At 47.8% G+C, this 264,743-nt stretch overlaps 2 protein-coding genes across 3 annotated transcripts; one reads left to right on the top strand and one right to left on the bottom strand.

Moving 5' to 3' along the window:
* The first annotated feature begins 3,785 nt into the window (after positions 1–3,785).
* Positions 3,786–18,149, top strand: FEM1B (fem-1 homolog B). Its single transcript, XM_064267338.1, has 2 exons — positions 3,786–4,145; positions 13,056–18,149. The coding sequence occupies exons 1-2, from the start codon at positions 3,898–3,900 to the stop codon at positions 14,689–14,691; spliced, it is 1,884 nt and encodes a 627-aa protein (XP_064123408.1). The 5' UTR covers positions 3,786–3,897; the 3' UTR covers positions 14,692–18,149.
* A 5,816-nt stretch (positions 18,150–23,965) lies between these two features.
* Positions 23,966–187,197, bottom strand: ITGA11 (integrin subunit alpha 11). Of its 2 annotated transcripts, none has more exons than XM_010598063.3 (30): positions 187,114–187,197; positions 148,652–148,763; positions 111,002–111,102; positions 105,525–105,616; positions 101,916–102,030; positions 92,677–92,804; positions 90,878–91,026; positions 86,053–86,197; positions 85,178–85,343; positions 83,158–83,228; positions 69,131–69,275; positions 65,541–65,689; positions 60,990–61,130; positions 60,503–60,706; positions 59,242–59,372; positions 56,717–56,883; positions 55,077–55,219; positions 53,035–53,145; positions 48,459–48,544; positions 46,735–46,942; positions 42,567–42,665; positions 40,370–40,446; positions 38,167–38,256; positions 36,944–37,034; positions 35,535–35,648; positions 35,161–35,247; positions 32,995–33,105; positions 32,759–32,854; positions 28,516–28,629; positions 23,966–25,350 (listed from the first exon to the last, which is right to left on the bottom strand). In XM_010598063.3, exons 1-30 carry the CDS (start codon positions 187,163–187,165, stop codon positions 25,240–25,242), a joined length of 3,606 nt encoding a protein of 1,201 aa, XP_010596365.2. In that variant the 5' UTR covers positions 187,166–187,197; the 3' UTR covers positions 23,966–25,239. The 2 variants fall into 2 exon arrangements, with proteins under 2 accessions (XP_010596365.2, XP_010596366.2); XM_010598064.2 differs by lacking the exon at positions 23,966–25,350 and adding an exon at positions 27,333–27,807.
* Positions 187,198–264,743: the final 77,546 nt, after the last annotated feature.

Below are 264,743 nucleotides of genomic sequence, written 5' to 3'. Positions count from 1 at the left end.
AAGCTCAGTATTTATAAACCCCATTTTACAGATGAGGAACTTGCCCAAGGCCACAGCTAGTCCATATAGACTTATAGATGGGAGTTCAACCAGATTTATTTAAGCTCAAGAGTCATCCTTTTCCATTATAGTACATGGGAGGCTTACGGGATGGGATTTAATTATGTTCCCCTAAAATACGTGTTGGAATCCTACCTTCTGTTCCTGTGGATATAATTCCCTTTGGAAATAGGGTTTTCTTTGTTATGTTAACGAGGTCATATCAGCATAGGATGTGTCCTAAACCGAATCACTTCTGAGTTGTAACGAGCAGCATTAAAAAAAAAAAAAAAAAAAAAATTGCCGTGATTCAGACTCATAGTGACTCTATAGGACAGAGTAGAACTGCCCCATAGAGTTTCCAAAGAGCACCTGGTATATTCAAACTGCTGTTAGCAGCCGTAGCACTTAACCACTACACCACTGGGGTTTCCACCAAGGTATAGCGCAGACACAGAAATAAAGAAGCATAAACGAGGGAGACAGATGCAATGTGAAGATCACCAAGGAAGATCCTTGTCTCAGCTTCTGCTGTACCTAGGGTCACTGTGAATTGGAACTGACTTGATGGCATCTAACAACAGCAACACACTGTGGGAAAATAAATTTCTGTTCTTCAAAGCTACCCACTTGTGGTATTTCCATTACAACAGCACTAGGAAACTAAGACAAGGACTAAAGCCAAGTATCTTTACTGGTATTCAAAATGACATTTTGCATGCATTTTATACAAAATCCAAGATGCTGCATTAATTCAGAGCTGTAGGCTGGGCACAGGCTGGCTTAGAAAAAGGAATCACCCACAGGAGGCCCAGCCAGTTCTGCTCTTAAGCCACTGCCCAATCCCCAGGAAGTAAACTGCTGGAGATGCCTGATCCTGTCTTTGGTCCAGGTGCCTTTTGTTGTCTTCAGCAAGTCAGTCTCCATCGGGATATAACTACTCAGGGTTACAATTTACTATTGTTTGGTTACTTGGTTTCTTTTGGTCAAAAGGGAAGGGAATAGGTCAGAAGCACAAGGAACTATTTCTGGGCTCTGGCCTTTGGAAAAGCAGCCCTGTTCTGTTTACACATCCTTTTTCCAGATTTGCACAACCAGACCAAAGAGACATCACCCTCCAAGCCCAGGTAAACAGAGGCGACCAAAGAGTCTCCAGTCAGCCAATAGCTATTGAGCTCTTAGGAGCCCAGAACCCTGTATTAGGCAAATGCAATAAATATAGATGAAAAGAGTAGAAATTGTTCCCGGCCTTAGGTTACTGGAACAGAGGTGTATTTCAGTCTGGGGAGGAGGCCACTCGGTGCAAGCTCTGAGTCCCTCTCTGGTGTGACTCTTGGTCCAGCCATCCCTCCTAGCACCCTCCAGGTTACACCACCAAACTGAAGAGGGGAGGGCAAGAGAGGAAGAAGGAAGTTTCCCACCTGGCAATGAAGGTCTGGATGAATCAGGTCTGCTTCAGAAAACAAAACTGGGAGAAAGGGTTTGTGTCCGGACTTTCAAATCACCTTTGTCTTAGTCATCTAGTACTGCTATAACAGAAATATCACAAGTGGATGGCTTTCACAAAGAGAAATTTATTCTCTCACAGTCTAGTAGGTTACAAGTCCAAATTCAGGGTGTCAGCTCCAGAGGAAGGCTTTCTCTCTCTGTTGGCTCTGGAGGAAGGTCTTTGTCCTCAACGTTCCCCTGGTCAAGGAGCTTCTCAGGCATAGGGACCCCAGGTCAAGGACGTGCTCTGCTCCCTGCACTGCTTTCTTGGTTGTATGAGGTCCCCAATTCTGCTTGCTTCCCTTTCCTTGATAAAAGGTGGTGCAGGCCACACCCCAGGGAAACTTCCTTTACCTTGCCTCAGGGAGGTGACCTGGGTAAGGGTGGTGTTACAATCCCACCTTAATCCTTTCAACATAAAATTACAATCAGAAAATGGAGGAGAACCACACATGGCCTAACCAAGCTGACACATTTTTTGGGGGGGGACACAATTGAATCCATGACAACCTTCTTCAAAAAGTCAGGAGAAGCAGGATGCAGGGACATAAGAGCAAAATGCTGTGAGGAGAGGGTCTTTTCTAGGGAGGCAGTCACTCTTCTATGGCCAACAGCTGTCACACTGCAGGGGTGGACGGAGGAAGAGCAGATGAGGCGCCTCCTTGCTCTACAGGAGCCAGGGTGAATTGGAACTCACTTGAGGAGGGAGCCCCCAGGTCACTCATCCAAATGTCACTGGCACTCTGCCCTTTCTGTCCTTGAGTTCACCAAGACTGTTCCCTCCTCAGGGCCTTTGTACTACATCTCTTCTGCCTAAAATACTGTCTGTCCTTGTCACTTGTCCTCGAGTTTTTCCCAGACTATCCAAACTCAGTTAGCCCCCCCCATCACTCTGATTATTTGCTTCTTAGGAAATGGCCAACGATACTAATGCAAACAGGCTTCTTGATCATCTGCTTACTTGTTTATTGTCTGCCTCCCTCACAACACCACAAGGCCCTGGAGGGAAAGGGCTGTGTCTGGTCTATCACTGAATTCCAAGTGCTGTGAGACCCCAGTGCCACAGTAGACCTCGAGTATTCGTTGGATAAATTATCTTTTCAAATTCTAACAGCCTTGTGAGGTATGTGGGGAAACCTTGGCTCTGCGAGGAGGCTCAGGATGGGTCCTGCTCTGTCTCAACACAGAACGCCTCTTCCTCCCTAGGACACCTCTCCCCTTGCCACTGCGGAAGCAGCTCCCCTTGGTTCCCGCCTTTCTCAAACACATTTTCCTCTCCAGGGAGGACGGGCCCGACTTCTAGTGCCTTCCCAGTCTGAGCCCACGGTCTTCGTGCCCTCCACATTTCAGAGGTCCCAAAATGCTTCCTTTTCCTCCAAAATGGACCAGCAGCAAATTCCCTCCCTGGGTAGAAAGGGGTCCCTTACTGTCTATGGTAAGATGCGGGTGGGCTCCGTAGCCCACCGGTAGGATGGATTCTGCGCGCCCACTCCATCCCGTCCCTATCTAGAGACCCTCAGGGTGGTGTCTGGAGTGAGGAGGGGGCTCGAGGCGTCAAGGACACTCAGGACACCTATGCCGGAGTTGGTGAAGGGCCGACTCCGCGCGGCGGAACCTTTCTTCACCACGGCCTGGCTTTCCCGCCGGTCAGCTTTGGAGGAGGCACTCCACCTAACCGTCCCTCCCGCTCCCAAGCCCCGCCCCCCGGCCTGGCGGCGTAGGCTGGCCTTCCTCCCGCCGGGAGTTCCGGGGCTGCTGCTGCGGGAGCGTTCCGCGTCGCCCCGGTGCCCCGGGCGTGGCTCCCCGAAGCTGTCGCCAGCGCCCTGCGCTTCAGCGCTCTGGTGGGCGAGGCCCTGCAGGTTTCCCCCAGCCAGAGAGGGCGGAGAGCAGCGGCGGAGGAAGTTCCAGGCCGTGGGCCGGCGGACCGGGTCGGGCGAGACGCGCCCGTCGCTCGCCGTCCGGGGCGCGCGCGGCCCTCGGGATCCCGCCGGCGCCCTACGCGGGCACGCGCCTGTCGCAGCCGCAGGGAGGAGGGGCTCGGCCTGAGGCCCGGGCGGCGGCCGCCATGGAGCTCCCCTCGGCCCAGGGCCGGCGCCCGGGGTCTCGGGGGCAGCCCTGAGCGCCCTGCTCCCTGCCCGGGCTGCGTCGCGGACGTGCCCCTCGCGGCGCTCGGCCTCCGCGGGGTCTCCGGCCTCCCCGGGGTCTCCGGCCTCCCCGGGTCGCGCTGCTGCCTGGGCGCGGCGGCGGCGGCGGCGCCCTGTTGAATGGGCTGCGCGGGCCCCGGTTTGAAGCTCTGGCGAACGCGGCCTCCGGGGGCGCAAGGCAGCAGCAGCGGTGGCGACCAAACGGGTGTTGGAGTTGGCGGCGGCCATGGAGGGCCTGGCTGGCTATGTGTACAAGGCGGCCAGCGAGGGCAAGGTGCTGACTCTGGCCGCCTTGCTCCTCAATCGGTCTGAGAGCGACATCCGCTATCTGCTCGGCTATGTCAGCCAGCAGGGAGGGCAGCGCTCCACGCCCCTCATCATCGCCGCCCGCAATGGGCACGCCAAGGTGGTGCGCCTGCTGTTGGAACATTACCGGGTGCAGACTCAGCAGACGGGCACCGTCCGCTTCGACGGGTAGGTACACCCCAACTCCAGCCTTCCCCGACGCCCGCGCACCCCCGCTTCGCGGGTGCTCGCCCCCTCCTCATGTAGGTACTCAGGTTTTGTACCTCCTCTTGCCCCCATTAATGCCCCCGTCATCTTCCATCCCGTGTTTGGCTGCCCAATCTCTTCGACCCTTTTCCCTCAATGGATAGATAGCCACACCCTCTGTCTTGATATCTTGTAGATAAGATACTCTGTTTCCCCACTAGATAGTCTGTGAACCAGCAGTATGGAGGAGGTGTCGGCCTTTCCAGGTTTTACCTTTATCAGTACTGGGGTTGTAACCGAGGCCAACAGTTAACATCGAAGACCTCTAATGAATTGTTTGGTTACCCAGTTCCCCCTACACCATTCAAGTGAGTGGTTGCATAAAGCCCTCAGCAGGCTGCTGTGGCCTCAGTGTGAAAATAAGCCCCTAGAACCAGCAGCAGTTCCGGATCCTCAGGCCGCCAGACATCCCAAGACATGTTTCCGACTCTTCCATATTGTCCAGGGTAGATAGATGTTGGGTGCAAAAATGTTACTGGACCTGATGTGGGAGATGATGCCCTTGCTAAATTACATGTTGCCCTGTGATATTGTGGGGAGACTTGATAATTTACTGTTACTGGAAGTGGGGAGTTCAAAAATTCATACTGCTTTAGTTAAAATTTGCCCCTTGGGTTTACTTGTACATAATTTTTGGATGTGATCATGTTGAACACCGAATTATCAGGTTTTACGTTATCCTCTTTTCTGTGCTGGAGAATTATAAAGTGTTTTACACATTACAACTTCACAAATGCAACCTGGCTGGTTGCCTTTATTTTTGTTGACTTGCACCAGTTCCTAAGCTATCCTGGCAGTTTCTTCTTTTGAAGTAGATGAGGTCCCAGCTTAAATATGTGAAGCTTTGGTAGTTGAAAACTCTGGTTAAAACCTGTTTGAAAAAGCATTTCTTTTTTAAGACGACTACAGGTAATGTTGAATTTTGGTTGATTCTTTTCTAGGTTTAAATAATAGAAGCTTTCTCTTCTGTGTCTTAGAGTAAAAATATTTTAGGGCATTAAACTTTAATGAAATGACAGCCCACGGGGTGGTGGCATAACTCCAGGCTGTCTAAGGAGATGGACTTTTTCATGTTGACCAGAGATGGCAACCTGATTCATGTCTGCCTTTTACTGGCTTCTGTGTCCTCGCTGTGACTCCCTACCTTTCCACAGCCCGGCCTGCACCCAGGGGAGGAGTGAAGCAGAATGACCCCTGCACCTCCAGCACCGTTCCAGCTGGTGTGGGCACATGCATCCATTGAGGTGTGAATCTCTGCAGTAACAGCTACTGGGGACACTGCTGCTGAGGAGCTCCTTGAGGCCTTTGTGGATAAGGAAGAGTAGTGGGGAGAGAAAGTTTTCTAAAGAATTTGGAAAGGCTTTGCTTATTGCTCTCTTCCTTGGCCATCAAAAGAAAGGTATTGAGAGGTGACAGTTGAGAGAACCTGAAATGATGAGAAATGTACCGTTGAGCCTGTGTAGTGGCTTACTCTGCGCAGTGTTCTGCACTGGCCAGTGAAATTAAGGGGTTGGGTATGCAGACATTTATTGCACACCTATTGGGTACCAGGCTTTGTGGTAGGAGTTGAGTATGCAGAGATGAATAGTGCACTGTTCCCGTTGTGGAGGAGGACGCAGTCTAGTGGGGGAGAGAGAAAAAGTTATATAAATAAGTAATTGCAGATGTCATGCCATGCCACTTAGGGTTACAGAAATATCTGGATTACTGAGGGAGTACACTGGAGGAGGAAGTGCTCAGCTTCACCTGGGGCAATCAGGGAAGGCTTCACAGAAGAGGTGGTATTTGAGCTGGGTCTTAAAAGGTAATAGGGGAAAACAAAAAGATAATAGAAAGTGAAGAAGAAAGGCAGCAGCATGGTGCAGGTGCAACGACAAGTGTTTCAAGTGTGGTTGCAGGAATGGATTCCTGCCAGGGCAAGTAAGAAAGAGGCTGGGAGGCTGGAAAGAGGTGGAGGCCAGGTTTGGATGACCCTGTGTAAAGATAGCAAGAGGTGGCACTATAAACGCTTCTATCCTTTGCTATTTCATTTGCGCCTTGAGTCCATTTAGTTTTATGGATTATTATAATTGTGGATTTATTTGCTGCTATTTTTTTTATGTAGTTTGGTTTCTCCTTTTGAGGAGCTTACTACTGAACAAAAGGGAAGAATTGAAGTTCATAACCACCTTTCTGCCCACTTACATCACCGTTTTTCTTTTGCAGCTTATCCTAGTCATTTTGGCATTTCAGAACCAGAAAAACAGATCGTTATTTGCAAATGTGATGTGTTCACTTTGCAGTCGTTCCAGGCATTGTGAAAATGTCAGCCTAAGTGAGTTATGAACAATCTGAAGCTCCCTCACCCTTGGAAGCTGGCTTTTCAAAGCCACAGCCTTTCCTTAGATGCCTTTTGGCACTGACTGGGACAGCCAGGTGGGGACCAACAGGTTCTCTGTGTACTGAAGTTGATTAGCGTTTCCTAATTTTTTAGTCAGTCACATACGGTCTGTGCAGTTTTTTTCCCCCCACATAATTTTTTACCTATTCTGTTAGTTACTTAATATTTAAATTATCTCACTTCTCAGCTTCACTGTAACCAACAGCATCTGTGTAATTAGGGTTTGATGTGCTACATTTTTGCAAGCACACACAGGTATGCATGAGAGACATTAAAATAAATACTAAATTTTTTAAAAAGCCTATGTTTTGCCTAAAAATTTCTCTAATGCTTTAGGAAACTGAAGTGAGTTCTTTTCTTTTTTTAAAAAAAAAACTTGTATTTATTTTGTTTTTGAGAATATACACAGCAAAACATATCAATTCAGTAGTTTCTACATGTACCCTAAAGTGGATTCGTAATAGAGCCTCAAGGGGGAAGGGACCACCCATCCAGATTAAGCCAAATGTGATGTTTGAGTCCTTGTTCACATTTTTAGGAGTAACATTTGAGTTTATTTTATTTAAGATTTAACAACCAAAATTAATATGGATGAGTGAACAAGAAGAAAAGTCACATGAGTGGGAATGAAGGAAGAGCCATTAGTTGGAGAATGGAACATAACAAAGGGGAGGTGTCATGTGACCATGGAATACTGTGCTGGCCTGAGTTCTGAGGACTTGACTGCTCTGTGCTGGTTTGTGTGGACTCCTGTCCTAGACGAGGTTTACTGACACGGATGGGGAAAATGGGATCCATGTCCCCCTGCTGCTTCTTCTTCCCCTGTTGCTCCAGGTGAATAGAGAGCAGTCGTGCCTTGAAGAGCCTCTGGCAAGCTTTTAAGACCCCAGGCACTGTGCAGGAAGTAGGAGGTAGAACAGAAGCACTAAACATTTTATTAGGCCAATTAGCTGGGATGTCCCATGAAACCATGACCCTATACTTCCAAACCAAGAAGCCAAATTCCGTGAGGTTTTTGTTTGTATGTTTGCAGCCTCAGTAGCTATTGTCATTGTTGTAAATATATCTATCACACAACTTTTCCCAATTCAGTCTTTTACAGCTATACAACTTATTGACAACAGTTACAATAATTGGCTGTGCAACCCTACTCTTAGTCAGTTCTATATTTCCATCACTGTTAACCCTTCCTTTTTCCCTTCCATGTACCTGGTAACCACTCACAAACTTATTTGCCTTTTCTTGTCTTTTTATGTAAGTGAAGTCATATAATATTTATCACCTTGTGATTGACTTATTTCACTCAGCGTAATGTCTTCTAGCTCCATCCACATTGTAGTATGTATCAAGACTTAATTTCTCCTACTGGCTGCATAGTATTCCATTGTATGCGTGTACTACGTTTTGTTTATCCATTCATTCGTTGATGGGTGTTTAGGTTGTTTCCACCTTGTGGCTGTTGTGAGTAGTGCTGCAGTGAACATGGGTGTACAAGCCTGAGTCTCTGCTTTTAAGCCTTTGGGTATATACCTTGGAGTGGAATTGCTGGGTCATATGGTAGTTCTAGTTTTAGTTTTATGAGGAACTGCCACGCTGTTTTCCACAGTGGCTGTACCATTTTGCATTCCTGTTAGCAATAGGTAAGGGTTCTAATTTTCCCATATTCTTGTCAACTTTTGTTATTTTCAGATTTTTTTTTACCCTGGCCACCCTAGTGGGAGTGAAATGGTATCTCATTGTGGCTTTGGTTTGCATCTCTCTGATGGCTAATGGCTCTGAGCATCTTTTCATGTGTTTGGTGGCCATTTGAATGTTCTCTGGTGAAATGTGTATTCAAGTCCTTGCCCATTTTATGATTGGGTTATTTGTCTTTTTGTTGTTGAAGTTTTAGATATATTTTAGTTATTAGATTCTTCTTGGATATATGGTTTCTGAAGATATCCTCCCAGCTGGTAGCTTGTTTTTTCAATTTTTTGACAGTCCTTTGGTGAAAAAATGTTTTTAATTTTTATAAGGTCCCATTTATTTGTTTTGTCTTTTGATGTTTGTGCTCTTATTATATTAGATAATCCACTGTTGAGAACTAGGCCTAACAGCCTTGCCCCTGCTTGTTCTTCTAAGAATTTTATATTTTAGTTTGCACTTTAGGTCCTTAATCCATTTTGCATTTGTTTTTGTGAATGGCATGAGGTATGGATCCTGATTCATTTTTCTGAATGTGGAAATCCGGTTTTCACAGCACCGTTTATTGAAGAGACTCTTCTTTCCACATTCAGTGGACTTGGCACCCTTGTCAAAAATCAGTTGACCATAGATAAAAAAATGTGGGTTTATTTCTGGACTGTCAGTTCTGTTCCGTTGGTCTATGTGTTTATCGTTATGCTGTTTTGATTGCTGTAGCTTTACACCAAAGAAAACCCATTGCTGACGAGTCGATTCTGACTCATGGTGACCGTGTAGGACAGAGTAAAACTGCCCGATAGGGTTTCCAAGGAGCAACTGATGGATTCGAACTACCAATCTTCTGGTTAGCAGCTGTTCTCTTAACCACTGTGTCACCAGGACTCCACTGTAGCTGTATAGTATGTTTGAAAATCAGGAAGTGTGAGTCCTCCTGCTTTGTTCTTCTCTTTCAACATTGTTTTTAGCTATTCAGGGCCTCTTGCCATAGAGTTACTGGGGGGAGGTTATTGTGAGAACTAAGTGAGATACTGCATATTAAAGACAATATAGTGCTTGCACATCGAAAGTACTTGATAAAAATTCTTTGAATTCATTGAAGCAGTTTTTCTTTAAAATGATTTGTGACTCTTTTTAAATTATACCTATTTTAAGATACGGCATATCTAGTAAAACGTGTATAACTTGTTGAATTTTTACATGTATTTATATCCATGTAATCACCTCCTAGATAAATATATACAACATTTTTATCATTCTAAAAGTTTCCTTTGGTGGGCATTTGTATTCATTTCTCTTGGGTATATACCAATTACCCAAGGAATGGAATTGCTGGGTCGTAGGGTGGTTAGTTGCCTTCGAGTCTGTTCCATCTCATCATGACCCCTTGTGTGCTGAGTAGAACTGCTCCATAGAGTTTTTAAGGCTATGACCTTTTGGAAGCAGATTGCCAGGCCTGTCTTCTGAGGCACCTCTGGGTGGGTTCAAACTGCCAACCATTCGGCTAGTAGTTGAGTGCTTAATGGTTTGCACCACCTAAGGACTCCATTGGTATATGTTTAACTTTAATACATATTGTCAAACAGTTTTCCAAAGTGGTTGAACCAGGTTCCATACCTACCAGCAATTCCCACCAGTAGCGAGAGTTTCTGTTGCTCCACACCTTCTCCAGCACTTAACGTTGTCATGTTAGTTTTGTTAATTTTAGCTGTTCTGGTAGGTGTGTGTTGGTAACTCCTGGTCTTAATTAGTTTTTCCCTGGTGAATAACTATGGTGAGCATCTTTTCATGTATTTATTGGGCATTTGGATATCTTCCTTTGCAAACTACCTGTTAGTCCTTTCACCCGTTTTTTAATTGAGTTGCCTTTTTCTTATTGATTTGTCAAATATATATATATTGCAAACATCCTCTCCCAGTGGGTGACTTGCTTCTTCACTTTCTTCCTATCTTTTAACGAATGCTGTTGTTAGGTGCCGTTGAGTTGATGTTGACTCCCAGCGGCCCCATGGAACAGTTAGAGCTGCCTCATAGAGCTTTCTTGGTTGTAATCTTTATGGAAGCAGATGGCCAGTTCTTCTCCTGCAGAGCCGCCGGGTGGGTTTGAACAGCTGAATGTATAACCGTTTGTGCCACTGAATAGAAGTTCTGAATTGTAATGAAGTCCATTAAATCAGGGTTTTTTTTCCTCTCATGGTTCGTGCTTTTTTTTTTTGTATTCTGTTTAAGAAATTATTATCAGCCCCAAGGATACGAAGACTGTTTTTTTTTCTAGAAACTTTTGTTGTTTTGCTTTTTATACATAGGTCTATGCTACTTCTCTAATTTTTGTGCATAATGTGAGGTAGGAGTTATGGTTAATTTTTCTCCATACAGTTATCTAGTTGCTCCAGTGCTGTTTATTGAAAATCTTGCTGCATTTCAGCGGAGTCTTGTCATAAATCAAGGGACTATATGTGTAGGTTTATTTCTTCACTTTTTTTTCTTTCATTGATTTGTCTATCCTTGTGCCAGTGGCACACTGTCTTAATTACTGTGATTTGTCCTTCAACTTTATTTTTCTTCAAGATTGTCTTGGTTGTTCTAGGTCCTTTGAATTTTCTTACGTATCTTAGAATTGGCTTGTCAGTCTGCGTGTACATGCACGCACGCACACACGCATACACGCGCACACAGCCTGGGGATTTTAATTTGGATTGTACTGAATCTCTAGAACATTTGGACGAGAATTAACATTTTGACACTATTGAGCGTTCCAGACCGTGAACATGGACTGTTGCTCCATTTATTTAGGTCTCGTTCATTTATTTCAGGAATGTTGTGTAGTTTTCAGTGTCGTGGTCTTAGACGTTTCTCATTAGATTTATTACCAGCTAAGGCTATTTTCTGATGCCGTGGTAAGTGGTATTTTATTGACAGTGAACATTTTCTTTTATTGAACTTTGTGTATGTAATCATGGCAATAAAAATGTAATAAGTGAATTCTAATTAAATTGAATTGTTTGCAGGAGGTACAATTTAGGCAACCAGTAAAACGTCACTATATAACATTCTAATTTCTTGGTTCATTCTTTAGTTTAAAAAAGTCAGTCAGCAATTAAATGCTATTTTTTAAAAAGAAACTTCAGAAGGCTTTTAATTTTTTGAGGCATATTTACATAAGTAAAATGTACAAATCTAAAGTGTACAGCTTGAGTGTTTTCCTGAGTGTCTACCCATGCAGCCACCACCAGATCAAGATCCAGAACCTTTCCAGGAGCCTGGAGCTTCCCTGTGCCTCCCCCTTCCCCAGAGGGAACCACTGTTTCTGAGAAGGCTTTTTGCTTATAAACACTTTGTGTCATTATTTGAAACTGAAGAAGTAATAGCTTTGATTATTATAAAGCAGGTATTTTCAGAAGAAGTGACAGAGGGTGTTGTTTTTGGAATGTTGTTAACTATACAATTTATGTTATACCAGGGGAATTGTATTTTTTTTTCACAATTGTAGATATAATTTGACCTGTGTTATAAGGTTGCTGTATAGTGAGACGCTCACCAGTGAGGTTTTTGGTGAACATATTTTATTACTCTTTTAACTGTTGCTTTTGATTGGCTTTTTACCTTAATACTTCCAAGTATACTTATTTTGATGATTCTTGTAGAGTATATCTGAGTATCTCCAGTAAAAATCTACTTTCTAGGCCTGGTGGTGAGTAATAGAATCAAAAGTTAGGAAGTTGAGTTGGGGAAAAATTGAAAGCAGAAAGATAGGAAAGATTGAACTTCTAGCAAGAATCCAATTTTGTATGTTAAGTAGCGAACCTGGCACATATTAGGCACTCAAGAAGGTCAGGGAAGATGCCTGCTGGTTTTCCGAATGTGTTGTTTCCTGGTGCTAGTATTTTCTCCCACAGTGGTTTGGTTGAGGAACACACATATGTGCATATATATTTACATGTACATATATATTTAAATGATTTAGAGTATGACATATATACATAAAAATATACTAAAAAGTGTGTAATAATTCCTCCAAGTGAACATATTTGCTTAGTAAAGTCTGCTCTGTGCTCCTTTCTATTCACTACCTGACAAAGTGACCAATACCCTGACTTCTGACATAACAGATAAACATATAAATGCAATAATATATACTATTTTTATTTGACTTCTTATGCTCCACGTTATATTTATGTGATCCATCCATGTCGTTGTATGGAGCAGTAATTCTTTTATTCTCATTGCCGTAGCAGAGGAAGCATAATTTTTAATTAGCTTAAGTAATCTTAGGGAAAATTATCTGCTTAAAATTGTTCTTCCAAAGGCAGTTTCTAACACAGCATTAGGGTAGGGACTGGGACAGCTTCCATACCGACGTCCTGAGAAAAACTGGCCCGTGGGAGCTGTGGGGAAGGAGGAGCACGCTGTGCCTTGAGATGCAGCGCATGAACTTGGTGGTCAAGAATTTACGGACTTCCATGCATTTCCTCTGTGTTTTCTAAAATTTATTTAATTTTGCTACTAGGAAGTTGGTGATTCCTTAGAGTTTTTCTTACGTTTATATACTTTAGCAATAACAGCAACAGTTAACCTCTGTTGAGCTTGTACTAGGTATAAGGTACTATGCCAAGTGCTTTGCTTAAATTACCTGATTTTATTTTCACCAAAACTGGTGTTTTATGAGTATCGTGGAGAGTGAGGTCTTAGTTGGTGCAAATGAACACACCCTTTAATGTATACAGGTGCGTGTGGCCTCTTGTCTTCTAACTGTTTGCTTTTTTCGTGTGTAGGTATGTCATTGATGGTGCCACTGCTCTTTGGTGTGCAGCGGGAGCAGGACATTTTGAAGTTGTTAAGCTTCTAGTCAGTCATGGAGCCAACGTGAACCACACCACAGTAACTAATTCAACCCCCTTGCGGGCAGCGTGCTTTGATGGCAGACTGGACATTGTTAAGTACTTGGTTGAAAATAATGCCAACATCAGCATTGCCAATAAGTATGACAACACCTGCTTAATGATTGCAGCATACAAGGGACACACTGATGTGGTCAGATACCTTTTAGAACAACGTGCTGACCCCAACGCTAAAGCACATTGTGGAGCCACAGCATTGCACTTTGCAGCTGAAGCTGGGCACATAGATATTGTGAAAGAGCTGATAAAATGGCGTGCTGCCATAGTAGTGAATGGCCACGGGATGACGCCATTAAAGGTAGCTGCCGAAAGCTGTAAAGCTGATGTCGTCGAACTGTTGCTCTCTCATGCTGATTGTGACCGAAGAAGTCGAATTGAAGCTTTGGAACTCTTGGGTGCCTCCTTTGCAAATGACCGTGAGAACTATGACATCATGAAGACATATCACTATTTATATTTAGCCATGCTGGAGAGGTTTCAAGATGGTGACAACATTCTTGAAAAAGAGGTTCTACCACCAATCCACGCTTATGGGAATAGAACTGAATGTAGAAATCCTCAGGAGCTGGAATCCATTCGGCAAGACAGAGATGCTCTTCACATGGAAGGCCTTATAGTTCGGGAACGGATTCTAGGTGCCGACAATATTGATGTTTCCCATCCCATCATTTACAGGGGGGCTGTCTATGCGGATAACATGGAATTTGAGCAGTGTATCAAGTTGTGGCTACACGCTCTGCACCTCAGGCAGAAAGGTAACAGGAACACCCACAAGGACCTTCTTCGATTTGCTCAAGTTTTCTCACAGATGATACATTTGAATGAAACTGTGAAGGCCCCCGACATAGAGTGTGTTTTGAGATGCAGTGTCCTGGAAATAGAACAGAGTATGAACAGAGTAAGGAATATCCCGGATGCTGATGCGCACAGTGCTGTGGACAGCTACGAGTGTAACCTCTACACTTTTCTGTATCTAGTGTGCATCTCCACCAAAACGCAGTGCAGCGAAGAAGACCAGTGCAAAATTAACAAGCAGATCTACAACCTGATTCACCTTGATCCCAGAACTCGGGAAGGCTTCACCTTACTGCATCTAGCTGTCAACTCCAATACCCCAGTCGATGATTTCCACACTAATGACGTCTGCAGCTTTCCAAACGCTCTGGTCACAAAGCTCCTGCTGGACTGTGGTGCTGAAGTGAACGCCGTGGACAATGAGGGGAACAGTGCCCTTCATATTATCGTTCAGTACAACAGGCCCATCAGTGACTTTTTGACCTTGCACTCCATTATCATTAGCTTGGTTGAAGCCGGCGCTCACACTGACATGACAAATAAACAGAATAAGACTCCGCTAGACAAAAGTACAACTGGGGTATCTGAAATACTACTTAAAACTCAAATGAAGATGAGCCTCAAGTGCCTGGCTGCCCGAGCAGTTCGGGCTAACGACATTAACTATCAAGACCAGATCCCCAGGACTCTGGAAGAGTTTGTTGGATTTCATTAAGTGACTGGATATGTAAAATCGCTCAATGTGGTGCTAAAAAGTAAAGGACTTTAATCACAGACAATAGAATTATGTGTTCCTAAATTCTACTTTTCTTTTCACTGCCCTTCCTCCTAACCCATCCTCCCTTCGTTCTGTATTTGGCCTTCTTGCCTCTTGTGGTAATCGGTTTCAGATACACCTCATGCAGAGTCATGTTGTTTAGGTATAACTATAAAGATGTTTGGACACTGGTCACTTAACTATTTTTCTTTTTCTTTTTTTTTAAAGAAATGAGTATAACTTTGTATAACAAAGGACATTTATGATCAGAAGTTGATAATGTTTTAAACGGCTACCTAAAAAAGTATTTCTGTTAAAAGCCTATGTCAGCATGTTATCCACGCAGTAGTCTTGAGGATTTAATGAAGAAAAAGATCTAAAAGGAACGTTAAAAAGACATGGGATCCCCAGGTGTTCTGTGCACGCCAAACTGCTGCAGACGGGTTTTCACTCTTCCAGTATTTATGTGAAGCGGAAGGACAGGAGGATTTAAAAAAACAGAGCCGTGGATTACTCTGAAAAAATGTGCTAATTTAGTAATATTCTCAAATTTATAAAGGTAAATAAATCTATTGAAATTGTATTATTCTGGGTGTTATATTCAGAGTAGTAATAATCTTAAAGCGGTTTTCAGAGAGTATTGATGTACTTTTGTCTTTAGACTTGAATTCTAAAATTCTTTTAAGTCTCTGTTTTAATGTAATTTATCTAAATTGCAGCAGTCTGCATTAGCTCTCAGCTCCCAGACACGTAAAACTGATGATAATCCCAATAGAGTTACGCAGTCTATTTTTGCTCCCTGTACGTTTCCCTTATCCTCCTGTGTGGCGTCTTTGAAAATTTGGAAGCTACTCTTCCAGAGGCCATTTTTAGTGCTGCCTGAGTGCAGCTCTGCTCTGAAGCACACGGGGTTGCCATGGGTCGGGATGGACTCCACGGCAGATGTTTGTGTAATGAGGTGTTTATGACAAATGAAAGGGAACCTGGATATTTTAATTTTATTTTCATATTTTTTTTTTACTTAGTCGATGACGAGAAGTAGAAGAATCATTAGTGTAGTATTGGAAATCAAATGTTTTTGATTATGAAAAGTAATTCATGATGCCATTTTGAAAGGTATTTCTATCTGAGAGTGGCATATTTTTAACCACGAGATGTTACTCATTCCAGCAAGGCTGTACAGAGGCCTTTATGTGTTTTGTTTTGTTGTAACTACCGCATTTTAACTGTGAGGCTAAGAGTATTCTGTGATTATTTTTTAAGCATCACAGAAGTTCAAGTAAAGGTACACCCTTATTTCTATTGATGTTAATAATGAGAAAGTAAAATTAGCTTGTGTCTGTATTTTTCTCTCTAGTGCCAAATGAATGCCTTAGCTCCTCATAGTGCATGGTACTGTAAGTGAAGACCTGCAGCTTTTTTTTTCTTTAATGAAAAGCATTATAATGAGTTGCAACATCAGATAGAAACTAAAAAACAAAAACAACTCTAAGGTTTCAATTAACATTTTTTGTATGAAAATTACTTTGTGAAATAGAAAAGGTTGCAGTTGAATCAGTATAACACGTAATGACCAAGCCAAAATCAGCACCTAGGGCCTTAAATAAAATAGAGATACCCTCCAAAATGAAATCCTTTGCAGGGTGGGAGGGAATGGAAGGGAAGGGCTTTAAAACCTCTCCCCGCCCCCCACCAAGAATGCCAGATACTTTTACAGTCACTATATTATACTTTGTGTGTCTTCCTGCTTGAGTTAGGAATGTTCTGATGATAAATTCTGCCGTGGCAGTAGATTTCTGTTTTCCCAGCCTGAGATTTTACGGGGAAGGTTTTTAGAATGGTTTAAAAGGGGGAGGTATTTTGAATGAGCCCTAATTTGAAATTACTGGCCTTGATCTTCCTGGGATGTATCAAGTAAATACTGTACCTTGCTCTTGGTAGCTCTTGAGGCCTGAGAGAGAAAATGTACTTCCTTAAGGTGAGTGAATCATGCCTTTTCCACAACTCAGGTTGGACCTTTTATTTTTTGACTTCAAGGCCTACTTATTTGACAGTTTAAGGAATAGTTAGTACCCATTAATGTATATGATTTTTAAACACCAAAACTTAAAATATCAGATAACATTGCATGTTTTAAAAACACATTTCATCCCTTTGGCTACCCAGGACGAGCACCATTTTAGATATTATTTTTAAAATGAGGCTAATGATCCTATGTGCATATTCATACATTAAAGTTTAATGACACTCGAAGGTTTCTGAGAAGAGAGCACTGAATGCTGGCAAAAGTACAACTGTGCTGACTGAGATGCTGGCCAGGTTGGAGCAAGAATTTGAAGATAGTAGAATAAGCTATGAATTGTGCTGATGGTAACTGATGATTTGTTTACGATAGTATAGTGGTACCTCGCGTGTTGTATTGCTAAGGCTGTCGTGTAAAATAAATTCAAATATGTATTGTGAAGCGTCTTTATAAAACCATTCTGGAAACAAGTGATCTAAATGCCTGTTTTTAAAATTTTTTGGGCGGGAGGGGTAGAATTATTTTAAAATGTGTTCAAAGCCTTTCCAAACTTGTGTGTTTTTTTCTTTTTTTTTTTTTAAATGAAAATAAATAGGTAAGAAAGGTGATAGTTCTGTATCTCAGCTCTTTTCTCTTTCCCAGCCCCTTCTGTCACTTTATATTTGTTATTGGTAGAATTATGCCTTGGACTGTAACTCTCAGTAATTGTCATAAAAATTTGGGTACACTAGAGGCCCAGGTGGATGCTTTCATTTGCAAACCACGTGAAACTGAGATGGGTTTTGTCCTTTGAGTACAGCTGGTGAGAATAAACTCTTGCATTTAGTAACTGTTTAACTCAAGGAATGGGCAGCAGATCCACCCCCCCAGTTGGTAGAGAAAGGAGGGGGACATTATTCCACAGAAGAACTGTGCCACTGACGTAGTTTTTTTCACTCCACCCTGGATTGCTCTAGTAGGTCACAGTCCAACTGCCTCCAGGTCCTTAGCTCTGGGAACTTTAAACAAACCAAAAAGCAGACTTGGTCTCGCTTGATTCTGGGATGGGTTTTATTTAATTGTACTAATAGCTGATTAATAACTGGTAATGAGAAACCTAGATGATGTGATAGCTCTGTTGGAATAAAAGATGATTTGGGGGCTGCAGCTCCCCAAGTACCAACTCTGTATTTGGCAAGGGTCCTTGAAAATTACTACCCCAAGGGAACAGCACCCTGTCACCAGTTAGCACTGTAGCTGAGGCAGCTACCTGATGAAAAAGACCAGTCGGGCTTATTCAAGCAGAAGCATTTCTCTTTTTGGAAGGGGGTGAGGCGGGAAGTGAATTGCTGGTTTAGAAGCAGCCAGTGCTTGACTAGTGAGTAAAAAAAAAAAAAAAAAAAGATGGGTAAAAGTATAAAAGACTTGTTTTTATGATAGTTTTCTATAAAAATCTTAAATGTTCCTTTTCAGGCTACCGACCTATCAGTGTACAAATGACCGTTCTGGTTCCTCAGCCCAGGCACTGACTATACTGTAACATTAAAATAGGCTAAAGAAAACAAAACGTTGCCTTTTGCTACATAAAAAGTTGTTATTCCATAAGATTTTAAGCTGTGTGTTCATTCCTACTCTACAAACGCACAACTCTGTTCTCTGGGTACCCTCTTTTGAAAGTAGCAAACTCCTAGGTGTGTATATGTCATCGTAGGGTTTTTTCATAACGTTTTCGTCAGCCTTGCCCAAATCTTCAGACAGGCTGGGTTGTATAGTGTCCTCCCCCTCAAATACGGGGTCTGGAATAACTACTGTGCTGATCATGGCGATAGATGCATTAATTTTTAAAACCGAAGTAAACGTGGTCTTCAGTCCTAGGTTGTAGTGTGTATACTTGTGTTGATGTGCTGGGAAGGGGACGGTGACTTGATAGCTGTGGGGACTGTATCTCGATGTGTGTGCAGGGGTGAGCCTTGCTAATTAACAGCTTTTCATTTGAGGGAGTCGTACACGAGTGGTCTAATCAGAAAAAGAAGTTGCAAGCTTGCCAAGTGATGAAGTGAACAAAGTCTTGTATCTGTTTTTATCAGGTGTTGTAAAAATTGTGCATGGCTTTTTTTGTTTCTTAGAAAGTAACTGATAGAAGAGAAAAGATAGGGAGAAAAACCTCCGCTTTCTTAACCCATCTTTTCAGAGGTACATAGTTGGAGAGTAAAATCTGACTGGCCTGACCTGTCCTTTATAATAATCACCCCATCCTGCAATCCTCCTTGTAGAGGACTACATTGTTATTTTCTAGTAATTCACTGTGATTTATAACAAACCCGTGATGTCATTCTGTTGCGCACTTTTGTCAAACCATTTACGTACCTTTAATAAACATGGTAAACTTGCTGACTGCACCTGAGGTCTATTAGTGATTTATATATTGCATGACATTTTCTATTTGAGTTTGACATGTAGAATTATTTTTAATTCCGTGGCAATTGATAGTACTGATAGCTCAGCTAACTTTAACAGTCTTGCTGTATAAAAGGAAAACGTGGTGTTTGTGTTCAGTAAATGTTTGGAAAAAAAAAAACTGCCTTGAAGTTTGTGTCTTTATTGTTCAGTGTGCCCTTAGTCGAGATGATTTTTTTGTTGAGTTTATTAAAAAAAAAAAAAAAAATTGTCAAAGTTATACATGTTCTTGGGGAAAAAAAATTCAGATAGTAAAGAAAAATTCAGATAGCAACAATGAAAATGTTTCCTTCTCGCCTTGTCCCACCTCCCATTTGGACCCAGCAGGCAGTCCTTATTAATAGTATTTTGAGTACTTTCCCAGAATATTTCTGTGTGTCGGTGTATTATTTCTCCTTTTCATTTTTTAGAATGCAAATGGACTTTACCTTTCCTACACTGTTCTCTATCATTTAATAGATCTTAGATAATTTTTCATTTCAGTATGTATGGATTAAAAAAAAAAAAACTTCATACCACTTAATTCTGTGAATGGACTTAAATTTATTTAACCAGACCTTATTGATGGACTTTGAGGTTTTCAGTGTTTTTATATTCCTAATTGCTGCAACAATGAGCTCAAGCATAACAACGATTGGAAGGATGGCTCAGGACTGGGCAGCGTTTTGTTCTGTTGTGCATAGGGTCGCTATGAGTTGGAACTGACTGGACAGCACCTAACAACAACAACGTATTCCTAGCCATGCTGCAGTGGACTGTATTCATATGTGCTAGGTCCACAGAATAAACTCTGTTCCTAGCCCTGAAACTTCTGGTTTAGTGACTGCCTTTAACATCTTGATAGAGATGATCAAATTCCATCACCCTATACCTTTATCGGCACCAGATATCACCAAATCATTTAGTTTTTTACAAAGTGATTAATAAAAATGGTATTTCATGGTTTTGACTTGCGTTCCTTCGTTACAAGTTAGGTTGAATGCTTTCATATATTGACTGGCCATTTGTTTTGCTTGGAGGTTGTGGTCTCTTTCTTACTGACTTGTTAGAAAGTCTTTGGAAGTTTTCTCTGTCATGTCATAATTTATAGGTTTTTTTTTTTAATGGTAGTTTTTGTATCAGAAGTTTAAATTTTTATGTAGCTAAATTTATCCTTTTTTTTTTCTTTTTTCTGGCTTCTAATTTTTGTATCCTGCTTGTAAGGCCTTCTCCATTCCAAGATTATAAATTTTCTTTTTACCCACGTTTTCGTCCTCCCCCTCTTCTTTGGTTTAAATGTTTGGCCTACGTGGAACTTATTTTGATGTAAGGATTCAGCTAGCCAAGGGCCCCCTTAATTTTTTCTGCCGATTTTAATTATAAATTCCCATTCTGTAGTTGATTCTTCTCCTGGATTCCCTATTCTGTTGATCTGTCGATGTGGTGGCGCTCAGGGCAATATTGTTTAAATTCTGGCTCTACTACTTAGTAGCTCTGTGACCTTGGGCAAGTTGCTTTTCTACGGAAGCCTGTTTCTGTAAATTGGGATAATAATATTATCTAACTTGGATTGTGATGAGCATATAAGTAAAATTCCTAATAGCACCTGACATACAGTGATGTGCCTGGTAAATGCTAAATATTAATATCTAGTGGGGCTGATGTTTCTGAAAGTGGAGTGAATCATTTTTTCTGTTATGTTTATTTTTCCAGATGAACTTTGGTATCATTTGGTCATGTTAAAAGCTTCTTTTGTTCAGCATTGACTTACTAGATTAATTTAGGGGGACTTGACATCTGTACAATTTTGAGCCTTTTTATCCAAGAGAAAGAAATACCCATTTAGTCAAGTCTTCTATGCCTCTGCCCAGAGAGTTTTGAAGTTTTTTTTTTTTCTTTTTAAATGAAGGTTTTACAAAATAACTTCCTTTTATTATTACTAGGTTTTTTTTTTTTTTTTTTTTTTTTGCTTTATATTGTGGATAGAAACTTTGCTCCTATTATATGTACTTCTAAATGTTAATGTTTGCACATAAGGCCCTTTAACAGGTTTGCCTTCTTTCAGTTGCTTCTTTTGGATATTCTGAGTACACTAATCATCGTTTCCAAGTACTGATAACTTCGCCTTCTGTTCAGTAGCCATACCTCATATGTCTTTTCTCTAATTACATTGGTTAAGATGGCCAGAAGAATATTGAACAGTGGTATTAGAGCACGTCCTTGGGACACATTTGTTTTCAAATTTAGATTTAGAGTAGCCATTCCAGTGTCTAGCAGTCTGAAAAAAATCAATACAACCCTCTTTTTATAGGTGAGGATGTAGGCCCAGAAAGAAGTGACTTGGCCATCCAAGGTCACATGAGGACTGAGTGTCAGAGTTGGGAGTAGGATCTGGACTTTTTGACTCACTGAGCATGCCTCTCCACTGCCAGACTCATGCCAGTACTGGAGAAGCCCCTTTCAGGAGCTCACCCAGGCCCCTGCGTGGCTGCAACCCCAGCTGTCCTGCAGAGATCATCCCAGGGGGAAAAAAAAAAAGTTGCCTTCAAGTCGATTCTGACACATAGCGACTCTATAGGACAGAGTACAACTGCCCCAAAGGGTTTCCAAGGAGAGGCTGGTGAATTTGAACTGCTGACCTTTTGGTTAGCAGCTATAACTTTTACCCGCTGTGCCACCAGGGCTCCCAGAGATCGTCCAGACAGATTTTAAAAAAAGTTTTTTTCTTTGTTCGAAGTAATGTCTGCTATATTAAGAATAAGATGACCAGACTGAAGAAAATATTGGTGGTAATATTTTTCTTCAGATAGTTGATGTAGAACATTCATATGTGAGATGCAGATTTCAAGTGGTTCACACAATCTTTGCTTGTTGGCAAACTTAGACAAAATTACATTTTTTAAGTTGCACAGGCCTCTTTAATTTGGTGTGTCCATTTGCAGAGCAGGACTGGGGTTTTGCTCTTACTTCAACCAGTGGGAACGAACGTTTGGAAATGAGCACTTACTGAGCACCCACTGTGTGTCAGGCACTGTACTAGAGATGTGCATACAAAATAAAGTGCACAGGTCCTTGTCCTTGACCAGCTCACGGTCCAGCTAGATACCCCTATTGGAAGTCTGATTTTTCTGTTTGTCCTCAGTAATTTTTAATTTCCCAAGTAAAAGTTTATGATGTTACTTTGTGACTCTGATTTGGGCCACCTGAAAACATTTCAGAAAGCATCATTTGAGTTTCTGCTCATTGTTCCTTTTATGCAACACCAGGGAGATAAGAACAAAGAACATGGAAGACTGATTAAAAAGGATGAGCCCATCAAGGAATGGCCTCCCCCGCTTTTTTTTTTTTAAGAAAAAGAATTTTCTGCTCATACCCTCTTTTGATCAGATGAATTTGCTAGGTACAGTTTAGCCTATTTATATTGGAACGTTTCTGAGTTCAGGTGTGAGGCTTCTAACCCTCTCCACGCTAAACCAGCAAAGCTCCTCTGTCCCTGTTTGAGTTTCTGTTTTTAAACACGCTGCTCTACTTTGGTGCAATGTCAAAGCTAATGGAATAGTGACCCAGCAGCACTCTGCAGATTGTAATCTGCCCTATTAAGCTTGACTGTCCTTTGAGAAGAGCCTAATTGATGTTAATACAGGGATAATTTATGATTTTTTTTTCCCATCATAGGAAGCAGAATAAAGGGTTGGCACAGCATTAGCTGAAGGTAAAAGTAAAGGTGAGTGTGTTGTTGAGTGAAAATTGGGGACCAGTCACTACTAATGGCTGTGACTTTGCCACTTCCTTCTTAGTTTAGGGGTGAGGGTTGGTGGCAGGGAGTCATTACGCCAGGAGGGGGGTGTGATTAAGCCAGCTGTTTCTATTACAGGCTTTGACATCTAACCACTGTGCCACCAGGGCTCCTGAAGCCAGGGAGACTGACTCAAGTCTAGTGTCTTATTCTGGGAGAGTATTGACACTAAAAACGCTTGAATATTAATGGAGGTAGCAACTTGTCTTTTAAGGACCTCTAGGGACGGAGATATGAGTCAGAATTGACTTGACGTGGGTGGGTAGGGACAGGGAGGAGCGGTGGTGAAGAGCTTGCCTGCTAACCAAAACCTCTGCATTTTAAATCCACCAGCCATTCCTTGGAAACCCAATGGGGCAGTTCTACTCGACAGCAAGGGTTTCTTTTTTTTAGGGAAGGAGAAGGAGCGCTGGTAGCGCAGTGGTTAAGCACTCCAGTGCTAACCAAAAGGTCGGTGGTTTGAACCCACCAGCTGTTCTGTGGGAGAGACCTGGTGATCTGCTCCCATAGAGATTTCAGCCTAGGAAACCCCATGGGGCAGTTCTACTCTTGTCCTGTAGATTACTGAGTCAGAATCGACGGCAATGGGTTTTTTTTTTTTTTTTTTTTGGAGGGAAGGAGAGTTCCTCACCTTCTCCCAGGAGCTCCTCCTTATTACCCTGTGCAGAATTTTTCCCTCCCTCTGTTGTGTTGAGTTAGCACTTTGCCACTTACACTTCGCATTGAAAATACTGGATACCTGTCTTCCTGTTAAGAAATACCACCTTCCTTAACAGAAGTAAAACCCAGAAACTCCACTGTTGGCACTGGAAAGACACCTCTTGGGATTCTTTGCTGATTACTGCTGCCAACAAGATAGGCCCAAGTGCAGCTGGCAGACAGCAGAGACAGGTTGGCTGTTTGAGAAACTAACATTGAAGATTAGGGAATAACTCAGGATATTACATGGCTCTGGCTTGGTAGATCTCCAAGTTTAATGTGTTTTTAAAATTACCTCATAGAATGTGTATCTGTGAGGTCTGGGCTGGGTGGAACTTAGGAGTCTGGTTTTGATGGGGTGGCTCTGAGACTCCGCCTTGAGCAGCTAGCTCTGGGTAGACGGCTTACCCTATGAGACACAACTTATCTGCTGAGCTTGCATGCCCACACCATGTAATGCCAGAAAGAAGCAACACTCGTGTTTGGACTCCTTCTTTCAGCTCGTGGAGGGAACTGAAGGATGCCAGAATTTGATGCTCACTTCCCCAGAGAACACTGCATAATAGCTCCAGGGCCTGAGGCCTTTTTGAATCTACCCTAGGTCTGTCCCTCAGCTTCTGTTTCTTCTCTGGGACCTTCCTACATCCTGTGGTGGGGTCTCCTAAGGCCAGGCTCCTCTACAAGCTGACTCGTTAGAGTCAACAGTCAAGCCACCCAAGACATCTTTCACAGCTCCCTTCACAGCTCCCTGTCTGAGGTCCATCACCACTACTAGACAGACCTCAGACATTGTGACACCCATGGACCAAATTCTAAAGCCACCTTTTGTTGGTAACTTGGTTTATAAGGGTCAGACCTTGTGCCAGACACGTTTTCTCCTGTGCACTTAAGTTTGCTGCAGACTCGCCTAAGTATCTTGTGGCCACATGAAAATCAAGGCAGCTTGTTCAGTGTCTAAGGTGGGCCAATAATGACTGGAAAAGTCCGAACCATTTTTAAGTTGGTTTAATTTCCATGTTAACACTCTGAGCTTAGCCTTTAGCTCCATCATAAATAATTATTCTTAGTTACTAGATAGAACATTGTTAATAACATCCACTTATGAACCAAATATGCATTTAAATGTTGACTCGAGGTCGTGTTTTGGGCTGCTTGCCTCTAAATACTAAAGTTGTTTCAGAGACTGTTCCTCAACTCCCCTCCCAGACAGTGCCAACGTGCCCAGCTCCTCCAGGAGTCCCCTAACTTCTCATCTTGGAAAAGTGGGTCAAAGAGCAAATCCCAGCCTGGAAATTTGCTGTAACAAAAAGGTCTTCCAAGCACCAGGTTGGAGTGTGGTTAACTTGACAACACACATGATGACAGTAATTCCCAGTATTCATCATAGAAGGTCACCCACGCACGTTAGCCCCGGTTCTTCATCTTCCAGTCTGTACGTTCACTTGTTGATCTCAGCTCTCAGGCATTAGAATCACCGGGGGAACGCAGATTTTAAAACAAAAATGATGCCCTGACCACACCTCAACCAATTAAATCTGAATCCCTGGGGCAGGGCCCTCAAATCGGTGTTTTTTTAAAGCTCCCAGGAGAGAAACGCTGCTCTAACACGAGGCTTTGCTCCATATTCAAGTCTTTCTTCACTCATCTCCCAGGCGCGCGTTAGGCCAATCTTGGACGTTTTTACCTTAGAGTAAATAAATTTGGAAAGGAAGAGTTGATAAGAAAAAGAGAAGGGAGAGACGGCAAGGACTGAAGGCCATGAAGATATGAGTCAATTTCCCCACCTTTTGACCATTTAGTTGGTATAGGGTTAGGAGAGGGCCTGCCTGGGATAAAGGCTCCCTGTGACTGAGGGTCTAGAGGCGCTACTTGGTGGCCGCTGGGCTGCATCTGACCTGCAGGTACATTTTCTTTGGCTTGTCATATGGTTGCACATAGCAGTTGTAAAAAACGTGAATGCCAGCCTCTACAGATCAGGTTCCCATAAAAGCCTTCTCTCAAATCTGATGGTGTTTGCTGGAGGACTCGGCGCTAAATCAAACAGTGCGTTTTTGTATGTGGGTTCATTGATTCTCAGTTACCCAGGTTACCCCCTCATGAGGGTGGTAACTGAAGAAATATGATTTAACAGCTTTGCTTTCTGATTCTGCTATCAGAAGGAAAAATGGATTTTCAGATTCAGATTCCTGTTTCACCACTGAGAAAAAAAAAGACCTACAAAGTTACTTTATATCACTTCCTTCTGCAGAGTCCAGCTTGGGAGATAGCAGTCCAGGGTTTAGTCTTGATTTTACTTTGGAATTTAGGGCTATCTCTTAACTTCTGCGTGTACTTATCTATGCGGGGATAAGACTAAGTCATTTCTAAGGGTCAGTTTCTGGCTTCTTGAACTCCCAGGAAGCCAGTGGCACAAGAATAGGAGACAGCTTGGGTTAAGAGCAGCCTGTGTATAAAGGTGATGGAGAAACTCCAAGTCCAGGTGTAAGACTGTCAGCGTGAAAACTCCAGCCAGAAGCCTGGGAGGCCAGACAGGAAAGAGCTGAACTTAGGGGCAGAAGCTACAGTGAAATATTTGGGTTCTAACCATCTGAGCTGGCCAAAGAGGGAACATGTGGTTTGGGAGGAAGGGCTCAGTCACGGGAGGTGTCCATCAGAGGCCAGGCAGCCACTTGGAGGGGATGTTTTCGGGAGCAAATGGCGGACAGGTCCCTTCCCAGCACTTAGAGATAACCGGAAGGTCACAGGGAGCTCCTTTTCCACCTCTTGTTCAAGGAAGGCGGCGTGGCTGTCTGGGACATGGTCTGCCCACAGAATGGGAAGTCAGCACCTTAGGTGTTTTCAAACACTGTATTTTAAAATTTTTATTTCTTAAAAATATTTACGACCATAAAAGTACTATGCAACAGGGGACAGATGCCTTTGATGTGTCCCCCCCTTTCGTTTATCTCAAAACAAGGTCAAGGCATAAATTACTCCGCTGGGCACCAGGCATGCCCCTTGTCCTCGGGGCTCCATGGCTGGTGCTGCCGCTTGTTCCATCCACCGCGGGTATTTGCCCCCCGAGGCTGCGCAGGCTCCGGGGTCCCTGCACGGGCTTTATTCAGTGCATTCCAGAGATGACCCCTCATCAGCGCTGGCCGAGCCCCTCCCACGTGCACCGGTAGGCGTATGGAAGGATGGGAGGCAGTGTGTGTGTGGCCGGGGTGCGGGAAGGGGTGCTCCCCACCCCACCCCTGTGGCCAGGGCAGCAGCCAGGCCAGCGTCAGGGCCGGCTGTGGGCAGACTTGGGAATGCGAGGCCTGGGGATGCGTCCCCCACGCGCTTCCCCGTGAGGTACCTAGGAACAAAGCGGCCGGGGGCGGCCGGGTGGCAGACGACAGGCGTTGGCGGTCAGGTCAGTGTGAATCTCGTGAGTGGAGAGTCCGCCTGTCCCCGATCTCGGGGCCTCACCTGCCCACCCATCACCGTCTGGGCACCCCAGGGTCTTTCTTTATCCCTGGCCATCAGCTGTCACCTGCAAGCCCTTGGGCTCGGGTTCATTCACGGGGAGCCCGGGGAGAGAGTGGAGGTGACTCAGGAGCCATGAGCAGCGTGGGGGGGGGGGAGCCGGGGAGGACGACGCAGGTTCCAGATCTAGCACCTGCTGTCCCTTGGGGGGAAGGAGGGGGCGGGGAGGGGGGAGGGACGTGTATTTACAGTCTTCCTGGATTTCTTGTGAGGATGGCGATGATTACCAATTCCTAGCACCAGAGTGACTGGGGCAGCAGACGCTCCCCTAGAGCCTGGGGAGGCCCTACAGGGGTGTGGGGGGGGGGGCCTCTTTAAGTCCCCAGGGGTCTGTGTTGGAGGTGTCTTGGTCTCCCAGTAGGCGGTCCCTCTTAAAACAGGCCTGAGTTCCATTCCAGAGGGGACAGACAGTTTCTCAGGAGAGGAGGTCAAGTGCAAGGTGAGCTGGCAGCTGGCAGCCATCCTCTCCACCCCAGCTCTGTGGGGCACAGGCCTCGGCCTGCTTGCATGCAGCCTTGGGCCTGTTCCTGGTCCCCATCAACTCGCAGCCTCCTCCGGAGCCTCACTCCAGCACTTTGGGGTCAGGGTCCAGGCTGTGTTCCCTCCTGCGCTTGGCATTTTTAAAGAAGCCGAGCTGTGGGGAGGCCAAGGAGGCACTCTCAGGGGTAAACAAGGCCTGTTTCCCCTCCCTGCTGCCCCTCCACTCACTGTCCTCAGGCTCCCTCCCTCTGAGGACTTCCCTGAATACCCCAGCTCACTCTGAGCACCCTCCACCCACCAGAAGTCCCTCAGGGTACTGAACAGTGGACCAGGTAATTGCTGAGTGGAGGCTGGAATGAGTGGATTCTGCTCTTGGCAGGAGGCAGGAAATCATGCTGGCTCCCACCATCTTGCTGTGTGACCCTTTTCTGGTCAACATCCCTCTCTGGCCCACTCTCCCCTCATCTATAAAAGGAGGAGGTTGAGACTGGGGTCCTTAAACTGAGGTTCAGAGACAGAGAAGGCTCCGGAGGATTCATTAGCAGCCTGACACTGTGGGAGAAACTTGGTGCAGTTGTGTGTACTCGCTTTTTTCTGATCAGAGGAACCCTAGCTTTCATTGGTTCTCCAAGGGGCTTGCAACCCACAAATGGGTCAGAGCCATAGCCTGAGTGCCCCTGCTGGCCCTAGCCCATCTGCCACTGCGGTAAGGGGCTGGCAGGTTGGGGAGGAAGGCTGGTTGGTGGCCAGCTCCCAGGAAGAGGCCAATGTGCGGAGTGGCCACAGAGCCCTGAGGCTGGAGCTCCAGGCCCGGGCCAACCAGCCTGGGGGCTGCTCCCACCCCCACCTGCAGGGTCCTCACCTTCCACAGTGCCAAGACCAGTAGGGCCAGGAGCAGGAGGCCCCCCAGTGTGCTGCCCAGAATGATCCAGATGGGGATCTCCATGTCTTCTTGCTTTGAGATCTCAAACACGATCTGCAAGGGGAGGGGTGGAGCCAGGCCCACAGCATTACTGCCTGGGGCAGGTGGCAGCTGGGGCAGGTGGCAGCTGGGGCAGGTGGCAGCTGGGGCAGGTTGGCAGCTGGGACAGGTAGCAGCTGGGGCAGGTGGCAGTTGGGGAAGGTGGCAGCTGGGACAGGCGGCAGTTGGGGCAGGTTGGCAGCTGGGGCAGGTGGCAGCTGGGGCAGGTGGCCACTGGGGCAGGTAGCAGCTGGGGCAGGTTGGCAGCTGAGGCAGGTTGGCAGCTGGGGCAGGTGGTAGCTGGGGCAGGTGGCAGTTGGGGCAGGTTGGCAGCCTGGGGCAGGGTGTGAGGGAAGAGATAATTGGCGGGGAGTAGATGCTGGAGGAGTGGGTGGCACACCGTCAGCAGAGAGGCCTCTGAGCTGCCAGCCCTGCCCGTGGACACCTGAATACAGTGACCTAGCTGACCCTGCTTCTCCCTGAGATGCCTTCTGCCTTTGGCCTCCAGGCTGCCCCACTCTTCCTGGTTTCTTCTCCCACTTATTGGCTACTCTTTCTCTGCTTCCTCACCTTCTCCCAAACCTCTAAGTGTTGGCATGTCCCGAGGTCCCTTGGGCCTCTTCTTCACCTACAGTCCCTCCCTGGGTGAGCCTGAGGCCAACCTTGCCACAAGGCACAGCGGGCACAGTGCCAGGGCCCACAATACTTTTAGGGGCACATGAACATGTTTTCATTTCTTTTAAAATCAGAGGAGAAAAAAATGAGTATAATTCAGCCTGGATTACATCTTTATACCAACGTGGTCATATAGTAGAATTTTAAAGATTTTTTCATGGAGAAAGGCATCCACGAAGGCAAAAGAGGTTAGGGTCAGCAAACTCATAATGCGCCCTGGGTAACCTCAGTCCCGTGGCTCTCCCTGTCTATATGCTGACCGCTTTCGCTTTTGTCTCCTCCACCGGGACTCTCCCCTGAATTCTAGATTGTATCCAACTGTCTCCTTGGCACGCCTGGCATCTTCAAACCAGTTGCCATTAAGTCGATTCCAGCTCATGGCGACCCCATGTGTGTCACAGTAGAACTGTGCTCTGTAGGGTTTCCAATGGCTGGTTTTTCGGAAGTAGATCACCAGGCCTTTCTTCCACGGTGCCTCTGGGGGACTTGACCCTTCAACCTTTCAGTTAGTAGCTGAGTGTGTTAACATTTGCACCACCCACGGATGACTCTGGCATCTTTAATAGACCCCAAATCAAACTCCTGATCCCACCCCCCACTGCAAACCAGTTCTCGCCATGTCTTTCCCATTGAAGCAAACGGCAACATCATCCTTTCTTCCCGTTGCTCAGGTCCAAAACCTTACATTCATCCTTGGATCTTCCTTTCACACCCACGTGGAATCTACCAGCAAAGCCTGTCTGCTCCCTTTGCAACGCCCAGAACAGGGCCTCTCTTCCCGCCTCCGCGGCTCGCTCCTTGGTCTGAGCCCCTCATCTCTCACCTGGGGCCTGCAGTGGCGGCCTGACTACCTCCCTGCTTCCGCGTCGCCCCCTACAGTCCATCCTAAACACAGCAGCTAGAGGGATCCTTTTTAGCAGTAAGGTGGCCCTGTTCTCTGCTCTGGAGCCCCCGGGGGGTGTAAACAGTTAACACGCTTGGCTGCTAACTGAAGAGGTGGAGGCTTGAGTCCACCCAGAGGCAGCTCAGAAGAAAGGCCTGGTGATCTGCTTCGGAAAAATCCGTGAGAACCCTGTGGAGCACAGCTGTACTGTGACACACGTGGGGTCGCCACAGGCCAGCGCTGACTCGCCGTAACTGGTTTCATTCTCCGCTCTGCTCCAAGCCCTCCTGTTCCCCATCCCATTCACAGAAAAAACCAAGTCCTTACGGTGGCCTGTGGAGCCCTGGGGGTTCAGTGGTTAGGAGCTTGGCTGTTAATCAAAAATTCGGCAGTTCGAACCCACTAGCGCTCCTCGGACACCTTTTGGGGCGGTTCTACCCTGTCCCGTGTGGCCGCTGGATTCTCTGGCCGACCTGGCCTCCCGTTCTCCCCGGCTCTCCACCCCAGCCCCCCGGCGCCTTGGCCCCCCTTTCTCCCCGGCTCTCCACCCCAGCCCCCCGGCGCCTTGGCCTCCCGCACGCCAAGCACGTGGCCACTCGGGGCCTTGTGTTTGCGGTCCCCTCTGCCTGCAAGGCTTCTCCGCAGACATTCTCGTGAGTCCCTCCTGCGTTCCCTGTGGTCTCTGGCTGATGGCACCTTATCGGAGAGGCTTTCTCCAACCTCCTTGTATAAAATAGCACCCCCAACTCTCCACCCTTAGGTGCCCACATTTTTCTGGGTAGCCCTTATCACCACTTGACATTGTATATATTTAAGTTTATTGTTTTTCTCCTTGTCTGGATTGTCAGCCCCAGGAGTGCAGGGGCTTTGTCTGTTTTGCTCAGTGCCTGGGACAGTGCCTGGAATGTAGTAGGAGCTCAGCAGATATGTGTTGAATGACTGAATGAATGAACTCTCTGCAACAGCATCCTAGAGTCCTGACCTGGCCACTGACTCACTATGCAACTGGAGGCAAGGTGCTACCGCTTCTGTCTTATCGCACCCAGCCTCAGTTTTCATATCTGAGAAATGGGGATGATGGAACTTGCTTCACAATGTTGTTGTGAAGAGGGAGCAAGGTAACGTGTGCAGTGTCTGGTGCAGTGCCTGGCACACAGTAAGGGCTCACCGAGCGGTAGGTCCCTTATACGTTCTTTCCCCATCCCTGAAGCTTGCCTCCCCACCCCCAGCATGATAAGGGCTTGATTTTGGGGTAGCTGGATTCCTAAAAGAGAAATGAAGCATCCAGAGAATATAAGTGGGATTTAGGGGAAGGGGCGGGGTGGAAGGACATGGAGAATTCACCTAGAAGACATGTACTAGTGTGGGGAGAGGGGTCGTTTGTAGGGGTGCCTATAACACCTCCCTTCTGGTCATCTGGCAAGTTCCATCGTATCTTCCAAGGCTCAGTTCTAATGCACCGTCTCAGGAAAGCTTTCCCTGGACTTGGCCTCGCTCGGACCTCATGGTGCCTTTGCTCACCCCAGTTGTGTCCACACTTGGTTGTCATTGTCCCTTGTCTGCCTACGTCATCTCTGTGTCCCCTGTGGGGTAGGAGTCATGGGAGGGGCACCCCACAAATGCTAAATGAATGAATGAATGAATGAGTGAGTAAAAAATGGTCATCGTTGGTTCCTCACTTGCTGCTTCGGGGCTTTTGCCCCTGCCGCTGCTCTGCCTGGGGTTTGTGATTGACGTTTGATTATTTTATTAGGGTCCGGCTCCCAGAAGGCATCTGTTTGCTCTCAGCGTCTCACGGGGCCGGGGCCGGGGCGGGGAGTGGGGGAGGTGACGAAGGGGGTGCTGACTCGGTATCTGTTACCCAAGAGTTTGCTGAGGCCGGCCTGCGGCATTTCTGGGACATGGCCAGTGGGGGGCAGCAGTGTCCCACACCAGGCGCCTGCTCTATTTTCAGAGGACTGGGTTTTCCTTTTAAGACCCAACGTCTTTTCTCAGAAGAGCACTCACAGAGCCTCACCGGCTCCTGGACCCTGACTCCAGCCAGTCTGATCTGCAGATCACAAAGCAGCCCACTACCGAGGCGTTTCACGCTCTGGTCTTCACAGGTTCAGTTCACACCAGATGTCTACAGCACTTGAATTTCATTAGATTTGAAGTGTGAAGGGCGGCGGAGGAGAATGCTGGGTACCCATTCTACAGCCACCAGTCTGCCCGAGGACACTGCCTCACCCACTCCAGCTTCCTGTGGGGTAGGCAGGCCTGGCATCTTCAATTTCCCAAAGCGTAAAATAAGGAAATACACAGGGCCCCTCTTCCCCCCACCCCTGTCTCACTCCCTCAGGGAGCACAGAGCCTGGTACCCCCCAGGCATGGGGGCAAATGCCTACTTCTGCCCCCCTCCTCAGTTTTGCCCTGAAGGCCAATTTGTCTTGCTTTTTCCCCTCTCCTCAGATGCCACACCATTGCTGTCTGCCATCTCTCTCCCCGAAGCGAGGTGGGCAGAAGGTGTTGGAAAAGTCTAGGGGAGCGGGCAGCCCTTTCCCAGGCTGGCGGCTCAGGGGCTGAGACCGGGATCCCAGGGCTCACCTGGCGGCTGGGGTCCTCCTCACGGAAGATGAAGGGACTGTGGAACTGCCGCTGCAGGGCCGCGTGGACCGTTATTTTCATGGACTTGTACTTGAGCTGTGCAAGCACAGGCCCTGTCAGAAGCTGGCCCTGGAAGCCTCCCACCCCGCCTCTTCCCCAGGACCCCCAGGTGGGAGCTGTCCCAGCACTGCTCCTTCCTGTTCTTCCTTCCAGACAAGCCCTGGTGCCCCACTTACTGCTTTTAGGGACGTCAACCACAGGTTCCCCAGCAGGTGGAAATTGATTTCCTGGTTAGGGGCCAGCCTCACGTTGCAGTTGATGGAGACGACATCAGAGTTGCTGTGATTCTGAAAGAGGAGATGGGTCTGGGGGTGAGCAGCTGGGCCCTGGGGGAGCAGAGGGAGGCAACTGGTCCAGCGAGAACCTGAGAAGGTGAGCAGACACCTGGGCCACAGGAGAGACGGTTGTGTGGCACCGCTTAACCAACTGGGGTTTGCTCCTGGGAGGGAGGGGAAAGGAGAGGACAGGGGGCCAGGGGTGGCCGGAGGCCAAGGTAAGGGTGGGTATGTCTGATCTTCCATTTGAACTCAAGCATAATGGCCAGGCTGGGTGTATTCCAGGAACAGAAGTCTGGTTCAACATTAGGAAGCCTATAAATGTCATCACCATACAAACAAATCAAAGGGAAAAAAATTATATGAGCATCGCAACAGATGCAGAAAGAGCATGTTAGGAACTCCAACTTCCATTCATGATAAGGACTCCCAGGTAAATTCTTGAATCTGATTACCAAAAAACAAACAAACCCAGTGCCGTCGAGTCGATTCTGACTCATAGCGACCCTATAGGACAGAGTAGAATTGCCCCATAGGGTTTCCAAGGAGCGCCTCGTGGATTCAAACTGCCGACCTTTTGGTTAACTCTTAACCACTGAGCCACGAGGGCTCCTGATACTTGTTTAATCTGATTAAAGGGTATTTATTAAATACTACAGCAAGTATCAGGAGCCCTCGTGGCTCCGTGGTCAAGAGTTTGGCCACTAACCAAAAAGTCGGCAGTTCAAATTCACCAGCCGCTCCTTGAAAACCCTACGAGGCAGTTCTACTCTGTCTTATAGGGTCACTATGAGTTGGAATCGACTTGACGGCAAAAAGTTTGGTTTTTGGTTATAGCAAGTATCATAGTTAATAATAAAAAAATTGGAAACAATTCCTTTAAAATCAGGATCAAGACAAAACTGCCGCCACTTCTGTTTACCGTTGCCCTCGAGGTCCCAGCCAGAGCACTAAGACAGGAAAAAAGTCTGGTGGGAATTGAAGGGAAAAGCGAAAACAGCTTAATGGGAAACCCCAACAAATCTCCAGACAAGTAATTAGAGCGTATTAGGTTGAAGTTGTCCATACTGCTGCCTTGCTGCCCGCGCCAACCCCCACCCAAGCCCAAACCTTCAATAAAGTGCACTACACTTAAAAAAAAAAGGCTCTGTGTGATGTACTTGTTTGGGAAAAGAAAACTAAAACAGCTATGTTTTATGTCTGGATAAGGAATAGCGAAATCAAGCTCAGAAACTGGTATTTGGGGGCAGAGGAGACCGTGAAGACATAAACCTGGATGCTGGTAGATGCGTTGGGGAGGGCTTTGGACTCCACAGGACACCCCACCGGGTGCTGAAGCTGAGCTGGGCTCCATCTCCAGGGCAGAGGTCTTAGCTGACATGGTCGATTGTCTCCAACACAAGCCATGTATGTTCTGGCCTCCACAGTGTTGCTCCGTCTGCTTTCTTCGCTTCCCTCCGCTTATCCACATCCCACCAGCCTCGCAGGCCCAGGGTGAGCCCACGGCCCCAACTCCGCTACCCTCTGGGCTGTCTGCCTACTGCTGACCTCTTGTTGCCTGGCTTTGTAAGCTGCACTCCGCGTCTGTCTCCCCCACCCAGTCTGGGCAAGAGTGTCCGTTCCACATTGTGTTTCCTTTCCATTTGAGGCTGGGCACATATTAGGTGCTTGATAAGCTCTTAAAAAATATATATTTTTTAATTAATTAAAAAAATTGTTGTGGTGAAAATATGCGTAATAAAACATACGCCATCTCAACAGTTCCTACATGTGCAATTCAGTAACTTCGATGACGTTCTTCAAGTCATGCAACCATACTCCCTCTCCTTGACCAGATCATTCCCCACCACTAACATAAACTCAACGTCCCTTAAGCAAACCCCCACCCCCTGCCCCGCTTTCCTGGTAACCACTAATAATCTTTGGTTTCTATATTTTTGCTTATTTCAGATAAGTGAGTTGACGAGCTTTTACTGACAAGCTCTTGGAGGAGAGAAATCACCCCTGGAGATCAGGCAACCGTCTTCTTCCCCTCCCCCCATGGCTGTCTGTGAGGGGGACACTCACCAGCTGTGGGGCGTGACTCAAGTCCTCCTCTGCCGGGGTGCGCCGATACTCAGTGCTGTTCCCCCAGACATTGCAGGACACGTTTCCCTGCACAAAGGACACAGACACACAACCTCACAACCGGCTCTTGCTGACTCAGCATCCCAGAAAAGACCTTTTTCTCTTCTTTCCAGAGAAGATGCAGCCCTGGTCCTAGGAGAAGGGAGCTGGGGTCTGGGGACTCAGGGATATACGTAGACGATGTGTCCTTCTCTTCCTGGTCCCCTCCCCTAAGCTGGCTCCTGGGGACACTGGTACCTGGTTGATGTACCTAAACGATACGTCCTTCTCCTCCTGGTCCCCTCCCCTAAGCTGGCTTCCAGGGGCACTGGTACCTGGTCGGTGAGGACGTCCTTCAGCATCAGCAAGCGGCTGCCGCCCCTGGTGGCGATGGGAACGGTGATCTTCATCATCACCCCGTGGATGGGGAACAAGCCCAAGTTTTGGATCTGTGGCCAGAGATGGGGAGGTGTCAGTACACCTAGCGGCAGTTCGGGGCTGGCGGTGGGGAACGAGGTCCACAGAGGTCACCCAGGCCCTGGGCACAGTGATTCCCCTATCCCCCTCCCCCAGCCAGGCCTGTGCGCACTCCATCCAAGGCCCCTGGGGGCTGCATGGGGGAAAGTGTGAGAAAGTGCTGAGAGGGAGTGGGGTACTGGGGCCATGAAAGCCAGGGGTCCCTTCCATTTTCAGTCTTCTTGGCTGTGGGCCATTTTGTTGCCTGGTGCTGGTGGACACCTGGACAGAGGCCAGGAGCGGAGATGGTGACAGCCATTAATTTATTATAAGAGCTAACCATTAATCAATGAAGGACATAAACAGTGACTCTGTGGTAATATGCATTCTAGCCATGATGTATTCTGTGGCAAAGCAGTGGCAGTAGCTACAAGCAGAGCTTTGCAATCAGAAAGACCGAGAATATATCTCTGGGGCTGCCACCATGTATGAGTTCTGTGACCTTGAGCAGGTTACTAAGCCTCTCTTGGACAAGTTGTCCAGGTCTCAGTGTGTCTGAGTTGCAATTTTCTGATGTCAGCCTGCTCCTAGCCCTCACGGCTGTGGAAGTTGATAAACTCACAGCAGTTCGGGAGTGGGGAGAATTCGGAGCCCACTGTCAGAGGCTGTGAGATTGCCCACTAATCCTTTTTCCCTCCTTCCTCAGTGACAGAACCAAGTAGAAAAGCCCCACTCCCCAGCCTCACTTTCAGCTAAATCTCAACATTCTGGTCAATGAGAGGCAACTAGATGTGTTGTGAAAAACTGCCAGGGAGGCTCCTTAATAGGGAGAGGGCATGCTTTTCTCCCTTTCTTTCTTCCTACTGCCTGGAATGGGGATGTGATGGCTGGAGCAGCAGCCATCCTGGTCTGTGAGGTGACCTTGAGGCTCAAAATTGCATGCTGAGGATGTGGATGAGAAAAAAGACAGGGGAGCCAGTCCTGGATGACTTTGTGAAGCTGCCAACTCTGACTTCCTTTATGGGAGAGAATAAACTCCTGGTGCCCTGGAACCTATGTGTAGCCAAACCTAATTCTCACTGTCACACTTACCCTGTCCGATCACCCTTTTCAGGTGAGAAATAAGAGGCCCAGAGAGGGAAAGTGGCTTGCCTGAAGTCACACAGCGAGTGGGTAGAAGGGTTGAGGCTGGACACAGTCACTACAGATGATTCCAGATTCCTCTCCCCGAATGGGGGGTCCTTAGCTCCTGTCCCATACCCTCTGTCTGCCTCCCCACCAGCCTTACCTTGAAGGTGCTGTTGAAGGGAGGGCCCATGCCATCATATCTTTCAAGTGAGCTGTTGGACTTGACCTCGTAGTGGCTCAGACTGGTGCGCCTGCAGGGACAGAGGGCAGGGCTGCCGTGAGCTCAGTCAATGCTGTCTGGACGAGTAAATGAACAAGAGGGGGTGGGGGCATGCGCCGGCCTCCCCCGAGACCAGGAAAGATAGGCTTCATCTCGAGTCCTCTGGTTGGCTGCCTGGCGTGTTGGGAGGACTCTGAGGCCGGGTCTGGGTTCAGCAGGAATAAGTGCTGAGATCAATTAGCTGTGTCTACCCTGTGTGTGGAAACCCTAGTGACTCAGTGGTTAAGAGTTTGGCCACTAACCCAAAGGCTGGCAGTTCGAATCCACCAGCGCTCCTTGGAAAACCTATGGGGCAGTTCACTGTGTCCTATGGGGCCACTATGAATTGGAACTGACTTAATGACAACGGTGGGTTTTTTTGGCCCTGTGTGTGTGTGGCGGCGGGGGCGGGGGGGCCTGAGTGAGAAGAGGTGTTATTTGCATCCTTGTCTTAGCTCTGTGTCCAGGGGTCAGGCCTTATTTTGAGCATGAACTTGGCCGCTATGTGCTGTAGAAGGTTCCAGCCTCCAGGAGTAGTCGTGGCGGGGCCAAGCTTGCTTTCCAAGTCTTTGCCAAGTTCTCCCCTTACCCGGGAGCTCTCAGAAGGCAGGGGCTGTTTCCTCCACCCAACTGGGGGCCAGGGCATACTAAGGGATGGGGGAAGCCGGGAAAACAGTCTGCCCTGTGGGGAGGAGTATTTCACCACTGACATTGTCTAGCTTTGCAGGTGCAAGGTGATAATAAAAAGCAGACTGACTTTTAGTAGGTTTTATTACTGTTTTTAAATTCTCTACAGAAAATTCACCCATTTATTGCCTACACCTGGGGCAGATAATTCCCACCGACCCTCCCCCACACCCTTGCCACTCCTGGGAGCTCCCCAGGGGCCAGGCCTGGGGCTCCTCCTTCCTCCATTTTGACACCCCCTCCCCGCCTTGGAATGAGGGGGATGTGGTTCCCTGGCCCTCCAGGGACACACTTGGTTCCCATCTTCATGGTCCTCCAGTGCCTGGGCCAGGTCCCCTGAGACCTCTGACTCACTAAAGCCCCCCAGAGGGTGTCCCCATCTTAGGCTTTGCTCCTCACATGCCTTCCCTCCCTGGGGCTCCAAGAGCCAGGCCCACCTTGTGAAGAGGATGTCGGCCTCATATTTGAGGTGGAAACGCAGGAGGGCCGTGTTGTCTTCCTTGGTGCTCTCCTGCTCGTCACTGTCACTGTGAGGAGAGCCAGGCTGTGGGTGCCAGGAAAGGGCCACCCTCCCCTCTCCCTGCTCAGCAGCACATCCTGGCTGTCTTGGCACAGCAGGAGGGGTCTAAGTCAGACTAAAGGAAGAACATCCTGGCGTATAGAGCAGATAAGCACCAGAACAGGCGAGAGAGGGAACCCCAGGCGTCTCCTTAGGAGAGGACAGGCGTCCTGAGAGAGGCAGGGGATGGATGAGGTCAGCTGTTCCTGTCACTTTCTTAGGTGCAGCACCTCTGGGCTGTGTGGGGTCAGGGAAAGACTGGACTGAAGCTTGGACGACTCTGCGGGCTCAGCCCCAAGCGCCTTTGTTACCCCCTCTTGGCCTCATCATCTGTGCTGTGGGCTAGAGGGAGGTAATGCCTGCGGGGGAAGGTGGGAGAAGCAGCCTGCTCCTTCCACATGAGGGAAAGACAACTGGGAATTCCTGGCAGAGTTGCTTATTTATGCTTGCACAGCCGAAGGAAAGCTGCTCCTCACCCGGCTTGAGGGCAGCTCCTATGGGGTTGGCTGAGGTGGCTTTGCTGCTGTGGAAAGGTTGAGAGTGAAATTCAGAGACACTGGTGTGTGTGTAGGGGGGCGGTTGTTACACATGCTTCCCTTTCATCTGAGCACCATGAACTACCAGGTCAAATCATTTTAGACAGAAGAATATATGATTTCCGCTCAGCATATAAACTAAGTCCTCTGCCCCCAGGATAGGTGTCTAGTTAGAAAACAGGACACCCAACCCACACAGACACCCCTGCAACGCCCCCTCCAACACACCAGATTCACAAACACCCACAGCGCACACACTTGTACCAAAAACATGCCTATGCAAGCGCATTTGTGCCCTGTGAGAAACGGGACTGTTTTCTAAGTGCGCAAAGAGCAGGAGGGAGGCCGTGAAGTATCCCTGTGTCTGCCTGGCTCTGTCTCCCGTCCAGTAAGAATTCCAGCAAAAGGCACACTTCACTAAGTACAGCTGAGAAGTGAGCATGTGCTGGCGTGTGGACCCCCTGTGCTTCCAGACCTCTGACTGGGATGTGTGTGAGTGTGCATGTGTGTGAGAGTGTGAGTGTGTATGCGTGTGAGTATATGACTGTGTGTGAGTGTGAATGTGTGAGTGTGTGTTAGAAGGTTGGTGTTCGGTTTCCCTGAGTACTTATTTCTCAGCGTGGAGAAGTTCTCTGCAGGATTTGGCTGTTTATGAGCCTCCACAGTAGACAGAATTCCCCCCTCCCTGCCCACATCGAGGTAATTCTGTGAAAAAGGAAAGCGTGTTTACTACCGACGCAGGGTGATTTATGGTGTCAACCTATAGCAGGCTGCCTCAGGAAGGCCTGGGGGGGAGACACACATGTACCTTGTAAAGAAAGGTCCTTAAAAAGGAATAGCTTGCAAGGGGAGAGAGATGAACAGGAAAGAGCACTGGATAAGGAGTAGGGGAATTAATGTCCAGCTCCTAGTTCTACTATTTAGATGCTGTGTGTCATTGGGAAATCCACTCAACCTCTCTGAGCCTCAGTTCTCTTATCTGTAAATTGGTGGGGGTGGGAGATGACCTCTGCTTTGCCTAACTTAAAGGGCTGCTGTGGGAACTGACTGAGATATGTGTAGTATTTTATAACTGTATAGGGTTTTTAAAAAATAACTGCTCTATAAAGGTAAGGAATCCCTGGGTTATGCAAAGAGTTAACGTGTCCAGCAGCTAAATGAAAGGCTGTAGGTTCGAGCCCACCCAGAGGCACCTTGGAAGAAAGGCCTGTCATCTACTTCTGACAAACCAGCCACTGAAAGCCCCGTGGACGCACGTGGGGTTGCCATGAGCTGGAGTTGACTCGGCAGCAACTGGATTACATAAAGGCAAGGGACTGTCACTGTTATTTATGGCCAAACTGCTAAAGAGTGAAGAACGGTGGCACAAGGCAGGCAGCAGGTGGGTCCGCACTCTGGGACTGACCCATGGGCCCTTCCAGGATGGAGCAGCGAGACACTGGGCACTGGATTCAGTGCAGGGAGGGGCAGTGAACAGTGGGAGGAGGGAGAGAGTGGGGGCCCAGAGCCCTGAGCTGGAGGGAGAAGGAGTGGGTGTGGCCTGACCTGCCCACAGCAAGCTGGATCTCCAGATGGTGCAGAAAGACAGATTTGCTGAACTCAAAATCTAGACGGAATGACACCTGCAAGGAAGAAGTCACCTGAGCAGGGCAGCTGGGAGCTGTACATCTGGGCATTGCCGGGATCAGGCCTTGGCAGACCACCCATGCCCTGCCTGGGTGTGCCCTGCTGGCTGGGAATAGGTGGGGGGGACAGGAGGACCAGGTGCTGGGGTAAAGTGAGCAGAGGCTTGGGGGGCTACTGAGGGGGATGCAGCCAAAGACAACAGCTTCTGCGATGGGGTTCCTTGGCTGAGGGTCCAGCCCCCTTCCCTCCTCCTCCTTCCCACACCCTACAGGCTCCTTCCCACACCCTACAGGCTCCTTCCTGCACCCTACAGGCTCCTTCCCACACCCTACAGGCTCCTTCCCGCACCCTACACGTTTTTAACTGAAGGCAGCTAGAAGGCAGCAGGTCCAGCTTTAGGCACTTTCTGCAGGAATTTTGGGGAAGGGGACAAGATGGCAGGAAGGGGAGATGGCCAGCGCCGTGTACCACAGGTTGCGGGGGCCAGAAGCCAGTGGAAATACCACCTCACCCACTGTTCCTCCTATGTGTGTGTGCAGGGGCGGGGTAGGGGGGTGCAGTGAGAGAAGGGTAAATGGTGCCCCAGGCACCCAGCAGATTAAAAAGGCCTCCTTGTCCAGCAGCGCTCCGGCCACACCGGTGAGCCAGGCCCTGATGCTTCCCTTGCCCTTTGCCCTTTGCCCAGGAGTGGGGCCCAGGTCCCCTGACCAAGGCCCTGCAGTGTCTGACCCCCCTTGCCTCCTCTCTGGCCCACCCCAGGGGCGTTACTGGGGCTTTGGGCAGATCTCATTTGCTCTCCCCAAGTCTGACCCTCAAGCCCAGTTTCCCAAGGAGATCTCAGGAAGTGGCTCGGTGGGGGCTCGGCAGCCTATGGTCTGTTCTACTTCTTCCCCTGGCCCCCTGCGTCTTCACTTCATAGCTGCTGAGCTTGTTGGTGTCTCACTCCATAAACTACAACCTTGATTTATGCACCACCGGAGGGGTTCTTTTACCAGGAGTCCCAATCTCCCCCCACCACCTCCTCTCCTCCCCAAGCCTTGCTGACCCTGCTCCCGGGACACGCTGTACCTCCTCTCCTCCCCAAGCCTTGCTGACCCTGCTCCCGGGACACGCTGCTCTCATCTAGCCTGGCTCCTGCCCCAGATCCTCCGAGTCCTACTTTACCAGCAGCTTAGCCTCAATCAGGGGCCCAGGTGGCGTAGTGGTTAACAGCTACAGCTGCTAACCAATAGGTCAGCAGTTCAAATCCACCAGGTGCTCCTTGGAAACTATGGGGCAGTTCTACCCTGTCCTGTAGGGTCATGATGAGTCGGAATTGACTTGACAGCAATGGGTTTGGGTTTTTAGTCTCAATCAGGCCTTCTCCTGCTCCAGAACCTTCAGTGGCTGCCTACTGCCCGCGGCTGATGGCCAAATACTCCCACACCATCTGGAGTTTACCTCCCTTTCCTGGCTAATTCACCCCCTCCTTCACACACCCTACACGCTCCTTCCCACACCCTACACACCCCCTTCCCACACCTTACAGGCTCCTTCCCACACCCTACATGCTCCTTCCCACACCCTACACGTTCCTTCCCATACCTTACACACTCCCTTCCCACACCCTGCATGCTCCTTCCCACACCCTGCATGCTCCTTCCCACACCCTACACGTTCCTTCCCATACCTTACACACTCCCTTCTCACACCCTACATGCTCCTTCCCACACCTTACATGCCCCTTCCCACACCCTACACGCTTTTGTGCACGTGTTAGGAGCTCAAGAAATGTTAGATTCCTCTCCCCATCCTTCACCATACACAGCACGATGACAAAGAGGCTGGAAATTGGAAAAACTTGGCTGAGAGGGGGTGGGAGAACGGCGGGGTGAGAGTGGTAGGGATTCCCCGGGACATAAAGGGGGCACGGATGCTCTCCAGGGGTGGGCTGGCTAATTAGATCATTCGAATGCACTTAATGGGACCAAAAACTATTACACCTAAAAGCTACCCCAGGCCTCTCCATCTTTCCCATGCCTGCTCTGTTCATTTCCATTTCTCTTGCCTCCCTGTACCTCCCAGTACCCACCCTAGTCCCTCCCCCACATTGCCCCCGTACTGCCCCAGCCTCAACCTTGGCCTTGGCCCGGAAGAAGGGGTAGCTGACATTGCAGACTTTCTTGTGGAATCTCCGTTCCTCGTTCACGCACTCGATGCTGCCATCAAAGTCGTCCTGGGGGTGGGTGGAAGGTCCCAGGCAGCAGTTAGATGGGGTCTGAGACCCTCACCCCAACCATCCTCCCTAGTCTCCTAGAGTCCACCCCACCGCCCCTGCTGAGGACTGTGGCATAGGCATCTTGGCCTCTGGGAGCATCAAGGGCCTAGGGTCTGGGCTGTGGCTTGTTCCAGGTGTGGAAATGATGGGTGCACACTCAGCACCGGCAGGCTGAGCCCACATATGCGTTTCACCGTTCCCTCTGTATATCAGCCTGACCATCTGCTTACAGGTAGGGACACTGAGACCCAGAGACAGGGAGTCACTGTCTAAGCGCAGGCTGCTAGGAGCTGGGGTTGGGGGGCAGATGCTAAAGCCTGTGTTTTTCTGCCTGAAGGCAAAGGAGGAGGCAACTCTCCAGCCTTTGGCTCTTTGCTGCCCTCCGGCTTTTGGACCCCTGCTTGACCACACATCTTTCCATCAGAAGGATTAGAAAGGATCTCTGTGGGCCATGGAATGAGATTTTTGGGGTCTCGCATGACTTTGTAATCCAGAAAAACAGTGAGCAGGGTGTGGGCTGACCTCCTGGTGGGGGCATGCTGGAGAAATTTTTCTGAGGACTCCTCCCTGCCCCCACCCCATGGCAGTGTTCAACTCTTGCTGCCCAAGAGCAGAGAATGATGTCCTTTCTCTCGGACCTTGGTCCAAGGTCCCTCTGGCTTCAGGATGCCATCGTCCCTGTTGACTGCACGGGCAAGGGGTGACCCAGGTGGCTCTACTCCGCTCCCCCACAGTTGCAGGCCAACCGGTTCCCCAGATGTCAGCCTATTCGGGAAGGAAGGCATGTGAGGACGTCTCAGTTTGGGTGGAGGTCGGGGATGGAGGGGCAGCTGGACTGTGGGCCATGCAACCCCCAGCCCGTGGTTGGAGCTCCCAGCTCAGCTCACTCATTGGCCGCGGCCCCGTGTTACAGCTGGGGCCTGGAGCTTTTACTGAGCAGGTCAGCACTGAGGAGGGCCGCTTTGTCCTCTGGACCACACCTGCCAGTGGCTCAGGGGCTCTCAGGCGTGTCCTGCTTTTCCTGTCTGATGGGCCACTGCTTGCCTTTCCTCTCCAGCCTCCCATCTCCAGGGCAGGGTCCCCAGAGCTCTGTTGCTGCCATCAGGCTGGCAGGCAGGGGGAGGTGGGCAGTAAGCTTCTTTCTCTTTTTCTTAGTGGCTCCACTGCCTCCAAGCCCTCCCCACCCCTGAATAGCAAGTCACTTAAAGGGTGGCTGAGTCTAAGGGGGGAAACACCACCAGGCTGCTTGGCCTGTCTGAGCTGGGCCCCACTGGGCTAGCACGGATGCCCCTTAGCACAAACCAGAAAGGAGGGACTCTCACGCGCTCCTCTAGCTTTGTGCTGCTGGTTGGCCACATACTCATTTACTCAGGTCTCAGTTTCCCCATCTGTTAAATGGGGATAATACTTAAGTACCTCATTTAATTGTTGTGAGGATTAAATGACATACTGCCTGTAAATGCAACGCCTATTTTTATGCACCCCCCAAAAAACTCGTTGCCGTTGAGTCGATTCCAACTCATAATGACCCTAGAGGACAGAGTAGAACTGCCCCACAGGGTTTCCAAGGGGTGGCTGGTGGATTTGAACTACCAACCTTTTGGTTAGCAGCCGAGCTCTTAGCCACCACGCCACCAGGGCTCCGGTTCCCCAGAAGATTGTAATCCCTCAAAATATGGCAGCTATTATCATGATTACTGTCTGGACCTGCTGTGGTCCCTGACTGCTGGGCTCTGCCTTGACATAGGCACGCGCCGCCCTTTGGCGATGTGCACGTGTGGATGTAAGCGCCTGCCTGTGTAGACTCTGGGAGGTGGGTCTGCATGTAGGTGCGTGTATACAGAGTACTTGTGCGTCCTCCTGTGGGTGTGTAGGTTTGTGTGTTTTTGCATGTGTGTGAGAAAAGTGCGTGTGAGCACACTAACAAAGTTGCATTTGGCCGAGAGGCTTCTCCAGAAAGTTCCTCTTGGCCAGCTGGCGGTGGGGAAGGGGATGGAAGATGTGCCTGGCCAGCCTGGGCTGGGGATGAGGAGAGGCACTCTCTGGAGGAGTCAGACCACAAGCAGCGCTCCCACCACTTGCCATGTGTGTGGACACAACGGTTCATAGAAGATGTTTCTGGCTTCTCTTTGCCTCTCCTCGGTTCTAAAAGCCCTTCTGTACGGCAGGAAGAAAACTCCACGGTTCCCTCCCTGGGGCTGTGAACAGGCATAGGACTGGCCTTGTAAAGTCTGGGCCAGGCAAACAGGCTATGTAGGCCCGAGGCACGAGCCCCCCCTAAATACCCAAACCTGACAGACACAAAATCCCTGAGCAGAAGAGGACTTGGCAAGACCATGGGGTGGGCTCCCCGTCTTCACTCTGGCAGCAGAGGGGAGCGGTATCATGGCCCAAAGAAAGCCCCCACTCAGGGGCTCCTGAAGGTCTTCTGAAGATGCCAGGAGCCCACTGAGCAGGGAGGGAGGACACGGCAGGCAACCCCTCGCCTTCCTGGGGCAGCCTTGTCCCTGTCCCCTCAGCCTCCCGTCCCCACTGCAGGAATGCTTCTCTCTTTCTCTCTCTGTGCGTGTGTGTGGCCAGGGCGGGGCAGGCCCTGAGGGGTATGCTGGGTAGTCAGTTCTGAGGTAGAGGTGAGGACAGCTGGGTCTGATGTTGGTCCCATCCGTACCCTGGACTCTGAGGAACGTGAAGACAGGGACCATGTCTGAGAGGACTTTGGATCCCCAGCACCCACACATGACAACTGTTTCTTGGAGGGCCTTCTATGTGCCCAGCCCTGGCCCAGCCCCAGGGACAGACCCAGCTAAGATAGACCACTTGCTCTCTCTGGAAGGTCAGGTTTCGAAGGTGTGACCCTCAGACACTGGAGATTTCCTCAGAACCTGCACAGGGCTGTACCGGAGGGCTCGGCTGGCTGGAGGGCCCTGCGTGGCCTTTGGGGACATTGAGGAAGAGACCCCAGAAAGCGTGACATGAGGGCATGCCCTGTAGTGAATTGCAGGCTCAGTGGCTGGCTGCAGTGCAGGAATTCCACTCCTCCACTTGCTAGCTGCGTGGTCCTGGGCAGGCTACTTAGTCCCTCTCTGTGCCTCAGTTTTCTCCTCTGTAAGATGGGCTACAACCACTGCTACTCATGAGGTGGTTGTGACGGTTAAATGCATGCCAAGTGCTTAGCACAGTGCCTGGCCCCTTGGGAGCACATGATACGTGGTGGTTACCGAGGAAGAGCAGGAGGGAGTCCCAGGCAGGGGGTCACGTGGGCAGGCCCTGGTACAAAAGAGCGGTGCCAGTGGCCTAGAGGGAGACGTGTGGGGTGAAGGGAGAGGTGGCAAGGGTGGGTGGAGAAGCAGAGAAGTGTCTTGAATGCCCTGATAAGGACTTTGGAATTTGTTGTGAAAGCAATGAGAAATCTTTGGGAGTTTTAAGGCAGGAGTGACTGGTTCTGGGAGCTCTGGTGGCACAGTGGTTAAGAACTCAACTGCTAACCAAAAGGTCAGCAGTTCAAATCCACCAACCGCTCCTTGGAAACACTATGGGGCACTTCTGTTCTGTTCTATAGGGAATCAACTCGACGGCAACGGGTTTGGTTTTCTGGTTTAACTGGTTCGGATTCTTGCCAGAAGGATCCTTCTGAGAAAGCCTGGAGGGTAAACGTACAGAGAATACGTGTACACACGGTGTGTGTGTGTGCTTGTGTGTGTATGTGCGTGCATGCGTGCCCCTGACTAGGGCTGAGGAGACTGGCTGAACGATAGTCCTCCTCACTTTCCAGAAGGACTCAGCCTCCCCCTGTACCGATGCTCCTCAGCACTGGCTGCACCCTGAAACTGCCTGGGGACCTTCAAAACACACTGCTGCCAGGCCCCACCCCAGCCGAGGTCAGCTAGAATCTCTGGGGGTGAAGTCTGGACCCAGGTGTTGTTAACCTCCCGAAGTGACTGCTTCCCCAGGTGATTGCCTCCCCAGGTGACTGCCCTGGCCCTTGTCCTTCCCCTCAGGCAGCCCGGGCAGGCTGCTGAGGTCTCACCTTCTGGATCAAGCTGGCGAACTGCAGGTTTGCTGACTGTGAAATGTTCAGGGCTGTGCTGTAGGCGTTCTCGCCCCTGTTCTCCAGCATGGCCTCCACTGCCACCCGGCGGCGCGTGCTCTCGATGATGAAGACCGTGGTGTCAAAGGACAGCGTGTAGGCCGAGCAGTCCTGCACAGGCTTCCGCAGCACCCTCTGGCAGTACTCCCTGAGGGAAAGAGACCACCAGGAGTCAGGCATGACGGGGGTGCAGGGACAGAGAGATGAGTCTGGGGGCACCTGGCTGGCCCTTGCCCATGGGAATAGCCATGGGAGAGGAGAGAGAAGTGGATGAGTGGGCTGGGAAGAGCTCACCCTTCACGACAACTTCCTGCCCCAAAGGCCTCTGGCCTTCCCGCTAATAACCTGTTGCCATTGAGTCAACTCTGATTCATGGTGACCCCATATGTGTCAGAGTAGAGCTGTGTTTCAAAGAGTTTTCAATGGCTGATTTTTTGGAAGTAGACTGCCAGGTCTTTCTTCTGAGGTGCCTCTGGGTAGACTCAAACCTTCAAACATTTGGTTAGCAGCTGAGCCCATTAATTCTTTGTGCCACCTAGGGACTCCCCGCTAGAGAGACTGTAGCCTCCTCCCAGCCCAGAGCTCTCTACTTAGCTATCACCCCTCCACTCAGCATGTTTCACAAGATAAATGTAAAGACAATTCTGCCTAATAGCCTAAACCTGTTGTCATCGAGTTGATTCCGACTCATAGTGACCTTATAGGACAGAGTAGAGCTGCCCCATAGGGCTTCCAGTGAGCGTCTGGTGGATTCGAACTGCCAACCTTTCGGTTAGCAGCCATAGCTCTTAACCACTACACCACCAGGGTTTCTGATTATTAACCAAAAAAAAAAAAAAAAACCCAAACCAATTGCCATCGAGTCGATTCTGACTCATAGTGACCCTATAAGACAGAGTAGAACTGCACCACAGAGTTTCCAAGGAGCGCCTGGTGGATTCGAACTGCTGACCTTTTGGTTAGCAGCTGTAGCCCTTAACAACTATGCCAGCAGAGTTTCCATTATTAGCCTAGACGGTTGCAATATTTGCTGCTTCATCATTCTGCACAGTTCGGGTATGTTATTTCTATTTATTGTATAGATGAGGGTATGTATGCCTTCTATCATAAATCATCTCAAAGTTGGGTAAAACTTGAGCATAAATTATTTGCAAATGCATTGCATAAATTTAAGCTACGATATTGTTCATTGTCTTCCCTTGGATGCTAGTTTGCTTCTACCAGGGGAGTGGGGGCAGCCTGCTTGTCCTCTGCTAGCCTCCTTAGCACGAAGTCCAGGTGTTCAGCCAATGGACTTTGAGGTCGCCTGGTCTGGGGGTTTGGAAGATGACCACGCAGCACTTCAAATCCCCCACCTCTACCTTTCATCTGTTTTGTAGGGTGGGCTCCAAAGAAAGGATTCCTTTTCTAAACAAACTTGGAGGAGATCAGATTAGACTAATGATTTTTCATTTTACCGAGGAGGTAACTGAAGCTCAGAGAGGGGAAGGGATTTGCCTAAAGTCACACAGGAGCTAGAGGCTAAATCTGGGAGAGAACCCAGGCTCGAGTTCAGTGCTTGGTCCCAGCTGCCTCTAAGAAGCAGTCCAGGGCCCAGGAGCCCAAAGACTCCGGTCAATTGGGAAGGGAAGGAGCCAGGGGAGGGCACAGAGGAGCTGACTCACATGGCTGTGGGCAGGTCGCTCCGAGCATCCAACACGAGATCGGGGACACAGTGCTCATCCTCATTGCAGCCATTCCAGAAGGGCACCTGGGAAGGGAGACCCCACAGCTTCCAGCCACCATCTTTGCCCTGGGCCATCCCCTTATTCCCCCAGCGCACCAGCTCCTCTCTGCACCTCACTGCATATTGGACTCTGTCTTTTGTGTCCTTTCGCCAGACACCACACTGCATTTTCTAATGTTTTTGGGTAGATACTTCCTTTTCAAAACATGGCCCAAAACTCAGCTGAAGGAGGCCCCTTCGGTTCTTAACTGAGCCAGTAGAACAGAACGCTCGGTGAACTCAGCAGAGCCATTCCAGTCAACATTTACTGATCATTGTCGGTGTTGGGGCAAGGTCTCTGGTAAAGGGGATATAGGATACAGAAGACACGGCTTCTGCCCTCAGCTATAACGTGACGTGTGTAACAAGCAGGAATACGTATGAGGGACGGAAGAGGCTCAGGGGAGGAAACAGTTGTTTTGGCCTGCAAGCGGTCAGAGGAAGTGTTGTAGATTCAATTACGTCTCCCCAAAATATGTGTTGGAATCCTAACCCCTATGCCTTTGAATGGAATCCCATTTGGGATTAGGGTTTTCTCTGTTACGTTAGTGAGGCCATCCCATTGTAGGGTGTGCTTTTAACCTAAACACTTTTGAGATATAAAAAGGGCAGATTAGGCATAGGGATAAACTAGCACAAAAGGAGGAAAGATAGATACCTCAGGAATATAGCTAAGGAACTGAGGAACACCAGGGCTGGAGAAGCTGGGAAAGGATTTTCCCTCAGAGCCAACAGAGAGAGAGAGAGTCTTCCCCAGAGCCTGTGCCCTATATTCAGACCTCTAGCCTCCTAAACTCTGAGAGAATAAACCTCTGTTAGTTAGAGGCACTCACTTGTGGTATTTCTGTTACAGTGGCACTAGCTAAGAGAAATGACAGTAGGTCAGAGTTCTGAAGCTGACCGAGTAGATGGATGGAGGAAAGAGCCTGTGCAAAGGTCCTGTGGCATGAAGTGACATGATGAGTTTGGGAAACTACGGGTAGTTTGGTGTTGTAGGAAGGAGGAGATGGAGCCATGGCAGGGGCCAGTTCCTACAGGGCATTGGGGTCATGCCTCGACACTGATAGGAGCCACCAAGAACTTTAGGCAGAGGAGTGTCCCCCCAGAGCCCACACACTGAAGGTTCCCTCTGGCTGCTGTGGGAAATGGACTTGAAGAGGCAAGGCTAGAGGCAGGGAGACCACTGAGGAGGCTGCTGCCATTCAGGTGAGAGATGACAGTGGTGTCGTGTGGTAGAGGGTGTGGAGAGGAGAAAACAGGGCAGGGACCTCAGAGGTGGGATCAACAGGGCCCGAGGCTGACTGGTCATCAGGGTGAAGGGATACTGGCAGAGTTTCCTTTAGGTGTCAGGAAGGATGTATGCACAGCTCATTTATAAGGGGGGGTGGTTACCTTGAGGAGTCAAGTTTTGGGGCACGTGGCATTTGACAAATTGGTTTAATTCTCCCGGAATCCAGATTTCTGGGTTCATGAAGTTGGGGTGATCCACTCGGACCATCTGCCACTAGGTGTGCTTTTGAACCTTGAGCCTTTAAAGAGCTGATTTCTGAACTCACCTTCACGTCAAACAAAGGCCTAGTAAGCAGGTTAGCAGAGGTGGAGATGGTTTTGCCTTAGGCATCGGGCTCTTTTGGAGAATCATCTACGTGCAGCCAGTGTCCAGAGGCAGGAACACCAGGGTCTGACTGGACAATGTATACCATGTCCTTAGTGACTGTTTCTACAGCCCACTGACTCTGGAACCCAGCACGTGTTCTGATGCTATCTCCTGAGAAATTAACATGACAATGATCTATGTAACCCGTTCTTACTATCCCGTCTTCTGAGAATCTGTATACTTTCTGAGTTGACGCTGCTTGATTTGAATCTTATCTACTCACAATAAATGTATTCTGAGGCACTAATTTTTGGTGTTTCTTTGTGCAGTCAGGTGTCTGACACATTAGAGGTGCCTGTGGCTCATACAAGACCAGATGCTCAGAAGGCAGCTGGATATCCAAGCCTGGAGCTGAGAGGCAGCAACTGTCACTACCCAGAGCACAGCCAAAACCCAGGGAAGGGGACAGAGGAGTCACAAAGTCCACTCATGTCTTAAACTCATGAACTTTTCACAGAGGAGAGCATTCTTGCACCAAGGTCCACGTGCTCTTAGCTTAGACACATTTCTCAGGCTTCCCCATCACATGGTGGGTTTGTAGTTAGAAGCAAGCACACTGCAAGAGCAGCCAGGACACCGGACAGCAAAGAAGACAGCAAAGCCATGTGAAGTAGGGGAAGTGGGGCCAATTAGTGAAGGACATCCTTCTAGATGCTTCTGTAGTCCTTGAGTGTGTCATTGAATTCCAGCACTGATGTTCATCCTGGTAACCTCGAGCCTTCAATAAAACACCATCCCCCCTCCCAGCATACTAAGTCTGAGAATTATATAAAAGCCTTCAGAAAAATGATTATAAGTAATAATTTAACGTGATAAGCAACTATTACACTCAACTGTATGGAATTGAGTTCATTCCCTCAAAAGGCCAGATATTATGGTATTAGAACCAAAAAGAACCTATAGAATGAGCAATGGGAAGAATGTTTCTAATTTGCTGGGGCGGAAATCCAGATGAACAAGGTTTTATACATTTAGCTGCTCTTCAACCCTTGATAATATGCCTGCAGACCGTCTTTTTCAGCTGTCTCAACTTTTCTTTCATGAAACATCCACTGCTTTTTCCCCCTTCCATGCCTTGCTGACACTGTCATCTCTCCTGGAATAAAAATTCATCATCCCCATCTCTGCATGTTTGAATCTTGTCTATTCCCAAGGTCCGACCAAAAGCCACCTCCTCCAGGAAGCCCTCCCTGCCCTCCCATCTGATTGCTCGATTACACTTCCTCTGAGCTCATGGTGCCCATTCTCTGACCTCTCCTGTGACTCTTATCACCACCTTGCATCGATATCACCAATGTCAGAGCTCCCCTCTGCTAGTGAGTTCCTGGACAGCAGGGATCACCCTTCACACTATCTGTATCATGGGCTTTCAAGTGTGTATAGAATGAGTGACACGTACTCATTCACTGGCTGCAGTGCCTTTGTAATTATTGTGGTGGGACAAAAAGTATTCATGACTTAGTGCACCCAGCTTTCCCCTCTCCTAGCCCACTTGAGGGGACTCCAGCTTTGTCAGCCCAGCTTCTCCCCTCTCTTGAGCTACACTTTATTTATTGTGCTTTAAGTGAAAGTTTACAAATCAAGTCAGTCTCTCATGCAAAACATACACACGCCTTGCTATGAACTCCTAGCTGCTCTCCCCCTAATAAGGCAGCACACTCCTCCTCTCCACCCTGTGTTCCCCGTGTCCATTCAGCCAGCTCCTGTCCCCCTCTGGCTTCTCATCTCTATCTGCCCACACAGTCTCATGTGTCTACTTGAGCCGAGAAGCTCACTCCTCACCAGTATCATTTTCTGTCTTATAGTCTAATCCCTGTCAGAAGAGCTGGCTTCAGGAATGGTTCCAGTCTTGGGCTAACAGAGGGTCCGGGGACCATGACCTCTGGGGTCCATCCTTGAGCTGCATTTTAAGACAGCCTCTCTTGGGCTTTTGTGATGCAGCACCAGGAACAAAGGGCCGAGGTATGGAGGACAGTGTTGGGCAGGAGGAGGAGCTGGATAGTTGGGGGAGGGGATTCGGGAGGAGCTGTGGGGGGCGATGGATGCGAATGAGAGAAGAGAGATGATTTTAAGAAGCATCGCCGTGGACTGTACAGACCCTTCATGGTTTTCGAGAAATGCAAGTAAAGAACTTGAGCAGTTCTGAAATTCTGGTTTGCGGCTGGACTGAATACAGCTCCCAAAGACTGGACCTCACGGGTCCTAGGGTTAAGAGCGTAGTGGTATGATGTGAAGTCATCTCGCATTAGGATAACTCATTTACAAATTTTGCCTGTTCTCCCAGCACAGCTTGGACAGAATGGATTTTCTTGAATGGGATTTCTATGGGGCTGCTGATGCCGGGAACGTCTTCCAGAAGATGCTGGTGCCCCTAGAGCCAGGGATTAGAAAATGTGGCTGAGGGCTGGGTCTATAGCCACTTAGGAGCAGGCTTGGGGGTGGACAGGTTGTCTGTTCATCAGTTAGTCATTCAACAAGCAGAAGACCAGGCTCCAGGCCTGGCTCGGACTCTGAGTGGCTGCAGCTCCCTCTCTGGCCTCGGTGCCCTCATCTGTGAGCGAGGGAGATGGGTGGTTGAGATCTAAGGTCCCTTCCAGCTCTGTGACTCTCTGTCTTCCTCCAGCACCCACTCAGTGCTCACCCTCTGCTGGGGAAACTTGGACAGGGGCAAGTTCTGCAAACACCCAGCACGGGTCCCAGGGGAGGAGATATGCTGTGGGCTTGGCAGGGCAGCTGTGGGGGAAAGTGTGGAGGAGAAAGCAAGCTTCTCTGCACTCGTGGGGGTGCCCGTTCTCGTGCCTGGCATGCCAGCACGTACCGAGACTCTGAGGGTAGTGGGCCAGCCGTCGTCCAGCATGGGTCCGTGGTCGGCGGCCTCCAGGGCATACTCTACTGAGAAGGTTACTGGTTTCACGTAGTCAGCGGTATCCTGTGGGGATGAGGGAGGGAGAGAGGGAATATCAGTTTCTGAGCCAGGCCCCCTAACGCTGAGCTAGAACTTCCACCTCCCTAAGCTGGTGGGGGACAGAGGAGATGCTGTCAGTGGGTGGATGGAGGTTCCCAGCAGGGTCCGTAGAGGGAAAGAGTGTGCTACATGGGCAGGAGTCTGTGGCTCAGCTATGCCAACCCAACTCCTGCTCATCCTTCAAGGCCTGGCTTCCATAGCCCCAAGACCTCAGCCTCCATAAAAACAGGCAGCACTGACCACCAGCTCCTCTGGACAGCCCCACGCTCTGTTCAGACCGGTTAATGCCACTTCTCACATGGCATTTCAACGGTCTGATTGTGCCAGTCTTCCTCCTCAGCAAGGAATGAGCTCAATAAACATTGAATTAATTTAAATGAACAAATATGTGAACAAGATGGGGTGATTCAGGCTGGTCCCATGTATAGATGGTAAATGAAGGGGGTGCTTAGCGCTACCTAATAAACTTTCCCCGTGGAAGCTGCAATTCCTGATCAAGTGACTTCTTTGTATTAAGGCCTGTACCTGTTGCCGTCAAGTTGATTCCGACTCATAGCAACCTTATAGGTCAGAGTAGAACTGCCCCATAGGGTTTCCAAGGAGCGGCTGGGGGATGTGAACTGCTGACCTTTTGGTCATAGCTCTTAACCACTATACCACCAGGGTTCCCTTGTGTTAAGGCAGTGGTTCTTGATTTAGGGAGCATCAGAACCCCCTGAAACCAAACCAAACCCACTGCCGTCGAGTCGATTCCGACTCATAGCAACCCTATAGGACAGAGTAGAGCTGCCCCATAGAGATTCCAAGGAGCGCCTGGCGGATTTGAACTGCCGACCTCTTGGTTAGCAGCTGTAGCACTTAACCAGTATGCCACCAGGGTTTCCAGAAGCCCCTGGGGAGCCTATTAAAACTCTGATTACTGGGTCTCACCTCAGAGTTTCAGATTCCAGAGGTCTGGGGTACAGACCGAGAATCTGTATTTCTAACACATTCCCTGATGCTGCTGCTGCTGGTTTAGGCACCACGAGAAGGGATGGCAGGGATGGCAAGTGCCCCAGGTGACGCTTGCGGGGGTGGGGGGCGCCAGCGGGCAGTTCCTATTGGCCGGCTCAGTTTCTGTCACCAGCTGTGAGCGATTATTCAGCAATTCAAGACTAACTGCCATAGACACTATTTTCTGTAGATATGCTGCTGACCCACTTTGAGAACCAATGCACAAACATATCAGAGGGGGTGACATCAACAGACATCAAGACTTCTCATGCCTGTTCACTTTTCTGACCCTTTGGCCACTGCACAACTGGACTAGGTGAGCTGAGTGCCTCCTGCTTGCATCTCAGAGATGCCGGCTGTGGCCTGGGTATTTGGTGCTTCCAGATGGAGGCAAATTTATCATCCTCTTCCTTGTCTGTAAAATGGGGCATCAGGCCACCACCCTGCCAGTGATGTCACTAGCTTCCCTTCTCTGCCAGACTGGCCTCTCTCTGTTCCACCTCACAGCTCGTCCATGCCACTGGCCCAACTTACCTGGCCTTCAGCCCATGCCTGCTGTCTCTTCATTTCCAGACCCCCACCGGCTGACCCTAGTTCTCCCAGCTAGATCTCATGAGCTCATGTCTCTCCTTGGATGGGAGCTAAGGAAACCACGGACATCTGAGAGCTGGGGAAGAAGGGATTCTGGAGGTACACAGTGAGGTGGTAAGCGTGTCCCATGGCCCTTTCTCTGAGCCATAAGGTGGGGAATGGAGTGGCCAAAGTTCAGAACACTGCCCCTTGGCCTGGTCTCCTGTGGTCTGCTGGGGCTCAGCATTGCCTGGCACCCCCTTTCCCATGGCAGGTGCCCATCCCCATAGCCTGGACTCTGCTGGATGGGGCTGCTGAGTTGTGGGGCTCACCAGGACGTGGAAGCTGATCCGCTCACAGTGCTCTTGGCCAGAGGAGAGCAGGACAGACCTGTGGGTATATCGGTCCCCGCCCTCGTCCAGGTGGGCCCGTGGTGTGTACCGTCTCTCGTCCATGGTGGCGTTGTACTTGAGGCCTGGAGGAGAGGAGAGGAAGATCACGAAGGTGGAGCCACATACTACCCAAGACTATTTGCCTTACTTTTAAGGGCCAGAGTCTTCCATGCAGAGAGCAAGCTGTGCAGTGAAAAAAGGGGGAAGGAGGGAACTGAAGAGCAGAAGGAGGCAGAGGAGGAGAAATGGAGATGGATCAAGAGGGGAGAAAAGAGGGGGAGAAATGGAGGGGAAATCGAACATGGAAGAACAGGAGAGGAGAGAGGATGGGGGCCAGGGTGATGACCTAGTGTGAGCCCCCTTGAAGTCAGTACATTCCTCCATCTCTCCCTTCACCTTCCCTGGTGTCCCCCTAGGATTCCCCTTCAGAGCCTCTTCAGGAGTAGTCCCTGCCCACTCCAAGGAGGGGCTGGCCAGGCCCAGCCCACCGGCTTTTCACACCTAAGACTGCTGTTCTGGAGGTTAAGACTTGAAGCCGTTCAACTAGGATGACCTTTTGCTAATTCTGGGAAAGGTTCAGTCCCTTCTCCTGAATCCCAGCCAGTCCTCTGAGTGCTCCAGGTTCTTGTATTTTTCTTCTTTCATAGATGGAAGTCAAAAAAGAAGGACACAACCACCCAGCCTGCCTTTGCTCTCCTCTTCCCCCTAGGACTTGTGCCTCTCCTTCATCTGGCTGGTCCTCCTCCTGGACCTGGAAGCTGCTCTGCAGTCTCTGAACCCAGCACCGGCCCAGCCAGGTTCCAGAGCCTGCAGCTGTCACTTCCTAGGTCTGCCTGTGCCCAGGGCTGTCCTGTGCATCCCTCACTGGAAGTGATGGACCCTCAGAAGGTAATGTCCTGCTTCAGACTCACACCTTCTTCTGAGTGGTGACTACGACTGCTGGGGTCTTCATCTGCTCGACCCCCTGGTTTCCAACTCCTGTTTTGCTAGCTCCTGAGTCGAAATATTTTCTGGATTCAGGCTGACTTCTTGGCTTCCACATGCCAGTTTGCTTCGCTGCTTTTGGTCGCTTGTTCTGATTCAATCTGCACCCAGACTCCTTCTTCCCCTGGCCTTTCCTTCTTTGGTCACCCCTGCTCATTGCCATCCTCACCCTGGCATGATATTCCCTCTTCGTACATGCGGTGTGACCTACAAAGAGAGAGGGACCACGGTGCCTTTGCTTAGAGCATTGAATGGGCATCTAAACTCCTTGCCATCGAGCTGATTCCAACTCATGGTGACCCCATGTGTTACAGAGCGGGGTTTTCTTGGCTGTAATCTTTATAGAAGCAGATCTTCAGGTTTTTCTTCGGCATCACTGCTGGGTGGGTTTGAACTACTAACCTTTAAGTTAGTAGTCAAGCACAAACTCTTTGTACCACCCAGGGACATTGAATGGGCATCTAGCAGTCATCAAAGCAGGCTCTAGCACCCATAACCCATTTCAAAGAAAGCCCAGGCTTTGAAGCAGAGCAACCACAAAGTCCATGGGAGAGACAGGGGGTGGGGGAGAGGGAGGGAGGCAGGGCCTGGTTTACCAACAGTTTCCATTTGGAAATAGGGTGCCAGGAAGACAGGCGTGAAGCAGAGGAAGGCAACCAGGCAGGTGGCGTCCCTGCCACTGCGTTTACAGTCCCTGTGGAAGATGTTGATCTTGGGTGGCTCAAAGTGGAGGCTGGCATTGATCTGCAGCACAGGGCGGGACCTGCAGGAGAAAGGCAGTGAGCTGAGGAGAGGCAGAGGTTGGGCTGCTCTGCTTTGACTACCAGGGGGCTAGAGCCAGCACTGAGGGGTGAGGCAGGGTGAGGAAAAGAGAGGGTAGCATTTCCAGCTGCCAGGGAATTGGGCAAAAAAGCACACAGGTGGACAAGGGGCTTGCACCTCACAGCCCCTCGAGGCAGCCCTTCATCATTTCCCTAAGGCTGTACTTGCCACAGACTAGATTGACTTCCTTTGCCTCCTTGCCACTTTTACAGCGGTGGTTCCCAGCCCTGGCAGTACATAGAAAAACCTGGAGAGCTTTGAAAAATCCTGATGAACAAACTGCACTGTGGGACAATTAAATCAGAGTCTTTGGGGTTAGGGGTGAGACTCAGGCATTAACATTTCTTAAAGTTCACAAATTTTCATATGCTTGCAAATCCCCTGGGGATCTTTAAAAATGCAGATTCTGATTCAATAGGTTAGCAGAGAGTCTGCATTTCTGTTGAGCTCTGAGGCTTTAAAAGCTCCACAGGTCATTCCAATTGGCAGATGTGGTTGCGAACTATGGAGTTTGACCATAAAGTCTTCCCAGAGGGCTTGGCCCAAAGTTTCATTACTATTTAAGCAACACTTAAGGTCTCGACCTCAAAAGATAGCGCTCAATCAAACTCTTTCTGTTAGACTGATTCTCTTGTTTTGTGTGTGTGTGTGTGTGTGTGTGTGTGTGTGTGTGTGTGTGAACACACACACGTGTATCTTGTTTCCTATAAAGGACTCAGTTTTTGTATCACCCTAAAAACCTGCTAGGCCATGTCTACCCTCTACCCTGGGCCTTGGTTGCCTGTATTGCTTCCTGACATAGCCAATAACTTTACCATGGCTTTAAAGGAACCATCTAAGGCCTAAGAGCTCCTACATGTGGCATGCCCTTCAGACAGTCATGGTGCCTACACACTGGGCTGTGCTAGACCTGCAGTGACTCTGGCTCCCTCAGTGCTGCCTAGAGGGCCTAGGGAACACCACCTAGAAGTAAAGGGGCAGCTGGTGCTTTGACCATGGAAAAATGGGGTATGAATGAGGCAGGAGATAAAGCGCTCCCCTTTCCTCCCCTACAATGGACTATTGCCAGAGGTGGAGGTTCTATACCACCTTTCTAGAGACATCCTGAAGTACTGAGCACTTAGCTGCGTGTATTATGAAGCTGTGGTTAGCTCAATAATGCATCTCCTCTGATCTACTCTCCTTTTCTCCTTCAATTTTCCCTTTTCCTTCACTTCTGGTTCTGGGATTGAACATTAAGAAGCATTAGCATATAAGCTTTAGTCTTAGGAACCCAGGGTGAGCTATTTCCCCAACTGAACTCTAATATCCTTGAGTACCAGGACCACATTCTCTCCTTTATTCCACCTTGGAAGTCATATTATATCTTTGTTTAATGCCTTTTAAAAATTATATGAAAAATGTGATTGCATTCATATGAAGTTGTATGTAGGAGACAAAAGATTGGAAGGGCATTCACCATAATGCTAATAGTTGAAATATTAAGGAGATGGGACTCTGAGTGATTTTTTCTTTATTTTACAGATTTTCTTTAAGTTATTATATTTATGATAAAAAATCTCATCATATATAAAAAAAGCTCAAGTTATGATAATTTTCTGGGGGCTCAAACAGTCACAGAACATTTTGTGTGTGAATTGTTGAATGGGAATCTAATTTGCTGTGTAAACTTTTACCTAAAACACAATAAAATATATATTTTTTAAAAGTAGCTAACATGACAAAACATATAGGCTCTCCTAGAAAGCAGTTTGTATCAAAGGTAGGTTCTTTTTTTTTTTTTTTTTAAAGAGACAGTCCATTGCTAAGAGGAGACCCTGGATGCCGATGTGAGGTGTTGCAGCAATGAGGCCCCCAAAAAGGAAACAAATCGTCAGAGTGGTTTGAGTGGAAGGACATCTCTGTATTACATAAACATTCTTTCACTCGAGGTGAGAAGAGAAGATCCTCCCAGCTTGTAGAATATGCTCAGCCTGTCCCTTTAATTAGCTTGAAAAGCTGAAGTGGAAGAAATGCCTGAGTAGCCAGAACATTTAGTATAAGTTCTAACAGGGTCTTTTAGACGCAAGGTTGGTATAAAGCTCTAGAACTCTATAGAGGAAAGAGACTTGCACTCCCAGATAACTCATGGTGATTCCATTAAAAAAAAAAATATTATAATCATGATGGAATAAGAACAGGGTGTTTGGCTGATAGTGGCTAAAGACAAGGGATGGAGATCCTGAAAGCCTCTTTTAAAACCTGCACCCTTTGTGGCCCTCAGGAGAGCCCAAGAGTCAAGTACAGTGGGGGAACCAACCACAAGATCACGGCGTTGCCAAGGGCACCCACTGCCAGGTCCACAAGCCCATCCTCATTGAGGTCCAGTTGCCCGTGGATGCTGCAGCCAAAATACTGGAGGCCTGGAGCTAGCTCGGAGGCCGAGATTCTCTGCAGGGGGCAGAAGGAGAAAGCTGAGCGTACGCACTGTTGGACAAGACAGGGCAGGGTAATCCTAAGGGGTAGCTACAATTAGTCATGGAGAGAGCCTATTTGACACCATCGAGAAGTTCCCTAGTCCATAGCTATTCCTCCCTCGCCTGTCATGGCCCCTGAAAATCCTACCGCAAAGTCATTCTTTTGGATTAAAATATCACGTCTCAAGAGTTTCCCATTCAACGTAAATACACGTTACCTGACAGGGTTATATATCGAACCCATCCTCATCTCTAACCTCGATATATTTATGCAACTATCTTACTAACTAGGAGCCCTGGTGGCACAGTGGTTAAGTGCTTAGCTGCTAACCGGGAGGTAGTTGGTTTGAATCCACCAGCTGCTCTGGGAGGAGAAAGATGTGGCAGTCTGCTTCTGTAAAGATTGCAGCCTTGGAAAACCTAGGGGGCAGTTCTACTCTGTCTTATAGGGTCGCTATGACTCAGAATCGACTTGATGGCAACAGGTTTTTATCTTACTAATTAAATCTGTAGGCAAAAATGATGACCTGAGAAGATAGGACTGGGGATGGGTCAGTTTGAGGTGAGCAAGCTCGAAGGGAGGAGCTCTTTATTTGTAGTCAGTTGTGTAAGTGTGTGCGGAGGGGGAGTGAAGTTCAGGTTGTTCTCTGGGATTTTTTTTTTTGAGGGGGAGATAAAGGTAAGCAGGGAGCGGTGCCAAAAGAGGTGATGGGACAAAATGCACCCAATTCAAAATTTTGACTTGAGGCAAGTATAGCTAGGGCAGATTGGAGTTCCTCACTGTCTGAGAAAACAGAAGAAATTCCTAAGCCATATGACCAAACGGGAGATTCTGGAACTTCTCAGCAGGTGCCATAGATTTGATTCCAACTCATGGTGACCCCATGTATGTCAGAGTAGAATTGTGCTCCATAGAGTTTGCAAAGGCTGATTTTTCAGGAGTAGACTGCGAGGCCATTCTTCCAAGGCACCTCTTGGTGGACTCCAAAAGCCAACCTTTTGGCTAGCAGCCAAGCACATTATCTGGACCACCTAAGGAGCCCTCTGGGGCTCCTGGTCCCATGATGTTTATCATGTTCCCTGGTTTCCTACGGGGAGCATTACCTGCTTAGGCTTCTTTAGGAGGCTGCCTTGGAAGCCATGGAAGATGTAGATGACTCCTCCATGGTTGTCCTCCAAAGGGGCTCCCACCACCACGTCGTTGTAGGAATCCTGATTCAGGTCTCGAACCGAGGCAATGGAGGCCCCGAATCGGGCATTCTGGTAACTGTGGGAATCCTTCAGTGTTCCATTATAGACAAACTGACTCTGCAAAGCCAGGGGAAGGAAAGGCTCAGGGGGTAAAGTAAAGTAAAGACCCTTGGGATCATGATTCCCTCTGGCCTGCAGCATCTTCTCTCCACCCCACTTTTTCCAGAGTTCCCTCTCTTGCTACGTGAGCCCAGGGATAGCACAGCTTCCTATTCTCCTCTGGCCTGGCTCCAACAGATGGGCACTGATCTTTCCTGTAACCCAATTTCCCTCATGGCTACCCAGGTCAAAGCAGGGGTTAGCTGTCCCTGAAAAGCTTCCTGCCCCCGCCCAGCCATACCTGTCTCAGGTTGTAGATGTACACCTTGCCCCGCTCCCGGCCCTCGCTGAAGTACATGGGTGCGCCCACCAGCAGGATGTCGGTCACACCATCGCCGTCAATGTCCACTGAGGTGATCTCACTCCCATAGTAAGAGCCTATCTGCGGCACAGGGATGGGGACAGGGAAGAGGGGCCGGGCCTGCCCCTCACACCACAGAGAGCCCTCACCTCCCAGACACCAGTGAAGGAAACTTACAGAGGGAAACCACATCCTTTGACTGGGAATTGTTGGTGAACCAGTGGGTCCTCCCCTTCCCTCCCCTTCCCTCCCCCTCCCTTTCCTGCCTTTCCCCTGGAGTTGACTTCCTGTTTTCCTTTCTCCTTCTGCCTTTCCTTCTTTTTTCCTTCAGTTATTCCTCCTCTCCCCCACTCTCCTTTCTTTCCTTTAGTTATTTTTATTGAGGGCCATTTATTCTGATTATAAAAGTAATATATTAAATGAGAAAAATATAAAAAATTATAAAACGGCAAATAAAAAATAGACTCAACAGATCTGCGGTTTTTCATTTTTTTGTTTTTTTGTTTGTTTGCTTTACGGTCCCAACAAGGAGCCCTGGTGACACAATGGTTAAGTGCTTGGCTGCTAACCGACTGGTCCATGGTTTGAACCGACAAGCAGCTCTGCAAGAGACAAGGCCTGGTGATCTGCTCCCATCAGCCTAGGAAACCCTACGGGGCAGTTTTACTCAGTCATATAGGGTTGCTATGAGTTGGAATTGACTCAGTGGCACATAAAAACAACAATAGAGTCCCAACATCTGAAGATAACTACCATCAACATTTTGGTGTATTTCTTCTAGGCTCTTTTATTGCTTGTTTATATATGTGGGTATATTTTTAATAAAAAAACGATATCATACATATATACAGTTTGTACACTCCTCTTTTTTAAGTCACTCTAAATGTTTTTATTTGGCTTTAACTTAGAATAGTGGCTAAATTATTCAGCAAGGGAGGAGGAGGGAGGGGTAGAAAGGAGCCACAGGGCCCGAATCAACCTTAAGGAGTCAAGGGTGGGGAGAGTGGTGGCATCTGTCTGGGGGTGGCGGCTGGTGGCCGAGGGCTGACTGGATTCCTTCTGAATTTGTGTATACTCATTTTTGAATGAACCAATGTATCATGAACATTTTCTCTATGACATATTTTTTTCTTTAACATGATCATTGATGAACCATAATATTTCAAATTATACATGTACTGCAGTTCTCTTCGTGGCACAAATGCCTTGTGCTTGACCACTGACCTAAAGGTGAGAGGCTTGAACCCACCCAATGGTAAAGGGGCCACAGAAAAAAGGCTTGGCAGTCTGCTTCCCTAAAGATTACAGCTAAGAAAACCCTGTGGAGCAGTTTCACGCTAACACATGGGGAGGCCATGGAATTGATGACATGGGACGAACTGTAGTGACTGTATAATTTGCTGATGAATTCATGACATTTTTTCTGCCTGGTTCTGCCTTCAACATCTGAATGAGAAACCGCAGAGCTGAAGGCAGCTAAATTAAGTGCTATGATGTATTTACTCAATCCTCTGTTGGTGGGCATTTAACTTGTTTATTTGTTAATGTCATAAATAACTGAGATTCACATCTTTGGTCAGGTACGATGGTGATTTCTTTTCAGTATCGGGGCGCTTGCTGTGTCCCTCTGCCTTGGCCGCTGTGCTCCCTCTTCAGCCAAGGCGCCATCGGCCCCATCAGTCAAAACCTGAGGGTCCTCCCCGGCTCCACCCCTCCACCGCTCCCCCTGCAATCTACCAACGAGTCCTGCCTGGTGTGTCCCAAATATGTCTCCAATCTATATGCCTCCCTCTTCCTCTACTTCTTCCCTTGGAGAGCCTTCTCTCACCTTCCAAAGCCTTCCTGCCTCCAGTCTGGCCCCTAACCCACCCTCAAGGGCAGACTCTAACAGCTGACCACGCTGCTCCCTTGATTTTGGGATTCATCCAAACTCTTCATCACATTCCTGCAGGAATGGCCTCCCTCCCTCCCCAGCCTCTGTCTCCCCAGCCTCTGCTCCCATGCTTGCTCCAACCATACACAGTTATTTCTCCTCTTCAGAGGTCCCAGCTCTGGTTGAGTTCCCGGCCTCCCCCTGCACATGCTTTCCTCCTGCCTTGGAACCCTCTTCCTTCATCCCTCTCCCCGTTAATGTCTTTTCATCCCTCAGGTCTCTGCTGAAACGTCACTTCCTGTCAGAAGCTGGCAGTGACCTGCTCACTCCACTCCAAGCCTGCAGCGGGTGGAGTGTCCCTCCTCAGTGCTCCCCTGGCCCCATATTCCTCCCACCCAGCACCTGCTTCTCCATGGGAGCCTTATGTGGCCAAGGACTATTGTATTCACCTCGAAGCCTGGATATAGTGCTGGAGACATTAGTAACTAGTTGCCATCATGTCGATTCTGATCCATGGTACCCCATGCTTGTCAGAGTAGAACTGTGCTCCATAGGGTTTTCAATGGCTGATTTTTTGGAAGCAGATCACCATGCCTTTCTTCTGAGGCATCTCTGGGTGGACTCGAACCTCCAACCTTTTGGTTAGCAGGCAAGAACTTAGCTGGAATACCCAGGAACTTTGTCTGGTATACAGGAGGTACTTACTAAGTGCTTATAGAACCAATGGGTTGTTTAAGAAAGGGGAACGAGCCCTTCCCAAGGACAGGCAGCGTATCAGATACTTTGCAGCCTCGGGTAGCTCCTCTGAGCCTCAGCTACCTCAGCAGAGAGAGATCACGTCGCTCATCTCATAGGGGAGGAAAGGCAGTGCAGAGAATTCACATCACTTGCCCTAGGTCAGGCAGTTCTCAGGGCCGAGCTGGGCTGGAACCTGTGTCTGTCTGACCCCAGAACTCATAACTGTCCCTCCCCCAGCCATCTCCTGGCTTTGGGGGCTTTTAGATGAAATCTAGTCTCAAGCGTTAAAAGAGTTTAACAGAGAAGAAAGGTTAAAATGCAGAAGAGAGAAAAGGAAAGAATAAACACGGGAGAAGGGGCGATGTGCCTGTATAAAGTAATTAAGAGGCAGACACAGAGAACAGAGGAGGGGGAGGGAGACATGTCTAAATATGTAGCCTCAGTTATGTGGGTCACTGTAATTTGGAATGCGCTTAATATAGCTGCCTTCAGCACTGTGGTTTCTCATTCGGATGTTGGAGGCGAAACTGGGCAGGAAAAATGTCATAAATTCATCAGCAAATTCCCTCCAACTCTCAAGGTCTAGCCTTAAATTCCCGAAAGAGCTGATCCTGGGCAGGGTGTGGGCGGGCGGGCAGGAGCAGGCTGGAAGAGGGAGCCCTGCCAAGGTCTGCAGGAAGAGGAATGGTGGAATGCTGGCTCCCTGCAGCTAGAGGGATTTAAGTTAGACTCAGGAAGGAGCTTGTCCTCATGGTGACAAGGCAAGGGCAGTAGAAGATGCAGGAGACAGGGCTGTTCCCAGGCTCAGGAGAAAAGAGGGAGAACTGGGATCAACAGGTAAGGACCTGATCAGGACCCAGCTCAGGCCCAGGGTGCCATGGATGCTGCCAGTCAGAAGGCACCCAGGCCTGGTTTGGGGGCTGTAGGGATCAGGAAGTGGCATGATCAAAGAGAACTCACCAAAAAACCTGGGTTGTAAACTTGACCCAGCCCATAGCGACCCTATAGGATATAGTAGAGCTGCCCCACAGGGTTTCTAAGGCTATACATCTTTACAGAAGCAGACTGCCACATCTTTCTCTACGGAGAGGCTGGTGGGTTCAAACTGTTGACCTTTTGGTTAGCAGCTGAGTGCTTTAACTGCTGCACCACCAGGAATCCTTTGCAGCTTCTCAGGGCCTCAGTTTTCCTCAGCCTTTGATCTCTTTACCACTAGTGACTCCTATCACAGCTTTCCAATCTGCATTCAGGATTGTCTAACATGAGACTCCTAGGAACACAGTCTGGTCGCCAACCACATCCTAGGTAGGGCACAGCGTTACCACTCTGCTTTGCTTTCGTTCAAGGAAAAAGGAAGAAGTGGTGTCTTGGTGAGCCACGGGGCTTTGCTGTGAGCAGAGGCACATGAAGGTGGCTTGAGGAGCACCACTTCAGGATGCCCAGGGCCCAGCAGCCCAGCCTGGGGAGCCATAGTCTAGATGGTCCTTCTAACTCTGGCCTCTAGGCCATGAATTCTGGGACAGTGCAGAGGTCTGCACCTGCGGAGTGGCAGAGAAGAGTGAATGCACCAGAAACACGAGGTTCTTGAAACAGGCAAGGAATTCTCCTAGGCTCCCCCAGCTGCAGCAGGACCGGGGCCTGGCTTTCTGGGGAGAGGAGGCCCTAGGTGGCATGACTCTTTCAGGGCAGTAAGTGGCCACATATGGCCTTCAGTCTTGGTGTGAATGAGGTCTATGTCCCCAACCAGAAAAGATTTTTGTGGGCCTAGGGACAGTCCTATTGAGAGATGAAATTTCAAGTCCGCTCCACCTGGCCTCTGCCTTTTCTGTTTGTTTGACCTCGTCTTCTGTGCCCTCCACCCCTCCAGCTTCCTCCCTTACCTGCTCGCCCCGCAGAGCCTGGTGGATGGTGAGGGTCTGGTTGTTGTGCATGGTGAACAGGATGACTTTGCCCGTGTGGTTGAACCGGGGCGCTCCGGCCACGTATACCCGCCCCTGCCTGGAGGACACGACCGATGTGACTGTGTACCCTGCCACAGGAGGAAACAGGCTGGTCTCTGGTGCAGGTCCCCAGCAGACCCCGCAGGGCCAGTGTTTGGCTCAGCTGTGCCAGAGGATGGCTGTGGATCACGTAGGGAAGGCCAAGCAGATGCGCTCACGAGGGGCAGCACTTCCCAGGGACAGCAAGCGAAGCCTGGAAGAGGCAGGGCTCAGGAGAGGGGCCTCCAGTCCACCCCTACTGGAGGAAATAGAGGAAGCCAGGGGAGGCCATGAAAGTCCAGTGTGGCAGGCCTGGAATGCACACCTCCACTCCGTCACCATCCTCACAAGCACTGTCACGCACAGGGGGAAGGAGATGGGCCAGCTCCAGCCACACTTCGTTTTATATGGGGCAGACTTCGCTTTTGACCTCCTCCAGTCTCCATGAACCCCTGCGAAGTGGGTCACTGGTAACTGCAGTGCGGGCTGGAAAGGTGTAAGGAATTGCTCCCATCTGGATATTTACACAGGGGTTAGGAGATTCTTGCGGCCCCAAAGCTTTGCAGACTCAAAGGACGGAGCAGTCTGACACACAGACACCAAGCAGAGAGGAAAGAAATGGAAGCCCAGTGGGTCTGTGGGAAAGCTACAGATCCCTGTCCCTAGAATTGCTCCGCCAGGTCACTCTGAAACTCGCTCCTGCCCAGGACCAGGAGGAGAATGTGGCATTTTCAGGCAACTCTCTGAAAAGGGGTGGCCCCAGCAGGTGTGCAAACCCAACGGCACCTGAGAATCTCACTTTCTGCCAGATGACAACCAGACCTTGGATGCTAGATCCCAGGTTTTAGGTGGGCGTTGGGCTTTGTTGGCAGTCATGGGCTGTTTCTGGGGAGTGGATGTCTCCTTCTGCTGTGTGTGTGTGTGTGCACTCATAGTCTGTATGTGTGCACGGCGTGTATGTGCACATGGTGTGTATGTGTGCAGTGTGTGCATGTGTGTGTGTGCATAGTGTGTATGTGTGCACAGCATGTATGTGAACATGGTGTGTATGTGTGCATCTGTGCAGTGTATGCATGCATGGTGTGTGTGTGGGTGTGTGTGGTGTGTATATGTGTGCTGTGGGGTGTGTGTGTGTGTGTGTGTGTGTGCGTATGCTGTGTGTGATGGTAACACTGTCTTTCAGCTCCCACAGTTACTGCTGGAGTGACATCAGGATGTACAGACGAGTGAGTTCAGAGCCTGGGAGCTGGGAGTGGAGCAGGGTGGGCTACTCTGGCCCCAGATGTGTTTTAAGCTCTTGGAGTGGCATCTGGGCAATCTGGCCTGATGGCTTGGTAAGACCCAGAGATCTCATGGAGGGTAGCTGACAAGGGCATATCTATCCGGGAGTCAGGTGGTGGCGGGGTTAGCCTTGTGGGGTGGAGCAAAGATTTCCTCTGACTGAGCCCTCAGTGGCACTCCAGAAAAGGGTTCTCAATTGTCCTTGGGCTTTTGGGCTTCCTCAGAAGGAGGGACGGTGGTGGTGGAACAGGGCTTGGGGGCCGAGTGTCCAGGGGCAGGCAGTGCCTCCACAATGAGCCTCCAGGCGTGCCAGCCCCTTGAGCCACAGCCACCCACGTGCTTTCCTCCACTCACTTGAAATTTACCCTGTGGGGCCCTGGCATGTTGCTGATGTTATTTATCTGCCTTGTTACTTAATGCTTCATATCATGTGTTCCTTACACCTCTTACTTGGCTCCTCCACTTTTGGTAGAGTCCGGAGCACATGGCAGGAGACAGTGAAACGCAAATGAATCTAGTTAAAGTGCTAGCCTTCATTTAGGAGCCCTGGTGGCATGATGGCTAAGCACTTGGCTGCTAACCAAAAGGCCAATGGTTCGAACCCACCAGCTGCTTCTCAGGAGAAAGATGTGGCAGTCTGCTTCTGTTAAGATTATAGGCTTGGAAACCCTGTGGGGCAGTTCTACTCTGTCCTATAGAGTCACTATGAGTTGGAACCGACTTGACAGCAATGGATTTTATCCTTTGTTTGTAGTCCCGGGGTAGTGTAAACTCTTAGTGTGCTTGGCTGCTAACTGAAAGGTTGGCAGTTTGAGTCCACCCAGAGGTGTCTTGGAAGAAAGGCTTGGTGATCTACTTCTGAAAAATCAGCCGTTGAAAACCCTATGGAGCACAGAGTCTCCACGAGTCAGAATTGGCTCAATGGCAATTGTCTTTTTTTTTTTTTTTTAAATCCTTGGTTCTTCTGACATATTTTCTAGTGTGAGAGCAGTTATCAAGGTAAGGAACCCAATCCCTCTCTTCTTTATTTGTGCTTTTATGTGCACTCTTACCTTACTTGTTATAGTTATCTGTGCACAGTCCCTCTCCCCGCTGGGAAGCAGGCTGAGGGCAGGGGCTGTGTCTTCTTTACCACTGCCCATGGCACTCTGATCTCATGGGCCACAGATGCTATTTACACAGTCCAGGTTTAATGCATGCCGAACTCAACTGCACCCAGAGCCTAGGGCCATAGCACTGTTGGGAAACTTCTAGGGATCTGCACCTTTGGATTTTCCAGGACAGTTCTGATTCCAGTATTTTGCCCTGTTGTCAGCTGAGGGTGCCAAGTTGGGGACAGAAGACAGGGTAGCCACAGTGTGGGCAGGGTCACAGGCAGGGTGTGTGGCTGAAGAGCTGAGGGACCAAGGCAGGGATGGGATGGAGCATTAGAGAGGATGGACAAGTGGAAAGACCCGCTGGCAACTGTGGATGGCCAAGGTCATGGAGGAGGCATTAATGATGAGGAACTTCACGGACGGCAGACTTAGTTCAGAAACTCAGAAAGACCCAGAGACAAGGGGATCCCTGGGCATTCACCCCTGGTTGCTATCCTGCTAGCTCAGCCCTTTAAGAAGGAAAAATTCATGGCCGATGGGACTTGGCTATGGATGTGGACCGCCAGGGGACTGCTCCCGAGGTGACTGGGTCCCAGTGAGTTAAGGTCTCACAGCTGGAACCTACCCCCATCAGGCCAATGAATTGTGATGCTCTTTATGGGTCCACTTCCAAAATGTCTAATGAGAAGCAACTTCTGTTTCGATTGTGAGAATGACCTTCTACTGACTTGCATTTTGCCCCAGGAAGGCAGAGTATTTCGTATGCTAAAACCCTAGTCAGGACAGAAAGCTTTAAAGATATACCGACAACTGACCTAGAGTCTAGATGTGTCAACGGAAACACATTTAAGGTATGGGTGAATTGCTGGTCATTTTTTCTGCCTCCTCATGTGGAGCCTATTATGTGTTGGGTGTGCAGGACATGCTGCAGAGGAGGAAAAGGCCCTGGCCCCAAGCACCCAGGGCCTGGAATTGCTCTTCAGGGTTGGGTACTTGAATCAGCACAGAATAGGCACAAAGATGCCCCTCACCTGGAGTGTGGGCCAGGGCTTCTGGGTCCTTTGGGCCCCCCTCCTCCCTGCCAGACAGGCACGCCCCAGTGCTGGCTCTTACCCAGGTAGGCACCGTGGTTCTTGAGCTCCTCAGGGAACTCCTTCAGGTAGGACTCACGGTGAGGAATGACCTTCCCGCCACTGGTCTCCTTTAGCACCGCTCCGTTCCAGTCATAGGCGCCCACAGCTCCCAGCAGAATCCCGTCCTGGCAATGGGGAGGGGACACGCATCAGCTGAGGTCCCCCAGGTACTCCTCGCTGGGGGCCCATCAGGCTCTGGGGCCAGTGAAGCATCTGTCAGCCACATCAGGCTCCTTCTCCAGGGTTTGTTACTTAGTGGTCTACCCTTCCAGGTGGTTTCTTGGCTTTGAATGAGCTGAGAAGACCTTCTTATGCTATCATATTGTGAGCACAAAATGGGTCAAGCTGATCCCAAAGATGGGATCTTAGGACAGAAGGAATGTTCGAGAAACAAACTTTAAATCTAGGATCAAATCTCCATTCATCCTTGGGTTTCAAAGCCCCCAAAAGGGAATCTCTTATCACTTTCTCTTCCTTCTGACACCTCTTTGAGCTGTGCCCCTCCGTACCCGGCCTCCTCCAATATTTCTTCGTGTGTCTGAGTTGCTTCCCTGTGTTTAAATCCTGTGCCCTCTTCCTGTCTTCAGTAAAAATTCCCTACTTCATGCCACGCACTTGCTTGGTATTGGGGATCCTGTCTCTGCCCTCCCAGAGCTCAAAGATACTGAACAAATATGCAAATAAACACATTGTTGTAAACGGTGACAAGTGGGATGAGGGACAACCACAATGAGATCTAATTGAGATTGAGATGGGGGTGAGGGAAAGCCTTTTTGAAGAAATGATGTATACTCAGTCCCTGGAAGATGGATGGGTCAGATAGCAGAAGAGCTGGAGGAGGAGACAGCTTGTGCAAAGGCCCTGAGGCTGGAGAGAATTCAGAGATTTTGCTTTCAAAGAACTGAAAGTTGTTTGGGGGGCTGGAGCTCTGAGTGGGGGAGGGGCAGAGTGGCTTGAGATGATGCTGGGCAGTCAGCTGGGGCCACATCTGTAATGGCCAGCACCCCGAGAACAGGAGCCTGCCTTTCAGTGCTTAGAGGGTTTGCTCCACCTGCCATTTGCAGGACAAGTGGATGCTGAAGTGCTTGGGCAGGAAGGTGGGAAGCTTCCATGTAACTGACACCAAGGTCATTTCCTAGGACTGAGGCCACTTACTTTCTGGGTCACCGCTGCACACCCCACCACTCCCGACTTAATCCACTTAACTAGTGGGTACAGAAGACAAACAGCAAGTGCCTAGAAGAGGAAGAAAAGATACCCTAGGATAGTGAGGGGCCCAAGGAGGGGGGTGAAAGTAGGGAGGGGTCAACCCCAGGGTTACCTTTGTGACTAGGGGCTGGGGGCAGATTGTATCCCAGTCTTGGCTTTTTTTAAGCACAAGCCAGTCAACTCAACTCTCTCCCACTGAGCCCGGGTGGCTGGCTGGACTTGACGTTCCTCCACCACTTGGGGCCCAAGGCACTCAACCTCCCCCTGACCCCCAAAGCAATTATACCAATGGAAGAATATGCTTCTGGCCTGGGTACAAGCAGAGCGGTAACCAAACGCAGAGGCAGGGTCACCAAGCGCTAGTTTTGTTGGTGGTGGAGGAGGGGGCAAGATTGTAATCCTTGTCTCAGTTCCAAGGTGCCACTTTAAAGAGTTAAACTGAACACAGGCTTAAGACATCCTAACACTCTTGCGGTAGAACTCACTGTTCAAAGTACTTTCATGACTATATCCAGCTGGTCTTGGATGTCTGAAGTGCTTGGTTATGTTCAACAACCCACTTTCTAATTAGCCTTCTTCCTCCTTCCCTGTGCTTGTCCCTCAGCCTGGGCAGCTCTGACAGTTGGCCGGGGCTAGAATTGACTCCAGAGCCTCAAATACTCTCTGTCGCTGAAGTCACTGCCAACATCCCTTGTGTGGATGGGGCGTGCTCCATTCTTTGCAGAGTACTTTCTCACACAGTAACCCACGTGGCTCACAAAGGCCCCGTGAGACTACAGGACAGATGTTTATAATCTGCACTTGACAAATGAAGCACCTGAGATTCAGAGAGGGGAGGTGACTTGCCTGAGGTCACACAGCAAGTCAGAGGCAGGCTGGGACTAGGATCAGGTACTTGGGCTGGGCAGAGAAGAAAACACCCATCTGCTTTCCAAAGCCCGGTGTGAATCCTGCTTCTGAAGTTTCTACCTGAATTCCCTGCTGGGAGGAGCTCGCTGTTTGGGCCTCGTCTCTCCCTTTCCTCCCACTCTGCCTGCTGGGTCTGAGTTTGCAACTGCAGGCCAGTCCGCTTCATTTCACAGAGGCCTTTGAAGACCTGGGCCCTTTGAAGATGTATTTTTGGCTTTTCAGATGGCAGGGACCTTGGTGATGTGCCGAGACGGGCTGGGTCAACCTAGGTGCCTGGGTATCAGCTGGGGGAGACACCAGATGCTGACTCAACCTATGTGATGGGGGTTTGGGAATTCCACCAGGACATCCGCATTTGGCAGCCCTGGGCTGGGTGATTGCTCTGGAATTTCACCTCATTTTAACCGTTGCAGGCGGCTGCAGTCTTGTACCGCCATTGGGGATGAGTTTTGGGGGGCCCTTCCTGAAAGTGGGTTTGGTGGGGGAGGTAGGGAGTGTTGCTGAGTACATGGTGCTGTGAGGAGTGGGCCAGGGCTTAGAAGGCAAGCAAAGGCCACCAAAGCAAACCTCAGCATGTCATAATCTTTTTCCAGCTGGAGGACCCCAGACATTTTGCATTTGGGAAAAATCTGGAAGGGTGGGGCCAGCCTTGCTGCAGAGAGCCAAAGTCTTGACAGGGCACCAGGGATACAGGCCAGCTGGAAAACGAACAGCGGGGTGCTCCAGGGAAGAGTAGTACCCTGCTCCGAGGGCCTGGTGCTGGCTCCCTGATTTATGGCCTCTTCTCCTACGGGGCCACCTGCTCCCACCAGTTACTACCAGTGTGTGCCTGGATGGCCTTGTGCGGATGGACCCCGCACGCATGCTGACTCTCCTGTGTAGAGATGAGGAAGCAGGCTTGGCGGTCAGAAAGTCCAAGGCTCACTTTGTGCCCTCCCTGACAAGCCAAACCTGCACCCACTGTCAGATCCTGCCAGCTCAGCTCTTAGCTGCCCTCTGCCCTGGCCTCTGTAGCAATCTGCCTTCCCAGCCACACTGAATGTGCCCTGGGTGTATGACCCTATCCCCTAAAACTCTGTGTTCCAGCTGGCCCATGTCCCAAGCCAGGGTTGGCCACAGCCCTGGCCCTGGAGGCAGCACGGTCGAAAGCAGTGGTTGTCAACTGGGGGCAATTTTGCCGCCACCCCCTCCCCCCAGAGGATGTTTGTCAATGCCTGGAAACACTTTTGATTGTCACAACTGGGGGTGGCATTAGTGGTGCTACTGGCATCTAGTGGGTAGAGGCCAAGGATGCTGCTAAACATCCTACAGTTCACAGGATAGGCCCCCACAACGAAGAATTATCCAGCTCCAAATGTCAACAGTGCTGAGAGGCTGAGGATCCCTGGCTTGGTGGGCAGAGCACGGGCTCTGGAGTCAGACGTTCCTGGCTTCCACTGCCAGCTCTAGAGCACCTAGCTGTGACCTTGGGCAAATCAATCTCGTTCTCTCTCTGAGCCTGGTTCTTCAGAAACTCTTGAGAATTTGTAGTTTTAATGTTTAGCATGGTGCTTGGCAGTCAATCAGTACTTGATACATGGTCACTCTTTTCATTCATTAATTCACCCGAAAGCATCTTCTGAGAAGGCCAGAATCAAAGAAAAACCAGACCCCACAATCAAGTTGTTGCAACAGATGAGTAATTGCAGTAGAGCATGAGAAGTGCTCTGATGGAGGTAATTACAGCAGAGCATGAGAAGTGCTCTGATGGAGGTAAGAAGAGCCTTTTTGGGGTCTAGAGGAAGGAGGGAGCCCTATGGCAAAGTGGTTAAGAGCTCGGCTGCTAACCAAAATGTCGGCAGTTCAAATCCACCAGCCGTAACTTGGAAACCCAATGAGGCAGTTCTACTCTGTCCTATAGGATTGCTATGAGTTGGAATTGACTTGGGGGCAATGGGTATTGGTAATGGGTAGAGGAAAGAGGGAGGGAGAGGTGGCATAGTGGGGTTAGGAAAGGATTTTAAGAAAATGTTACTTGATTTGTTGCTGCTGTTGGTGTTACATGCTGTTGAGTCGATTCTGACTCACAACAACCCGATAGGACAGAGTAGAACTGCCCCATATGGTTTCCTAGGCTGTAAATCTTTACGGGAGCAGATCACCAGATCTTTTCCCCTGAGTTAGTGGACTCTCATAAAATGGAGGCACTTGAATCAGGCCTGAGACAATGGAACAGTGCATTCCATCTTGTGTTAAGCAGAAGCAAGGGGGAAGGGGCTCATGGAAATGAATATTGAAAGATAAGCAAGAGAACCACTTTTAGATGTTTGCAAAAAATTACTTGCTTCACTGCTTTCTCTTATGCAAACTGTTCTAATGACTAATGTTGAAACAAGACAGTTAAAATGTTTATCAAGAACGTGTGGGCAGCTTATTCCAGGAAGAATATATATTTAAAGTAGGATTACTGATGTTGAGAAAGACCACGATCATCCACTCACCTTTGGCTTGAGTCATGTACCCTCTCCCCATTTTACCATATAAAAGACCCACCCCTTTTCCACTAAGTTGGAATTCTTTGTAATCCTGCACTGCACTGTGTTCCCCAGCCTGGCTGTTGCTATTCCCTGAATGAATCTCTTTTCTTTCACTTTTGACAACGTGTGAGTTTTGTTTAACATTATGACATTTCTGGTGTCAGAAGTGGGATCCAAAGGTACATTGCCAGCATCTACCCCCAAGGTGTCAAGGACCTGAGCTCAGGTACCAGCAAGGGTCATTTGGGCTCATCGTCTCCAGCAACTCCTGCCTTCTTGCACTGATGATCACTGAGGGTTTATTTAGGGACCTGGCATCTAGATGTTTGTCCCTTTTTGTTCAATGTAAAGTTGGATACTCTGGCAGAGATGTTGGTTCAGGTTTGTGACTTGACTGCTGCTTAGGAATTTCAGAATCTATAAGTTACAAAAATGTGAGCACATGTCCAAGCAAATAAAAGCCCTTATGGTAGTTGATCACTAACTGAAAGTTTCCCGTGACAGGATAAACTGGTTGAGGGGAAGGGCTTGAGGGGAAGGGCCAAAAGCACTAGGCTGCCCTCCAATCTCAAGACAATTCACCTGTAACAAGGCATATATTAATGAAAGCAAAACACTGTCCAAACCCTGTCACAATCCCTTCTAGGCATTTGTTTGACTCTGAGAAACCGAAAGTAACGATTGAGTTCGGATTTTTTTGTGGCATGTTTTCCTGTCCATCAGAAAATAGTATGGTTATTACAACTGGGGATGATGTTAGACATTAAACTTAGAATGACCATGAACAGTGTGATTACTAGAGACAAAACAACAGTCATGGAAATGGGAGAGAATATATTTAAAATACTTTTTTTAATGTATTGTCCCATTTTGTTATGCCAAAATATGAACATATTTTAAGCTGTCTTGTTGATACTTGCACTTTTTTAGAGAAACATGTTCATATATTGCAGACTCTAGGTGCAAAATTATTGTTAGCTGCCCCTTTTATGTAAATTTCTACACCTTGGCACCTTGGTCAGACAGCAGAAACAAACAAACAAAAATCTTTAAATGCCCCTGTGGCCAGAAGCAGATGACTTCTGAAGTAGATAGCTTGATCTCAAAACTGCGGATTAAGACTTCATGCACCCTGCTGAAACTTTTGGACTTTATAATTGTAGCTATTCTTATGTTATTAGCTTTGCTCCATTATTGTGGTCTCCTTCTTTAGTAATTATTAATAATGGAGGTCTATTTAGGTTTTATGATGTTTCTTTCTGTGATTACTCCTAATGCCTGGAGAGAAAATCAGTAACCAGTGCTGGAAATTTAACTGAATGTTGAATCCGTCATCCCTCCCCTCCCCACCCCCCCATAATCTGGGCATGAGAATTCAGATCCTTTAGCCTCTCCTGAACTGAATTATGGTCATGTACTCAGTGCTACTACTAACCCCAACATCTGCTCTAAATGGGCTATACATAGATTATGGCATCCCCCTGAATTATCAACTCAACCTCAAGTACGGTGTTTTAACCTAATCCTAATCACAACCAAAAAATGCTCTGAGACTTCTTGGGACCCTTCTGATCCCAAGTGAAAAATGATTTTCTGGCCTCATACTCCAAACCTGCCTAGATTTTGGATTAAAACTCACATAGCCAATATAACAAATTGTAAGAGTAAATTTAGAAGAATCTCTTGTGCCATACTTTGGAGTCTGGATAAGTTAGCATTAGGACAAAAGCCCATTTGTGAAAATTTTTATGATAATTCTTTGACAGAGGAATGGCTTGTGCAAAAGAATCAAATCGTTCCCTTGCCATACGGTGAAAATGGTGTAGTTTGTACCCTTGAGGGCATGTGTTTTTATACAGAGGATCAAAATACCCCTAGATAAAACCAGACACCAAAGATGAACTTTATGCTTGGGCATTACCTTGTCTGTATGGTTGGAACATGATGAGTCAATGCACTTTAGAACATTTAGGAATTTCCTTGGAGATCCATTCCTATAATGGGAGTATGCACTAGACTAATGAATTGAGCATTCTTACTCATCACAGAAGAAATGTAAATCCTTTGAAATGAGCAGATCAAATGAAATGCCAAAACCTTATAGCTGAAAAATTCAGTCTGGGATGGGTATTTCTCTGAGCCTTTCTACCCTGGTATGGTGTCCCTCAACTTGAAAAGTCTATTTGCAATTTGTCTGCCACTATGGCTCAAATTGCTGATGATATTGCAGATGGGATAGTAGCTCAACAAAAAATCTTTAGACTCTCTCACTAGGTTGAGTTAGATAAAAGAATAGCTCTTGATTTCATTTTAGCTCAACAAGGGAGAGTTTGTACCATTGCTAATACCTCTTGCTGGGCCTGAGTAAATACTTCAAGAGAAACAGAATAAGATATTAGAAAAATTCATTGAAGAACCACTTGATTACATTCAATACCCCCAAACCTGATTCCCTTTTTCTTAATATTTTTAGCTGGTTACCCAATGGCCTTGGTTCCTGGATTAGATCAATACTACTGACTATCCTGATGTTACTCATAACTGTTGTAATAACCATTGGGTTAATTAATTGCTACTTGGAATGTTTTTCTAAGGCTTTTGATCAGACTACTAGTTCTATGTCTATGAAAAGAATCATGTAATAGATGAAACTACTTTTTCAAGTGAGAATAATTTCACTCCTGATGTTGAATTCCTAATGTTCTGACTGCACTCTGTTACAGTTTCAATTATCTTGATTAATTCAATGTATTATGAAATGTTTGTCGAATGCCGATGACCAAACTACTAAATCCCTTGCTATGTAAAGAGTTATGTATATTGAAGAAAATGTGATAGATAGTCCCTAAGCCTCTTTCTGCCCTCCAAAGACAGAATGTTTAAGTTTTCATTGTCCTGGCTTAATTTAAGTTGTTCCTCACATGTGGCCTATGTCTGCTACTCTGCTACCTTTACCTGAATTAACCAGCTCACCCTGAAGATGAGGCCTATTAACATGGCACGGTGAAGGCGCGTCTTTATAGAAAATCAGTAATAACATGCCCTAATAAGTAGATGGTGCCTGGCTACCCTTTTATTGAATAGTGCCTGGGGTCTTAAAGATTTGCAATGACAAACTGCCATCTACCTGTTACTCCTACAGGAAGAAAGCCCTTGCAGAAGAAGGATACTCTTTGGTTGGTGATTATAAGGGATCAGTGCCCCCTAGCAGAGGCTTCATCAAAAGGGGGGGAATGAGTTATTGGACCCTCATAAAATGGAGGCACTTGAGTCAGACCTGAGACAATAAAACAGTGCATTACTTCTTGTGACAAGCAGAATCAAGGAAAAAGGGACCGAAGGAAATGAGTGTTGAAAACTAAGCAAGAGAGCCACTTTTAGGTGTTTGGAAAAAACTTCTTGCTTCACTGCTCTATCTCTTATGTAAAATGTTCTAATGATTAATGTGGATACAAGATAGTTAAAATATTTATCAAGAAGGCTTGTGCAGCTTATTCCAGGAAGAATGTCCATTTAAAATAAGATTGCTGATGCTGAGAAAGACTGTGATCATTTACCCACCTTGTGGCTTGAGTCATGTGTTCCTTCCCCGTTTTACCACATAAAAGACCTACTCCTTTTCCACTAAGTTGGAACACTTTGTAATCCTGCATTGCACTGTGTTCCCCAGCCTGGCTGTTTCTACTTCCCAAATAAATCTCTTTTCTTTCACTTTTGACAGAGTGTGAGTTTTGTTCAATGCTATAACACTCCCATAGAGTGGCTGGTGAGTTCAAACCACTGGCCTTTTGGTTAGCAGCTGAGCACTTCACCATTGTGCCACTAGGGCTTCTATTTGATTTATTAGTAAGTCTCAAAATGAATGCTTTTAGTTCCAAGCCTTGAGATTCAATTCCACAAATATTTTTCAGACATTTACTCAAGACAGAAGTTCAGAGACATTAAGTGATTTATCTGAGGCCACACAGCCGGGAAGTGCCCTCCTGTTGCTTGGCAGCAATGGAATTAGAATACCAGATGCCAGCAAGCCTTCCTTCCAGCTCTTCTTGAATTTTGAGAGACAAGACTTGCAGAGAAGTGGGAGGTAACTGCTGGTCTGGTCTTGTGCGCTAGTGAGGTAGGAGGCCACCTAGAGGGTGTGGTTGAGGGGGACCCTATTGGCTCCCATAATGCCCACCCAGTCCCCTTCAGAGTGACTGTATAGGGAGTGAGGCTCTGTTTCTAAGATAAACATATGAGTAAAAGGATAAATTATGTTTTAACTAAGGAGCCCTGGTGGTGCAGTTGTTGAGCACTCAGCTGGTAACGAAAAGGTTGGTGGTTCAAACCTACCCAGAGGCTCTGCAGGAGAAAGACCTGGTGACATGCTCAGATGGTGATTACAGCCCAGAAATCCCTATAGAGCAGTTCTACTCTGTCACATTGGGTTGCTATGGGTTGAAATCAACTGGATGACATCTACAAGAGTGATATGTTTTAACTAGTTGTTCAGATTCTGTTATTAGAAAACTTGTTTTCAACAAGCTTAAAGTGGAACCTGAGGAAGGGATGAATGGCCAGGAGGTTTAGATGGAGTTTGGGCAGAAAAGACCTAGAAATGGGCCCTCAACATTTCTGTGGAGAGGAGACCCTCATCAGATGGATGCCTGGGGGCCAGTGTTGGGAGAAGGCCATACGAGAGGGCAGGGGTACACTGCCTGGGTATGGGTACTTGACTGCTCATTCCAGATCAGATGGCTGAAAGTCTTCGGTCAGAAGTCCTGTGAACACAGGCTCGGTGCTGGGCACCGTGACACAGTCTGAGAACACAGGGCTGACTTTGTTAGTGTTAGTTGCTACTGAGTCGGCTTGAATCATGGCGACCCCATGTACAACATAATGAAAAATGTTGCCTGGTCCTGTGCCATCTTCATGACTATTGGCATGTTTGAGTCCATTGTTGTGGTCATTGTGTAGTGCCTTCCAGGCTAGGGGGCTCATCTTCCAGCCCTATATTGAACAATATTCTGGGTCTGACTTAGGACCAAAATGAACCAGAAATGATTCACCAGGAGTCAACTTGCAAACAATCAGGAACAGCACGCTGGCAGACCTTGGCTACCATGTCCTGGCCTCATGGGGAGGGGACAGCTGTGCCTGGAAGCTGGCAGGTGGAGAAGTCCACCATTCGGGGCTGTGGAGTCAATTTCAGGAGACTCACGTGAGGTTTTCAGCTCTAGATATTGACCCTTTAGTTCACCATTATGGGTAAATTTCTTTCATTTTTGTTGGAACCAGAAATATAAAATTAGTTCAAACACAAAACTTATAGGAAAAATCACACCTTAAGTCTTCAACAGCCAAGAGCCTCAGAGCCAATAACTTTAGCTATCCAGGCACAAGTTTAGGAGAGCCTTTGGGAAGAGCACAGGCTGAAGAGGCAGGAGGGTGGATGGGGCCGCTGATCTGGAAGGTGGAAGGCCTCTCAACCTTGGCTTGTTTTAAAACTTAGCTGAGAGCTGGTCCTGTTGGATCATCACAAGCCAGATAAAAGAGATCTCATCCTTAGGTTAGAGGAAAACTATCTCCTTCCCTCTCTGGTGAGTCACCAACATTTATGTGTGGACAGAATCCACCCCAATAAAACAACTTCCTTCAGTAAACTTTTGGTGTTAGAGGCAGATTTATGGACTCCAGTGTGGGAGGGTAAATATGAGCTTCCTTCTGCTGAGCCCTTGTGTAGGAGGAGTTCCTCAGCAGCTCCATCACCAACGGGCATCTCTTCTTTGTAGCCCTCTTCCTCCTCCACATTTTCCCCTCGTGGCCCATGGGGATTACAGACTCTGATTTTACTCCCCCCTTTGAGGTATCTCTTTTACAAGCTTTCTGGCAGATTTACGCAGCTTCTGCTTGATTACCCAGCTCGACTGGGAGTTCACCAGCTCAGGAGGCAGCCAGCTCTAATAGGAGGCTCTTAGCCACCTTCGCACTCATTTTCTAAGCTAATGGAACCATTGGCTTAAAAATTCATTCTAGATTTTGGCCAGGGGGTCATAGCTAGCCTTCCAAATGGTAATTTCTGGAATCTTCTCTTTTCTCTTTTGCAAATCAAGACTAGAGTTTTCTGGGATGGCTCCAGCTCCCCAGGCTCCCCCAGTAGTTCTGATCCTCTGTCACCAGCCTGGGATGCATTGCCTCTGGTCTAGGGGCCTTGGACTGTACGAGTGGGGAGATGATATCTTCTGCCCTGGGCTCTGGTCCCTCCTTGCTATGGTTGCTTTTATACTTGGTAATTTGATGGCTTGTTTTCTGGCTAGATGACAGCAAACTAGGCAAAGAGGAACTGGTCTTCCCTCTGCTGTCTGAGAATACTCTACTAGGGCCCCTTCCTAAAGTCCAGGGACCTTTCCTTCCAATGTAACTAAAAGGCCCAGGGAATCTGAAGGATCCTTCAACATGTTTTCAGGAAGTAGCTGTTTGAGACCACCTGTGGAACATTTCTGGAGGAGATGGGGTTGGTGGCTGGCTCAGGAGGGGAACCCACTCTGGCTCGGAACTGCTCTGGGCAAAGCGGAAAGGCTGGACCCACCTGCCTCTGGTCCCCAGAGAGGTCTGCCTGACCCTGAGAGCTGAGGAGCTGGTTCCCAGGACAGGATGGCTATGGCCAATTATGATGGTGGCAGCAGCCCAGGACTAAAAGGCCTCTGTGCTCTAAAATAGCCACTGAACATTGGTCACAGTGCCAGACAACCCACCATGATCACATTATTTCTTGGGATTTTGGAGGCCCCTCACCCTCGGATTAAAGAGTCTTAGATTCCAATATAATCATTACCTCTTAAAACAAGTTCTATCAGCTGGAAACTTCAAGATGATTGCTATTTGAAAACAAGACCAAACTAGTCAGGAGTAATAGAACTGGAGTCTGCATCTAGAGCATGGGGAGAGGCAACATGGACCACCCCCCTCTAACTGAGGAACAGGACTAGAGTTGGGTAAATGTGGAAGAAGCTGCCTAGGGCAGCCCATGACCTTTCCTTGACCCAAATAAAAGGCTAGGGCTTGGAGTTCCTGGTCTCCCACCCTGCAGCTTGTAACCCATCTGTCCTGCAGGGACCCATCTTTCTTAACATCCTGAGCTGTTTGGGCCATCTTCAGGGCTCAGCACAAGCTTCCCCAAATCTCCGAAGCCTGTCTTCATCTCCCCTTCTCTTTAGGCCCCCGCCGTTCCTGGACATACACAGATTCACAGTATTGGAAACAGGAGAGTGAACTTACTCATTTAAGAGTCTTTCTCCCCAGCTAGCCCGTGAAATGCCAATCTCTGTTCTATCACAGAGCCTGACGCACAGGAAGATGCGCAAAAATGTCTGTGGAGTGGTTGAAGAAGGAGACGTTGGGGCATCCATCCTCTCACTGTCCCTGACCTCAATGCTGGCCCTGGTCTGTGCCCAGGACTCCCTCCCCACCATCTGTGTACACAACTCCTTCTGCTCTATTGCATGGCTGCTGACATTCTTGTTCTTTAGGGGCCTGTCCTTCCCATATGCTTCACTGACCACCCTCTTCTCCCCTAGCCTAGGCCTTTCCTTCTGTAAGACCCTGACCACATGCTGCCTTGATTAGAAGTAGATGTGTACTTCTCTGGTCCCCCACTTGAGCAGAGATCTTCACAGTGCCTCCATGGATGGGCGACCCTCCTGAAGTTATAAGCTTTTACCTAGGAGACATCTATAGTTTCTTTCATCCCACCCTCAAAGCTGAGAACTGCTGCTCTGGTTGTTCGCACGTTGATTTCTGGTGGCAGGAATCATTTCCGGGTCATTTTGGGCTCTTCCACAGAGCCATACACATACTAGCATTTGACAAATGCTGGTTGGATTGAATGAAATTGAATTTCCTTGTTGCATCTTCTCATCAGCACTGACCTCAGACCCGAGGGCTAGTCCTGCTGGAGCACGGGCCTTGCTGCCTGACCTAGGGCAAATACAAGCTCTCGCCCTCTGTGCCAGCTCTGTGAGGGCAGGCTCACTTTTGTATCTCTCCTGGCATCCAGCACAGAGCCCAGCACAGAGAAAGCCATGAAAAGATCTTCTGAGCTGACCACCTAAGATGGGCATAAATACTTCCACCTGCCTCCTTGCAGGGATGTTCTGAGCATGAAATGAGATACAGAAATTTCCTGGAAAAGTTGAAAGTGTTCTGCAAATGCAATTTATTATTATGATAGCTGCTTACAGCTGCAGCTTTTACATCTTGTTGCCTTCAAGACAGCGGCTGAGATTTTCCAGATGTGGCTCAGAAAATGTGAGTGTGAGTTGCACGTCCGTCCATCTGCCTGCTGCGTGTGGTACATGTGTCCCCACCCTGTCCAATTTGGGGTTTCTGACTCAGACCCCCAACAATGCCCACATAGATCCCAGACTCTCTCACGGAGCGGCTGCTTGATGTGGAGGGAAGAGTATGAGACCAACACTTCTTTTGCTAAAGTCACTTTAGCAGGTCACTGAAGCTTCCTGTGACTCAGTTTCTTTACCTGTAAACTGGGAACAAGGAGACCTACCCTATCTACCTCACGGATGTTAGGAGAATTCAGTGGAATTATGAAAGTGATATATAAATAAGATGGGCTAATAGGCCTTTTCTAGTAATTAATTAGGAGGCAGGCAGAATAACTACCCCCCGCATGCCTGTCTGTGCACAGCATTCCCACGGGGGCACACGCTGATACCCACACAGGCAGGTGTTTCCCCCATGTTACTCCTGGGGAGGGGTTGACATTTTATAAAGCATTTCACAGGTGCTGACTCCTCTGTGAGGTCTCAGCCTTATCTTAGGAACCAGAATCAGGTGAAGCTCAGAGATCGTGAGTGACTTGCCAGAGACTCTGGCCTGGGACACAGGTTTGAGGCCCAGTCACAACATGCTGTGTGTGACACCATGTTCCCCCTCCATCTATGGGCCAGGCCCTCCTGGGACCTCTGCAATGGGATGCAGAGACCACACAGCGAGGCGGCCCAGTGGCCATCTGCAGGAGCACATTGGAAACATCTGGGTACACTCTCAACGTGGGCGCAGGGCGAGCCCCTCCATCACAGGCTGCCTTGGGCACTGTCAGAACACACACAATCGGTCAGCATGTCAACGTGGTTGTTGCCCAAGGCTCCGTGGACTGAATGGGACCGTTAGTCCTTGGGGGACAAGTTAGTGTGGTGTGAACAAAGACCTTGATTCTCTGTATTCAGTCCACAGAACATGGGAGGCACAGACACCCCAAGACAGAGGGAAAGGCAGAAGAACAGACAGCCCATGAAAGGGGGATGGCGGTCCGAGAGAGCTGAGAGGGTAAGCGTAGGCACGTGAAAGATAGCGGGAGGTGGCCCTGAACCCGTACCTCCACCACGTGTGAGGAGAAGCCCGTCTGTGACATTTCTAGTCCAAAGGATGTTTCATTCTTGTTGGTGCCTAAAATCAAGGGACAGAAAGATGTTAGCTCCAGGCCTGAGGGCTCTACCTACACGCCCTGTTTCCCGGGGGACATCTCCAGGGGGCAGGGATCCTGTGGGTAGAAGCACCTTCCAGGTGGGCAGGTGGGGTTCTTACTTGTAGCCCACCCCATTCTGAAAAGGGCCTATAACAATTTATATTAAAGGCATGTCTACTATAAGGCTGTTAAAACAGAAAAAGAAACAAAGTGACCAGAAATAAATATTCTACATTTTTGGCAGGAAATGGACCTTCCCACTTTGTCCGTCCCTATTATTCACCAGTCTTGGCTCCAGATACCTTTGGATGGTTCCCAAACATCAGGTTTACCCTTGGAAGGAGGCTTGTCACCACTGTGGATTTGCAAAAGAAATCCCAAGTGTGCTGAAAGCACCTCCCCACAGAGAAGCCCCTCCAACACGTAACTGGAGTCAATGTTCTGTCTCATCACCAAAGGGGACCATTTTGAGGAGAAACACACTGGTTTGCATATTTAAGTTCTGGTGTGGGTGTCAAAACTCACATTCATACATTCTATTTATTTACACTCCTTATGAGGGCTGTTTCAGGTGGCGCAACCATTAAGTGCTCGGCTGCTAACCGAAACCAGAACCACCCAGCGGCTTTGAGGGAGAAAGACCTGGCAATCTGCTTCCATTAAGATTACAGCCAAGAAAATCTTGTGAGGCAGTTCTACTCTGTGACATGGGGTTGCCATGAATCGGAATAGATGGGATGGCACCCAACAAGATGTGGGCCGTTCATGGCTGCTTTCGTGTGTTTGTAGCTCATCATTTCCAATACGCTTCAGGCTTCCCATGGAAACCCTGGTGGCATAGTGGTTAAGTGCTATGGCTGCTAACCAAAGGGTTGGCAGTTTGAATCCACCAGGCGCTCCTTGGAAACTCCGTGGGGCAGTTCTCTTCTGTCCTATAGGGTCTCTATGAGTCGGAATCGACTCGACGGCACAGGGTTTGGTTTTTGGTTTTGGGGCAGGCTTCCCAGGCTTTGGAAGAATGGCTTTGATTTCTTTTTACAGTGTTCCCATATGCCCAAAGCCCCGTATTGGAAGGGCCCAGAATAGCAATATATGGTGTCAACGAGATGGGTGCAAATCAAAAACAGAGTTTAAATTACGAAAAGAGAGGTAACTTCAAAAATGCGAAAAATGCTTGTGGTGGAGTGGGAGGCAGTGAGCCGAGGGATTAAACATTCCAGGCTATGGAGGCAGGCCCACTAGGGTTGCCAGATAAAATAGAGGCTTCCTGGTTAAATCTGAATTTCAGATAAACACTAAATACTTTTTTAGTATAAATATGCCCCAAATATTATACTTTATATTGGCTAAATCTGGCTAATCTGTTAAATGTGGCAACCTTAGTTCAAATCCCAAGCCCTTCCCAAGCTGTATGAGCTGGGGTAAATCACCCAACTCTTTTGAGATCATTTTCCTTAGCAGTAAAATGAGGACATTATCAGCAAAACCACCTTTTGGGGTTGTCCATAAAGTGCAGAGCCCCATGTCCAGCACCCAGTAGTGCTCAATTGTTGGCATTTATTAAAAAGGAAGGACTCTTTCTAAGCCAGGGACAATGGTAGTTCAGTGGCAGAATTCTTGCCTTCCATGTGAGAGACCCAGGTTCGATTCCTGGCCAATGAGCCTCAGGTGCAGCTACCATCCACTTGTGTGTTGCTAGGAAGCTGAACAGGTTTCCCTGGAGCTTTCATACCAAGACAGACTAGGAAGAAAATCCTGGCGATCTGCTTCCAAAACTGAGCCAGGGAAAACCCTGTGGATCACAGAGATCCTGAGGCAGTTAATGACCACCTACTAAACCATTCCATTTTGTGGGACTTGGTTTTGCTCTGCGGGGTTTACCCAATGTGAGCCCAGGACGGTGAACCCCCTCTTGGCATGCCTTGCTTACCTTCCAGGCTGAAGATCCTGTCCCCCAGGGCATCGACAATGTCCTTCAGGGCCGCCTCATCGGTGACATTGAAGAAGTGCTTTTCATCAGGGTCGCTGGCGATGTATTTGATTTCATTTAGAAAAGTTTCTGGGTTGATGCCTCTGCGGTTGTAGTAGCCAAGGACCTGCCGGGGAACAGGGGCAGGGACGACAACCGAGGACATAGCACAGACTTCCCCACTCACCCATGGCCCCTGACTCCACGGGCCCCACTGTGGGCTGGAGCCATGACTGCTTCAGTAGCCACAAGCATTTCTTGAGGTCCCTTTTGCATTTTGGAACAAACTGCCTTATAGAGACAAGACAAGGCACCTACTCTAAGCTGGGATTATGTGGGGCGGCGGCTGTGGGGTGTTTTCTAGTTTTCCATGGTTAAGAAATTTCCTAGCAAAGAAGAAGAAGGAAAAAAAAAAAAAAAAGCTTTCATGGGTAGCCCCGGATAGTGCAGAAAGAAAATCCTCAACTTGTCTTTAGAAGAGGATGAATAAGGAGAGGCTTGATTTGAGAATCTCTTAACCTGGAGAAGGACATCACACTTGGGAAAGTAGAAGGTCAGTCAAAGAGAGGAAGACCCTCAGTGAGATGGATTGACACAGTGGCTGCAAAAATGGGCTCAAGCATAACAACAATCACGAGGATGGTGCAGGACTGGGCAGGGTTTTGTTCTGTTGTACATAGGGTCACTGTGACTCGATTGTACCTCACAACAGCAACAACCTGGACAGCTTGTTACACTACCTGGAAACTGCCCCTTTGAAGTCCCCAAGGATAGATGGCCAAGCCTCTAAAAGGTAGCCAGCAGCTCTGGGGCAGGAGAGATGGGACAGGACTTACGGCCACAGCGTATCTGGTGACATTGTCTCTCTCGCTTTGCTGGATCACCTTCTTCAGGTCAGGGCTGTCGTGAGACTCCCCATCTGTGATGACAATCATCACCTTCTTGGCCCCTTTCCTTCCACCTTTCTGGAAAGCCTCTGAACTGGAACCAGGCACAGGGAGGGTCAGAAGAGGGAAGTAGAGATGGACTGAGTCCCCCTTGGGAAGCCCGACAAGTGCTGGGACCTCATACCAAAGAAGTGGCCAGATCAAGATGTCCAGGCTAGTCTTTGACCAGCTGCTCAGATGGGTCTTGTATCTGCTTGTCTTTAAAAAAACGCTTTAGAGCGCTGAACTTGCCATTTGGGGCAGACAGAGGGGATGGCGTAAGACTGGGAGGGGAGCTCAGGGTCAGACGGAAGCCTTAAGAAGTGGTTCAAAAACCCAGCTGTATGTTAAATCACCCAGGAGTTAAAAAAAAATATTTATGCCCAGGCCCCACCAGACCCAGAAATCAGAATCTCTGGGGTGTGGCAGGGGCATTGATATTTTTGAAAAGTTCTAACCAATGTCCAGAGTGAAGAACTCCTTCCCTAAGTGCTGAAAAAGTGACGTGCAAGGGTAATTCAGTACTCAAAATGAATCCATAAAACTCGTGTGATGAAGTCTGACAAGGTTCTGATCTCTCCCATGAGGACTATTTTGATTCTATTTTGGGAATATTAAATGTCAAATTCTATCAAAAATATTTCTCTTTCTCACTTTTGGTTTTGTTTTTAAAGCCCAAAGCGTGAGCTTGGCCTGCCAATAAGGCATCCAGGGGACGATGGGGCACTGACCCTCAATGCAGCAGAGATGTTTTGCAGCTGGCAACTGTTCTATCAAGTGTGAAAAACTGGCTCCTGAACCATCGCTGGCTCTTGATGCCTCAGTGGCCAACCTTCCTTTACACCGTAAGGTTCTGAGAAGTACAGACTAGGGAATGCCCAAGAGTCTGGCCAAGCAGATGGAAGTTTCCAGTAAGGATGTAAAAATAAATGTTACTTTTGGACTGTGTACTGATTCCTCACAGCCCTGACACAGGGTAGGGCCGAATGCTCTACCGATTTAGGCTCTGTAACGCCCAGTTAAAGCCTGTCCTGGTGGACGGGTTACCAGAGGCAATTGTTACATGACAAGCTGTCACTCTGACATGCATGATTTAGATGTTGAGGAATTCACAAAACCTCCCAGTTAAGAGGAAAGGGTGGCCTGCCATTCTCTATGATATTCTGGATACATTGACTTAAAAAAACTGAACGTTAATATAAGCCGTGGACCAAAGGGCCACAGGGGTACGCTTAGCTAGAACAAATATGGGGCTTATGCATGAGTCCAGGGAGGAAGAACTCTGCTATTCTCTCAAAGAAGATTCTAGAAGCTTCCATGATCTCACTGCCAGGCCCAAGAGCAAAACTCCGTGCAAGAAAGCACGGCAGGGGAAAAATAGGTTTCATTATACATGGTGCCAAGAAAAAGTTCACATTTCTATATAATGGGAGAGTGTGAATATCTGTATGAATCTGTAATAATGTGAATATCTGTGTGATTCATTAGGATTTAAATTGTGACTATTGTATTGTGTAAAGGAACTTGAGCTTGGTTCCTTTGTAAATTAGATCGTAAGTTCCTGAGAACATTACAGTCACAACAGGTGCCATGAGCCTGGGAGCCAGAGTAATTCCGCTGAAATGTAGTTCAGATCATGTCTCTTTTCTGCTCAAAATCTCCACTGGCTCCTGTTTCTCTCAGGGGAATGCCCAGGTCCCTAAAATGGCCCACCAGACCCTACGTGACCTGGCCCCTGTTCTCTCTCCGAGCCCTTTTTCTGCTCACTCCACTCTGGCCACACTGGACTTTTTGCTGTTCCAAGCACATTCCCATCTTACAGCCTGTGGCTGAGCTGAACCCTCTTCTTGGAACAACCCCCCCAGATATTTTGCTTGGCCAGCTTGTCACCTCCTACAAGTCTGCACTCAAAGGTCATCCTCTCAGTGAACCCTTCCCTGACCACTTGTTAATGCTAATTACACGCCTGCCCTCTCAACCTGCTCAGCCCCTTCTACCTTGGTCTGCTATGTCCCATAGCTTTTGCCTCCTTCCAGTGCACTGCCTAACTTGTTTGTTGATTGTCTGCACTGCTTTTGTGTGTGTTTCTTCACTCATCTACACCCAGTGCATGAAATAAGTGTGAGGTTCAATAAATGTGCATTGAGCGAACGAAGGGCTCACACCACATTGTTCAGGGACTATTAGCCCATGTTGCGTCATACAATCCCGCTCCAAACCATACGTGGCTACGAGGTTCACCTTCTAAACGCCACATCTGATGATAACACTCTTGAGCTCAAGAACGTTCAGTGGCTACTCACTGCTTGTGTCAGCTAAAACATCATCTTCGCCCTCATGACCTGCTTCCAACTCATCTTTCTAGCTGCATGGCTCACTGCCTCCAGCACAAACCCCACGTGGTAGTCGAAGGAGCGTGGCTCTGTATGCAAATGTTCCTCAGACTTTCCATCCCCCCTGCCTTTACCCAGGGAGCCCTGGTGGTGCAAATGGGTAAACTCTCAGCTGCTAAATGAAAGGCTGGCAGTTTGAGCCCATCCAGATGCTCTGTGGGAGAAAGACATGGTGATCTGTTCCCATAAAGATTACAGCCAAGAAAACACTATGGGGCAGTTCTACTGTGTCGGATGGGATTGCTATGAGTTGGAATCCTCTCGACAGCATCCAACAATAACAAATGTCCTCATCCAGGTGGTTGTCTCTGTTGAGTGTCTTCTCTCCACCCCTCTGCTGGGCTCCCACGGGTCTTTCTAATGAGGTGCTGTCAAGTTGGCTCTGACTTACGGTGATGTCGTGTATGTCAGAGTAGAACTGTTCTCCATCGGGTTTTCAGTGGCTGATATTTCACTAGGCCTTTCTTCTGAGAAGCCTCTGGGTAGACTTGAATGTCCAACCTTTTGGATAGCAGCTGAGCATGTTAACCATTTGCACCACCTAGGACAGGTCAAATTCTACCTTTTCTTGGCAATCCTTTCAGGCCCCGCCCCAAGGAGACCTCTCAGTCCTCATTGTGTTAGGGTGAGCTCCCCTGTTGGGCTGTTAGCCAAGGCCGGGGGCCACAGGTTATCATCTTTGTAGTCCCTCAAGTCCACGGCCTGGATCTTCGCTCTTAATAGGTGCACAGACAAACATTGCATTATGAATAAAGGGGTGAGGAGAGAAAACCTTTCACCTTAAAAGACACTGGCCATAATTTGGGACCCGCAGAACGTGGCAGGCTGGGAAGCTTGGAATTTCAAACTTCACTTGAGGTGAAGTTGCATAGCCCTGTGATGCTCGTGAATCATTAATGATTCCGACTACCTGGTGACTCACACACTTAAAATGGACCCGGGGCTGGTGGGCTGCAAAACCAGAGCAAAACAGTGGGCTTCATCCCCATAGGAGTCAATTAGCTTTGCACTGAGAAAGTGAGAGCTTGGTGGTCACAGGTGTGCTCCGTCATTCCACGAGTGCCTGCCGGGAGCCTCAGAGGCTCAGCTGGTGCACCCTCGGTGATGGAAAAGCAAAACATGGCCCGTCCTTCATGAGGATGAATAAGAGAACCACCTTCACACAGAGGAATGCTCCTTTAGGAAAAGCTTGAGCGGGTTTTCACGGCAAACAGAGCTGTGCTAGCTGAGCGGTGACTTCACCATAAGGAGTTGTGAGTTGGAAAGACATTAATATTTTGACCACACGAAGCATGATACTATTAAATAGCTCTTACACTGTGGAATTCTGTTAAGTGCTTCGACTATGTGAGGTGGGATTTTAAGGTAATGGGACTGTGAACTTACCTCTGTAGGTGTAAAATTTAAAATCTAAATGCCTTTGACATAGTCATCTCAGGAGTTTAGGCCTTGGTTCAAAAGATGTTGGCAGATTGCCTTTCAAAGTGGCTAATTTCAATGGGGTAGGCATAATGTTTTGAGCAATGGCAGTGTTACTGGGGACAGCTCCTGTGGGGACAACTTCTAGAGATAACATTCATTCAACTGAGTGAGCTCTGGTGTGTTCTGTAAAAACCAGCCTCATTACTCTCTAATCCCAGATATTAGATTTAACTGTGGTCTTCACAGCTCGGTGATGACAAGCACTTAGCTAGCCATTCTGCAGGAAGATTTTACACCCCTAGAACTTACACACTGTTTATAGTCTGTCTGTGGCAGAACACATTTTCCAAAGTTGGCTGCAATGGTGTCTCTCATCCCAAATGCTCTTCTGCAATGTGACCTTGCCACTCCTCCACCAAGAGGCAGAATAAAATTCTCTTCCCCTTGAATTTCAGCTGGCCTTAGTGACTTCTTGACCAATGGAATGTGTCAGAAGTTATGTTCTGGGATTTCTGTGGTTAGGTCATAGGCAGACTTGCATGGAAACTTGCTGTGGGGACATTCCGTCTTAGAACCCAGCTGCCATGCAGTGAGAAGACCAACCCATATGGCCATGTGTGAGTACTCAGGTGACAGCCCCAGCCGAGCTCCCAGCCAACGGAGAGCATCAACTGCCAGGCACATGAGCGAACCATCTTGGATGTCCAGCTCAGTCGAACCTTCAGGTGAAAACAACCTCAGTTGATACCGGATTGCAATCACATGAAAGAACTCAAGACAGAACCTCCCAGCTGAATCCCATCAACCCCCAGAACTTTAAGAGTTTAGTAAATTAATATTTCAAGGTACTAAATTTTGGGGTGGTTTGTTATGCCGCAGTAGATAATAACTAGAACAGTATCTGAGGTTTTTCTTTTTACCGAGCAAATTCTATGCCAAGTGCTGTCCGAGTCTCTGTTCCTCCTCTCTGCTCAATGTGGCTGGCAGCTTCTACCACGTCCTTTACAGACCTATAGTCATTGAGGTGAAACTCATGCACCACGTCTTCTCCATACTGAACAACTCCAACCTGCAAGTTAGAGGAGAGGAGAACAGAACCTCATGGCCTCCTAAAACGTAGATCTTAGACCTCAGAATTCCCGGAGTCATTTCTTTGTCTATGATGGTTCAGGAGTTAGAAGGGCTGAAGACACTCCTAAGAGACAGTAACTATGTTGGAAAGGAAATTCCAGAAATGATCGATGGCTTGGTGGAACAAGTGGGAGGTGTATGTTGGGGGAGGAAAATATTTGTGGTTTAAAGAAAGGCCCAACAGATTAACTTTTTTACTTAGAAGGACAAAAGTTGAGCCCAGACATGAATGAAGTCTAAACTCTTAGGAACAGTGTGGGTGGAGGGCTATGGCATTGTTCATCAAACTCTGGAATTAAGGTCCCTTAACACTTGAAAGAGGATCTTTTATCCTCAGGGTTGATAAAATATCAGCAATACACCCACTCCTCATTTATCGACATGGTTAGGTTACAAAGAGATGGTCGTTATGCCAAAATGGAGGATGACCACATCAGGTCACAAAATGGAGGATGACTAGGTCATTACATAACTGCCAGATTAGGTCATTACATAACTGCCAAACCACTGAGAATCATGGCCTAGCCAAGTTGACACATAACCTTAACCATCACAGCCAGCGTTACTCTCCTCTCACACCTCGGCTTTCATTACTGCCAGATGTATGTTGTTAATGTGCAAAATAGTAGGATAGCAGATTTTTTACTATTGTTGTAAATGCAAAATGTCAGATAATGAGATAGTCAATAAGCGAGGAGTAGGTATATTAATAATTTCAAAACAAACAAAGCACCTTAAAGACCTATGCTAAGAATAGAATCATAAAATGTTATTGTTGGGTGGGCCCACAGTGTTTATTTGCTACACTGGCTTCCTAATTCTGGATGTCTCCCCCCAAATACCCTAAAAGTAGTTTTTCAGTAGTGGGTACACCCTTTTTAACAACTCTAATTGTTAAAATGGCTTGAATTCTGTCCCCTTGTAACTGCTCTTTATTGGTCCTCATTAGACCTGCCAAAACAGTATGGAATAAGTCTACCCCCTCTTTAGCAGGCAGCATTCAAATATGTGCTGGCAGCTATTACCTCTCCCACCAGTCTTCCGCTCTTAAGTTCAATATGCCCAATTCTCCTCTGTCTCACTCAACAGGGTTTGTGCCTACTCAACCTCTCCTGCCTTCCTTCCCACTTTCTAGCAGGTCAAAGTCTTTCTTAGTAACGAGTTGCCATTGAGTCAGCTCTGATTCATGGTGACCCCATGTGTTCCAGAGCAGAACTGGGCACCATAGGGTTTTCATGGCTGTGACTTTTGGGAAGCAAATCACCAGGCCTTTTTTTGAGGCACTTCTGGATGGCTTTGAACGCGAACTTTTGGTTAGTATTCAAGCGCTTAACTGCACCACCCAGGGACTCCTTTTGCTTAATAGGTGGTAGTGTTTGACCTGCAAAGTAAGGCCTCCCCCAAACTGTCCCTTGATGTGACCACCAGAGATGGTGTCCTGGGCTGCAGGGCCCTGGTGCTGGCTGAGCCCACCGGTACTGATCTTTTCTCCTACACCTTAGTGCATGCATAGATGCTCCCACACATAAAGGCAGCATCTGTCACTGTGTCCCTGTTCAGAGGAGGAAAGAACCCCAGAGAAGCTCACCTGGATCTGCCCAGGCCCGATGTAGAATTTCTTCAGGATGTTGATGAGGAAGTGCTGAACCTCCACCCAGGGGTAGATGCTGTTAGAACCATCCAGGACAATGACGATGTCCATGTAGGTCTGGCACCCTGGGAAGCGGGGACAGGGTCATGGCTATCCAAGGAGCCAGTGTCTGCAAATCTCTGATATTCTGGATGGTTGTCCAAAAGATGACGGAAGAATAGCTCTGCCACATGTGTGTAATTCCCTGGGGTGGGAAGCCATCCTTGGGCAAGACATTTGTTTGGGCCACATGAATGACAAACCCAGGAATCCCTCGGTCCACTTCACTTTATGTGCTGGCTATTTGAACAAAGCTTAAGCAAGCCTGACTGCCTCTGCTCCTTATCCAAATTGATTGCCCTTGGATGGTCAATGTTTCTGAGGTGGCCAGCACTCCTCGAACCAGTATCTCATTCTCATTTGTTTTTCTCTAACAGCCAGGCTTGCATTTACCACTCTCAGCCCAAATGAATGGGTACCCCTTTTCAGGAGGGCAGTATGGTGTATGGTTAGGATGTGGACTCCAGCATTGGACTGTTGACTCCTAGATTTGCCGCTCACTAGCTCAGTGACCTCATGCAAGTCACTTAATCTCTCAGCATCTGTTTTCTCTTCTGTACAACACGCATAATGATAGTTGAGGGTTGCCATGAGGATTTAATAAAACGATGCTTCTAAAAACCTGAGCACAAAGCAAGTGCTCAAGTCTTAGCTGATCCTATTTTTGCTTATTTTTTAAACAAACCAACCAGTTGCCATCAAGCCAACCCCAACTAATGGAGACCCCTGTGTGTCAGAGTAGAACTGTGCTCCAAAGGGGTTTTAATGGCTGATTTTTTTGAAATAGATTGCCAGGCCTTTCTTCTGAGATGCCTCTGGGTTGACTCGAACCTCCAATCTTCTGGTTGGCAACCAAGGGTGTTAATTGGTTGCACCACCCAGGGACTCCATTTTTAAAACAAACCACTTAGTTAATGTGCTAATGACATCATCAGACCACACTCTAGTGCCTTTGTCTGCCTCTGCTATGTTAACAAAGATTACATCCTTATAGCATTAATACTGAGTTAAAGTGAACAGCAAAAATCATCAAAGAAAAAAAATGAAGCATTGTTGTTGCTGTTAGGTGCCATCGAGTCAGCTCTGACTCATAGTGTGACCCTATGTACAACAGAACAAAACAGTGCCCAGTCCTGCACCAACCTCACAATCATTAATTAAGGCTGTTATTGCAGCCACTGTGTCTACCCATCTCATTGAGGGGCTTCCTCTTTTTCCATGATCCTCTACTTTACCAAGCATGTTTTCCTTCTCCAGGGACGGGTCCCTCCTGATAACATGTCCAAAGTATATGAGACACACTCTTACCACCCTCATTCTAAGGAGCATTCTGGTTGTACTTCTTCCAAGACAGATTTTGCTTGTTCCTTTGGCAGTTCATGGTATATTCAAGCTTCTCATTCAACACCATGATTCAAATGGGTCAATTCTTCTTTAGTCATCCTTATTCATTGTCCAGCTTTCTCATCATATGAGGTGATTGAAAATACCATGGCTTGGGTCAGGTGCATCTTAGTCCTCAAAGTGACATCTTTGCTTTTTAACACTTTAAAGAGGTCTTTTGCAGCAGACTTTTTCTGTTTATTGTGATATTGCTTATAGGTCCAGTTGTGAGGATTTTTTTTCTTTATGTTGAGGTGTAATCCATACTGAAGGCTGTGGTCTTTGATCTTCATCACTAAGTGTCTTCAAGTCCTCTTTGTTTTCAGCAATTAAGGTTGTGTCATCTGCACATTGCAGGTTTTTACTGAGCCTTCCTCAAATCCTGATGCTGTTTTCTTCTTAATATAAACAGCTTCTCAGATTATTTGTTTAGCATACAGACTGAGTAAGTATGGTGATAGGATACAACCCTGACACACACCTTTCCTGATTTTAAACCACCCAGTATCCCCTTGTTCCATTCAAACGGCTGCCTCTTGGTCTGTGTACAGATTCCTCATGAGCACAATTAAGTGTTCTGGAATTCTCATTCTTCGCGATGTTATCCATAATTTGTTACGATCCACACAGTCGAATGTCTTATCATAGTCCATAAAACACAGGTAAACATCTTGTTAGTATCCTTTGCTTTCAGTCAAGATCTATCTGACATCAGTAGTGATAGCTCTTGTTTCATGTCCTCTTCTGAATCCAGCTTGAATTTCTGGCAGTTCCCTGTTGATGTACTGCTGCAACCGTTTTTGAGTTATCTTCAGCATAATTTTACTTTTATGTGATATTAATGATACTGTTCAGTAATTTCTGCATTCCGTTGAATTACTTTTCTTTGGAATGGGCAGGAATATGAATCTCTTCAAGTTGGTTGGCCAGGTAGCTGTCTTCCAAATTTCTTGGCATGGACGAGTAAGTGTTTCCAGCGTTGCATCTGTTTGTTGAAACGTTTCATTTGATATTTCATCATCTCCCAGAGCCTTGATTTTTGACAATGTCCTCAGTGCAGCTTAGACTTCTTTCTTCAGTATCATTGGTTCTTGATCATGTATTACCTCCTGATATGACTGAACATCAATTGTTTTCGGTAGAGTGGCTCTGTATATTCTTTCCATTTTCTTTTGTTGCCTCCTGCGTCATTCAATTTTTGGCCTATAGAATCCATCAATATTGCAATTCGAGGCTTGAATTTTTTCTTCAGTTTTATCAGCTTGAGAAATGCTGAGCATGCTCTTCCCTTTGGTTTTCTAACTCCAGGTCTTTGCACATTTCTTTATGTTACTTTGTCTTGTTGAGCTGCTCTTCAAAATCTTCTGGTCAGCTCTTTTACTTCATCATTTCTTCCGTTAACTTTAGCTGCTGTACATTCAAGAGTAAGTTTCAGAGTCTCTTCTGACATCCTTTTTGGTCTTTTCTTTCTTTTCTGTCTTTTAAATGTCCTTTTGGTTTCTTCATGTATGATGTCATCCAACAACTCTTCTGGTCTTCAGTCATTAGTGTTCAATGTGTCAAATCTATTCTTGAGATGGCCTCTAAATTCAGGTGGGATATACTCAGGGTCATATTTTGGCTCACATAGATTTGTTTTAGTTTTCTTCAGCTTCAACTTGAATTTGCATATGAGCAGTTGGTGGTCTATTCCTCAGTCAGCCTCTGGCCTTGTTCTGACTGATGATACTGAACTTATCCACAGTCTCGTTCCACAGATGTCATCAATTTGATTCTTGTGTATTCCATCCAGTGAGGTCCACATGTATAGTCACCATTATGTTGTTAAAAAAAAAAGTATTTGCAATGAATAAGTCATTGGTCTTGCAAAATTCTCTCATGCTATCTCTTGCGTTGTTTCTATCACCAAGGCCATATTTTCCAACTACTGATCCTTCTTTGTTTCCAACTTTCAAATTCCAATCAATGCATCTTGATTACATGTTTGATCAATTTTGGACTGCAGAATTTGGTCAAAATCTTCAATTTCTTCATCTTTGGCATTAGTGGTTGGTGGACAAATTTGAATAATAAGTTGTATCACTGGTCTTTCTTGTAGGTGTATGGATATTATCCTATCACTGACAGTGTTGTGCTTCAGGATGTATCTTGAAATGCTCATTTTGATGATGAATGAGACATCATCCCTCTTCAATTTGTCATTCCTGGCATGGCAGACCGTATGGTTGTCTAATTCAAAATGGCCAGTACCAGTCCAATGAAACATTGGTACCATAAAAATGAAACAAAACAAAACAAAACACCTGTTCCTGTTGAGTTGACTTTGACTCATAGTGACTGTAAGACAGAGTAGAACTGCCCCATGGGGTTTCCTAGGCTGTAATCTTTACAGGAGCAGATCACCAGGTCTTTTCTCCCAAGGAGTGGCTGGTTGGGTTTGAAAAGCCAACTTTTCAGTTAACAGCCAAGCATTTAACCACTGTACCACAGGGGTCCTTTTGGTTCTGTAACACATCTAAAAAAACCTCTTAAAATCTAAATAATTTATTCCTGCTGTAAAAGGTTGGGGGTACTTTGATATGTTGCTTACACTTTGTACCTGGCATCTGCTAATTTTTACCAGCAAATTTTCATGTTGTTATACAATTGACTTAATAACAACATTGGGAGTGTTTTTTTGTGTTAACTATTCCAGCCGTCTCTACTGCATAAAGGTGTAGTATATTGAAGTCATTGCTCACTAAAGAGGACTGTGCGGCAGCCTTGAGCATAGGGGCCAGTTGCAGGCTGTGCATTTCCTAGACCATTTTAGAAGCATTTGGATGACTCAGAGGGTCAAAGTCACTTCTGCTTTGGGAAACGTTGTAGACATTCTTGTTCCCCTGCATGCTATGCACAGGATCTGATGACCTGACGCTTCTGGACTGAAAGAGCCTGTGGGATTCGCCCTTTTTCAGTTTGGTTTAGCTCAACATATGTGGATGGAGCACCTGCTGTGTGCTAGAGTTCTATGTGATTCTGGCAGCCCTGGGGTGAACAAGATGGAAACACCGTGCTTTGGAGGCGTTTAGAATCTAGTGGTAGGAACTGGGCTGCTTTTATCTTTTAAGACAGTTTAATTATTATAATGCACTTATTATTGCTGGTTTTCTTCACAGAATTTAAAATTTTTCTTGAGAAGAAACTTGCTTGAGGTCTGTGGTTCCTAAAGATGGTTGAACTCTAGACTCCTGTGGGGAGCTTAAAACACACACTCATGCGTACACTCTTGGGCTTATTCCAAACAAGTTGCTGTCAAGTTGATTCCGGCTCCTAGGGACCCATATGTGTCAAAATAGAACTGTGTTCCATACACGGTTTTCAATGGGTGCTGTTGAGTCGATTCTGACTCATAGTGACCCTATATGACAGAGTAGAACTGCTCCGCTGGGTTTCTTAGGCTGTAATCTTTATAGGAGCAGATTGCCAGGTCTTTTCTCCCTCAGAGCTGCTGAGTGGATTCAAATTGCTTAACCATTGCACCAGCAGGGCTCCTAAGAGGACTGTTTACCAGCCTGTGCTGGGCTGATGCTTCCTCGCTTTCGCTTCCTAGCATTATCTTTCCATCTCTGACTGGGCCCCGTTGTTTGGCGAGGCCAAGGTGCTAATCCCCTGACCCTCCATAAAATAGGCAGCAGCTGCTTGGGTGAAGATGTTTAACTGAGAGGGAACAGTGAGGCCTGGAGCCAAGCAGTCTGGGATGGTGGAAGGCAAGGTCTGAGCGTTATTTCCCCAGGTTTTCTTCCCCAGTTTCCTATCTATGCTTGGTGGGAGGGGAGTGAGCAGTTTTTTTCTCTTCTTCTAAATTTTATTCATTTTGTTGTTGTTGAGAATAAACATAGCAAAACATACACCAATTCTACATGTACAATTCAGCGACATTGATTACATTCTTCGAGTCGTACAACCGTTCTCACCCTCCTTTCTGAGTTGTTCCTCCCTTATTAATATAAACTCACTGCCCCCTAGGGTTCCTATCTACTCTTTCAAGTTATGTCAATTGTCAATTTGATCCCATATAAAACCAAACCAAACCCATTGCCACTGAGTAGATTCTGACTCATAGTGACCGTAAAGGACAGAGTATTACTGTCCCATAGGATTTCCAAGGAGCACCTGGTGGATTTGAACTGCTGACCTTTTGGTTAGTAGCTGTAGCTCTTAACCACTACACCACCAGGGTTTCCTTGATCCCATATAGATAGTGCTTAACACTCAAGGCAGACCTTTTTTTTTTTTACTAGGTAGGCTAAACTATTGTTTGGTTTGGAGAAAACTTCAGGGGATATTTTTGGTTTAAGGTTTAAAGATTATCTCAGGGTAATAATTTCAGGGGTTTGTCCACCCTACATGGCTCCAGAAAGTCTAGAGTCCGTGAGAATTTGAAATTCTGTTCTGCATTTTCCCCTCTGATCAGGATTCTTCCATAAAGCCTCTGATCAAAATGATCAGTAATGGTAGCTGGGCACATCCAGTTCTTCTGGTCTCATTAGAAAGGAGACAGTTGTTCATGAGGGTAATTAGCCACACATCCAATATCCTCCTCCTATTCCTAACTCTCCTTCCTCTGTTGCTCTGGGTAAATAGAGACCAGTTGTTGTGTTTTGGATGGCTGCTTGTAAGCTTTTAAGACCCTAGGCACTACGCAACGAACTAGGAGGTAGAACAGAAGCGCTAAACACGTTATTAGGCCAATTAATTCTGACGTCCCATGAAACTACCACCCTACACTTCCAAATCAAGGAACCAAATCCCATGAGGTGTTTGGTTGCACATAAACAGCTTCAGCAGCTACTCTTTTTTGTCATAAATATATCTATTACGCAACTTTTGCCAAGTCAACTTTTTATAAGTGTACAACTTATTGACAGCAATTACAATAATTGCTTGTGTAACCCTACCTTTAATCGATGTGATTTTTCCAACACTATTAACCTTCCTTCTCCCCCTCCCTTCTGCCCCTGTTGTTGTTGGGTGCCATTGAGTCCATTCTGACTCATATGTACAACAGAATGAAGCACTCCCTGGTCTTGCGCCATGCCCACAATCGTTGTTATGCTTGAGCCCATTGTTGCAGCCACTGTGTCAATCCATCTCATTGAGGGTCTTCTTCTTTTTCGTTGACTCTGTATTTGACCAAGCATGATGTCCTTCTCCAGAGACTGATCTCTCCTAACAACACTTCCAAAGTATGTAAGACGTAGTCCTGCCATCCTTGCTTCTAAGGAGCATTCTGGTTGTACTTCTTCCAAGAAAGATTTGTTTGTTCTTTTGGCAGTCCGTGGTATATTCAATGTTCTTCGCCAACACCACAATTCCTGGTAACCACTAATAAACTTTGGTCTCTGTACATTTGCCTTTTCTTGTCTTTTTATATAAATGAGGTCATACAATATTTGTCTTTTTGTGACTGGCTTGTTTTGTTCAGCATAATGTCTTCAAGTTCCATCCATACCGTAGCATGTATCAAGACTTCATTTCTCCTACTGGTTGAGTAGTATTTCATTGTACACATCTACCATGTTTTGTTTATCCATTCATCCATTGGTGGGCATTTGGGTTGTTTCCACCTTTTGGCTATTGTGAATACTGCTGGAATAAACATTATTGTACAAGTCTCTTTTTGAATCTCTGCTTTCAAGTCTTTTGAGTATATACCTAGAGGCGGAATTGCTGGGTCATATGGTAATTCCATTTTTAGGTTTTTGAGGAACCACCATACTGTTTTCCATAATAGCTGTACCATTTTGCATTCCCACTAGCAATGGATAAGGGTTCCAATTTCCCCACATCCTCACCAATTCTTAGCCATCCTAAACCAAACCAAAAACCAAACTGGTTGCCGTCGAGTTGATTCCGACTCATAGGACAGAGTAGAACTTCCCCATACGGTTTCCAGGGAGCACCTGGTAGATTTGAGCTGCCAACCTTTGGTTAGCAGCCGTAGCTCTTAACCACTATGCCACCAGGGTTTCCTTAGCCATCCTAGTGCGAGTGAAATGGTATCTCATTGTGGTTTTGATTTTGATTTTTAATGGCTAATGATGCTGAGCACCTTTTCATGTGTTTGGTGGCCATTTGAATGTCTTCTTTGGTGAAATTTCTATTCAAGTCCTTTGCCCACTTTTTGATTGGGTTGTCTTTTTGTGGTTAAGTTATCAAAGTTTTATATATATTTTGGTTATTAGACTCTTGTCATATATATGATTTCCAAAGATATTTTCTCAGTCAGCATTTTGTCTTTTCACTTTTTTGGTAAAGTCTTTCGATGAACAAAAGTTTTAAATTTTTATGGGGTCCCATTTATTTATTTTATCTTTTGCTGTTTGTTCTTTTGTAATTATATTAGGTAATCCATTGTTGAAAGCTAGGCCTGACAGTGTTGTCCCTGCTTGTTCTTCTAAGAACTTTATGGTTTTAGTTTGCACATTTAGGTCCTTAATCCATTTTTTTTTTTTTAAAGATAATGTGAGGCATGGATCCTATTTTCTAATTTTCCCAGCACCATTTATTGAAGAAACTCTTCTTGCCCCAGCGAATGGACTTAGCACACTTGTCAAAAATTAGTTGACCATAGATGTGTGGGTTTATTTCTGGACTCTCAATTCTATTCCATTGGTCTACAAGCGTATTGTTATACCAACACCAGGCTGTTTTGATTACAGTACCTGTGCGGTATGGTGTAAAATCGGGAAGTGTGAGTCCTTCTACTTTGTTTCTTCTCTTTCAACATTATTTTAGCTATTTGGGGCCTCCTGCCATTCCGTATAAAGTTGAAGATTTGTTTTTCTATTTCTGTAAAGAAGGCTGTTGAAATTTTGGTTGAGATTGCATTGACTCTATAGATAGCTTTGGGTAGTAATGACATCTTAACAATATTAAATCTCCCAATTCATGAACATGGAACATCTTTCCATTTATTTAAGTCTTCTTTTTTAATCTCTTTCAGCAGTGTTTTATAGTTTTCATGTATAAGTCCTTCATGTCACTGGTTAGATTTATTCCTAGATATTTTATTGTTTTATATGCTATTGTAAATGGAGTTGTTTTCCTAATTTCCCTTTCAGATTTCTCATTGCTGGTGTATAGAAACCCAACTAGTTTTTGTTTCTTGTACCCTGCAACTTTGCTCAATTCTTCTATTAGCTCTAGAAGTTTTCTTGTGGACTCTTTCGGAGCAGAAAGTTTTGTGTTGGGCAAGCAGGACAGAGCCTTCAGCTGCTCAGGAGCACTGATTGGAGATGACTGTTACTAGGGAGATTTCTATTCTCCTTGGCCCTCCACCTACAGGGCTACTGCGCTGCACAACATCAGTGGGTGTCATTCATACTGTAGTCTAAGTGAATGGTGCCTCCAGAATTTTGCAGTGCACAGCCTGCCAGTTGTACGTGGTGGCCTGACAATCTCTTCCATGCTTAGAGTGGACTTGCAGGGAGCCTCCCTTGCTACCAGGATAGTCTTCATAACCTTTTGCTCATTAGACCCTCACTATTTTTTTTATCACTCTGTAGGGGAGGGAGGGCCAGGATGATGACCCCATAAAAGCCTGGAGAAGTGAAGTGACTTGTCCCAGGTTACCCAGGCAGCTGGAAGGGGCGTGGTTAGGGTCCAAGTGACCGAGCTGTCTTGTGGACCCAGGACAGTGGTGATGAAACCCCCAAGCTTCCCCAACTATCAGTTGCTCAGCCCAAGTCTGCAGATTTGAAGCCACTTACTTTGGAGGGCTGGGGCCACGGTCTTGGAGAACCTGAAGTTGGAGTTGACCCACGAACACATTCCCGTGGTATAGTAGGAGCTTCCACACTCGTGGGACCAGAGGGGACTGCAGGCCTGTGAAGCACAGCACAGGCCCCAGTCAGCAGGAGCCTCAGGAAGGCCTATGGCGCAAGACAGATGTCCGCTGTCTGAGTTTTGGCAGCCCCAGGGTTTAGAGGCTCTTCTTTGAGTCTAACTGAACTCTCCCCTGTTGGAATGTGCATCAGTTCCCTTTGAGGTGGAATGGAGAAAAAGTAATCTGGGAGTCCACCTTCTTTTTTTTCAAGGGCCTCATTCTCCACCACATCGTTTGGGGTTGTGACTCTTCTCCACCCTATCTGCTCCTTTCCTCCACCCCATCCACTACTCAGGATCTTGGGAAGCTTTTTCATCCATGGATTGGACTTTCAAGATCACTAGAATAGTTCCTCTGTCTGAAGAGGCCACCTAAGATCCTTACTGGACAAACATCCAGGACTATGTCCCAACAATATGCCCATGGCTCTTGCCAGGGAAAGAAAATAGAATGTCACTGCTCTTTTTGTAAATTTGCTATCAAAAACATTGACCTCAATTCCTCACTTAACGATTGGGTGATACAGTCCTCTCAGAATCTAAAACAAATGCTCAGTTCCATGCTTCCATTTTTGTCCTGCCTGAAACCCAGGACTAAATTTTGTGTTGTAACTTCTTTTGGTTTGGGAAAAATTATTCCTCTCCCAAACCCCTTCTTTAGTTAGCTTTCTTCTTTTCACCCCGATCTTAATGACTTTGTTTTACCTGTATTCTTTGTTAAACCAAAAAAAAAAAAAAAGCAAAAAACAAATCCAGTGCCGTCGAGTTGATTCTGACTCATAGTGACCCTATAGGACAGAGTAGAACTGCCCCATAGAGTTTCCAAGGAGCGCCTGGCGGAGTCGAACTGTCGTCCCTTTGGTTAGCAGCTGTAGCACTTAACCACTATGCCACCAGGGTTTCCCTTCTTTCTTAAAGGTGCTGTAAATTATTTTTTGGAAGTAAAGGGAGAATAAAGAATGGGAGGATGGATGGATGGAAAGATGGATGAATGATTGACTGGGAGGTTGAGTGGCTGTATCAATTTACAGAGAGATGGGACGATATATGAAGGGTGGAAGGATGGGTAGAAAGATGGATGATTAGATGGGAGGATTAGTGGGTGGATCGATGTACAGAGAGATGGAAGAATACATGATGACTGGAAGGAAGGATAGAAAAATGGATGACTGGATGAGAGGATGAGTGAGTAGCTCAATGTATAGAGAGATAGTAGGATAGATGATGGATGGGTGGTTGAATGGAAGGATGAATGACTGGATGGGAGGATGAGTGAGTGGATCAATGCACAGAGAGATGGGAGGATACAAGATGGATGGAAGGATGGATAGAAGGATGGATGACTAGATGGGAGGATGAATGGGTAGATCAATGTACAGAGAGATGGGAGGATAAATGATGGACAGGTGGATGGATGGGTGGATGAATGACTGGTGGGGATTGAACAGATGAGAGAATGGATGAATGGGTGAATGAGTGAGTGAACAGAAGTTGTTGTTTATAAACCAGAGACTTAACCTACCCACAGAGACCCCAGAGGGCATATCGCATTACCCCTCTCAGCCCTTCATTTCACCTTGTGAAGGTGAAATCAGGTTAGTACGATGGTGACAACAAGCCTCAGAGGGAAAGGGAGACCCTGAAGGAAATGCATGTGGACAGGGCCAGGAATCCTTCTTTCTCTTGGTTGGGATAGCCAAGGGCTGTGGGCTGACTGTCATCGAGGGACCTCAGGACTTTCTGAGCCTCCTGGCAAGGCCACTATGTTCTCCTCAAGTCCCAGTGCACCCAGTCATCTCATTACCCTGGTGTCTGATGCTCCATGCCCCTGATGGCTCATGTCACCACAGTCAAAAAAATGGACCGATGGACAAGAACAAAGAGTGATGACACAAGCTCTCCCATCCTAAAGTGGGAGTTCTGCTTTGTGCAGAGATTTCTGGGAGTGATTCTTCTGAAATCCTCTCTCAGCTGTTTCTAAGAACTTTTGGTCCCAGAAGGGTCCTGTTTTGAATCCCGACAATTGCTCACACTCATAGAAGTTCCCTCAGACTTGATGGAAGGAGCAGGCAGTGCCAACCAATCACGGCAGCCGCACTATCCTACTATGTGAAACACCCGGATATCCCCTCCTGGGCAGAGTACAAAGGCCTCCAGTCCCCGCGGTCCCTTCTGTTCCCAACATCACATTATCATTTGCTTACTGTCTGTCCCCCAAACAGAAAATAAGCTCCAGGTGGGCAGGAGATAATCATCTCGGAGTCTCTGTTGCCTGGCATTGGGCTTAGTACCTAGCAAACCAAAAGCCAAACCCGTTGCAGTCGAGTTGATTCCAGCTCATAGCGACCCTATGGGACAGAGTAGAACTGTCCCATAGGGTTTCCAAGGCTGTGATCTTTACCAAAGCAGACTGCCACATCCTTCTCCCACAGAGCAGCTGGTAGGTTCAAAACAACAACCTTTCAATTAGCAGGAGAGCGTTTAACCACTGCATCACCAGGGCTCATTAGTACATAGTAGGTGCTCAAAAAATTATTGACTGAATGAATGAATGCCTCTATTATCCCAGCCCAAATACCCCTCTCTTTCCTCCTTGCTAAGACCTGTCTCTAAAAACAAAACAGAATGCTTCCCGGGTAACCCCAGTTCGACCTCTAGATGGGTCTAACCCTCTGCCAGTCTGCATCCCTTCCCTCCTGCAGCCACTCCTTTATGGCTTTCCTTCAAAGTCTCCCTCGGGAGTGTGCTGTGTTGTTTCTTTTATCAAACCTGGAGCAGAGACTCAGCCTCTGCCTCAGAAAATGAGCTCCCTAAGGGAAGGAAAGCTCCCCCATTGGACTGTTGTTGTTAGCTGCCCTCAGGTTGGCCCCTAACTCACGACGACCCCATGCACAATGGAACAGAACGCTGCCCCATCATGTAGCATCCCATGGTCGGTTTCGGATTTGACTTGTTGTGATCCATACTGTTTTCACTGGCTGATTTTCAGAAGTAGATCTCCAGGCCTTTCATTCTAGTCCGTCTTAGTCTGGAAGCCCTGCTGAAACCCGTTCAACATCATAGTAACATCATAGCCTCCACTGACAGATGGGTGGTAGCTGTGCACGACGTGCATTACTGGGAATTGAACTTGGGTCTCCCTTAGGTAAGGTGAGAATCTACCATTGACCCACCAATCAGGCTGTTGATACCTTTAACTACCCTTGTTACTTCTCAGGTCTGGCCCACCCCCACCCCGAGGATGTTCCCACAAAGGGGCTCAATCCTTGGTCCTGCTTGGACTGTCCCGCACAGAATGGCACAAGAGGAAGCTAGTGGAGAAGCTGCTTGCTGGAGGGGTGAGGACAGGCAGCCTTGGGGATCAAGTGTGTGAGAGTGGTGTGAGTATGGGGGGGAGATGCATGGGAGTGTGTGTAAAGAGAGCCCAGGCAGCGGGTCTGTGGGGACATGAAGGGCTGGGGATCAGAGAGAGAGGTGGGGCAGATGGTTCTTACCAGGAAGCTGTTGTCCTTGGGGTTGGTGGCGAGGCTCAGGCCGAGGCGCATGTTGTCCTTCCGCTCGGACACGTTGGACAGGGTGACCCTTCCTGGAGTGGGAGGAGAATCTCAGTCTGTACCCTTGCCTGTGTATCCTCCACGCAGAGCCTGCTGCTGCTACTTGCCCCCGGAGGTGCCCATGGCAGGATCGCTGCCAGGCAGAATCCTCCCTCCTTTAGCTGCACACCTGTGAAGCCTTTCATAGTGTATTAAGGCTTTGCCCAGGCATGGCCTCACAGCTCCCTATGAGATGAGGAAACTGAGGCTCAGAGAGGACAAGCAACCTGCCCAAGGTCACATAGTAAGTGCTTGGCAGAACCTTCTATCTCCTGGTTTAGAGTCTTTTCTTCTCTAGCCATCTGATTGACTCCCAACACCACCTTGTACCCCAACTCCAAATACACCAAGGCAATCCACTTAAACTGGCTTCCTCTGCACATTTTCTTCAAGCCAAGCTTCCATCAAAACTTACCAGTCCTGTGTCCTACCCTCTCAGGACCCAATTTTCTGCTCCTTTTTTTTTTCTGATAAACGGACATATGATAATGAATTCTCTCTTGTAGGTAGTGAACAGCCAATTTAACAAGAGCCTTGCCCAAGAATGTCAAATTCTGTAGTTGGCTGCCAAGAGAGATATTTAGAGCAGGGTCACCAGCCAACTGGTTGTAGGGAGAGGGTTGGCCCTGTGACAGATTAGAAGTATAAAAAAAAATTACATTGGTTAAGGTTTTACTGGGTCATTCTGCCAGGCCATTGAAGGGAAGGAAGTCCGTTGGTGTGTACGTATGTATGTGTACATGTGTTAGCGTGCTGTGTGTAAAGGTGTGCATGGGAGGAGGGAGGGGGAACACTGGGGAGAAGAGAGTTGGGCATTGCATTAAGCCTGTTGTTATTAGGAACCCACAGTGGTTAAGTGCTTGGCTCCTAACTGAAAGGTTGGCAGTTTGAACCCATCGGCTGCTCCACGCAAGAAAGATATTGCAGCCTTCTCCCTTAAAGACTTACAGCCTTAGAAGCTCTATGGGGCAGTTCTACTCTGTCGTGTAGGGTGGCTATGAGTCGGAATTGAATTGACAGCTATGGGTTTTTGTTGTTGTTAGGTGTCATCGGATCGATTCCAACTCATAGTGGCACCATATGACCGAGTAGAACTGCCCCATAAGGTTTCCTAGGCTGTAATCTTTATGGGAAGAGACTGTAAGGCCTTTTCCCCCTCGGAGCGGCTGGTGGGTTGGAACCACCAACCTTTTTGTTAGCTGCTGGGAGTTTAACTGTGGCATCAAAGCCTAGAATGTGTCATTCCCGCCCTGCTGTGAAAAGAGATCTCCTGTGAACCCTGCTTGGGGAATCAGGGAGGGCAGATGGTAATTTCTAAGGGGCTTAAGAGGCCTCAGCCAAAAACAGTTTGCAGTTGCCTTTTGTCTGTGATGAGAAGCAATGAAGAGTTGGCCTGGCTTCCAGGGGGCACAGGTCACCAGGGCCAGGCATTAGCCCTGGTTCAGGCTGAGGCCAGAATTTCAGACTCGTGACTGTTTTGTGGGGTGGCAGAAGCTGTATTTGTTATTTTTTTCCCCTTTAGTTTCTGTCAGTTTTTAGTAAAGCTCCTTTTGAAATCCAGCCCCTCTTGGCTGTGCTAAGGTTGACTGGGATTATTTTACTGTATTTTGTCTGTCCAAACATAAGCCAGAAAGAAAATATTAGTAACAGCCCTAGTGTTTCTGTGGTGCTTTCTCATTACAAAGTCCTGTCCACATGTGGCCTCCCATACTCCCCTCCCCCGAATCTTGGGAGGCCTAGGTTACTATTTCCATTTTACAGATGAGAAGATCGAGGTGCAAAGAGGGTTGCAACTTCTATCAGGTCAATCGCTAGTAAATACCGGAGTGTGGGCTTGAACCCAGGCCACCTGACATAAAATCTTGAGATTTTCCCATCTGATAGCAGGGCTGTGGCCGCAGTGGATGGTAGTGAGAAGTTTGGCTTGGAGGATCTGCCCTCCATTTGTTCAAGGAGCACATCCTCATGCCACCCTGCCCTTGCTCCTTCCCCCCTCTCCTCAGGGACTGAAGTTCTTAGTGAAACTGCGCTGGCAAAGAGAGAGGAGTGAGATGGAAAAGACCATGGGTTTGGAGAAGAAAGACTCAGGTTCAAGTTCTGCTTCCGTGACACACTGGCTTTGTGGATTTGGGGTAGTCACTAACTTCCCTCAGTTCAGTCTGCCCTCTGTGAACAGGAGAGACTAATGCCTTCCTCGGTGGATCTGTGTGAGGGCCCTGGGGTACAAGCCCCTAACACAGGGCCTGCCTTCCAGAATCACATCACCTCCTCTGAGCTCCTGCCCCTCATTAAAACCATGACTTCATCTAGGTGTTGGGAAGAAAACCGCCAGTGTGGACTCTTTCATACTGAGGTGTGAATGATGGACACTCACTTCAGTTTCCCCCGAGAGAGCAGGGGAAAGAATGTTCCCGGTGTGGTGAGGCTCAGAGCCTGGAAAGGCTGTAGGAAAACCCAAGGCTCAGATTTCCCAGCCTGCCTTTTCCACCCTGGGGATAAACTGACAGATGGTCTCCAGCCGTCTGTCCTGGCTCACTTTGCCCTCCACTGCCTCCTGAGCACATACCCCAGCTCAGGAACGCTTTCCAGTGTCTTCCAGCTTCATGTCTCTGACATCTGGGGCTCCTCCCTCTTCCAAGGGAAATGGCGTCACATTGGAAACCACAGCAGCAGTTGTTGTTGTGTGCTGTTGAGTCGATTTCCACTCTTAGTGACCCTACAGGAGAGAGTAGAACTGCCCCATAGGGTTTTCCAGGCTGTAATCTTTACGCAGGAGCCCTAGTGGCACAGTGGTTAAGAGCTCAGCTGGTAATTGAAAGGTTGGCAGTTGGATGCCACCAGCTGCTCTGAGGGAGAAAGATGTGGCAGTCTGCTCCGGGAAAGATTACAGCCTCGGAAACCCTATGGGGCAGTTCTGCTCTGTCCTAGAGGGTCACTATGAGTCAGAATTGACTCAACAGCAAAGGGTTTGGTTTTCGATTTTTTAATCTTTATGGGAGCAGATTGCCAGATCTTTTCTCCCACGAGTGGCTGGCAGGTTAGAATCGCCAACCTTTCTGTTAGTAGCTGAGAACTTAATCATTGTGCCACTGGGCTCCTCCTCCCTTCTGAAAGAAATGAGGTTCACGTTGGAAGCCACAGCAATACAGAAAACTAAGTAATCGGTTGAGGTATCCATACCCCTGCCCGGACCAGGAGCTTCTCTCTGTGGCTGGGGAACTGAGCACAGTGCCTACCTCTCCAGCCGCTCCCTTTGCTCCAGCCGCAGTGCCCTTCTTTCTGTCCTCCAACAGAGCAAGCTCATTCCCACCTCAGGGCCTTTGTACTTGCTTCCCCTCTGCCTGAAATACTCCACTCCTACCTGATTCCTTTTCACCATCAGGCCTTTGCTCAAATGTGGTCTGCTCAGCACGGCCTTCGCTGACCACCTTGCTAAGGCAGACCCTCTCTCCACCTCCTCCACACTTGCTCTCTCTTGTCATGGTGCTCTGGTTTATTGCGCAGCATTGAGCCCTACCTGAAATCATCCTGCTTTCTAGTCTGCCTGCTCACTTATTGTTTCTTCCCAGCAGAATGCTCGGGTTCTTTTTCCCAGCTGTATCCCCAGCAACTAGCACTGTGCTTGGCACATGAACTGTTGTTAAATGCCATTGAGTTGGCCCCTGACTCATGGAGAGCCCGTGCACAATGAGATCAGACCTTTGTGATCCATTGGTATATAATAGCCCCAAACCTGTTGCTGCCGAGTTGATTCCGACTCATAGCGACCCTATAGGACAGAGTAGAAAGGCTCCATAGGGTTTCCAATGAGTGGCTGGTGGATTTGAATTGCCGACCTTTTGGTTAGCAGCTGTAGCTCTTAACCACTGTGCCACCAGAGCTCCTGGTACACGATAGGTGCTCATTAAAGGTTGGTGGACAGATTAGACCTGAAATGGATGCTAGGGGTCACTGAGTCCACCTTCTCACTTTATACACAAGCAGACCGAGGCTCAGAGAAAGGACATGAATTCCTTCCTCATGGATGTACAGCTGGAAGAAGAATGCAGAGTGGCCCTTTTGGAAGCCTGTTGTCACAGGGGTGATGACCGGGAACCATGAGCCACCGCTCCGGGCTCCCCGCCTCCCTTAGACTCTTTCCTCACTGAAGTTTGAGGCCTGCTGCGCTGGTTTGAACTTCCCAGCCATGGTGCTGACGCAGATGTGGACAGCGGGAGTGTCCAGCACCATGTGATGGTACAGCTGGCTGCCCTGGGGATCTGAGCTCTTCGGACTTTCTCTTTGATGCGGGCCTTTTCATCCATCTGCTTATCTCTTGAAGCTCTGCCATCTCCCCCCACGGAGTCCCTGCTGCCCTCGTCCCTCCCCGATCTCCCGAGGAAGCCCTGCCCGCCCAGCTGCACCAGGGTTGCGCTTCCCTTTCTAAGATGAGGAGGCTGAGATCCTGGCCCTGGGAAAGACCAGTCCTCCAGGACAAGGCCAGGAGTCATAGCTTCTCAGCGCTGGTGGGACTTTTGCTCACTTCTGAGAGGAGAAGGTGGCCCAGCTACTGTCTGACCTTTATGACATAGTGGAAGTGGTTGAGTGGGCCATTGTGAGTGCTTTAGGGGACACATGCACACACACACGCACACATACACACACAGGCACACGCACACAAGTTGATTTTACAGGGGCTTGGAAGACCTTGAGGCTGCTCACAGCATCTCCCCTACTTCCTGTTCCAGAATACTCCTGAAAGCTCTCCAATGAGAAAAAAACCCTTCATTTCAGAAGGCAGTGTCGTGCAGTGGTTAACAGTGTGGACAGGCTGCCCGGACTGGAATCAGCCTGGCTTCTTATTAGCTGGCTGACCCTGAGCAGATCACCTCTCCCCATATACCTTCATTTCCTCATCTGTTAAGTGGTTAAATCTCATAGGGTTGTTGTGGGGAGTGTATGAGTCAAAATATCTAAAAGCGTGTAAAACAATGCTTGGCACACGGAGAACATTATGTAAGATATAAGAACGTTAGCTATTGTTGTTATTTTTTCAAAATCAGCAGAAGACAGGGGATGGTTTGCTCCTGCTGGGAGAGAAAGCCCTGAGTTGAAGGGCAGTGGATGAGCTAGGAACAGTGATGGCCTGGAGCTCTGGAGGCCCTGGGTTCAAATCCTGACCAGGCCCCTGACAAGCTATGACTGTGGGAAAGCTGCTTCCTCTCTCTGGCCCTGGCTTTCTCATCTGTAAAATGGGAGCAGCAATACCCTCTGGGTCATCTCAAGGGGCAGCTGTGAGGAGCAAACGTGACCATCGACATGGAGGTGTTTTAGAGCCTGCACTGCCCTAGACAAGGCTTGCCTAGTTGTGAAGGGGCCAGCAGCCCTGCCTGAGTTACCCAGGTTGAGCTTGGTGCAGTTCCCGTGGATCACCGGACACTTGTACACATCTCCTGTCTTCTGGTGGCCGTTTGTTTCCAACGGGGCGCCCACAACCAGCCTGGGGAGAAAGAGAAGACAAGTGAAGATGCTAAGGGAGGTACTCCTCCCTATCAAAGGGTAAAACCTGACAGCAGTGTTGAGGGGAAGTTTGGGTGGGGAAGGCCGGAGGGAATCCTGGAAGGGTGGCCACACCTTTGGGCTTGGACCTTTGTCTCCCTGGGGAGGGATGCTGGGCTTTCAGGGTCACCTTTGCAGGGTCTGGAGATATAGAGGTGAAGGCCACATGGGCCCCTCAACAAATGGGATGTCAGCAGTCCCTGGGAGACAAGAGGGAAGACCTCAATTTGGGATAGTCAAGGCAGTCAGCATGGAGGAGGTGATGCTTGAGCTCGGTCTTGATGGATGAGCATGAGTTTGTCAAAAGAATAAATGGTGGAGGGTGGTAATGGTGGTCATTCAGGCAGAGAAGGGATGGTTTTGGAGGTGTATAGTCTTGGCCATCTGTCACACCCAGCAGGAGTCTCATACCTCATCTATTCCTCACCATACCTTGAGTTACATGACAGCCTCTCAGTTGGTGACCCTGTCCTTGCCATTCTCTAGGAGCAGAGCATACTCCTCAATGATCATGGCTGCCTCCTGAGCTACTAAGTCTTTGCTCACGGTGGGCAAGGCAGCCAGTGGGGTTTAAGAGTGGCCAGGGGCAGCCACCCAGCCAGGACATCTATATAGTACCCATGCCTTGTGTAATGGGTTGATTGGTGGACCCCCAAAACATATATCCACATGCTAATCCCTGCGACCTGTGAGAGTGACCTTATTTGGAAAAAAAGTCTTTGCAGATATACTTAGTTATGGATCTTGAGATGAGGGAATCCTCCTGGCTTATGCAGGTGGGCCCTACATCCAATGACAAATGTCCTTATAAGAGGCACACAGAGAAGAGGAGACAGAGAGAAGAGGAGAAGGCCCTGTGAAGACAGAGGCAAAGGTTGGCAGTATGCAGCCATAAGCCAAGGAACCCCTGGAGTCACCTAAAGCTGGAGGAGGCAAGTGGATCTAAGAATCCTTCCCTAGTCTTCAGAAGGAATGTGGCCCTACTGACATCTTGATTTTGGACTTCAGAATCGTGAGAGAATAAATTTCTGTTGTTGTCAGCCATCCAGGCTGTGGTAGCTTGTCACTGAAGCCCTAGGAAACTAACACACCTTGCTTTGCGTGCACATGTGTTTTTAGGAAAAACTGAACAGCCATTATTTCCTGATCTGGCTAAGCCCCAGCAGTTCCCTGGATGAAAATTCCATGACCCTAGACACATTTTTTTTTTTTTTTTTTTAGACACATAGGTTGCAGACTCACCTCCTTCTGAAAGCGTGAAGAATCTCACCTGGGACTGGGAGCTCCCCCAATGCCGTACTCTATGCCTCATCTCCTGCCCATCCATAGGGCAGCATTAACAGGGTGGCCCAGAGTGAGCCTGAGGGGGCAAAGGAACCCCAGTGCTGACTTGAAGCTAATCTCTATCCCTTCAGTGTCCGCCTGCCCACTCGGTCAGTGCTTTGTGTCTCCAGCATGTCTAGAGCCTTCTAGGTTTTGAGTGCCTGTCCAGCTCTTAGCCAGCAACCACCTCCTCTATTCAGGCCTGAAAGCTAATAGTGACTCAAGGATAATAACCCTTCCTGGGACAGCTGCATTTACAACGGCTCTGAAAGTCTTCCAGATTCTGAGGGATAAAGAATAGATGTGGTGGAATTTGGGGCACAGGGACAGGGGAAACATTTGGGAGCCAGGAGACCTTCCTGGAGCCCTTTGAATCCTGATCTTCCAGCAGCTTCCAACTCCTTGGAAACATGGCAACCATTTATTTTCCGACTTAGGATGATTGAGAGGAGACAGCACTGGAGGTTCAGGCTACACAAGACTTAAGTAGCTTCTTGTGGTCAAATAATCCCCCTGCCCCTTCTCAGTGCTGTCAGAGAAGGGAAAGCTAGGTCTGAAGTGCTGGTGAATAGAGCTCTGTTTGAAATTAAGAGTCTATGAAATAAGAGCTGAGGTTTCTCCCCTGAGGAGCCAGATAATGATAGATTCTAAATATATCCCCTTATTAAGGGTACCTATTTTTGACTGACAGGAATTAATTGGACCCATAAAATCTGTTTGTCTAGACGACGGTGATTTTTGGCTACTTAGTTCTTCGAGTGATTGTGTGGCCACGGCCCCTCTGTTCTTTCCAGCTAAGAAGAAAAGAGAAGTCGATCAGCGAGGCCTGGGCTCCAAGCCTGCTCTTCTAGCTGCCTGGGCTTTCAAGGTCAGCCTGATATGTGACCAAGCCTCCCTGAAGGATGTGCCCTCCCCACTGCCGGGCAGTGGGTACTTTCTGGAAAGACTGCCTTCAAGGAACACCTCGAAGGCTGCCTCTGGGAGAATCACAATACATTCTAGATCAGAGCAATAGTGGCTGTTTTCTAGAAAAGCTGTCTCCGGGGGTCTTCAAGAAAACACCCCAGGAGCCTAGCAAGTTAGAAACCCCATAACTCTTCCTGTTTTACAGGGTGGAACTCTGAGAACCACATGGTTTGCCATATGGCCTTAAGAAGTCATTTAATTTTCTGGGCCTTGGTTTTCTTGGCTATGAAATGGGTTAACAATTCTCACACTGCCTACCTCACAGGGTCATTGTGTGAAGTCACAGATGATCAAAAGCTCTAAGAAATAAAAAGTGCTGTCTCTAGGGGAGTTGAGCACAAAGGCTGGTGGCTTCCTAGAAATTAGGTGTCCTGGCAGTGACCAAGATGGCAGAACCTGGCAGTAAACTCACCAAGTCACTGTGACCTCACATTCGCTACACAACAGGGTTTTGTTCTTTCAAAGAACAAAGGCCACTCCCTACATCCTATCTCTAGGACCTCATTTCTCTGGGGTTCTTGGTACATCGTGAGGCAGCAGTGCAGGGACGGCTGTGCCCATATTACAGATGCAGAAACCGAGGCCCCAAGAGGGGAGTCGACTCCAAATCCCACAGTTCTCCTTGGCTACTGTCTCCGTGTTGCCCTAAATATCCTTTTGCCTGAGGAGAGGGCCTGGGTCAGCCCTCCTCTCTATTCTTGAGTCTCGGGATTACGTGCTCCTGCCGGCCTTGAGGTTTTGAGGACATGATTCAACCTCACTGTGAAGGGATAAGTGCCGAAGCACAGGGAAAATGTTTGCGTCACCACAGAGATTAGCCAAATTGCTCCTGGGGTCTGGCAGCCCGTCTCCCCCCAGTCCCCCATCCCATGGCCTGAGCCTTATATAGCCATCTGCAGCCTCAGGGCTGTTTTGTCTCCTGGGGGCTGGATACCCTATACCTTCTGGCGTGGGCACCAGACAGCGCAGCAAACCCCAAAGGTCGCGGCGAACATCAGGCCCTTTCCATGGGCTGGCTGCTGTGAGTCACCAGCTGTGGGCGCCCACATTCTTCCTGAGGAGGCTCATGGGCAGGTCTGCTGCTGAGGGGAGAATCCAAGGCAGGCCTTTCAGTCATAGCCCTGTGAGACCCCTTCCTGGTGGCCACTGTCTAGGAAGTCTCCACAAGGGAGGGTGCTCGCTGTGGAGACGGCCTCTCTGAGGAAGGTGAGACAAGGCTCCTCAGGTGCTGGGCTCCTTGGCTCCCAGAAGGACACCGGGAAGGGGCCCCTCCCACCTGACTCCCTACCTATAAACAAGACGCTGTGGGAACTCATCCTGACTTCTGCTTATTTCCAGATCCCTCCTTCAGGGCAGTTTTGGTCACCAAGCTTTTTAAATTACATACCTCTATATGAGTGAAGGAGTCCCTAGGTGGTACAAACAGAGAAGCACTCGACTACTAACTGAAAGACTGGGATTTTGAACCCACCCAGAGGTGCCTCAGAAGAAAGGCCTGGTGGTCTGCTTCTGAAAGGTCGTGGCCTTGAAGACGCCGTGAAGCACAATCCTGCCCTGCACACACGGGGTCGCCACGAGTAGGAATCAATGTTTGCTTTTTGAGGGAAACCCTCAAAGGGACAGACACAGTTGCTGCAATAACGAGCTCAGAGATACCAGTGATTGCGAAGATGGTGACGGACCTGGCAAAGTTTCGTTCTGGTAAAAATAAGGTGATGACTCGATAGCAACGGGCAATAACAACATTCAGAAAAAGAAGACGACACGGACCCCCAGTATATGTCCATTTCTGTGTAAATCATAAAAAAACCAAACCAAACCCAGTGCCGTCGAGTCGATTCCGACTCATAGCGACCCTACAGGGCAGAGTAGAACTGCCCCGCAGAGTTTCCAAGGAGTGTCTGGCAGATTCAAACTGTCGGCAGTTCGAATCCTCCAGGAGCTCCTTGGGAACTCTATGGGGCAGTTTACTCTGTCCTATAGGGTCACTATGAGTTGGAATCGACTCAAATGTCAACCTTTTTTTTTTTTTGTTAGTAGCCCTAATTGTTTTTTCAAGCCTCGAGCTGCAATAGTGAAGGATTCCACAGGGGAAAATATTAAATGAGGCAGGAAGCATCAAAAGAAGATGGAAGAATACACAGAGTCATTATACCAAAAAGAATTAGTCAATATTCAAACATTTCAGGAGGTGGCATATGATCAGGACCCGACGGTACTGAAGGAAGAAGTCCAAGCTGCTCTGAAGGCGTTGGCGATAAACAAGGCTCCAGGAATTGATGGAATATCAATTGAGATGTTTCAACAAACAGACGCAGCGCTGGAGGTGCTCACTCGTCTATGCCAAGAAATATGGAAGAGAGCTTCCTGGCCACCTGACTGGAAGAGATCCATATTTATGCCTATTCCCAAGAAAGGTGATCCAACCAAATGTGGAAATTATAGAACAATAGCATTAATATCACACACAAGCAAAATTTTGCTGAAGATCATTCAAAAGCGGCTGCAGCAGTATATCGACAGGGAACTGCCAGAAATTCAGGCCGATTTCAGAAGAGGACGTGGAACCAGGGATATCGTTGCAGATGTCAGATGGATCCTGGCTGAAAGCAGAGAATACCAGAAGGATGTTTACCTGTGTTTTATTGACTATCCAAAGGCGCTCAACTGTGTGGATCATAACAAACTATGGACAACACTGCGAAGAATGGGAATTCCAGAACACTTAATTGTGCTCATGAGGAGCCTTTACGTGGATCAAGAGGCAGTTGTTCAGATGGAACAAGGGGATATTAATTGGTTTAAAGTCAGGAAAGGTGTGCGTGAGGGCTGTATTCCTTCACCATACCTATTTAATCTGTATGCTGAACAAACAATCTGAGAAGCTGGACTATACGAAGAACGGGGCATCAGGATTGGAGGAAGACTCATTAACTACCTGCGTTATGCAGATGACACAGCCTTGCTTGCTGAAAGTGAAGAGGACTTGAAGCACTTACTAATGAGGATCAAAGACCACAGCCCTCAGTATGGATTACGCCTCAACATAAAGAAAACAAAAATCCTCACAAGTGGACCAATGTGCAACATCATTTTACTTGGATCCACAATCAACACCCATGGAAGCAGCAGTCAAGAAATCAAAAGACGCATTGCATTGGGCAAATCTGCTGCAAAGGACCTCTTCAAGGCGTTGAAGAGCAAAGATGTCACCCTGAAGACTAAGGTGCGCCTGACCCAAGCCATGGTATTTTCAATCGCATCACATGCATGTGAAAGCTGGACAATGAATAAGAACAAAGAAGAGTTGATGCCTTTGAATTGTGGTGTTGGCGAAGAATATTGAATATACACCATGGACTGCCAAAAGAACGAACAAATCTGTCTTGGAAGAAGTGCAGCCAGAATGCTCCTTAGAGGCAAGGATGGCGAGACTGCGTCTTACATACTTTGGACATGCTGTCAGGAGGGATGAGTCCCTGGAGAAGGACATCATGCTTGGCAGAGCACAGAGTCAGCGGAAAAGAGGAAGACCCTCAACAAGGTGGATTGACACAGTGGCTGCAACAATGAGCTCAAGCATAACAACGATTGTAAGGATGGCGCAGGACCAGGCAGTGTTTCGTTCTGTTGTGCATAGGGTCGCTATGAGTTGGAACCGATTCAGGGGCACCTAACAACGACAATTTGTTTTCAGATAAAATATACACCAATCTAGAATGTGAGTCACTGAGCCCCAGTATACTGCCCTGCATATCCTCCCTGGAGACTCACTTTAAGATCCAGCATAAATTCCACCTCCTCCAGGAAGCCCTCCACGATTACTCCCAGCTTTCCCACATAAGCCAGCATTTGATCCATGCTGTTTGTTTGGTGTGGCCAACTTTTTAGTGTCATAAGCTCCTTGAGAGCGGAGATGTCCTTGTCTGCCTGCTGCCTCAGTGTAGGGAGGTCTTGAAGGCACAGAGTAAAGAGATATCCATTGACTGGTCTGCCTTCTGGCTGCCAGCCTGAGGCAGCAGCTGCCTGGGGAGCTTTTGGCTTTGCTTCAGGCCTAAGAGAAGCACTCAAATTCAGCACCTGAAAAAACGGTGGCTGAGAAATCCATGTTTTCCAGGCATGGAGGTTCAGTGGAGTGACCCAGTTTGTGTTCTAAGCTTCCCTGGTTTCCATTTCCACCTTTCCAACAGTCCCCAGTTCTGTTTGGGAACCCTGGGAATTGGGCTCCCTTCCAAGTTCCAGGGATGGAGTCCATACCTCAGGCGAGGTGAGCTTTACCCTCTAGCTGCAGTGATTGAGTCAGGGCGGGTAAATGACCTAAGCTGGTCCAAAGACTTAAGTCCAAACGGAGTGAACCTCAGGACTTCTGCTTGGGTGGGACGGACCAAGGTGGTCTCATTTTCTCTGGATGCCATAGTGCGTGGATACAAGGGTTCAACCACTGGTAGCCACCTTGTGACAATGAGGGGTATAAGCTGATGTGTGGAGATTGGGGGCGCTGAGAGAGAATCACCAAGAACTGGAGCTGAAGTCCTGATGATACGTGAATCTCTGGATCAAACTATACGTGAAGCCTGCCCTGTCTCTAAACTTTTCAGATATATAAGTGATAACTATCATTTACTGTATAAGCCTGTTTGAGTTGGGTTTTCAGGTATTTATAACTGAAAACATCCTAACTTTTAGACTGTGAAAGGCAAAAAAAAGTACATACCTAAAATTACCCTACAAAATCCCATAAAGTAAACAAATACTTGTACACCCATGTTCACTGTAGCATTATCACAATAGCCCAAACCTGGAAATGACCCAAGTGTCCATCAACAGATGAGTGGATAAACAAAATGTGGTATACACATACAAAGAAACAGTATTCAGCCATAGAAAGCAATGAAGCTCAGACGCATGCTATGACATGGATGAACCTTGAAAACATCATGTTAAATGAAAGAAGCCAGACACAAAAGGACAAATATCGTATGATCCCATTTACTCATACGAAATATCTAGAATAGGCAATATACGTAAAGGGACCAAAGTAGATTAGCGGTCATCAGGGGCTGGCAGAAGGGCGAATGGGGAGTTACTGCTGAAGGGGTACTGAGTTTCTATTTGGGCTGATGAAGAATTTTGGAAATAGAGGTGATGGTTGTACAACATGATGAATATAATTACAGTAATGTCACTAAATTGAACATTTAAAATGGCAAATGATATGTTATCTATACTTTACCACACACACAAAAAATCCCATAAATTACCATGCTATGAGAGGTACATGGGAACCCAAGGCCAAGGGAAGAGCAGATTCTCTCCCCAACGCTCCGTCCGGGGAGTCTACTCACTGAGCGGTGGGTGGAACCGCCTATGCCATGTACGTTATTTCTCTCTTGTTTAACTGAATGTATAAAACTGTCCCAGGCTCAGCCTTGTGGGAACAGAGAGCATTTGTTCTATGTACAACCCTCTTACAACAGCTGCTCAGAGGACCCCTGCCCTCCAGATGTTTCTGGTTACCTAGTGACTGGCCCCACAGACCCTCAGAGCTGGGTGGGAGCATGGACGATCCTCAGGCTAGGCTGTGACGTCATACCTAGGAGGCCCAGAGCAGGGAAGTGCTGTGTCCCAGAGCTCAGAGCGGGCAGTGCCAGGTGTGCTGGCTCCCAGGGCAGTGCTGCCCCCAAGTCCTCCCCCTAAGCCCTGGAGGCAGAGAGCCTGAGGCAGGCGGTGTGTCTGGTGAGGCAGGCGCGAGCAGCTTAGCTCCCCACCAGGATGGGGCGAGCCCTGAGGTTGTGGGCACAACTGGCATCCATGGGGAAGGAGGAAGATCACCTACAGGTGATGGGCCTGTCTCCTGAGGACACCCTGAGCCCACAGGCCCCCACAGCCTGACCTAGGAAGGGGACATGTGGGTCCAGGCCCTCCGGGCCAGCCTCATTGCCCCCCTGTGCAAGGCCTGGAACGCCCATCCCAGCAAATCAATGATCACTGGTTATCCTTTTCATTAAAGGAGTCCTGGTGGTACAATGGTTAAGCACTTGACTGCTAACCGAAAGGTTGGCGGTTTGAACCCACTCAGCTGCTCTGTGGGAGAAAGACCTCGCGATCTGCTTCTGTAAAGATTACAGCCAAGGAAATCCTGCAGGGCAGTTCTACTCTGTCACACGGAGTCTCTTTGAGTCAAAAATGGACTAGATGGAACCTAGTAACAATCTTCTTTTCATTATAACGGGTCACCTTCACATCGTGATTGGATTTGATTTGGATCCCCAGGATGGCTCGGAGGCTGGGAGAGCTGTTTGTATCTTGGTTCCGCAGGCGAGGAAAGGGCATGGAAACAAGTCTGCAGGGAGATATGGACCAGTTTCAGGGCCAGGACTCCAAGTCTTTTCACCACTGTGAAGAACTGGGGGGCCCAGAGAGCCCAGCTCTGGGGCTGGACAGTGCCGTGAGGGGAGATGCTGCCTGCCCCAAAGCCAGCTGGCCTGTCCCACAGGAGCCTCTGCCCGTCTTCTCTCTCCTCCAGTCCCTTCCTCACCTGCTCCTCTCCCCAGTAGCCCCCACCTTGCTCCTCTCAAACCCACACAGGCCCTTTGTTCCATTTCTCTCCTGGCTTCTTTTTTTTCTGAAATCAGATAGGGGACATCGGGGAGGGGGTTTCACTGGAGGAGCAGAGAACTCAGGGGAACAAAGGAGAGACTTTTCCTTTAGCGAGGCTTTCTCTCCCTCTCTCTCTCTGTGGAAAATGTAATCTCCTCCGGCCAGCAGTGAGGATGCCGGCTAATGTGTTCAAGATGGGGCTGGAAGTGCTGAGCAAGCAGGCTGGCGGGGGCGGAGGGGGGGTTGCATTGGCTGGGGGTGGTAGTGGAGGGGGGTCACTGCCCCAGAACCTGCTCAAGGCGAGACATGGGCACGTTCAGGCCTTCCTGGGCTTGTGAGGCTTGTGGCTCACCTGGGCCCAGACACCTGGCGAGACCTGGACTCCTGGAGGCCAAGAAAACGAGGACCCCCTCTATTTGCCAGCACATCCCTCCCACCACAAAACTTTCATCAGAGATAGGAATTCTCTGTGTGTGTGTATGTGTGTCTGAATTGCCTTTAAAAAATGAATTGTGGTGACATATAGATAAAACACTTGCCATTGAACTATCTTCACGTGCACAATTCAGTGACATTAATCATATTCACCATGTTGTGCAACCATCACCACTATTCATTTCTAAAATTGTTCATCACCCAAACAGAAGCTAAAAAAAGAAAAAAAGCCCCATTGCCACTGAGTCGATTCCAACTCACAGTGATGCTACAGGACAGAGTAGAACTGCCTCATAGGGTTTCCGAGGAGCTGCTGGTAGATTCGAACTGCCCACCTTTTGGTCAGCAGCCTGCGCTCTTAACCTCTATGCCACCAGGGCTCCAAACTCAGTACCCCTTAAATAATACCTCCCCATTTCCCTCTCCCTCCCACCTCTGGTAACCACTAATAAACTCTGGTCTCTATACACTTGCCTATTCTAGATATTTCACGTAAGTGGGGTCATACAGTAGTCGTCCTTCTGGGTCACTGATTTCACTCAGCATAATGCTTTCAAGGTTCATCCACGTTGTAGCACACATCAGGACTTCATTTCTTCTATGCCTGAGCAGTATTCCATTGTATGCATATCCCACATTTTGTTTATCCATCCATCTGTTGAGGGGCACTTGGTTGTTGCCACCTTTTGGCTCTTGTGTTGCAATGAACATTGGTGTCTTTGTGTGTGTTTTAAACTCACATTTATACATAATGCTTATTACGTTCTCAGCGATTGTATGTATTAACTTATGTGACTTAGGTTCATGGCCTCATTCGTTCATTGATGAAAAAATATTCATTGAGTTCCTACTCTGAGCCAAGCACTGGGGGACAAGGGGGAACATGAAGCTTCCAGTCTAGTGGAGGAGACGGGCAGGTCAGGAGGTGATTACAATGGAGCAGTGGTTCTCAAAGCAAGTTCTAGAGCAGTTGGCATCAGCCTACCCTGAGAGCTTGTTAGAAATGCAACATCTTGGGCCCTCCCTGCCCCAGACCCAGAGATGCGCAGACAGGCCTGGGAGCCTTGTTTAAAGGATCTACTGAAGAAGCCCATAGATGAGCCCCCTGGACAAGACAGAACCAGAAAGCAGACTTGCAGAGGTGAGGTCCGGCATCTGTGTTTTAACAAGCCTTCCAGGGGATGCGGATGCATGCTGAAGTTTGAGGATCTCAGTAAGACAGCGAGAGAAATGCTTATATGAGGGAAACAGAGGCATGGGTCCCCTCGCTGGGCTCAGGAAGCCGCACATCCATTGCAGTAAAATCCACGCTTTTCACCACGCCTTCTGAGACTGTGCTTTGCCTCACTGCTGCTCACCTGTCTGTCTCCTCTTCTACCTGGGCTGCACCTCACTGCTCACCTGTCTACTTCTACCTGGGCTGCACCTCACTGCTCACCTGTCTGTCTCCACTTCTACCTGGGCTGCTGTGTATCCTGTGCAAAGCCGGGCCTTTTTTGTTCATTTAGGGCTCAGCTCCAATGCCACGTCCTCAAAGAGGCCATCTCTGACCACTTTCGGTCCCTGTCTTACCACACTGCCCCATCTCCCTCAGTGCCTTCTGCAATATCAGAGGCTGGCTTGCTCATGTGCCTTTTCCTTGTCCATAGCTTCCAGTAGGATACGAGCTGCGAGGGAGCTAGGAAACTGTCCATCAGGTTTGTAGCTGTAGATATTCCAGCGCCCAGAACACTGCCTGGCAGAGGAGGTCCTAGAAATATAGCTCTGGAATGAATTAGCAAATTATCTGGCTTAGCGGGATGACTGCTGTACCCAACATACTGCAATTTGGGGCCACTGGCTGCAGGCCCTCTTTTGTCTTCCAATACCTGGTGGCCCAGCTGCCAGAATAGAAGAAACTCTAACAGAGGAACCAACAGACTCTACACAGTGGCCCGAGGCAAGGCTATTTATTACCTGGGCCTTGGTGTTCTCGTCTACCAAATGCGACAGAAAATATTTGGGCTGCTTACCCCCTCTCCCCCCAGGGTTTTCAGGGGCAGTGGCCCCCAAATGTGGCTGGTCATCAGAATCACCTGGGGAGTTACAAATGCAGGTTCCTGGGCCCTACCTTCAGAACGCTCAGATTCAGCCAGTCTGGGATAGGGCCCAGGAATCTGTATTTTTAGGAGTTCCTAATATGCAGGTGAATGGTACTGAAGAAACAGGTGTGAGGCCCCCTGTTGTTGTTAGGTGCCTTCGAGTCGGTTCTGACTCATAGCGACCCTATGCACAACAGGAGGAAATACTGCCCGGTGTGCCATTCTTACAATTGTTGTTATACTTGAGCTCATTGCTGCAGCCACTGTGTCAATCCACCTTGTTGAGGGCCTTCCTCTTTTCCGCTGACCCTGTACTTTGCCAAGCATGAGGCCCCCTAGACAAGAGAGAATGTACTTCTGCCCGGAAACTCTCACTACATTGAGACCAGAGCAACCTCCTCAGCCTCCTGGGGACAGTCCTGGGTTGGGTATTTTTGTTTTTTGTCAGAATAAAACTTGTAAGAAATACCTACTTTAACTGGTTCTAAAATGCACTAACTTATTTGAAATGCGTTAGTAAAAAAATTTTTTTAATAAAGGTAATACCTATTTGTTGATTGGCACTGATACTGCCAAAAAAAAAAAAAAAAACCCAAGCCCATTGCTGTCAAGTTGATTCCGACTCATAGCAACCCTACAGACAGGGAAGAACTGCTCCACAGGGTTTCCAAGGCTGTAATCTTTACGGAAGCAGACTGCCGCGTTTTTCTCCCAATTCATACTGCAGAACTGTGCAAAGTAAAAGGCAAAAGCCTTCTCCTTCCCCTTCCCAACCCAGCTCTCTGCGGGTAACTACCATTAGCCCCATGGGGTAAGATATTCATTAGGCATTTATATGAAGAATTAAAAAAAAATTATCCTACATATGAGGTTCTGCAATAACAAAACAGTTATTTTATACACGGACATCTTTCTGGGTCGGTATATGTTATTGTTGTGCTTGGTTGCTGTAGACTAAGTCCTGACTCATGACGACCCCATGTGTGCAGAGAAGGACTGCTCCATAGGATTTTCAAGGCGGTGACCTTTCAGAAGCAGATTGCCAGCCCTGTCTTCTGATGCACCTCTGGGTGGGTTTGAATGGCCAACCTTTTGCCTAATAGTCCAGTGCTTAACTACTTGTGCAAACCGGGGACTCCTGGAAGTACATATGGTGTGCCCTTAAACTCGGTGACTGGGGCCTCTGCCCTGGGCCTCACTCTGACCCTTCTTTGATTGTGCCCTTCTAGATGAGGTGAGGGATCCTAGAGGCCAAGGGGACAGGCCCACCTAGAGCCCATGACCCCCTAGTCTGGAGACCCAGGACACTAGAATCCTCTGCCCCAACAACCAGAGCCTGCTTCCAGGGCCTGAGCTGTATCACATCACCAATGGTGCGCACACCGCTAGGCCCGAGGGGTACCCAAGTGGTGTGGACAGAGCTTGGATGTGCAGGCAGAAGTGTCCACACGTGCAAGGTCCCTCAGTTATTGAGTGGCAGCTGCCAATGGAAAGGAAAGATGGTGGGTGGTGGGCCAGAGACTCCATTTGCTTTCTTGCCCCAGGCCCCTCAGATGTTAGAGGTGCCCCTGGGATAGATAATATAGGTAGATAATGTAGAGGTAGGTGGTATAGCTCCACCTCACTCTTCCTGGCCAACGCATCTCATGCACAGCCATAACCCATCTATCAGTGAAGGCTTGAGTGCTGCTAGGAGGCTGTACAGGATTCAATGGAATTTCCAGACTAAGACGGACTAGGAAGAAAGGCCTGGTGATTTACTTCTGAAAAAAAAAAGCAGTCAGTAAAAATCTTGTGGATCACAACAGTCCCATCTGCAACCTGTCATGGGAATGGTGTAGGACCAGGAAGCATTTTGTCTCGATGTCCGTGGGGCTGCCATGAGTTGTGGGTCAACCTGACGCAATTAACAACTTGTTTTTTTACAGTGGTTACACAGTGTCATGCTTTCCTTTTCCCCCACCTGGTGGATACTTCAATTACGTCAGCCATTTTCCTATTGATAGATGTTTAGGTCCTTTTCAAAGTTTTTCCTATTATGCAAGCCTTTTTATCAATATTCATCAATTAAAGGAGCCCTGGTGGCACAGTGGTTAAGCATTTGGCTGCTACCAAAAGGCTGGCAGTTCAAATCCATCAGCCGCTCCTTGGAAACCCCTTGGGGCAGTTCTACTCTGTCCTATACGGTCACTAATCAATGAAAAGTCTTCCATGCACAAAGCCCACACATGTTACTCTGAAGGCTGGAAGGGGAGCCAGCCTTTCTTGTCTCAGGCCCACAGTCTGTTGACAAGCATCATTATAACTGTCGATTTCACAAGCTTGGCTTTCTGGTTTTTTCCTGGCAACTTTTGGTTCTACCTCAGGTTATATTCAAACCACGTTTTTCCTAAGTTCCAGAAGTGCTTAGAACAGAAGAGGGAAGAATGAGGGAAGGTGGCGGCAAAGGAAGTTCTTAACCCATTTGAAGGGAAAATGAGAGCCTGAACCACTGAAGAGAGGCTAACAGTGCCCAGGTTGGTGCCATTGAGTTAAAGGGTGTCAGTGTCTCAAAGCCCCTCCCCTTCTCATACCCCTGCATGCCAGTCACACCAGGTGCTTGCCCTGTTTTCAACATGCCTGGCACTATTTCCTCCCTGTCTCTGCTCATGCGTGCAATCCTCTCATCCCAAACTCGCTGACTGTCCCTATTCCATCTAAGCGCCTCTTCCTCCGGGAAGCTCTCTTTGATATCTCAGCTGGAACCTGTTGCCGTATAGTTGATCCTGATTCATAGTGACCCTAGAGGACAGAGTAGTTCTACTGCCCCACAGGATTTCCAAGGAGCAGCTGGTGGATTCAAACTGCCGACCTTTTGGTTAGCAGCCTGAGCTCTTACCAACTGTGTCACCAGGGCTTCTCTCAGCTGGAAGGCCTTTCCCAGTTCTCATGGTGCTTTGTTTGTTTTTCCCTTGCCTATGGCTATTCTCTCCTCCAGAATAAAGCAATATCATGATAAACAGAAAATATTGTAGATGTTGAGCGTTTCATTTTACTTGGATCCATGATCAACGCCCATGGAAGCAGCAGTCAAGATGTATTGGATTGGGTAAATCTGCTGCAAAAGACCTCTTAAAAGCATTAAAAAGCAAAGGTGTCGCACTGAGGACTAAGGTGCGCCTAACCCCCCCAAAAAAAGCCACGGTATTTTCCATTGCCTCATATGCGTGTGAAAGCTGGACAATGAATAAGGAAGACTGAAGAAGAACTGATACATTACAGTGTTGGTGAAGAGTACTGAATACACCATGGACGGCCAGAAGAATGAACACATCTGTCTTGGAAGAAGTACAGCCAGAATGCTCCTTAGAAGCAAGATGGCGAGACTTGGTCTCACGTACTTCGAACATGTTATCAGGAGGGACCACACCCTGGAGAAGGACATCAAGCTTGGGAAAGTAGAGGGTCAGTGAAAAGAGGAAGACCCTTAAAGAGATGGGTTGACACAGTGGCTGCCACAATGGCCTCAAACAAGGAATGACTGTGAGGGTGGCGCAGGATGGGGCAACGTTTCTATTTGTTATTACATAAGGTTGCTTATGAGTTGTAGCCAACTGGATGATACCTAACAACAACAACAGATAACAGAGAGACACTGACTCATCTTTAAATCTCCCCCTCAGTGACTTGAACCCATTCGAGGCTCAATAATTGATTGTTGAGTGAATAAATGAATGGAAAAATGGGGGAGGCCACTCATTTTGCAAAGACAAGCTGAGTCATCACTCTGTTTCTTGGGGTGTAACTGGGACCAGAGCAGGGCTGAGCTCTTTTGGGCCCCATTTGCAGATGGACCACCAACCTTGGGGTGCCCTTGGCCCAGCTCTCCCCAGCAAGGTGGCAGGAGTCTGTTCTCCCTCAAGAGAAGCCAAGCAGACAGTAAAAATTGTCCTTCTCTTTTCAAAATGCCTGAACTCCTTTGCTTATTTTTCAAGTCATGCTCAGCATTTTTTCCCAGTTTTATAACGACTCTCTTCTCTGAAAATGAAACATAAACACAGCTGTAGTTTGGGCAGATGTTTCTCTGTGGAATGTATAGCTTTAATTTCTTGGTGGTGTGCGTCTGACAGCTCCTTAGCCATGGCTTGGTAGTAAGGAAAGCGGCTCAGGAACTCCCTGCTCTTCCTCCTGGGTGGTGTGTTTCCTTTGGTTCATAAGGAGCCCTGGTGTCACAATGATTAAGCACTCGACTGCTAACTGAAAGGTTGGCGATTCGGACCCACCCAGTGGCTCCACGGGAGAAAGGCCTAGTGATCTACTCCCGTCAAGATTTCAGCCTAGAAAACCCTGTGGGGTAAAGGTACTCTGTCACTGTGAGTTGAAAATAGACTCGACAGCACCCAACAACAGCACAACAATACCATTCGGATGGTAATATGTCTTTATATGTCTTCAGCATACAAACCCAACAGTTCATTTCACTGTACTCACAACCAGGGGAGTCACCGGGCAAGCAATACGACTCCTGTTTGACTGGGGAAGAAACCAAGGCCCAGAGAATGTTAAGATTGGCCCCAAATCACACAGCTGGGGATAGGCTGAGGCCGCACAGAAATGCCAGTGCCCTTTCCACGAGCCACACGGCTTTGCGTAATGTAGGAAAAAAGGAGAAGGCTTGGAGACTAAAACACAGACACCCCTCCTCAGTCACAGCCTTGTTGACATGTTTATGGTCAGATTTAATCCACCCTCAGGTGGGCTAAGTGACCTGGCTTCTCTGGGCCTCAGTTTCCTCATTTGTAAAATAATGGGCTTGGGCAAGTTCAGTTCAAAAAAATAGCTACTTAGCACTCATCGTGGGCTGGTGCTGTGGACTGAAAGACGAATGAAGCCCACCCCTCATCTGGTGGTGGCAGAGAGACCTATACCCAATGATTTCAGTGTGGAGAACCATGCTATCAGAGAGGGGTGCCAGGTGTGGTGGGGCCCAGAGGAAGGTCACTGTTCATCCATCTGGAAAGCCTTCCTGGAGAAGGTGACTCCTGGAGAAGGCCTTGAAAGATGAATAGGTGTCACCCAGGTGAAGAAGGGCTGGGGGCCATAGGAGGTAACAACAGCTCTCTGAGTCCCGCATGGTGCCAGCGCTCATGTGTGTTATTTCTGATGTGACTTTCAAGGTGGTAGGTGGCCTGGGGATGGACCCAGAGGTGACAGACAAATCCATGCCTTCAGGAGCTTGTGGCTGAGTCATCCTGATCCTGGGCTCCACACATCTCTGTTCTTCCTCCGCATTGTGCCTCCCTGACATCCCCAAACCCCCTTCCTTCTCCCCCCAATTGTCTGGAGAACACTATTGAAAGTGGCCCTAAGTATAGACAGATGGTTGGTTGCCTACATGGGTTGACAAGCATCACGTTGTCCCCTTGATTGGGGTACTCCCACCTGCTTTCTGGGGTCCCTAAATTCCTACCTTTGGTCACCCTTTCAGGTTCAGGCATTGAGGGTTACTCTCAAAGTAAGCCTAGGAAGGAGTTCACCTATGAATCCACGGGAGTCCCTGAGTGGTGCAAGTGGTTAACACACTCAGCTGCTAGCCAAGAGGTTGGAGGTTCGAGCCCACCCAGACATGCCTTGGAAGAAAGGCCTGGTAATCTAAAAAAAAAAAAAAAATTTTTTTTTTTTTTTTGGTAATCTACTTCTGAAAAATCAACACTAAAAACTCTATGGAGCACAGTTCCACTCTGACACTCATGGGGTTGCCATGAGTCATAATTGACTTGACAGCAACTGGTTTACGGGGAGAGATCCATGAGGATCCTAGACTTCTTAAAAAGGAGTAAGTCAGTGGCTCCAGAGCCTTCCTGGGTGTATATTAAAAATATAAATTCCCAGGTCCCACCTCGAGGAAATCTGACTTTGTATATTTTTGAGTTTCACAAGCGGTTCTGTTTTGCAGCCAGCTGAGGAGCCCCTGGATTACGTCACCAGGTGATCAGCAGGCTCTGAAATAATGCAACACAGAGGACTGGGCCAAGATGCACAATCAAGGCGCAGTGAAGAAACTTTCTGTCACGCCCTCGTCTACTCTGGAAGCATTCAATATGAACAAGCAAATAAGCCAGTGCATGAGAGGATGCCCCAGGGATTGTGCTAGCCGCTTTCTCTGATACTAGCTTATTTCATCCTCCCAACAACAGTATCCCCATGTTGGAGCTAAGGACGCAGCAATACAGAGAAGCTAGGTGACTCACCCAAGGCCACCTGGCTGGTCAAGCGGCAGCTCTTTGCTGGCCCCCTCCCCATCTCTGGGAGGTAGGTGAGGTGTGACCTTAATGCCTGAATCTGAAGGAGTGGTCAGTGGTAGAATTTAAGGACCCCAGAAAGCACAGGACCCAGAAGCCTGCTCCATCAGGGAATTCCCCTGATGCATCAGGGAATCGTTTGTTAGGTGGAATCCTTGGAAGCACTTTCCATCTGGTTCAAACCTCAGACTGATGTCCCTCCTCTCCCTCTGGATTGTGACGAATGGCTAGTCTTACAGGAGCGTTATTTTGAGAAGCCATAAGGCTGTGGACTAACTTGCACCATTGAAGGGTGAAGTCTGTCATTACATTTTTGGAAAAGACCTCCTCCTTAAAGTCCTCTTCCTTGGGCTACAAAAGCATTGACTCAGCGGTTGGAAAGAGGCAGAGGAGAGAGGGCAGAGCGAACAGCCCGGGGAGTGGGGCCAGGCCACCGTCTACCGCCCACCTGCCCTCCTGCCCGCCTGCAATTCAGCTGAGCCTTCCAATCATTTCAGGGGAAGGAGAAGAACAGGAAGTCTCAACCTCCCCCATATAAACCTATAAAAAACCTATTTCCATTGAGTTGATTCCAACTCATAGCGACCCTACAGGACAGAGTAGAACTGCCCCATAGAGTTTCCAAGGAACACCTGGTGGATTTGAACTGCCAACCTTTTGGTTAACAGCCGATCTCTTAACCACTGTGCCACCAGGGCTCCAGGGGCCATCATTCCCAAACCCTTTATAACAAGAACATCCAGCTTTGAGCTTCCCTAAGATTTTGCTCGGGTCACACCCAGACTTCTAAACCTCTCTGTCTCTCTCCTCTCTTCCTTCCGTCAGCCTGTGTCAAGTGCTGAAGATACAAAGATGAATAAAGGCAATTGCTGCTACCTTAGGGGCTCATAGTCCCCCTCCTTTCCTCTTTACTCTCTCTTAGAAAGAAGAAAAACAAAAAAAACAAAACTGTTGCCATCCTGTAGGCTCCTACTCCTGGTGACTCCATGTGTGTCAGGGTAGAATTGTTCTCTATAGGATTTTCGATGGCTGATTTTTTGGAAGTAGATTGCCAGGTTTTTCTTCTGACGTGCCTCTGGATGAACTCGAACCTCCAACCTTTTGGTTAGCAGCTGAGCGTGTCAACCATTTGCATATCCTGGGACTCCTACTCTCTCAGCTGTCTTTAATCTTCGCCTCATTTTCTCCTTTCTTCCCTTTCCCACAGCTTTCTCTCCCCCTTTCTCTGAGGTGACTCATCACATCTAAACCAGGAAGAAATGATTCAAGATGGAAAGTGAGGGGAAAATTTAGGAATTTTAACAGAAAACGACAAACACCCATCAAGATAATCTCCAAGGTCAGCAACAAGCATTTTGTCACCATCTGTGTCTGAGGGAAACCTCGGTGTGTAGTGGCTAAGAGCTACGGCTGCTAACCAAAAGGTCAGCAGTTTGAATCTAACAGGTGCTGCTTGGAAACCCAAGGGGGCAGTTCTACTCTGTCCTATAGGCTTGCTATGAGTCGGAATTGACTAGAGGGCAATGGGTTTGGTTTGTTTAATTTGGTATGTCTGAGTGTTACAGCTGTGTGGAACAGAAGTTGCCGAAAAAGAGGAAAAGCCACTTGAGAGAGTTTAAATCCCAAGAAGCACTTGATCCTTCAGGAAGGAGTCAGGGAAAGCGAGAAGGAAGTATTCTACCCAAGCCTGGGGGAAAAAGGATTAGGTTAAGTAGTGATTGATCACAGTTAAGATTAGTGAGAAAAGGCATCTATAACATGCTGGTTTTTCTAACTGCATGTAACATTTTTGTAACATTAAAACACGTATAGGACACTTTGTGGTTTTTGTTTTATAAGGAGTTCTGTTTGTACATTTTATAGCCCAACTGAAGAGAGGCACGAGCTGCCCTGGTGGCATAGTGGTTGAAGCTCTTGGCTGCTAACTGAAAGGTCAGCAGTTCCAACCCACCAGCCTCTCCAAGGGAGAAAGGTGTGACAGCCTGCTCCGGTAAAGATTTACAGCCTTGGAAGCCCTATGGAACTGGTCTATTCTGTCTTATAGGACCCCTAAACATTGGAGCCACTCAACTACTTAGATACTTGAATAGAAGAGCCACTACTGGGCAGCACTGCTCCCCCTAGGGTTAGCCCTGATAGTCGCAGATAAAGTGCCAAGGAACAATTAAAAACTAGGTACCAGTCTTGACTCATAGTGACCCTATGTGTTGTTGTTGTAAGGTGCAGTCCAGGCAGTTCCAACTCATAGTGACCCCATGCACAACCGAACGAAACACTGCCCAGTCCTGTGCCATCCTCACAATTGTTGCTACGCTTGAGCCCATTGTTGCAGCCACTGTGTCAATCCATCTCCTTGAGGGTCTTCCTCTTTTTTGAACATAATCCTTCTACAGGGACTCATCCCTCCTTACAACATGTCCAAAGTATATGAGACACAGTCTCACCATCCTTGTTTCCAAGGAGCATTCTGGTTGTACTTCTTCCAAAACAGATTTGTTTGTGCTTTTGGCAGTCCATAGCGTATTCAATAGTCTTCACCAATACCACAATGCAAAGGCGTCAATTCCTCTTCGGTCTTCCTTAGTCATCGTTCAGCGAAAGCATGCATAGGAGGTGATTGAAAATACCACGGCTTAAGACAGGTGCACTTGATGTCCTCTAGGTGACATCTTTGCTTTTTTTTTTTTTTAACACTTCGAAGAGATCTGTTATAGCCGATTTGCCCAATGCAATGCATCTTTTGGTTTCTTGACTGCTGCTTCCATGGGTGTTGATTGTGGTTCCAAGTAAAATGAAATCCTTGACAACTTCAATCTTTTCTCTGTTTATCATGATGTTGCGTATTGGTCCCAATGTGAGGACTTCTGTTTTCTTTATGCTGAGGTGTAATCCATACTTTGATCTTCATCAGTAAGTGCTTCAAGTCCTCTTCACTTTCAGCAAGAAAGGTTGTGTCATCTGCATAATGCAGGTTGTTAATGAGTCTTCCTCCAATCCTGATGCCTTGTTCTTCTTCATATAGGCCAGTTTCAGACAGTCCAGTTACAGAGTAGAATTGCTCTATACGGTTTCCTTGTCTGTAATCTTAACAGAAGCAGATCACCAGGCCTTTTCTTCCACGGTACTGCTGGGTGGGTTTGAACCACTGATGTTTAGGTTAGCAGTAGAGTGCAAACCATTTGTGCCACCCGGGGACATGGGGTCAAAGTGAGTCAGAATCTACTCCATAACAACTAACGACAACAACCAGTCTTGAAAATCCAAACCTATGAAATTACAGAAAGCCACTATCAAGATGGAGCAAAAATTCAGCTTTAGTTTATTTTCTACCTCCTTAAGGAGTTCCCGTTTCCCTTTCTCCCCTGTGCTGGGCTTAGGAAGGACACTTGGGTCACAGAATGAAAGAGTGTTGGCTTTAGAGATGTGAGGCAGGTGGAAGATACCACCGGCTGCTGGGAGGTGGGGGTGGGAGGCAGTGGTGGAGAAAGAAGTTGCTGATTTGGCAAATCCCTCTTGCTTCCCTGAACTGCCCAAATTTATTTTCTTTCTTGGAGGTTAGTAACCAGGAGACTTTCCTTTCAGTGTTTCCACTAGCAGGGTTGTGCATCTTACCCCCAAAGGATGTGATGGTTGGCTCCCTTTTCCTTGAAGCTCAGCACTGAAGACATTCCATGCCCTGAGCACTGGTCTTAGCTCCATCTCTGTCCATGGGTTTGTGTGCATGTCAGGGGTGACCTAAACCCCCATTGATATATTCAAGTCCTGGGATTTTCATTTGTTCATTTGGGTGAGACAGAGACAGAGAGAGAGAGAGAAGGAAAAGATAGAAGAGAAAAAATAGTCTGGGAACTATCAAGAGCCTTGGGAGCCTTTCGCAGGCTGCATCTTAAATGCACACACCACTCCAGCATTCTTGCTGGGTTCTGAACTGGCACTCAGGCTCTTTTTGGCTCCTCTCAGTGCTGTTTTGTGCTTTTGAGGGCCTGTAGGTGCCCTCAGCTCCTGCCAGTGAGGACAACTGTCTTGATTTCCACTCTTCCAGCTAGTTCTCTGTGGCGCACTCTTTTCTTGTCCATGAGCTCCCTGCCAGGGTCTGCTGGGTGGCTTGGCCTGATGCCCTGGGCCAACATTTCCCCACGAGTACAGTTTTGTTTTTTTCTCCCTTTCTCTCTCTCAAGCACTGGGTGGTTTTATCCTATCCTGGGCTTAGCTTCTGTAGTGATTTATTCTTTAACCAGAATGAGTCATGGTGCCTGAATGTATTTGTTCCAAGAGAAAATAGTAGAGGGCGTTTATGTGCTGTGGTGTTGAGAGCTTGCTCCTGTGGGCTCGAGCCAGAAAAAGAGCTTAGGGTTCTCCTCAGTGAGATTTCCACAGCAACAAAGGCACTGGCTGGGGCCTGCTTGTCACTGCAGAGGAGGGACAGACTCGGATAAGAGCTGTCACTCTGCCTTGTCCAGACAACTGGCCCCAGAGGTCCTACTCCTTGAAGCCTCTCCCTGGATACCATCGCCTTTCTCTGGAGCCAGGCCAGGGTAAGGCATTAGCTCATCCGGCTTTTGCCTCATTGTAGACACTTTACATAACATCTCCTATGTATTCCTCATAAGAATCTTATGGGGTTGGCATCACCATGCCCATTTCACAGACCAAGAAATTGGGGTCTGGAAGGTGGATGTGATGTGCTCGAGTTTCCCTGGCTTGGAAAGTGGCAGAGCTGGGAAGGGAATGTAGGTTTGTGTGACTCTGAAGCCTGGATGTTCCCTGTAGGAAAGAGCCACTCAGATATGCCTTCATTTTATCTGCTGAGGCTGAAGGCCTGCACCCACCTTGAGACACGGCTGTAACCCTGCAGAAAACAGCCATATTTGAGAGGGCATCACCACTGAGCCAGGCTCAGCAGCCGAAGTTTGTGATTTCATTCCTCCTGGATTACTTACAGTCAACCTGCAATTCCACCTTTGGTGTCCTCTGGATTTAGACATGGAAAATCCTACTGAAAATATGAGCTTGTTATCTGGAAAGGTCAGTACATAAAGCCATTGTAAACGACTGAGTGCCATACTCATGTTGGAATTTAGTCTAGGTACTGGGGAGATGAAACCTAGAGTGGCGGGGGGAACAAATCTTTTGTCAGGTTTCACCTAAGCCCTTGATAAGCCAGATGGAAATACCACAGAGAGTGGAAACAAAGCTGGACTGGGAGTTTGAGGACCTGGGTTTTGGTCCTGGCTCTCTCTCTGATTTGTTTTGTGACCTTGGTCTAGTCCCTTTCTATTCGTAGGTCTCATTTTCCTCAGCTGTAAAATAAGTGGGTTAGGGTAAATAACTTCCAAGACTCTTCCCAACCTAATGCCATTGAGTCAATTCAGACTTATAGCGACCCTATAGGACAGAGTAGAACTGCCCCATAGGGTTTCCAAGGAGCAGCTGATGGATTTGAACTGTAGATCTTTTGATTGGCAGCTGAACGCTTAACCACCAGGGCTCCAAGGCTCTTCCCAGACAGGAGAGAAATGCTGCAAGGAGTGGCAAAGCCCTGAAGGCCAACTCCACACAGCTGACCCTCTTGGGCCTGCTCCCGGCCTGCCCTGTGCCTCCCCAACCCATGTCTGCCTCTGAGAATCAGGGTCTGCTGAAGAACATGGAAGCCCTGTCTTCAGGCCAAGAAGATATCGCCTGTGTCTGGGGTCTCCACCAGAAGACACAGCCTCTGCAGAGAGGTCTCTGGAGAGAAACAAGGTATTGACAGTGTCAAGTAGGTCCAGTTCAATCCTTGTCCATCTCGGTGGCTGACCCATGCCCATCCACCGCTGATGTCAAGCCTTTGTGTGGGGGGGGATGGGGGGTGGAGGGGGTAGGGGGAAGAGTGTGACAGGGTCTGCACTTAGCCATGGATGGCCTCTGGGGTCTCCATCTCCACAACTCAAGTCCATACTAGGGACGCCCAAACACACAGCCTTTTCAGCATCTGACCACACAAGCCCGGAGTTAAGCTGTTGCAAAAATAATCCAAAAGAAATATTCAAAGAGATGGGAAGGCTGTCTAGGACTCCACGTGACTTTGGATGAGCCAAGCCACCAACTATGTCCTTTCATTGCTGAGGGTGATGAGGGATATGTCTAAGATGCTCTGTTTTCCTTGCTTCCCATCAGGACATCCTAGAGACAGAGACGGAGGGTTGGGGTGAGGAATGACAGCAAGTCTCCTAACTACCTTCTCTGCCCCCACTCAGCCAGGTTCCAATGCTGGTTTTCTCACAGCCTTCCAGAACCCTCCTTCTCACAACCTCATCCAGGTCTGACCTAACTCGTTCCTTCCCCCCCTGCACATGTGCCCCTCCCCCACTGGCTGTGGGAACCTCCTGGCTAGGACCACTGCAACCAGGTAGGCAGGGGCTGGGCAGGGGGCCGGCGCCAGGAAGCCTGGGCTTGGCTCCTTCTCCTACTCCCCTCAAAGATACAAGCCGGCTGATGAGACAAATAAGCTGGCGGCTTCACACTCGGGGGGAGGGGGGCTGGGGTGAGTGCAGGGCAGCCTCACTTGGCTTTGACCACTCCAACACCCCTACCCCCCATCTCCATCGGAAGCTTTTGGTGGAGGGGTCAAAGAGGGGAGTGGAAGATGTGGGGAGGGGAGGGAGGGGGCGGAAGGGGGGAGGGGACTGAAGGAAAGGTAAGAAAGTAAGGACCAGGATGAAAGACTCTGAAATCAGGAAGAGGAAATGGGCAAAAAGAAGAAAACAGGAAAAAGAAAAGTAGGAGAAGACAAAGGAAGGAATAAAAGGAATGTGAGGAAGCTTTGGCGGGTTACAATAATGAGACGTGAGCAGATCTTCTAAAAAATAACCCCCTCTCTCTTTGTCCAACGAGGAAGAATCATTAATAGCCTGTGTTATCCAGATGACACAAGCTCGCTTCCTGAAAGTGAAGAGGACTTGAAGCATTTACTGATGAAGATCAAAGACCACAGCCTTCGGTATCGACTACGCCTCAACATAAAGAAAACAAAAATCTTCACGTTGGGACCAATAAGCAACATCATGATAAACAGAGAAAAGATTGAAATTGTCAAGGATTTCATTTTACTCGGATCCACAATCAACACCCATGGTAGCAGCAGTCAAGAAATCAAAAGACGCATTGCATTGGGCAAATCTGCTGCAAAGGACCTCTTCAAAGTGTTGAAAAGGAAAGATGTCACCTTGAAGACTAAGGTGTGCCTGACCCAAGTCATGGTGTTTTCAGTCACCTCCTATGTATGTGAAAGCTGGACAATGAATAAGAAAGACTGAAAAAGAATTGATGCCTTTGAATTGTGGTGTTGGCGAAGAATATTGAATATACCATGGACTGCCAGAAGAATGAACAAATCTATCCTGGAAGAAGTACAACCAGAATGCTCCTTTGAAGCAAAGGTGGCGAGACTCCGTCTCACATACTTTGGACATGTTATCAGGAGGGATCAGTTCCTAGAGAAAGACATCATGCTTGGTAAAGTAGAGGGTCAGTGAAAAAGATGAAGACCCTCAAAGAGATGGATTGATACAGTGGCTGCAACAATGGGCTCAAGCATAACAAGGATTGTGAGGATGGCATAGGACCGGGCAGTGCTTCGTTCTGTTGTACATAGGGTCTCTCTGAGTTGGAACTAACTTGATGGCACCTAGCAACTCTTTGCCCAACCCCACCTCCAGCCCCATCCTCCACTGCCTCTGGGTTCCCAATGCCACCATTTCCCTACACATGGGGCACCTATACAGTTCAGGTGATTTCTTTCTGCCTAGTTATCATCCAGTTAAGATCCTGGGAACTGAAACCTCTAGCCTGTGGTTCTCAGAGTGTGGTCACCAGACCTGCAGCGCCAGTACCACCTTGTCAGAAATGCACATTTCCAGGCCCTTTTCAGGGTCTACTGATTTAGAATCTCTGGAGGAGGGGCCCAGCAACCTCATTTAACAGGCTTTCCATTTTTGAGGATCATTGCGCTACAGTAGTAATTCCAGATGGTTTACACAGGTTACAAAGATCCTTTGCAAGAACTCTGGAGTTATTCAGTGTGTATTAATGTACATGCATGAAGATTGCCTTACATGTCAAGGGGTCTGGTCAGTTAGAGGCTTGCCTAGCACTGCCACCACCCCAGCAGACCCCTGCACGCTTCTTCTGGGAGAGGCACCCTCCACGATAATTCCTCTCTATGAGCTGACGCACTCCCATAGCACCATATCCCTTCCCTCTGGTCTCTGAACAGGCAGCTCCTCCCCACTTTCTCACAATTCTCTCCTCCTCTGCTGTCTTAGACACAGCACCCTCTTCTATTCCTACCTCTGCCTGTTCTCCATCTCCCCACTCACACCTGCAGACAACCTGGGGTTCTTTCCCCAGTGCCTTTTCCTCCTCTGGACCGCTCCTCTACAGAGTGCAGCTCTCCCTGTGCACATCTGGGTCTCTGCCCTGGTCTCCCTGTTAAACTTAAGGCCCCTGTCCCCAGCTGTGAGATGGTCATTTGCACCTGGGTGATCTCGGACACTTCAAACCAATGGGTCTAAAGCTTAACTCACCTGCTTCCCCAAAGCCCATTCCCTGTTGCTGGACTTTGATTTTCGGTTAAGGACATCACTATCTTCCCAGTTAGCACAATACGTCCCCAGTCATCCTTTATTCTGTCGCGTCTCCGATCTTGCCTTCTTCTATTCTTGCCCTCACTCAATCCACTCCAGTCACACTTGTTTCTTGAACATTCCGAACATGCTCCCACCTTAGGGTCTTTGCACTTGCCATTTCCTTTGCAAGTGCCTGGAACACTCCTTTCTCAGGTATCCATGTAGCTAGGTTTTTCCTTTCCTTCAGATCTCTATATCACTGAGGCCTTCCTGGACAGCCTGTATAAAGCAGCAGGCCTCACCCTCACCCACTGCTCCCAAGCCCCCGTACCATGCTTAATGTTTCTCCATGGCACATGTCATCATCTGACGGACAATGGACAAATCAGTATGTCCCGCCCACTAGAAGAAAGGCTCCATCAGGGTAGGGACTTTGCAATTTTGTTCACCACTGAATTCCAAGACCTACCACAGGTATTCAAGAAATATTAATTCAATAAATGAATGAACAACTGATACTCATAAGCAGGCTCCTCCCTCAAATTTTCAGCCCTTAGCTCGAGCATCCCCTCCAATCACCTAGACTTCTACAGCCTTCTTGCCAGGCTCCTCACCTTCAGACAGTCTCCTCCCTCAATTCCATCCTCCACATGGTAGCCAAATTGATCATCCTAAATTACAACTGTAGGGAACAAGTCTCATGCTCTAAAACCTTCAATGTCTTCTCATTGCCTCCCAGTTGTAGTCCCTGTCTTAGTTCTCCAATGCTGCTATAACAGAAATACTACAAGTGGATGGCTTTACCAAAGACAAATTTATTCTCTCACAGTCTAGGAGGCTAGAAGTTTGGATTCGGGGTGTCAGCTCCGAAAGGCATTTAGCCTTTCTCTGTCAGCTCTGGAGGGAGGCTTTTGTCATCGATCTTCCCTGGTCAAGGAGCTTCTCAGCACAGGGATCTCCGGTCCAAAGGACGTGCTATTCTCCTAGCTCTTGTTTCTTGGTAGTATGAGGTCCCCCATGTCTCTCTGCTTGTTTCTCTCTTTTATATCTCAAAGGAGATTGGCTTAAAACACAATCTAATCTTGCAGATCGAATCCTGCCTCATTAACATAACCACCAATAAGCCCTCTCTTTAACATCATACAGATAAGATTTATAACACTTAAGAAAATCACATCAGATGAAAAAATGGCCGACAATCACACAATACTGGGAATCATGGCCCAGCCATGCTGAAACACATATTTTAGGGGGACACAATTCAATCAATGACAGTTCCCTTGCTCTGATATTCAAGAGCCTCTGTGGTACCATCCTCACCCATCTCAGCCTCTGTCTTATGGCTGTATTTTCTGCACCTTCTCCTCCAGCCACACGGGACTGTGTCCTTTCTCTACATACAGCCCCTTCTTTTCCACCTCTGTACTCTTACCCATGCTGTTCCCTCCCTCTGTTACACCCTTCTCACCCATGTCCACTCTGCACATCTGAAATCCTGCCCATCTGGAAGCCACCTCTTCTGTAGCACCTTTCTGATTCTCTCTGCTGCCCAGTCCTGCCAAGTTGGAAATGAACTCTCCCTCACATAAACTCCCCCAGTCCTTTCACTTATCATCTGGACTGGGGCTCTGTGAAAATACACCTTCTCTTCCCTGCTGGGCTCAGCACTCCTTCTTCCCAAAGGTGTTTATGTGAATCTGCTAAGTGAGGAGCCCTGCCATACGGTGGTGAACTAGACACCACAGCCTTGGCTCTCATGGGCCCACAGTCTATCTGGGGAGGTGCGTGGTGCAACCAGGGTGGTGAGGGGCTCAACAGCGGAAGACAGTAGGTTCCTGGCCTGCCTCGGGATGGGGCTCCTTCTGTACCCTGAGATTCCTGGCCAGCTCAGGGATGGGGCTGCCTCTGTACCCTGAGGTTCCTGGCCAGCCTTGGGGACGGGGCTGCTTCTGTACCCTGAGGTTCCTAGCCAGCTCGGAGATGGGACTGCTTCTGTACCCTGAGGCAGGGGGAGTGGACAGATCTGGGCTCCAGGAGTGGCTCTGACATTTCCTAATTCTGTCATCTCTCTGAGTCTCAGTTGCCTCTCCTGTAAAATGGGGACAATCATGCCTCCCTTACAGGTTGCTCATGCCCCTGGACCTGAACCTCAGGGAGTCCACCATGGCCTCTTGTTCTCAAAGCTCATTGAGTTCCAAAGCGGTCCCTCTCTTGGCACTCACTGGGGGCTGTCAGACTCCTGCCCACAACACCTATGAGGGAACTTGAGGGAAGATGTTCTCAAAAATAGCCCCCTCTCTCTTTGCCCAACCCCACCTCCAGCCCAGCCCCCAGTGTCTTGGGGTCCCAATGTCCCCAGCTCCCCACACACACAGCACTTGGACAGGCAAAATGCTCAGCCTTGCTGAGAGCTGAGGCTTCTTCTCCCTCCAGGGGCTAGAGCTTCAGAGACAAACTGGAAGCTTGTGGGGCCCAGCTTTGTTTTTTCTCAGCACCAGGAGGCTTCCCAGTGCCGGGGGCCAAAGGCTGTGAGAGGCCCACCGCAGGCCCTGCACTGGAGCTTCAGGAGCATCAAATGGCCTTAGAAGACTAACTGACTTAATGATTTTAATGTAAATACATTCGAGTCATATGGATTAAATTTCTCTGAAAATACACAAGGGCTGAAAAAGCAGGGGCAGAGAACACTCAGCCCAAGAGGAATTTGTTTTCTCTTTTCCTTTTTGTGTGTCTGTGAGTGTTGTTATTGTTGCTCAGACCGAGGCATGTGGAAAACTGTTCAAGATGTCTGACCAGTCGGCATCCAGTCAGCTTTGCCCAGTTGGAGTTCTGAGATGGGAGCGCAGTGAACAGAAGGTGAAGGGTTAAGAAAATAAAGTGGCAGTTCCCCCACACCTGTTTGTCTATCCTGCCCTGTCCTTCAAGGAAGTTAAAAAACAAAAAACCAAACCCATTGCCGTCAAGTGGATTCCGACTCATAGCAACCCTATAGGACAGGGTAGAACTGCTCCATAGAGTTTCCAAAGAGTGCCTGGTGGATTTGAACTGCTGACCTTTTGGTTAGCAGCTGAACTCTTAACCACTACGCCTCCAGGGTTTCCAAGAAGGTTACGATCTGGTAAACAGGGGTCTATCTCATGGGTGCCTGTATTGGGAGACAGCTGGTAGGTCCTTCTCTGGGGCAATGGGACCTGGATTGGGGGCAGGGTGGGATTGAAGGTGATGCTTTTCCCACTGGCATCCCCCTACCTTATGTCATTAGAGGATGAGGATCCTCAGGAGGCCCCAGTCTCCATGCTGGGTTCCCTGGTCCCACCATGGACCCAGAAGATGCAGAGCAAGATGTGAGAGCTCTGCCTTCAGGGCTGGAAGCCAGGTACACACAGGAGATGGAAGAGCCTGGGTCAGAGGGAGCCTCTCCACCATGTCTCCTGATACCTGATCTCAGACTTGGCTGCCTGATGGCTGCAAGCAACTCAGGCTTCCACTTCCTACTTCTAATTACAGAACATGCCCACATTTTGGGCATTCTTTGTTTCTGCATAGCACTCTGAAGTGGGTGAGTTCATCTTCATTCTACACGTGAGTAGAGGTTGAGGATGGTTTAGAGATCTTCTCTCAAAGTCTCCTACAAGTGGCAATCCTGGACTTCAAACCCTTGCTTGTGTCTCACTGAGGAGGTGCATCCTGGATGGAGGTGAATGAGCATGCACCACTAGGGTTGCACATAATAGTCAGCCAGGGGGCCCCAAATGACATTGGCATCAACCTCTCTTTTCCTACGATCAGTACCCACAGGGCCTATGTCTGAATAAGACTCTTGGAATGCTGCCTGCAGGTCAGGGAAAATGGAGGCTGGGGCAAGGGGCAGGAAGAGGAAGCAATCAAGTAGGATATGCTGTGGGGTCCACGTAAGTGGGGAAGGGATTCCTGAAAGGCCTGGTGTGCTCCTGTCCATCCTGCACGTGCTCCCTGGCTTCCTGGAGCTCCAGGGCCTCTTTTTCTGTTTGTTTCTCTCAGCCCAGTTGTGGCAGTAAACACACTCAGGTCAAGAGGCCACAATAGGTATGATCCTGTCCCCTTCAATGCCCTCTCCCACAGTGCTCCTGGCTGCATTCAGGTCAATGAAAGCAATCTGGAGTTGGTTCTATCATACCTTATACCTTTCTGCTTACCTAAGTCCAAACTTCAAGACTCCGTTCAAATGTCCCTCTTCTATGAAACCCTCCCAGAGACTCCAGGCATGGGGATTTCTCCTTTCCAAACCCTAGCTGAGCTTCTCTGTGAGCAAGATAGTGTGTGGGCTGCTCTCAGGCTGCTGGGAGATGGTTGTCAATAGGGGAGGTGTCTCATGGGCCTAAGTGACTCCAACCCAAGGTAGGAAGTGATATGTGCCATAGGAGGGAGGGCTCAGGAAGGGTAATTAGACTAGGAGAAGGATCCAGAAAGGCTTCATGGAGCAAGGCCTTACAAAGATGAACATAATTAACACTAGGCCATACTTTGTTTTGTACAGCTTTTTAATTATTTCAGGGATATTAGTGTTGCCTCCCCAACTGGTCTATGAACTAACTGAGAGTGAGACCATGTCTTACTCATACCAATATTTTGCAGAGTCTAGTGAAATTTATTAACACAGATGCCTAATAAACAAATATTGGTCAAAATAAATTATATCTGGGAAAAATCAGTTCAACTCAATTTTAATCATTCATACCATGTGAAGAATGTGGATGTTGTATGTATTATGTCTGGGTTGGGTAAGAGAGGTTCCAAACATCCATTCAGTATTTTAAAGTATATTCTTTTGAACACTTACTAAATGTCACAGATTACAACCCTGATTTCAGGAAGAAAGATAATGAAACAAGCAATTATGATCCAATTTCATAAATGGTATAAAAATAGAAATACAAAATTCTATAGGGACAGCTAATCTAGTGACGAGAAGGATGGTCAGAGAAGGTCTCTCAGAGCAAGTGATATCTAAATTGATAAAAGAATATTAAAGAGGACTTTCAATTCCAGCTACCAACAACAATAAAAGCCAGACAAAATATAGAAAACAACGGTTTTCAAGCACTGGGCAGCAACCAATCCAGAGCTAGTCTCTAACAGAAGGGATGCATCACCATGTTCACCCCAGGTTTCTCTCTGAGGACATCGTTCTCCTTGCAGCACAAGGAAGTAAAGTCCAAGCAGGGAGCAGCAGTTTTGCTGGGTGGAGGAAACAGTGGTTGGAGCTGGAGCTGTAAAATTGGCTAGGATCTGGGGATGGGGGAGGCAGGGTACCAGAAAACAGACAGCTTCGGAGGAAGATCCCCTCAAATCTGCTAAAAGTCCCCTTGGGTCTTCGATTGACTCCTGAGCTGTGCATGCAGATTATGAGACTCTAGAAGGTCCTTCAGAGAATAGCCATTGGGATCAGAGATTTTAGAGGTGGCCCAGTGGTGGGGAGATGTTGAGGTTCACGCCTAGCAGAATGGAGAGACCTCAGTGAATACACTGGGTTTTTAGTTGAGACCCAAGAAAATCTATGCCCTGTGAATAACGACCACACCCTAGGAGTAAGTGCAAAATGAGATTAGCTCTGCCATAACCAAGGCCAAAACCAACCACTGTTAAAATTTAAGTGATGTCATCAGTAACTTAAATGCATATAAGGACAAAATTTAACATTCGTTAAAGGAAGGTTACATGACCTAGATCCTATAAAATGTATCATCGACAATGTTCAGCATAGAATAAAAAAAATTACTTGTCAAAATCAGGAAGAAGTGACTGATAACCATGAGATAAAATAGTCAATAGAAGCTGACTCAGAGATGATCCAGATATTGGGGTTAGCCAACGAGGACTTCAAAGTAAGTATGATTAAGATATTAAATAAAATAGAGAAAAAGATGGAGAAATCGATCTGTTATTTTAACAGAGAAATAGAATCTATATTAAAAAAAAAAAGGATAGAATTCAGTCAGTAACTACAAAATAAAAAAAAAAAACTAGCTGTCTGTAATTAGAATGTATTGCATGGGTTTAACTGCACATTGAATACAGCAGAAGACAGGATTAATGAACTGAAGACAGATCACTAGAAAATGTCTAAATTGAAACAGAGAGAAGAGAAAAAAATTAAATAAGAAACAGAACAGAGATATGAGAAACACGGTGAAAAGACCTAACATATAAAACATATACTCAGTTGGAATCTAAGAAGTAACGGAGAGAAAAAATGAGACAGAAGTCAAATTAAAAAAAAATAAAGGTAGAGAATTTACGAATCTGATGAAAGACAGCAACCCAGATATTCAAGAAGTTTAGGAAACCCTAAGAAGAAAACTGCATTCAAGTACATAATAGCCAAACTGAAGTTGAAGACAAACAAAAAAGCAACCAAGGGAAAATGACATATTCAAAGAAATAGCAATAAAGCTTAAGGCAGACATCTCAACAGAACCCATAAAGCCAGAAGACTTTATGACATTATGACAATGTCATAGAATGACAATCTAGAGAGATAAAAGAAAAAACTGCCAACTTAGTATTCTGTACCTTGTGAAAATATCCTTCAAAAATTAAGGTGAGATAAAGATATTTTCAGACAAACAAACACAAACAAACAAAAACTCAACCTCCAAAGCCAACAGAACCATTGTTAACAGGCCTGTACAACAGGAAAGACTAAATAGAGTTCTCTGGCTAAATGAAAATTATCTCAGATGAAAGTACAAAAATGTCTGAAAAAGTGAAGACCACCAGAAAGAGCAACTAAGTGAGTAAATAGAAATTTCATCAATGGTTTAAAACAACAAAAATAATAATTTCTTGTAGAATTTATAACACATGTAAAGGTAAAATTTATGGTAAAATAACACAACGAATGGAATTGAAATTAAAGTGGAACAGGAACTGGAATTAAACTGTTGTAAAGCTCTTGTACTGTTTAGGAGGTGGTAAAAGTACTAATTTAAAGTAGATTGTACTAGATCATGAATGCATATTGTAATTTCTACCATAAACACTAAAATATTAATAAAAAGAGGTATAACTAAAAACTAATAACAGAGAAAAAAGGGAATAATACAAAATACTTGAATAATCCAAAAGAAAGAAAGGAGAAATAAAGGGCACAATAAATAAATAAATAAGAAAGATGGGACATATAGAACACACAGAGCAAGATGGTAGATTTTGACTTAACTGTATCAGTTACTACACTAACTGTAATTATCCAGTTACAAGTCAAGGATTTTCAGGCTGTATTAAAAAACAAAACAATAATATGCTGTTTAAAAGAGAGACACTTTAAATATAAGGACACAGAAAGGTTGAAAGCAAAAGGATGAAAAAAGATACAGCACACAAAAATGAATCAAAAGACAGCTGGTACACCTATGTTGATATCAGACAAAGTAGACTTTAAGGTAAGAAATACTATGCAATATAAAGAGGAACATCTTATAATGATAAAGGGATCGATTCAACAGTAACACATATTTGTATGCGCCTACTTAACACAGTTTCAAAATATATAAAGCAAAATTTGACTGAGCTAAAAGGAGAGATAGGCAAATTTCCAATGATAGCTGGAGATTTTAATACATCTCTCTCAGAAATTGCTAGAATAAGCAGACAAAAAAATCAGTAAGAATGTAGAAGATTTGAACAACCAAATTAAGTAAATTAACCAAACTGACCTAATTAATATACATATATATGTATATATAAATATACAAATACTACAGAATAAACTGTAGAAATACCATAGAATGGACATTCTTTTCAAGTGCACTGATAATTTACTAAAATAGGCTATATTCTGAATCATAAAGTCTTAAAAAATATCAAAGGATTTAAATTATACGGTGTATCTTCTCTGACTACTGTGAAGTTAAATTAGAACACATTAACAGAATGATAACTCAAAAAATCTCCAAATGTTTGGAAATTAAGCAACACACTTCTAAACAGCAGCCATTAAAAAAAAGATGGAAAAATTGGACTTCATTAAAGCCAAGAACTTCTGTTCATCAAAAGACACTATAAAGAGAATGAAGAGGCAAGCCACAGATTAGGCGAAGATATTTGTAACACATCTATCTGACAAAAGATTAGTATACAGAATATATTTTGTTTTTTAAATTCTAGAAATCCAAAAGAAAAAGACAATTAAAAAATGAGCAAAATATTTGAGCAGACACTTCACAAAAGACAATATCCAAATGGCTAATAAGCTCACAGAAAGTTGCCCAGCATCATTAGCCATCAGAAAAATACAAATTAAACTCACAATGAGATACCACCTCGCCCCTGCCTGAATGGCTAAAATTAAAAAAGACAATATCAAGTGTTAGTGAAGATGTGGAGCAACTGGAACTCTCTTACATTGACAAAAACACCTTGGAAAAATTCTTCACCGTTACGACTGAAGCTAAACATACACCTGCCCTTTAACACAGCAATTCTACCTGTTGTGGATTGAACTGTGTTCCCCCCACCCAAAAAAAGAAAAGAAAGGGTGTGTTGAAGTACTAACTCCTGGACCTGTGAATGTGACCTTGTTTGGGGAAATAGGATCTTTCCTTAAAGGTATTATCAATGAAGCCATACTAGAGTAGGGTGGGTCCTAGTCTTTATCCTCTCTGAGCAGTGTCTTGTACAAGGAGAGAACAGACGCAGAGAGAGGGTCATTTACAGGGGAAGACAGACACCTTGTGATAATGGAGGCAGATGCATCTGTAAGCAGCAAAGGAATGACAAGGATTGCCGGCGGCCACCAGAAACTAGGAGGGTGGCATGGAACAGTTTCTCTCTCAAAGCTCTCAGAAGGAATTGACACAGCTGATAGCCTGATTTGGACTTCTTGCCTCCAGAACTGTGAAAAACTGATTTCCTTCTCTTTAAATTCACCCACTTTGTGGTTTTTTGTTATGACGGCCCAAGGAGACTAAGACAATACCCAATGAAAACGAGTGCGTGTGTTCACCAAAGCCCATGCTCAAAGACTTTAATAGCAGCTCTATTCAAAATTGCCCCAAACTGGAAACAATCCAAAGATCCATCAATAGTTCCCTAGCTGCCCATCGAGTCTGTCCCAACTCATGGTGACCCTATGTCTGTCAGAGCAGAACTGTGCTCCATAGGCTTTTCAGTGGCTGATTTGGGGGGAGTTGATTGCTAGGCCTTTCTTCAAAGCCACCCCTGGGTGGACTCAAACTTTTAACCTTTTGGTTAGCAGTGGAGCATTGTAACTGTTTGCACCACCCAGGGACTCCATGAGTGGGAATCAATTTGATGGCAACTGGTACGATACAATCAACAATAGAAAGAATAAGTAAGTTGCAGTATATTGATACTGTAGAATAAAATCCACTGCCCTCGAGTTGATTCCGACTCATAGTGACCCTGTAGGACTGAGCAGAACTGCCCCACAGGGTTTCCAAGGCTGTAAATCTTTATGGAGGCAGACTACCACATCTTTCTCCTGAGGAATGGGTGGTAGATTCAAACCGCTGACCTTTTGGTTAGCAGCCAAGTGCTTTAACCACTGCACCACTAGGGCTCCCAAAATAAAAGAATACTATTGAGCAATTAAGAAGCATGCAGTATTATACATTCCACAACATGGTTGAACCCACAGACATAATGTTGAGTAAAAGAGGTCAGACACAAGTGAGCACCTACTGTATGATGTTCAAAAATAGGCACAATTAATCGATGGTGATAGGAGTGGTTGCCTTTGGAAGGAGCACTGACTGAGCAGTGTGGGGGCATTTAAGGAGCTGAAAATGTTCCATCCCTTGTTCTGGGTAATGATTACATGGGTATAACCTGTACACTTAGGATGTCTACACTTTACTGTGTGAAAGTTATACCTCAGGAGAAAGATAATAAATAAGGCACGCCTAAAAAAAAAAAAATTTTTTTTTTTTTTTTTTTTTTACAGAGGGGGAAAACAAAAAGAATACAGAGAATTAGCCAGATCTGGGTGGTGGGGCGAGACGAGTGGGGAAGGCGAAGAAGGCGAAGGAGAGTCCTCCCAGGAGGAGGGAACAGCATGTGCAAAGAAATCCTGGAAAATGGAAATAATTTGGCTGGAGTGTGGAGTGTGGAGCACAAGAAAGGGATCCTGGCAATGAAAGGAGAACAGGCTGACCAGGGCAGGCAAGGTCCAGATCAGGGAGGGGACATTTATCAACAGTGTCCACAGGGTTCCTTGGCTTCGTGAGGGCTTCTAAAAGAACCAAGCAGAGGCCTATTCCGTCCATCCCAGGAAGGGAGGCAGGCCATTCCTCGTGCCAAAAACCAGTGAGAGCCAGGGGAATGGGGATCAACAGTAAATATGCGTGAGAGGTCTTACTAAAGGATTCCGACTCAGAGCAACCTTACAGGACAGAGTAGAGCGGCCCCATAGGGTTTCCAAGTAGCAGCTGGTGGATTTGAACTGCTGACCTTTTGGTTAGCAGTTGGAGCTCCTAACCACTGCACTACCAGGGCTCCAGGTTGCTTACTGGAGCGATGAAAATGTTCTAAAACTGGTTTGTGGTGACGGTCACAAAACTTGGTAAATTTACTAAGAAAATCATTAAATTGGACACTTGAAAGGGGTAAGTTACATGATATGTAAAATATACCTCAATAAAGTTATTTTAAAAAGAATCAAAGGCAAGCCCTCCCCTCTTCTTGACTATCCCTGGCCTGGGAGTGGTCCTCTGGGTCTTTCTGGCCTTCTCCTCCATTCAGTCTTGCTCTCCCTTTCCTTCGCTCACCAGTTGCCTGTGTTTTAATTATGAGCACACTCACGCCCATCCCTTCAGACACCTCCTGACAGCTCTCTAAGTGGACTGGCAGTGATGTCCCCATTGATGAGACAAGGACACTGAGGCCCTGAGAGGGGAAGAAGGGATAACTATCATGCCTAGGTGACTGCTACCTGTGCTCTCAAAGGACCAGAGAATGCAGGGTGGTTCATTCCCATTTCACAGAGGAGAAGGTTGAGGGCCTGAGAGAGTGAATGCTCAAGGCTTCATAGTCAGGGGCAGATCCTGTGCAGCCTTGACCTGCCAGGACCAACAGTCAAGTCACTGGAAATGGGAGGGGCTGCATGTGAGGGCTGTCTGGGCAGCAGCTGGGCTGAGGGGTGGGCGGTGGGGCCGAGAGTGGGACAATTCAGGGCTGGGGCGGCAGCTGTCACTTACCACTTCTTGCCACTGATCTCATGCTGCTGCACCGTGTAGCCAAAGAAGGCGGTACTGGGGCCGGAGATGACCCGGGGCCTCCTGGTGTCCATGTTGAAGGTGTCTGTGAACCCTGGGGTGGGGAGAAGAGATGGGAGAGTCAGATGGGTGGAGGTATGGATCCCAGGGGCATGACTGGCCCCACCTGCAGGTTGCCTACCTCAGAGGGTCTTGGTTGTGGGGGTGTTCTTTTCTCTCTTTTGGGGGAGCCCTCAAATGAGGTGGTTGACATAGTCCCTGCCTTGGGGAGCACACAGTCTGATAAAAACCAAACCCCTGCCATTGAGTCAATTCTGATTCATAGAGACACCATAGGGTTTGCCAAGGCTGTACATATCTACGTGGTTTTGAGCCACCAACCTTTCCTTTAGCAGATGATCCCTTTAGCCACCATGCCACTAGGGCAATCTGATACCAAAAACCAAAACCAAATCCAGTGCCGTCGAGTTGATTCCGACTCATAGCGACCCTATAGGACAGAGTAGAACTGCCCCATAGAATTTCCAAGGAGTGCCTGGTGGATTCAAACTGCTGACCCTTCGGTTAGCAGCCGTAGCACCTAACCAGTAAGCCAACAGGGTTTCCTGGGCAATCTGATAGGGGAGGCATATATGGGAGACTCAGTCCCTCCTTCAGAGAGTTCCTGGTCTCAGAGGGAGAGACAGCCTGTGTGTCTCAAAGGAGCCACAGCCTCTGACCTGGAAGAACCCATGGTCTGATGGGGGAAACAACCTGACCCGGAAGAACTCTTGGTCTGATGGAGGAGACACAGCACCCACTCTTAGGGAGACACTAGTCTGAGAGGCGAGACACTGCCCCTGTCCTGGGGAAGCCCAAAGTCTGCTGGACAGTCAGGCACAGACACGTGATTCAGACAGAAATGACCTGCCCCGGAGCAGGGGCTACTGCTCCCAGCCACAAAGGGGCCAGTCTGAGCCCTCTGTGACCCCTTGAGAAGCCATGCCCCCTGAGGCCTGGTCCTTCTTGATACCTAGGGATCCCTGAGTCCCTTCTCTGTGGCCCCCTTCCTCCTCCATCTTGCTTTCCTCCGGCTCTGACCTCCCAGCTTCTGTTTGTCTCTTCTTCCTTTTTTTCCCTCTTTCTTCTTCTCTCTCCTCCTCTTCCCTCTCCTTCCTCTCTCCCCGCAACCCCCATCTTTGCCTGCTAAGGGCTCAGGAAACTGGGTTCCCACCTCTGGGGCTGCTGGAAACGGCCTCCTTGGGCACCAGTTTGCAAAGCTCTGTCTGGCTTTAGCAGGGGCTGCTGCTTGGCGAGGTCCAAATCTGTCCCAGAAACACATTTGCATGTACACACACGCACACACATGTGTGCACGCACATGCACACACCTACCCTGATGGAGGCAACGCTTTACCTGCCTACCTGGCACCCCCTGGAGCCGAAGTCCTCCCCTTCTTGCATCTGACCCCAGCAGGGGGAGGTGGTGCTGAAGGAGAGGAAGGCGTGTTGTGGCTGTTGGGGAAATTCAGACCCAGCACGGCTCCCAGGCCGGCAGGAGGGTGAAGATGAAACCATAAATCGTGTCTCCGGGGCCTTCTCTACCCTTGTGTCCTCTACCAGAGGTTCCTGAGCATCCACAGCCCTTTCAAAACCTGTCAGATCAGATCACACCTCAGCTTGATACCCTCCAGCAATTTCCCGCTCCACTCAGAGTCAAAGCTGAACTTTTTACTTGGGCCTACAAGGGCCTGGAGCCCTGGTGGCACAGTGGTTAAGAGCTATGGCTGCTAACCAAAAGGTGAGCAGTTCAAATACACCAGCCGCTCCTTGGAAACCCTATGGGGCAGTTCTACTCTGTCCTATAGGGCCACTATGAGTTGAAATCAACTGGACAGCAATGGGTTGGATACAAGGCCCTATGCGATTTGACCCTGTTACCTCTCACTTCTTGTTGCCTGCCCTCTCCCCTCAGCCTTCTGCTTGGCCACACTGCCCTCCTTGCTGTTTCTGGTACCTGTCACATGTGTTCTCTCCTCTGGGACTTGGCCCTGGCTGTTCTCTCTGCCTGGGATGCTCCCCCCTTTCTCACCCAGCCAACTCCCTCATGCCATTCAGGTCTCTGTTTCAATGCCGCCTTATCACCGTTACTGCCACCCTCTAACCCCACTGCCCTCCTTAATAATTTTTCCACACAGCATTTACAGCAGATTAATTACATATTTATTTTATTGTCATGCAGCTGATACTTTATAATAGTCTTATATCCTCTAAGCTTCAGAAAATGCCGTTATAGCCTCACCACTGTATTCCCAGTGCCCCGAATAAACATCCAGCTCATAGCTCTTGGTCAATAGATGTTGGTTGATTAGATGATTAGAGAGCAGGCTGTCACTGGGCTGGGCCTCCTTCTCCCCTCAGTGAGGAAAAGCGGTAAGAGAATTTCCTGAGCATTTATATGTTCCTATCTAGGGACCCCCTTGGCTGCTAACTGAAAGGTTGGAGGTTCAAGTCCACCCAGGGGCACCTTGGAAGAAAGGTCTGGTGACCTACTTCTGAAAAGCTGGCCATTGAAAACCCTGTGGTGCACAGTTCTGCCTTGACACACATGGGGCTGCCATGAGTTCGGGCCTCCTTGAGTTGGAGTTGATGTTACAGCACCTGTTTTTTTTTTTTTTTTTTTTTTTAATTCTACCTGTATAACCATTAATCTTACAGTAATTAGTTAAATCTCACACCAATATTATCATGCCTTAAATAACTTGCTCAAAATCACTCAGCTAGGAACAGATTAGAGCAAGGCCATGTTCAAATAGCTTGAGGTGCTGGAGGATGTGTTACCCCTCCCTGGGAGGTCAGCTTTCATAAGAAGGACCCCCGGGGGAGAAGCGAGGATTCTTTTCAGGAAAGGAAAGGGCAGATAAGAGATAAGTACCTGCCCTCAGGTACTGCCTCCTCCGTCTCTGGGTTCCAGTTGGGGTGAACACATGGGAGAGAACGTAGGCTGCACTCCTTCCTGTAGCCAGAGGGAGGCGCCCTCATTTGGGGCTCTGTCTAGGGCTAGTCCTGCGTCCTCTCCCTATTCCCCCACCCCCACCAAGCTCACTCAGGACTGGGTTAGCGCCATCTGGCCACAAGGAGGAGGACAGAACGCCAGGGCATTAAGTTACAAAGTGCTGGTTTCTTGCCCTGAGTCTGCATTTGCTTTGACCAAACCGAAACAACCGAGAATGGATTTCCTAAAAATGAAGTGAAGCCCGTCACTCTGACCCCAGCTCCCGACAAGATCTGTGGCCGTCCCTCTGGTGGGAGATGATTTTCATGCTCAGAGAATGTACTCTGCTCAAAGATTTATAGCCCCCAAGACCAAAAAAAACAAAACAAAGTTGTTTTTGAGGGGAATCAACAGGCCGGTTTCGGAGGCGCTGCGAGCCTGGCTGGGCAGCTTGCCACATTTCTGCTCTTGTTACTGATGACAGAGGAAAAAAAGCCCTAATTCCCGGCCTGCTCTCGTGGACTGTGGCCAAAGTTACATTAGCTCCTGCTTCTTTCTCAGAATCTCTTATCTGCCCTTTCTAAAAGGCGTGGGTCAGGCACCAAAACCATGGCAACCTGCTTGAGTATCACTGGGGGGCTCCTGAGTTCTCGAACCCGACTCTCTGGAGCTGGACCACCGGGCTGGGCAGTCACAGTGTGGCTGCTGAGGAATGCTGGCCACTCACGTCCACACCTGCAGTTAACTCCACGGTGTCATGGGATTGTCTGCTGAGCGTCCATGCTGTGTGACCCATTCTCAGTGTGGCCAGGAAGGCCTTGTGGGGGAAAAATCTGACCAGTTGCTCCCTTACTTACTCCCCTCCTCTCCCAATCACTTCCAGGGCTCTTAGGAGAAAGCCTAAGATCCTCTCCACAGCCCCAAGGCTCTTGGAGCTCCCCCAGTTCACCTCTGGCCCCCTGTGACCCAGGCACCAGGGCCTCTTCTGCGGCCCCGCCTCACACACATCTTGCTTGTACCACCTTGGGGCCTTGCGCAGCCATTTCCTCTGCCTGGGCCTCTTTGATAAACTTTCCATTGTCGTTCAAAACATCACATCACTACCACCCCCCATCCCTATACTGAGATCACGTCAGATCTTGCTTAATGATCTGGTCATTGCCTGTACTTCACTTACTGGTGACGCTGGGCTCGTTACTTCTCCCTTTCAGGTCACAGTTAGGAATGATATATTGAAGGGTGTGATTATTTGATGACGACTCTCCCCATCAGGACCATGGCTCCATGAGGGCAGGATCTGTTTGCTCAGATTTTGGGTGCTATTTGTTACACAGCATTATTAGAGCAATAGATAACTGATACAGCCTGGCTTTTAAATGATGGACAATCAAGGAGGAGAAGGAAGAATTTCACAGGGGGATTGGGCAAAGACCTCAGAAGGGAGGCTGGGGACCTGTGGGGACTCATGGTCTTTGGGGTAGTAATCCAATTGTTCTCTTCTCAAGGCCTCATGGGGAAAGCTGGAAGTATATACCCAAGAAAACTGAAAACATATGTCCACATATATGCCATCCAGGGAATGACAAACACTGACAGACAGACAGGCACCCACCCAGCATGAATTCCAGGCTCCTGAGAAGGTGCTGTGCAGCAACAGAGCCTACATAGAAGGAGGGTTCTCCTTCACCTACTATTCTTCCCTTGTGCATGGGGTCGCCATGAGTCAGGGGTCGACTCGACAGCAGCTAACAACAGCAGCAGCAACAACAACAATTGCCATGGCACTTGAACTTCACACCAGACAAGTTACCACTGGGTCAAAAGTGGTATGTAGCAAATACATTATCAGGGAGTGGTAGGTTATTAGGATTTTGATTTTAAGGGTAAGCAGAGATCTTAACGATCAAATAGTCTAGTGGTTTACAAACTTCATTTTTCTGCAGTGAATCCTACCTTTTTGAACATAATCTATACATGAAAAGCAGACACAAGAGATTGATGTTGGGGCCAGAGGTAGAGGTTAGCTCCTTATCCCCGGTGGCAACCCTGAGACACCTTCTTGGAATCTTAGGGTTTCCTGGAACACACTCGGAAAACTACTGGATCTGTTTTAAGATCCTTGTTCTTGTAAGTGTGAAAACTAAGGCCTAGAAGGCACTGAAGGTTTGTTCGAGGTCACCAGTATTTCTTCATGTTCATCTTTATTCTTCACTACCCCTTCTGTAGAACCCTCCTCTTCAGTCCTTAAGGGTCCTTGGGTGGTGCAAATGGTTAAGTGCTCAGCTACTAGCCAAAAGGTTGGCAGTTCGAACCTACCAAGAGATGCCTCAGTGGACAGGCCTGGAGATCTGTTTCTGAAAGGTCACAGCCTTAACAACCCATGGAGCAGTTCTACTCTACACACATGGGGTCACCATGAGTTAGGGTCCATTCAAAGGCAACTAACAATAACAACAATGGAGTCCTTAAACCAATAAACTTCTCTTTGGGGTCTCTGATGCTCCAGGCTCCAGGTCCTGCAGATAAGGACACCAAGGCGGTAAGACATGACCCGAGGCATTCGAGAGGGTCTTAGTTTCCTAGAGCTGCTGTAACAAAATCCTACAAAGTGGAGATCGTATAAGAATAGACATTTGGTGTCTCACAGTTTTGGAGGCCAGAAGTCCAAATTCAGGGTGTCTACAGGGCCATGCTCTCTCCGAAGGCTCTAGGGGAAGATCCTTTCTTGTCTCTTCAAATTTCTAAAACCCACAGAATTTCTTGGCTTGTAGCTACAGCCTAAATCCATCTTCTCATGGCCATCTTCCCTGTGACTCTGTGTCTCTTTTCGTCTTTTATAAGGACATCACTCAGGTTGGATTAGTACTCACCCTATTCCAGTAGGACCTCATGCTAACTGGTAGCATCTTCAAAGACCCAATTTTAAACAAGGGATTAGGGCTTCAACAAGGAACCCAATTCAATTCATAACAAAGAATCTACAGGTGGCCAGTTGGGCCAACAGACATATCTGTAAGTTAGAAAAGCCAGAAGTCAAGTCAAAAGAACTTGGGTTCAGGATTGGGCGATCTGGGTTCTGGTCTCAGCTTTGTCACTAACTTGGCTGTGTGTCCATGCAGAGTCACCACGACTCTCTGGGCCTCAGTTTCCCCATGTGTAAAATGAGAATGCTCAGCTCTTTGACATGTATGAGCCACCCGAGGCACACATCGATAGTCTCTTGGGCAGACTTGCAGCCAGCTCCCAGTTGTAGGCACACCAGCATCTGTCTTGAGTCTCCGCAAACAATTTAGAATTCGAGGCCAACCAGTGTGGAGGAATGCAAACTCATCTTAATGTTGGTCTGAGCCAAACACATTTACTAAGGGAAATCTCTAGGCAAAAATGATAATATTATGCATTCCCAAGCCAAAGGAAAGGATTAAAAGAAAATTGTCATCGAATGTTCTATATTACCCAGGCCCCAGCTCCCTCTCCCCTTGCTGGAATCATGGTGACTTGGCCTCTTCCTTCCCTGGCTGGGGCTTCTGGGCACACCCAGATGTCAGTGAGATGGAGGCTGTGGTGGGGGCCCAGGAATATGGTCACCTTTCCACGGAAAGCCCAGCCCAGGAGCTTGACCTCAGCGAGGAGTGGTCAGGCCGGCAGGGGCTCCATGGTTCTCTGCAGACCCCTCTCATTTAAAAATGGTGGCTGCCAGGATGTGTACACTGACTTCTTGAGTACACAACTAAGTGTCTTGGAATAACTGAGGTTTCTCTCTCCCTGGCGTCTTCTGAGAATAGGAGCCATGGTCATCTTGGTGGGGAGAGATGGCTGGAGGGCAGAGAGCCAAGGTCAGAGGCCAGAAGATGGACTACTGACTCTAGGAACCTGTGTGTGGCTGGGACAGCTGGCTCTAGAGCTTAGAAAATGGAATGTTGAGGTGTAACACCCACCTCCTGCCAGCTAGGACCTCCGTGACAAACAAAACTAGGCTGGGTATTGGGAGACCTGATTTCGCTTCTAGGTTCTGCTACCAACTGGCTGTGTGACCTTGAACAAGACACTCTCCCTCTCTGAGCCTCAGTTTGCCCTTATATAAAGTAAGGAAGTTGAACCAGGTGGTCTGAAAACCTTTACAGTCCCCGTGAAAGTGCCTCTCTTCCTCCTGGTTCATTTCCAACCCATCTCCCTTTAGAGGGGGAGAGGCAGATCAGTGCTGGGGGAGCACCTGAGGGTGCAGGTAGATGACCACCCCACCTGCAAGTCTCTGTCAGATTGGCTTTCTGGACTGAGGCCACTCCTTCCCTTACCTCCAGCACTTGAAACAACACAAGTGTCCCTCAAACCCACTCCCAAGAGCTCAGCACACAGGGGGGCCTGCCCTGCTGCTAGAACTGGGAGCAGAGGGCTGCTGCTGCCAGGCCAGTTCTTACCACCAGGCCCTGATGCCCTCCTGGGGCTTTAGAGCAAATCTGCCCAAACTGGGGTATCTCCAGGAGAGGGACCAGCCTCTCATCTATACTCTTGCAAAGACCTCCTGTTTTCTAGCTTCTCTATAGAGCATTCTGCTTCCTTACAAAATGAGTGCCCTTCTGGAGGCAGCTTCTTGCCTGCCTGATAAGTGGCCATTATCCCATTGCCTTCTTCTCTGATGGCAACGCTATGGAGTCCGTCTTCCTTCTTTATGTCCCTCCAACCACTAATATCACCTGCCACCATCTTCCTTCCTTTTCCTTCCCTCTGCTGAAGAAGCATGTGATCCCTGGGTGGGACAAACGATTAAGCACTTGACTATTAGCTAAAAGCTTGGCAGTTTGAACTCAGCCAGAGGGGCCTTGGAAGACGGGCCTGGCAATCTGCTTCTGAAAGGTCACAGCCTGGAAAGCCCTATGGGGCAGTTCTACTCTGCACACATGGGGTCACCATGAGTCAGAACTAACTCCACGGCAACCGATTTGGTTTTGGTTTTTGTTGAAGAAGCAGGAGAGAACTTTGTCTCCGGGTGGAGTCTCTTGTCCTCGGCTTCTCCAGCCTCCAGGCAGGTCAGGACACCTCTCTGGGGGAACCTGGTGTGTGCGTGCGTGCGTGCATGCGTGTGTGTGTGAGTGAGTGTGCATGTGTGAGAGTGTGTGTGTGCACATGTGTGACAGTGTGTATAATGTAAAGGGATAATCAGAAAGGAAAAGATGGGGAAGGGTAAAGGGAGGAAGGAATTCTTTTTCCCAGTGGAGTCCAGAGAAAGGAGGGGGCTTAAGGAGTGGGCGGTACCTTGCATTTGAAGGGCCATCTATCCCCAGGCTGGACCAAGAAGGGACTGGAGAGGGAATAAAGCCTGAAGGCTTCCATGGAAAGACGTCCATCATTCTTCCCCATGGTGTGAGCATACCACCCGTATCCTAGTGAAATCTCCCAGGGACATTATCTCATTTGGGAACCAGCACGTCCCTGTCCACACCCACTGCTGACTCTGGCAGCGGGCTGCTCCGACAGCTCCAGCCAGTTTCAGGGAGGCTGGGGCCAGAATGTTCACCCTACCCAGGAGGTGAAGCCTGGTCAGTGTATGCTTCTACGTCCTCTCGAATTTTTAATGTGTAAAAATAGTACCCACCAGGAACAGGAAGCCTCTTCATAGGAACCACGAGGGGCTGCGCCTCATCCTGTGATTTCTAATTCCCACTTTAGCACTGAGAGCCGGGAAGATGCCCTTGCATATGTGCAGAGGTGTTAACTGGGAAAGAGCCTTGCATTACGGTCTTATTTGGTCTTTCCTAGTGGCTTCTATTTGTGGTCAACTACTAACCTAAAGGTTAGCAGTTTGAACTCACCCCGGGGCCCTGCACAAGACAGACTTGGCAATCTGCTTCTGTAAAGACTAGAGCCAAGACCCTATGGCTGTCAAGTAGAACCCTATGGAGCAGTTCTACTTTGTAACACATGGGGTTACCATGAGCCGGAATTGACTCAATGGCAAGGGGTTTGGTTTTTCTTTTTAGTGGCTTCTAACATACGGTCTACACATAAGGAACACCATCAGTCTCACCTCTGAGCCTTTGCTCTCAGTTTCCCCCACCTATAAGCCTTCTCCTACTTCCTGGCCCCTCTTCTGCAGCCACTCATACAGTGGGGCCCTGTGCATGTCCCACTTGCCCTGTGAATTCTTCCCCTGCCCCCAACCCTAAGTCTCTTCCCAACTGTCCTGAAATCGACCTGACCCTCCCCAGCTGTGTGCAGAGTCCAGGGCACAAGGACAGTGGTGTGTACTGCGCCTCATCCCCTTGGTTCTTAGACTAGCATTACAAACAGTAGGCACTCATCAAATACTAAAGAGATGCGTGAGCATGTGGTTTCTTGCGAGTGGTGAGTCTCAATGTCGGAAGTTTTATCCCTACTGACAAGGTAAGGAATCGGAGACTCCAAGACGGACTTGCCTGTGGCCCAGAAGTGTCTGGTGCTACGGTCTCACCCAGCACCCCCCCCCCCACTGCTTCCCCAGGCAGGACACCCTTCACCCCTTTTGAGTGTCCCTGTTAAGGCCAGCTGGTTCTGTGAGAGGGTTGGCAGGGCAGGAGAACTCTCATTGGCGGGATCGGATGAGACACTCTGCTCACACCCAAGATGACTTTCCACCAGCTGGACTCCGAATGGTTCTGTTTTCAAAACTTTTATTTGGGTGGAAACACCCGTCTGTCATTTTGCCATATTGTGGTGGCTTGCACGTTGCTATGGTGCTGAAAGCTATGCCATCGGTATTTCAGATACCAGCAGGGTCAACCATGCAGGTCCCCCATGGAGGACTAGGAAGAAAGTCCTGGCAATCTACTGATGAAGGCTCTATGGATCACAACAGAATATTGTCCTATATAATGCTGGAAGATGAGCCCCCTAGGTTAAAGGCATGACACAAAAGCTGCAACAATGGACTCAACCATACCAATGATCAGGAAGATGACGCAAGACTGGGCAACGTTTTGGTCTATTATACACAAAGTTGCCATGAGTTGGAGTTGACTCGATACCAACTAACAACCACGTTGGAAACGCTATGCTAACCTCACCTTTGGTGCCCAAACTGAGACTCTATTAACCAAGTCAAGGGGTTCTGCACCCCTCAACTCTCTGCCCTGCACAGTGTCTGGCACACAGCAGGCTCCCAATAAAGTTGAGAAACAAACACATAAATGAACAAAGGAATGAATGGATGAGCGTAATGAGTTTATCAGAACCCAGTGTTCCTCCAAGAAGGACAGTAGGTGAGACACAGGACAGCCCTCCCTTTCCCTATTGCCCTCCATCAGTTCAGCCTCCTTGCTCCCCAGCCAGGCCCTGGTGTGTCCTCATGATCCACGCTGGGTACCTGGGACCTTGGAGCCCCTCCCTGGCCTGCCAACCTGCTCCCCAACTTTAGTCTCACCCTCTCATCAAGAAATTTACTTGTTTTCTGTCCCATTCCCTCAGTGACCCATCTGTGCTGAGGTGCTCATGACTTATCGCAAACTTCCCATGACTCTTAAGGCCTTTGCAGCTCTAGAGAAGGGAGAATTCTCTAGACCAGAAACAACCAAGCATGGGATGAGCAGCCTTACATGGTAGCGAGGGCCACATCGCCGGGGGGTTTCTGGCAGAGACTAGAATGCTGTGTGCTGGGTGGGTGGGAGAGGGCAGAAACAGAGACACTTACATAAGCACTCAGAGGGGGGCAGACTGAGAGAAGGAGCAAGTGCCAGTAAGAGCAAAGGCCATTTTTTTTGTTTGTTTGTTTAGAAATCAGAAGTTGCCAATGCGCTGGTTAAGCAGATGTCAAGCTTATGGAAAACAGGCCTAAAAATTGAAAACAGCAAACACCAAGTGAAAGCTGCTGCCATTAGCATTGTTTTTCCTCCTAGCCCTAGAGCGTCATCTCGTGCCTTCAGAGAACACACGGGTCACACTTCCTTCAAGAATGAAACTCATTGGTTCAGGAAAGCCAGCACATTTGTCTGTCTTCTATCATTTATCCTTTTTCCTAGGCAGGAAAACTGATCAAAGCAGACCTCCTTCCTCAGGCTTCCAAGAGCTGCTACGAAGGATGTGAAAACACACCACGCTGGGTGGAAAACTGGAGCCAGGAGCCGTGACCAGACATACACATACCTGCAGGGTCTCGCCAAGACCATGATCTGCTGAGTGGACTGGGCCTGACTGCTGCCTTCCTCCACTCCCCTCTTGATGGCCCAGGCCCCTGAGAACCCCCAGATCACATCCCCGTCCAGCCCAGCCCTGCCCTCTGCACCCTCCATCAATCATTCAGCTGCCTATAGGCCATGTTCACTTGGATGTCCCGTAACATCTCACACTTCACACAACCAAAAAGGAACCCTAGACTTTCCCTACCAGACTTCCTTTTCTCCAAGCCTCCTCATCTCAGGAAATAGCATCACTACCCACCGGCAGGAGAAAGATGTGGCAGTCTGCTTCGGTAAGGTTTATAGCCTTGGAAACCCTATGGAGCAGTTCTACTCTGTCATACAGGTTGGAGCCCTGGTGGCGCAGTGGTTAAGAGCTTGGCTGCTAACCAAAGGGTTGGCAGTTCAAATCCATCAGCTGCTCCTTAGAAACCCTATGGGGCAGTTCTACTCTGTCCTATAGCGTCACTATGAGTCGGAATCGACTTGACAGCAATAGGCTTTTACGAACTCGACGGCAAGGGATTTGATTTTGATATCTACCCGATTGCTCAAGTCAGAAGCCCAGACGTCGTTACTCACAATTTTCCTTCACTTCCCATCAGCAAGTCCTGCAGATTCTATCCCCCGACTTCCTCTCAAATATATCCACTCTTCTCTATCTCCTGGGCCGCCACCCAGACCAAGTCATCCTCATCATTTTGTGCCTGGGTTTTTGCCAGAATCTTCTAGCTGACCCCTCAGTCCCGCTCTTGCTTAGCTTCAGGCTGTGCCCTTCGCAGCGCCCAGAACGATCCTTTACGTGCCAAGTAAATCCTGATGCTTTTCAGCCTAAAAGTCTCAGGGGCCTTTCCATACCATTTAGAATATTCCAGACCTTTCTCCAAGGCCGAGTAGGCCCTGTAGAATCTGCCTTCTCCCGTGCGACCATCTTCATCACTGCCTTCCTCTCTGTTCCTCAAACAGAACAAACTCTTTCCCACCTTGGAAGCCTTTGCACTCACTGTCCCCTTTGTCTGGAGCAAACACTCTTACCCAAGATCTTTGCTTGCCTGGCTCCGCCTCATTCTCCAGTTTTATTAATGTCACAGCCTCTGAGAGGTCTTCTCTGACCATGCTGTGATGAACCCATTATTCTCCTTCATAGAATCTGCTTAATTTATTTTACAATTAAAATCAATACAGAGTTATTGGCTTTCTTGGGCACTGTCCCCCTCACACAGGACTTTAAGTTCCACAAAGGAAGGGACCAGTGGTGTGCTGGAGTCTGCTCAAGGGAGCCAATTGTATGCAACCTTTCTCATTCACTGATGTCAGATGGGTAGCTTGAAATTCACCATAGAGTATTTACACCATGATGCCTAGGAAATCCGCCACCTCTCTACCAGTTTGCCTGTCTGTCAGTTTGTCATACTGCGATGCCTTGCATGTTGCAATGATGCTGGAAGCTATGCCGCTGGTACGGTGGACAAGTTTCAATGGAGCTTCCAGATTAAGACAAACTAGGAAGAAAGACCTGGAGATCTACTTAAAAAAAGCAACCCATGAAAACCCTACGGTTCACAACAGAATATTCTTCAGTATAGTGCTGGAAGATGAGCCCCCTAGGTTGGGAGGCACCCAAAATACACAGTGGCTACAACAATGGACTCAAATATACCAACAATCATGAAGATGGTGCAGGATCAGGCAATGTTTCATTCTATTATACGAAAGGTCGCCGTGAGCTGGAGCCGATTTGGCTGCAAGTAACAACAATTGGCAAATGCTACAAATCAGGACCCATACCCCTCTCCACCAAGAGCCAGAGCTGGCTCCATGGGAAGAGACTGGATCTGTCTTCTCGCTTTGTCCTAAGCATCTAGAACAGTGCCTGGCACACAACAAGTGCTCAACACAGAAGGCATTGAAGAAATGGAAAAAAAAAAAAAAAAAGAATGGAAAGCTTCAGGCCTCCAAGAACCTCATGTGATAACCCCGCAGCGAGGGGCTAGTATGTGGGATACTCAGAGTCCAAGGGAGGGAGGGCAGGTAAAGTATGGAATTTGGCTTCAGAGGCCCTGATTTCTTATCCCTGCATGGTTTCTAACTTGCTTTGCAACCTTGGACCAGTTTCTTTCTCTTTCTGGGCCTCAGTTTCCTCATGTGTAAAAGGCACACACTGGACTAAATTTCTATGTCCCCATGTTGGGTTTAAAGAAGCCCATTTATGTTGTCGCTTTCTACAGCCCCACTCCCAGGGTCCCTGCACTACACAGCTGCAGGGGGCACTGTTCCCACTGTAGCTGACATGAGTTATGCAGTGCACAGCCTGCATAGCTGTACGTGGCAGCCCTGCCCACTCTGACCCTGGCCACTGACCATTTCAAAGGGAGCCCAACTGGACAGTGAGTCCCTCCCTTTCCTGACATACCACCCAGCTCAAAGTGCTCAGACAGCTTGGTTTTGGTTTTCCATCTCCTAAGCTTGTCTCCTCCTTGTCACGGATGGTAGATCAACAGCCCTGTGCATCGGGGGTTCACCCCAGCCCAGGGAGTGTTTGGGCAACAGCAGAGCAAGACAAGGTGCAGGACATGCAATTTGTGGCAGGGTTTTCCCTGGGGGGTGAGGAAGTTGGCAGTGAGGAATCAGAGAACTGCTGGGCCTGTCTGCCCCGGCTCTTTGAATGCCAACTAAAAAAGGAATTGCGGGGGCCCTTCCCTTCTAAGCCCACAGGATCCACCCTACAATGGATGCACCCACGCCCATGTAAAGGTTCTCCAGCTGCCAGGAACTCGTCGAAGATCCAGCAGAACCCAAGTTAGCTGGATGCTGTTGGCTAGGCTTGGTGAGGATGGGGGGACACTGGAGAGAGGAAGGGTTCTGTTCCCCGAGGTTATGCAGAAGTCCTTTTGGCTTTCAGTGTGTGTCAGGTCGTTATGGTTGCAAAACTACCTCAAATGTCTACCACCACTTTTAGGGCCTTAGAGGAGCCAAGGGCCCATGATTCCATCTGCCTCTGCTAGAAAACAAAGGCTTGCCTTGTGAGGTGGTGAGCTCCCTGTCACTGGAGGTATGCACACCAAGGGTGGCCACTTGTCTGGGATGTTTAGGCTCTGTTAAGGGTCCGCCCAGGTAGACACTTAGTGCTGAGCCTCTCTGGGGGCCCATGGGATGTGGGGGCACTGACGATGCAGACTCCTCCCATGTCCCCGAGTCCCTGTTTTCAGCTTCTTTCCCATATCATATGTGGTTTTATAATCAAAGTTAAGGTTCTAGCTCAGGAAATATTCACAGAAGCATAGCAACATAGCTGCCAAAGGGCTTTAGGAAACATGAAGGCCAAAAATTTATTTTAGAAGTGACTGAATGAGAGTCTTAAGAGGATACCTAGTTCACTCGAATTTAGTAGCTGAACATTAGCCAGTCGAAAGCCCTATGTGCAGGCCTTTTTCATGACCTCATGCTTAGTGAGACCATTTAGTAAGTGAGGTGTGTGGTCTGCACCGCAGGCTTTCATTTCCACATTTGTAACATTGGGGGTTGGCCCCCTTGGTCCAGCTGGGCTAAGATGTAGCTGGCTTCATGTAGCCTCTCCCAAGAAATCAGTATGGGGTGGGGTAGGTAGCAAGTCTGACATTCTATCAGTCAGGAACTCCTCTGTGTGAATTAGTTCATCAGCTGTCCTGCCCAGCAGGTCGAGCAGAGCCAGGGTCTGGAGAAGAGGGGGTGTGGCTGGAGTGAACAGTCTGAGGCAGTGTCAAGACCCGAGGTAGGGGGTGTGCTGGAAGTGGGGTAGGATGGCCTGATGCTACGCAGAGGAGGCGGGACTAAGAAGAAAGGAAGCAAATGGTGCTCACTGCCCAAGGGGTCCGGGCAGCCTTGTGGAGCATGAGGGCTGCTGATAACACGGATGGAGAAGCCCAGAGGAATATGACTGTGGCTTTTTGGTAGTGGTCCAGGGGGGCTTCCTGGAAGAAGGGACATTTTTGGAGCTGCAAGGGCCTGGAGAAAACAGGAGGCTCCTCCCCACTTTAACCTACATCCAGTGAAGACGTGGATGAGGTAGAGGATTGGGGTTTCCTCTGTTTTTCATGGAGGCTGTAGAGTTATTTGGGCTTCCTTCCCAGCAGTTCTCTGTTCTCTCACCATAACTCTCCACAGTCCCCACTCCAGGTCGCCCCATGTTCAACAAAGCTTTCATCTGGAGCTTTCTACATAAAAACTTTCTCCACCCTCATGAGTCGGGTACCTGGGCAGCCCCCTCCCCCCTGCCCCACCCCCATTAGTGATGGGGGCAAGTCCAGAGGGGCTGCTCCCAACACAATAAGCACTCCAGACACAGCAAAAGACCCTGTTACCAGGTGGAGGAAAAATGCTCTCCTCGTCCTTACCCTGAGGTGGGCTGAGCAGGAGAGAAAGTAGCCTGGACACCTGCCTGCTCTCCAGATATGCCCAATGTGTGCTAAGGGAGTCGCTGGCCCTTAGGGGACATTAACCAAGCCTCCAAGGAGAGAGAACCCAGTGCAGCTGAGATGTCATGCTGCCGATGAATAGAATCTAGGTCTGTCTTACTAAAAATCCCCCAACCAAACCCCACCCTCCCACTCTGAGGGGAGTGGGCGTCTGATCTCCCTGGGGGCAGCGAGGTGTGACCCAGCGCTCCCCATGGTGTGACGGGCGGGCGAGGTGTGACCCGGGGCTCCCCGCGGCGTGACGGGCGAGCGAGGTGTGACCCAGCGCTCCCTGCGGTGTGGCGGGCGAGCGAGGTGTGACCCACCGCTCCCCATGGCGTGGCGGGCGGGCGAGGTGTGACCCGGGGCTCCCCGCGGCGTGGCGGGCGGGCGAGGTGTGACCCAGCGTTCCCGCGGCATGGCGGGCGGGCGAGGTGTGACCCGGGGCTCCCTGCGGCGTGGCGGGCGGGCGAGGTGTGACCCGGCGCTCCCCATGGTGTGACGGGCGAGCGAGGTGTGACCCAGCGCTCCCCGCGGTGTGGCGGGCGAGCGAGGTGTGACCCAGCGCTCCCCGCAGCGTGATGGGCGAGCGAGGTGTGACCCGGGGCTCCCCGCGGCCTGGCGGGTGAGCGAGGTGTGACCCGGCGCTCCCCGCGGCGTGGCGGGTGAGCGAGGTGTGACCCACCGCTCCCCATGGCGTGGCGGGCGGGCGAGGTGTGACCCGGGGCTCCCCGCGGCGTGGCGGGTGAGCGAGGTGTGACCCACCACTCCCCATGGCGTGGCGGGCGGGCGAGGTGTGACCCACCGCTCCCCATGGCGTGGCGGGCGGGCGAGGTGTGACCCGGGGCTCCCCGCGGCGTGGCGGGTGAGCGAGGTGTGACCCACCACTCCCCATGGCGTGGCGGGCGGGCGAGGTGTGACCCACCGCTCCCCATGGCGTGGCGGGCGGGCGAGGTGTGACCCGGGGCTCCCCGCGGCGTGGCGGGTGAGCGAGGTGTGACCCACCACTCCCCATGGCGTGGCGGGCGGGCGAGGTGTGACCCGGGGCTCCCCGCGGCGTGGCGGGTGAGCGAGGTGTGACCCACCGCTCCCCATGGCGTGGCGGGCGGGCGAGGTGTGACCCGGGGCTCCCCGCGGCGTGGCGGGCGGGCAAGGTGTGACCCACCGCTCCCCATGGCGTGGCGGGCGGGCGAGGTGTGACCCGGGGCTCCCCGCGGCGTGGCGGGTGAGCGAGGTGTGACCCACCACTCCCCATGGCGTGGCGGGCTGGCGAGGTGTGACCCACCGCTCCCCATGGCGTGGCGGGCGGGCGAGGTGTGACCCGGGGCTCCCCGCGGCGTGGCGGGTGAGCGAGGTGTGACCCACCACTCCCCATGGCGTGGCGGGCGGGCGAGGTGTGACCCGGGGCTCCCCGCGGCGTGGCGGGCGGGCGAGGTGTGACCCGGGGCTCCCCGCGGCGTGGCGGGCGGGCGAGGTGTGACCCAGCCTTCCCGCGGCGTGGCGGGCGGGCGAGGTGTGACCCGGGGCTCCCCGCGGCGTGGCGGGCGAGAAGTGTTCAGAGGGTAGGAGAGTTAACGCGGAAACCTAACCAACCAGTTGCTGCCGAGTTGACTCTAATTCGTGGCGACCCATGCATGTGAGAAGTAGATTACCAGGCCTTTCTCCTGAGGAGCCTTGGGTGGCCTCTAGCCACCAAGTTTTCATTTAACAGCTGAGCGTGTCAATCATTTGTGCTGTGCCATCCAGGGACTCCAGAACTTTATTTAATGGGTATTTAAAAATTTCAAGCAAATCAGAACTTAGACTTTCAAGCATTGCTTAAAAAAAACAAGAAACCAAGCCCGTTGACATTGAGTCTGACTCACAGTGACCCTGTAGGACAGAGTAGAATTGCCCCCTAGGGTTTCCAAGGCTATAAATCTCTACGGAAACAGATTGCCACATCTTTTCCCCTCAGTGCGGCTGGTGGGTTCAAACCACCAGCCTTCTGGTTAGCAGGTGAGTGCTTGACCACTGTGCCACTAGGGCTCCTTCTAAGTATTGCTTAGGATGAAATTAAGTAGAAAGACTGAGTTGATTTAAAATCAATTTAAAGCAAATTAGGAGTTCCCAGGTGGTGCGAATGGTGAAGTACTCAGCTGCTAACTGACAGGGTGGAAGTTGGAGTCACCCAGGGGTGCCTTGGAAGAAAGGCCCAGCTATCTGTGTCCAAAAACTCAGCCATTGAAAACCCTATGGAGCACAGTCCTACTCTGACACATGGGGTCGCCATGAGTCGGAGCTGGCTTGATGGCAAGTGGTGACTGGTTAAAGGAAATTATTAAGTGAACACAGTCAAGGTGTTACACAGATACAACCACAGGCAGGTGGGCGATGCTTGGAAAGCAGGGGAGAAGGCAGGCTTTGGAGCCTGACAAGCCTGCACTTGGATTCTGGCTGTCTTATGCTGTGTGGCCTTGGGCAAGTCACTTAACTCTCAGAATTGTAGTCTCTGGAGCCAGACTGACTGGACTGTGGCTTTACCACTTGGGTGATCTTGGTAAGTGATTTAATCTCTATGCCTTAGTTTCCTCATCTCTAAAGTGAAGGAAATAACAGCACCTCTTCCCCAGGATTACTGAAAGGCTAAAACGAGTGCTCAGAACAAAGCCTGATTCACGGAAGCCCCCAGTGAATGCTAGCTAGGTTTACTACTGCTATTAGTGTTTCCCAAGCACCTCCTCCCTGCCGGATGTTTCGTTTGGTATTGGGTATTATTTCCAATTCTTCATACTAACCCTACAAGGTATTATAATTTCCATGATACATTCCAAAGGGAGGGAGTGATTTGCCCAAGGTCACACACTTAGTAAGTATCAGGGCCATTATTCGAACCTCATGTCAGTGGAGCATGCCCCTAATATGGACCCAGGGGAGCTCAGACTCAGTCTCTCCGTCTGTACAATGGGTCTCTTGTCATCTCCAAGCTACCAGGACAAATTCTGATGCTTCCCAGGGATTAAACTATAAGCTGGGATATATTGTTCAGCCTTCACCGCCTTGTCAGGGCACTTCTTGGGTACTAAATGACATGGCCAGGTTCTGCGGATTATGTCTGAATCACTACCCTGTTGTAGGGAATGAGGCATTTTAAACTTTTGCTCTACCCCCTTGATTGCTGGGAAGTCTCACTGTAAACCTAGGTCTTCAGTGTATAAAACAAGTCCTTCCCATGTCTCCTGGAGTCCTCTCTGAGTCACAGTAAACAATGCTGAGCAGCATGGGGCCGGCTGGGCTGGCCTGGACTGCCTGCTGAGACCAGAACTGTCCCTTTTTAAAGCCTTCCTCCCTTCGAAATATCCTCCTCCCTCTCAGCAACCCTCCTGCCCTGCTCACATGCAATTGGCCTTCCACAGCCACTGGCCTCTTCCTGTCTAGAAAGAAAGCCTTTAAAATGACCACAGAAGTGTCAGGTCAGAGAGAGGGCAATGCTTAACTCAAACGTGTGCTTGATTGGCTAATGGGAGGGAATTCAGGCTTCTGTTGCAAAATGGGGAAACCCTGGTGGCATAGTGGTTAAGCTCTATGGCTGCTAACCAAGAGGTCGGCAGTTCGAATCCACCAGGTGCTCCTTGGAAGCTGTATCGGGCAGTTCTACCCTGTCCTATAGGGTTGCTATGAGTCGGAGTAGACGGCAGTGGGTTTGGATTTGGTTTTTGGTTGCAAAATGGTGGGGAGATATTCACTGATTAATTCATTCATTCTGTAAATATTTATTACATGCCTACTCTAGCCAGGCATTCTTCTGGCCACTGATACATTAGTTAAGACAGTAGACAAAAATGCTTGCTCTCATGAAGATTACATTCTGTTGGGAGAGTCAGACAATACACAGGTGAATAAATAAGTAATACTGTTGTTGCTAGTTGCCAGTTACCATGAGTTGGCTCTAACTTACGGCAACTATAACAGGATGAAACATTGCCTGGTTCTCTACTACAATGTTGGAAACCCTGGTGGTGTAATGGTTAAGAGCTACGGCTTCTAACCAAGAGATAGGCAGTTCAGATCTACCAGGTGCTCCTTGGAAACTCTATGGGGTAGTTCTACTCTGTCCTATAGGGTCCTTATGAGCCAGAATCAACTCTATGGCAATGGGTTTTTTTTAGGGGGAGGGTTGGTACTATAATGTTAAAAAACCAGGTGCTGTTGAGTTGGCTTTGACTCACGGTGACCCTACGTGTGTCAGAGTAGGACTGTGCTCCGAAGGTTTTCCAGGGGCTGATTTTTTGGAAGTAGATTGCCAGGCCTTTCTTCTGAGCTACCTCTGGGTGGATTTAAACTTCCAACCTTTCAGCTAGCAGCCAAAGTGCGTTAACCGTTTACACTACCCATAATGCTAGCCCATTGCCATCAAGTTGAATCGCCCCATAGAGTTTCCAAGGCTGTAATCTTTACGGAAGCAGGCTGCCACATCTTTCTCCTGCAAAGCGCCTGGTGGGTTTGAACCACTAACCTTTCGGTTAGTAGCTGAGCACTTAACCACTGTACCACCAGGCCTCCTTGTCCTAGTGCTAAAAAAAAAAAAAAAATTTAGTGCTAGATAACATTAAATGCTTGGTAGAGACTAAAGCAGGGAAGGGTCACGGTGAGAGTGTTTACGTGTGGGTGCATGCAGGTGGAGGCTTCAAGTTCAGTTAGCAGTGCCAGGGAGGCCTCATGAGAGTGTGATGTTGGAGTAAAAACCAGGAGGAAGTGAGGGAGGTTTTCTGGGGAAGAGCATAAAGGCAGAGGGAACAGCAAGCGCAAAGTCCCGAGCTGCCTGGTGTTCTGACCCAGTGGTGTCACTAGGGGAGTTGCGGGGGGCACAGACCACACTGGGTGACACTGTCAGAGGAGGTAACACCAAAATGACAGTCTATAAAATGTGCAGTGTTTCAGCAGAAATTTATTATTTTTTATAAAAATATCCCTGTAGTTAGTTATAACTAACAAAAATCTTTTTGTAAGCCCAGGTGACATGCATCAATATACCTACAAGGTGAAAACTTGTTGCTAATTTACTTTTTGAACATTGTAATGCGCTGTGGTCAGAGCTGTCCTCATCCAACGGCAGTGGCGCTTTGAATCACGTGATTCTGTTGCATAAGCTAAAAGCACATTTTGTTTTCATTGCTGTCGGTGTTTTTATAGTGGCTGATTTTGCCAAATTTTCTGGTGTTTTAGCTAAAATATTGTGCTAATTAGCATGAGGGGGGTGATGCCATAACTTACTGCATTGGGTGGCACCAGCCTTAGTGATGCCACTGAGAGCACCCCAAGGCCATGTGAGTGGAGCGAAGAGAGCCCGGGGAGAGGAGATGAGGCGGTCAGAGAGGCAGTGGGAGCCAGATCTCTCAGGGCCTCTGACTCAGAGTAAGAAGGGGAGCCTTCAAGGGTTTGGAGCAGAGGAGATAAGACTTGATCTGACCTACATTTTCACAGGATCCCTCTGTGGCTGGGTGGAAGGGACCGAGGGGCAAGGGCAGGAGCAGGAAGACCACTTAGCCAGCTGTTGCACAAACCATGGGAGTCTTTCTGGAGCCCCTCGCTGAAGGTCGCTGCCCCCTGCCTGCCTCCTGGTCCTCATTCTCCCGCTGGGCAGAGGTGGGAAGACTGAGGGAGACCAGAGCTTTCACTGGAAGGATGATAGGGGGCAGGTGGAACTTAGAGGCTAAGGGGAGAGGGAGGAAGGCGCCTGGGTTTAAGGTGTACTAGAACGCAGACCCACACTGAGAAGCAGGGACCATCTTGTTGACAATTTCGACAAGTTGAGGACACTCGCAGGGCCTCTAGAGGGCCTGCCAGTGTCTCTGCTCCTGGCTGCCCTTACCACCAACAGCAAGCACATTCCACAGCTGATGTTTGGCTTGTGGTCTGGCCTGGCCTGGGCCTCTCCTGGGCTTCTTCTGCTCTGAAAGGCTTTTAAACTTGGAATCTGGGTTCTCTTTAAATCAGGGGCATGAATCACTGCTTGTGGGCCTGGAAAGAGGAGGAGGACTGGAGGCCCCATCCTGTGGGCACTCCCTCTCATATCCGCCACTGAGGCATGGTTATGTGACAGGCCCCCAGTCAAAAACACTCCAGGGCAGACTCACTCCCAAGCTCCCAGCCAACGTTCCAACTGCCTGAGGGACACCTTCACCTGCCCCACCAGCACCACGAAGTCAACAGGTCCAGAACCGACTCAACTTCCCCCTGCTCAAGCTTCGTCCCCACACACTCTCCTCAGGCTGGTGGCACTGCCTGTTGCGGATTGAATCGTGTCCCCCGAAACATGTGTTGAAATCCTAACTCCTGTACCCATAAAGGAGCCCTGGTGGCACAGTAGTTTAGAGCTCAGCTGCTAACCAAAAGGTTGGCAGTTCAATCTACCAGGAGCTCCTTGGAAACCCTATGGAGCAGTTCTACTCTATCCTATAGGGTCACTATGTGTGGGAATTGACTCAACAGCGACGGATTTGATTTTGGTCTTGACTAGAAGCTGAACTAGCCAAGGAAGGGCCTCCCCCTAGAAATATACCTTGAATTTGATCTTCTATTCGCCAGAACTGTGAGAAAACATGTTTCTGTCCTCTAAAGCCACCCACTTGTGGTATCTTTTTTTACAGCAGCCCTAGGGAACTAAGACACTGCCTTTTGCTGTCTCCTTCCCCTCTCTGGTGATGGGCCTATGGGATTCTGTCCCTCAGAGGGTCGCTCCTCCTCTGCTACCTCCCTGCCTCCACTCCAGGCTCTAGCACACGCTTGCCTCCATCACTGCAGGAGCCATCTTAGTGTCCTACCTGCTCCCTGTCATTGTCTTGCTGCATCCAATCCCACTCCTGTCTTCCTTCACCAGGGACCTTCTCAAAACACAGATTAGAACATGCCACTAAAAACAAAAAACAAAACTCACTGGTGTCAGGTCGATTCCGACTCACAGTGACCCTATAGGCTGTGACCTTCCCTCAAAAACCTTCAGTGGTACCCATCTGCCAAATCCACACACCTTAGTTGGTGTTCCGGTCCTCCCTCATCGGCCTCAGCTCGCCATAGCACATACTCCAGCACCCTGAAGGCCAAGCGACAGGCAGTTTGCCCAGATATACCCTCTACCCACTCGCCCTTGCTGCCAGACCTGATCTTTCTTGTATTTACAGATGATCTCTCCCCCGTCTTGCAAATCCCAAGTCCTTTATCTGTCATTCTTATTGCCCTTGCTACTTCCTCCCTTGTATTGTGGTCATTTTTTCGGAAGATCTTCCCTGACCTATTAAACCACAAGTTCCTCTTTTTTAAATTCTATTTTCTTTGTCGTTGAAAATATACGCAGCTAAACACACACCAGAAACCCTGGTGGCGTAGTGGTTAAGTGCTACGGCTGCTAACCAAGAGGCCAGCAGTTCAAATCCGCCAAGTGCTCCTTGGAAACTCTATGGGGCAGTTCTACTCTGTCCTGCAGGGTCGCTATGAGTCAGAATCGGCTCGACGGCACTGGGTTTGGTTTTTTTTGGAAACATACACCAATTCAACAATTTTTACATGTACAATTCAGTGGCACTGATTACATTCCCCCAGTTGTGCAACCATGCTCACCCTCCTTTTCCGATTTGTTCCTCCCCAATTAACATAAACTCACTGCCCCCTAAGCTTCCTAGTTAAGCTTTAGAATTGCAGTTGTCAATTTGATCCCATATAGATAGTTCTTTAAACGATGCTCAAGGCAGACGTTCTTCACTAATTAAGCTAACCTATTGTTTGAAACCAAAAGTTCCTTGGCAGACAGGACTTTTCTCATCTTTTACTCCTCAGAGCACCTAGCACAGGGCCTGGCTCATATAGTCTAAATACGTTAGGACCTCCTGGAGTCCGTGTGCAAGGAAACTGAAGACATCTATCTTGCCCTTGGAAGAAAGGCCTGGAGATTTACTTCTAGAAATTCAGCCATTGAAAACATTATGGAGCACAGACCTACTCTGACACACATGGGGTCGCTGTGAGTCAGAACTGGCTCGATGGCAACGGGTTTGGTTTTTTTAAAAAAAATTCTGCCCTTGGAGTCTCTGGGTGGTGCAAACATTTAATATGCTTGGCTGCTAACTGAAAAGTTGGAGGTTCAAGTCCATCCAGAGATACCTCGAAAGAAAGGCCTGGTGATCTACTTTTGAAAAATTAGCCATTAAAAACCCTACGGAGCACAGTTCTGCTCTGACACACATGGGGTTGCCATGAGTTGGAATCCACTTGAGTGTAACTGGTTAAAATTCTGACCTTCAGTATCTTTCCATTTACTTCGTCTGACAGCTCTTTCATTTATCCAACACTTCTAAATTGAGTACCCACTCTGGTCCTGTGTGAGGGCTAGAGATACAGTGGTTGACAAGACATGGGGTCCCTAGTCTCAGGGAGCTCCCCGTCCAGGCGGGAAGGTGCTCAGCAGTGCAGTCCTCCGCGGTGGGGAAGTACAGGTATCTTGAGATCACACAGGTGGGCCCCAAGCTCCAATGGAGGGCGTCAGGTGAGGTCTCCTGGTTATCCAGTGCTGCTATATACAATGGAAATACCACAAGTGGATGACTTTAACAATGAGAAGTTTATTCTCTCACAGTCCAGTAGGCCAGAAGTCCGAACTCAGGGCTCTGGCTCCAGGGGAAGGCTGTCTCTCTCTGTCAGCTCTGGAGGAAAGTCCTCGTGATGCATCAGCCTTCCCTTGTGTGAGCATCTCAGCACAGGAACCTCAGGTCCAAAGGACACTCTCTGTGCCCGGCACTGCTTTCTTGGTGGTATGAGGTCGCCATGTCTCTCTGCTCGCTTCTCTCTTTTATACCTCAAAAGAGATTGGCTTAAGACACTATCTAATCTTGTAGATCTCATCAGTATAACTGCCACTAATCCATCCCATTACATCATAGTGACAGGATTTACAACATACAGGAAAATCACATCAAATAACAAAATGGTAGACAATCATACAATACTGGGAATCATGACCTAGCCAAGTTGACAGATATTTCTTGGGACACAACTCAATCCATGACATAAGGCTTTCAGAAGGAAGTGGTGCCCAAGTGGAGACCTGAAGGCTAAGGGAGGAGGAAAGGGGGAGAGTGCAGTAGGGGGTAAAGGGACAGGATGAGTGAAGGCCACGGACAGTGGGGTGCAGTGGAGAAGCTAAGAGTGCTCAGCCTGGTGGGGTGCTGCAGGGGTGTGCAGTGCCAAAGCCACTGTGCTGCTGGGAGCGAGTCCTGATCCTCAGCCAGGGTCTGCTCATTCTGTTAAGGAGTCTGGAGTCACCCTGATAGCAGTGGGGAGCCACTGAGGCTTTTAAGGAGGAGCGTGACTACACAGCTTTATTTGTGTTTTAGCCTTATTTTTTTTTTTTTCTAGCTACTACAGAGAAAGGTCTGGATGGATGAGGGCAGGAGGTATTGGCAGGAGTCCAGGAGCAGGCTTTGTGGTTCTTTGGGGAGGACTGAATTTCGGGCAGGAGCCCTCCTGCTGTGCCCTGATCCTGGCTCCCCTCCACCTCTGTGGAGGGCCCCTTTCCCACCCAGTCTGGGCTTTGTTTACCCAGAGTCCCATCCCCAGTTAGCTGCCTCCTTCTTCTGAACACATACAACAGCTTCAGGGGGTCCAGAACCCTTGTGGACTTTGTTCAACCCCTGCTGGACAGACACCTCCAGCATCCCAGTCCCCCACGCCAGCCCGTCTGTTGTCTGTCTACAGGCAGCTCTGACAGGGACGCTCGGCCACATCAATCCCCTTGTAGCTTATCTCTGGCTTTCCTGGCTCTCCTGCTTGGGGCCACACAGTAATCAAGTAGCTTATGGCCTTGTGGGGGACACAGAAAAAGTTACCAGTGAATAATCTACCAGGTCCCCACTCATTTCCCAGCTCAGCCTCTCAGAATCCAGGTTATGGCTCCAGCCCCACCTGGCTATGGAGCCTGTGGGATTCAGGCTGGGAGGTAAACTGGGAGGCACTGAGAGTCAGGGAAACCAGTTAAACCTTGGCTTTATCACTGATTTGTTGAATGACCTCTGAGCAAGTCCCTTCCCCTCCTCTGGGTGGTGTTTTCTCTTCTGCTTGGTTGGGACTCAGTTTAGACTACACTGGTCCCTGGGTGGTACAAATGGCTAAGTGCTCAGCTTCTAAGGGTTAGGCAGTTCTAATCCACTCAGAGGTGCCTTGAAAGCAGGGCCTGGTGATCTGCTTCTAAAAGGTCACAGCCACGAAAACCCTATGGAGCAGTTCTACTCTGCACACGTGGGGTTACCATAAGTTGGAACTGACTTGATGGCAACTTAAAAAATTTTTTTTGGTGATCCTCAAATGTGGGTGCCCATTAGAATTATTAAGGAGCTTTAAAAAATACCATTCTGGGCCCCATCATGAGGACTGATGCGTTCTGCAGTGAGGCCCGAGCAAAGATTTTGTTTTAAACCGTTATTTTCATGCTCAGCAGGATTGGGACCCACTAGCCTCACTGATCACTTCAATCTCTCCCGGTATCGACTGTCGACGATTCCATGCCAGACCTAGAGGGAAGGCTGCTAAGGGCAGGTAAACTCCCCTCCCTGAGGAGTTGTCCTAATTTGAAGTGTTAGTCCAGCAGGACCACCGCAAGTATCTGAGACTGCAGACAGGCCAGCAACTCCAAGTCCTGGCTTCTCAAATGTGCCTGGTGGCCACTCCAGAGCCCAGGGTCAAATGCTCAGAGGTCTCCCAAATGGCTCTCAAAGCAGCCTTGGGGCTGTAACTGGGAACAAAGGATCTTATGAAATCTGCAGTTTAAAAACCTCCCCACAGACCCGGCCATGTGCCTTACAACTGCTCTGTGGCCACCACCTCCTCCAGCATTTTGCATGAGCCCTGCGATCCCCAAGTTCCTTGAGGGAAGAGATTGTGCCTTACTTAATTTGGATTTCCCAGTACCTGGTGGTGCCTGGGCTTAGTGGGTGCTCAACCCATGCGGGCCAGATGGACAAGCCACTCAGTTTCTTCATCCGTAAAGTGGGATCACAGTGACTTCCTGGCCCAGTGATGAGCCGGCTTCACAGGTGTGCGTCCTGTGCAGCCACTCAGGGCCCCACGCGCAGATGGGTCTCACGCTTTCATTAATGCTCCACTGTTACCGCGATGAAATCCCTAGCAACTTTTGAACAAGGTGCCCACGCTCTCATTTTCCACTGGGCCCTGGACATTGCATAGCCAGTCCCACAGGTGAGGTGAGTCATCTGAATAAACTAAGAAAAGTTGTGTCTAAAACCAATTCGTAGGACTTTATGACCACCACCAACCACTGAATATGAGGGGTTCCCTTGCCTTGTGCTCAGGGGGCGTGGCTGATTTTTGGGAAGTAGATCACCAGGCCTTTCTTCTGAGGCACCTCTGGGGTGAACTCAAACTGCCAGCCTTTTGGGTAGCAGTGGAGCACACTTACTGTCTGCACCACCCAGAGATCCACTTATGCCGTAAGTTTCCCTAACAGGTGTAACCAGTTAGGCTCCAAACCTCACCCTTGTCCAGAAGACCTTGGCCCTGCATCGTCACGTGATCTTGGGCAAATCATTCAACCTTTAGGAACCTCAGTTTCCCCATCCCTTTAATGGACACACTAGCCTTGTGAGGGCCTCTGGCCTCACCTGGCCTATCCTGACTGATGGAATGAACATGTGGGAGAGCTCCCCACAGACTGCCAGGAGCTGCACCATTCGCCCATTTCACGATTTTTCCTAGTCCGTGGCCTTCCCAAGGCCCAGTATTCCTGATCGGCAGGAAAGCAACGCGCCCTGGAAATCTGCAGGGTCAGCTGGGTGATGTGCTAGGGGGAAGAAAGCCGTCAGCGCCAGCTGCAGAGGCAGGAACCCCTTCTCTGTGTCATCTTGTTTGGAATGCTGGTGTGCGTTGCTATAGCAACTTGTCTAACTCACCCCATATGCCACGTGGAAAAACCTCTGTCTCCTTTTTTTTCTTCTTCTAAATTTCTTTTTTAAATATTTTATTGCGATTTTTGAGAAAATATATGTTAAGGATTGCATTGCATCCCCCAAAATATGTGTTGTAAACCCTAACCTTTATGCCTGTGCTTATAATCCCATTGGTGAATGAGTTGTCTTTGCTGTGTTAATGAGACAGGATTAGTGTAGGGTGTGTCTTGAGTCAATCTCTTTTGAAATATAAAAGACATTAAACAAGCAAGTGAAAGAAGCAGGAGATGGAGTAGAATAGATGCTAAGACACTTGGAGATCTCCAAGGAAGCAGAACGCAGGAGCTGAAGAGACAAGGACATTCCTCCAGAGCTGACAGAGAGAGAAAGCCCTCCCCTAGAGCCAGGGCTCTGAATTCGGACTTCTAGCCTCCTAAACTGTGAGAAAATCAGTTTCCGTTTGTTAAAGCCATCCACTTGTGGTATTTCTGTTATAGCAGCACTGGATAACAAAGACAGAATTTGGTACCAGAATAGTGGGATGCTGCTCTAACAGATACCTAAAATGTGGAGGTGGTCTGGAATTGAGTAATGGGTAGAGGCTAGAAGAGTTTTAAGATGCCTAATAGTAAAGGGGGAGCCCTGGTGGCTCAGTGATTAAGAGCTCAACTGCTAACCAAGAGGTCGGCAGTTTGAATCCACCAGCCACTCCTTGGAAGCCCTATAGGGCACTTCTCTGTCCTACCGGGTCGCTATGAGTCGAAATCGACTTGACAGCAACGGATTAGATTTTTGGAATAGTAAAAGGGTGTAGCCCTGGTGGTGAAGTGGTTAAGAACGCAGCTGCTAACCAAAAGGTCCGCAGTTCGAATCCACCAGCCACTCCTTGGAGACTCTATGGGGCAGTTCTACTCTGTCCTATAGGGTTGCTATGAATTCGAATTGACTCAACGGCAAAGACTTTAATAATAAAAGCCTAGAGTGCCTCGGAGAGCCTATTGTTAGAATTATGAATGTCAAAGGCAGTTCTGGTAAGGGCTCAGAAGGAAGTGAGGATAGCCTTAGAGAAAGCCTCTGTCATCTTAGAGAATACATATGGTGCCAGCTAGAAATGTGGAAGTTAAATGTGCTTCTGGTGAGGCTTTAAAAGAAAATGATGAACGTGTGATAGGGCAATGGAAGAAGGGGGATGCTTTTTACGCAGTAGCAAAGAACTTGTCTGAATTATGTTCAAATGTTTGGTGGAACATAAAGTTAGAACTTATAAGTGATGAACTTGGATATCTGGCTGAGGAGATTTCTAAGCAAGATCTGAAAGAGGCTACGAGGTTTCTCCTTGCTAAAATGCTTATAGTAAAATGCAAGAGGAAAGAGATGCACTTAAAAATGAACTTTACAAAATGAAAATAAAATTTGGAAAATTCTGTTGTACAAACTAAGGATGCGTGTCCTACCAAGGATGTGGCTGCACAACCTTTTGGTAAAGAAATTAAGCCCGTGACTGGTGGATCTAACCAACCATCACAGCAGAAAACCCATCAGCTTAGACTGAAAGGGACAGAGAAAGAGCAAAAGGAAAGAACACTGTCTGCCTCTTAGAATTCTACAGGCAGGAAACAGGCCAAAGGAGCTACTTCTGTTGTCCTCCAAGAAAAGAAGAGGACCATCCCTGTAGTAGCTTGGAGATCAGCAGAACAGTTGGAAGGAGCACAGGAAGCAGGGCTGCCTCGATTTCAAAGGGTGGAACCATGGCCTGCTGGGTTTCAAAGGGTGGGGTCACAGCCTCCTAGGTTTCAAAGAATTGGATCTTCGCCAACTTGGTTCTGGAGTGTGGGGCTCCTGTTCACAAGTGTCAGGTGGATGGGGCCATTGCCCAAAGCAAAGAGGGCAGGGCTGCCATGCCCAATGGGCAGAAGAATGGGGCCTGCCAGGGCCAAGGGTGCAGGATCGCCACTCAGATGGAGTAGGAGAATACCCTAAAGGCCTAAAGCTGAGGGAGTAGAGTTGCCTTTGCAGTGGGCCTTGAAGGTGGAGCTGAAATCCAGGGCTGAGGGGCCTCTACCCAGAATCCAGAGGGCATTGTCAACACCCAGTCTAGAAGGCAGGGCCATTGCCCAGATGGACTCAGAGAACAGAGGATTATTTTCAAGCCTTGAGAGCGAATGTAAATTGTTCTGCTGGGTTTAAGATTTGCTTGATACGGTTATCCCTTCTTTCCCTCCAATTTCTCCCATTTGTAATGGAATTGTCTACCTTGTCCCTGCTCTACATTACACATTGGAAACAGATAACCCGTAGTCCAAATTTCACAGGTTCACAAAAGAAGAGGAGTTTTGCCCCAGGATGGAATATGCCTAAAGTCTCATCTATTTTTGATTTAAATGATTCAGAAGATGAGATTTTGGACTTGGAGTTGATTTAAGACTTTTGGGATGATGTGATGAGTGAATGTGTTTTGCATATGGAAGAACATGAATTTTGAGGGGCAAAAGGGTAGAAGGTTATAGATTGAATCATGTCCCCCCAAAATACCTGTTGTAAAGCCTAACCTCTATGCTTGTGGTTACAATCACATTTGTGAATGGGTTATCTTTGTTATGTTAATGAGACAGGATTAGTGTAGGGTGTGTCTTGAGTCAATCTCTTTTGAGATGTAAAAGAGGTTAAACAAGCAAGAACAGGAGCATGAGATGGGGTAAGGTAGATACTAAGACACATTGAGATCTCTAAGGAGCCAGGAATCAGGAGCTGAAGGGACAAGGACCCTCCTCCAGAGCTGACAGAGAGAGAAAGCCTTTCCCTAGAGCTGGGGCTCTGAATTTGGATTTCTAGCCTCCTAAACTGTGAGGAAATAAATATCTGTTTGTTAAAGCAGTCTGTAGTATTTCTGTTATAGCAGCACTAGATAACTGAGACAATTTACACAGCAAATTACATTCTCAGTGGTTAAGAGTTCAGCTGCTAACCAAAAGGTTGGAAGTTTGAATCCACCAGCCACTCCTTGGAAACCCTGTGGGGACAGTTCTACTCTGTCCTACAGAGTCGTTATGAGTCGGAATTAACTTGATGGCAATTTTTTTTTTTTTTAATGCATGCTATTCAGTGGCATTGGTTACACTTTTCACAATGTGCCAGCATTCTCATTATTTCCACTCTGGTTGCTCTATTTCCATTAATCTAGCTTCTTTCCACCTCCCCCCTCCCCACCTTCTCATCTTTGCTCCAGGGTAACTGTTGACTGTTAGGTCTCGTTTAGATGATTGTTTAGAGAATCACAGTATTCATGGGTGATATTATTATTTTTTTCTATGAGCCTCTGTCTTTTGGCTGATATGTAATCTCCAGGAGTCGTTTGAGTTCCGAGTTTACAGGGTATCCCAGGGCAATAATCTTGGGGGTTCCTGTAGTCTCTACTGGCCCCGTAAGTCTGGCATTTTTTAGGAATTTGAGTTTCGTTCTACACTTTTTTCCCATTTTATCGGGGACCGTCTATCGTGTCCCTGGTCTGAAAGGTTAGTAGTGGTAGCCAGGCACCATCTAGTTCTTCTGGTCTCAAGGTACGTGAGGCCGTGGTTCATGCAGACTATTAGTGCTGTAGACTAGTTCCTTTTTTGAGTCATTAGTTTCCTTCTTTCTCTTTTCCTCCAGATGTGTAGAGAACAATAGCTGTATCTCAGATGGCCACTTGCAAGCTTTTAAGACCCCAGACATTACTCACCAAACTAGGATGTAGAACATCACCTTTATGAGCTATGTTGTGCCAGTTGACAAGTTGCCCCCTTAGACTATGGTCCTAAGCCCTCAAGCCCAGTAACCCAATCCCATGAAGTGTTCCTCTGCCTACTTTTGCGTGGCTTCAACCAAGCCACAGACTCACTTCTTCTGCATTACAGGATGAGGCTGCCCACCCTCAACAAGGACTGGGCTAGGGTACATCTCACCAGGGATGGCTCAGTGGTTGGACCAGGCCGGGGAGGCCCCCCTTTCTCAACTATTCCTCTGATGGCTGGTCATTGTGCAGAAGCTCCACCGTTAGCCCTTCATGTCTTTGACTTGTTAAGATGCGAATCTCTCTGGGTAGGTCACATCAAGCTATCATTACTCCTTAGCACTGCTCAGCATGAATTAATTCATTAAGGCTGAAGCTCAGAGCAAGTCTTGATTAGGGAGATGGGAGCAGAAGGCGGGTGAAGGGCAGTGCCCGGTCTGGACCCAAGGACAGGCTGGAGAGGGACGCCCTGGGAAGTCAGAGTGACCCAGAGTACTGGGCACCTGGGAGTGAATGGTGGAGCTCCTACTGGCCCTGAGCTGGGGGGAAGTGAGGAAGGGAAGCTCCCACACAATGAGGCGCAAAGTGAGGACCCTTTCTCGCTAAGCCAGCGTCAGAGAAGATACACTGTCCAGCTCTGAACTGGCCAGCCTTGGTGAGGAGGCGGCCCTGTCCCTGGGCATCCCCTGTGGGGATGGCTATTTTCAATACAGGTTTCAGTTTCCCTGAAGACCAGCTCTTTAACGAGGGGATCTTGTTTACTTTTCTATGCCTTCAAGGCCATTTCCCAAAAAGAGTATGGTGCGTGGATTAAGAGCACTGTCTTTCGAGTCAGACTATTCCGGACACCCCTTCTTACTCTATTAGCATGACTCTGAACAGACCATTTACCCTTCTCCCGAGCCTCCAGTTCCTCATCTGTAGCCTGGTGATTGCCGCAGTGACTTCATGTGGCTGTTAAAAAAACCCAGTTGCCGTAGGGTCAATTCCAACTTATGGTGACCCCACGTGTGTCAGAGTAAACTGTCCTCCACAGGGTTTTCAGTGGCTGATTTTTTGGAAGTAGATCACCAGGCCTTTTTTCCAAGGTGCGTCTGGGTGGACTCCAACCTCTGACTTTTCAGTTGGCAGCTGAGTGTGTTACCTTTTTGCACCACCGAGGTACTCCCATGTGGCTGTGGTGAGGCCTAAATGAGATGAGAGAAAGTGCCTGGCACAGTGCCTGGCATCAATCAAAAAACAAAAAAAAGTGCTGGGGAGGATAATAACTGCTACCATTCATTGAGAGCTTACCGTGTGCCAGGCACTGTTCTAAACACGTTAAGCAAATGAATCACGTATGAATCACTTAACCCACACACCAGGCATAAAGTCATTATTCTTCCCATTTTACAGCTGAGGAAATGAGGCTCAGAGGGTCACTCAGCTAGAAAAGATCTGAATCCAGGTAGTCTGGTTCCCGAGCCCAGGAGCTGATTATTACTATGGCTCAGTAAGCCTTTGGTGACGAAGGAAATGACAGATGGAGGCAGGGAGGAGAGAGGGTGTCTTCTGGGGGGTTGACTATCCTGGCTTTTTCCTCCAGGTAGGAAGGCACACATCTTATGATACAGGTCATAAGTTGTTGCTGTTGTTGTGTGCTGTCGAGTCAATTCCTACTCGTAGCGACCCTATAGGACAGAGTAGAACTGCCCCATAGGGTTTCCTAGGCTGTAATCTTTATAGGAGCAAATCGCCAGGTCTTTCTCCTGTGGAATGGCTGGTAGACTTGAGCACCAAACTTTCAGTTAGCAGGTGAGTGCTTAGCCACTGCACATCAGAGCTCCTAGGTCAAAAATACACAGTATGAAAACCCTTCATGGAATTATGCACAGCCCATTTGATTTTGGTTTACGAGATGACCAACTCCAGTCACTTTCCTCCCCGTCTCCTTGCAAATGGCAACAAACCCCTGGGCCAGGTCAGCTGAACTAAGAATTTGCACAATTTGGATTTACACGATGGGGGTGGGAGCTGTACCTTCCTGGACCACAGCCTCCTTATAGCAAGCACCCCATACTGAGGGCAGGGCTGGTGTGGCCATGAACTGGTTGTGGGGAGGGGTGGAGGGTTGGCCCTGGGACCGAAGGCTTTACAATTGTGTGTTGTGTGTGCGTGTGTGTGGTGGGGGTGTCCTTGGAGCCCACAACTGCTTTGGGGAAAAGTTTCAATGGCTCCAAAGCCTTGGTGATGGCCCGAATTGCAGTGGTTTGGTGGTGATGGGGTGGGGGGCATCAAAGTAATGAGGTTGTTGTTGTTGTTGTTAGGTGCCATCGAGTCAGCTCTGGCTCATAGTGTGCCTGTGTACAACAGAAGGAGACACTGCCCTGTCCTGCACCGTCCTCACAATAGGTGCTATGTTTGAGCCCATTGTTGCAGCCACTGTGTCTAGCTTGTCAAAGGTCTTCCTCTTTTTCAATAACCCTCTACCTTACCAGGCATGATGTCCTTCTCAGGGACTGGTCCCTCCTAATAACACTTCCAAAGTACTTGAGATGAAGTCTTTCCATCCTCGTTTCCAAGGAGCATTCTGGCTGTACTTCTTCCAAAACAGATTTGTTTGTTATTTTGGCAGTCCACAGTATACTCAATATTCTTTGCCAACACCATAACTCAAAAGTGTCAATTCTTCTTTGGTCTTCCTTATTCATTGTCCAGCTCTCACATGCATATGAGGCGATTGAAAATATGCCTTGGGTCAGGTGCACCTTAGTCCTCAAAGTGACATCTTTGCTTTCCAACACTTTAAAGAGGTCTTTTGCAGCCGATTTGCCCAATGCAATACATCATTTGATTTCTTGACTGCTGCTTTCGTGGGTGTTGATTACAGATCCAAGTATAATGAAATCCTTGACAACTGCAATATTTTCTCCATTTATCATGATTACTATAAGTAATGAGGAGCAGCAGAGATACCATTTTTGAAACGTATTAGTGCATTCTTTGAGTCTGTTTTGTAGTTGACTCTCCCTGAGTCAGCCAGAAGCCATCACTGCCAGGGGAGGATTATGGTGGCTCTTTCTCTTTACAATGGCGCTAGAACAACGCTCAACTTTGACATCCCCAAATAAGATCTTGAAGCCTATGACGAGACAATAACCTCCAAAGTCAGGCATTAGGCAGAGGTAAAAGGGCTTTTTAAATTCTCCAGACTCCCTTCTACATAGCAAGAGCCAAGGCTGCTCAAAACATGGTTTTATCATAAGCCGCAGGAGGAGAGGATGGAAGGGAAGCTCCCCGCAGCTGGGAGAGGAAGGAAGAAGGTTCCACCACAGGAGGGAAAGGACGAGGTGCAGCGAGGCCAAGACTAAGGTGAGATGCCCTCCGAGTTCCCAAAGGGCTCGAAGTCCCATGTGGGTGGGCTGGGGAAAGATGGGACCAGCAAGTAGGTAGGCATCCCATCTCTCGGGGTCCATCGTGTGGTAGAGATGGGGGTATGGTGAGGAAGTAGAAGGAGAGCTAACCTCCATCGCATCTCCTTACATCCCTGAGGACCTGCAAGTGTTGTGGAGCCGGATGATGGTAGCTGAGGGGCTGGGCTGGCAAGTTCCCAGCAGGGTGGACATCAGGGGAAGCAAAGCGACAAACACCCTCTCCTTCACTGCACCCCCACAGAACTGGACGGCAGGGCTTGGGCCTTATTAGTCTGCACATCCATGGTGCCTAGCATGGTGCTTTGTCTATACGAGGTTTTCCCCTTGAGTAGGACCCCAGCTGGTCTGGTTATGGCCCCTCTCCTCTCCAATACCTCAAAACATCCACACCGAGATTGTGGTAACATCAAGATAGTCTCTGGCGAACAATCCCTGTGTTCCCACTATGATCAAGATCTTGGGCCAGGTCTTTGGGGGAGGGACTAGGAAAGCCTAGGTTTATTTAGGACCCAGGCATGTCCGTCTCCCCTGAGCCTTAGCACTTCTAGGCTTCTCTTACGGATGGGAATTTTAAAATTATATCTCTATGCCTCTTCAGATCCCTTACTGAGTGGCCAGCATCTGGAACAATGAAGAGGATGATGATGGAGAAGAAAAATAACCGTGCTGAGTGCTTAATATGTGCCAGGCACTTTTCAAGTACTTTATGGTCATTTGCTCATCTAATCCTTGTGACAACTCTCTAAGTGCTATTATTATCCCCATTTTGCGGGTGAGGACACTGAGGCACCGAGCCCTTCAGTAACTTGCCCAAGAGCACAGAGCCCTAACTGGTAGAGCCCAGACCCATCCGAGGCAGTGTGACTCCAGGGCCTACACCCTTCTCCCCTGCGCTGTGTCTGATCCCACTTTGTGTCCTCATGGGTCCTGACCGACAACAGGTCCTCAATAAAGACTGATTTTTTAAAGAGAATTATCACCCTTACTACATATATGTTATGATAATAAATTCTGATCAGTGAATCTGCACTCTTGGAAAGTCAGCTATAAAAGTCTTTGGACTTGTTTACTTCTTTCCTCCCAGGTTTCTTGGTAGTTTTGCCCACCCACCCCCTGTGGCTGGAGCTCTGGAAGGGTAGAGGTCTCAGCAAGGACTCCCTTCCCGGTCAGCCTGTGACAGGCATGGGTCTGGACCCTCTGCCCAGCCAAAGTGTGCCGCCACCAGCAGGCAAGCTGCCCCGTAATCCTCACATTGAATCTTTGTGATGCATGAATGAGAGGTCAACATCAATCCCACCCTGGGCCCAGGGGAATGGGCACAAGGACCGCTGAGGCCTTTCCGATCTTCAGAGTCCAGCCTGACCACAGTCAGCTTTGTGATTTAAAAATATTCACCTTTTTGTTCTAAAGTACAGGCAGTCTCACTTTAAAGCCCATCCGCACTCTACGTATCCTTCAAGGCCCAGTTCAAATTATACCTCCTCCTCCAGGAAGCCTCCCTTGCTTATGCACCTGGAACTGAACCTCTCCTGTTTGAGCCCCCAGCCTTCTGACTTCTCTGCATATTCCTTGTTGTTGTTGTGCGCCTTTGAGTCAATTCCCACTCATAGTGACCTTGTAGGTTTTCCTAGGCTATAATCTTTATAGGAGCAGATCGCCAGGTCTTTTCTCCTGAGGAGCTGCTGATGGGGTCAAACCGATGACGTTTTGGTTAGCAGCTGAGTGCTTAGCCATTGTGCCACCAGGGCTCCTTAATCAGACCTTGTTCTCAGCTACAGGCAGGGCCCAGGATGCACACATGCTTGGCCCCTGCCCCCAGCTCCTTGGCAAGCTGATGCGGTTCCAACGTTGATTGATACGTTTAACGAATCCCACATTCTATGAAGTGAAACTGAACAGACATAACTCGGGAGTGCTTTTCTGCGTTTAAAGCGAGCTCTGAGTCATAAATCCTGACTTCTGAGGTCCTTTACCGTCCCCTCTCCCTGCACACAGCCCCGGCTTGAATAACAACATCAGCAACCACTGATTAAACCCGACCGTGCGCCCAGCCCTGTGTTAAGAGCGCTTCGTGCAGAGCCTCAACTTGAGGAACTCAGAACTTCTATCTCCGTTCCACAGATGAGGAAACCTGCTGCAAAGCTGCATAATCTACCCAAGCTTGCACAGCAACTGGGCAGCGCCCCCAGAATTGGAACCCAGACCCGGTTCCAAACAAAGGCTTTGCTCTTACTTTCTGAGGTCGGGACTGTCCCTAGCCCCTGAGGCAGCCGCTCTCCCTCGGGCTCTGGTGGGACCCCTTTCAGGCCCAGTAGGATCTCTGTGGTCACACAGGAGTGTATCCCATTTAGCTGTGGCTGTATCTCCTAGAGATGTGAAGACAGCTCCTGGAGTTGTCTCTCTTCCTGTCTAAATGCACCCTGAGCGGGCTCGCACGCCCTGCAGCTGGTTTCTAGATGTATCCTGGCCCGGTCGCTGCTCCTCCCCCATAAACAAACTCCCTACCCCAACTTAATGCTTCAGCACACAACTTAAACTCTGGCTCTAGGATCTAAACTGAACCCCACTAGCCAGAGGCCTTTTCAACTGCAAGGCGTCCCAGAAGCTCTGAGACGACCAGAGAGCCCACTTGTTGCCCATGGTATTCGGATCTGAATGCGGAGTGGGGGGGTCCCACCTGTGGCTCCCTGCGGGGGCTTCTGCGGGGAAGCCCCCGCAACCTCATCTGATCCCTACTACCGGCCTTTGTCCCCCCTGAGGCTGCTACAGAAGGGGCGGCGAGGCTGGGCGTCCCCCCCCCACCCCATGTCCTCCAGCCAGTCCCCAAGCGGGAGCTGCTTCCCTCCGGAGCCCGCCGGCCGCGCCAAATAGGAGCCAGGAAAGCTTTCGCTGTCTGCAGAGCAGCGCCGCTGGCAGCAGCCGCCAAGTGGCGACTGCGGCCCGGGCGCCCAGTGCAGGGAGCTGGACTCACGCTCCCTGCCGCGCGCCCGCCAGCTCGAGGTCCCCGCCGTGCCCGGACACCTGGAGTACATTAGGCGGCGGCGCGCGCCTAGGCGACGGCGACGGCGACGGCGGCGGCTTCCCTCCCAGAACTCTTTCCCTCGGATTATTGAATAACCGCATAATTCCGAGCGCGGATTGGGGCGGGGGCGATGCCCGTCCTCATCCCGGGTGTCAGGTAACGCCGCCCGGGGCCCTGGACTACTGGGTTGCGCTCCACCGCCTTCAGCCGGGCTGGCGAAAAGTCGCCACAGCCGACGGTCTGACTGCCCGGGGCTGAGCCCCGTCCCCGGCCCGAGGGACTCTGGGCAGCCTCCGGCTCCCGGGGCCGCCGCTCTCGGCCCCCAGACTGGGTGGCAGCCGAGGCGGCGCTCTCTCAGTGCGTCCAGTCCCTTTCCTCAGCCTGGGCCGCGCGCCCTCCGCGCTCTGGGGACGCCCGAGTGCCCCCAGCCGCGCGCGGGGAAGGCCGGCGTGCCCTGGGAGGTCCGCAGGGCTCCCAGTTAGACCACCAGCCCTCAGCGCTTTTCAGCTCGAGCCTTCTCAGCTCCCGAAACACACCAAACTCCGGGCTCCAAGTCGCCCCGCGCCCTTCCCTCTTTTGCGGAACTCGGCAGAGCCGCTAGACGCAGGCGGCTCTCGGGGGACCCACGTCTCCAAGGGCATCCAAGGTCCGACCCAGGGAGGTGCACCGCATCCTGCTCCTGGCAGCTGGATCTGAGCACCCGGCGGGCCAGGAAGGGACCCCAAGAGGCAAAGGGAGGTTGGGGGGGGGCGCGTACCTGGCCACAGGCTGAGCGCCCAGGCCACCACAAGGCCCCTGGGCAGGTCCATGGTCCGCGGCGCGGCGGCGGGTGCCGGGTGCGGAGCGGCAGCGGGGGGCCCCGAGCCAGAGCGGCAGCCTAGTCGGCGCGGCGCCTGGAGCCTGCACTGTGCGCGGTGCGCCGGGCTCCCTGACAGCCGCGTCTCATTCAGAGGAAGTGGGAGGGCTCGAGCGGCAGGGAGGGGCGCCTGGACATCACTACGGCTCCGGCTGCAGACTCGGCCCCTCTGCCACCTGGGCAGGCAGCGTGGTGCGACTCCTCGGTGCCATCTCCAGACCTACCTTCTCCGCCACCACACCTCTTCCTTCGGAGAAAACTCCTAGGAGCCACCTCACCCATGTAGCACCTCTCTCCCCTCTGCCACCACCCAGTTCAGAGCCTGTCCAGGAAAAGTGATTTTTAGTCCCATTTTTCAGGGAAGAGTTTCGCACAGCTGGCAGCGGTTTTGAAGGTGACCCAGGCTTCCCTTGGCCAAGGGGAGTGGAAGTCCCTTAAAAGCCCATTTTGAGACATCCCCTACTTCCCTGCACCCTGGGGTTTGGAATGTAAAGCCCTCAGTGCTTCTTCAGACACTGGAATAAATGCAGCCTCATCCCCCCACCGCCCCCCCCCCATGCCACAGAAGTATCCAGGAGGACCGGGAGGACGTGTGCCCACTTTTACCATGAAAGTGAAGCTCCTCTTTGGAGCCCAGCTGCCTTCCTTCCCAGCCCTTCCAACCACTGCAATTAAGTTCAATGCACATTAATTGTGCAAGTTCTAAATCAGGCGTGGACCACAACCCCTGGGTGTGGAGGCTGGCCTCCTGCAGGGGAGACAGCCAGGCAGAGGGTAGATGACAGCGTGTGTGGTGACAGCTGGAGTCCAGGCCTCTTCTCTCTTCCTCAGGAAGCCTTCCCTGACCCCCTCTCTGCCTCCACCAGGTCAGCCCCCCACAGACATGTTAGTGTTCTCTCTATCTTTAGTAACTCTTCTTCATTGCACTTGGTAGAGAAACTGGACAACAACTGGTGTGATTAATTTTTCTCTCCCTGTCTAGAATGAAAGCATCATTAGCGTAGAAGTGTCTGGTTTATCACTGAGTACTTAACCCCCAGCATCCAGGAACACAGTAGGTGAGTGGATGGATGGATGGATGGATGGATGGATGGATGGATGGATGGATGGATGGATGGATGGATGAATAAGAAGAGGTGGTGTGTGGGTGCACGGGGGAGGAGACTTCTGCCTGGGAGGAATTGGAAGGGATTCTAAGAGGAGGTGACATTTGGGCTGGGTACTAGAGGATGAGTTGGATTTTGAGAAGGTCCAGGTAGAGTAGTTGGCATTGTTTCTGCCTCCCCAGGAGGCATTCCTCTGTCTTGGAAGCTACCCTGGTTTTTACTTGGGTATTGTCACCTCGCCATCAGCCCACAGACCTTGGAGGAAGCTGATTCCATCCCTGGGATGTATGTGTGTGTGGGGGGGGAGACGTGTGGCTCAGGCTGAACATACCAATCTATGCCCTGGCCATAGTTTAAGGAACCCTGGTGGCACACCGGTTAAAGCACTCTGCTGGCAACTGAAAGCTCAGCAGTTCAAATCCACCAAACACTCCACAGGAGAAAGATGTGGCAGTCGGCTTCTGTAAAGATTTACAGCCTTGAAACCCCTATGGGGCAGTTCTACTCTGTCCTATAGGGTTGCTATGAGTTGGAATCAACTTGACCGCAGTGGGTTGGGGGGCCACAGTTTAAGGAAGGGCGATTTTCAGAGGGATCCTTGCTGAAAGCAGAGAATAAATACCAGAAAGATATTTACCTGTGCTTTACTGATTATGCAAAGGCATCGACTGTGTGAATCATAACAAATTATGGATAACATTAGGAAGAATGGGAATTCCAGAACACTTAAATGTGCTCATGAAGAACCTGTACATAGATCAAGAGGCAGTAGTTTGAACAGAACAAGTGGATACTGTGTAGTTTAAAGTCAGGGAAGCTGTGCATCAGTGTTGTATTCTTTCACCATACCTATTCAATCTGAATGCTGAGCAAATAATCCGAGAAGCTGGACTATATGAAGAAGAACGGGGCATCAGGATTGGAGGAAGACTCTTTAACAATCTGTGTTATGCAGATGACACAACCTTGCTTGCTGAAAGTGAAGAGGACTTGAAGCACTTACTAATGAAGATCAAAGACCACAGCCTTCAGTATGGATTGCACCTCAACATAAAGAAAACAAAAATCCTCACAACTGGACCAATAAGCAACATTATGATAAATGGAGAAAAGATTGAGGAGTCAAGGATTTCATTTTACTTGGATCCACAATCAACGCCCATGGAAGCAGCAGTCAGGAAATCAAAAGACGAGTTGCATTGGGCAAATCTGCTTCAAAGACTTCTTTAAAATGTTGAAAAGCAAAGATGTCACCTTGAAGACTAAGGTGTGCCTGACCCAAGCCATCGATCACCTCCTATGCATGTGAAAGCTGGATGATGAATGAGGAAGACTGAAGAAGAATTGATAACTTTAAATCATGGTGTTGGAGAGGAATATTGAATATACCATGGACTGCCAAAAGGAAGAACAGATTTATCTCGGAAGAAGTACAACCAGAATGCTCCTTAGAAGCAAGGATGGTGAGACTCCGTTTCACATACTTTGGACATGTTGTCAGGAGGGATCAGTCCCTGGAGAAGGACATCATGCTTGGTAAAGCAGAGGGTTATTAAAAAGAGGAAGACCCTTTATGAGATGGATTGACACAGCGGGCTTAAGTGTAACGAAGATTGTAAGGATGGTACAGGACTGAGCAGTGTTTTGTTCTGTTGTACATAAGGTCGCTACGAGTCCAAACAGACTTGATGGCACCTAAGAACAACAACAACTGTGCCCCCATGTTCTTCCAAATATAGGAGGAGAAGCCTGCGCTCCAGGAGCTAGTGATGGGGTTGAGAAGGCGAGACATAACCTCAACAACGTGTGAACCATCACACAGGGCAGCAGCACACAGGGCAGCAGCGTGTGGGTGACAAATGTGTGCTCTGTGTTCTCAGGCTGGAGAAGCTCAGAAAACTGGGGGAAGGGCTTTATGGCAGCTGGGATTTGAGCTGAGTAATAATAATCAGAATCCTTTACATCTACGTAGTGTTCAATTTATTTGTGTTTAATTTTAACTGAGACATAATTCACCTACTATAAAATTCACCCTTTAAAAGTACAATGAAAAATGAATTTCTAAAATAAAAAATTAACTTCTTAAAAATTTTCTAAATTCAATTTAAAAAAGTTTATTTGTATAGATAAAAGTACAATTCAATAGTTTTTAGTATATTCCCAAGGTTGTGCAACCACTAACGTTTTCATCACTTCATCATTCCAAAAAGAAATCCTGGGTCCATCAGCAGACACTTTCTGTTCTCTCCCTCCCCGTGACCCCAGGCAATCACCAGTCTACTTTCTGTCTCTATGGCTTTGGCTGTTCTGGACATTTCATGTAAAATGGAATCATTCACTATGTGGCCTTTTGTGACTGGTTTCTTTCCCTTAATGTAATGTTTCCAAGGTTCATCCGTGTTGTAGCCTGTGTCTGTACCTCATTCCTTGTTATTGGTGAATGATATGGTATTATATGGATATACCGTGTTTTGTTTACCCACTCATCAGTGTGTTGTTCCCACTACGGGAGCTATTATGAATAATGCTGCTGTGGACATTGGTGTACAAACTTCTGTGCGAACATATGTTTTCATTTCTCTTGTCTATATACCTAGAAGTGGAATGGCTGGGTCATATGATAACTCTGTGTCTAACTTTTAGAGGAACCGCCAGGCTGCTTTCCAAAGCAGCTGCACAATTTTACAAGCCCACCAGCCATGTATGGGGCTGCAAGTAGTGTTTCATGATTTCAGAAATCTCTTTCACAGCCATAATTTCAGCTAATCCTCACAATAGCCCTGCGAGGAATTAGATTCATTTTTTTTAGGTAAAGAGATTGTATTGGTGGGAATTCTTTCAGTTGCAAGTGACAGAAATGCAACACAAGCTAGCTTAAGCAGAAAAGGGACTGTACAAACTCATGTAACTAGGACACACAAGTTACATGAATGATTGGCTGCAGGTATGGCTGGATCAAGAGCCTCAAATGAATGATGTTACCTTTTTCTCTTAGCTTTGCTTTACTCTGCTTTCTTTCCTGCAGCAGAGAGGGTATCTCTGCCTAGCTGGAAAGATAGTGGCCAGCAGTCTCAAGCTTATACTTTACAGACTCTAAAAGGAGACCGAGCCTTCTGTCCGAGCTCCAGCAGGAAAGTCCAGGGCTTTGCTTCATACCCACTCCTGAACCAATCACGGTGTTTGAAGGATCTGCTACTATGTTTGGCCCAATCTGGGGCACGTGCCACCCTCCCCCAGGTTGGGAAGAGAAGGGTACCATGACTGACAGCCTTGCCAAAGCCACATATTATAGGAGAGAAGCTCTCTAAAGAAACCAGAAAAGGGGAGGATGGTAAAATATACTGGAGAGTCAAAATCCATCATTGCTAAGTCCACCTGAAAACTCTACATTCAAAGCAGCAAGGGATGTCTCCAAGATCCCACAGCATCTACATAGCTGAACTGGGACTGGACGCAGGTCTCTGACAGCTGACTCAGAACTCATCACCATGTCACAGCTGGACTTGGGAAAGCAGATATTACTGGCCAGGATTGCATGAGCACTGTTAGCCCAGATAGGACACTGGGGGCAGGTCCTCTGGTGGCCATTTTCAGTGCGAGCCTCTCTGCTTTGTGGTCTGGCTGCCCTGGACCCCTCTGATGGGGCCCTGGCCTCTCTAGGAAGGAGATGTGGGGGAGAGGCTATCCTCTCCAAAAGTTGGGGGCACTGATGGCCAAGGCCTCGGCTCAACCAGGAATAGTGCACTCTTCTTCCAGGAAAGTGCTTGGGGCAGCCCGACTTCCTTTCATTTTGGAGGAGCACCCTCTTCCTACATTTTCTCTGCATTTTTTTAAACGTCTGAGACCTAGGGTGAACAATCATCTTGGCTTGCCTGGAATGGAAGGGTTTCCTGGGTTGCTGGACCTTCAGTGTCAAAACTGGGATAATCCCTGGCAAACTGGGGCAAATTGGTCCCTCAAATTGGCCTTGACAGCAGCACACTCTCCACCATCAGCTGGTGGGTGTCTACCTGGGGATACATCCCACCTTCTGACTCTGTCCCCTCCAGACCACACTCACGGACCTGGCCTCCTCCCTGCAACCCTATCTGTTGGTTTGTGCTAAGGAAATGAAAACTCTCGCTCGTTTTTTTGGTGAGATAAACTTAAGTAATCTCACAGTTACTGAGAAGGCACATCTGCCAAAAAATGATATAATCAATTCCAAAGGGGGAAAAAAAAGAGCTGGAAAGGAAAGCCACCAGATTGCTTTCGTTATCTGCTGTTTGAATGACGTGTGCCACTGTACTGGGCCAGTAATGTGGGTGGTGGAAAGGTGGCCATGTGTGTCGCACACAAATGCGCTTGGAGGGCTTCCCTTGGTTTCTGTTGTTATCAAGCCAGGTTTCAGTTCTGCTAGCAAAGTAAGGAATGTTAACTTTGAATAAATGTGTTTATACCAGTAGCTTATGTTTGTTCCGGCCACTTTTTACCTCAAAGTCCAATCCAAAATGTTGGAGTAGGGTAGAGGACGCCGTTCTCCCGAATCCTGTGTCTGAGCCCCAATCTCATTACCCCTACTGAGGGTCAATGACCAGTATTTCTACCAGGATCAGGCTCTGTACACAGCCTATACGGAATCCAGAAAGTTGTTTTGTGATCTTCATTGCTCAAGCCACAAGTATGTACAGCATTCACTGTAAAGATATCAAAGGGAAGGACTAGGGCCACGACACAAACAGACACGCAGAATGGATAAAGAAATATCCCTTTGAAGAAAAATTACTTCAAAGCATAGGGAGAATAAAAATTGCCTTAAAAGTCTAGAGCTGTCAGCCAGCATCCTAGTTGAGGGGCCATTTGTGATGGAGCTTAGGTGAGCTAAACCTCTGCCATTAGATACGACTGGAAGAACCACATCACAAGCAACAATCGCAACAACAATATACTGTGAAGAATAAACAAAAGACCAGTTGACATTGAGTTGAGTTTGATTCATGGCAACCCCACCCGTATCATAGTAGAACTGTGCTCCATTGAGTTTTCAGTGGCTGAGTTTTTCAGAAGTAAATCATCAGGCCTTTATTCCAAGGCTGCCTCTGAGTGGACTCAAACTGCCAACCTTTGGGTTAGCAGCTGAGCACATTAACTGTTTGCGCCACCCAGGAACATCTGTATGAAGAAAAGCTGCCTTCAAAGGAGCACTCAGTAAGGGCTAAATGCAACTCCTGCATCTTCTTCTTAAGCCCTCAGCACAGCCTGGCTGGGCTGAGAGCTCAGGCAGAAGCCATGGGAGTTAGGAGTCTGGGTGAAGTGCACCAGCGTGAAGATGAACTTATGGAGAACTCTCAGGAAGCAGAGCTATGTCGTTAAATGGACACGTGGGCACAGTGAGGAATTCCCACAGTGCATAGCGGTCAGGCAAGGGAACAGGGAGCTGAGCCATTCAATAAGTGTCCTTAGTGAGCACCAAGCTGGGGATGCGGGGCCAAACGAGGTGTGGTCTTGCCTCCCCACAAAGCTAATCTAGGAGGGGAGGCAAACATGTACCATAATAACCAACAACAGCTTCTATTTATTGACCACTTGTTAGCGTGGATGCTCTAGTTACAGCATTTCTTTTAATCCTCGTGACAATCCTATGAGGTAGTATAATTACTATCTGCCTTTTACAGATGAAGAAATTGAGATTCAGAGAAGTAAGGTTCTAGAACTAATAAAAGACAGACCTAGGATTTGAACCTGGTCTTTCCAGATTCCAGATTCTGAGCTCCAAATCCCTTTCCTTCATTGCTTTCCAAGGCTGGGTTGTAAACTGGACTGCAATAAGGGCTATAATCGAAGTTTGAACAAGATGTCAGGAAAGGATAGAGGAGCGTCAGAGAAGGAGTTGACAACTAAGCCGGCCTTGAAAGTCAGAGTTTCTCAGAGGGGAAGTGGAGGAGGACATTCTAACTAGAGGAAACTGTAAACCTCCAAGAATCTAGGCAAAAGGACAAAAGTACTCAGGGAATGGTGAACAGCTGAGGGTGGCAGAAGTGTAAGAACAGAGTGTCTTAGCTCCCTAGTGCTGCTGTAACAGAAATACCACAAGTGGACGGCTTTAACAAACAGAAGTTTATTTTCTCACAGTCTGGGAGGCTAGAAGTCTGAATTCAGGGAGCCAGCTCCAGGGGAAGGCTTCCTCTCTCTGTTGGTTCTGGGAGAAGGTCCTTGTCATCATCTTCCCCTGAACTAGGAGTTTCTCAGCGCACGGACCATGCGTCCAAAGGATGTGCTCTGCTCCCAGCTCTTCTTTCTTTCTTTTTTTTAAATTGTATTTTAGATGAAGGTTTACAGAGCAAACTAGTTTCTCATCAAACAGTTAGTACACACATTGTTCTATGACATTGGTTAACAACCCCATGACATGGCAACACTCTCCCTTCTCAACCCTGGGTTCCCTATTACCAGCTTTCCTGTCTGCCCTTGCCTTCCAGTTCCTGCCCCAGGGCTGGTGCCCCCCTTTAGTCTTGTTTTGTTCAATGGGCCTGTTCAATCTCTGGCTAAAGGATAAACCTCAGGAGTGACCACATTACTGAGCTGAAAGGGTGTCCAGGGGCCATACTCTCAGGGTTTCTCCAGTCTCTATCAGGTCAGCAAGTCTGGTCTTTCTTTTTAGTTAGAATTTTTTCCACATTTTTCCTCCAGCTCTGTTCCGGACCCTCTATTGTGATCCCTGTCAGAGCCGTCAGTGGTGGTAGCCGGGCACTATCTCATTGTACTAGACGCAGTCTGCTGGAGGCCATGGTAGATGTGGTCCATTAGTCCTTTAGACTAATCTTTCCCTTGTATTTTCAGCTATCTTTGTCCTCCGTTGCTCCTGAAGGGGTGAGACCAGTGGAGTGTTCTAGATGGCCACTCACAGCCAGCTCTTTCTTGCTGGAAGGAGATCCATCTCCTCACTGCTTGCTTCTCTCTTTTTATTTTTTATCTCAGAAGAGATTAACTCAAGATGCAACCTAATCTTGTAGATCGTCCTGCCTCGTTAGCATAATTCCTCTAATCATGCCTCATTAACATCATAGAGTTTAGGATTTACAACACTTAGGATAATTACATCAGATCACAAAATGGAGGACAACCAGACAATTCTGGGGATCATGGCCTAGCCAAGTTGACACACATTTTGGCAGTGGGCGGGGGGGGGGGAGGACACAATTCAATCCATGACAGTTAACTTTCAGATTTATGTCCCTTCAAGGGTCGGCTCCCTCTGGTGTTTTGGGGGAGAGGGAGTTTTCCTCAAGTCTGCTCCTGAGTTAGCCACTTGGGGGCCACTTCTTTGGTCCTCTGAGTTTGATCGGTTTTAAGTCTCTTCATTGGCAGGACGAGGCGATGCGCAGACATGGCCCCCTCCCTGCAGGCTTTCAGTGTGGCAGGATTGGGGCACACACACACCCCCCTCAACAATAAATCATGCCCTTCAGATACAGTACAGTCCAAACGCATATTATGGAAGGAACCATTTCCTTCAGCGAGCATCACATGTATGGATTTTCCTGTGCATTCTGGTGACATAATTTTCTATTATTTCTCAGAGCACTGCTGGTTCCTCAGGGTTCTTTCTCCCACTTTCAGGTGATGCCTAAGACCATGAGTCATGGGGCTATGTCTCAATGCCAGGGACAGAGCCCTTGAAGGACACTCTTTGGCTACAAAAAGGCCCAGGTGAAATTTTCACAATTTCAGCTTTTTCTTTACTTTGTTGTTGTTGTTGCTGTGTGCTGTCAAGTCAATTCCGACTCATAGTGACCCTATATGACAAAGTAGAACTGCCCCAGAGGGTTTCCTAGCCTGCAATCTTTATGGGAGCAGATCACCAGGTCTTTTCTCCTGAGGACTTTCTGGTCAGCAGCCAAGCTCTTAACCATTGCTTTGGGGCAGATCAAATTCTAATGAAGTAAAGTAATTTATTATTATCCCTGACCGTTAAATTCTAGGTGCTTTTAAAGTAATTTTTTATTATCCCTGACCGTTAAATTCTAGGTGCTTTTTTTCTTTTTTTCAAGAGATAAGTATGGAAAAATAATTTTAGGTCACACTGTGAGGGATTTTTAATTCCATAGTAAAGAGGATAGTCTTCCTTTGATAGGTAATGAGAAGGCTTTGGAGATTTTTGATAAGATTAGGGAAGGGAAGGGGAGGGGAGTGGAGAGGAAGGGAGGAGAGATCCTTGTCTATACTAATCAGGAGGGTGTAAGCCCTGTCACCTTCGGACCAGTTCAAGAAAGCTCCGTGGGGCTCGCTCCGTGGTGTTGCTGCCTCAGGGATCCTCTTTAGTCCCCTGGCATTCCCCCAAGACATCGTGAACTTTTGTGTCCGTTACATGAGGTTGCATAAAGGTGCTGTATTTTTCCCACCTCTGCACCTCTGTGGGTGCTCTTCCCTCTGCTCACCGTGTGCCCTCATTCCCCAGCCCTTCTGCCCTCTGGGTCAAATCTCTGCCCTGCCTGACCTTCAAGGACCCATATAACCAAGCTGGATCCTGCCTTCCTTATTTTGTTTCCTGCTTCTCTCAAAAAAAAGAAATCACGTACTCTGATCTAGCTAGTACTTCAGCATCCCCAGAGTGTGAGTAACAGGACCAAGAGTCAGTACTGATTAAGCACTCACCATGGACTAGGTGCTGTACTGGGTGCTCTTCCGGATCGCGTCCAGTCTCTCAGCATGCAGCGGGGCTTTCGGTTCCCAACAAATGGATGGTGTCGCACAGGCTGTTGGTACTCTACTCACCAATCCTATGAAAGCCAGATCCTACGGCTTCCAGCTTCAAGCCTGAAGGTTGTTCTCTGGCTTCTAGAGCTCTCTCAGCAGGCTAAGTGTGGTGGGGAATTAAGGAGAGCAGTCAGGTCAAACAACGTCTGGTGGAAGTTGGTGGATAAATACCGCAGCTCCCATACCCCTCCTGAGGGCAAGTCTAAGGCACGTTCTGTACATCCTCCCAGAGATGCCCAGTGGTATTGTGCCCCAGTTGCCCACAGTGGTGGCCTGCTCACTAGTGCACCCGTATCAGCTCCTTCCCTTCCCTGTCTCACTTCCCTGTTCCCTGGCCAGTGTTTCCTGGGATCATAACCCAAAAAATCTCCTAACGCTTAAATTTTTATATTGGGGTCTACTTCCAAGGGAACCCAACCTGAAGGAGACGGTTCGGAGAGGTGAAGTAACTTGCCCAAGTTTCATAGCTAGAAAGTGATAGAGTCAGGATTTGAATTCAAGGGATGTGGGTGCGACACTGAGGGTGCCTCAAACCACTCTAATTATACTACCTCCAGACTTTCTCACATCTGTTCAAACATCTGGAATGTCTGGGAATGCCAGAAATTCCACTGTTTCAGTTTTCTAGCTCCAGGCATACTCTTTGAAAAAGAAAATTCCCCTTGCGAAGCAGAGTAACCTGTAAAGCTCATATCAGTCATTCATGCATCTTGTGAACTTCTTTATCACATTGTTTTCTTCCCCAAGGACCCTGGACAGAGAAGGGGCTTTAACAGGGAAGAGAAAGGGGAGAGGCTCTGGCATGGAATAGGGGTCAGGAGCACCAGCCCTTGTGCAGCTGGAGGGCCTCAGAGGAGGAAGCAGGTCCTCAGAAAGGCAACTGCAAGTGCGACGAGCATGACTGAGTCCTGTTTCCCCATTCAGCCGAGAGCTGGTCCTAACACTCTGGGCTGATGCACTCAGGGCTTTCTGAACATCACAAATTGCCCAACTGATCTTGGAAGTCAAAGAGCAGAAGGCAGAGGAGCACACCTCAAAGCAAACCATAAAAACATCACTTACAGTGCGTCCAGTGACATAACCCACCACCTCACCTCCGCCTCCAGCCAGCCTTGCTAATCCAGCAGCTGGAATTTAACAAGGATGCTCCCTCCCTCTTCCTCCCCTCCTGCCCAGGCACTGAGAGGCTGGCCTCACCCCTGTGATGACCAAATGCACATCAGGCTGGGCAGCTGCCCTGGGTGCCTGCTTAGAGCCTCTGCTGGTCTACACATATTTCTGCAGGGGTGAGTGACCTGCTTGCCAAAGGAGCTGGTCCCCAGACTGTGCCAGCTGCTGCTGCTCATCCTGAAGCATGAGCCAAATAAACATCTCCCAAGCCATTTGCAGCTGGGGCAGAGGCCACACTGCAGTGGGGCTGGGGGAAGAGCTATGGTGAGTGTGAGTGTTTTAGTTGATGTTAAAGTAACAAATGCTTCTGTGTGTATTTTTCCCTCTGCTGAGCATTCATGAGAAAAATGTGGGTTCAAGTGTTGGGCTTAAAGCCTCTTGAGAACTTCCTCCTCGGTGAAGGCCAAAAAGCAAGCATCATCTGGAGGATTCTTGCAGGGAAAATGGAGACAGCAGCTTCCTTGTTCTTTGCTGAATCTCCAAACAGGCTCTGCAAATGGCTGGCAGCCCCTGAAGCTGTAGTGGTTAAATGTGTAGACTCTGGGGTCAGAGACACCTGGGTTAGAATCCCAGCCCAGCTCCTCAGCAGTTGGGTGACTTGCCATTTAAAACCATTTCACTTCCTAGAAAATGAAAATATGTTGCAGTTAGTTACTATTGTTGACTTGATTCTGACTCATGGCGACCCCATGTGTGTTAGAGTAGAACTGTGCTCTGTGGGGTTTTCAATGGCTAATTTTTTGGAAATAGACCATGAGGCCTTTCTTCCAAAGCATTTCTAGGTGGACTTGAACCTCCAACCTTTCCTTAGCAGCCAAGCACATTAAACATGTGCACTGCTTAACACACATTAACTCGCTGAATTATCACAACAGTTCTATGAAGTTGGTGCTATTATTATTCCCATTTTACAGAGGCGGAAACTGAGGAAACAAAGAGGGCCGTGAGTTGTTCAAGGATACTCACCTGGTAAGTGGAGGAGCCCGGATCTGGCCTTGGGCCATTTGGCTCTAGGGTTAGCCCCTTGACCCCTCTGTTGCGTGGCTTCTTGGGTTGCTGTGAGGAATAGATGAGCTGCAGCCTATAAAGGGCTTGGCGCAGTGCCTGGCACATGCCGGCCCTCAATAAATGTTAGCTTTTATTATTAACAACATATGTGACTGCGTAAGACAGACTAGCCAAGCTATCTGCACCGTTTGAAATTCTTAGCCATGCCTAACATTTGTGTGTAGTTCAAAGGGCTTTCCCAGCCATGTCTCTCGTAACCCTCCCTAAAGTCCTATGAAGACAGTGAGGCAGTTTAGAGAGGCCCAAAAAAGGACAGTGACTTGCATAAGGTCCCACACTAGGTCTCATTCCATCCTTCAGCAAGCCTATATTGATATCACAGAACCTGAGTTATACACCCCGTGGGCTGAAAAAAATTCCAAAGGACCATCAGTACGTGACTCTTTGTTGTTATCTGCCATCAAGTTAACTGACTCAGGGAGACTCCATGTACAATAAATAAGAAGAAATGTTGCCTGGCTCTGCACCATCTTCGTGATCGTTGGTATGATCCAGTCCTCTGTTGTGGCCACTGTGTATTTTGAATGTCTTCCAATCTAGAGGGCTCATCTTCCAGCACTATCTTAGACAATATTCTGTTGTGATCCACAGTTTTTGCTGGCTAATTTTCGGAAGTAGATCACCAGGCTATTCTTCCTAGTCTTTCTTAGTCTGATCTTTTAATATGTTTTAAATCAGATTTTATTTACATAAATATTTTTTATACCCAACTGTATAAACAGTGATGCAACAATAATAATTTGTTAATTGTTTATACTCTACCTTTTTAAAATACCAATATGAACAGATTACATTACAAAGCAGATACCACAAACCCATAAAATCAGTGCCTGTGGCAGAGGAGATAAGACAGGAGTATCACACAGCCCAGAGTCATTTCCTCAAGATGGTTTTAATGATATTTCATAAAACTCGGCAACAATTTTCTGATGAATCTTCTAGGATTTCCTATTCAAAAGCAGGGACCCCTGGGATGGTGATTGCATCCACTCTTATCTAGTAAAACCTTGAGGACTAGGAGATTGGTTCATTTATTCAACACATACATATTCAGTGTTTGCTCTATGAGCCTGGGTAGCACAAGCCATTTGCAATCAGCTGCTAACCCAAAGTTGATGGTTCGAACCCACCCTGGTGGGTGGGTCCTGGTGAACTGCTTCCATAAAGATTACTCTGGGGAGCAGTTCTAGTCTGTAACACACGGGTCACCATGAGTGGGGGGCAGACTTGATGGCAGCTAACAACAACAACAATGATGTCCCAGGCACTGACCTGGGCCCTAGAGAAATAATGGCAGCACAGCAGACACACTTCCTCTTCTGCCATAAAGTTCAAAGTGTAGATAGACAAGGACACATTAAAAAAAAAAAAAATGCTACACTCAACTGTGATGAGAAATTGAGAGGAAAAATTGAGAACAATCGATTGCAATAGGAATAAGATGAAGATGCCAAGTACAAGAAGGATTACATCAATTGTAATGCTTTGTCTGCAAGTACCGGAAGACCAGACTCAAATGGGCTTACATAATGGGGGAATGTACTACCCCTCCCAAAATAAGAAGTCCAGAGGTGGAGGAAATCCAGACAGAGGTCATTAGACTATAGCTCTTCTTCTGCCACTGCCGTCTCATTGTCCTTGGGCAGGAAGCAAGGTGGCAGCAGAAGTTCCATTTGTCTCATTCATATGTGGCAACATCCAAAGGAAGAAAAGGAAAACTTCCCAGAAGCCCCCTGGCAGACCTCTCCCCATTTTTCATCGGGTCACATGCCCACTTCACTGGCAAAGAGAATGACATTATCATGATGGGCTTAGACAGGTCACCATCTTCCCTGGATCTGGGGATGGGGCCAGCCTCCTTTGAGTCATGTGAGACAGAAGCTCATTCCTGAACAAAACTAGGATTCTGTTACGAAGGAAGAGGAAGGGGCAGAATGGTTGTCGGGCAGGCAGCTAGAAGTAACCACCACAGGGGGTTGATGGTAGAGGTGGGAAGTCATAGGAGACAAACCATTCATTCCACAATTCCCTTGATATCTTTTACATATGCATTCTAACATGTTCTTCACGATAACCCTGTAAAATAATAGTAATAACTACCATTATTGAATGTCCACATATGTTAACTCATTTAGGCTTTGGGACAGTCCAATGAGGTAGGTCCTACTAATATTTTCATTTTATGAATGGCAAACCTGGGATGTAGAGTTAAGGAGTTTGTCCAAGGTTGTATAGTTGGAGGAGCCTGGATTTAAATCCAGGTCCCTAGGTGGCACAAACAGTTTGTGCTTGCCTATTAACCTCAAGGCTGGCGGTTCAAACCCACTCAGTGGCACTGTGGAAGAAAGGTCTAGTGATTTGTTTCCATAAAGATTCTTGTTGCTAGAAAAATTAGGTCAGAGGACTAACGGACCACAACTACCACAGCCTCCACCAGACTGGGTCCAGAACAGCTAGATGGTGCCCGGCTACCATCACTGGCTGCTCTGACAGAGATCACAGTCCAATCAAAAACCAAACCCGTTGCCGTTCAGTTGATTCAGACTCACAGTGACCCTATAGGACAGAGTAGAACTGTCCCATAGGGTTTCCAAGGAGCAGCTGGTGGGGTCTAACTGCTGATCTTTCGGTCAGCAGTCAAACTCTTAACCTCTGCACCACCAGGATCACAGTAGAGGGTAGAAAAATAGAGTGGGAGAAAAACATATAACAAAATTCAAACTTACAAAAAAAGACCAGGCTTACTGGTCTGACAGAGACTGGAGGAACCTCAAGAGCACGGCCCCCGGACACCCTTTTCCTTGCTACTGAAGTCACTCCTGAAGTTCACCCTTCAGCCAAAGATTAGACAGGCCTATAAAACAAACAATAACACACGTAGTTCAACTGTGCATAAGAGACTAAATGGGCACACCAGCCCCAAAGCAAAGATGAGAAGGCAGGAAGGGACAGGAAAACTGTACAAATGGAAACGGGGAACCCAAGGTCAAGAAGGGGAGAGTGCTGACACATTGCGGGGATGGCAACCAATGTCACAAAACAATTTGTGTATTAATTGTTTAATGAGAAACTAATTTGTTCTGTAAACTTTCACCTAAAGCACACACATAAAAAAATAAAAGATTGTTGCTGCTCTTAGTTGCCATTGAGTTGATTCTGACTCATGGCAACCCCAGCCGACCTCACAGCCAAGAAAATCCTATGGAGCAGTTCTACTCTGTAACACATGGGGTCACCACTAGTCGGAATCGACTGGATGACAATGGTATTTTTTTAGAGACTCGTTCCAAAGCTAATGATTTAAACCTTTTGGATAAACTGTCTCTAGCAAGGTAAATGGGGATTATTGGTCTGATTTTTCAGAAGACGAAACTGGGGCTCAGAAATGTTAAGTCAATTCATTCATTTATTCACTCAGTAAACCTTTATCAAGTCCCTTATATATTCCAGGTGCTGTGCTAGACTCTAAGGTTACACTTATGAACAAGACCCTGCCTTTGCCCATAGGATGCTTAGAGGCTAGTGACTTAATAATTAGCACAAAAGTAAAGACTGCAGGCTCTGGGATCAGATGCTTGGGTTTAAGTTCCAGCTTCACGGCTCATTAGCTCTGTGACTTTAGGCAAGTTTCTTAACCTTGTTGCACCTTTGTTTCTTCATCCATAAAGTGGGAACAATAGTGCCTAACACACTGGTTATTTGTGAGTTTTGAATGAGATAATGTGGGTTAAACACATAATACAGGGCCTAGCACATGCTGAGCGTAGTTATTACCAAGTGCCAGGCACGGCCTAAGTGACTTGCTTAAGGTCGTATGGCTGGTAAGCTGTATGCTCAGATTTAAGCATCCATCTCTTGTTTCCAGATGGTGGAATCTTTCTACAACACTGTGACAGAACTGAGATCTTGTTCATTGGAAAAGTATAGGTTTGTTTGTCCACCTATCCGTCTAATCCTGCATCCATCCATCAACTTATTTGTTCATTCATTTGGCAAACATATACTGAGAGCCTACTATGTGCAGGGTGCTGGCAATGAAGACGGCCTTCTAGAAGCTCACAGTCCGATGAAGAAGACAGACACACTACAAGTGTAGAATGATGTGATAGGCGTTATATCATGAGAGGTCAGTACCAAGGACGAACCCAGGGAAGGACCTTCAAGGCTGAGTGTGGGTTGAAAAGACCCTGAAAAAATGCCTGAAAGCAACGCATTGAAATATTTCTGGTTCCCTCCTCATAACATGGGGCTCATGATCTTACTATTGCACACTGGAGTGGAATTTCCCATCAGGATTCCTGGCCAAAAATTGACAGATTTTCCCTGCACACGAGGAAATTTTTTCTGGCTTCTCAGCTGTAGCTGCTGCTCACTGGTGGTATCATCTCAGGCCCCTTCTTCTCACTGGGTCTCAGTTTCTTCCGTTGAAGAATGAGGGCACCAGGCTAGGTGGTCTAGGAGGTTCCCTCCAGCCCTATCTGGGGATAAGTGTCTGAACACTGTGTCTCATGAGACTCTTACTTCGTGGAGCCACAGCTATTCCCTGAACTGGCCCCCACTTGCCCTCACCCCCAAATCCCATGCATGACCAGTATACACATCCTTCCAGTCTACAGAACACCCTCATGTGGGCAGGAACCAGCTTCTTCAGAGAATTGTTTCCAGGAAGAAAGCAAATGAAGCAACAGCAACAAAACCAACAAAATCCAATAGAAAGAAAATTTCGTTGCGTGCCTCTGTCTTTGGAGGTTGGCACATTTTGTTCACTTGGGCGGCCTGACATCTCCCCAGCTAGGACCCTCATCTTTAAGTTAGACTGTACCATAGCCTGGCAGCTCTATTTTTCATTCCAGGCTTGGAGCTCCACAGGCTTTCAGAAAGGAGAGCCAGTTTTGCAGTTTTCTCCAAATTCGCTTGTTACCCAAATATCTGGGAGGGTGGCTGCCGAGGCTGGAAAGGAAGATGGAAATCCAGCAGCATCTGTTACTTCCCATGTTGGCCTGACTGCAGCCCTGTGGGTAGGCAAGCAGGCAGGCAGCTGGGCTGGCAGCCAGGGGAGGACCCAGAGAAGGAGGCTTCCTCCTCCAACTGGGTGCACAGGAGATGGGAAGGAGCACTTCTGGCCCTGGGCTCTCTTGATCTTGTGTGGGGGTCTGCTGGGGTCAGAGATTCACGTGATCAGTGTTGGAACTTGCCTCTTGCCTGTGTTCTCTCTTCTCGTGGCACAAAACAGGTTCTTTTAATCAATGAAAGCACCAGAGTTCCTAGAGGGAAGATGACTGGAATAGACTTATGAACTGTCCAGACCAAAGAGTGTCGTGGGTCAAGGTCTCGGCCTTGTGCAAGGTACGGAGGGGGGCTTCCACAGTTGCCCACTTTCACTGTCCTGGGACATCAAGGGAAAAGTCGTGCAAAGCCTATAACTGCCACTGACAAGCTGTGTGACCTTTGTCCAATTGTTTTACTTCTCTGAGTCTCGAGTTTTCTCATTTGCAAAACAAAGGGATTGCACTAGATTAGCCATAAGGTTGCTTCAGGCGTGGTCTTCGGAATCAGACAGACCGAGTTTGAATCCCACCTCCACTACTTACGAGTGCTGCAGCCTTGGGTAAGTGAATTTAACTCTTTTAACTTCAGGGTTAAAATCTGCCAGGCGCTCCTTGGAAGCTCTACAGGGCAGTTCTACTCTGTCCTGCAGGGTCGCTAAGAGCCGGAATCGACTCTACAGCAGTGGTGGGTTTTTAACTTCAGGGTAGGCCTGAGAATTAGATAAGCAACTGCATGTTAAGGGTGCGGCACAGGGCATAATGCAAAGTAAGCATTTCGTAAACAATGAGCTCTTGAGATGATGAAGGCGATGAGCTTGAGTGCTCAGCTGTGTTCAGCTTTCTCCTTCTCACTCTTCCTAGGGCAGACATTGGAAAGCAAATGCTGTGAAGTGCCCATGAGCCAAAGGTGGCTCTTCACTCTTCACGGCTGGCATTTCCTTTCCAGGCCCGGTGGGCCAATATCTGGCTGGCCACCAGAGGGCGGGAGACTAGATATTAGTCGACTGTGCTGCTGAGTGTTAGGCAGGGAGCCAAGAAAGAAGCCAGCTGAAACCCAACAATTGCCCATGGATGCCCAGGGAAGGGGCAAAGAGCATTTTCTGGAGTGGACTATAATTGGGAAGAATCTAATAATTTTACCTCTAACTGGACTTGGCTACTCAGGCCTAGGACCTCCCTGTGGATTTGAATGAAGGTGGTGCCATGTGATAGGGAAGGAGGAGGCATACAAAGATGGCAGGTGCTACGGGTAGCTGGACTCTCCATGGCCATAAATTAGAGATGTCTCCTGGCTACACTGCCCACAACGACCATGGTGGATAACCTGCCAGGTCAGCCCTGGTCCCAGGAGACCTTCTATGAAAATCACTCTCAGTGGACCCGCCTAACTTCTGTGGCAGGTCAGCATTGGTGTGGCTGTGAGCTGGCTGCTTCTCTCTGTGTCTTAGTCTCCCCTTTTGCAAGGTGACACAGACTTATTTTTTTATGCATAATGGAGACTAGATATCACAAATGATGCTATCAAATGAAACAACTTATAATGGTGTATAAAGAAGACAAAATATTTTTAAGTGTACCACTGAGTTGGCATAAAATTAAAGAATCACAAAAAAGGTGAAGCCAGGGATTCTTGGATGTAAGTTGGTGCCAAACTCTTTTGAATGGTGGGATTCTGTCAAAATTGGGAGATCTTGAGCTTATAGAAGCATGGAACAGGAGAAAAAGCCTAGGGGCTATTCAAGGTAGAAAATCTTATAGGAGATCTATGCATAAGGCAGACCCAAAAGGTGTTCTCTTCAGTGTAAGGGTGAATAAGAAATACATTCTGCAAAGAAGGGTGAAGCATGGAAACTAGCCTTTTTTGATCTTCACTGTGGATGGAGAGAGAAAAAAAATCTGAAAATTAAAAACTATATGCTTCTTTTAATGTTGGCTTGCAGTCTAAATTCATACTGTTGGTGTGGTGCAAAAACCTGAAACGGAGAATATAATTTTTTTGGAGAATATAATTTTAAGTGGTCCTAGGTTGGAAGAAGCAAATGTAAGTCATCTCTGGAGGAACTAAACTTCAAACCAGCCCTCAAAGCATCCCCACAAATATATTTCCAAGGAAAATGGGCAACTCCCAGTAAAAACAAAATGAAACAAAACACACAATATAGTCAGCAGAAGTCGGGCACCAGAAGACAGAGTTAGCAGAAACAGGCCCACGAAGATGTCCTATGACGGAATTGCCAGACAGAATAATCATGTTTAAAGAAAATTTGAAAAGCAGCTTAGAAATAGTAAGGAACAAGTAGGTTTGAAACAGAATCAAATAGATCCAGAAATGGAAAAGGTAATTACTGAAATTAAAAACCCAAAGTAATTAGTTAATGAGCAGATTTGGTACAGCTAAAGAGAGAACTTACAAATTGGAAAATATTTTCAAAGAACTAGCCAGAATGCAGTCTAGAGAAACAAAAAGCTAGAAAATATGAAAGGGAGAAGTATATTAAGAGACATGAAAGATAGGATAAGAAATTTTAATTGATTTTAAATTGATGTGTTTTGAATTGATTTACAGAAAGAGGAAATAGAGAAATGGTGAAGAGATAAGTACCAATAATTTCCCAGGGTTGTTGAAAGCTTTGAGTCTTTATACCCAAAAGCCTAATGAATTCCAGTAAACACAACATGCACACACACACACACACAAATGAGGGTGGTTTTGAGAATGTTGTTAAAGTTCTATTTCTTGATTTGGGTGGTGTTTAAGTGGGCGTGTTCAGTTTGTGACAATTCAGTGAACTATTCATTTACGTTATATGTACTTTTCTAATGTATGTTATGCATCAATAATTTTTTTAAAATACCAAATTAAAAAAAAGAATCTAAAAGAATCGAGGAATAAATCTAACAAAGATGGGCTAGCTCTTCATGAATAAACCTATAAAATTTTATTGAGAGACGTTGAAGAAGATCTAAATAAATGGAGAGTGAGACCATGTTCTTAGATTAAAAGAAAAAAAAACAAACCTCGTTGCCTACTAGTCAATCCCTACTCATGTATTACAGAGTAGAACTGCTCCATAGGGTTTTCTTGCCTCTAATCTTTGCAGAAGCAGATCACCAGGCCTTTCTTCTGTGATACCACTGGGTGGGTTCAAATACCAACCTTTAGGTTAGTAGTCAAGTGCAAACCGTTTGCACCACAGTGACTTTATGTTCTAGGATAGTAAGATTGAATATCGTCATGGTATCAGTTCGCCCTAAATTGGTATGTAAACTCAATTAAATTCCAACAGAATTTTTTTTTCTGAAACTTAACAAGCTGATTCCAAAATTTATATGGAAGAGTAAAAAGCCAAGAATAGCCAAGACACTCTGATTTAAAAAAAAAAAAACCCACAGCCTCCACCTGACTAAGTACAGCACAACTAGGTGGTGCCCGGCTACCACCACCAACTGCTCTGACAGGAAACACAATAGAGGGTCCTGGACAGAGCTGGATTAAAATGTAGAACAACATTCTAACTCACAAAAAAAGATCAGACTTACTGGTCTGACAGAGACTGGAGAAACCTGGAGAATATGGCCCCTTTATACCCTTTTAAATCAGTACTGGAGTCACTCCTGTGGTCCACCTTTCAGCCAGATTAGACATGCCCATAAAAAAAATAAAACAAAAACAAAATGAGACTAAATGGGCACACCAGCCCAAGGGCAAGGACAAGAAAGCAGGAGGGGACAGGAAATCTGGTACTGGGAAACCCAAGGTTGAGAAGGGGAGAGTGTTGATGTGTCATGGGGTTGGCAACCAGTGTCACAAAACAATATGTGTATTAATTGTTTAACGAGAAACTAATTTGCTCTATAAACCTTCATCTACAGCACAAATAAATATATATATATAAATAAAGAAATAAATATTTAAAACTTAAAAAAAGAAGGAAATGATACATTGCCTTGTGCAAATCTGCTGCAAAAGACCTCTTTAAAATTTTAAAAAGAAAAGATGTCACTTTGAGGACTAAGGTGGGCCTGACCCGAGCATGATATTTTCAATTGCCTCATATGCATGCAATAAGGAAGACTGAAGAAGAATCGATTCCTTTGAATTATGATGTATGGCAAAGAATATTGACTATACCATGGGCTGCCAGAAGAACGAACAAATCTGTCTTGGAGGAAGTACAGCCAGAATGCTCCTTAGAAGTGAGGATGGTGAGACTTAGTCTCAAGTACTTAGGACTTGTTATTAAAATGGAAAAGTCTGTGGAGAAGTTCGTGCTTGGTAAGTTAGAGGGACAGGCAAAAAGGGGGAGATCCTCAACAAAACGGATTGACACAGTGCCTTCAACAATGGGCTCAAATACAGCAAAAATTGTTAGGATGGTGCAGGACTAGGCAGTGTGTCGTTCTGTTGTACGTAGGTAGATATGAGTTGGAACCAACTGGATGACACCTAACAACCACCACAACAAATGCTCTCACGTTTTAGATAAACATTTAAATAAAAATTTTTTAATATTAAAAAAAAACAACAAACCAGGTAGTGAACTTAACATACCAAATATCAGAATTTTTCATAATGACATGATAATTAAGACAATGTGGTATTACCATAGGGATGAAACAGAAGAAAAGCCCAGAAGGAGACCCTCACATATGGAAAAATGTGATTCAGGACAGAGCAGACATTGCGGATCTGGACTACTGGAACAGCCAGTTATCCATATGGGGGGAAAAATGAAATTAAATCCCTACCTTACATGATACACAAAAATCAATTCCAGATGGAATGAAGACTAAAATATAAAAGGAAAAGCTATCAAACTATTGGATGACAATATGGAAGAATACCTTTATGGCCTCAGGATAGGGCAAAATTTCTTAAATAAGAAACAATAAGTATAAAGCATAAAGAGGGATATATTTAACTACATTAATATTTGGAAATTTTGCTCATCAAATGACACCATAAAGAGAGACAAGCCACAAACTGGGAAAAGATAATTGCAACACATAAAACTAAGAGAGAATTGAGTAACATCTAGAATACATAAATATTTTCTATGAATCAATTACAATGGCTGACAAATAGACAAAAGATGTAAACAAGAATTTCATAGAAGAGGAAACGTAACTGGCTTGTGAATGTATGAGAAAAGGCTCAACTTCATTAGTAATCAGGGATATTGAAATTAAACCCACAATAAAATTACACACTCAAGAGATAAGCAAAAATTAAAAAGTCTGACAACAGCAAGTATTGGTGAGGGTATGGAGCCACGGAACACTCTTCAACTGCTGTTGGGAGTATAAATTGAGGAAGGCGTTTGGGAAATAGTCTGGCATCACCTAATGTAGTTGGAGCCCTGGTGGCGTAGTGGTTAAGAGCTATGGCTGCTAACCAAAAGGTTAGCAGTTCAAATCTACCAGCTGCTCCTTAGATACCCTATGGGGTAGTTCTACGCTGCCTGATGGGGTTTTTATGAGTCAGAATCAACTCAACAGCAACGAGTTTGGGTTTTTTTGGTTTAGTGTAGCTGAAGATGCACAAGCTCTATGAATCTGAAGATTTTTCTCCTAGATAAAGGCATTTTTGCACACATGCAGCAGGGAACACTTCAAAAAATGCTCATAGCAGAACTGTTTGTAATAGCTCCAAACTGGAAACAACTCAAGTGTCCATCAACAGTAAAAGGGATAACATTTATAACATTCAAACAATAGGCTTACACTGAGATGGAATGAGTGAACTACAGCTGCACGAAAACGTGCATGAATGTCAAAACAATGTCGAGCGAAAGAACAAGCCATGGAATAATTCAGGCAGCATGATTCCAGTTCTATCATGTTTAGAAACAGGCAAACTAGACAATACATTGCTTCTTTCTTTTTTTTCCTTAACAATTTCATTGAGATATAATTCACATATCATAGAATTTACCCATTTAAAGAGTACAATTCAATGGCTTTTAGTATATTTACAGAATTTTGCATCTATCATCACAATCAATTTCTGAACATTTTCATTAACCCCAAAAGAAATACGCACACCTTAGTTGTCACCTCCAAACTCCTCTATCTCCCTCAGCCTTAAAACCAAAAAACCAAACCCATTGCCGTTGTGTCAGTTCCAACTCATAGCGACCCTGTAGGGCAGGGTAGATCTGCCCCATAGGGTTTCCAAGGCTGTAATCTTTATGGAAGCAGACTGCCACAGCTTTTTCCCAAAGAGCTGTTGGTGAGTTCTAACCACTAACATTTCTGTTAGCAGCCCAATACTTAACCACTGCACCACTGGGGCTCCTTTCTCTTAGTTCTAGGCAACCACTAATTGCCTATTTTTTACATTTCAGGTAGACCGACTCATAAAACGTAAGCTTTACCACTGACTTCTTTCCCTAAGAAAGAATGTTTCCAAGGTTCATCCACATTGTAGCATGTATCAGCGTTTCATTTCTCTTTATTGCCAAATAATATTTCATTGTTTGGATACACCACATTGTATGTAGCCATTGCTGGTGGTGCTACAAAATGGTTCACAACTCTGGAAAGCAATTTGGCAGTTCCTCAAAAAGTTGAAATAGAGTTACCATATGACCCAGCAATTCCACTCCTAAGTACATAGTCAAGAGAAATGAAAACATATGCTCACAAAAAACATGTAAAGGAATGTTCGTAGCAACATTATTCATAATAGCCGAAAAGTAGAGACAACACAAATGTCTACCATTGGATGCAAGCATAAATAAAACATGGTATATCCATGCAATGGGATATTATTGGGTCATAAAAAGGAATGACATGCTAATAGATGTTATCACTTGAATGAACTTTGAAAACATTGAGCTGAGTGAAAGAAGCCAGACACGAAAAGCCACAAAATGATTCTGTTTACATGAAATGTCCAGGACAGGCAAATCCATAGAGACAGAAAGTAGATTAGTGGTTGCCAGAGGCTTTGGAGATGGGGGAATGGGGCGTGACTGCTAATAGATACAAGGTTTCATTTGGGGAAGATAAGAATATTCTGAAGTTAGTGATAATGGTTGCACAACTGTGTGAATATACTAAAAGCCACTGACTAGTACACTTTAAAAGGTTGAATGTTATGGTATGTGAATTATATCCCAATAACAATAACACGTATTAGATCCTAAAACCATTTTAAAAAGTAAAGAATGGTCAACCCAAAATCAAGAGAGTGGTTATATCTGGGGGTTAGGGGGAAGGAAGCCTCTTGTGACAGGGAATAGGTCTGGGCAGTTCAAATGGGCTGGTCTGTTTCATTTCTTAGCCTGCGTCGTATGTACATGGTGTTCTTTTCTATGATTATACGAACTATGCACACATCTCATGTGCACTCCTGAATGTATGACATAAAACCAAAAAAAAAAAAAACCAAACCCAGTGCTGTCGAGTCGATTCTGACTCATAGCAACCCTACAGGGCAGAGTAGAGCTGCCCCATAGAGTTTTCAAGGAGCGCCTGGAGGATTCAAACTGCCAACCCTTTGGTTAGCAGCTGTAGCACTTAACAACTATGCCACCACGGTTTTGTTATGACAAAAAATCGTAACATGGGGCAGGTGGATTAGATGATCTTCGAAAGTCCTTCTGCCCAGAGTGTCTCCCGCTCTGTGGAAATGACAGAGGAGTAGAGGCAATTCCAAGCAGAGACGCTATGGTACTCCAGAACTGGGAGTGTTAATGCACCTGACCGTGGTGAGGCCATTCCAATGGAAAGGGGCATTCCCAGGCTGACCATGAGGCGGGGCTCTGGGGATCGCTGCAAGCCACCTCTCGGAAGACCTCAAGGGGTGCTCGTCACCTTGATGCTCAGCCAAGCACACTCAGACCCTGGCTGTCAGCCCCACCCAGACACCCCACCTTGGGGTGTGAGGAGAGCAGCCTTTCATGAATAAAGCACATGAATCTGAGGGGTAAATATAAATGCCTTATTATCAATCTGCATTAAGAACTCAGTACTCACGTACCTGTGACCACCATGTTCTCTTTCTGAAGGGGGAATGAGCGGAGCCTTAACCACCAGCAGGAAGCAGCCTGGTGGGCTTACAGTGAGGACAGGGGGAGCTTCCGGAACAGCATGGATCTTTAATTTCTCAGCTCGTCTCACACGAGAATGGCCTTGCCAGCCAGACTTGAATCCTCTGGGTCTATTGATACAGTTTCCTGCATATCTTGCATCAACAGGGATGATGAGTCTTTTGAAAGGTCAGTGATTCGAATCCGCCAGCAGCTCCACGGGAGAAAGATGTGGTAATCTGCTTCCACAGAGATTTACAGCCTTGGAAACCCTGTGGGCTGGCTGTGAGCCGGAACTGACTGGATGGCAGTAGAGTTTTTTTTTTTTTTTTTTTTAAACTATCATTCATTGCACGGGGCTCTGGGGATACAGAAGTGGCCAGAGCAGAGTTTACAGTCTAATGGCGGAGGCAGATCATACCAATACCATCCACTGAAAATAAAGTTACAAAGTGCAATTAATGCAATGGAAAGCCCTCTGTTCTGTTCACCAGCAATCCTACAACATTGCCCGGTGCAGGTATGTCTGCTGAGTAAATGAATGACTAGAGATCGAAAGAAATGCATTTGTTAAGTGAATGAAAATACTCTAAGTCCATACCCAAGCACTGCCTCTCCCCTACACTCTTGGGTTGGGCTGGGAACATCTTCTTTCTCCACTGGTCTGTGATTGGCCAGTCCTTCCCCAACCGACCTACACATTACTTCTTTACACCTTTCCATCAGAAGTCCTGAGCGCCGATCTGTCTCTTAAAGTAACTTTGCTTATTTCCACCCTGATGTAAGTTCATGGAGAGCTCCGCCAACGTAGCCAGCACTGACAACCACCTATGTGGTGATCACGGTGCAGCCCAGGTGGGGTCTCACCTTACAGTGAGATGGTGCTAATACCCCATCTGGGGAAACTATTCCAGCCCAGAGATGAACATGCTTAGATAGCCAGGAGATGCCACCTTCTCTGTATAGCTGGCCAGAAGAACTTGTACAGCACCAGGTAGAAGGGGCCTACTCACTCTACTACCCCACAAAGACACCCTGTCTTCCAAGAACGAGGGCAGCCACTGTATGGAAGGGCTGGGCTGAAGGCCCGTGCTGCCTGGGTACAGGCACTAGGTCTGCCCGTGTCTCCTAGCAGCAGAGTCCCCACTCTGTAACGTGAGGCAGGATGGTCTTTATTGAGAGCTGATTCTGCCCGAGTATCCAGGAACCAGGGAGAGTGGAATAATGGAGCAGATACGTTATGGATTGGATTGTGCCCCTCAAAAATGTGTGTCAACTTGGCTAGGTCATGATTCCCAGTGTTGTGTGGTTGTGAACCATTTTGTGATCGATGTGATTATCTTATGTGTTGTAAATACTAACCTCTATGATTCGACTGCAATGGGTTTTTTTCTTTTCTTTTAGTGATGTTAATGGGAAACCGTGCTGGCGTAGTGGTTAAGTTCTATGGCTGCTAACCAAAAGGTTGGCAGTTCAAATCCATCAGACGCTCCTTGGAAATTCTATGGGGCAGCTCTACTCTGTCCTATAGGGTCACTATGAGTTAGAATCCACTAGACGAAATGGGTTTGGTTTTTTTGGTTTTATGATGTTAATGAGGCAGAATTAGAGGCAGTTCTGTTAATGAGGCAGGGCTCAAACTACAGGATTAGCTTGTATCTTTGGTCAGTCTCTTTTGAAACATAAAAGAGAGAATTGAGTAGCGCGGAGAGGGACATCATACCGCTAAGAAAGTAAGAGCCAGGAGAGGAGCATAACCTTTGGACCCACGGTGCCTGTGCTGAGAAGCTCCTAGACTAGGGGAAGATTAATGACAAGGACCTTCCTCCAGAACAGACACAGACAGAAAGCATTCCCCAGGAGCTGCGGCCCTGAATTTGGACTTCTAGCCTCCTGAACTGTGAGAGAATAAATTTCTGCTTGTTAAAGCCATCCATTTGTGGTATTTCTGTTTTGGCAGCACTAGATGACTAAAATAAGATACTTTCCTGGTCTTGCCTGGAATGGTAACAGTCTAGCTATTTAGACAGGACTGTGGCACTAGTTTTTTGTTTTTTTTTTTTTTAACCCATGAGAAGGGATTCCTGGTTGCACAATCATTAAGCTGCTAACTGCGAGGTGGTTGGTTCAAACCTATCATTGGCTCCACAGTAGAAAAGACTGGCAATCTGCTCCTGGAAAGATTACAGCCTAGGAAACCCGATGGGGTGCAGTTCTACTCTGTCATAGAGGGTCACTATAAGTCGGAATCAACTCGATGGCACACAACAACAACCCGCAGGAAATTGGCACCAATGAGACAGAGTGTAAGAAGCTGCCAGGACAGGTGGTAGAGACTGAATGAGTTGAGGACCCCAGAAGCAGTGCTTTCCAGTGGTGAGAACAAAGCTTCTGGCATTCCCTAGCTGGCCTGGGCTTGAGTCCAAGCTCTGCCGTGTGACCTTGGGCAAGTTACTTAATCTTTCTGGACCCCTGCCTTCTCACCAGCAAAATGGGGATAAAAATACTACCCATCCACTAGGGTTTACATGAGATGGTCTGTGGCAAGCTGTTAGCATTGTACTTTGGTATATACTGTTGTTGTTAGTTGGTGTCCAGTCAGCTCCCGACTCATGGCAGCCTCATATGTTAGAGTAGAACTGCTCCATAGGGTTTTCTTGGCTGTACTCTTTACGGAAGCAGATTGTCAGGTCTTTCTTCCGTGGGGTCACTGTTAGTTGCTGTAATAATAATTATTATCCTGGTCCAGAGACTATGGGCTGGAGAGTCTGGGATAAGCTTCATGGAGCAGACAGAAATGATTCCTTTAAAAGAAGAGCAAAAACTGGATATGTGGAAAGGATGGTGTTGAGGTGGGCGGAACCGAGGCAAGGGGTGGGGGGGGCGGTGGGGGAGAGTGGTAGCTGGTTGGTGAAGAGCCCTCCGGGCTAGAGCACAAAATTGGAGCAGGGGATTCTTGATTGTTGATGGAACCTGATGAGGGTGAGGGTGGACTCTGAACCACAGTCTAAAGAGTGCTTTTCATCTTGGAGGCAAAGGCTCCCTACCAAGGGCTTCTTGAAAGTACCACGTCCGCCCACTTCCTGAGTCATTCGGTCACAAGCGGAGAATTTGTGAGACAGCTGCCATTTTGGAAAGAGCATTACAGGAGAATAGGAAGACTCAAGGTCTCATCCTGGCTCTGGCTCTAACCTGCCAAGTGACACTGTGCTGGACCCTCCTTTCTTGGGGCCTCAGTTTCCTCAGATGGGGGGTGGAGGTAACTACTTGATCTCTAAAGTTTCTGCTGCTTTGTGATCTCTGTAAAGAAAACGCCCAGCCCTAACCTGGCTACTCCTGTTTCAAAGAGTTCTGGGGGCAAATCTCCAGATCTTGGGTTTGCTTGGAGTTGATGGAGAGGTTGCTATGAGCTGACCCTCACAGTCTCATTTATTTAGGTCTGAAAATTAGCAAGGCAACTGTTGTCTCTGGTTCTGAGTTTCAGGACTAATATTTGCTTAAAGGCTCTTTAAATGCAAATTGGCTCCAGACTAACCCACAGGCAGCTGTGGGCAGTGGAGGGAGCATTGGTCTTGGGGTTGGTGGACGGAGCAGGATGCTAGCTCAGCCACTCGCCATCTCCTTGATCTTAACCAAGGTAATTAATCTCTCTGAGCCTCAACTTTCTTGTCTCCAAATTAGGGTTAACAGTCCCAGGAGGTGGAGATGGATTGTGATAACTGCCTGTGCCCGTGGGAGTTAGCGGTGACATTCTACCTTGTTTCAAAGTGTTAAACCTTGGTCATTACAATAGTCTTGTGAGCCGGAGCAGTTATTTTCTCTATTTCCAGGTTGGGAAACTGAGGTTCTGAAGCCAAACCAAACCAAACCCGTCGCTGTAGAGTTGATTTTGACTCATGGCAACCTCACAAGTTGCAGAGTAAACTGTGCTGCACTGGGTTTTCAAGGCTGTGATCTTTCAGAAGCAGATGGCCAGGCCTTTCTTCCCTGGGCCAGTTCAAACAGCCAGCCTTTTGGATAGTAGTAAAGCATCCGCCCCACCCAGGGACCCCTGAGCCTCTGAAAGAGGAAGTGAATTTTCCAAAGTCACGAAACCATGGCAGAGCTAGGATTAGAAAGCCACTTCCGGTCTCCTTGTTACCACGATAACACTCATGGAAAACTGTATTTTCATAACCATGGTGAATGGAGACTTTGAATCCATCATTCTCGTCTTACGGATAGACCCCAAGCAAGGGGAGCAGATGGCGTGGTCTCTGACGTCTGCGCCGCTGGCACAACCCTAGTGGATCTTTATGAGAGTGCTCTCCAGCCTGGGCTGTGGGCAAGAGCCTTCCCCCAGTCAAAGATGACCATGGCCCAGGAAGGCGAAGCAGGGCCGTGTGGATGTTGACCACAATTGCCAGCAGGCCCCTGATTCCAGTAGCTGTCCCGGAAGCTGCAAGCCAGGCCTGTAATTTCCAGGCTGGGCCTGAACCAAGAGCAACCCCACTGCTGAATTAGTCACTCAATCAGTCCTATCTTATTATTTCTTGGCTCCTGCGCTGAGTGGCTTTGCTTCCTGAAAGTGGCGCTCAGGAGCCTGCCTCCTGCCTGGCATGCCCGAGGCATTGGATTGTGCTCACTGGCCCCCTGGCAGCCTGTGCCCTGGTCCGTGGAGCTCTCTGCCTGGAGGAATCCATGCCCTCCCTACCCAGCCCTCGCCCCCCACTTCCCTCACACCTTCCCGGCTCCACCCCACCCGCTGAATCATGCATTTCTTCTCCCCAAAGGGCCCAGGCTGGGGTTTCTGCCAATCTGACAATCTGTGCAGATAACTGCAGGGCACTTTCCCACAAAAAATGGGCTAGGGGCCCAGAAATAAGAGAACTTGCCTCCTTTCTTCACTTCTTCCCCCCAACTCCCACCATTTTGCAAAATGCCTGAGCTAAGTCAGAGAGGAGGTGGTTCTTGGGAGGGGAAAGCAGGGCCTCCTTTCTACCTCCGGGTGTCTGTTTTGTTCCTAGATGCCAACAAGCTAAGCATCCCTGCCTAGACCCCAATGCCTTGCAAAAGGGGTTAAGGACTCTGGGGGCTGGTGAGGGCAGGTCTGCGTTCCCCCCTAAAAGACCTTGGTACCTGCCACCATCGTCTCTACTCTGGACCATGCAACCACCTCCCCGTAGGGCTCGCTGCTTCCCCACAGGGCTTGCTTCATCTCTTTCCCACTTGGAAGCCAGAGGTCTCTTTCTGAAATGTAAATCTGGTACGACTCTCTGCGCCCCTGCATGAAACCCATCAACAGCTCCCTGCTGCTTTTGAGCAATGGTCACTACCACACCTTGGAGGCCCTGCCTGGTCTGCCCACTAACCGTCCAGCTTCTCTCAGGCCTCGTACCCCTCCATCTCTGCTCAGGTGGCACCACCTTCCTTCAGCCATGCTTACTCCTACCACAGGACCTTTGTACATGCTGCTCCTTCTGCCTGGGGTGCTCTTCCTGCCTGTTACCTGACCAACACCTGCTTATTTTCAGACCCCAGCCTATGTGTCCCCAAGCCTGTCCACACCCAGCTCAGTCCCAGTCCCTCAGGGCCCCTCTCATATAGCACCATGGACCTCCCCCCATGGCAGCAGAGTCATGGGGCAATTGTATGTTTGTGTGATTGTTTGGTGACTGTCTGCTTCTTCCACTAGACAGTCAACTCCATGTGGGCGAGGACCTTGTCTGCTTTTGGTCATGACTATATCCCCAGCACTTGACACCCTGCTTGGCCCAGGGCAAATACCACCCCCCCCCCAAACCATACCCGTTGCTGTCAAGTCAATTCTGAGTCCTAGAGATTCTATAGGCCAGAGTAGAACTGCCGCATAGGGTTTCTAAGACTGTGATCTTTATGGAAACAGACTGCCACATCTTTCGCTCAAGGAGCGGCTGGTGGATTTGAACCACCAACCTATCAGTTAGCATCCAAGCACTTAACCACCAGGTGTCCTTATAATTTCTACCTTATAGGATTATAATGAAAATTAAATGTAATAATGTATTTAATGTGCTTAGCACAATGCTTGGCACAAAATAGGAGCTCCACCACTGAGAGTTATTAGCATCGCTGAAACCTACATTTGCTCTTTTGTGAACAGTCTTTGGTTTTGTCCCAGGCCAGTCTTGATCAGGAGTCAAGACTTTTATGTGCCTCAAAAGTAAAGTCACCCCCTGTCTTATTTACCTAGTGCTGCTATAACGGAAATACCACAAGTGGATAGCTTTAACAGAAATTTATTCTCTCACAGTCTAGGAGGCTAGAAGTCCAAATTTAGGGTGCTAACTGCAGGGCAAGGCTTTCTCTCTGTCGGTTCTGGGGGAAGGTCCTCGTCATCAATCTTCCCCTGGTCTAGGAACTTCTCAGAGCAGGGACCTCGGGTCCAAATGATGTGATCCCTTCCTGGTTCCTCATTCTTGGCAGCATGAAGTCCCCTGTCTCTCTGCTCACTTCTCTCTTTTATATCTCAAAAAAGACTGACTCAAGATACAGCCTAATCCTGTAGATTGAGTCCTGCCTCATTCACACAACTGCCTCTAATCCTGCCTCATTAACATCATACAGGTGGAATTTATGACGCAGAGGATAATCACATCAGATGACAAAATGGTGGAGAATCCCACGATACTGGGAATCATGGCCTAGCCGAGTTGACACACATTTTGGGGGGACACAATTCAATCCATAACACCCCCCAAAACATTAGCGATGACTTTCAAGCTTAATGAAGATTTTGAAGTGGGATGAAGATGAGGTTTCCAACGACACCACACAAGCTACCAATGCCATCTGTGTAATCAATAAAAGCCCCAAACACCCTGCTCGTCATGATTTCTCTCCCCAAGGCTCTCCCTCACCCCATGCCTCAGCGCCACTCTTCCTCCACCCTCCCCCATATGGCTTTTAGCTACTTCTGTCTCCAGCAGTTCAGCTTCACCCCAAACTTGCATGCACCTCTGAGGAGAATAAAAGCTCACAGGTCTCCAGACTTGCCTTTACCGGGCGTGCAACCTGACAGCAGTGATCACTCACTGTTACTGAAGTTTGCCTCTTGGGGCTTTATTCCACCCTCAAGCCTAGCTGTTGGTCATCATTCCTCTTTCCAGCCCTATGGAATGCTCTTCCTAAGAGAAATTTTGGTCAATACAGTTTTCTCCACTTCGTAAGCAAATCATGAAGCAGCCCAGTTCACTGCAGGGCAAATCTGTGATAAAACTCTTTCTTATGCTGAGCTGAAATCTGTCTCCCTGCAACTTACCCTTGGCGGGCCCTAACTGCCCCCTGGAGAAACACCCCTGAAGCTCTCTCTCTCCTTCATAGGACATGTCCCCAGATGCTCAAAGATGACCACCACATGCCCCAAAGTCTCCCATTTTCCAGCTTAAATATAAATATCTTCAGCTCCTCAGTATATGATGGTGCTCCCACAACCACCTCCCAGCCCTCTGCCAGCATCATACCAGCCAGGCCAAGATAGGGTGCTGCTCTTGTTTCTCATCAATTTCTTTAAAAAATTATTCCTCAGATCATTCTGGGCTTCAGGCTTCTCAGGAATTCCACATCACGCTCTTGCATTTGTTCTTGGCTACGAGTCTGTCCTTTTAGCTTTCATATATGGCCTTTTCCACCTGTGGCTCATGAGAGTGCCTGATGCCACCATGTTGGGTTTATCATCTGTCATGGATTGAATTATGTCCACCAAAAATGTGTGTATCAATTTGGCTGGGCCTTGACTCCCAGTATTGTGGGGCTGTCCTCCATTTTGTGATTATAATTTTATGTTAAAGAGGATTAGGGTGGGATTGTAACACCCTTACTAAGGACCCTTCCCTGATCCAATGTAAAGGGAGTTTCCCTGAGGTGTGACCTGCACCACCTTTTGTCTTACAGGAGATAAAAGGAAAGGGAAGCAAGCAGAGAGTTGGGGACCTCATACCACCAGGAAAGCAGTGCCAGGAGCAAAGCGTGTCCCTTTGAACCTGGGGTCCCTGCGCGGAGAAGCTCCTAGTCTGAGGGAAGGTTGATGAGAAGGCCGACAGAGAGAAAGCCTTCCCCTGGAGCTGATGCCCTGAATTTGGACTTTTAGCCTACTTTACTTTAAGATACAGTCTCTCAAAATAAGATGGGAGAACTACTTGCTTCTAAGTTGTCTAGGGAGATTATTAAAAATGCAGATTCTTGGCTTCATGAACTGAAACCAAGCCTGTGGGGATGGGACCTAGGAATAGCGTTTAGAGCTCTAAGGAAACCAGTGATAAACCTAGTAGAGTTGGGACTCCTTGCATACTATTGCCCTTGCCGCCAAGTGGATTCGGCCAAAGGAGGATAAAATTCTTGTGAGGCTGGTGAAGGGGAGAGAACAGAGGTGTTAGTTTTGTTTTGTTCTTCAAAGAGCCAAGCCAAACCTGTTGCCGTGAAGTCGATTCCTGCCCTTAGTGACCCTGAAGAGAGGAGGCTGTTCACCTATGATTGGAAGGTACCATGCCTGGGGCTTTTCGTAACATCATTTCTGGAGCTTTAGGGACTTCCAAAAACAGTCCAAAAGCTGAGGAATTGAATCAGTTCCAAACCCACTGGCCAGTTGCTCAACCACACCATGCATTTAATTGTGTTCAATAGTAATTACTGAGTGCCTATTTTGGGCCAGGCACTGGGGTACTTTAGTGAACAACATAGACAAAAATCCTGCTCTTGTATAACTCACTTTCTAGTGGAAAAAGAATAAGCCCGCAAGGACAAAGAGCAAGAAAGGAGACAACAGCCGATAGAGATGTCTATTCTCCTTTTGGAGGATAAAATGCAGATGAGAAAGGGCCTGTATCGACATTCCCTGTTTGTCAGAGACTGTTCTGAGAGCGTTCAACGTTAACTCATTTCATCTCATTACAGTTCTGTGACTTGGGTTGTTGTTACCTGCTGGTGAGTCATCCCTGACTCATGGCGACCCCATTCACAACGGGATTGGACCATTGGGATCCATAGGGTGTTCACTGGCTGATTTTTGGAAGTAGATTGCCAGGCCTTTCTTCCTAGTCTATCTTAGTCTGGAAGCTCCACAGAAACCTGTTCGGCAACATAGCAACACGCATACATCCACTGACAGACAGGTGGTAGCTGTGCGTGATGTACCTTGCCTGGGAATTGAACCCTGATCTCCCATGTGAAAGGGGAGAATTTGTCACTGAATCAACACTGCCTCCATTCTATGGCATAAGGACTATTAATACCCGCATTTCGTAGTGAAGAAACTAAGATACAGAGAAGTTAAGCAAATTGCCTAAGGTCACGCAGCTAGTAAGCAATGAAACTAGGATTTAAGCCCAGGCAGCTTAGAACCTCTATGGGGCAGTTCTACTCTGTCCTATAAGGTTGCTATGAATTGGAATCAACTCGACAGCACTGGGTTTGGTTTGGGTTTTGGTTTAGTTTGGCTCCAGAGCCTGGATTCCTAATCATCCCATCATATGACCTCCAACCCAAAAAACCCAGTGCCGTCGAGTCGATTCCGACTCATAGTGAACCTATAGAACAGAGTAGAACTGCCCTGTAGAGTTTCCAAGGAGTGCCTGGCAAATTCAAACTGCCAAGCTTTTGGTTAGCAGCTGTAGCACTTAACCTCTACGCCACCAGGGTTTGCATATGACCTCCAGCCAGGGTAATAAGGGTGAGGCCTTACTGCCACTGAACAACCAGAGAGAAAAGGCTGAGGTCTCTCTGCACCTCATCTCCATCTGCATGCCTTCAAGGCCCCCTTCCCACTTCACTGGGGGAAGGACTGGTGGATGGGCCCTCCACAGCTCACTCTACCTCTAGTGAGGAACATAGAAGCTTGTCAGCTGCCCACCTCATTCCATAGGCCCTAATGTACACATCGGTCACCATGGCTGGTTATGACTTAGCAAAGGACCTCCATTTCTCCCCTGCCCAATGAGGCAGTTGAACAGGGTCCCAAATTCAAGTGCCTGCAGGGGCCGGAAAGATAATTTAAATAAATGAAGGGGCGGGGGGGGGCATGATATAGTAGAGAGTGTCTACTCCAAGGGACAATGGCGGTGGTCTCTCTGCTCCAGCTGAGGGAGGGTGAGCCCACTGTGGTGAGGGCTTCCAATGTGTAAAGGGAAGCTAAAATTTCAACTTTTATAGAAAATTGACCAATTTTTTTTTTCAATGCTGGCAACTAATTCACCATTTTTTAAAACTCACTGTGGGTGACATAAGACATTGCAGTGGTGGCCTGTGATGACCACTAGGTTCTCTTCCTGCTGAGACATTAGAATCCTGTGAACAGCCCACACCCCTGAAGATTTTCCACATTCAGCCTCATCAGGGAGATGGATTCATTCTTTTCAGTAAGTAGAATGAACACAACTTCCCTGGGCTGTTCTCATCAACAGCCAGGGCCGGGAGGTTGAGGCAAAGAAGATGGTTTCCAGGGCGCTTGACCATCTCTGCTGGGGCTCTGCTCTTGGGGTTGAGACATAGATAAAGGTGCCCCATGAGGAAGTTATGAAGGGGAGTCCAAGGGCTGAGGTTTTGGCGGTGTCTTGGTTTCCTAGGGGTGCATAACAGATACCCCAACTGGGTGGCTTAAAAGGACAGACATTTATTGTCTCACAGTTCTGGAGGTTAAGAGTCCGAATCCAGAGTGCTGGCAGGGCCATGCTTTCTCTGAAGGCTCGAGGGGAAGATCCCTTCTTGTCTCTCAGTTTCTGGTCGCCCCAGCTGTTCCCTGGCTTGCAGCTGCAGTATTACCCCATCATCACATGGCTGTCTTCCCTCTGTCTGCGTCTTTTCTTTTTTCATAAGGACACAACTCGGACTGGATTAGGACCCCTGGTGGCACAGTGGTTAAGTGCTTGGCTGCTAACCAAAAGATCACTGGTTCAAAACCACCAGCTGCTCCGTGGGAGAAGATGTGGCAGTCTGCTTCCGTCAGGATTACAGCCTTGGAAACCCTATGGGGCAGTTGTACTCTGTCCTGTAGGGTCGCTATGAGTCAGAGCTGGCTTAACGGCAATGGGTTTGGGTTTTTTGGTTACTTTAGTGTAACCTCCTGTTAACTTCACTGAGAATGTCTTCAAAGACCTTATTTCCAAACAAGGTCACGTTCACAGGTATCGGTGGGTTAGGACTTCATTAATTTTGGGGGGCACACCATTTAATCCATAATAGATGGTGATTAGGGACTGTGTTGAGGAGGGGCTGGATCTTATGGCAGACTAGAGGGGCAAGAACCTAAGCAGTAGAGGGGCAGCGAGATGCTGGTTAGTAGCAGGGTGGAGGGGTGTGCCTGTGGAGAGAATGAGGTATGAAATGAGTGTCAGAGCGATGGGGGTGAGCCTGTGGCTGAGGGACGTGAGCTGTGAAGTTGGGCATACAGGGAGGCCGGGCTTCAACGTGGGTCCAGGCCATTTGGACAGGACTGGGGAGTCGGGGCTGGGTGATTCTCAGCTTCAGCTCATCCTTACTGGGTTCATGCCTGCTGAGAATGGCCACTGGCCCCTCTCCAGACAAAAGGGGTGTGACAGAGTGGAGGGCCCATCCCCAGGCCTCACTAGAGGCACACATGAAAGATGGGTTCTGAAAGGGCATATATACACACACACTGGCACACTCACACATGTACACACTTACATGTTTATACATATTCACACATACTGACACACACATTCACCCATTTTCACACACACATATACTGACACTCATGCTCACACACTTGGACATGGGCTCACACATATTCACCAAATACTCACACTCATGCACACACGGTCACCCTCCTTCCTTTGCTACGCGGAGCTACAAAGGAAGAGCTACAAAGGCTGCTAGTGAAGTTGGTTGGGACATTTGAAGACTAGAGGCAAGACAGACTGCTGTTTCTTGACATCTAAGTGAAAGATCTATGACAATGTCATTACAGTGCAGCTCTGCTCTTCTCCTGCCTGCAACTGAACGTTCCCCAGTGAATTAGGAATGACCGTGTCAACAAAGGAGAGTGCACTTCAAATAGCACCAAATTGGTGCTTGTCCTTCTGCAGGGTGGAAAGCACATTTCTGAGGCCAGATTGTTTTATTGTAGGGAAGTTGTTTTCACCAGTGCAGCTAGGCTAGTGGTGTGGTGTCATTTGTGACGATACAATTTTATGTTCATTATATTCCTGCGTGGTTAACTTTCCTTTTACCCTTTGATACATACCCATTTATTTTGCACCAGCTGTGTACCAGGAAGGAGCCCCTGGATAACACAAATGGTTAAGTGCTCCACTACTAACTGAAAGGCCGGCGGTTCAAACCCACCCAGAGGCACCTTGGAAGAAAGGCCTGGTGATCTACTTCTGAAAAGTCACAGCCAGTGGAAACCCTAAGGAGCACAGCTCTGCTCTGACACACATGGGGTCGTCGTGAGCTGGGACTGACTGAGTGGCAACTGGTTTTGTTTGTTTTATGTACCAGGAATTGCTCTGGATGCTAAGGATACAGTGGTGATTGAATAAGCCTCAGCCTTTGTGGACCTTATGCCCTCGTGTAAGATCAGGCCCAGGGGAGCAGAGAGGGCTGGGACCCTGAACTGAGGACCATTGTGAACTGAAGATGTGCAGCCTTCTTCCACCTTCCCAGACGATGCTGCTAGAGAGGCTGCCGGGCCCGGCTTCCACCACGGCTTGCAGAGAAGGAGATCACAACTGAGCAGGGTCAGGAAGACCCCAGGGCTGGTGAGTGGGTAGCAGAGGTGTGAACCTAGCTCCATCTGCTCCCTGAGGCCAGGCTCTTTCCTTCAACTACCCCCTTCTCCCCAGAAAAGAGCCAGCAGGTCAAGTTCTCCCTGCTCCCTGCTACTTGGGATTCCCAGCCACACTCCACATTGTCCTGGGGGTGGGGGAGACAGAGGCCCACCTTGGGTATCGCCAGCTTCCTGTGAGGCCCCAGAAACCAAAGTACGACATTGATCTGGGTACGTTTTTCAGGCCAGGGCTTAAGCATTCCGGCTTCCCTTCTGCACCTTTTCCAAGGATGCAGCGTTCACCGGGCTCCTTCCGAATGTGGCCTCCCAGTCTCCCTGCCTGCCTTTGATTCTTCTTGTGGTCCAGCTCCACTCAGTAAATATGCGGGCTCCAGCTCTGTGCCGAGCCATGTACTGGGTGCTGGGGCCACAGAAATAAAGGAACAGACATGTTCAGTACGTGTGGAACACAGGTATAGAGCTTGATAAAGTAAGAGCAGACTCCTGAGTAGGTTTAGGATAGGGGACACTTAGCTCTGAGAGGGAAATGTGCCCAAATGTACATGGAAGCTGTCTTCGCTGTAAGGAAGCTCCTTGGGGTGGGACTAACTCCATTATGTCCATTGTGACGTCCCAGTGCCTAGCACAGCACCTGGCACACAGTAGATGCACACTAAATACTCGTTGAGTAAATGACTAAATAAAAAGCCAGGCAGTAAATGTGAGTGAGGTCATCTATTTTGCCCTTCTCTTGTGCCCTGGGTTATGACGTCATCAAACTGTAGATCCCCTGAAGAGGTTGTTCAGAGACACAAGCACCGCCACTGATCAATCCTTAAAAACTAGTTGTGGTTGAGTTGACTCTGACTCATGGTGACGCTGTGTGTGTCAGAGTAGAAGTGTGTTCCACAGAGTTTTCAATGGCTGATTTTTCAGAAGTAGATCACCAAGCCTTCCTTCCAAGGTGCCTCTGGGTGGACTTGAACCTCCAACATTTCAGTTAGCAGGTGAGTGGACACTGTGGAGGAAGAGCCAGGTGTGGCCTTACCAGTAACTAGCCATGAAGTCAACTTTTCTAAACCATCGACAACACAAAACACATTTTGCTAACCCACGCCAGAGGTAAGACTGAATTACCTTTCCTCTCTGTAGAAAATATTGCAAAATCATTGTTATGTAAAGAGGTAATCAAAAACTATGCAGCCAGAAATTTTTAAAAAATACGAAAAGTATTATTGCAGTGTCTTAGTTGTTTATTACTCTTAATAATGGAAATACTGTGCTGTTCTTCTGGATTTTGTGATATCTGTGCTATTTGTAAGGTTTTTGAATTTTAAAATTTGTGATCTCTCATTCTAAATGTTCACTTTTATATCTGGTTTTGTATTTGTAACTTTGTGTGTTTTGTTTTTTTTTTCTTGAAGAACCCTCTCCCCCAAGTTGTACAAGTTTCAGGATGCACACAACTTGGATATGTCTGCCTGGTTCATGACATATGTTGAGGATTGCTGTATCCATGGCCTATCTTTTTATTTATGTGTTTAATAAACAATCTTGGACCCACCATCCAACACCCAGAACTGGAATGCTGGTAACTGACACTCCACCCTGTCTTTCTACCTTCCCTCCTGTCTCCCTGCCTTCCCTCCTTTCCTTGCTGAGATAGCCACTGTCCTGAATATTGTACTCATCATTCTCTTACTTTAAAAATAAGGTTGTTTTATACACACACACACACACACACACATACATGTATATGTATACGGGTGTATATATATACATACATATGTACACACACACACACTAAACAAGTATATATTCATACACATTCCTAAAGAGTAAATTGTTTAGTCTTCTTTTATTTTTATCTTTATACAAGTGGTATTGTGCAGTTTGCAACCTTCTGGACTTATGGTTTTTATTCAATATTTTATTGCTAACATTTATATTGAATAAAGAAGATAGAAGAAGAATTGATGCACTTGAACTGTGGTGTTGGTGAAGAATATTGAACATACATGGACTACCTGAAGAAAGAACAAATCTGTCTTGGAAGAAGTATAGCCAGAATGCTCCTTAGATGCGAGGATGGCAAAACTTCATCTCCATGTACTTTGGACATTGCCTTAGTTATCTAGTGGATGGCTCTAAGAAACGGAAATTTATTCTCTCACAGTCTAGGAGGCTAAAAGTCTGAATTCAGGGTGCCAGCTCCAGGGCAAGGCTTTCTCTTCCTGTTTGCTCTGGGGGAAGGTCCTTGTCATCAATCTTCCCCTTGTCTAGGAGTTTCTCAGAACAGGGACGCCAGGTCTAAACAATGCACTCCCTTCCTGGTTCTTCATTCTTGGTGGCATGAGGCCCCCATCTCTCTTCTGGCTTCTCTCTCCTTTTATCTCTCGTAAGGTAAAAGGTGATGCAGGCCACTCCCCAGGGAAACTCCCCTTACATTGGTTTAGGGGTATGACCAGAATAAGGATGTTGCATCCCACCCTAGTCCTCTTTGACATAACCTAACCTTGCCTCATTAACCACAGGCAGAGATTAGGAATTACAACACATAGGACAATTAAATCTATCACAAAATGGAGGACAATCTCACAATACTGAGAATCATGGCCTAGCCAAGTTGACATATATTTTTTGGAGGACACAATTCAATCCATGACAGACATATTATCAGGAGGGACCAGTCCCTGGAGAAGGACTTCGTGCTTGGTAAAATAGTTGTTGTTGCTAGGTGCTGTTGAGTCATTTCCTACTCATAGGGACCCCATGTACAACAGAAAGAAACACTGCCCAGTCCTACGCCACCCTCACAATCCTTGTTAGGCTTAAGCCCGTTGTTGTAGCCACTGTGTCAGTCCATCTCGTTGAGAGCCCTCCTCTTTTTCGCTGACCCTCTACTTTACCAAGCATGATGTCCTTCTCCAGGAATTGATCCCTCCTGATAATGTGTCCAAAGTAAGCAAGACGAAGTCTTACCATCCTCACTTCTAAGGAGCATTCTGGCTGTACTTCTTCCAAGACAGATTTGTTTGTTCTTTTGGCAGTCCATGATATATTTGATATTCTTTACCAACACCAGGGTTCCAATTATATATAAAGTCTCTCCATTTAGGAGTGTATTTTTTTCTGAAGATTTTTTCCCTTTTATATTTTGCTCTGTAAATATCCTATTCAGAAGATGAAAAACAAGTTACAGTCAGTGAGAAAATATGTGTAAATCACATATCTGACAAAGGACTAGAACCTAGAATATTTAAACAACTCTCAAAGCTCAACAGTAAAAAAAACAAACAATCCAATTAGAAAATGGGAATGAAACATGCACAGATATTTCATCAAAGACGATATACAGATGACAAATAAGCACAAGATGTCCAACATTCTTGCCATTGGGGAAATACAAGTTAAAACCATGAGATATCACCACATATCTACTAGAATGGATACAAAAAACAAAACAACACAACCCAACCAACACCAAATGCTGGCAAGGATATGGAGAAATTGGATCATTCACACATTAAAAAAAAAACCCACATAGATGGTGGAAATGTGAATGTAAAATGCTACAGCCTCTTTAGAAATCAGTTTAGCAGTTTCTTTAAAAAAATAAATAAATAAACAAACTAAGGAAGCAACTACCATATGGCTAGCAGTTGCATTCCTGGGCATTTGTCCTGGAGAAACAAAAACTTGTGGTCACACAAAAACCTGTAAATGAATGTTTATAGGAACGAACTAAAAACTGAAGATGTCCTTCAGCAGATGAATGGTTAAACAAACTGTGGTACATCCATACCAGGCAATATTACTCAGCAATGAAGAGGAACTATTGATACACGCAGCAACCTGGATGAATCTCCAGAGAATTATTCTGAGTGAAAAAAAGCCAATCCCAAAATGTTGCTTACTGTATGATTACATTTACATAACATTATTTAGATGACAAAGTTATAGAAATGGAGGACAAGTGGTTCTCCAGTGGTTGCCGGGGCAGGGATGGGAGGAAGAGGGTGTGGCTATAAAAGGGAGCATGAGGAATCATTATGGTGATGGAAATGTTGTGCCTTCATTGTCTCAATGGCAACATTGTAAAAATGGCGTAGCAGGGGCATCGGACCTTCTCGTCTGACTTCACAAGGGGGAAGGAGAATCAAGACCAACAGCCCAAGGCTGACTCCCATGAGGTAGAGGTCAGACATACCTCCTCTCTCTAACCTTGTTGCCAATTCTGACAGCAACTGTTTCTCCCACGGCACTCTCTACTTCTCTGCTGGGTTTCAAAATTCATTGCAATGGCCACACAGAACTCACAGACCATACTCACCGTTACGGGACATCTGCTCCACCCATAAGCCTCCTCCTGAAGGCGCTCAGCTTTCTCACTCAGTGGGCTCCCAGCCTACTGTGCTGTCTCTTGCTGGTCTCCTGCCTCTGCTGCCACTGTTTCTCTGCCACCACTTCTCACCTTCTGCAGTGTTACAGCTCTCTCTCTTGGTCTCCTGGTTCTGGGAGCTTTTCAGCCCAGGGATTCTGGGTCCAAAGGATGCGCTCCACTCCGGGCTCTTCTTTCTTGGTGGTGGTGAGATCCTCCCTTCCCACCTCTGGGATGGCTCGTTTTAAACCTAGCAAGATGGCAAAACAGACCAATCTCATTGTTAGGGTTCCATACGCCTTATTTGCATGGTGCCACGCCCTTCATTTACATTATTAGCAAGCTATCCAATCCTCTTGGTGGGCACCTCATTTGCATAGTCCCACCCAGTCAATTGGTGGGATGTACAAAGATTATGGCTAGCAGGGCCATATTAAGTAATTCACTTCTCTGCAAATATCTTGTCTGTGATGCTATACTATAGTTTTGAAGATGCTACCATTGGGGAAGCTGGGTAAAGGGCATATAGGATTCTTGTTGCTGTTAGCTGAAGTCAAGTTGATCCCTGACTCAAGGAGACCCTATGCACAATGGGATAAGAGTGTTGTACCTCTGTATTATTTCTTACAATTGCATATACATCTACAATTATCACAAAATAGTTTAATAGAAAAAATTGTAAAATGCAGCAGACATGGTATTTTGAGAGAAGTTTAGCCTTAAATACCCTTTTAGAAAAGATGAATCATTAAATATTTGTTGAGAGCACCTTTAGCTTTCACTCTGTCACTCTTGTCATGTGGGTGAGTTCTTTGGTTCCCCTAGGCCTCCTTTTTTCAATTGTACATCTCTTATAGTTTTCTGGGGATGGGGAAAAAGGGAGTGTTAGCTAAAATTATCTGAAAAATTAAAGATGCCCTTGGCGGTTTGAACCAATCAGCTGCTACACAGGAGAAAATACCTGGTGATCTGCTCCTGTAAAGGTTACAGCCTAGGAAACATTATGGGGCAGTTCTACTCTGTCACATTGGGTCATTGAGTTGGAATCGACTGGACAGCACACAACAATAGATTTGATGGCTGCCTGCTGTAGCTGCGTATGTCGACTTTGATGGCGCCTCTGGAACTGGCTAGTGCTGTGGATCACAGCTAGGATATAGGAGCCAACCCTTGTGTGAAGACAGAAGGCTTGGGTTCAAGCCTCAACATCACCTCTCACCAAGCACCTGATATTTGGCAAGTGTCTTGTGGCCCATCCCATTTGTCGTGATCCTCTCTTCTACTCTGTGTGCTTCAGATGGGGCTGACCCAACCTTGCTGACTAGGTGTGGCTCAGAACCCAGATCTGACCATTCAGGAACTTATCAATTCAGCCAGAACTACTGGTTGTTATTGGGCTCTGACCAAGGCAAGATCAATGATAGTCCTTCAACTGTGTTCTTCTCCTTCTCCTCCTCTTCCTCTTTCTCAAGCTATTAGAAAGGGTCTCTCCTTTCCTACAGGATCTCAGACTCTAAGAATGATGTATTTTGGAATTGCATGTCATCTTCTTCCCCAGCCACATAGAGGGAGCTGTAAGTTGAAGACATTGTTACAGTTCCTAGGCTCAACCAGTTCTGAAGCCAGCCTCTGCAATAAATACCCTTTTTTGTTTGTGCCAGTTTGAGTGAGTTTTCTGTCACTGGAACCTGAAAAAGTCATGACCACTATTTCCCTTAACTTTTATGAGTCTATTTTATTATCTCTAAAGTTTTGCTGTTGACGTTGGGTGCTTTCAAGTTGGCTCTGACTCACAGTGACCTCATGTATAGAGAACGTAACACTGCCCGGTCTTGCGCCATCCTCACAACAGTAGCTATGTTTGAGCCCATTGTTGCAGCCACAGTGTCAATCCATCTTGTCAAGGGTCTTCCCCTTTTTTGCTGACCCCCTACTTTACAAAGTATGATGTCCTTCTCCAGGGTTTGATCCCTCCTGATAACATGTCCAAAGTAAGTAAGATGAAGTCTTACCATCCTCTCTTCCAAGGAGCATTCTGGCTGTATTTCTTCCAAGACAGACTTTTTTGTACTTCTGGCAGCCCATGACATATTCCACACTCTTCACCAACACCATAATTCAAATGGTCAATTCTTCGGTCTTCCTTATTTGTTGTCCAGCTTTCACATGCTTATGAGGTGATTGAAAAGACCACGGTTTGGGTCAGACACACCTTAGTCATCAAAGTGACATGTTTGCTTTTCAACACTTTAAAGAGGTCTTTAGCAGCAGATTTCCCAATGCAATGAGCTATTTCAATTTCTTGGCTGCTACTTTCATGAGTGTTAATTGTGGATCCAAATAAAATGAAATCCTTGACAACTTCAATGTTTTCTCTGTTTATCATGATGTTGCTTATTGGTCCAGTTGTGAGGATTTTTGTTTTCTTTATGTTGAGGTATAATCCATAGTGAAGTCTGTGGTCTTTGATTTTCATCAATTAAGTACTTCAAGTCCTCCTCACTTTTGGTAAGCAAGATTGTGTGCATATCTCAGGTTGTTAATGAGTCTTCCTTCAATCCAGTATTTTTATATCTATAAACAGGTATAACAACAATAATAATATCATTGGATTGTTATAGGAATTAAATAGATCATGCACGTAAATTGTTGTTCCTTTCCCCACTCCTAACAGTTGATTAACTTGGAGTATCACCGAGGAGATTAGAAAGCATAGACTGAATGGTCACCAGTGGAGGAGCTCTTAACGGTCATCTAGTCCACCCCTCCCATACTTGAATCTTCTCTACCCTCTCACTTAACTTTCCTGAGTCTTCTTTTCACAGTGGAGATTACAACCACTTTTCTCAACACATGGTGTGTTTGGGAAGATCAAATGGCTTGATGCATATCAAAGCCTTTTGCACAAAATATAAGAAAATCGTTATTATGTTGCAAGGATCTTGTGGTCTGGCAATAGAGATAGGAAATATTCCAAGAATCCTCCAGGCTGAGGTTCTTAAAATATAGCGTGCATAAGAACAACGCCTCGAGTAGAGCAGGCTGATCAAAACGCGACTTCCTCCTATTTACCAACAGTCTGGTGCAACACTTGGAGAATCTAGTGACTGGAGGAAAGGACAAGAACATGCGGAAAGGGGGCCCTTCAATGCTTGCTGCTGCAAATCAGAGAAGGGGCCAGGCCAGTGGCCTGCTCATCAGGAAAGCGCAGAGCATGCGTCTTGGTCTGGAGCCAGTGTGGGCTCCTGGAGAAAGGGCTTCATAGTTAGGGCCCTGCCAGAAGCTGACCCGGAGCCAAGCATTCAGGTGCAATGGGCTTATTAAGGATGTGCTCCGTGGAAAACTGGTAAGGGAGTAGGCAGAGTAGACTAGGCAAAGGGAAGAAGCCAAGGAAAGACGCAATCGCAGCTGAAGTTTCACATTTAGCCCATTCCAGGGGGAGCTCTGAAGCGCAATGGTGGGTCAGTGGTAGAATTCTCGTCTTTCCTATGGGAGACCGGGGTTCCATTCCCACCCAATGCACCTCGAGCACAGCCACCACTTGTCTGTCAGTGGAGGCTTGTGTGTTGCTGTTGATGCTGACCAGGTTTCAGTGGAGCTTCCAGACTAAGGTAGACTAGAAAGAAAGGCCTGGCGATCCACTTCCAAAAATCGGCCAATGAAGACCCTATGGATTGGAATGATTTGATTCACGCAGCTTTTTGTTCTGTCATGCATGGGGTCACTATGAGTCCAGGGGCTGACTCCACAAGAGCTAAAAACAGCTCCCACTCCAGTCAGTCATCAGCTGTCACGGTGGGGGTGAGTGGGGATTAACTCCCACCACGACCAGCTCTCCCTGTGGTGAGGCTGTTTCAGTGTCCAAGAGCAACCTTCTGAAGGTCATGGGTGCTAGCTGTTAGCAGGAAAGCTCCAAGAAGCTGGAGGATGGAATCTGGGCGGGGAGCCAGTGATGTCCACTACGGAGGGCTTGGATTGTACCTAGAGGCTGGAAGGAGGAGAAGGAAGAGGACATCTCAGAATTCGGGGCTGAAAGGATGGTGGGATGGATTCAGCGCAGCCAGAACTGCCACTCTCGGGTTCTGTATTCCCAGCAAAGAGCAGATAGAAATCCAGAGCACTTTGGAATGTCACCCACCTTCCCACAACCCCTCCGCCTGGGCCCCCCACCACACACACCCGAAAATGAAATATTTTTAGCTGTGCTCATTTGCTGTCTGTCTCTCCAGACACGGTTGCATAAGAAGGGGCTGTTTTCCTCCCCGCGGGATTGCAGCGGGGTGGTTAAGCGGCACACACGGATGGTAAAGCCATTTACACGTGGGGAAGCAGCCAGTCTGGCTTAGGGGGGTTGGCAGGTCCCAAGCCTCTCGGCACATAAAGGGAAAACCTGATGAACGCCAGGGAGGCGAGGTGACTTCAGACGGGGCTGATTTACTGTGAGGAATAACATACGAGCCCTCCTACTGCCCCTGCCTCTTGGGAATTTTGAAATCACAAAATGTCACAGTTGTGGGAAGGATTTTTGAGAGCAGATAGTCTGGCCTGACTGGATATTACGAAGACAGGGAAACCGAGGCTTCAAAGCGAGGAAGGGGAGATGACTAACATGTGTGAAGTGAAGCCACCACTAGGGCCACGCACTGTGCTGGACACTTATTCTAGATTGTTCCATTTTAGCTCCTCAATAGCACTGTGGGGTAGAATGAACATTATTTTCAAAAATGGAGATACAGGCCCAGAGAGATAAAACAGCTTTCCCAAAGTCCCACAGCCAAGGAGGGAGCTGAGATGAGAGCCCAGGAGCACCTGGTTCCCAGCCAGAACATTTGTTTGTTGTTCTCAGTCTTCAGGGTAAGTGGAGGACAACTTTCCAAGAGCCATGAAAGAACCTGTGCCTGCAGCTTTTCCTTGAAGTGTCAGCTCCCCAAGGGTGGGGCTGTTTTGTTCACTGCTGTGTCTTTGTGTCCCCATGGACTGGCACATAGTAGGTGCTCAATAAACTTCTATTGACTAAGCGAGTGAGGCAAGCAAGCATTTATTAAGCATCCCTCTTCATGCAGTTGGAAACTCTGGTGGCTTAGTGGTTAAGAGTTCGGCTGCTAATCAAAAGGTCGGCAGTTCAAATCCACCAGCCTCTTCTTGGTAACCTTATGGGGCAGTTCTACTCTGTCCTATAGGGTTGCTAGGAGTCAAATCGGCTCAGCAGCAACAGGTTCATGCAGTTGGGGTTTCTGGGTGGTGCAAAAAGTTAATGCTCTCAGCTGCTAACTGAAAGGTTGGTGGTTTCAGTCCACCCAGAGGCACCTTAGATGAAAAGCTTGGCAATCTACTGAAAAAATCAGCCATTGAAAACCCTATGAAGCACGGTTCTACTCTGACGCACATGGGGTCACCATGAGTTGGAGCCAACTCTATGGCAACTGTCTTGGTGTTTGGTTTTATGCAGCTACCTGTTCCACTGAAGAAAAAAGAAATAGTCCCTGCTCTTGAGGTGCTCGCACTCCAGTTGATGAACAAGATATACACGTAGGAACACTAGAAAATGGTCCCAGCCAGTCAGATGCACACATGAGCAGAGTTGTCCAGATGGGTCTGGGTTCAGGGCTGCTTTGGGGTGAGGGGTTGCGTATTTTACTCCTGCCCCACCCACCTTCACCCACATATGCTCCAGCCAAGATGAGTTATTCCTCATCTTTCTTAACCTGGGCCTTGGCCCTTGGCCAGAAATGTTCTTCCCTAACTCCCCATGTCCAGAGCCCACCAGCTTTCAAGGCCTAGCCTAAATGTCACCTCCTACAAGGAGCCTTCCCTGATTCCTTCAGCTGCAGGGGATTGCTCCCACCACACTTGAGCCCCATCACACTTGACCATGCTTCTCTTGTGGCACATCCCTCACCACCTTTGCTGGTCTACAGTACAGGTGTCAGGTTTACCACGGTAGCCCCAGGCACCTAACAAAGAACCTCTCACACACTAGGTGCTCCCCACATGTATAATGAGTGAGTGAATGGGAAAATGGACAGAGAGATGAATACTAGACTGGCAGGGCGTCTCATGCTTTTTGGAGCGGGTGGTTGTCTCCATGGTATGATTCAGGAGCCCAGGAATAGGTCTCTTGTTCACATATTCTCTAGCAAGTTGCTAATTCTCACATCTCCTGTTAGCCATATACTGCTTTGAGTTAAGGTAGAGGTGGGAAACTTCTGTCCCACTGGCTAAATGAAGCCCTTAGCTTAATTTCAACTCATGCATGGAGCAAGTAGCAATACGTGAAATCTTTATTTGGTGCTTACAGCTGCAAAAAAGGCAACATAAGCTGTAAACACCATTAGTATAAAATCCTGGAGGAGTGGGTTTGAAACTGTGCTCGGAGCCATACTTGGGGTTCCATGAACAGCTTGCTTCTATCTTATTTTATGTTTTTCTCATTTGATTTGTTAGAACAAATTCCACATTAAGAAGTTTATGCATCCAAGGTGGAGACATCACGCCTATATCTCCATTTGCCTGCCTTTCTCAGTGTATCTGGGTGACCTGGCCACCAGGGTGCCAACCTGTGTAGCATTTAGAAAGCTGCCTCAAAGCCCACGTTTCCTTCTCACCAGATTGCAGGCTTCTGGAGGACAGGCACTCTGCCTTGCTCATGGTTGGTGCCTCCAGCACCTCGCACAGTGCCTGGCACACAGTCGGTATTGAGAGTTTCTTCTTACGTTTCTTCACAAGGAGGAAAGGGGGATAGAATGGCTAGATTAGGTGATTTGAGGTGTTTGAGCGTTTGTTAAACTTATTCATAAACATTTGACAGACACTTTAGAACACTGGGGAGAAATGGGCTCTGGGGATAAAGCAGGTGCATGGAGGTGGGTGGGGACATGGGAAAGCAATGATTAAGTCTCTAGAAGCCTTGGTGGTGCAATGGCTAAGCACTAACTGGAAGGTGGGTGGTTCGAACCCACCCAGTGGCTCCGTGGGAGAAAGACCTGGTGATCTGCTTTCATAAAGATTACAGTCTAGGAAACCCTATGGGGCAGTCCTACTCTGTCACATGGGGTTATGAGTTGGCATTGACTATGAGTCAGCATTGACTATGAGTCAGCATTGACTCCACAGCATGCAAGGACAAACACAGGTCTGGCTGGGAGTAGAGTGCAGGCTCCTGGTTGAGGCTTGTCCTCATGTCCTCATATGCATGTGAATGCCTGGCCTTTGGGTCCCAGCTCCATTTGCAAACCTCCAGAAAGCACCCTTGTCTGGGCCACCTGTAGAGCCTAGGGGGTGCACCTAGCAGTGTGAACCATCCTTAGGAGGTGGTTCTGGGGAAGAGCCCTGGAGGTGGGCTGCAGCCATTTGGGTTGGGATTTCTGGGGCACCAGGTACCCAAAGTGTGGTCTAGAGGGGAGGTGTGTGTGGGCCCAGGTGTGCACATCCTTTTGGCCCTAAAAATGTCTCCATCTCTTGAAAGAGGGCAGTCAGAAAGTGGCCAGTGGGGGGCCCAGGGTAGAGACCCTAGAGGCCAGGTCTGACTAAGAAGTTAACTCCGAGAAAAAGAAGTTACATGCAAATGGAAATAAATACAGTCACTACTTAACCGGCCAGGAGCAATTTCCACATAGGTGCAATATAACCACCACTTACCGATTTAGCAAAAAATTGTGATTTTGCAAATATGGGAGTCAGGGAAGTGGGAGAGTCCATAGCAGGAAGCTGAGAGAGTCTGTCTCCTCCAGACACCCTCACCCAAATGTTTTTCCCCCAAAAAATAGCCAAAAGGAGACTAGAGGCACAAAATGTTTGTGATCGATCCATCAGTTGGCTGCTAACCTAAAGGTTGGAGGTTCCAACACACCCTGCATCTCCGCAGAAGAAAGACCTGGGGAAGTGCTTCCATAAAGATTGCTGTTAGGTGCCATTGAGCTGATTTCAACTTGAGCGACCCTGCGTGACAGAGTGGAACTGCCCGGTTAGGATTTTCTAGGCTGTAAACTTTATTACAACTATGAAAACCCTGCAGAGCCATGCTACTCTGTAGCACATGGGTTTGCCATGAGTCCTGGGCCAACTTCACGGCAGCTAACAACAACGAGCTGTATAAACATGTATATTTCCTTGTAAAAATACGGAAATCAAAACCAGAAGAAAAAACTAGAAGAGCTGGAAGTTGGTGCCACAGAGGGAGAGAAAGGGATGGGGGTGGGGGCGGAGGTGGTTAGGGACTATAGTTTTCGTTGTCTTTTAGCAATTTTTTTTTAAATGAAGAATGTGTTCTCATTATACTTCAATTAACATAAAAATTAAAAAATAAAAGATGACTTTGGTGGTTGTGTCGACTATGATACCAGGGGCAGCGAGGTCAGCTGGAAGCCGTTGGGAGGGTCCCCTGGGAGGGCGGCAGGACAGGGCCTGGGGATAAAAGCTTTTGTGGGGAGTGGGGATGTCAAGGTGGGACTGAGTGAGGAGCTGCAGGTTCTGGGACCCCAGAAGGCTCAAGTGTTAAGGGCCCGAGGGGTCAGGTCAGCTGAGGAGAGGAACAGCACTGGGCAGGCAAGGCAGGCCCTGGGTGGCTGGCCGAGTGCGGTGTGGAAGCCGAGTCCTGCCTGGCCGTGGTTGCTGTGGTGAGGTGGCCGGGTGAGCGCCTCTGCCATTTTTCCGACCCTCACTCAGGACCTTCCTGACGGCGTGGGAGGGGTCGGGGTTCCCATGGCAACCGGGCAAAGAATCCCAGGAAAGAAGAAAACCATGAAGTCAAACCTGGCCCTAAAATAAAAATAGCCAGTAGATGAGATTTTTAAGAATGAGGAAAAACAAAAACAGCATTTGGTACATGAGTCACACCGACATCTCCCAATCACCAGGATTTAGGCTCCAAATAAAGCGTCCGACTGAGGAGCCCTGGAATGGCGCCGGTGGTCAGGACGCTGAGCTCAGACCTCTCCTGCCAACCTCATGTTTGGCTCTTCCCTATGGAAATATTTACCCTCCCAGCCCAGAGACAAACACCAGAGAAAGATCACTGGACTGGGGGCCAGGAGAACCCCGCAAGTTACAGCCCTCTTGGGTCCTCAGTTTCCCTGTCTGCAGGATGATGAAGAGGCTGTATTGAGTGGTCTCAAAGTCCCTTCCACCACCTACATGGTTCCTTGTGCTTCGGTGCGGAGAGGGCAGCAGAGGTCACTATGGGCATGCCCCCGGCACTTGGCCCATTTTCTTATGGCTTAGGGGTGTATTCTTTTGTCAACAAAGATCCCTGGGTGTGCAAACAGTTAACACACTCAGCTGCTGATGGAAAGATTGGAGGTTTGAGTCCACCAAGAGGCCCTTCAGAAGAAAGGCCTGGCAATCTACTTCTGAAAAATCAGCCACTGAAAACCCTGTGGAGCACGATTCTACTCTGCCACCCATGGAGTGGCCATGAGTTGAGGTCTACTCGACAGGAACTGGCTTGGGTTGGTTTCCTTTGTCAACAGATAACAGGGAGACACTGAACCCTGGGAGTGGTTCCTACGCAGAAGACAGAGTGTGTAAATTTGAGGGGGGGGGGGGAATCCACCTAGCCTAGTAATTTGCAGAGGGCAAGAACTCTATCTATGGGCTGGGCTGGTCAGGGAGGCTTCTTGGGAAGGTGGGTTTCATGACTGGAGAATAGGATCAATGACCACCTGATGGGGCTGGTTCAGCAGAGGGTGCCCGGATGCAGGAGGACGGACCAGATGACCTCTTCAGAACTCCCTGCCCCACTCACACCTTCAGGACCAGCTTGGCAGTGACTTTCTCCACCGCTGGGCCTGACCACTCTGCTGCTTCTGCATATGCCCTTTCCCTACAACACCTGCACTTCATAACTTCCAGCATTTAAGGCAGGCATGCTTGGATGATGGGGGTGGGAAAGAACTGTAGTGCTGCAGGAAATGGTGGCCACCTTCTCACCCAACACAAGGGGCTGGAATCTCCTGGGCCCTAGGTCAGTCTCATGTCTGTGAACCTCACCTGGTGAGGGCATCTGGCCAAGCTGAGCACACCCTTGTTGTAAAGTTGCAGGTGCCACATTCACCTTGGACACTGACGTCAGGGCCTAGCCATGCTCAGAGACCCTGGTTTGAAGCAGGTACAAGAGTCCCTGGTCTGTATTGACAAGAGGCATGTAGCACAGTGAGTAAGAGGCTCTGGGTGGTCTGGAGCCAGACTGCCAGGGCTTGAATCCTGGTCCTGCCTCCTACAAGCTGAGTGACCTTTTTTAAAAAAATTTTTATTGTGCTTTAGGTGGAAGTGTACAGTGCAAATTAGTTTCTCATTCAAAAATTTATACACAGATTGTTTTGTGACATTGATAGCAATCCCGGCAATGTGTCAGTACTGTCTGCTTTTCCACCTCGGGTTTCCCATGTCCGTTCTTCCAGTTTTCCTGTCCCTTCCTGCCTTCTCATCTTTGCTTTTGGGCAGGTGTGATCCCTGTCAGAATGGTCAGTGCTGGTGCCAGGCGCTATGTAGTTCTGGGCTCAGGCTGGTGGAGGCTGTGGTCCTTGTGGTCCATTAGGCCTCTGGACTAATATTTCCATTGTGTCTTTGGTTTTCTTTATTCTCCTTTGCTCTGGATGGGATGGGACTAATAGATGTATCTTAGATGGCCGCTTGCAAGCTTTTAAGACCCCTGACTCTACTCACCAAAGTAGGATGCAGAACATTTTCTTTATGAACTATGTTATGTCAGTTGACCTAGATGTTCCCTGAGACAATGGTCCTTGGCCCTTGGAGCTGAGTAATCTTAAGCAGGTCCCTCGTGGAGCGTTGAACTGAGCAGTTTACTGCAGGGGCTGTTGACAGGAGTATGCAGAGGTTTGAGGGAACAACCCAGGATGGAGCAGTACCCCAGGACCCAGACAGTGGAGGTTGTTCCTCCTCTGGGCCTGAAGGGGCAGAGGGCGGGAGTGTGTGACAGGAACTGGTGACAGCAGTATCCTGTACCCCTGAGTTAAGGGCTGAGGATGGAGCTGTGGTCACAGGTGGAGGAAAGCAGCTCTGCTGAACCATGGCCAGCAGAGAGGGAGCCAGGCAGACACTCTGACTTCACTGTCCTCCTGCCAGCCAGAGGACAAGAGCAAGGTGGGGGGAAGAGGGGAGCTGATGACTTCCCCGTCCTCCTGCCAGCCAGAGAACAAGAGCAAGGTAGGGGGAGGAGGGGAGCTGACTGTAGAGTCAGCCCTCAGGACACAGGGCACGGTGGAGAAGGGCGCAGTGCAGAACTGAGGGCAATGACCAGCACACACAGCCTTTCTGTGCCTCGGTTCCCTAACTTGTAGTTAAATAAATATGTGTATGTGTGTGTATGTGTGTATACAAGGAACCGTGGTGGTGTAACGGTTAAGCTCTTGGCTGCTAACCAAAAGGTTGACAGAACCTACCCAGCGGCTCTGTGGGAGAAAGACCTGATGAACTTCTCCTGTAAAGATTACAGCCTAGAAAACCCTATGGGGCAGTTCTACTCTGTCACATGGGGTCACAATGAGTTGGAATCAACTTGATGGCACCTAACAATAACAACAACAAACATATGTAGGGCAACCCCGGTGGCATAGTGGTTAAGAGCTATGGCCGCTAACCAAAAGGTTGGCAGTTTGAATCCACCAGGCACTCCTTGGAAACTCTATGGGGTGGCTCTACTCTGTCCTGTAGGGTCGCTATGAGTTGGAATCGATTATTTGCAGTAGTTATAAAGTTGTCCTAAGCCCTGAATCAGCAAATGCTGAACCGTTGCTCCTAGGAGAAATAGAGGGTTAGGTTTCTGCAAGCCTCTGGTCACAACATTTTCGTCAAATGATCAATATATAATCCAATGTTTTATGTGTGTTTCTGTTTAAAGAAACCTTATCTAACATATATTGTTGATTCATTAACATTGAACTCACAGCCAAGAGAGCTACAACTCATGCCTGGACGCAGCTTAGCTAACATGTATTTTGCTCATACAGCACACCATAGCCTTCTCGTGCTTGGGAACACTAGACAGCATGTCAGCACTACGCTCAGGGGCCATTTTAACAGCAAAATCACCAACAAAAGCACAAAAATATGGCACCGAATAGGCTGTGAGAAGGGTGCTTGTTTACAGCACGAGAGCTGAAACAGGAAGGCAGAGTATCAGCCTTATCTACCTCAGCCGGGAACGTGGACATCAGGACAAATGGTTCACAGCTCTGCTTGTGTCCAAGAATGACTACAAAATGCCACGAGTATTGATTTTGGAGTTACAGGTAAATTTTAGCAAGTAGGCAGATTTGCAAATATGGAATCTGTGAATAAGAGGGATTGACTATATATATAAAACATATATATGCATATATACTTACACACATGTATACATATACACACACATACATATATATACACATATACGTACATATTTAAAAAGAAAAAACATTGTCATTGGGTTGATTCCAACTCATAGTGACCCGAAAGGACAGAGTAGAACTGCCCCATAGAGTTTCCAAGGCTGTGAGTCTTTACGGATGCAAACCGCCACATCTTTCTCCCGCAGCTGAGCACTTAACCACTGTGCCGCCAGGGATCCTACATATTCATATATGTAAACATATACAGTTGTCCCTCGGCATCTGCGGGGGATTGGTTCTAGGACCAAAGGTTGGTGGCTCAAACCCACCCAGGACCTCTGCAGGAGAAAGACCTGGCGATCTGCTCCCGTAAAGATTGTAGCCAAGCAAACCCTACGGGGCGTTTCTATTCTGTCACGTGGGTCCTGGGGTCCTATAAACTGAGAATCGACTGGATGGCATCTAACAAGAACAATAACTACATATATGTATTTAAAATATATATATTTTTAAATATAAATATACACACACAGATACATACACAGTAAAACCTGTGATAGCTAGAACCTGTGTAAGGCAGAAGCCTGTCAGACAGAGAAGGGAAACTCAAATATTTTCCACCAAAAGGAGTGATAGAAAAGTACTAAGACTGTACCCTGTTAAAGGTGGAAAACTTGTGTGACCCAGAAAAGCAAGGCAGTCCCACAGAGTTCCGGCTCTCACAGGTTTCACTGTATACATATGTATATAAAACAGTGCCTGGAGCATAATGTGTGATTTGTAAATGTTTGCTTTTACCCATATTGTCACCATGCTCCTATGCTTACTTGTCCCCTCCACCTAGGCCCTCAAGTTTCCTTCCTCCCTTTTAACCAAATCTATTCCCATCCATTTGGCGTTTTGGATTGGCCCTACTAATCAGTTCACACTAAGGGATACATAACTGATAAGGGCTTCAGGAGTTAGCTCTGCCTGGGGACACTTATGTTTTGACAGAAAACACAGCACCCACCTTTGTTGGCGCTGAAATTGCAGGTAAGAGGCTGGCACATGGTTGTAAGGTGGCTGTCCCTGCACTGAATAATAACAACCAGCAGGGAGCTATTTAGGAGCAGGGAGGCTTCCTGTGGTCTGCAATGTAGACAATGTTCCCGCCCAGGGACTGGGGCTGTGAGCATCTGCCTGTAGCGGGTGACAGAGCTAGACCCTTAATGCTGGGCAAAGTGCTCCCAGTGCTCAGACAATGAGGGGCTCAAAGAGGGGTCACCTAGCCCCAGGTTACCCAGAAGGCTGGTGGTAAGGCCAGGATTTGAACCTGGAGTCCTGACCCCCTGCTAGGTCCTTCCTTTGCACCTCCCTCCACCGTCCATTCTAAGTGCACACCATTGAGTGGCCAGAGACATCCAGTGGGCGGCAGCCTGACCTCACCAGCTGGCCCTGGAGCAGCTCAACCTTTCAGCCAGAGGGGAATGTGTGACCCAGGAGAGGCTCCAAGTGTGACTCAGGCTGAGTGTGGGCTCTGTGGGGTGCGGAGGTCCTGTGCCCTGCTCCATCCGGTGGTCCTGAACCTCTCTCTGCGGCCACTGGACCCTAGCAATTACTCTCCCTGTTCCCGCCTATGGAGGTGTCTCCCACGTGAGGCTCCAGGTGACCTCCAGATGCCTCTCCCCCGCCCCATAGCTGAGCCCCTCCAGGCCACTGGTCACGTGCTCTGGGACACGCGTGTGAGCTGACTGTTTATACAGTGTTTGCTCTTATTAGCAACAAGCCCCCCTCCCTTCCGCTGCCCTTTCACAGCAGAAGGGCGTCACACTAGGAGGGACTACAAAGAAGCTGTCGGCAGAAAACATCTAAAAAAAAGCTGGGGCTCAAGAAAGTATTTGGAAAACAAGCCCAGACTCAAGAAAGCGTCTGAAAAATACGCTTGGGCTCCTGAAAACATCCAAAACCCAAGCTGCGGCTCGAGGTCCCTCCCCAGCTCCTGGCTCAGCTGCACCACCCTACTCTTTGCTCCATGTGACAGGGTCAGTCCCCCTCTGCCACACTTCAGCCTTGGGAGCCTCCACAACCCCTGACACAGCCCCGCTCCAAACCAGCCCAGGTGCCGCAGACCCCAAGGCTGAGAGGAGGAGACGAGGGAGCACCAGGGATATTAGAAAACGCAGATGAAATCTTACAGCAGTACAGCTAAAAAAAAAAAAAAAAAGAGGGTCTTAATTTCGTGTGAGCGCGCAGTTTTCTCGCGGTCCGAGCTTTCATTAGATTCCCCGAAGGGCCCGGTATTGGTCCGGAGAGACTAGATACTGCCATGGGAACCATCCCAAATTCTCAGAGGCTGACAACACAGTGAATTTTCAGAGATCCCACTGGTGGGAGACGATTTCCTGTCCCTATTGTCCTTCCCTAATACCCAGCTGCCCATCTACCTAAAAACAAACTAAACGACAAAACACGAGCACAACCAAGTTGTTTCACTGGTTTCGCCTTATGCGTGGCAGGACAGAGAATACTGGGTGTTTTACTAAGTGCCATCTCACTGAATCTTGTGCGGAAGAGGAAAGTGAGGCTCACACAGAGGAAGGGACTTAGGCTAAGTCACCCAGCGAGTTGTCTAGCTGAAAGCCAGGCTGAGATCTGAACCCAAGCTCAGCCCAGTACTGAGCTACTGAATCCAGCCATATGCAGGCTTCCCGACGGCTTCAGTTTTTAGCCCAAATATCTGTATTGTGTTTTCGAGTTTTCATAGCATTTTCATTTATTTATTTGGCAAATACATACTGCGCACCTCTTATGTGCTGGGCATTGTTGTAGATGCTGAAGTTCTAAAAAAGAACCCGCTGCTGCCCAGTCGATTCTGACTCACAGCGGCCCCAAGTGGTACAGAGCAGAACTGCTCCGTGAGTTTTCTTGGTTGTAATCTTAACGGGAACAGATCGCCAGGACTTTCTTCCACCGTACTGCTGGGTGTGTTTGAACCATGAACATTTAAGTCAACTGTTTACGACACCCCGGAGCCTAGCTGGAGTTCTGGTGGTGACTAATACTGACATGTTGCTTGTCCTCACAGAGCTTATGCTTCTAATGTGGTAGATAGAAACTAAACCTGTAAGCAACAGACATTCAGGTATGCATTGTGATATAAACTATGAAGGAAGGGAATAGGGAGGATGGAGAAAAAAGGAGGGGTTGGAGGAGGGCCAGGGCCTGGACTGTGTTGGGGCAAGTCAGGTGGCCAGGTGGCAAAATTTAAGGAGGCCTCACTCTCAGGGTCCTGCAACTGCTGGTCACTGACTCACGCAAGTCCTGGCCACACCCTCCTCTCCCTGGTCCCAGCCCCTGGTGGGGTGGGGTGGGTGCATCCCTGAGAAGGTGATATTTGAAGGATGATAAAATGTCACCTGTAGGATGTGTGTTAGTGTCCTGTGGTTGCCATTAAAAATGACCACAAACCTGGTGGCATAAAACATCAGAAATGTATTCTGTGAAAGTTGTGGAGGCCAGGAGTCAGAAACCAAGGTATTAACAGGGTTGTGCTCCTTCCAAAGGCTCTAGGGGAGAATCCTTCCCAGCCTCTCCCAGCTCCAGGCATTCCTTGGCTTTTGGTGGCATACTCCAGTCTAAGTGTCATGGATTGAATTGTGTCCTCCAAAAATATGTGTTGTAAATCCTAACCCTTATACATATGGTTATAATTCCATTTGGGAATGAGTTTTCTTTGTTAAGAGGCCGTGACAGTGTAGGGTGTGTTTTAAGCTAGTCACATTTGAGATATAAAAAGAGCAGATTAGGACAGAGAAGTAAGCAAAGATGGGGGAAGATAGATGCCAAGCCACATGAAAATCATCAAGGAACCGAGGAACAAGGACCTTCCGCAAGAACCAACAGAGAGAGAGCCTTCCCCTAGAGCTGACATCCTGAATTCGGTCTTCTAGCCTCCTAAACTGTGAGGAAATAAATTACTGTTTGTTAAAGCTACCCCCTTGTGGTATTTCTGTTATAGCAGCAGTAAGTAACTAAGTCATCAGGCCTTCACCTTCACATGACCTTCCATTTTTCTCTGTCTTCTCCTCTTCTTATAAGGACACTTATCAATGGGTTCAGGGCCCACATGCATAATCCAGGATGATCTCAAGAGCCTTCACTTGACGAAGTCTGCAAAGACCCTTTTTCCAAATAAGTTCGCATTCACAGTCCTAGGGGTCAGAACGTGCGCATATCTTTTGGGAGCCGCCATTCAACCCACCATAGGAAGAGAGGGGAAGGTGTTTCTGACACAGGAGACAGCCTGAGGTAGGGAAGAGGTGGACCCTATAATTTCATTGGATCATACATGCTTAACAGAGGCCCTCAGGCAACAGACCTACTGAGTCCAATTTAGAATGAAACCCACAGTCATGGAATCTACCGGAGTGTACAAGCCCCACACATGTGGGCCTTGAGTCCCTCCCACTTCCCCTCCTCACTCTGTCTTAGGTGCTCACATCCAGCTATACTGATCTTGCCGTTTCTCTTTCCCCATCTCAGGACTTTTGCACTTGCTGCAGCTGCTGCCTAAGGCTCTACTTCTAGGCTCCTCATGGTTCTTTCCTCACTCCATTTTAGGATCTGCCCAAATGCCATCACCTCAGACAGGACCCATGCAAATTAATATCTCCCACTGTTCTCTAGTCGAAGACTGCCATTTTGCCTGCAATGGGCTGTGGCTGATTGATGATCTAATAGGAGATGGTCCTGGACCCCCTGTAAGAAGGTACAAAGATTGCAGTGAGAACAGACATTTGATCCTGGGGATTTGTGGGGACACTATGGCCCTGTGTCTATGTCAGTCAGGATCCTGGTAGAAAGCAAAATTCATGCCTTGCTGGTTCCACTGCAGAGACTTCAATGAAAGATTCCATATTGAGTTGTGGATGAGGTTGTGATGGTTAAGATTGTATGTCAGCTTGGCTGGGCCATGATTCTCAGTGTTTATACATGATCACCCCCATGATGGGATCTGCTGTGAGTAGCCAATCAGTCGAAAGGGAGTTTTCTTGGGTGTGTGGCCTGCATCCAAATATAAAAGAACGTTCTGGCTTTCGTTTGCTCTGAATCCTGCAACTGGCCCCTGACCTTGGGTTCTTGGGACTTGAGCTAGCAGCTTACCTGCCAAACTTGGGATTCATCGATCTTCACAGCCTGTGAGCAAGAGCCCTGCTCACCAACCTGCCAGTCTTGGGTTCGCCAAACCCTGTGGCTATGTGAATCAGGAGAAGCCTCTATCCTGATTCACGGACTTGGGACGTTCCAGTCTCTACAACCTTGTGAACTGTTTCCTTGATATAAATCTCTCTCTCTCTATATATATATTTATATGCTTTACTGGTTTTGCTTCTCTAGAGAACCCAGACTAAGACATGGGTTAAGAGAAAAAACTAGGGATAGTGAGGTACCAGAGACCAGCAATGGTGGGAAGGTGTTACCATCCTTAGGGCTGAAGGGACCAGGGAGGAAAGATGTTTATGGAGCCTATAGGAGCTGGAGAAGTGGAGAGGATCGCCCAGCAGGAGCTGTGTAGGGAGTGACTACTGCCAAGATGGGGCATTGAGGCAGGGGGAGAAAGGGAGAAATAACCTGAACTCTTTCTCCTCCCACCTTCCAATTGTCTACCAGGGATTTCCATTGGTCTACCCAACTGGAAGCTAGCCAGCAAAGGCACTTGGGAGACGCTGTCCTCAAGGTTAGCCTTCCAGGCCCAGGGAATGGTGGAGAATGAATTAAGGGATGAAAAGGGAGAAAAATCCAAGCAGGGACTGATGATGAGACAAAGCTTTACCTGAAAGAAAAGGTTCCTGATGGGGGATTCAGGGTCCATGCCGGACTGGCAAGAGATATTCATGAAGCTTCTACAGACAATCAGGTCACCCTGCACCCCTGGTGGAAGATGCAGCTGCCTAGAAGGAGTTCTGGGGATGTCCCCACCACTGAGCCTGACTACAATTTTTTAGCATTTAAAAAAAAAATTGAGGTATAGTTCACATATGATAAAATTCACCATTTTAAACTGCACACATCAGTGGGTTTTAGTATATCCAGTATGCTGTGCATTGTGATCCATCACACGACCCAATTCCATAACATTTCCATCAACCCCAGAAGAAACCCTGAGCCTGTTAGCAGTTAAGGGCTGCAATATCTTTGCAATGGAATCACATTCAGCTTTGTGTCTTCAACAGGATGGGATCTGGTCCAGAGAAGATGTTCCCCAATTGTTTATTCAATGAACGAATGGATCTGTGGATGTGTGGATGAATGGACGGATGAATGATGACTGACTCGAACAAGCTCCTTTCACTCACTGGGCCTCGGTTTTCCCATCTGTTCACCAAGATGATGTCTAAGGGCCCCTTTTCTGCCGACATCTGGTAACTAACGTGACAGCAGCATCCCAGTATGGTTTGAAGACCTGCTTTCTCCGTCTGCCCAAATGAGACCATGTGTCAGTCATTGAAGCTGACTTCTGGGTTATCTAGGTGATTTCACCCTAGAGAGAATTGCTCACACTGTTAGTGGGGAAATCAGCTTCCACCACCTTGTCTGGAGTTGGTGCAGATTCCCCAGGGCCAGGCTAGCTGCACTCAAGGACTCTTGTGGCCAAGGTTCATAGTCAGACACAGACGGGTGTGACTCCAGAAGCAGAGACAGGAAATGACTTTTCCCAATACCTCTTTCACTGGAGCCTAAAATTCCATCATTTGAGATTTATTCCATTAGGTTCAGCATTGCCTTTGTGTGTGTGTGCGTGGGTCCTCTTTTTAAATGCCAAAAACCTTGGCAGAGTGATGGTGCTTGAAATAAAATTACTTTTGCTTTTTTGTAAGCCAGCCTCTGCATGGGGCTGGGGTGGTAATAGTGACATCAGCACAGCTACTGTTTATTGAGCATTTACTATGTGACACAAGGAGCCCTGGCGGTGCAGTGGTTAAGTGCTCAGCTACTAACCGAAAGATCAGCAGTTTGAATCCACCAGCCACCGCACGGGAGGGAGAAAGATGTGGCAGTCTGCTTCCATGAAGATTACAGCCTCGGAAACCCTATGGGGCAGTTCTACTCTGTCCCATAGGGTCACTATGAGTTGGAATCGACTCAGGGACAACAGGTTACTACGCGACACACTCTGCATACATTGCTTACTTTAGCCCTATCCACAGTGCCTGTGAGATACTCATTTTGGCTTCATTTTATACATGAGGAGACTGAGCGGGCATTAGTGGTTCAACAGTAGAATTCCTGCCTTCCATGCAGGAGACATGGCGGCTGCAACAATGGGCTTAGGCATGATAACAATTGTGAGGATGGCGCAGGACAGGGCACTGTTTGTTCTGTTGTACCTAGGGTTGCTATGAGTTGGAACCGACTTGATGGCATCTAACAACAACAACAACATGCAAGAGACCCAGGTTTTTACTTCGCAGCCAATGTAAGGCCACTACCAGTCTGTCGGTAGAGGCTTGCGTGTTGCTCTGGTGCAGCATAGGTTTCCATAGAGCTTCCAGACTAACATGGACTAGGAAGAAAAGGCTGGTGGTCTACTTCTGAAAATCAGCCCAAATCTGTCTGATCCACACTCTGTCAAGGGTATGATGCAGGGTGAGGCAGCTTCTCTGTCATGCATGCGGTTGGCATGAGCCAGTGACCGACTTGACGGCAGCTAACAACAACTTGTGTCAAAAACAAAAGTACTTTTTTTTTAATAAATGAGGAAATTGAGTCACAGCGAGGCTAAGACACTTTCCCAATGTAACATAACTGAGCCTTTCCTGCCCACTTAACTGCTGTCCTACAAACCCCTTGGCTTGTGGGGTTTATATCTATTGGGTGAAAGAGATGGACGCTGAACGGACTCAGTGTTAAGCAGAGGCATAAACACCGTTCCAAGGGGGGAGGCGTGCTTGGGTGATCAGGAAAGCTGAGGAGGTGTATTCTAGCTGATCCTCAAAGGATAAGAAGGATTTTCACACAGTGAGAAGGAAAAAAGGCAATAAACACTGGGAAGGTTGCAGGAACCAAGGCAAATCCAGAGCTTTCTGTTCGTTGGCATTGAGTTGGTTGGAGAATATAGTGGATGGAAGAAGAGGCGGTGAGCAGAGTGGACCAGATCATGGAAGGCCACAGTGTATGGTAATGAGGAGCCATTGAAGGTTTTTGCAAAGGGAGATTCTACGAGGTCTGTTTTACATTACTCCCTCTGCTGAGATACTGTCACCGACCAGAGGGGGATAAGGAGACATGATGACTAAACACAATGTGTCGTCCTGATGGGATCCTGGACGTTACGGGGGAAAGGAATGGTATCTGAAGAAGTATGGAGTTTAGTTAATAGTAATGTACCAATCCTGGTCCATTAGCTGTGACAAATGTACCACAGGATGTTAGCAAGAGGGGAGACTGGATATGGGGTATGTGGGAACTCTCTGTAATGTCTTTGCAACTTTTCTGCAAATCTAAAACTACTGTCAAGTAAAAAGTTTATTTAAATTACATATATATATATACATTCCCTCTGCAGGCAGCATGGAGGGTGGAGTGGAGTAGGGAGGGTCTGGGTGCAGGGAATGTGTCCACCCCCATACTAGCAGTGGGAGGACCCGTACTGGGTGGATGGCAGCAGGGCCAGAGGGAAGGGGGTAGAAGCGAGGAACACACAGACAGTAGATGAGACAGAACATGACAACTGGTTGGAAGGGTGGGCTGAGCTGGAGGTACAGCTCAAAGGTGATGATCTAGTCCCGAGCACAGTGCCAGGCACAGAGGAGGCCTGCAAGAAGAGAAGGATGACCAACCTGGGGCAGCTTGGGGGAGAGGGGAAAATCCTACCCCAATACCACCTGAGCCTTCCCAGATTCTGATCCTAACAGCGGCTGCTCATCATGTGGCTAGATGCTTTATCATGATGCAGTCCAAACTATGGCGGTGAAGGGCCAGGTTTTGTTTTGTGTTTTTCTAATGTCTTTCCAGTCCAACATGGCTTGGCATTTTGGTCTATAACCTACTCAGCAACATGAGTGCACTGATCAGGTGCTTGGATGTGCAGCAATGTCAAATGCTTTAAAAGTTTCTGAACACTTACCCTCCATTTCTATTTTTAGCTCCCTGCAGGCCAGTAAAAATACAGGTTGTGGACCAGAGCCAGGCTGCTTTGCAGTCCATTAGCCCCTTTAAGCCTTCCAACTACCCAAGCTTTAGGGGCTATGAGTCTCAATTTACAGACGAGAAAAGGAAGACTCAAAGAGGTTTACAACCTGCCCGAGGTCACATGCAGCTAGAGGATTGCAGAGACCGGGGATTGAACCTGTAGTCAGTCTGGCTCTAAAAGCAATGTTCCCACTTACTTCACATGACTCCACCATTTACTCAGACAGCCCTGACCTCTCTTCCTCCTGTCCTTCAGGTTGTTTTCAGTACTTCTTTACTCTTCTTCCTGGAAGGCCAAATCACGGGTTGCTGTGACTCAAGTAGAGGACAATGTGAAGAGGAGGGCCTGGAAGAGCTTTTGCCAGAGGTGACCTCACAGCGTCTCCCAGGGCCTGGGGCCAGAGGATGCAGGGAGTTCAAGGCCAGCAGAGACCTTGCCAACAGAGCCGGGGCACCCATCCTGACCGCAGGCAGATGGAGAAGGGAAGAGGTCACCTGGGGTCCCGCCTAAGGTCAGTCCCCTTAGTGGACCCAGGCAGCACTTAACATCAGCTACTCACAACAGAGAAATGTTGGAGCACCCACCACATGGACACGTGTGGAGGCTATGTGCGGAGATACTAATTTGTGTTGATTTTTGGCTGCTATGGAACAGTCAGGAGAATGAGAACTCCTTGGGTTTTCATTTTTCCCAGAGTTCCCTTCTATTCCGAGGCTAAAGCTGGGCTTTTGGGATCCCCCTCCTCAGGGATGTTTGCTGGGGTGAAAGAGAAGCAGACTGGAAACAACCTCCCTCCCAGGCCCCTAAGAAAGCTGAAGCTTACAGAGCAGATGAGCCAGGGAAGGAAGAGACGGTGCCTCTGGGGCAGGTGAGGCAGCAGTGGACTGGGGGAGAGTCCCTAGCTCTGGAAGAAGGGCTAGAGTCTGCAGGTGTAAGTAGTGTGTCTACTCCTTGGGGCAATGGCTTTACTATGTGCCTTGGGAAGCTCCCAGGTTCTTCAAAGATTCATCCTTTCATTCACCAGTCACCATACACCTACTATGTGCTTGTACCCTGTTATGGATTGAATTGCAACCCTTGAAAATAGGTATTGAAGTCCTGGCCATCTGCACCTATGAATATTATCCTGTTTGAGAATAAGGATTTCTTTTATGTTAATGAGGTCATACCAGAATAAGGCAAGTTCTAAACCTCATTACTTCTGAGTTATAAAAAGTAGAATAGACATAGAGACACACTCAGGGGGAAGATAGATGCCAAGACACCTCAAGGAACCTCGAGGATTGACGAGAGTCACCAGAAGCTAGAAGACAGACTCATAGAGGGAACTGGCATGGCTGCGACCCTGATTTGGACTTTTAGCCTTGCAGTGCAAAGGGTTTCTCTTTATATATGACTTTACTGGCCCTGGGTTTATAGTTCTGCCAAGATGATTTGCTGGGCCACAATCTTGCAAATGGATTGGGCAGTTTACTATACAAATAAGGTGTGTAAAACCCCTGCAAAGATTCGTCAATTACTATGCAAATTAGGTGACTTTGGCTTACCAAGGGAATTAGTCAGTTTGTGGTCTTGGTGGGAGGAGCAGGCATATAAGAGAACAAGTTCCACAAAGTTTAAGGCATACTTCACTACCATCAAGAAGAAACACCTGGAGTAGAGCATATCCTTTGGATTCAAGGTCTCTGTGCTGAGAACCTCCCAAACTCAGGAGACAGGGAGAGCTGTAACATTGAAGATGGCCTGAGACAGTGCAAGGTGCAGTGGGCTTGCCACTCATGGAGAGAAAGGACTGAGTGCCTTTGAGCAGGAGGCTTGCTGGCAGAGTGGTGTACCTCTAAGCACTTGTTGTCAGAGCTCAAGAGCTTTAACACTTGCCCGAGCAGGGCAAAGGCTAACATGGTCAGCAACGGGCTGAGAGCTGTCTTGGTCGGAAGCTAAGAGGAGGCCAGCATGGCGGACAAGGAGCTGAGAGCTGTCTTGGCTGGAAGCTGTCCTGATTGAAGAACTGTATCCTGTCTACTGACTTCTTGTTACTTCCAAGTTGATTCTGATCCTGAATTGTAGCCTGTTACCTCCCTAAGAGGCCACATAATTGTGAATATGGTTTGTGAGTTCTGTGCGTTCATTGCAACAAAATATCGAATCCAACAGAGAAGCAGAGATCACCACAGGGAGGACGGCTGGTGTCAGAATCCATTAAAAGTTGGAGAGTGGAGGTACGTCTGACGTCTACCTCAGTGGAATCAGCTTTGAGCTGATGGTGATTCTCATTATCCCCCTGAAGTTAGACGAGGCCTGGCGCTACTACCTTAGAAGCCTCCAGAACTGTGAGAAGATCAACTTCTGTTGTTAAAAACCACCCAGTTGTGGTATTTCTGTTACAGCAGCACTTGGTAACCAAGGCACACCATTTAGGTTCTGGGGTTACAGCGGTAGGTAAGACAGACTTAACAGAAAATAAGACCACAGTTCTTGCCCACTCCATTTCACAGAGTAAGATTCTTCAGCTCCTGGCAGGGACTGTCTGCCTTCCCTGAACCTTCCCCTCTGGCCCCTGCTTGCCTCGCCTATTCCACAGGCGAAAGACATCCCCTTGCTCAAAACCTCTCAGTGGCTCTGTTCTAGCAAAGGTTAAAGTTTCTACTCCATGTCAGAGCATGAGAGGCCACTCAAACGGAATAAATTAAATCTATGGGTGTACTTTTCCTTTGGTTCTCTATAGCTGGTCCTAGCTCCTACCCTTCCAGCACGTCCTTCCCGCAGGAGTCAGGCTCTGGAAACACATAACCACTCCTTACTATCCACTTTCAGGTCTCCATGCCCTTTGTGATACTGCTTGCTCTGCCCTGAATGATTTTTGGATTTTCTGTTTCTCTGTGTAGTGACGTCTTATTAATGTCCCAAGGCCCAGTTGACATGCCACCTCCACTGTGGAGCCTTCTCTGAATTCCATGGTCAGGATGAATGCTTTCCTACCCTCGGTTCCCAGGAGACTTGACTTACACGGACTCACTATAACCTCCTCACTTTCCCACATCACCTTCCATTTCTTCTGCAAAGCACGCTGCTGGTAGGCTACTCTCTAGCTGGCTCTCACACTTCTCCCACCAGTTTACAGTCTGCTCACCAAGGCAGTGGTTCTCCAACCTGTTTATGCCAGTCGTTATTGACATTGCCCAGGATGACAGATTTGCAACAGGCTTAAAGAATAACCAGTTCAGACTGGAGCAGGAGAACAAAGGGTCCAGAAGAATGGCTCCAGGAAAGAGGGACCTAAGGTTACCTGATGTAGTTAATTTGGTGGAAATATGTGTACAGTTATGACAGAAAGGTGGGGGCTGAATTAATTATAGGCTCAAAGAAAATAAACAAATGGGAGGGGAAAAGCAATTACTCACTCCTAAAAACAAAAAAAGTTGTTCAAACAAAGGAAAATGTAATCATAGCATGCTATTGGCTCAGCTGGGAACAATATTTATATAATTGTAATCATGTCAATACTGAAGACAGATTTCACTAAGAATTGTGACGAAACTATATTGAAAGGATGGGCATTAGGGAAGTGTGGGGGGGTGAGGAAGACGTATGAGAGCTAAATTGTCATCTTTGATAGTAAATGGTTAATGTCTGTTGTGCATTGAATTGTTTACCCCCCAAAATATGTATTTTCATCCTGGCCCCTACACCTGGAGCCCTGGTGGCACAGCGATTAAGTGTTCGGTTGCTGATCAAAAGGTTGGCAGTTTGAATCCATCAGCCACTCCTTGGAAACCATATGGAGCAGTTCTACTCTGTCCAATAGGGTGGCTGTGAGTCAGAATCGACTCGAAGTCCACGGGGTTTTTTAATGAGTTTTTATACCTATGGCTATGATCCTGTTTGGAAATAGAGTTTTCTTTGTTATGTCAGTTAGGTCATATCTAGAAGGATGGGCCCTAAACCTAATCACTTCTGACTTATAAAAAGAACAGAATAGACAGAGAGACATCCAGAGGGGGAAGATAGACACCAAGGAAAGCCAAGGAACTGCTGAGACTACTGACAAGGAAGGACCTGCCTCTAAAGTCTCCTTCTGAATTTGGACTTCTAGCCTCCTGTAATGTGAGAAAATAAATTTCTGTTCTTTGAAGCCACCCACTTGTGGTATGCTATGTTAGGCAGCACCAGGTAACTAAGATGATGTCTAAAATTGGAAAATCAGTAATTTGAATCATAAGCTTGTCCTACAGAAACATGCAGGTAAGTGCACTCCAACAAGTGTTGAATATGCTCGCCTTTGGGGGATGGCGAGGGACTGTTTTTGTTATAAATTTTAGGGTACTATTTTCTTTTTTCAAACTAAGCACATACGCTGCTTTGATTAAAATTAAACTTAAAATTAAAAAATTTTAACAGTAGATAAAAAAGAAGTTGACTGCTGTTGCTCCCAAATAACAGGTGCTGACATTCATGGCCCCCTCCTACTGGGGAAACGGTGGTAGAGCCAGGCCGAGGGAAGCAAGCCTCAGCTCTCTTGGGCCATCCATTCCCCAGGGAAGGGTATCTGCAGAATCTGCTCAGGCAGAGCTGCTGTGTCTGGGCATGTGTCATTGTCATGCCTTTATATTCCAGTTCGCAGACTGGGAAGCATTATAAACTAGCACCTGAAGAAGCGACCCACCTTATGGCAGGTGGTGACAGGAAGCTTGGGATGCACTTGTGAGCCAGGGTTAGGGCTTATTCCTTTGAGACTCAGACACTTCCAGTAACCATCGTTCCCAAGTGTGGTTTTTTGAAGACTATTCTTTTCAAATTCCATGGGCAGCCCAGACTGATTCGTCCGTCTAGGAATTTGAGGGGCCAAAAGCAGAAATAACATTTTAGAGGAAAAGGAGGATCAAAGCCAACAGGCTTTTTACAGAGCCGATCCAGGTCTTGCACTTTGAGAATCACACCTCATTAACGGAGGCCCAAACCTCACCAGGTTAGTTTTTAACAAGCTGCCCTTTGGCATGCTCTGGACTTCTGGCAACATTTTCCAGGCAAGCTGCTGTTTCTCCTGGGGCTGGGAAAAACCCCAGTGACTCCAAAGCAGGACCCAGGCTCCATCAGACAAGTGCTCTTGTGGTTTGTCTGCCTTCTTTCTCAATGCCCTTTTCCCTTTAAAACAACTGTTTAGATTTCTCTAATGCATTACAGTTCATAAACCACCCCATTTGACCTATGCAACATCAACATGGAATGGACAAGGATTATTGCTTCCATTTTACAGGTGGGTAAAACTGAGGCCCAGAGAGGTTAAGGGACTTAGCTTAGGTCACAAGTAGAAAAGGTAGAGCTGCGAATTGAACCCAGGTCTCCTGAGTTCTTGACCAGGAGGACTCTTTTCCTAACACCAGGCATCTCTGAAGGTGCCAACCCCAGGTATAGTGGATATGTTCCTGTAACACGGCATAGCACCTAGGCTAGCTCACCTGCCTGCCTTGCTCAGGTAAAGCCAGGTCTCCACTTTCCCAGGCCTCTCAAGCTCCTGCTTTCTTCCCAACGTTGGCCTCTTTCCTAGAGCCTGGGTTTCAGCTATAACCATCAATTGGACAGAACCTGAAGTTAACTCACCTAAAGGTAAGTGAATGCCTCTCAGCCCCTCACAGATCAGAGTAGAGAGAGCTCTGATTTGATGTGAGGTACAAATCCTGGTCGGCTACTGTCCAGCTGTGGCCTTGGAAAAATCATTAAGCCACTCTGGGCCTCAACATCCTTTTCTCTGAAATAGGCACAGTAATTCCTATCTTAATAGGTTTTTATAGACCAGATAACCAAAATGATTTATCAGCCATATAAATAAGAAGGATTATCAATAACACCAGCAATAGTAATAACTGCCTTGGACCCCCAATTTTTCTCTGGAGAATGCATTATTTTGCATTTCTTGCCCCATTTCACAGGTGGGAATACTAACACTCAGAGACAGTATTTGACTTACCCAAGGTCACACAGTGAGTTGGTGAAAGGTTCTGATCTAGAGCTTAGCTTTGTTCATGTCCAAGGTCAATGTTCTTCCACTGACCAGAAGTCAAAATATTTGTGTCCTCATGTAAATGCCTGTCTTGTGCCTGGGTGAGTCCACATCTCTCAGACTTCAGAGATTAGCTAATAAACTCTTTCATAAAAACAAAGTTATATTTCTGAGGATGCTTTTGGTTGCAAGTAACAGAAGTCATCACTAAAACAAGAGGAAAACATATATCCCGTAACAAGCAGTCCGGTGGCTCCAGGGTGGGTGAGTTCAAGGCTCAATGCCACCATTAGTGAGCGGCAGGGCGAACATAGCCGGTCCAGGTGATTCACAGGTAGGGCCAAGCTCAGTGAAGCAGAGGTGTGTTTTCTGCCATGTGTCTCCTCATATTAGTGAGGAAGCTTTTCCAGAAGCTACCCACCCACTAGTTGACTTCCCCTTACATCTCATTGTCAGTAGCTGCAGCACACGCACAGACCATACTCATCACTGGCAAGGGGCAGGCAACTACCAAGTTTGGCTTAGGCTTAAGCAGTCAATATCTGCCCCTGGGGTGGGTGTGGAGCTGGGCTCCCCTTCCAGAACTCAGGAGAAGGTGAACATCTGAACAAAATCAGGGCTCTGGCAATAATCCAGAGTATCTGTCTCCAGTAGAACTTTTTGCAATGATGAAATGCTCTAGATCTGTGCTCTACAATACAGTTACCGCACTGGACATGGCAGGTCTAGAAGGTGTATGTGAGTGTACTTGTGTGTGTGCATTTGTGCATGCTCATGCATGTTTGTGGCTATTGGATAGGCAGCTGGGTGTCCACCACAGAGTTAATGGCATCTAGTTCCCTGGAAATACCTATACTTTGAATAAGAAATAATATCTTAAAAGACAGAAGATCTAATGGTGAAATTCCTGGCACTGAGATGGGCCATGGGGGAGAGTTGCAGGGAGGACCATAGACCACCAATTATCACAACTCCGTGGAAGAACAGACAACCCCATCATCCTCCTCTCCACCCCCAAAAATGCAAAGAAAGACTAGTTGCAGGTTAAATGCTAGAGAGTAGAGGAGGGAGAGGAAAAACTCCCAGCAGGCCCAGGTCAAAAAAAAAAAAAAAGCAGTGGAGGATTGAATCTGGCCCAGGACCTCAGAGGAGAAGCCACCACTAAGGGGGAAGTGGCTGCACCCCTAGGGCTACCACAGCAGAACCCCAGGACAGAGGGACTGAGGTCCTGAAGACCTGCCTTCCCGTGGGCTTCCTGTCTTCCCCTTTCCCTCCCCCAGGAATCCTCCATTCTCCTTTCTATCCTTTCCACCCTCCTTTTCCTCTCCTTCTTATCTTTCACCCTTTCCAGCCCCTGCCTTCTCGCCCTCGTCCCTCTGCCTTTCCTTACCTCTTTCTCCCTCACTTCTCCATCCCTCCCTTCTGGCTCCCTTTTTCACTCCCCACTCTTTTCTTCTTTACTTTTCCTCATTCTGCCAGATTTTAAACCCTGGTCAAAAAGCTTTTCCAAAACCTTTCTCTTTCCCTAGTTTGCCAAATCTTCCAGGCCCTGCTCCTTTGCCCAGCTCCTGCCTCTAGCTCAGCCCTGGCAGGGGATCCTCTCGTGGAAGAGGAGCCTTTCAGAGACACGATCAATCCTCAAACCCCAAGTTAGGAATCTGAGCAAGGGAACCCCGGCCCCCAGGCAGGCCTTGGCAGGGTTGGAGGAATGATTTGGGAGAGGAAGGGGACTTTCTGTTATCGGGGCTGTCGAGTTGACTCCAACTCATCATGACCCCATGTGACAGAGTATTACTGCCCCGGAAGGTGTTCTTGGCTGTAATCTTTACATAAGCGGATCACCAGGTCTTCCTCACATGGAACCAATGGGTGGGTCCCAACTGTCAACATTTCAGTTAGCAGCTGAGAGCTTAACCACTGCACCACCAGCTTCCTGGAGCTCCTCAAATCACTCTGTGCAGCAGGAGCGGTGGACAGCTGGGGCATCCCATGGAGAAGATGGACCAGGAGTGCCAGAGGTCACCCATTTCTGCGTGGCCTGGGGTTCTCAGGTAGCCCACAGCGACATGAGATAGATTAAGGCCTTAAGTCTGGATCTTTGAACCAAAGGAAGAGCCATGGGTTCTCAGTAAGGAGGGTGGAAGCAGCTGAGATGCTACCCCATGCACTCTCCTTGTTGGCCTGAAGGTTTTCAGAAGAGGATAGCATTTGCAGGGTCACCTGCCTCGTTCTACATATGGAACTCCTGGGCCAGGTCATACTGTGAGCGAAGCCCTGGGGGTCTTCTCCTTGCTTCTCGAAGGCTGGCTAGACGTGGAGAACCATAGGTCCCCCATGTTCTGGAAGGCAGGTTTTCCTGACCTGAAATGGCCGCTATCTGAGGGCTTCCCATAATTTCTGAAACCTGGGGATCCCAGGACTGAGGGCCTCAGCAGCTCTTGGGAAGGAGGAATGACTTCATCAGAATTCTTTCCAGGTTCTTGTCTTGGTCGTATTTGTAAGGGCAAAATGCCATCGCCCAGACCCTATCCAAAAACCCAAGTGGCTTTCATCTGGGACAGAAAGGGGCTTCTACTCTCCAGGAAAATCGTCTATCCCAAGTCATAAACGGCCTGGGTAATCCTACCTCAGCGTACCCGAGCTATAAATGCTGGCTTTGTTCAGTGAAGGGGCCTGGTAGAGGTATCAAGTCTGAGTGAAGTGATTGCTTTCCCTCCTGGGGTCTGCGTGAGCGGGGGACACCAGTGTTACCATGTCAAGCAATGCAGCCCACCCAGGTGGCAGTGTACGGGGCTATGACCCCCATGGGTCCTGAACACACATAGATAGGGTTGGGGAGCACGGCCCAGGCTGTAGGGTTTCATCGTAAACACCCCTGTGCGCCTGCCAGCAGACCACCTCACAGAGCAAGCACTCCCTAGCTCCTGTGGGCCCTTTGCAGGCCCTCCAGGTTTTCCCCAACTCCTTCTTCCCCTCCCTGCCCTCAGCCCCAACACTGATCCTCCAACCCTTCGGTCACAAGGCAGGACCCCATACCCCTCTAGCTCCTTGATTCTGCTTTAACCGTCTCCTTCTCATCTGCCTCCATGGTCCTCAGAGTCTAGCAAGGCCCATGTCAATAGCTGCCTCTTCTGTGAAGCCCTTCCAGATTTTCACCCAGAATTGAGCAATTTCCCCTCCCTCTCAGACAACCCATTTGTAAGAAAGAACAAATCAGAGTCCGCCTTGCTTTAGAGTTCACTGTACATGTCTATTGTCTCACCAGCATATCTCTGGAATCCGCTCTCCCAGCACCCCCAACCCAGGGCCAAGCACAGTGACCTGTCTGAACTGGGTGCTCAGTCTTCTGGGTGAAGACTCTCTCCCTTTCAAGATTTTGGATCACTGTAGTAACGATCCTAGTTGCTGTCCAGTCACCTCCGACCCATGATGACCCCATGTGTGTCAGAGCAGAACTGTGCTCCATAGGATTTTCAATGGCTAATTTTTGGGAAATAGATTGCCAGGCCTTTCTTCTGAGGTGCCTCTGGGTGGACTCAAACCTCCAACCTTTTGATCAGTCACTAAGCACATTAACAATTTGCACCACTGTTCCACTCCTATAACTTCCTATATGCCTGGATAGAGGCTAAGTATCTTTCCAATAACCCAATGAAGTAGGTACCAAAATCACCCCATTTTACAGGTAAAGCAACTAAGGCACAGAGATGTTAAGTAACCTGCTCAGAGCCACACAGTCAGTAAGTGGCAAAGCCAGGATTTAATTCTGGCCAGCCTGAGTCCAGAGTCCACGCCCTTTAATCTCCCCGCTCTCCCCGGTCAAAACGGTTATGAACATGGGGTGTGACTGCTGAGGTTTGAGTCAGGGCTCCATCTTCCATAACTGAGTGACCTTGATGAGGTTATTTAATTCTCTGCACCCCAGTTTCATCGTGTGTTATAGGGGTTACAATAGTACCTTCATCACAGGGTTATTATGAAAATTTGGGGAAAGGGCGGTGTGAACGGCTTTGTACAGCGCTTGGCATGTGGTGAGTGTGCTCAGAACAGGGCGTGGTGCTTCCTACTCCTACCAGGATCACATAGCATCAGAATGATCTCTGCCATCAGCATGCAGGCCCCAGGCATCGAGATGCAATCGCAGAAGGTGCCTGGTGTACTCACATAGAGCAAGCCCAAGTATAAGGGTCATCCCTCCTGGCACCCTGGCAAGACCTGCCCAAGTAATAGGCAGGGGGCAGGGGGCAGGGGGCAGGGGAAGACCAGGGCCAGCCTGCCACCTGGCACCTTCCAGTCTCATATATCCCCAAACCAAAAAATCAAACTCATTGTCATTGATTCTATTCCAAATCATGTTGATGCCACGTGTTACAGAGTGGAGCTGCTCCGTTGGATTTGCTTGGCTGTAATTTTTATGGAAGCAGGTCACCAGACCTTTCTTTTGCAGCACTGCTGCATGGGTTCAAGCACCAACATTTAGGTTAGTACATACCCATTGTCATTGAGTCAATTCTGACACACATAGTCATCCTACAGGACAGAGTAGAACTGCCCGCATAGGGTTTCCAAGGAGCAGCTGGTGGATTTGAACTGCTGATCTTTTGGTTAGCAGCTGAGCTTTTAACCACTGCGCCACCAGGACTTCTTTAGGTGAATAGTCAAGAGCAAACAATTTGTGCCACCCAGGGGCTTTCACACCTCCCAGCACCCCAGAAATAACCCACCTTCATTCTCACAGAGCCACAAGGGCAAGATTCCAACTTCAGGGAAAAAATAACAGAAAGCAATGGACCAAAACAACACCCTGGAGACAATAGGATTGCCGTCAGAGGCCCTGAGTGGCAAGGTTCCTTGATACCTTTTATGAAAGGAATCAGCCACTGCAACCCCAGGCTAACTCTTGTCTCTCAAGTCTGCCCTGCAGCAGGGGAGCTGTAAGCTTTATAGCTGTTATACCTGCTGCTTTGTAACTGGCACTGTGTAAACAGGATGCATGTGTGAAAACAAGGCCTGGAGATCATGAGGAAACATGAAAAGAGCTGTTGTGTTAGGCTGGTGGCATAGTGTGTATGTGTGTGTGTTTCCAGAAAACTCTTTAATGGTGTTGTTATACCATCATGCCCCCCATAAAAAACAAAACACTGGAGTTAAATAATGTTGGTTCAGACGCATTTGCTGTTTGCCAGTGCACCACTGTTATTCCATCTTCTGGGCAAATAATACCTCCCCCTCAACCCCTCATTCAGCCCATGGGGCTCTGGAGTTCTGGGATGGGCCCTGGCCCTTACAGCATCAGATCCCCGGGGCCACAGAGGGTGGCTCGGAGGAGCATATAACCCCAGGTAGCCCAGTGAGACTCCCTTCTGGACTTGTGTTTGAACAGCTGGGGATGGCGTGAGCCTTGAGTTGCCAATGGCCATCACCTGGAGAAGCCTGCCTGAGACCGAAGTCAACACCAAGAGCTGGGTCAAAGACAGCGAAGGGAGTGGGGTACTGGGAATGTTATCTGAGCCTGTGAATGCAGGCACGCCTGAAGTGAGGTCTCTTCCTGGGTTTTCATTCCCATTGGGGATTAAGAACACAGGCCAGTCAGTTTAGGCCAAACCTTGGCTCTAGCATTTGCCAGCAGTGGGACTTCAGGTGAGTCGTCTCTCTGCCTCGTATTCCTCATTCGTAAAATGGGGATAAGAATGTACCTACCTTTAGATTGTTGTGAGGTTTAAGTGAGTTAATATGGTAAAGCAAATACAAGCACTAAATAAGTGTTGGTTATTTTCAATACCGATGATTAACTTCAAGCTGGGTTTCTGCCTCTCACAAGTGAAAGAGCCCTCACTGACACAGGGTGCTGTGGTTGGGAGCATTGTCTAGGCTAGCATGGAGGAAAGTTTCCTGCGTGGCACAAATTGTTTGCCCTTGACTACGATCTAAAGAAGGAGCCCTGGTGCGCGACAGTTAAGCACCTCAAACCTACCCAGCCACTCGGTGGGAGAAAGACCTGACAACCTGCTCCTGCAAAGATTACAGCCTAGAAAACCCTATAGGGCAGTTCTACTCTGTCGCATGAGGTCACTGTAAGCCAAGAACACCCTATGGCACAGCTCTACTCTGTAACACATGGGGTGGCCATGATTCGGAATCGACTCAGTGGCAACGGGTTAGCATGGAGGAAGGCTGAACAATTGCCCCCACCAGGAAGAAGAATCCATGGGGCCAGATATTGTGGCTGTCAATCCCATCACTGCTTGGCCACAGTCCCCCAGAGCCCTTCATAATGTGAGCCATTTCCAACTTGGGCAGTATGTCCTATAGGATCCTTATCCCCACCAAGCAAGGATTGGAGTTAACTGTCCTGCTATGTCCTGGGTCTGGGAGAACCTGGCTACGTGTATGCCCACTGACCGGACCTGTCTTCTTTGTCCCCTGACCCGCTGGCCTCACTTGGAGGATGGCTACTGACTCACTGTCCTGACTTGCCCTGCAGCACCCTGTGCTAGTAACACCCACCTGGCTCAGTTTGCACCAGCCTCGCCCCAGCCATGGACTCTGTCCATGTATGCTCAGCTTGCTCCAAACAGCTGGACATCCTGGAAGCTACAAAAATTTGACAACTTCCTATCAAAGGACATCCTCAGCGGGCCCCAAACCAAAAGCATGGCCTGGTCAGTTATAGAAACAGCTACTATTTATTGAGCAGGGATAGGGGTTCCTTGACCACAGAGGGGTAACAAAAGGCAGGGCCCTGGCCAGGCAAATGTCCCACCTACTCAGCTGGGACCTCCATCTGCAGAGGCTGCTGCTATTAGAAATCTGGGGCTCTTTCCTCCCTGTGATCTTTAACGTTGTGTGTCAACTTGGCTAGGCCATGATTCTCAGTGGTTTGTAGTTTTGATGTAATTTGGCAGTCATATGATGATGTGATCACCTTCATGGTGGAATCTGCTGTGCATATATGATCAATTGAAAGGGAGTTTCCTTGGGCATGTGGTCTGCATGGAGTATAAATGGATATTCTGGCTTGCTCTGGATCCTGCAGCTGGCTCCTGTTCGTCTCACCTTTGGTTCTTGGGAAGTGAGCTAGCAGCTTACCTGTTGTCTTGCCTGCTGATCTTGGGATTCATTGATCTTAGCAGCCTGTGAGCCAGAGCCCTACTGTCTGACTTGGCCATCTTGGGTTCACCAGCCCCTGTGGCTACATGAATCAGCAGCCTCCAGCCTGACCCACGGACTCTGGATGTTCCAGCCTCTATAATCATGTGAGCCATTTCCTTGATATAAATCTCTCTATATATATATTTATATGCTTTATGGTGTTGCTTCTCTAGAGAATCCAGACTATGACATTCCCAATCATGCCACCAGTCCTATAAGGAAAATCTCCCCTCCCTCCCTGCTCACTGGCTTCTGGCAGTGAATCAGCGTGAGCTCCCATGCCCACTCCAAAACCCCAGGATTAACTATTCATTGATGGCATAGCAAATTACCCCAAAACTTAGCTGCTTGAAACAACAAATGTTTATTGTCTCACACAGTTTCAGGAATCTGGTTGTGGCTTGGGTGGGTGGTTCTGGCTCAGGATCTCTCATGAGGTTTTAGTCAAACTGTTAACTGGGGCTGCAGGCTCATCTGAGGGCTTGTCTAGGGCTGGAGGATCTACTTCCAAGATGGCTCACTCACATTGTAAGGGGGAGGGGAAGAGCTTGCACTCGGGAGGAGGAAGAGACAGGGGATGGTGACATTCCTCAATA

This window comes from Loxodonta africana, chromosome 13 (assembly GCF_030014295.1).
Source record: "Loxodonta africana isolate mLoxAfr1 chromosome 13, mLoxAfr1.hap2, whole genome shotgun sequence".
In the NCBI taxonomy this organism is placed as follows: Eukaryota; Metazoa; Chordata; class Mammalia; order Proboscidea; family Elephantidae; genus Loxodonta; species Loxodonta africana.
Note: the sequence above shows the minus strand (reverse complement) of the source record. Positions and strands in the feature narration are given on the sequence as shown.

Excerpts from the sequence above, each read along its gene's own strand:
- FEM1B (XM_064267338.1), top strand. The coding sequence starts at position 3,898 with ATGGAGGGCCTGGCTGGCTATGTGTACAAGGCGGCCAGCGAGGGCAAG. Across the intron at positions 4,146-13,055 it reads GGCACCGTCCGCTTCGACGG|GTATGTCATTGATGGTGCCA; the intron begins GTAGGTACACCC and ends TTTCGTGTGTAG.
- ITGA11 (XM_010598063.3), bottom strand. The coding sequence starts at position 187,165 with ATGGACCTGCCCAGGGGCCTTGTGGTGGCCTGGGCGCTCAGCCTGTGG. Across the intron at positions 48,545-53,034 it reads CCACTACCCTCAGAGTCTCG|GTGCCCTTCTGGAATGGCTG; the intron begins GTACGTGCTGGC and ends CTCCCTTCCCAG. Across the intron at positions 40,447-42,566 it reads TCTTCCGGGCCAAGGCCAAG|GTGTCATTCCGTCTAGATTT; the intron begins GTTGAGGCTGGG and ends TCTTCCTTGCAG.